The 263,442-nt window shown below is 33.2% G+C and overlaps 34 protein-coding genes, 2 long non-coding RNA genes, 1 other non-coding gene and 3 pseudogenes across 60 annotated transcripts; 23 read left to right on the forward strand and 17 right to left on the reverse strand.

Moving 5' to 3' along the window:
- Positions 1 to 1,896: 1,896 nt before the first annotated feature.
- LOC112696592 (uncharacterized) lies at positions 1,897 to 9,725 on the forward strand. 3 transcript variants are annotated; one of them, XM_025749416.3, is made up of 19 exons: positions 1,897 to 2,445; positions 3,188 to 3,454; positions 3,675 to 3,875; positions 4,062 to 4,145; positions 4,352 to 4,411; positions 4,516 to 4,560; positions 4,754 to 4,953; positions 5,041 to 5,511; positions 5,859 to 5,985; positions 6,072 to 6,269; positions 6,418 to 6,504; positions 7,033 to 7,095; positions 7,492 to 7,566; positions 7,675 to 7,725; positions 8,033 to 8,110; positions 8,317 to 8,451; positions 8,718 to 8,825; positions 9,043 to 9,108; positions 9,290 to 9,725. In XM_025749416.3, the coding sequence occupies exons 2-19, from the start codon at positions 3,197 to 3,199 to the stop codon at positions 9,356 to 9,358; spliced, it is 2,376 nt and encodes a 791-aa protein (XP_025605201.1). In that variant the 5' UTR covers positions 1,897 to 2,445; positions 3,188 to 3,196; the 3' UTR covers positions 9,359 to 9,725. The 3 variants fall into 3 exon arrangements, with proteins under 3 accessions (XP_025605201.1, XP_025605210.1, XP_025605217.1); XM_025749425.3 differs by having other exon boundaries at positions 1,898 to 2,017; XM_025749432.3 differs by having other exon boundaries at positions 2,086 to 3,068.
- A 3,506-nt stretch (positions 9,726 to 13,231) lies between these two features.
- Positions 13,232 to 15,325, forward strand: LOC112696608 (growth-regulating factor 5). 2 transcript variants are annotated; one of them, XM_025749448.3, is made up of 5 exons: positions 13,232 to 13,367; positions 13,469 to 13,688; positions 13,776 to 14,265; positions 14,344 to 14,846; positions 15,004 to 15,325. In XM_025749448.3, the coding sequence occupies exons 2-5, from the start codon at positions 13,490 to 13,492 to the stop codon at positions 15,009 to 15,011; spliced, it is 1,200 nt and encodes a 399-aa protein (XP_025605233.1). In that variant the 5' UTR covers positions 13,232 to 13,367; positions 13,469 to 13,489; the 3' UTR covers positions 15,012 to 15,325. The 2 variants fall into 2 exon arrangements, with proteins under 2 accessions (XP_025605233.1, XP_025605227.1); XM_025749442.3 differs by having other exon boundaries at positions 13,338 to 13,688.
- A 4,144-nt stretch (positions 15,326 to 19,469) lies between these two features.
- On the forward strand, positions 19,470 to 24,272 carry LOC112696625 (mediator of RNA polymerase II transcription subunit 20a). Of its 10 annotated transcripts, none has more exons than XM_072195984.1 (6): positions 19,470 to 19,884; positions 20,682 to 22,851; positions 22,936 to 23,078; positions 23,170 to 23,348; positions 23,421 to 23,510; positions 23,706 to 24,272. In XM_072195984.1, the coding sequence occupies exons 2-6, from the start codon at positions 22,838 to 22,840 to the stop codon at positions 23,934 to 23,936; spliced, it is 657 nt and encodes a 218-aa protein (XP_072052085.1). In that variant the 5' UTR covers positions 19,470 to 19,884; positions 20,682 to 22,837; the 3' UTR covers positions 23,937 to 24,272. The 10 variants fall into 10 exon arrangements, with proteins under 10 accessions (XP_072052085.1, XP_072052169.1, XP_025605237.1 ...); XM_072196068.1 differs by having other exon boundaries at positions 23,430 to 23,510; XM_025749452.3 differs by having other exon boundaries at positions 22,709 to 22,851.
- Positions 24,273 to 25,189: 917 nt separating this feature from the next.
- Positions 25,190 to 28,929, forward strand: LOC112696642 (uncharacterized). Its single transcript, XM_025749474.3, has 11 exons — positions 25,190 to 25,345; positions 25,436 to 25,491; positions 25,576 to 25,633; positions 25,718 to 25,757; positions 26,486 to 26,584; positions 26,700 to 26,731; positions 26,845 to 26,905; positions 27,196 to 27,287; positions 27,363 to 27,599; positions 27,818 to 27,943; positions 28,021 to 28,929. Exons 1-11 carry the CDS (start codon positions 25,307 to 25,309, stop codon positions 28,573 to 28,575), a joined length of 1,395 nt encoding a protein of 464 aa, XP_025605259.1. The 5' UTR covers positions 25,190 to 25,306; the 3' UTR covers positions 28,576 to 28,929.
- A 7,331-nt stretch (positions 28,930 to 36,260) lies between these two features.
- On the forward strand, positions 36,261 to 39,239 carry LOC112696654 (uncharacterized). The gene is made up of 2 exons (XM_025749481.2): positions 36,261 to 38,105; positions 39,231 to 39,239. The coding sequence occupies exons 1-2, from the start codon at positions 36,261 to 36,263 to the stop codon at positions 39,237 to 39,239; spliced, it is 1,854 nt and encodes a 617-aa protein (XP_025605266.2).
- Positions 39,240 to 40,334: 1,095 nt separating this feature from the next.
- LOC112696664 (transcription factor MYB1) lies at positions 40,335 to 43,136 on the forward strand. The gene is made up of 3 exons (XM_025749491.3): positions 40,335 to 40,470; positions 40,557 to 40,686; positions 40,917 to 43,136. Exons 1-3 carry the CDS (start codon positions 40,335 to 40,337, stop codon positions 41,617 to 41,619), a joined length of 969 nt encoding a protein of 322 aa, XP_025605276.2. The 3' UTR covers positions 41,620 to 43,136.
- On the reverse strand, positions 42,183 to 43,136 carry LOC112696673 (stress-response A/B barrel domain-containing protein UP3). Its single transcript, XM_025749503.3, has one exon. The coding sequence runs from the start codon at positions 43,119 to 43,121 to the stop codon at positions 42,318 to 42,320; it is 804 nt and encodes a 267-aa protein (XP_025605288.1). The 5' UTR covers positions 43,122 to 43,136; the 3' UTR covers positions 42,183 to 42,317.
- Positions 43,137 to 43,405: 269 nt separating this feature from the next.
- On the reverse strand, positions 43,406 to 44,735 carry LOC112748168 (stress-response A/B barrel domain-containing protein DABB1). The gene is made up of 2 exons (XM_025796396.1): positions 44,568 to 44,735; positions 43,406 to 44,086 (listed from the first exon to the last, which is right to left on the reverse strand). Exons 1-2 carry the CDS (start codon positions 44,733 to 44,735, stop codon positions 43,406 to 43,408), a joined length of 849 nt encoding a protein of 282 aa, XP_025652181.1.
- Positions 44,736 to 50,383: 5,648 nt separating this feature from the next.
- On the forward strand, positions 50,384 to 52,280 carry LOC112748238 (auxin-responsive protein IAA9-like; annotated as a pseudogene).
- Positions 52,281 to 54,760: 2,480 nt separating this feature from the next.
- Positions 54,761 to 55,837, forward strand: LOC140183972 (uncharacterized). The gene is made up of 2 exons (XR_011880567.1): positions 54,761 to 55,432; positions 55,511 to 55,837. It is a non-coding gene; the product is annotated as an uncharacterized lncRNA (long non-coding RNA).
- Positions 55,838 to 58,450: 2,613 nt separating this feature from the next.
- On the forward strand, positions 58,451 to 59,257 carry LOC140183718 (protein MAIN-LIKE 1-like). Its single transcript, XM_072232419.1, has 3 exons — positions 58,451 to 58,674; positions 58,907 to 58,994; positions 59,078 to 59,257. Exons 1-3 carry the CDS (start codon positions 58,451 to 58,453, stop codon positions 59,255 to 59,257), a joined length of 492 nt encoding a protein of 163 aa, XP_072088520.1.
- A 1,127-nt stretch (positions 59,258 to 60,384) lies between these two features.
- On the reverse strand, positions 60,385 to 62,185 carry LOC112748316 (uncharacterized). The gene is made up of 4 exons (XM_025796562.1): positions 62,087 to 62,185; positions 61,545 to 61,673; positions 60,825 to 61,412; positions 60,385 to 60,723 (listed from the first exon to the last, which is right to left on the reverse strand). The coding sequence occupies exons 1-4, from the start codon at positions 62,183 to 62,185 to the stop codon at positions 60,385 to 60,387; spliced, it is 1,155 nt and encodes a 384-aa protein (XP_025652347.1).
- A 15,654-nt stretch (positions 62,186 to 77,839) lies between these two features.
- On the forward strand, positions 77,840 to 80,059 carry LOC112696689 (protein ELF4-LIKE 4). Of its 4 annotated transcripts, XM_025749528.3 has the most exons (3): positions 77,842 to 78,063; positions 78,876 to 78,902; positions 79,401 to 80,059. In XM_025749528.3, the coding sequence occupies exon 3, from the start codon at positions 79,450 to 79,452 to the stop codon at positions 79,792 to 79,794; it is 345 nt and encodes a 114-aa protein (XP_025605313.1). In that variant the 5' UTR covers positions 77,842 to 78,063; positions 78,876 to 78,902; positions 79,401 to 79,449; the 3' UTR covers positions 79,795 to 80,059. The 4 variants fall into 4 exon arrangements, with proteins under 4 accessions (XP_025605304.1, XP_025605313.1, XP_025605321.1 ...); XM_025749519.2 differs by lacking the exon at positions 78,876 to 78,902 and having other exon boundaries at positions 77,840 to 78,063; XM_025749536.3 differs by lacking the exons at positions 77,842 to 78,063; positions 78,876 to 78,902 and adding an exon at positions 78,322 to 78,460.
- A 2,566-nt stretch (positions 80,060 to 82,625) lies between these two features.
- Positions 82,626 to 85,642, forward strand: LOC112696714 (small ribosomal subunit protein uS3x). Its single transcript, XM_025749557.3, has 6 exons — positions 82,626 to 83,867; positions 83,947 to 84,094; positions 84,189 to 84,360; positions 84,935 to 84,989; positions 85,065 to 85,196; positions 85,309 to 85,642. The coding sequence occupies exons 1-6, from the start codon at positions 83,835 to 83,837 to the stop codon at positions 85,501 to 85,503; spliced, it is 735 nt and encodes a 244-aa protein (XP_025605342.1). The 5' UTR covers positions 82,626 to 83,834; the 3' UTR covers positions 85,504 to 85,642.
- Positions 85,643 to 86,477: 835 nt separating this feature from the next.
- On the forward strand, positions 86,478 to 90,184 carry LOC112696724 (replication protein A 70 kDa DNA-binding subunit A). The gene is made up of 3 exons (XM_025749567.3): positions 86,478 to 86,816; positions 87,605 to 89,469; positions 89,584 to 90,184. Exons 1-2 carry the CDS (start codon positions 86,551 to 86,553, stop codon positions 89,259 to 89,261), a joined length of 1,923 nt encoding a protein of 640 aa, XP_025605352.1. The 5' UTR covers positions 86,478 to 86,550; the 3' UTR covers positions 89,262 to 89,469; positions 89,584 to 90,184.
- LOC112696732 (uncharacterized) lies at positions 89,619 to 90,119 on the reverse strand. The gene has a single exon (XM_025749578.3). It carries the CDS (start codon positions 90,117 to 90,119, stop codon positions 89,760 to 89,762), a length of 360 nt encoding a protein of 119 aa, XP_025605363.1. The 3' UTR covers positions 89,619 to 89,759.
- Positions 90,185 to 91,860: 1,676 nt separating the features above from the next.
- Positions 91,861 to 92,436, forward strand: LOC112696741 (RING-H2 finger protein ATL52). Its single transcript, XM_025749585.2, has one exon. It carries the CDS (start codon positions 91,861 to 91,863, stop codon positions 92,434 to 92,436), a length of 576 nt encoding a protein of 191 aa, XP_025605370.1.
- Positions 92,437 to 93,703: 1,267 nt separating this feature from the next.
- LOC112696748 (vacuolar protein sorting-associated protein 2 homolog 1) lies at positions 93,704 to 95,578 on the reverse strand. The gene is made up of 5 exons (XM_025749600.2): positions 95,203 to 95,578; positions 94,673 to 94,803; positions 94,484 to 94,588; positions 94,137 to 94,397; positions 93,704 to 94,025 (listed from the first exon to the last, which is right to left on the reverse strand). Exons 1-5 carry the CDS (start codon positions 95,237 to 95,239, stop codon positions 93,888 to 93,890), a joined length of 672 nt encoding a protein of 223 aa, XP_025605385.1. The 5' UTR covers positions 95,240 to 95,578; the 3' UTR covers positions 93,704 to 93,887.
- Positions 95,579 to 109,226: 13,648 nt separating this feature from the next.
- Positions 109,227 to 111,041, reverse strand: LOC112696750 (protein BIG GRAIN 1-like B). The gene has a single exon (XM_025749605.2). The coding sequence runs from the start codon at positions 110,419 to 110,421 to the stop codon at positions 109,333 to 109,335; it is 1,089 nt and encodes a 362-aa protein (XP_025605390.1). The 5' UTR covers positions 110,422 to 111,041; the 3' UTR covers positions 109,227 to 109,332.
- A 761-nt stretch (positions 111,042 to 111,802) lies between these two features.
- LOC112696764 (protein Brevis radix-like 4) lies at positions 111,803 to 116,308 on the reverse strand. The gene is made up of 5 exons (XM_029298771.2): positions 115,502 to 116,308; positions 115,042 to 115,421; positions 112,867 to 113,002; positions 112,228 to 112,628; positions 111,803 to 112,140 (listed from the first exon to the last, which is right to left on the reverse strand). The coding sequence occupies exons 1-5, from the start codon at positions 115,622 to 115,624 to the stop codon at positions 112,062 to 112,064; spliced, it is 1,119 nt and encodes a 372-aa protein (XP_029154604.1). The 5' UTR covers positions 115,625 to 116,308; the 3' UTR covers positions 111,803 to 112,061.
- On the forward strand, positions 116,223 to 121,419 carry LOC112696758 (phospholipid:diacylglycerol acyltransferase 1-like; annotated as a pseudogene).
- Positions 121,420 to 128,616: 7,197 nt separating this feature from the next.
- Positions 128,617 to 131,513, forward strand: LOC112696772 (nuclear transcription factor Y subunit A-3-like; annotated as a pseudogene).
- Positions 131,514 to 132,190: 677 nt separating this feature from the next.
- Positions 132,191 to 135,237, forward strand: LOC112696781 (alpha/beta hydrolase domain-containing protein WAV2). 2 transcript variants are annotated; one of them, XM_025749651.3, is made up of 8 exons: positions 132,191 to 132,715; positions 133,258 to 133,293; positions 133,395 to 133,473; positions 133,610 to 133,664; positions 133,747 to 133,863; positions 133,946 to 134,107; positions 134,198 to 134,441; positions 134,747 to 135,237. In XM_025749651.3, exons 1-8 carry the CDS (start codon positions 132,478 to 132,480, stop codon positions 134,761 to 134,763), a joined length of 948 nt encoding a protein of 315 aa, XP_025605436.1. In that variant the 5' UTR covers positions 132,191 to 132,477; the 3' UTR covers positions 134,764 to 135,237. The 2 variants fall into 2 exon arrangements, with proteins under 2 accessions (XP_025605436.1, XP_025605431.1); XM_025749646.3 differs by having other exon boundaries at positions 132,216 to 132,715; positions 134,843 to 135,237.
- A 393-nt stretch (positions 135,238 to 135,630) lies between these two features.
- On the reverse strand, positions 135,631 to 140,314 carry LOC112696794 (protein PLASTID MOVEMENT IMPAIRED 1-RELATED 1-like). Its single transcript, XM_025749672.3, has 3 exons — positions 140,086 to 140,314; positions 137,205 to 139,829; positions 135,631 to 137,102 (listed from the first exon to the last, which is right to left on the reverse strand). Exons 2-3 carry the CDS (start codon positions 139,820 to 139,822, stop codon positions 135,992 to 135,994), a joined length of 3,729 nt encoding a protein of 1,242 aa, XP_025605457.1. The 5' UTR covers positions 139,823 to 139,829; positions 140,086 to 140,314; the 3' UTR covers positions 135,631 to 135,991.
- Positions 140,315 to 142,627: 2,313 nt separating this feature from the next.
- Positions 142,628 to 147,858, forward strand: LOC112696809 (glycerophosphocholine acyltransferase 1). The gene is made up of 8 exons (XM_025749692.2): positions 142,628 to 142,937; positions 143,038 to 143,106; positions 143,425 to 143,482; positions 143,595 to 143,695; positions 144,495 to 144,590; positions 144,676 to 144,769; positions 144,855 to 145,092; positions 147,325 to 147,858. The coding sequence occupies exons 1-8, from the start codon at positions 142,851 to 142,853 to the stop codon at positions 147,617 to 147,619; spliced, it is 1,038 nt and encodes a 345-aa protein (XP_025605477.1). The 5' UTR covers positions 142,628 to 142,850; the 3' UTR covers positions 147,620 to 147,858.
- On the reverse strand, positions 147,219 to 162,295 carry LOC112696801 (myosin-17). 2 transcript variants are annotated; one of them, XR_011862009.1, is made up of 40 exons: positions 161,837 to 162,295; positions 159,968 to 160,096; positions 159,549 to 159,692; positions 159,295 to 159,440; positions 159,051 to 159,207; positions 158,814 to 158,872; positions 158,407 to 158,566; positions 158,173 to 158,322; positions 157,946 to 158,082; positions 157,698 to 157,844; positions 157,217 to 157,318; positions 157,087 to 157,144; positions 156,895 to 156,996; positions 156,651 to 156,688; positions 156,330 to 156,456; positions 156,050 to 156,220; positions 155,780 to 155,911; positions 155,556 to 155,665; positions 155,239 to 155,299; positions 154,456 to 154,633; positions 153,852 to 154,057; positions 153,605 to 153,724; positions 153,425 to 153,523; positions 153,099 to 153,320; positions 152,573 to 152,712; positions 151,806 to 151,923; positions 151,684 to 151,734; positions 151,495 to 151,575; positions 151,193 to 151,363; positions 150,957 to 151,112; positions 150,660 to 150,866; positions 150,052 to 150,189; positions 149,906 to 149,976; positions 149,682 to 149,781; positions 149,535 to 149,591; positions 149,381 to 149,437; positions 149,212 to 149,292; positions 148,986 to 149,068; positions 148,719 to 148,903; positions 147,219 to 147,835 (listed from the first exon to the last, which is right to left on the reverse strand). XR_011862009.1 is itself a non-coding variant. In XM_025749680.3 (39 exons), the coding sequence occupies exons 1-39, from the start codon at positions 161,837 to 161,839 to the stop codon at positions 148,780 to 148,782; spliced, it is 4,593 nt and encodes a 1,530-aa protein (XP_025605465.1). In that variant the 5' UTR covers positions 161,840 to 162,295; the 3' UTR covers positions 148,116 to 148,779. The 2 variants fall into 2 exon arrangements, 1 of the variants encoding a protein (XP_025605465.1); XM_025749680.3 differs by lacking the exon at positions 147,219 to 147,835 and having other exon boundaries at positions 148,116 to 148,903.
- Positions 162,296 to 165,802: 3,507 nt separating this feature from the next.
- LOC112696816 (threonine synthase 1, chloroplastic) lies at positions 165,803 to 168,074 on the forward strand. Its single transcript, XM_025749704.2, has 2 exons — positions 165,803 to 166,775; positions 166,939 to 168,074. Exons 1-2 carry the CDS (start codon positions 166,107 to 166,109, stop codon positions 167,878 to 167,880), a joined length of 1,611 nt encoding a protein of 536 aa, XP_025605489.1. The 5' UTR covers positions 165,803 to 166,106; the 3' UTR covers positions 167,881 to 168,074.
- Positions 168,075 to 169,811: 1,737 nt separating this feature from the next.
- On the forward strand, positions 169,812 to 172,398 carry LOC112696820 (uncharacterized). Of its 2 annotated transcripts, XR_011862084.1 has the most exons (7): positions 170,071 to 170,394; positions 170,484 to 170,558; positions 170,645 to 170,772; positions 171,060 to 171,492; positions 171,587 to 171,663; positions 171,750 to 171,863; positions 171,954 to 172,398. XR_011862084.1 is itself a non-coding variant. In XM_025749713.3 (6 exons), the coding sequence occupies exons 1-6, from the start codon at positions 170,308 to 170,310 to the stop codon at positions 172,014 to 172,016; spliced, it is 900 nt and encodes a 299-aa protein (XP_025605498.1). In that variant the 5' UTR covers positions 169,812 to 170,307; the 3' UTR covers positions 172,017 to 172,398. The 2 variants fall into 2 exon arrangements, 1 of the variants encoding a protein (XP_025605498.1); XM_025749713.3 differs by lacking the exon at positions 171,587 to 171,663 and having other exon boundaries at positions 169,812 to 170,394.
- A 223-nt stretch (positions 172,399 to 172,621) lies between these two features.
- On the reverse strand, positions 172,622 to 175,964 carry LOC112696831 (uncharacterized). 2 transcript variants are annotated; one of them, XM_025749730.2, is made up of 6 exons: positions 175,604 to 175,964; positions 174,646 to 174,710; positions 174,095 to 174,202; positions 173,360 to 173,486; positions 173,171 to 173,288; positions 172,622 to 173,052 (listed from the first exon to the last, which is right to left on the reverse strand). In XM_025749730.2, the coding sequence occupies exons 2-6, from the start codon at positions 174,653 to 174,655 to the stop codon at positions 172,978 to 172,980; spliced, it is 438 nt and encodes a 145-aa protein (XP_025605515.1). In that variant the 5' UTR covers positions 174,656 to 174,710; positions 175,604 to 175,964; the 3' UTR covers positions 172,622 to 172,977. The 2 variants fall into 2 exon arrangements, with proteins under 2 accessions (XP_025605515.1, XP_072052685.1); XM_072196584.1 differs by having other exon boundaries at positions 174,831 to 175,946.
- Positions 175,965 to 178,436: 2,472 nt separating this feature from the next.
- On the forward strand, positions 178,437 to 178,509 carry TRNAE-CUC (transfer RNA glutamic acid (anticodon CUC)). The gene has a single exon. It is a non-coding gene; the product is annotated as a tRNA-Glu (tRNA).
- An 86-nt stretch (positions 178,510 to 178,595) lies between these two features.
- Positions 178,596 to 181,072, forward strand: LOC112696849 (pre-mRNA cleavage factor Im 25 kDa subunit 1). The gene is made up of 7 exons (XM_025749760.3): positions 178,596 to 178,994; positions 179,110 to 179,155; positions 179,611 to 179,704; positions 179,808 to 179,881; positions 179,972 to 180,058; positions 180,136 to 180,246; positions 180,469 to 181,072. Exons 1-7 carry the CDS (start codon positions 178,801 to 178,803, stop codon positions 180,538 to 180,540), a joined length of 678 nt encoding a protein of 225 aa, XP_025605545.1. The 5' UTR covers positions 178,596 to 178,800; the 3' UTR covers positions 180,541 to 181,072.
- A 133-nt stretch (positions 181,073 to 181,205) lies between these two features.
- LOC112696839 (pentatricopeptide repeat-containing protein At4g32450, mitochondrial) lies at positions 181,206 to 185,131 on the reverse strand. The gene is made up of 2 exons (XM_072196627.1): positions 184,638 to 185,131; positions 181,206 to 183,607 (listed from the first exon to the last, which is right to left on the reverse strand). The coding sequence occupies exon 2, from the start codon at positions 183,541 to 183,543 to the stop codon at positions 181,378 to 181,380; it is 2,166 nt and encodes a 721-aa protein (XP_072052728.1). The 5' UTR covers positions 183,544 to 183,607; positions 184,638 to 185,131; the 3' UTR covers positions 181,206 to 181,377.
- Positions 185,132 to 191,440: 6,309 nt separating this feature from the next.
- LOC140183719 (uncharacterized) lies at positions 191,441 to 191,938 on the reverse strand. Its single transcript, XM_072232427.1, has one exon. The coding sequence runs from the start codon at positions 191,936 to 191,938 to the stop codon at positions 191,441 to 191,443; it is 498 nt and encodes a 165-aa protein (XP_072088528.1).
- A 3,318-nt stretch (positions 191,939 to 195,256) lies between these two features.
- Positions 195,257 to 199,060, forward strand: LOC112696868 (mitogen-activated protein kinase kinase SIPKK). 2 transcript variants are annotated; one of them, XM_025749792.3, is made up of 10 exons: positions 195,257 to 195,376; positions 195,566 to 195,710; positions 195,843 to 195,927; positions 196,588 to 196,728; positions 197,280 to 197,504; positions 197,602 to 197,784; positions 197,880 to 198,109; positions 198,345 to 198,390; positions 198,471 to 198,566; positions 198,846 to 199,060. In XM_025749792.3, exons 2-9 carry the CDS (start codon positions 195,631 to 195,633, stop codon positions 198,558 to 198,560), a joined length of 1,080 nt encoding a protein of 359 aa, XP_025605577.1. In that variant the 5' UTR covers positions 195,257 to 195,376; positions 195,566 to 195,630; the 3' UTR covers positions 198,561 to 198,566; positions 198,846 to 199,060. The 2 variants fall into 2 exon arrangements, with proteins under 2 accessions (XP_025605577.1, XP_029154606.1); XM_029298773.2 differs by lacking the exon at positions 195,257 to 195,376 and having other exon boundaries at positions 195,489 to 195,710.
- A 342-nt stretch (positions 199,061 to 199,402) lies between these two features.
- On the reverse strand, positions 199,403 to 203,770 carry LOC112696854 (protein phosphatase 2C 50). Of its 2 annotated transcripts, XM_025749781.3 has the most exons (7): positions 202,581 to 203,770; positions 202,017 to 202,105; positions 201,629 to 201,865; positions 200,874 to 201,496; positions 200,420 to 200,776; positions 200,225 to 200,330; positions 199,403 to 199,991 (listed from the first exon to the last, which is right to left on the reverse strand). In XM_025749781.3, the coding sequence occupies exons 3-7, from the start codon at positions 201,720 to 201,722 to the stop codon at positions 199,651 to 199,653; spliced, it is 1,521 nt and encodes a 506-aa protein (XP_025605566.1). In that variant the 5' UTR covers positions 201,723 to 201,865; positions 202,017 to 202,105; positions 202,581 to 203,770; the 3' UTR covers positions 199,403 to 199,650. The 2 variants fall into 2 exon arrangements, with proteins under 2 accessions (XP_025605566.1, XP_025605558.1); XM_025749773.3 differs by having other exon boundaries at positions 200,874 to 201,865.
- Positions 203,771 to 205,241: 1,471 nt separating this feature from the next.
- On the reverse strand, positions 205,242 to 215,410 carry LOC112696871 (uncharacterized). 2 transcript variants are annotated; one of them, XM_025749802.3, is made up of 17 exons: positions 215,032 to 215,327; positions 214,052 to 214,163; positions 213,906 to 213,974; positions 212,662 to 213,187; positions 212,310 to 212,586; positions 211,435 to 211,730; positions 210,162 to 210,344; positions 209,149 to 209,892; positions 208,967 to 209,061; positions 208,823 to 208,882; positions 208,644 to 208,732; positions 207,897 to 208,448; positions 207,642 to 207,716; positions 207,220 to 207,290; positions 207,032 to 207,089; positions 206,399 to 206,660; positions 205,242 to 206,311 (listed from the first exon to the last, which is right to left on the reverse strand). In XM_025749802.3, exons 4-17 carry the CDS (start codon positions 213,060 to 213,062, stop codon positions 205,608 to 205,610), a joined length of 3,867 nt encoding a protein of 1,288 aa, XP_025605587.1. In that variant the 5' UTR covers positions 213,063 to 213,187; positions 213,906 to 213,974; positions 214,052 to 214,163; positions 215,032 to 215,327; the 3' UTR covers positions 205,242 to 205,607. The 2 variants fall into 2 exon arrangements, with proteins under 2 accessions (XP_025605587.1, XP_025605584.1); XM_025749799.3 differs by lacking the exon at positions 214,052 to 214,163 and having other exon boundaries at positions 215,032 to 215,410.
- Positions 215,411 to 220,451: 5,041 nt separating this feature from the next.
- Positions 220,452 to 222,459, reverse strand: LOC112696886 (protein ALP1-like). Its single transcript, XM_025749819.3, has one exon. It carries the CDS (start codon positions 222,171 to 222,173, stop codon positions 220,635 to 220,637), a length of 1,539 nt encoding a protein of 512 aa, XP_025605604.1. The 5' UTR covers positions 222,174 to 222,459; the 3' UTR covers positions 220,452 to 220,634.
- A 7,222-nt stretch (positions 222,460 to 229,681) lies between these two features.
- On the forward strand, positions 229,682 to 232,131 carry LOC112696908 (uncharacterized). Its single transcript, XM_025749847.3, has 5 exons — positions 229,682 to 230,041; positions 230,763 to 230,934; positions 231,036 to 231,119; positions 231,220 to 231,423; positions 231,804 to 232,131. The coding sequence occupies exons 1-5, from the start codon at positions 229,991 to 229,993 to the stop codon at positions 231,896 to 231,898; spliced, it is 606 nt and encodes a 201-aa protein (XP_025605632.1). The 5' UTR covers positions 229,682 to 229,990; the 3' UTR covers positions 231,899 to 232,131.
- A 264-nt stretch (positions 232,132 to 232,395) lies between these two features.
- On the reverse strand, positions 232,396 to 236,687 carry LOC112696895 (U-box domain-containing protein 34). 2 transcript variants are annotated; one of them, XM_025749830.2, is made up of 9 exons: positions 236,320 to 236,687; positions 236,009 to 236,130; positions 235,783 to 235,898; positions 235,300 to 235,427; positions 234,955 to 235,208; positions 234,742 to 234,843; positions 234,091 to 234,519; positions 232,991 to 233,743; positions 232,396 to 232,898 (listed from the first exon to the last, which is right to left on the reverse strand). In XM_025749830.2, exons 1-9 carry the CDS (start codon positions 236,501 to 236,503, stop codon positions 232,707 to 232,709), a joined length of 2,280 nt encoding a protein of 759 aa, XP_025605615.1. In that variant the 5' UTR covers positions 236,504 to 236,687; the 3' UTR covers positions 232,396 to 232,706. The 2 variants fall into 2 exon arrangements, with proteins under 2 accessions (XP_025605615.1, XP_025605623.1); XM_025749838.3 differs by having other exon boundaries at positions 236,009 to 236,156; positions 236,320 to 236,549.
- Positions 236,688 to 259,482: 22,795 nt separating this feature from the next.
- On the reverse strand, positions 259,483 to 261,945 carry LOC112776642 (uncharacterized). The gene is made up of 4 exons (XR_011880568.1): positions 261,752 to 261,945; positions 261,603 to 261,658; positions 261,393 to 261,524; positions 259,483 to 259,755 (listed from the first exon to the last, which is right to left on the reverse strand). It is a non-coding gene; the product is annotated as an uncharacterized lncRNA (long non-coding RNA).
- Between the last annotated feature and the right edge of the window lie 1,497 nt (positions 261,946 to 263,442).

Genomic DNA, 263,442 nt, shown 5'->3' on the forward strand with positions numbered 1-263,442 from the left:
ACTACAAATTAAAGAAAATTATTAAAGTCCTACATAGTTCGGTCACCCTCATGATATTCATGCCACTTTCCCCTTTTTATCCTCTAATCGTATCTAAACTAAGTTGGACTTTTCTTTTCAACCTTATATGGGGTAGTAGGTACCATGTAAGCTTCATTATACCACATCATAAATTAAAAGGACAAAAATAATTCGATTTGTACGTTCTTAATCAATTATTATTATTATTATTATTATTATTATTATTATTATTATTATTATTATTATTATTATTTGACTGTTACTATCGTAGTAAAATCCTATATTCAAATGAATTTTAGTATTTAGTAAATTCCTATATATATAAAATCATTTTATCTAGAGAATTTGACTCAGTATTTAGACATTGATCTAGATTATCACACGACTCGTATTCTTTTGAATTCTCAACGTTTGACCCGAATAACAAATAAAGGTAACTTCCCACACGTAATAATTAAGATTACTCATTTGAGCAAAAAGTCTGTAAAATTAAAATTAATATACTACTACATACACCAACCTTGTTAGGTTAGGTCTCCGTCTCTCTTCTTTTATGATTTAATTTTGTTTAAGTGGAACGGCATATTTTAATTAAATTAATAGGGAGGATTAGGCTTCTCCGATTTGACCAAAATAATATTATCGTTATCATCATCTATAAGAAAAGTTGGAGACTATCTTCATCCCCTACCGTATGTCTAAGACTTTAAGTTGCATGCATTTATACGCAAAGCGTCATCCTGAGTCACCCTTCTTTCACTCGCCACCATCCATTAATCAATTTATTATTAAGTGTAAAAAATAGAAAAAATATGAGTAGCCAATAGAATATTTGTACAATGTGTACAATAGAGATTTAGGGAGTATTAGAGATACTTTTTTCTATCAGCTAAAGCTTTTGGATGAGTGATATTACTAATGGTATTATAGTGGTAGATCTGAAAAATCAAGAGTTTGATTCTTGGTGAATCCGAAATTCAGTTTAAGCTTTTGGGAAGATGTTTATTATCCTAGTACTCGGATGGTTATTCTAGATAATATGTGAATGTTTATTTTGTAACTCAATAGCTCATTGTACAAATAGTCCATGGTCTCTTTAACGAGACTCTAAAAAGTAATATTTTTTTGTTTCTAATTATTTAATTATAATTAAATGGTCACTGCATTTAACTACAATAATTAACAATATTATTATATGCTTTTAGGAGTTCAATTTCAGTGTAATTTACAATGTTGCATAATTATATTAAATTTTATATTTTCTTTAACTAAAATAATTATAATATATATATTTTAAAATATTATTTTGTAAAGATAAATTAGAGTAATATAGAATAGATAGTTTTTTCAAAAACTTTGTGATGAATTTATGGATTCTAAAATTAATATGAAACAAGTTGTGAAAAAATCAAAATAGATATATAAATCTATTGTTATAATTATTCATGATGAATCCTTATTTTGTTAGATTTTTGGTTTTAAAAGTTGAAAAAAAAAAGCAAAATTGAAAATTAAAAAATAATACGAGGAACAAACTACTATTAATATCAATTCATTCATCTGCTTAATTAAATATTAAGAATTTAAATTTTATTTTATATATATAATATTTTATTGACCAATAATAAATTTTTAAATAAAATTTAAATTAATCTTTAGCCTTTTTAATTAGCCGTAAAAAAAAAAAACAATACACCTAATAATACATCTAATTTGATATAACAAGAGAGGTAGTAGAACTCTATAAAATTATAAAAGCTGGTTACTCCCAAATTTATACTAAACAAATTTTTTTTTTTAAAATTAAAATTAAAATAATTTTTTTTAAAATAATATTTTTTTAATTTATTTAAAAAAAAATCCCAATTAGAGAGTAGTAGAGGAAAAGAAAGAAATTAAAGAAGAATGTTATTGAGTAGAGAGATAAAGGAAACCAAGTAGTAGTCACTGGTCACTACTCCCTAGTCAGCTGCGACTGCGAGCGGCACCAGAAACTGTATGTAACACTACCTCCCAAAACAAAACAAAACAACAAAACAAAGCCTCCTCCTTCTCTTTCTTTCTGCTGCATCTCATCTCATCTCTTCTCTTCCTCCCACTTTGTCGTTTTATTATTATTTCGACAACCACAAGGCTTCTCCACTGCCGCTGCTCACACTCAAATTAATATTATTATTTCCCCTTTTTTTTTTCTTTTTTAGGTTCTGCTCCCTCGGTTATTCCTAAATCTAATACCACTATTTATTTATTTAATTATTTATTATTTCACACTACTTGAAGAAGCTGATTAATAATTAATTAAGCTTTAATCTTACTTTTGTTCATCCGTTAAAGCCAAGACCTCAACATCTTCGCTAAAGGCCGCCTCAACATCTCTCTATAATTTTCCTTCTTCCTCTTCCTTTTTAATTTTCCAGCTTCCAGGTCACCTTACTCTTCTTCTTCTTCTTTCGTTAATAATTCATTTATTTCATCTATCTAACTTTTACTGTTTCCAGTTTCAGCTGCATATATGCTCAATTAGATTTTTTGTGTGCTTTTTTTCTGGGTTACTGTACCTTATATATAATAATAATAATAATAATAATAATAAGAAGAAGAAGAAGAAGCTTCTATCGAACTTTATTTTTTTTTCTGTGTTTTGGTTTAATTCGATGCGCATCGCGTATACTTAATCTGTGTTTTTCAGAGCAGAACGTGAAAAATCCGATTTTTTACTATCACTGTGATCGGATACTACATGCTCTTTGGGCTGAAAACAAATCTTTTAAATAATTAGGATTCTTTATTGTGGGGGGAAGTTTTTTAGGTTTACCTAACATCTTTTAATGAGCGACATGGGGAAAAAGGGAAATTGAATCATTGGATGTGGCCAAAGTATATGCAAAGTCCAGGGTTTTTTTACTTTGATTATTATTTTTTAATTATGTATGAAAAAAACCTTTTTTTTTCTTTTTTAATTCAGTTGGTGCAATTGCTGCTAATACTAATGAGCAAAACATCTTGCTAATGGCAAGTTTAGTCAGTTCAAGTAAAGTTTTCTAAGAGTATGTTCATGTGACTACCAAATAAATGTGAAGTTCAAGCATAACATTGTTTCATAATGAATACTCTGACTTCTGACAAATTGTTTATCTGATTTTCTGTCATTGCTTATCATGATTAGGAAAGAACAATGACTGGCATAGCAAAGGAGGAAGAGTCAGCTAGTCCTAGTTGGGGTGAAGTGGCTAGGGCTGTTGCTGCTGCTGTTAGTTCTCCAACTTTGAAAGATGATACTGGTGGCAGCCAATTTCAGAGGCTGCATAATCAAGTTACAAAGATGATAAAGGGATTTTCACGCTCTCCTGATTCTAAAAATGCGTATTACAATCCAGAAATCCTGACTAGTTTGAAGCGTCAATGGGCTGCAAACTTCCAATTGCAACACACTGTATGTTACAGAATTGGGTTTTGACTTCAGTGTACCAGAATTACATTTTCCTTCTAGGCTTTTGAGTATAACAATTAAACAAAGCTCATGCTTCTTATTATCGTATTATCTTTGGAACTTGGTTTGAATGCTTGTTTCAGTTTGTTTCACTTTAAACCGTTGCATCTTTGCTCACAACTCTTTGCTGTGCCATTAAATCTTGCCTCTTTTGAGCTCGCAGGACCACAGATCTTGGAAGGAGCCTTCACAGCTGTTTGAAAGCATGGTGGTTGTGGGACTTCATCCAAATTGTGATGTTCAAGCACTGCGAAGGCAATATGTTGATAGAAAAATTGAAAGCCCGGGAAAATTGAGAAGTGCACTTGGTTATCAGAATCAATCCCGTATAGAACCCAATATAGAGCCCAATATTGAACCTCAGGTTGTGGATTTTGGTAGCAGAGATTGAATTATTGTACTTTTTTAATTCTCATTGCCAGTGCTACTTGTTCTAGTGTTCATGTATTATCATTTCAGTTTTTACTTTTATGATCACCAGAATTTTTATTGATGATTGTCTTTTTTAACCATCTCAGTACCTTTAACACTCATATTCAACTTTTTCCAGGTTTTATTTGTATATCCTCCTGAAAAAAAGCTGCCTCTTAAATGCAAGGATCTTCTCTCTTTCTGCTTCCCTGGAGGATTGGAGGTTAGGTGTATGCTTAATGAACTTTTATCTTTATATCAACAACTAATGATATTCTTACTTGTATTTGAACTCTTGGCAACAATAGTTGTTTATACATGTATTTGTACAGTGAATAGTAATAAAGTCTTCTACTTGTTCGACTTACACTTTCTTAATGTTCATATGATCATTTAGTTATGTTTCAATGTTTTTGGTTTCGGTTATAGGTCCGTGCTATTGAGAGAACCCCATCCATGAGTGAGTTGAATGAAATTCTTTTTGGGCAGGTATTTGTGCTATGCAATACTGACATTAATATTAGTTTTAGCATCATTTTTAGTTTCAGTTGGATGTTCACATTGATAACAAGTATTCTGCTTGTATATTGCAGGAACATATCAAACAAAGGGATCTGTCATTTGTGTTCAGGTTACAGGTGTGTGAAGCTATCCTATTTTAACAAAGGCAGCCTTTTCAAACCATGTGCTAAATTATATGTAGGAATTTATTCTACATATAGTTAAGACGGGGAAAAGAATGCCTTTCCTTATTTATTTATTTATGCATTGTACTTGTTGCCATGTTCATGATGTTTGAAATTCTTCTTTTTCCTTCCTTCAACTTTGTAGGGTGCAGACCATTCAACGCTTTATGGGTGTTGTGTCTTAGTTGAAGAACTAGTTCATAAGCCCTCTGGATTGCTTTCTCTGATTTCTGATAAACAACCACCTTTTTCTTCTTCGAGACGTCATATATTAACCACACAGAGATGTTACTGCATTCTTTCAAGGCTTCCATTTTTTGAATTGCACTTTGGTGTTTTACAAAGGTAGGTTTATTTAATGGGTCTATCGGTAAGCCTTCTACATATGATTTTACCATTTTTGCTCACTTTGTTCTATTAATATCTCTGAAGCATCTTCACACAAGAGAGGCTGGATCGGTTGACGAAAAGTATTGGAGATTTAAGTTTTGAATCTTTTGATGGTAACTCTGAGGATGAAAACTCAGATGGTAATTTTGAGCACATGTTAGTGAGTGATGGGCCAATGGAAGGCAAACTTGATGGAAATCCAATGATTTCTGAGTCAAGCTTAAGAAGTTCTTCGCCTGAAAATATTGTGGGTGATGCTCATCCAGAGCATCAAATGGTTAACAGGGAACTGCAGATATACGAGAGAATCAGTTATGAGATTGTTGAACCAACTGATCCTGAAACTGGAAGGGCAATGGCCAAAGAAGAATCGGGCCCTACATATTCAGAAGACTGTGATCAGTATACAGATGCTTTTGCAACCAACAAACACTCAGAAGATAAGCATTTACCCAATGCTCTATTGCCACTTCTGCGCTATTGCCAGTATGAAAGCTCAGAATCTTCCTGCAGGTACATGGCCCTGAACCTTATTACTGTTGTTTCTGGGAATCTCCTTCATTGACATGCAGAATGAGTGCAATCCTCGTTTTGTATATTATTTTTCATTTTATTTTCCTATCAATTGGATTGCTTTGTCTACATTGAATACTTATATATATATATATATATATATATATATATTTTGCATTCCTTATTTCTTTCTTATAGTTTTCTTGATTTATCCCCCCCAAAACTCTGAATATTTGCATGTAGTTTGGCTATCTTTAGACTTGTGAGGGCTTTGTATTGTCCTCAATCAAATTGTTATTACTTTCTTCAAAGTAATGCATCTCAAATGTATAATCTCCCCTTTGCAGTTTTCAGGGCTCACCTTGTGAAGATAGAAATTTCAGGAGTGATGCTGATGATAATGAGACAGAGGAAGCGTCATCCTCTGGCCAAGAGGATTCAAGTGACTTAAATGATATTCTTGAATGGGCCAAGGTTTGTAGTTTTTCTATGCATCTGGTACTGTTATCTGATCTGTTGTGGTAATAGTTTATACCTGATGATATTTTTCCAATTACCAGGAAAATAATCATGGACCACTACAGATTATAAGCGAGTATTATCGATTACCTTGCCCTGCAAGGGGCTTGGCAGTTAGATTTCATCCTTTGGAACACCTGCATCCCTTGGAATATCATAGACTAGCTGAGGAAGCTCTCTGTCTTGTTGGTCCAACTGATGGTCTAAAATCATGCAGTCCTGATCTGAAATTAGTTGATGTACGTTGTTGTAAGACTTGATTGAATGAACTTTTTTCCTTTCAACTTTTGATTTAAGATTTAGATTTGACTCTTCTGGGCGGAATTCTGTCTGGTAATCCTTTGCTCATGGTAAAGACAGTACTTCATGGTTGTTTGTTCCTCACAGGCACATAATGCTCTTTTGGCAGAAGAGGCAACTGCATTATCCCTATGGGCTGTAGCATGCATATGTGGAACCTTGAGACTTGAACATGTATGTTTAATCCTTTGGTCTGCTTTTATGGACTTAAAAATGTTCTCACCATGTGCTGTTAATTTCATGCTTGATCTTCCAAGTACATGGATTCTTGTTTACCCTTCTATAGAAGGTTTGGTTAAAACTATTTTGGGTGGATTTGTTATGGTCTTACCATTTATTTTTTATGGTAGGAGTGGACTTATGCTTCAGTTGCAGCTCAAGTACATAGTTTATGCATTTTTAAAGTTGAAATGTTCGACTTGGATACATCTTGTTTATATGCGAATTATTGTTTGTTGAGATATTGCTTTATTGAAAGATTTTCCACATTTACGGTGAAGGTCTGAAATTAATCATTAGTTTAGTGGCTTTTACTTTAATCAAAATTGAGGGGAAAATTCTGCATCTTATGCATTAGTTTAGCATGGAACTTTTTTCACTATGTTGAAATTCTGCCATCCAGGTGTACCAGTTTTTTGGTTGTACAAGAGTTTTGTAACTGATAGAATGTTTAATTGACTCTGTCCATTCTGTATTCTGCAGGTTTTAACGTTCTTTGCAGGAGTTCTGCTAGAGAAGCAGATAGTTGTTGTCTGTTCTAATTTGGTATGTCTTTTACAAGTTAGGAGCGAGTTAATGAGTTATTTGGGCCACTGGTTTGTTTTGTCCTTTGGAAACATAACTGTTCACTTGCTGATAGCTCCTTGATATATCGGGAACAGTAATAATATTTCGAGTAATTATGCACGTGACGCGAGTCAGTAATTTTTCTGCTTATTTTAGATGAAAGTTCAGTTTATTTTATGCATATCTAGCAAAGTAATGGTTATCATCTTTGTTTAATGAAATGGACAACTATTTTTCTCACCAGTGTTATGTTTGGGAAGATGGTTCAGTGAAGTTTACCGCAAAAATTGCTGATATTTTATCCTAGTCTACATTAGAAATAAATTTGCTGCCTTGATTTGTTTCTATATGAATTTACAATGTCTTTCTTGCCAGGGAGTTCTATCTGCTTCAGTATTGTCAGTTATTCCGCTAATCCGGCCTTACCAATGGCAAAGCCTACTAATGCCGGTTTGATTCCTTTACTTGTAACACTAAATCGAATTAGTTTTATGAATTTTTATTTATTCTTTTTTCTTTTTTCACCATATGTGATTGACTAAGAACATGACTTTCTAGGTTTTACCAAATGACATGCTTGAGTTTTTGGATGCACCTGTCCCTTACGTGGTGAGTAATGTTTCCTACTGCTTTATTTCTTAAGGAATAATATCTAATTGAAGTCAGGCAGTGAGGTTACTTTTGCCTTTTTGTTTGTTCAATTGCAACCTTAGTACTTTGCTGCATTATATATTGACGATGAATATATATCTCTTTATATCTGGTAAATTTTTCATGTATTGAAAGATAAAGTTGGACTTGCAACCACAGTTTGTAGTTTTGGATTTGGTTTCATGTTAAACGTTTTTTTTTTTATCTCAACCCTTCTTATAATACCCTGTCTGATTTCTGACTATCTACAAAATGATTTTTCAAGGTTGGTATCAAGAATAAGACCAGTGAAATTCAGTCAAAGTTAACCAATGTGATTCTTGTTGATGCCAATAGAAATCAGGTATGTCATTCTTTTGCAGCTCTCTAGCTGCTAATAAAAAAATAACTCGATCAAGCATAGGATGAATTTCCTTTTCTGTGTTTTATAACTTAAAAATAAGGCTTTATCGAAGGAATTGCCGAATGCGGCTTAGCTCCTAGGATTATTTCTCTTTTCATTTAGTCATTTGATGATAGATGGACCAAACTACTATTATGTTGCAACAGGTGAAGTCACCAACAATCCCACAACTGCCTAGACAGAAAGAGCTAATCTCATCTTTACGTCCTTCTCATGCAACGCTTGTAGGAGAAAGTTACACGGGTAGGAGAAGGCCAGTGTATGAATGCACAGAAGTTCAGGTGTGCCTTTCTTAATGATGTCAATGTTTCCATTCTCCATTTTTCGGTTTAATATCTTTATTATTGCTACGTTGTCAGTCATGCATATACCAAGTGGTTTAAGAGCCATTTTGCAAGAAACATTTCTCTAGTTACCTAATAGTTTGTTATATTGTGCAGTCAGAAAATTTAGTATTTCTGGTTCATCACCACTTTTTCCATGTAAAACTGTTAACAACAGTTGCTCCATATGTTTGTTCTGTTATTCTCACTTGTTTTCCTTACAGGTGGAAGCTGCAAAGGAGTTCCTTTCTGTGTTAAGATCTTACTTGGATTCACTTTGCGATAACATCCGTTCTCACACAATTACCAATGTACAATCCAATGATGATAAGGTCTGTAATTCTGTGAATTCATCCTTTAATAAGTGAATAGACGTATTCTGGAAGCAAAAAATGGAAACAATAATTGAATTACATATTATTTTTCAAAGTTCTTACTGAAAAGACATGAATTGAAGTATTCCATCCTTTATAATTGTTGGCCTTCTGTGCAAACATCATATTTTGGTAAAATATTATGAAGATCTGAGATGGTGGTTTGTACCTTCAGGTATCCTTGCTTTTGAAGGAGAGTTTCATAGAGTCTTTCCCGTACCGCGATCGGCCTTTTATGAAGGTTTACTTTTTTATCTTACTTCAGGCCTTATGCCATGTTACCAAATTGCATATCTAGTCTTGATTATGTTGTTTTAAAATGCATAACTCATCTTAATCTTGTACACAAACATTAGATTGTATTGTTTTCAGATTATTAATGCTGATCATTTTCCCCCATTTGTTACTTCGGTTGTTTACAGCTTTTCGTGGATACGCAGCTATTTTCCGTACATACAGATCTTATACTCTCTTTCTTCCAAAAAGAATAGGGACGCAATGCAAAGCTTCATGGGAATAATTGTGTTTATTCTAGCTTGAACGCAAGTTCAGTGTTGTACAATTTTCCTACATTGAGTTAAAATATAATTCAGATTCCTTACTCACAAGGCTTTATGCGGCACATGTAAATGAACAGTCAAATAATATGTTCAAGCTTAAAAGTTCTATAGGTTTTTATTCCATATGAATGTTATTTTCCTACAGTAGGATCGAAGATATGATTCGAATCTTATGTCAAATGTAAATATCTCAATCTCTCTTTACTGTTATTATGCTTGTATCATGAAGTTACCAACTGTTATCATGTTCTATTGTTGAAGAATTACATGGAAACTTTGACCGTATTCCTTTGAAAAAGTAATGGGTTTATTTTGGATTAATAATATTTTACTATCTGAAAAGATGCTGATTAAGGAAAGTAGTATTGATGGTTCAGGAAGGCTTTTTATGCACATCACGTGAGGGTTGGATACAGAGGAAAATATTCTCAGAAATTTTTACTAGAAAAAACTTGCTTGAAGTGGCATAACATAATACAAGTATTATGCCAAATGTCAACTATTTTTGGCTTTTGTTTTTGGGCAGCATTTATTTGGAACATATAGCACTGTGGCAGCACTTAAATACAAGCATATGCCCCCGTGTTCAAGGGATTCTTATTTTGAAAATGACTTAGAGAAATGTGAATGTATAAACACAATGTCATAAGTATAAGTATATAGAACTATTCACTTGAGATAATATTGAAAAGTGTGGTCCAACTTGAAGGAAATAGCAGTTCTCAGGCTGATTAAAAATCAGAATGATAAAGCAAAGATAGCGGGATTTGGCCTCCTGGCTACTACATTAATGGAAAACATTTGGTGTGTCCATTTCCTTTATTTATTTAACTTCTTAAATGTGTCCCTGTTTCTGTAGCTTTGATTAATTTGTACTTTGAATTTATATTGACTATGATAGAGTGCCAAATATAAAGGTGCATACAATGCTTATATTAGAGGCCACAGCTTCTGTGTTTTCATAAAGTGGAACAAATAATGGTAATGCTAGGGGGCACACATGTACCATGCACTTTATTTTTTCACCCTTTTTATATGAGGTTTGAACACAACATTAAAACGGAAAAATTCAAAACTCACCTAGCTTATCTTTATTACCCATATATGCTTAAAAAGTAATGATATAATTGTCTTAAAATTAAAACATATGAAGTAAATAAAATCATAAAGCATGGGGTGTTGTTTGGTTAAACACCAAGGGGGAAAAATTGTGTTATATCCTAAGTGAACTCAACATGCTTGTTCATAAGTTGTGTTGGTTTTAGTTGATCAACTTCACTCTTAGGATTGATTATTCTTAATTAACATTTTCATGTATATTATCTTCTTTAAAAGTTAGCTAAAATATTATTAACCATTTAGTATTAGATAGAGTCAAACATTCAACAAACTAATCAATTTTCGGCTTCTGTTGCTGAATAGTTGAAGAGCAGCTTATATACTATATATCTAATAAATGCTATTATGAATCAAATTTCTTGTTTTTATCATCAAATTCAAATTTCAATATTAATCAGTACTACAACTTTGGTGAACAATGAATGCTCTTGTGTACTATTGCCATAGCAGATTCGGTTGGGACTTGCCTTTCAGCAGAGAATGTTAGTAGTGATGAGGTCATCACATCAAGTTAATAAAAATAAAAATAAAAATGTTCAGATATTTTTTTAAATTTATCATCCTGAAATTTATTAGTGTAATTAATCTTCCAACCCATTAAGATAGACTTGATCTCTTTTTTAGATTCACCCTTACTGCTCAAAAACATTCCAATGAGGTTTGTCATATAAAAAAAGCATTTTTTCTGAAACATAGGTGCAAAAATGAACTGATTTGTTTATATCCTTAAAAAAAAAAAAGGAAAATATGCATTATATAATCTCTCTAAATTGAACTAAACTAAATACAATTTAAAAAGAGTAATAAGATAAATTTGAATAAAACCTGTAAGATAAGGTATATAATTGAGTAGTAATAGAAGCCTAAGTAAGATATATAAGACATACAATTTTGTTTTCTTTGGTTGTTTGATGAAGCAAGGTGTTGTACAAAGGTAGAAAGGGTGCGTTTGTTCAGCTAGGTCTAGTGGTGGGGATACAAAACATTTATGAAAAATGCAACTTGTACTATACTCACCTGCCATACACTTAAAATACAGCAATACCTTTAAAGATCTCAAGATTTTAATACAATTCATCCAATTGTATTTACTTTTATGTCCCCCATTTGGTTGACTAGCTTTTTTATATCTTAAAAACCTAAGCAGACATTCTTATTCTTACTTGGAACATGTTTTTGCTTGCAATATATATTCAGATTGTAGTTTTTCTCCAATTGCTAAGTAGTATCCATCAAGTTTTGTTAGACTAGATTATGCAAATAGTTGGCAAGTTGTTTCCAAAATTGATCCTATTGAAAGGATAATTTACATCACATTGGTTGTGAAGTAGTGCAAATAAATTGTCCTCCTTTTTCTGACATAATGCATAGAAGAAAAAAAGAGTATATTAGTGTGTATTTAGGAGCATGTGTTGGTGTTTCTATAAGAATGATGTTGAAACCCCCAGGGTAAACGGAAGGATCAAAGTTATAACACCAAGTCAGTGAAGTCACTGAAAAAAGGGTTATAAATGTCTGAACACTAATCACTGTAAGAGTGTAAGTAAGTACAAGATTTGCATTAGTACTAGTATTACCTAACTAGCCTTACTTTTAACAGAACACCAAACTTGTTTTCTTCCAATAGAGCTAGCAAAAGGACAACACAAAATGGTAAATAAACCAGTTTTACTATCTAAGATGAGATAAATCCAATTAATATTTTTACCATCAAACAAAAATATATGAACAGAAGTGGACCAAATGAAGCTAACTGTTAGCAGCATATGCATACATCAGTTAGTGCAGTAACAAGTTAAAGAGAAAGAAAGAAAAAGAAAAAATGACTGAGGTTTTGTGAATTATGATAGAGCCAAAGAAGCCCCTGGGCTGCACCACTGAGTGAGTGATGTTGGCACATTTATTTTCCAAATGAAAAAGGGTCAAATTGTAAGTGGGGAGGGGTGGGGGGTTCTGTTCTGGTTCTGGTTTCTGGTTCTGGTCAGGGGTCTGAGGTAAAGGAACAGAAAAAGTAAATGAGAGTTAGTAGCAGTAAAAGCTCATATAAAACCGTACAACCTTCTCAGACCAGGGATTGGTTTCAGACACCAACACTCTTTAATGTATTAATACAATAATACTAATACTAATAATAACTATTTCCTCTTTTGTCTTTAGACCCTCTTTTTCTTTCTCTCTCTTCTAGTTTATGGATTTCCGTAAAGATGTCAGAGACAAGAGCTGCCAGAGAGCCAGCTTAGTTGCAGAAGCACCAGTAGCTGCAGCAGCACCAGCACCAGCATCAGAGAGGTGCAGTCATAATAGGAGCAGCAAGCACATAGTAAGAGAGAGAAAACATAACTCTCTCTCTTTCTAACAACTTCAATGTTGCTTTGCACATATTACATTATAAATATTAAGATTGAATCAGCTCACTTAATTATAATATGTCAACATGTTACCCTCAAACTCTGATTCACTTAATTGTTTATTTGATATATAATATGTGTTTTAAGAAATAAGACATTTTGTGTTAAAGAAAAAAGAGAGGATTGTGAAGGCATGCAGGTGGCTAGGTCAGTAAAGAGAACCATTAGTTTTATGTATGTACAGAAGATTCTGTAGCCCAATGGTCCCTGAAATAAATATACCTACTCTCTCTCCCTCCCAAGGTTCCTAATAATAATAAATATAATAAGTAATGAGAGAGCAATAGAATAAGGCAATAACCCCTCACACACTCTATTATAACTCTGATATTAAAATATCTATCTATCTATCTATCTATCTATCTATCTATCTCTGCTGCTATTTGAATCTGTATTCCACTACTTACTGCAGAGTGAGTGAGGCCTCAGGAGCCTTTTCTGTTTCATTCTTCATTTGTTTTCTACCATCAAAATCATCATCTCTTCTTCTTCTTCTTCTTCTTCTTCTTTACAGCAAAAAAAAAAAACTGATCTGATGATGAATGGTGGAAGCAGCAGGAGCAGCAGGTTCCCATTCACACCATCACAGTGGCAAGAGCTTGAACACCAAGCACTCATCTACAAATACATGGCTTCCGGCATCTCCATCCCCCCTGATCTCCTCTTCTCCATCAAAAGAGGCTACCACCTTGACCACTCTAGGCTCTTCCCTCACCACCACCCTCCACAACACCGTGAGTACTTGTTATTTTTCTTCCTTATCTATGTATATGTATATGAACTTGTTCAAGTCATAACATACAAGTATGCTATGCATGCAGTTGGATGGAACTATCTGCAGATGGGTCTGGGAAGAAAGATAGACCCTGAACCAGGAAGATGCAGAAGAACCGATGGAAAAAAATGGAGATGCTCTAAGGAAGCATATCCAGATTCAAAGTACTGTGAGAGGCACATGCACAGAGGCAAGAACCGTTCAAGAAAGCCTGTGGAACAACAACAACCTTTGAAACAATCACCAGCAGCAGCACCAACGAACACCGATGATGCTGCTGCTTCTTCTCATCATGCTCCATCTTCTTCAACCACAACAACAATCTTATCAATCACCAACAACAATAACTCTCTCTCTCCTCTCTCATCTGCATCACTGTCCTCTCATCATGACCTTTATCATCAACACCAACACCAACACTCCTTCCTCTACCACCACCAACCCTCTTCAAGGTCCTCCAACTCCATTGGCTTCTCTTTTCAGGACAACAACGCTGCTCCTTTGTTTCTTGACACCCAGACCAACACCGACTGCAGGTACTGCTTGCTAATGCTTCACTTTTCACGCTCCATTTCTGTGTTTTGGTGAGTGATTCTCTTTTTAATTTGGTATAGAGAGAGGTATATTTATGGGCTGAAAGAGGAGGTGGATGAGCATGCTTTCTTCACTGAACCTTCGGGAACAATGAGAAGCTTCTCTGCTTCGTCCATGGATGATTCATGGCAGCTGACACCACTCACCATAAGCTCCTCAACTTCTTCGAAGCAGAGGAGCTGCTCTGGCTTGTCCAATGAAAACAACAACGAGTACTCTTACTTGCAGCTTCACCACCATAGCTTCAACGCTGATCATAACAACAACAACAACTCAAAGCAAAGAGAAGCAGAACAAGATCATCATCAGCAGGGTGGTGGTTGCTACATGGCTCTTGGGAAAGAAGAAGAGCCACATCATCAGAAGACCACCGTTCATCGTTTCTTCGATGAATGGCCTCACAAGAGTAGAGGAGGCTCATCCTGGCTTGATTTGGATGATAAATCTTCCACTACTCAGCTTTCCATTTCCATCCCCACATCCTCTCATGACTTCACAACCTTCACTTCAAGGAACACTAGAGGTAATTAAGTTAGTTAAATGGAATCAAATTCACTTTGTTAATCCATTTTTATTAGAGACAATGATAAAATTAAATATGTAGTGTGTTGAATTGAATCTTTTATTATTGTGGCTGGGGATTGATTGCTGAAAAGCTTGGAATTTTTTATTTTATGCAGATGGTTAAGCTTAGCTTTCAAAAGTGGGACCTACCCCTTGGCATGTGGGTGAGAGTAAGACTGAATCAATGTACTTTGGCAAGGGATGAGTGGGGTTTGCACATGGACATGGACATGGTTGTGAAAAGAGTATCTATTCCTATTCCAGTTTCAAGTGCTCCCCCGTTTTTCCACCTGTGTTTTGTAAATGAAGTTCAAGTGGATTTGTGTCTCCATGACAGGGATCCAATGTCTTAATGTCTTTACCTCTTTACTGCTTTCTTATTTCTTATGTGTTTTCTAATTCTATGCTCTATTATTATTATTATTTGCCTTTTCTCTATCATTAGTCTTTCTACCAAACATATTTTCTCATGTTTATGGTAATTACACTTTTCTTTGTGTTCTTCATTCTCCCTCAAAAGTTAAGAAAGCAAAAAAGCAAAGTAACACCCAAACATGAAATATTATACTGTTGATTAAGGAATAAGTTTTGGACAAAGTGAGTATTTTATAATTATTCATTCATATGCCTCTGACTCTGAGCTGAGCATAGAAATAATAATATAGCAGCACAAATGATTATTACACAGTTCGTTTTTTGTTTTTACCCTTTACTTTCTAGTTTGTATATCTCTACTAAAATCTTATGTGTTATGAGATTTGCACAAGTAATTTTACATAGAGATGATCGTAATTTTCTTTACACCCTTCAATTTTATAGTAGAATGACACCAAAATACTGAAATACGACGTTCAGTTATTTGGATCGGTGCACGTAACGTGCAGTATTTGTCAGTTTTATTTAAAAAAAAGGAAAACAAAGCCATATATAAACACGTCATCCCTTGTCTATATAGCAGAAGAGATGTCAAGATTCAAGAATTTATCAATAGTGTCTAAAAATGTTTATCTAATTTATAAAAAGGTTAAAAATTAATATTTAATTTTAAAAGTATAAAAGTAAATAATTATTAAATATTCAAAAATTACTCTAAAAAGTAAGTTGGGCAAAAATTAAGCACTAAGTTATAGGCACAATAGAATTCACTCTATCAATATATAAAAACAGATTTCTTTACCGTTAGAAAAAAAAAACCAACGAACTATAATTTAAATGTCATAGTTTCTCTATTATTATCAATAATTTATAAAATTATTCTGAATTTATTAATCCTTTGGTGTTAACAATCCGAAATATCATGTCTTAGAAATTGCGTGCTGATCTCCAGTTAATATTGAGAAATGTAAATACAGTAGCAAATATTATGACAAAGAATGTAATGAGCACCCTTTTTCCTCAAGTGGAGCTTCCGCCTTGAAAGAAGTTTGAAAAAATTCAACAGGATTTTATTTTTTAAGTAGTTTCTAGTTTATTTTTTCTTTCTTAGTTGTTGTTTATTTTTTTTAAGTCACAAAAAAATAAAAAATGTTATAATCTCTTTATACTTACTTAAATATAGCTCGTTCTAATTTCATTTCTAGCTTTAGAGAAAAAAATAAAAAAATAAAAAAATAGAAGTTTGATAGTAATATGAGTCGTAGCCAGAAAAACTGAACCAAGGAGTGAAGAACTATATACATGAGTGATAAAATGATTAAAATCTTGCATATCTTATTGGGGGAAAAGCTTTATAATTAGGATGTGTAATTTAATTGGAAGCATGTGTAATGTTATCATCTCAGTTCTCAAATTTACATTACATACAATATTTTAGAATTTTCCCCATTCCTTCTATTCCTGCTTTGAGTGCTTTCTCTTTTTGTGTGTTAAAGGCTTTAAGTAATTTTTTTAGTTACTATCCCATTAAGTGAGTGACATAATATAGATTAGGATTAAAGCATGCACGAGTGTGATTCCTGGAAATTAAAATGAAAAGGAAAAGGAAGTGCCACATCTTTGGATTGTGGAAATCAGCTTTAGCTAAAAGAGAAAAGAAGGAAAAAAGGTAGCATGATTCTGATTTGAGAAGAAGGTGGGGTGGGTGAAGGTGAGGTGAGTGGGACTGTTGTTGCATTGGGTCCTCAAAAAGAGTAACTAGTGCCCTTGGCTAAGACCTATGGGGACTTCACTCTTCAGGCCTACAACCACTGACTCTAAGGACACATAACCATTCTTATCCTCTTTCTCTTCCACCATTCAACCACCTCTTCTGACTTCTGACTCCAACTCCTTCAAACCATTCTCTTTCTCCCTTTCTTCCTTTCTAATCAAATTTCAATTTCGGATACAATAATGCTAGGAACCAATTCTCTATAAATCAATAATAAGTCAAATGCCTTTAGATAATTCTAAAATTTCTACGTAAATGATATTTATGCTAGGTATTAAGATATTTCTTCTACTAAGTATTAGAATGTTTTTTTTTCATACTAAATAAATGTTTTTTTATATATTTTTTAAATGATTTATTACAACCTTAGAAAAAAAGTGAGTTTGATAGAAATTTCACCGTAATTCTAGCCAAAAATACCTTAACTATCTCTTCACACTTGAATTTGGCATTAAAACTAATTAATAACAAATATTTTAATATATAAATAAATAAAATTAATTAAAATCATTATAAATAATTAAATTATTTAATTTTTGGCTAATCACCTCTTGATTCATATACTTTTCCTTTCAGATAATATCAACACTACTTAATTCATTAACATTGCAATATATTTTTTCTTATTCTATGTATAATTGGGGATTAGACGATTAGTACCACTGAGTTGTATATCATGTTGCTATTGTTGTTGGCTCGAACTCATGCCATCCCATCATTTATTCCAATTCCAATACATTTTAATTATTAAATAAAGAGTAAAGTGTCATTTTTATTGTGAATATTTGGAATAAGTTCTATTTGTGTTCCTAACGTTTAAATCATTTTTTTATATTTTTAACATTTATAAAAATGATTCAATGTTATCTTACTATCAATTATACTAATAGATCAAATTATATTTTTCAATTATTCTTATTTTGATGTATTTATTCTTAGTTCGGTCTCACTTGGATGCGTTTAATTTTAATATTGTATTCACTATTTGTGTTCAGGTTCAACTATATTCTTAAAAAAGTGAATTATATAAATGTTATAGGAATTAGTTTTAATTTTTGGTGAGCTATTATCCAAAATGGATCATCAATTTTATTCAGACATTTATATTCTAACTTCAAGAAGAGATTTTTAGAACTCCAACTAAAAATTCATGATGTGTAATTGAATATAAATAAACGATACTTTACTCTTAAATAAAATATCCCAAACTTTTTTTTGACCGAACTTGTCCAAATTGTAGCTTGATAGGTATTCTTTCCATTGGATTGAATTTTTCTCTATACATTTTTTTTCCCTGTCCCATCCATTGTCCATCTTATAAAGTATAAACATGTATAAAATCACAATCCACCTACAACTCCTTTTTTTTAAAGAATTATAATTTCTTAAACACAATCCAAGTTCATGCGACACCAAAAACATACTCATCTTAAGAAAAATATGACACAAACCATTATTTTACCAAGGCCCAATCGCAACAAAACATATTTTCTTAAAAGCCCACGTAATTCTTTTGGGATTTATTTTTCTTATCTTCCTTGTGAGTTGACGTGTAAACACTAAAAACCAATGTTTTGAAAATCGATTTAAACTGACCGATCGAACCATAAACTGTTAACAAATACGATTCGAATAGATAACAAAATCGACAGATTTAAAAATCGAAGTTGAACCATTAAATCGGTCGAAAATCGATCAGTCGAATTGAACCGTAACTCGGCCGGTTTTTTAAATTGGCTGGCAAAATACTGTTTTGCATGCTGAAGAAAGGGCCAAAGGAGAACGAACCCTAGTCTCACCCACAGACCCACTCACCTCTCTCCTCTCGAGCCTCCACAGTCCACTATCATCTCTCGCTCTCAGTTCTCACGTCTCCGGTCTCTACCTCGAGCTTCCGGCGCAACTTCCGTCCAGCCACCACCACTGTTTGCGCAGCCACGCTCCATCGCCATGTCAGCCCTCGAAAATCGCAGCCACCGCCAGCGCCACTTTTCGTCGCACAGTTAGGGACTGCTGGCGCCAGCTTTGTTCAACCCTGCCACCCTTTCAGCCACTTCTTGCCAGCCACTGTCCCTATCCCCGCCAGATTTACATTCTTCAGACTTCCAGCTTCTAACCCTAGGTATGAATTTTGCTTTTTTTTTTTTGGTAATATTACACTCACAACACTAGTACTCTGCTTCAAACTCTACAACTTCTAATTTCTATTACAATAAGTAACTATTTGATTTGGTCAATGTTTTGAAAATCGGACCGGACCGGTCAGTCGGACCGATTTAACCGTGAACCGACAATATTAACGATCCGGTCAGGCATATGAAACCGATAATAAAAAAACCGACAAAAAACATTGAACCGGACGAGAACTGACCGGTCAGACCGAACCGGAACTCGCCCGGTTTACACAAAAAGGGAAGCTCTTTCGTTTCTTTCACCCGTTCTCCCTTTCTTTGTTTCAGTCAGAGAAATCACACAAACGCAACCGCAAAACCCTAGCACTGTAAGCCTACACCACCGCCACAAGGAGTGGCATACTGCCGCCCTCCGTCGCACTCAAAGTTCGCCATCCGTCATCTAGCTTCCCTCGTGCTCCAAGTCTTCAACCCCTGTTCGCTGTCACCGATCGCGGTTGCTTCTTCGAGCTCGGCGTCCGTCGTTTTTGTCTGCTCAGCCGCGCTTCCGTCGCCGTTTGTTTACCGTTCACGTTCGCGTTCTTCGCCGTTCGCTTTCGCTCGGCGTTCACCGTTCGAGTTCGCGTTCGTCTGGAAGCCACGTTGCTCTGCTTCAAACTCTGCGACCAACCCGCGCGCTCCACTCAGCCGTCGAACTGCTCTCTGTTGCCCCCGCCGTGAGTTCCCTAAACCCGCCACCAGACAATACACTCACACAACACCAATACTCTTCTTCAAACTCTGCAACTTCTGATTTCTATTACAATAAGTAATTATTTGATTTGGTAGTGGTTTGTATTTTTTTATAGACTAAATTAAAGTTACAATAGTTATGTTCTCTTCTCTATCACATTGAAATTAAGCTTTGAGTTCTCTTATTTCGTTTTAATTTTACCGCACTCAACATGTTTGATGAAATGCTTTAACCATATTTCTGGTTGGTTTTATAATTTCTAGCTTTTAGAAACTTAGTAAGTTGATTGCATGTGAAATTAGAATAATTGGATCATAGTAATTAGGAAATTTTAGCTGTACAAATAGCATTTTTGCAGAAAACATATTAGCTGATGATTCCACTTGCATTAGTGTTCTTCTGGAAAATTTTTTAACTGTTACTGTGAACTTGTTAATTTGCTAATTGTTCTTGTGTTCTTCTGTTACTTTTAATTTTTTTGTTTTGTTGTGATTTTCTGTTCTTGAATTTGTTAAGTTGATAATTTGGTAAATTGTTGGGCTGCTGTTGTTTTAATTTGTCAAATTGTTAGGTTGCTGCGACTTAATTTGTTGGATTTTCTATTTAGGTCTTGTTCTTGTTTATTTGCTAAATTGTTGTTGTGTATTTATTGTTTATTTGCTGGATATTGGTGATCATTGTCTTTGAGATTATTTACTATGCAGGTTTAGTGTCATCACTGTTTTGGAATGTTTTATAATGTACTCATGTTTGTTGCTGTTTTGTAATTGCTGGTTGCAGGTTTAGTGTGATTATTGGTTAATGTTTTGTAATGTTTGGTGCTGAAGGCTGATTGTTGAGTTCGGATATGGTTGTTTATTTTGACTTGGGTAAAGAGACTTATGGTCATTTTTTCCTGCCTTATACTGATTCAGATGATTATTTTCAGAGGATGAGCACTTATTTATGTATTTTGAGAAACTGTTTTTCTGTGTGTTATGAGCATTTGGTGAAGCCTGTATTGTACCTATTCAAAGCTTAGTTTTACCAAATGGTCTTCAAAGCAACTCATCCAAAATGCTACTGCACAAATCCAAGTCTATTGTCTCTAAAAGCCTGTATGCACCTTCATTTGGTGAAGCCTTTCTAGCACTAGTCCACTACCAACTTTGTTATTAATAATGTTATCAAATTTATTTATCCGAGTACTATGTTTATTTTTTAGTTGGATTTATGATAATTCATTTGATATTCTTCCTATTTTTATCAGATATTTCTTTTAACATTTTGTGTACTGATGAAGAATTGTACTTGCTTGTTATCATGCTTTCATTTGGCAATTTGCATTTAATATAAAAAGGAAAATCCTAAGAGAGTAATTCACCACTCCATTAGAAAAACTTCATACTACCTTATATCCTCAACTTAATACTTGCATATTTATAATTTATTTATTATTCTATTCTAAATCGGTTTTTCCGGTTGAACCATCGGTTAGACCGGTTGGATCAGTAAACCAGTGAACCAGTAACTAAAACGGTTTGATGACCGGTCCGGTTCTCAGAACCTTGGATTTGGTAGTGGTTTGAATTTTTTCATAGACTGAATTAAAGTTACAATAGTTATGTTCTCTTCTCTATCACATTAATATTAAGCTTTGAATTCTCTTATTTTGTTTTAATTTTACCGCACTCAACATGTTTGATGAAATGCTTTAACCATATTTCTGGTTGGTTTTATAATTTCTAGCTTTTAGAAACTTAGTAAGTTGATTTCATGTGAAATTAGAATAATTGGATCTTAGTAATTAGGAAATTTTAGCTGCACAAATAGCATCTTTGCAGAAAATATATTAGCATGATGATTCCACTTGCATTAGTGTTCTTCTGGTAAATTTTAACTGTTATTGTGAACTTGTTAATTTGCTAATTGTTCTTTGTTGTTGTTCTGTTGCTTTTAATTTTTTTTGTTTTTGTTGTGATTTTCTGTTCATGAACTTGTTAAGTTGATAATTTGCTAAATTGTTAGGTTGCTGCGATTTAATTTGTTGGATTTTCTATTTAGGTCTTGTTCTTGTTTATTTGCTAAATTGTTGTTGTGTATTTATTGTTGTCTTTGAGATTATTGCTGGATATTGGTGATCATTGATTTATTATATGCTTCATGGTTCCATTGTTTTCTTCTTCTCAAGGAAAAAAAAAAATTCTGTTTTCATTGATTGTTTGTTTTGTTTCAGAAATCAATTTCTTGTGATCAATGCTCAAACTCTGAATGTTGTTTTGCTGTTTTTGTTTTGTTTCAGAAATTAATTTCTTGTGATCAATGCTCAAACTCTGAATGTTATTCTGTTTTGTTTTAAGGCTGTGTTTGGAAGAGGTGATGATTTCTGAGTGTTGTTTTGTTTTTGTTTCAAGGCTGTGTTGTGTTCAATTTTCATTTTGTAGAAAATTCTGAGGTATATAAGAATTAAGAAGGAAAACTATTTCAATGGTATTACTCTGTTGATTCTGGTCTGCTACAAGCTTGAACATAGAATTGAAGAGAGAAACCCTCTATTATTTCATCATTGGCCTATTTTTGGCATTGTATATCATTGTAGTTTGTTTATTTATAGAACTAGTTGTTTATGATCCCCTTTTGAAGTAAAAAAATGCAGTAGAAGAGTGTGTAGAACTAGTTGCTCTATTCACTAAATTTTTATAGAATCAGGTGTTTATTATAAAATGGTTTTTTCTGTTAAACCATGGTTGAACTGGTTGAACCACGGTTGAACCAATGAACTAGTAAACCAGTAACTAGAACGGTTCAATGATCGGTTCGATTTTCAGAATCTTGGTAAAAACAAGCTACGAGCTTACTACCCTGATACCCTGCCTCTGTGAGTTGAGTTTTGCTTTGAATCTTTTGAATTTGTTGCAAACGGAATAGCAGATATAGCTTCGAAGTGACAACTGAAGATGACAGTCAAATGGTACCATTGCCTTCTCTTCCATCTGCGTTTGAAATTTTTTTCTCTCATAAAATGTTAATTTCTTTTTTTTTTTTTTATCAATAGGATTCTTCACTGGACTCCAACCCAAGGATCTGTCGTCAATAGCCAAATCCTGAACGAGATTTCGCAGTGCGTCGAGAGCTTCAACGCCGTCAAAGACGGAAGGTGGAAGGCTACCCTCACTTTCTACAGACCCAATTTGCGAGGTTTTTTTTATTTTTATTTAACCCCCTTTCCCTCTCTTGTTCTCTGGAACCCTAACGTTACGATTCTGATTGGCGCCGTAACTTGTAACAGACCCAACGATTCCCAGCGAATTCCCGCGTGATTTTCTGGGGATTTCGCTTTTGGAGCAGCCCAACAAATACTACTTCATAATTCGCGGTAACAAAATAATCCTTGAGGCTGATTCTACTATCTTGACTATAATGGAGAAATTGCAGTCTTATAAATCCAAAGTTGCTCTTAATTTCGAGGTGAATTTACTCATTTACCGTTGTTGTTATAACTGTCTCTGTGGTTTGTTGCTTAATATAATGATGGTGCAGGGAGTGCAGTATAAAATGGGTGACTTTCAGATGAAGGTGGTCAAAGTTGTTCCCAATCAAGGTGAAAGTCTCAGAGGAATTTTGATTGAGGTAACCACTTCTCAATTTTGATTGAGGAAGTTTAGTTTATAAGCTAGTTGACCTGATAGTGAAGATACATGTTGTGCTACTTGGATTTTATCAATATGATTATCTCCCTAACTTTTATTGTTAAGTTTGAGGGAACCCGAAAACATACTTGTGTAGACATTTAATTAAGTCAAATTTGGCCTATGCTTTCTGCAGATTGAGTATCTCCCTATCTCATCAATCGAAAAAGCCAAGCCAATTATGGAAGAATTTCTTGAGCTGTGGCGAGAAGTCATGTCTAAAAAATCATTACCAGGGCATTTCTCGCAAGCAGAACCACATTTTGCAGAGTATAAGCTTCCCGACAATTATACCTCACAACATACAGCTATCCAGTATGCTGCTGCGTTAGCCCAACTAATTGCATCAGCACAGTTAAGGGGCTAGGAGGATTCCTAGGTATCTGTCCTCATATGTTAGTTGAAAGTTGAAAGACTTCATCTTTCCCTCGAGGAACAGCCAATTGTTCTAACCTTGATTGTATTTAGCTGGCTAAACTCCGACACCCAGTGGCAGGGTGATTGGGTTCCACTCAACGAAGGAGACTGTGGTGATGTTCATATTGCTTTGCACTCGTTAAAGGGAACACATGTTCCACTTCTTTAGCGAACTCAAACCAAAATGAAAATATTGTAACTGTATGAGTCATTTTTGTTCTCACTTTTTGTCTGCCAAATATTACAGCTATTGATCCTTATCTTAATGTCTTATACCTATTGATCACGTAGTATTGTTATTAGTTATACATCAGTCTTGAATCTTGATTGAACGGAAGAGAGAAGAAAAAACTGGCTTGGCAAAATCTCGACTGCGAACCAAACTAGCAATAACCAATAAGTATATTAAGAGAAAATAACTTGAAAAGGTCATGCACATTTCCTCACAGCTCTATTTGAATTAAACTCTCAACTCACGCAGTGGTTGAAGTACTCTATTCAATCCGTCAAAATTGTAAAGCGATACACATTCACTTTTAAATATGAATGTGTTCTGGACATCCTATCCGAGCCTGGTCCCAACTCACCTGCCGATTCGATCCCTAAGGAAGAACCCACGGTCGCAGCATACCCTAGGCCCTATAACAGCTTTCCAAACGTCAAAAACTAAACACTCATCAAACCCCTAAAAGGGAAGGGATAACAAGAATTCAAAATCAGCTCCTCCAACAAGCCGTCACTGTATAAAAGGGGAGCAATTAGCTCTCTCGTTCTCCAGGATTCTTTAGTTCCTGCCTCACCCAACTCCCCGTCCAGGTAGTCTCTCAACAGAATGCATGCATCATGCATGCATGCACATATACAACCGGTAGTCTTATATCAATTAATTTATTCAATAACTCTATGAACGAGCTATAGCTCAGTACAGTCTTTCCATACTTACCAAGAAGTTGCGAATTCAAGTCTCACTTCTAACTTTGGAAAAAAATAAAATTAGTTATTTCATTACTAAAAATAAAAATAAAATAAAATTACAAGCGTCAAATTGTTTTTTTCTTCCCTCGTTTTGGGTCTTGCCGTCTTGGACTCTGAAATGATTTGGATTAGAAGTAGTTTTGTTTAAAAAAAAAAGATTTGAAGTAGTTTGCGGCCGAGGAGCGAACCCGCCAATTTTGGGCCTATAAAACATGGTAACTGACTGATACTGAGAGGCCGCATTCTTTGCCGTCAGGTCTCTTCTCTCTCGTGTTTTTAAATTCAAATAGTCTCTTACTCGCAGTGGCGGCTCTGCCTTGAATCATTTCTCTACTTTGCGATCTAATGGATTCAAACTGTTCAAATAATGCCCCAGGAAGGAAGGTTTGTTCCTTTCATACTCTTCAATCAATATATATACCAATGCTCCAGGAAGGAAGTTTTATTGCGAAATATGCTTCTTCATGCTTGTAGGTTAAATTCGCACCAAAAGCGCCACCTCGCCGAGCGCCAAAGAAAGAAGTTAAAGCGTATGTATTGTTTGTTTGGAGAATAATTTTTGTTATCCGGTTTAATCTGATGTCACTTTTGATTTTTTTTTTTTGTTTCTGTAGTGAACTGGCCGAGGATCATGATGCGGAACAGGCCAAGGATTTGCTTCGGCGCTTCAACGTGTGTTATATGATTGACATTGGATTACTCGATTTTCTCTGACTTGAGATTTTCTTGTTGATATTTTCGTGATCTTTGTTTCAGGAAAGTGCCATGAATGGCAGGCACAAGGTTGAGAAAAAAGGTTTAATATGTTACTCCTCTTGATTTTGAAGTTCTTTGATCCCAGTTTCTTCAACTTTTTGTATTTTAAGCATTCATTTCCTGCTTCCATCATGTTAAGCTGTGTTTGATTGTTTTGTGCTCATCATGAAAACCGGTTCTGATTTTCTATGAATTTGTTAAGAAACTGACAGTCCACGCAATTGTTTCAATCATTTAAATTAATAATGCTGGATTTACTTATAAAATAAGCATGGAGACTAACATTGTAATCTGTACCAGAAGTTGTAGAGAGACATTTATTCATGTAGCAGAGTCAATGTTGCTACTCCTGTACTTCATTATCTTTTTATGGGATTTTGTGTTTATTCGATAGGGACCAGCAATTATAGAATATATTTGCAAGACATATGAAAAGCTACTACTAAAAATAAAAATAATTCCTTCTTAGGGGAAAATTTTCTACTTTTCATTTGAACTCAAAACAAGTTTTATCTGCTGAGATTTAGCTTTACTCTCACAAATTATTCTGTAATTCCTATGTAAGTTCCTAGCACTACAATAAATAAAATTAAAATTGAACTTGGTCAATTTGAATATTTACTATGAAGCATCTAGTTTGTCTATGTTGAGAGTGGAGATCACATATTTGATATAACGATGGCTGATATAATTTCATTTTCCCTAAAGCAGGGGTAGCATTATTCTTTTTGTTTTCTAAAACTGTATTTTTATCTTTGTGATTTGCAGTGTCAGCTTCACAGATTGCCTTTGGTTATGGAGGCGAAGCAACATCCTTCAAGCCAAATCGCAATCCCAGCAGTGGCAGTGACAATTCTGCATTCAGTGGTATGCTACCACCAATGCATTTCAATTTAGTAGTTTGCTTACAAGTTTTTGTTTTGCACTTTGCTGCAAGAAACTTCCTTACATTAATCATATTTTGTTGATGCTTTAACCACAGGTGTGAGAGAGAAAGAATACAAAGAACCATGGGTAAGTGCACTGAGTGCATAAAGTTGCAGACTTATGTACTTTTTTCTTTGTTTCCTCTGTGAATGTATCTGATGTATTTGGTGGTGTAATTTTGCGTGCTTGTTGAATTACAGGACTATTACAGTAATTATCCTGTTACACTCCCATTGAGGAGGCCTTATTCAGGAAACCCAGGTACATTCCAAAAACCATGTTTGGAGAAAGAAAAGAAATTTAGTAAATTACAATTGATGGAATCTTATGTATGATTGGAATTTTTTTATATCAACAACTAGTCTGTTTAGTAAAACAATTTCTAAGAATCCCGAGGTTTTACTTAAGTTACATGCCTACATTCATATATCAATAGTATTATGAATCAACTATTCGTTGAAATATATTTTTCGCTTCCACTAGTGTCACGAATTTATTTCGCTATCACGCTGCATATCAAGAGGCTTTACCTATGCATATTGTTTTGATAGAACTCCTTGATGAAGAGGAATTTGGGGAGGCTGCAGAATCCAGAACCTTCGATGAAAATTCAACAAATCCAGCAAAGGAGCTTGGCCTTTTGGTAAGTGAACTGAAACTTATGAAATTGAATTTATTAATGATTATAGTAGTTTTCTGACGAGCAATTTGATGGTAGGAGGAAAACCCGGAGACAAGTGTGTTCTTGATCCAGTTACCAGCAGCTCTGCCAGCGATTAAAGGATCAGCTTCTTCTGGAGGCCAAGATGGCAGTGAGAGCTCTTCTAAACCTCAAGGATCCATGAAAAAAGTGAAGCCCTGTAAGTTGAATGAACTACCACGTGGCCTCATGGGCAAAATGCTTGTATACAAGAGTGGTGCTATCAAACTGAAGCTTGGCGATACACTTTATGATGTAAGTATTGCATTCCCTATATAAATTGCACGATTTAATCTTGGTGTTAGTTTTTCAATTCTTTTTCTTAATTTTCAAGTGTTGAATGTACTTTGATAAGGCGTCGGAAAAACTAATTTGTAAAGAAAACAAGGTCGAAGCATGGTCGAATTCCAAAGTCATGTGATATAGAGGCTCAGTGACACAATGTTACTGAATTGATTCCAAAATGGTTGCAGGTTTCCCCCGGTTCAGATTGTACATTTGCTCAAGATGTTGCTGTTATGAATACTGGTGAAAAACATTGTTGCGCAATTGGGGAGATCAGCAAGCGTGTCATTGTAACTCCAGATATAGATGACATGGTAGAAAATCTCACATTCATTCGAGTATCCGAAAGTGATCTTCAATCTCTGACGTCTTCCCCTTTGTATTTGCGCAGATTAGTGTGACTCGTTGGGTGAAGCCTCCTATTGGTAAGGTGAAGCTGAATTGTAATACAAGTCTATCCTTGGCGATGGTGGAATCCAACGAGACGGGGAAACTCGAGGCGAGGAACACAGCTGGTTTTGGGGCCGTTTTGAGAGATGACAAAGGAGCTTGGGTTAAAGGTTGTGCTGGAAATCTTCCTCCTGAGTGGTCGGTCTGTCACCGGGAGATCTTTGCCATGTGGACAGGTCTTCGTCTTGCTTGGGATTGTGGTGTGAGGGATGTTGTTTGTGAGACTGATTCGCGGGAGGCCTTCATGGCGGTGCAGCAGCACCCGGAGACGGTGCAAAGAGACTATGATGACTTGTTGATGAATATTCAGGAAATGCAGAGTAGAAGTTGGAAGGTAGAGTTTAATCTAGTGTTGAGGGAAGCTAACAATGTTGCTCATCTGCTGGCCGAGAAAGGAGCAGAGGGTAGTGAGAGTGGTATCGGCAATTACGTGGAGTGGCTGCGGCCTTTGAATTTTGTTCTGGATGCTGTCCGTCGTGATTCTCAAGCCTCTTGAGCTTGGTGTTTAGCTTTCTTTCTATCTTTTCTTTTCTTTTCTGTTTTTGACACAATACAGAATGTAGATGTTGTCTATTTCTAGTTTTGTTAATTGTTTAAGCGAGCGGTGAAGCATTTATTAGTTGAACAGACTATGGGTTTGTTTGGTTTGAAAGAAGTGGAGGGAAAATAGGGAGGAGGGAAGACAAGTTGCAAATTTTAGTGTGTAATTTATGAGCAAGTTTTGGCACTTCTCTTCTTTCCTTTCTATTTCTTCTTCATTTCTCTTGAATCATACAAAACCTATATGTTTAGTATAGATTACATTTTCATGTAAAAATAATTAATAAATTAAAACTCTATATTTAAGTCATTTAACCAACTGAGTCCAACCAAGTCATTTATATCTTGTGCACATTTTTCTTCGTCTTCCTATGCTATATCTTTCTTCTTCTTCTTTTTTGTTATTTTTCTCTTTTATTATCATAATCACCAATACGACTTCCTTCTTGTCATTTTCCTCTTCCTCTTTTTTTTTTCATTAGAATTTTTTCTCCTTCTTCTTTTTCCTCCTTCTCCTCCATCATTTTCATCATCATGATCATCATCATTATCGTCGTTATTGTTATCGTTATCGTTATCGTCAAATTTTTACAATATTGATGACGTTGTCTTACCCAAAATTGATTTGGATGTGATTTTGTTGATAATTCAATTATTTTTGTGTGTTATTTTCAAACTGAGTTTGTGCGTCGTAATCATTAAGTAATTTCGGTGTATTTCTGAATTAATTGAGGTGTATTTGTCCTCGTTCACTTAGGTTTGGTGTAATTAGGTCATCGAATGTAATTGTAGTGGTTTTGATGTCATTTAAGTCATATCGATGATATTGTCTGATCCAAAATTGATTTGGATGTATTTTTCTTCATGATTCAATATTGTTTGTGTGCTTATTTTTGAAGTGAGTTTGTGTGTTGCAATCGTTATTTAAGTAATTTCGGAATATTTCTGAGTTAATTGAGATGTATTTCGGTGGTATTCTTCTGATAAATTCTGCACAATTCAAAACTCTTTCTCTTTATATTTTGTTGCTTCTTTTTCATCTATTTTGTCTTCATCTTCTTATTTCATTTTCTTATAATTCTTCTTATTTTACTCTCATGAGAAGAATAAAACCATAAAAAAGAAAAAAAATAAATCAAACAAAAAAAAGAAAAAACAAGGATAAAAAATTGTTCTTCTTTTCTTGTTCATCTTTTCTTTCTTATTTTACCTACTCATAATTCTTCTTATTTTATCCTCTTAACAAGAATAAAAACAAGAAAAAAAATCAAATAAAGAAAAAGGAACACATAATACTGCAAAATCACTTAATGGATTTGGATGTACTTTTGTTCATGATTACACGTTTTCGAACTGAGTTTGTGTGTCGTCATCATTAAGTAATTTCGGTAAAAAAAATTAAGAAATTTATGTATTATTGTTAAGAAATTTCGGTGTATTTTTATTCTTATTAGTTCTGTATAATTTAAAACTCTTCCTCTTTTTCCTCCTCATTTTCTACTGCTTTTTTTTTCTTCCTTTTCATCATCATCATCTTTTTTTTATTCATCTTTTTCTTCTTGTTTTGCTCTCTTAACAATGATAAAAACCAAAAAATCAAACAAAGAAAAAAAACACATAATACTATAAAATTACTAGAAAGAGGATGAACCTACATTCATTCAACTAAAATAAAGAAAGAAATCACGAGAAAAAGAAGAAAAAAATGCAGCATGAAAAGAAGACATTTCTGTGCTTTTGTAGCAAAATTTTGGTGTAAAAACTAAGAAATTTTTGTGTTATTATTAATAAATTTTGGTGTATTTTTATTCTGATAAGTTCTGCATAATTTAAAATTCTTCCGCTTCTCCTCTCCTCATCTTCTTCTTCTTATTTTATTTTTTCATAATTTTTTTTTGTTTATTATCTAAAGAGAAATAAAAAAAGAAAAATCAATGCTATAAAATTACTAGGAAGAAAAATAGAAAAAAAAAATATAACAATTAAAGAATGACCATGGAAAAAAAACAAACGAGAAAAAAGAAGGAACATGATGAAGAAGAAAGAAAAATACAAAAAAAATACAAAAAAAATGATATATTTGTGTTAATAAAACACGTATGTGTACATATTTGACTAAATCATATAATGATTCGTAATATTCATACACGAAGATGTTATCATTAAAATAGTCAACTAACGACCGATACTCAAACACAAAACTCATAGTAATTAACGATTTTGTAACAAAATTATTTTTTTTAACAATAAAAATTAGTGAATGTATGTTTGTTTTCTTTAATATTAAAGAATTTGATTCTTAATAAATAAGAATATAATTTAGCTTTTATTTCTTAAAATTTTAAAACAAAGTAATTTTTGCTATATTATTTTTTAGGAAAGTAAAATTATTTAACAAGTATTAGATCTAAATATTAAATAGCCTACCGATGCAGGTAGGGTAGAGATAAAAGAAGTGAGAGTTAAATTCATAACCTTCTTCATGTAATGACTTGCAATAAGTGAACAACCACTAAACTAATTAGTTAATTTAGTAATCTAAAGCATTAGTTTTTTATTTTTTATTTTATTAATATGTATGAAATTTGAAATGATTGGATTTTATATTTGTTTTGAAAAAAATTGATATTTCAACAGGTAGGATAGAATATGATAGGGTTTAAAACTTTAGGGTGCGGGTATGATTCGGGTTGAGAGATTCTCAACCCGCATATAGAGTATAATAGAATTTTAATGAAATTTTCAATTCGCAAGTACCTTATCCTACCCATTGCCAACTCTAGTTTATAATTTGGTTGTCATATCTTTTTCAATTTGTTTCTTTATTTGTGTTTTCCTTAATTTTCACAGTTGGCACTATTTTTCCTAGAATAATTTCCATGCAGTTTGTCATATTTTTAGGTGTTTCACCACATTCATTATAAAAAAATTTAGAGTCATTTAAATAAAAATGTCAAAAACGTTTTTTTTAAAAGTTAAAATTTAACACATATAGTCAATTAAATTATCTTATTTTTATTAAAATTAGACTCAATAAATTAATTTAGCCAAAAAATTAATAAATTAAATTTTGAACCAATCTAAATTTTTTTATAAAAAATGACTACAATATCTCTAACTAAAATACTCCTATTATATATATATATATATATATATATATATATATATATATATATATATATATATATAAAAGAGTATTTTGGTCATTTTTTATAATAAAGATATTGTAGTAATTTTTATAATATTTATTTAGATTGATTTAAAATTTGATTTATTATTTTTTGGTCAAATTAATTTGTCTGGCCTAATTTTGACAAAAATAATACAATTTAGTTTAATTATTAAAAAATATTTTTTTAAAAAAATATTTTAAATATCTTTACTAAAGTGAGGCAAAAGAGCAACCAAGAAATTAAACTGCAATTAAAACTACTATAGGAGGACAGTGGTTGGAGAAGAAACAATTAAGATAGGATTTGAAAGAGAAATGGTAGTTCTACTAAAACATTTTCACTTCAATATTATTATCTTTATTTTTCAAGAGAAACCAACTTTTAAAAGTTAAAACTTTATTTTTCTAACAACTATAAGAGTGGTAATAGGACAGGTAAAGATAAATTTTTGTCTTGTTTAATTCTGTTTCATCTTACAATTATTTGCATAGACTTTATTTTGTCTCTATCTGTTTTTATAATTATTAAAATTTAATAAATAAAATAAATTTTTAAAATTTATATATATAATTATATATATAACATAAATTAAAATAAAAATTTAAATATAATATAATATTATTAATTATTTTACTAATTATTTTATATATATCATATATTAAAATTATATAATATATTAAATATATACTGGGATTGACTAGAGCGAGTATTACTTAAACTCGACCTTACTTGTTCGTCTAAGACTTTGTTCCGTTAAAAATTTATTTTGTATTAAAACAGATAATTATCTATCTCGAGTGAATAAAGAAGAGATGGATATTTGCGAATTTGGATTATGTTATCATTTCTAAACAATTATTATTTTGAGTTCTCTCTAATTTCTAACTAAAAAATTCTATTTAAATATTAAAATTAATTATTATATATATATATATATATATATATATATATATATAAATAATTTAAATTTAACTCGTTTTTAATGTATATTCTATATTGGTGGTTAACCTTTAAATTAAAATCTTCAACCCATTTCACTTCAATTACTTCTTAATTAATTACCTACTATATCAATCTAGCTAATTGTAATATGGCTATCGATAATTTCTCTCTTTCATTCCGTCACGACAAGCTATCTATAATTCTATATACAATCTGCTACTATTATTATTTTCACTTAGCTTGTTACAATCAAGTGCCTCAAAAAGACCAAAAGTCAATATCAAACAAAATAATTATTTTTTAGTTATTACATTTGTTGACTTATCACCTTTAATTATTAGGTGGCACACTGACACTTAACATAGAGACGATCATTTCTTAATTACCTAATATATTTTGTTTTTGGGCAATGATATATAGCTACAAATATGTATTCTATTGATTTTGTTGCTTCCTTCTTTTTTTGCCATTAAATTTTTTGTCAGCATTATTTATTTATACTATTAAGGTGTAATGTTATAAAAATTGAAATAGATTAAAAAATTGTATTAACTACCAAATACCTATTTTAGTATCATTCTAACCGTACGAGCAGCCTTGTATCTCAACGTCAATAATCATGTGTAATCATGGCATTATCTCTCTTCTTAAAATCAATACCAAATTACCAATCAACTATACGAGAAAGTCTAAACATGATACCATGACTAAGACAACGACTATATATCAGCGCAATAATATTAGAAAGACAAAAAAAAGTTGAAATTTATTTTATTTAATATTTTAAATTATTATGATAATTAATAAATACTAAATAAGATAAATTTTAGCTGTTTTTTGTTAATATTTTTTTGTTACCAAATATTTGCGAAATCAAAAATACTTGAAAATTGATTTTTGGAAATGAACTAACCATCTAACTTTCATGCCCCCGAAGATTGTAAGTTGAGTTTACAAGCAACCGTAAATTTCTAGCTTAGCCTATATATAGTGCATAAAAAAGTTTAAAAATAAGGAAGAAAATAATAAATATTCAAATGAAATATAAAGGCTAAAATATATTCGTGGTATTTTCAAAAGTTTTCAATAGTCGCTAGGATTAATTTTCAATTGAGAATTTGAGATATTCACCGCATTGCTAGACAATAACCTTATACATTATGCCATGCAAAACCACAACAAAATATATATTTGTTGGTGACAAGGTATTTAATTATGAGAAATAATATTTTTATTAATTATTTTTAATACAAAACTTAAAAATATATATATAAGCAGGAACGGTTCTACATACATTGTTGTGGGGGCAAGCGCCCCCACTACAATTTCGAATTTTTTTTAGTAGTATATGATAATAATATTTATTTGTCCCCCATTAGATTATTAAATTTGACCTCACAATAAATTTTTACTCAACTTTTGGTACTTAATCGTCAATTTAAAAATTTTATATTAGAAATTCGTTAAAACTTAGAATGATCAATTCTCAAATTTAAACGAAATTAGTGTTCTTTTTTAAAAATCAATTCAAAAGAATATTATTTATCTTCTTTTCAAATTAGCTTTAATTTTTGCATAGCAACTTTATTAATTGAAAATTTTTTTTAACTATAAATATAAATAAGAGTCGACTTCTAATTGTGTTAGGAAGTGAATTTTTAAATAATTATTTAGTAATATATATAAAAAGAGAGAAATTTTGATGGTAGTTAACAGAAAAATTATTTAATTTTTTAAAATATAAAACCTAAAATAATAGAAATTTAAATTATATATTATTATTTAAATTACTATTTTAGTATTGTAATTTATATATTAGATATTTTGAAGACTAATCATATTTTACAATAATAAAATATAATCATAACAATAATTATGTTATATGTATATAAAAAATAATTATTTGTATAAAATATATATTAAAATATAAAATACACATTAAAAATAAGTTAAACAATACATATATTTATACACAGATATATAATAATTAATAAATAATTTAATATTTAATTTTTTTTATATATATATTATTTTTATTATAAAAATAATTATGATATTATATAAATTTTGCCCCCACTACCAAAATTTTCTGGATCCGTCAATGTATATAAGAGATGTATTTACAAAAATAATGTTTGTAGTATTTCTGTTTAATTACTACTTAGCAAGACATCATGACAATAATCATGTTTAAGGCACATAAAGCTCTTATATTATAAGTGTAGGCAGCAAATTAAAAAGAATAATGACTAATGAAGAAAGACATTGTTAAGTTAGGAATACGCAACTCATAGTTGCTTTGTATGCATATCTATCGCATCAGTTAGTTGATGATGAGGTGGGTTTAGTGGGATTTGGCATATCATATCATGTTTCAGAATTGACACATTCATATCAACCTATCAGACCGGATGGGATGTAATAAAATTGATAACTGACAACTGCTATAACACACTATGCATTTGAGAGAAGTTTCTTTTTAGTGCAAAATTAAAATAATGAATGCTATGGTATCCAGTGGCGGATCTACGGGGGGACCTAAGGTGGCCATGGTCCCCCCCAAATTTTTTTTAAAAAAATAGTAAATAGTAATAATTAATAATATTAAATTTTTTTATATATAATATTAAAAAAAATATAACTTACAAAATTTTATAAATTAAAAAAACTAAAAACTGCATTATGTATTAGATATTTGAATTATTGTTGCTCTTGTTAACAAATAGCCCATTCTAATAATTAATAAAAATGGTTCTATTATACTAGCCCAAGCCCATACTATTAATTAAAGTAACCCTAGTACATTTTTCAAATATTTGTTTCAAACTATCATAGGCATAGCGCCACTTTTCTCTCTCTTTTAGTGATTCCCAAACTTTTGGTCTTCTACTCTTCTCATTCTAATTTTCTTTCCATACCAAAACAAGACATATGAAGAAAAACCATTGAAGAGAAATGAACAACAAAATATTAACCATTGAATGCACAACAAAGATTCAAAGAGGTATATTTCAATTTTTTTTAAGTTAATGACAATGTCAAGTATTATTTACATTTTTTATTTAAAATAATTAATTTATTTTTTTTATAATGGACAGTGTTCAAAGATTGAAGTGAGGACAAAACTCAATAGAATTATTTTTTTGTGAGACTTGGAACAAAAAATAATCAGGTAAATCAATAACTTTATTTTTGGTTATTATATATTTGTGTTTCTAAAATTATTTGTTATTGCTCAATAGGTTTAATATTTTTTTTTAAGAAAATAATATATATGCAATTATTTTTGTTTTTTTTTTGTTAGATAGTTCAAGTTAAGTTAAAAATGTCAAAGATGAAAACAATTCACTCATTTTTCAAGAGAAAAGAGAGAATATATGATGAACAAAATTCAGCTTCAGATTCTTTGAGTAATGTTCAAAATATTATTGAACAACCTGTGACACAACTTGTTGAGCAAGATATTCAACCCCCTGCTTCCAAAATAGCAAGGACTGAAATAGATCAAGTTAATATTGATACATTGATGCGTGATCCCGGAAAGCGTCCGCAAATTTGGAATTATCCTATCAATCAACAAGATGAAATCCGTAGAGCATACATAAAGTTTGGACCATATCAATTTATTATGGATGAGTACCCTCTTTCTGGTCTAGAAAGTCATCCTCGTCGTTTCAAAGCTCATTGGTTTAAGAGTTTTTCTTGGCTAGAATATTCGCCAGAAGTGGATGCTGCATTTTGTCTTCCATGCTATTTATTTTCTAGAAAATCAAGTCCATTCACATCAGGAGGATTTCGCAATTGGAAAAAAGTGAATAATGGAAAGGATTGTGCATTTTTATCTCATGTGGGTAAATCTCTTAATTCTCCTCATAATATTGCTGTTAAGTCTTGTAAAGATTTGCTTAATCAATTATGTCACATTGACAAAGTATTGGCTAAGCAAAGCTCACAACAAGTTTTAAGCAATAGATTGCGTCTTAAAGCCTTTATTGATACTGTCAAATGGTTAACGTTTCAAGCTTGTGCTTTTAGGGGACATGACGAGAGTCATGAGTCTCAGAATCGAGGAAATTTTCTTGAAATGTTAAAATTATTAGCTTCTTACAATAAAGAAGTGGATGCAGTTGTTTTGGATAATGCTCCTCAAAATGCAATATACACATCACCTTCTATTCAAAAGGAAATTCTACATGTTTTTGCTAGAAAGGTGCAAAATGAAATTCGCAATGAGATTGGTAATGCAAAGTTTTGTTTGATTGTTGATGAAGCTAGAGATGAATCTAGAAGAGAACAAATGGCACTTGTTGTTAGATTTGTTGATAAGCATGGATTTGTCAAAGAAAGGCTAATAGATGTTGTTCATGTCAAAGATACTACTTCTGCTACTCTAAAACAAGAGATTTGTTCTGCATTATCTCATCACAATCTCAACATTCAAAATGTTCGAGGTCAAGGGTATGACGGAGCTAGTAATATGCGTGGAGAGTGGAAAGGGTTACAAGCTTTAATTATTCAAGAATGTCCTTATGCATATTATGTTCATTGCTTTGCTCATCAATTACAGCTAGCTCTTGTTGCTGCGGCTAAAGAAGTTGTTGATGTTCATGCTTTTTTTCAAAGTTTGAGTAATATTATCAATGTTGTGTGCTCTTCTTGCAAACGCAATGATGAATTACGATCTGCTTATGCAACTGAAATTTCCCATTTAGTTGCAACTAATCAAATTGAAACAGGAAGAGGAGCAAATCAAATTGGCACATTAAAAAGATCAGGAGATACCAGGTGGAGCTCTCACTTCAACTCAATTTGTAGCCTTTTACGTATGTTTGGAGCAACAACTTCAGTTCTGGAAGATTTGGCTACTAATGGATCTACATATTCTCAACGTGGTGATGCTACTTATGCTCTTAAATCTTTATTATCATTTGATTTTGTTTTCATTTTGTATATGATGAAAGAAATCATGGGAATCACTGATAAACTTTGTCAAGCATTGCAACAAAAATCTCAAGATATTTTGAATGCTATGCATCTGGTTTCTAGTACAAAGTCATTGATTCAACAGTTAAGAGATAGTAGTTGGGGAGCACTTTTGGAGAAAGTTAGTTCTTTCTGCAATGATCATGCTATTCAGATACCTGATATGGGTGCTTCTTTTAGTGACATAATTCGGTCTCATCGTAAAAAGGATGTTGTCACTGTTGAACACCACTATCGTGTTGACATTTTTACTAGCGTGATAGATTTTCAATTGAAAGAGCTAAATAGTAGATTTAGTGAGCAAGCAACCGAGCTCCTCATACTGAGTACATCTCTAGATCCTAAAGATGCTTTCAAGTTATTCAGTGTTTGCAACATATGCAATCTTGTAAAGAATTTCTATTCTTTAGATTTTTCTGAGCAAGAAAAGATTCAATTGGATTATGAGTTACAACATTATGAACTTGATGTGGTTAAAGCTCCAGATTTTCAGAATTTGTCTACTCTTGCTGAATTGTGTCAAAAATTGACAGAGACAGGAAAATCAAATATATATCCTTTAATTGATAGATTAATTCGTCTTGTTTTGACTCTTCCTGTGACAACAGCAACAACTGAACGGGCCTTTTCAGCTATGAAGATTATTAAAACAAGGCTTCGAAACAAGATGGAAGATGAATTTTTAGCAGATTGTATGATTGTATATATTGAAAAGGAAATTGTTTCAAAATTCACTTCAGAGATGATAATTGATGATTTTAGTTCCATGAAGTATCGTCGAGCAAGTTTAAAAATATCAAAATCTTAAAGTATGTAGTTGAACATTGACTTTTATATAATATAATTACTTTTTTGATATATATGCTACAAATCATATTTTGTTAATTTTTTGTTATATTTTATATTTAATTGGCCCCCTCTTATGAAATTTCTGGTTCCGCCACTGATGGTATCTATTACATTATACTCAAATTACTAAAAAATATAAATAAATAATATTTAATTAATTCTAAATAAATTATTTTTTAGTTTAAATATTTTATTTTTTATTTTAAAAAATAAATTAAATAATTTAAACACCACAACAAAAACACTATGAAATTCACCCATTAAAATTATAGGAGAACAAATTCTAAGAAATTTTAGGAAGTGACATTTCATAATATTTTTAACTTGCTTAGCTCAATGATTTTGGTACGAAACTCGTTTGTTCCAAAGACACCAATAATGAAGTAGCTAGAGTGCTCCTTCTTTCACCAACCCTAATTGGTTAATTTACCATTAATTGGTTAATTTACCATTTGTGTATCATGTGTACTGAATTTTATGCAACTATTCGGCATTGTTCTTTTAGAATATTATCACAGCTGCGACAATATATATTAGAGGAAAGTAACAATTATATTTTCAAGGATTTCGATCGACCTCAGATTAATTAGTTCTTAAAAAAAAAGTATTAATTAGATATTCTATAATAGCAAATTGTACACATGTATTTTTTTTTTGTTAATAGATAATGTGAAACGAAATTGAATTGTTCATGTATTTTATTATTTACATATGATGCATGTCTTGTTGCTATATGAGTATGAAAATGATATAATTTTAGATAATAAAACATTCATTATTTTTTGAATTTCTATATAATATTTATTAATTGTTCTCAGTTTATCACGAATCCTACTAAAATAAATAAAATTTTACTCTAAAAGTTATTATCTACATAATTATCTTTCATAAATAAACATGTCACATTAATTAACGCTATATATAAATATTACCGTTAAATTTTACATGATAAATTAATAGAATGACATAATATATCCACTGTACTATCGTAAAGACTCAAATTAATATTTTTTTTAAGAACTAATTAGTTTGAAGTCAAAAACTTCAAGAGCATCATTATTACCTTACTCTATGTATTAATATATAAGTTTCGTAACCAACAAAGTCTCGAGATTTTTTTTTAATCTCAATACCAGTGAAGATTCAATCAAATGATAATACACTTATCTCAAAATAATAAGAAAACCATCACATTTTAAAAAAAAAATAACATCTTAATAACGGCATGTTCAAAACAAAAAAGGTAGATACTCATATGAAAAAGTTTTTAGATAAAAATAATAGTTAAAATATAACAAACAATTCAGTTAAATATCTAAAATTCTCTAACAGTTTTTAATTATAATTTTTTTATGAAAATATTTTCACGTGAAAAGTTACGGATTAAAAAATATATTTTGATGATATCTAAAATTGTATGAATAAACAAAATTACTCAACACATGCAACTAATGTCTATTCAGTTATAGTTACGAAATTAAGAATTTATTTAAAAAAGTTGAAAATAATAGTAAAAATGATTAGAGGCGAAGTAGTAGTAGAGTGATGTTATAGTCTATACATAGATGCTAATTAAATAGTGAGGACCATGTCTTGAATGCTTTGCAAATTGAAATGATAAAGAAGAGGGGACCAGAGTTTGTGAATGGAGTAATTAATAGTAGCTTATAAGTAATTTGATGGAGGCAAACGCTAGTGTCCTCAAATTAAATAAAGTAATCGCAGCAGAGAGATTAGTATAGTAATTAAGTGCATGAAAGCTTCTAAGATGGGGAGAAGCCCTTGTTGCTCAAAAGATGAGGACTTGAAAAGAGGTGCTTGGACTGCTGATGAAGACAAAATCCTCATAGACTACATTAGGGTCCATGGCCATGGAAGATGGAGAAACCTCCCCCAAAAAGCAGGTACTTAATTAGTTACTACATAGTACATACTTCATTATTATTGTCAATGTTTTTATAATTTTGTGAATGTTGGTTGACACAAACAGGTTTAAAAAGATGTGGCAAAAGTTGTAGACTGCGATGGTTGAACTATCTAAGACCAGACATCAAAAGAGGCAATATATCCTCTGATGAAGAAGAACTCATCATCAGACTTCACAACCTCCTGGGAAATAGGTACCTACCTTATTAGCTTATTAATTTCTCGAATAATACTACACATCTAAGTCTTTTTGTTAACCAAGTCCAATTAAGTTGGTCTAACATAACAAAAATCAGTTATGACTAGCATTACTTATTATTTAACTTGGTTGGACTTAGTTCATAAAAAGATTTGGATGTGTAGCATTACTCTAATTTCTCTTCCCATCACCATTAATCACTATTATATATAACTTCATTCATAGGTGGTCTCTAATAGCTGGGAGGCTTCCGGGGAGAACAGACAATGAGATCAAGAACTATTGGAACACCAACTTGAGTAAGAGGATGAAAGATAACAAGGATCACAACAAAGAAACAACCACCTCTTCTTCGAATCCAAAACACCCTCAAACAGAACCAACCCCACCTTTTAAGATTGACTTCCCTGTAATCCGAACAAAGGCTACAAAGTGCTCAAAGCAATTACTCATAAATAACAATGCACGACAATCAACACCGGTACCTTTGCTTCTGGATGCTTCTGCTGCTGCTGCTGATGATGATTCTGAAGCCAACAACAATAAGAATATCGTTTCATCAATAGCAAGTAACCACAAAGAAGTACTCTCAAAGAACTACAATAGTAATGATGAGTTTTTGCCCTTCTTCAATGAAGATGATGACAAAGAAATACTCTCAAATACAGATTTGCTAATAGACGATTATTGTAATCTTACCGATGCTGATGGCGGCTTAAATGATCTTATCAATTCTGATGTCTCTGATCTCTGCTACGAGCTATTATTATCGCCTTATTCGGACCAACCCACCACCATCTTCTCCGATGACATCCTCAATCAATGGACACATGGCTATTTCGATGATGCTGATGATCACATTAATCATGATGATGACTCAATCATTGACCGTCATTGTCACCAGTCAAATGCCAAGGAGATAGAATAACGGCAATGCCTCTGCGAAGAATTGTTATTCACATTCCCATGTTTTAAGCAAGAAAAATTAGGTGATATATTTACTACCCTTTCTCTCTTTTAAACCCTCCTCTCACTATTTGTATACATTGTTTTTCTTTGAATGTACTTCCAAAAAATATTTAGGTTTCATTCACAACTATCATGTCATATATATATTTGGTAGGATGAGATAATTAGCGAATCTGCCATTTGAATGAAAATGGTACAACATATATCACATGGTTGGGATAGCAACATATCACCAATCAGTAGATACCATAACATGAAAGGTCAAGCTGTTGCTGCAGATACAACTAAGAATTTCTCCTGTACCTAGTACCTAGTACCTGCATTTATACCACTAATTTAAGCTTTAAGTTTAAAATTGTTTTAAAATATTTAAGACCTTAACCTGCTCAAATCTGATTTGCAGATTTTCTCCCTCAAGGCCTCAACTTTGTTCCAAATATTCAATTTTGAACTCTAAAGTTTGCTAAATGTGTGTTAGTTTTCATGCAAACTACTTTCTATATAAATTAAAGAAACTTGATGTAGATCAGAAAAAGCATGATCATGATTTGCAGCCAGAACAATTGGTTTACTCCTCCAAATACATGCATAATAATTTATTAAATGAGCACATAGAAACTCAAGGACATTGATCAAACAGTTGGAGTGCATGTTCAATCAAAGGCTAGCAGATTGAGTAGGTGGAACAACATAATCAACCACCACCACACTCTCTATGTGATCCCTAACCTTATCCTTCTCAGCATTCACCACATCCTCATTTGAAACCACCGCCTCCAGTTCCTCCACCCCCGGAAAAACCCCCAGGGACGCAATCGAGTAACCCTTCGCCCTCGCCGGCGAGAAATTCTCACCGACACTCAGCTGGCTGATCTGCTTGAATCTCTCCGTCATCCCTCCGATAACCCCCAAGATCTCGTCCTTGGAGTGATCACCGGCGTTCTCCTTAAGCTTCAGGAAGCTCACGCGGATGGCCGATCCCGGCGGCGTGAGTAGGTGGTCGGCGGGGAGGGCAGGGGAGACCCAATCGACGGCCATGATGTCATCGATGATGGGAAGGACATTTCCCTTGACGACACTGACGTGGCTAGGGTGGGCGGAGTAGGCGTCGAGGTCCTGCTTTGTGGCGTAGCGGCTGTGGAGCATGTGAGTGAAGGTTAGGGTGGAGGAGCGGCTGCGGAGGACGGGGCCCACCGTGAGATGTAGTACCTGGTCGAGGGAGAGGAGGGAGCTGAGACCGTTGACCATCGCAGAGACCTTGGAAGGCTCAGTGTCATCTTTGACCTTGAAGAGCACGATGTGCTCCACCACTGACTGGGTTGGTGTTGATGATGACGTCATCTTGATTGAGGGTCTAGATGCTGATGCAGATGAGTAGGAGTGGGGTTTTAGATGCTGACGGAGAAGGTGTTTGGAGGATGAGAAAGCCGGCACTGACAGATGAGTTCTGACACCCAGCATTTTACAGCTTAGCGTAATTGCAACCGGGTGATTTCTCCACCTTTTTATTTCCGACCACACCTTAGGCCCATGGAATATTTCATGGGCTCATGGAATCCCTGTAAATCCGGTGTAATATATTGGGCCCCAGCCCATGCCCATAAAACAGCCCTAGCAACCAGATAGTGCAAAAGTAGTTGCAGAGGCTAAGAAGGCAATTACCACTTCCTAATAAGACTGAAACCTTGTCCAAGTTTATTCATTAAGTTAAATATTAAAATATTATTACAGCAAGCACCAATTCACTAATTAGAAGCTGTGAGTGAAGGTACCACAAAATCAACAACCATAACGCACTCAAGATAGTCCTTAATCTTATGATTCTTGTGTATATCTACATGAGAATCCGCAGCCTCCAATTCCTTCAAGCCAGGAAAAACCACAAGCGAGGCCATGGAGAATCCTTTGGCTCTGCCAGGAGAAAAATTGTCCCCGCAAGTCACCTGAACAGCGCCTTTGGTTTTCAGCTCCTCTTGAATTTCCATTACTGCCCTCAGAATCTCATCAACACGATCTTCCAAACCCTCCTTCAACTTGAACAACGTGACCTGAATGGCCGATCCCGGTGCCAGAATTACCGATTCACCCCGGAGGTTTTCATTGGCGACCCAATCAAAAGCCATGATGTCTTGGCACAAGGGGGCGTTGACCTTGACGACTGCCACGTGGCTGGGGTGCACCGTGTATTCCTCAAGGTCGTGCTTGGAGTTGTAGCGGGCGTGGAGGATGTGAGTGAAGTTCAAGGAAGCTTGTGTGGATCGGAAGCTTAAGAGTGGGGCCATGGTGAGGTGAAGGGTCTGATCGAGGGAGTTCAGGGAGTTGATTCGGTTGACCATGGCGTCCACCTCCGAAGGGGCAACATCGTCCTTCACCTTGAACAACACCACATGCTCGATTATATTGTTTGACATCGTTGCTGTATCAGCCTGTGAGATTGGTTGATCGCTTGATCCTGAATCCTTATCACTATATAAACGTCTACGTTTTCTTCACTTACTCATATTTTGTGGTTGTGGTCGTGGGTTATAATAATTTACTCATCAAAAACGTCTTTTTTTTAAGATGGTACGCATGTCACATTGTTATTGGACGAAATATTAAATCGGTCTATCCGATCGGTTTACATAATTTGAACCAAATCATATTTAAATTTTTTATCAAAATGACAAATATATCCTTAACTTTTATTTTGCAGACATTTAAATTTATAAAAATATAAAATTACAATTAAGTCCTTTTTTTTTTGGTAATACAATTAAGTCATTCAAAAAAAATCCTAAACTCTTGGTAGTCCAAACCCAAGGCAAGACAAACCCAATCTCAATGGCTCACCAATTTCTCAATCTAACCCCAAAAAACCCCTAGCCACAGCAATTAGCATCTCCTTCGTCTCATCTCTCTGCTCACTATCGCGATCTCAAGCTTTCTCCCTCTCTCGTCTTGGGTCTCGCACTTAAGGTTTTTGTCGCTCTCCGTGTCGCCAGTCTTCACCATCTCGCACTCAGTCGCACTCGCACGCCTTCCCTGAGCTCGTTGTCGCCGGCGGCAGAAGCACCCAGACCCGGGACTGGTCATCGTCGTCGTCGCTCCATGGCTCCTCACCGTCTCGGACTTAGTCGTGCGCCTTCTCGCGCTTGTCGTTTCCCGCGGCAAAAGTAGCCGGTCCCGAGGTTGGTCGTCGTTGTCGTCTTCATACTTTGAATCTCGCCGTCAGCTTCCTCCCCGCCCTCAGATTCCTTCGCCCAACCAGAAGCTGGTCCCCGATTTGGTGATTTCCAATAAATTCCTTTGGTCTTTTTTTTCAGTTTTGTTGCCCTAATTCATCACTGCATTTGAATTTGTTGCTGAAAATATAACTGAACTAATTTTTATTTTTGCTGAAAATCATCATTGTTGTGAATTTGTTAGTATTTATTACCACCGAACCTTGAATAATTTGTTGAGCTAGTTTCTTTGTTGCTTAAAATCATCACTAAGATGAATTTTGTACTGAATTTGTTGCTGTCATGCTCAAATAATTACTTACTTAGCTAAATGTTTTTGTTGCTGGAAATGTGAGTTGAATATATTAGTGATTGCACCTTGAATTTGTTGTTGTCTTGCTAAATAATCACTTAGTGCATGAAAACGAATGTTAAAGGGAGATCACTGCTAGAAATTAATATTTCTCCTTTTTTCGATGATTTACTGTGTAATATCATGCTTAGTTATGCTTAGAGCAGGACAGATTTGCATGGTTGTTCATTTTTTTCGATGATTTGCTATTTGTTACATGTCTTTGGTTGCTACAAACATGAGCTAAATACATATGATTCATTGGTTAAAACATTTTCTTATTTTTTCTAAGCTTCCTCTAGTCTTTAAGATGATTGTTTATACTTTTTTAGTCTATATTTTATCCCATTGATGCCCGTCTCTCCTGGTGTTTATTGTTTGCTTTTGACATGTGTTCTAAGACTGAGTTTTGACCTTCATCTTAAACAGAGATCTTGCAAATGTCTATTAATTTTTAACTTGATTGTTTATAATTCTTAGCATGATATACCTCTCAAATGTCAAATCTATAAGCTGCTGTTCTGTTGCACAAGGTTTGTTGTAGTTCTTTTTGTACAACTTTTGGTAGGACTTAATAGTCTTTTTTTGGTTATGTAGGACTAATACTATAATGGTCTGAGGTTCTGTAGGTAGTTCTTATCAAATTCCTTATATATAATAACACAAACTATGGTCAGTTAGATCAAAATCAAGACTTAGATCTATTTAAGTAGCTATATAGTATAGTCACTTCAAACTAATTGTTCATTGAACTGAACGTAGAATCCAATTGTTAACAATTTCTGCCTTTACCAAGTTTCAATTAATTTATGGTACCTATATGCTTGTTGAACTATCGATATCTCCAATTAAGTCAATTAATTTATGGTACCTATATGTAAAGGGAATTCAATTCAGTCAGTTATAAGATTTCAAGTGTGATTAAACAAAAAGGTGTATGGTGTATTGACGATTACTCAAGAATCGCGTTTAGAAAAAAATAGGAGCGCTTATAAAATTAGAGATTGCTTTATTTTACACGAAAGAAAAAGTGTAAAACTCAAGACTAAAATACAACTAGTTCTCATAATAACTGGAAATTACCTGAAAATTACAGAGCGATCGCATCAGTTTTAAATATTTTTGTTGTTACTTAACTAGATGTACATTCGAACAATACAAAAACCTAGTAGTCATTTATTTTTATAGGAAACTTATTAATACAATGACCAATATCCGACTACACAGTGAAAATTTTTATTTTAATGTAAGTATAAGGTTTTTTAAAATTAAAAAAAATATTTATTAATGCAATAATAAAAAATTAAAAATAAAATCATATCATATCTAACACATTAGAAAACAAAATATCGGTACAACTATATCACAATTGTCTTCTATTCCTGTTAGAATGAAAACCACTTTAAGTGGCCCCGAATCTTTTATGGCATAACTATGACGTTCCATCATGATGAACGAAATGGCCACACACAGTTTCAGTATATTTTTTACTGATCCTCTAAGATAATTTAAATCTATACATTTATTATATATTATCTAAAATATTGTATAACTATGTTTCAATTTAATTATGTGCCTAGCACGACTAGCAAAATTCAATTGCAACTTGAAGAGAGGATGCAAGTGAGGAGAGCAAAAAATGGGATCTATGAGGTTGATGAAAAAAAAAAGAAAGCCATAGACATAGCATTGATTAGTATATATTCAGAGTAATTTAATATTACATAAGATCAATTAAATTCTATGAATCCATAGGAGATGATTTCATGTGACTTTGCTAAATTCAATTGGATCAGTTGGACTAGTTATAATATCTTTAAATTTAACATTTTATATGAAAAATATTTTAGTTTAATAATTTAAACCAATCAAACCTTTTCATTAAACAAAAAAATCAGTCATTTTTAATATAAGAATCCTTTTCTTATCTAATGATTTTGTTAGTGTATATATCAATTTTGTGTTGTTTTACTTAAATCATGAATTATTAATTGAGATCCTTAATTACTTTTTTTTCTTTGAATGATGATCAATCTTTAAGAATGAAATCACATAATTTTTATGTCAAATTTTCCTTTTCTTTTTCTAATGATATAATCAATTTTAACTATATATGAAATGCAAGATATATATAACTTTTCTTTATAAAAATGACCAATATCCGACTACAAGTGAAAATTTTTATTTTAATGTAAGTATAAAATTTTTTAAGATTAAAAAAAATTATTGATTAATGCAATAATGAAGATCTAAGAATAAAATCATATCATATCTAATACATTAGGAAACAAAATATCCGTATAACTATGTAAATTACATTAATCACGAGATTTTGAAGCATGAATACAATTTAAAATATTATTCTATTCTCAAAATTCAATCTAAATATTATGTTTAATAACTTAATTCACTTAAATAGAGTATATTCATTAGAATTACTTTTGTAACAATAGCTAATGAAAATAAATTTATTCAGGATCAAGTTTAAAATAAAATAATAGTAATTAATGTGAATTTAAATATTTAATCAAGTATTAAAATAAAATAATGATAAACTATTGTTGTATTAATATAGTGACATCATGAATTTGATTTGTTTATAGATTTATAATTGAGTCAAGGAAGAACGATAGCCAACTCGAACTTACTTCGTTAACAGTTTGATAAGTTAAAGTGATGATGTTGATGGCTGATTTTGACTTTAATTTGAACTTATATATTAATGTGAATTTAATATGGTACTGAAAGAAAATTAAGATTTTTTTATGACATAAAAGATAGCCAAAGTAAGAAAAAAAGAAAACAAAAATTTTAGTATTTAGGACGAAGACTGAGAGAGTGAGACTCGGTATCATGTTTGTTAGTTCAGAAACTAGTACTAAAATTTTAGTATCTGTTTCCAAAATTTTAGAAGTACCTCCGAAAAGTGGGGACAGGAGACTGAAATTTGGTGGGACGAAGACTGAAACTTTAGTAACATTATACACCTAAAATATCATCATTTCAATTAATTAATTTCAAGTTTACTCTGTGTACAAATTAAATTAAAATTTTATTCTTATTTTATATAATCTCTGTCTTCCACTTTACACCAAATACAATATTGAGACTTATTTCAATCTCGGTCTTTCAGTTTCTGTCTCTCAATCTCAGTCTCTCAGTCTCTGTCGCTCTTTCAAACCCTATCTAACATAAGCGCTGACGAAAACAATGGTGAATATTATCTTATCCACACTGTCATCGCATCGGATAAGATCCACACTCTAAAAGGATCGGTGTAATTGTAGGATGCGATAAATTTTTTGTTGGTCTAGGATGGATACCAATCTAGAGAGACTATTTTATCAATACTCTAAAAATATATTTGTTTCTTGAATATGATAGAAAAAAAAAAGGTTTAAAAGAAAGAAATAAATAAAAAATAACCTAAAAATATTGACTTTTTACAAAAAAGATTAATATATATAAAAAAATAAAAATAAAAATGATAATTAAAAATATGAGATTTTGTTAATTGTTATAATATTATATTCTTTTTAAAAAAAGGTAATAGTTTTGGGTTTGGTTTCTATAATTATGATTTTTACTTGTTAGCATTTTCTATATTATACCTTAATGATATTAATATATGTTTAAAGTATAACTATTCAAGATTTTTATTTCTCTACTATACGACTGAAGTTAGAATTTTTGTCCATTTGTATCACTGGATTCAAAAATTATGTAAGATTCAATTTAAAAAAATACGATAAAAAACTATCAGAAATATTTAATTATCAAAAGAACTTTAATATAAAAATTATTAAATGAGAATAATTTTTATAATATTTATAAAAATTAATTTTTTAAAATTTTGAATGTATATGTAAACTATAGTCCACTTATTATTATTATTATTATTATTATTATTATTATTATTATTATTATTATTATTATTTCTTTGTTATTATAATTATTTATACATATTTTAAGTTAATGTTGCCAATTTTTTGTAAGGATTTATACATATTTTTAAGTTGATTTGATTATAGGATTTTACAATGTCAAATGTCACATAGAATTAGTATGTTATAATTAAATTGAGTTCTTTTTATAATTTTCTAAAAATAATAAATAAAAATATATAATTTAGATGTAAATTTTGAATAAAAAAATAATTTATTCATTAGTATGTATTTATTATATTTATTCATTAGTATTTAACTCTAAATTATAATTAAGAAAATATTAATTGCTATGTTTCATTATCTAAACCGATCAGTCGTGAATATGTATATGCAGATCTGATCTGCAAGTCCACATATTCACACACCTAATAAATGAAGAGTAAATTATTTGTACAATTATAGTATAATTTATATTTAGTATAATTAGTAGTAAATTAGAATATTATCTTTCTCCGAATAATATAAGGGTTTATCTATCTTGTACCCATATTAAATTTTAAATTAAAAAAAATAAAAAATATCATATCCAATAATTAATTTGTTTAGATATTCAAATATCAAATAATTTAATATAATAATAATTATTTAATATTAATATATGAATTGATAGTATAATTGATAAATAAGATAAAAATATTTAATTTAATTTATTTAATATTAACTATATAATTTGATTTATTTAAAAATATAAGTCTTAAATGTTCTACTATTTTCATTCTATTATTATTATATTTATTTATTAGCATTTAATTTTAAATGATAATAAAATTGTCTTAATTTAATTTTAAAATAAATGTATAAATAAAAAAATGCATTAGTTATTTGGGAAATTATGAAACTCTACTGCGCTCTTTGTTTTTCTTCTATGTTCTTTCATTTCTTCATTTCTACTTCACATTTTCCTCTTTTCCTTCTCCTTCCATTCACTTCTTAAATCTCTGAATCCCCACTCTACTTGACCATCACCGCTGCCATTTTCTCTTCTCCGGTCTCGCATTCCCATTGCCTCCCCACATCGCGACAGTCTTCTATTCTCTTCTCCAGGTCTCGCATCCCCAATGCCTCCCGACATCCCTTCGTCCCTTCTTTTCACCTCAACAATTGCAGCCACTGCTGTTGAGATTATGGAGATAACATAGCCTACGTGTAACAATTGCAGCCACATCTCTTCGTCCCTTCTTTTCACCATTCCTGAATGGTGGTTTGTGATTTCTCGTAGTAATGATGGAGATTCGTGGAAGCAGGCCACTCTCATAACAAATGGGTAAATTAGAATTTCAATATAAAATCTTTAATTAGAATATGATATCGTAAATTGGATTAACTTTATTATTTGGAGGATATTTTTATAAAAAATTATTAGATTGAATTTGGTTTTGAATATCAGATTTGAAATTAGAATATTGTTATTATTTATTAGGAAAACTTTCTAATAAAATTAGATTTCTGCACTATTTTTGTTGATTATCGCTATCAATAATAGCGTTTTACGTGATGTTTTAAAACTAAGAACTCTTTATTTTTTTCAGGCACAGTAAATTGGTGGAGCAAAGAGGATGAGTAAGGTAATCATACTTGTTTTTGTTAAATAAAAAATATGATTATCAATCTTTTGTAATCTGTTTTTATCTTCTATTTTTCTTTAATTCTAATATCAATACTATATAAATTTTTTTGCATTATAGTGTTTCTATTCAATTTTTTGTGTTACAGCATAGTACTATATACTTATTCTTTGTGTTTGTGAGAAATATTTTGAGTGCAAACTGAAACAGAACTTTGTGGTTGTGGCAGCCTACAATAAGAAAAAATTTCCGCAGCTGCTGCCAGCAATGCTGCACTTTTAGAAAGGGTCCCATCTGTGGTAGTTATGAGTGGACTGCACCATTTTTCTTGCAGTTCCTCTTTTGAAATTTATTTATTTATTTCTGTAGATCCTTGAAGCTACCTGAGAATGTACGAGTAACCAAGGTATGTTCTTTACCTTAGGCATACAATACTGAAAGTTTAGTGAAACTTAGTTGTTTCGGTATCAGCTTTTGTTGATTTTGTTAATAGCATATAAGGTTTCTATTTCTGGCAATATGTGAATTGATTTTGTGGCTTTACATTTTCTGTCTATATCTGTTTGTGTGGCAGCTTGATTGTGTCTCTGGATTCTGATGCTCCGCGGGTGCTGGCGCTGGTTTCAGAGGACGAAGGGCAGAGCAAAGTCTCGACTGTAGCTTCTGCATCTTCACAATCCCTGGATTGTTTCTCCCAAAGTGGGGGTGGAGGATTGAAAGAGCGAAATTACCTTGGGTTGTCTGATTGCTCTTCAGTGGACAGCTCCAATTTTGTCCCAAGCTTGTCTAATGAGAAGAAGGGCAACCTGAACTTGAAGGCTACCGAATTGAGGCTGAAACTCCCTGGATCCCGATGAGAAGTCGTTGTTCCCTTTGCTTCCTATGAAAGATGGTATCTGCTCGTCGTCCTAGAAGAATGTTGCTGTGTTGGGAAACAAAAGGGGTTTTGCTGATACCATAGATAGATTTTCTCAGGTGAGAAATTCTCCAGGTAAAAGATTATTTACTACTGATTATGAATCTGACACATCACTACATATTTGATGCAGGAAAAGTTTGTTAGTAATACAGCAATAAGTGCAATGTTTTCACCTAGATCTTCTGGTGTACAGCCTATGGTGACGAAGAAAATGCCAAAGGTGTTACTAGAACAGCCATGTGCAGCTAATGAAACTGGTCTAAATAGCCATACGGGTCCTTCTGCCAGTGCCAGTGCCCCAGCTTCTAAGTAAGTAAAGCCTGCTGGATCATGGATATACAATTTGTGAAAGAAACATGAAGTTGGATGAAGGCCTTAACAATTGATTTTTGATGTGTTTCTTGTTTATCTAATGTGGTAAGGTCTCATGTATTGCAGGGCGCAGGTCGTTGGTTGGCCTCCTAATATATACTAAAATTTCAATAAAGGGGCGGCTTCCGCCCCAGTCCCTCCTCTCGGTTATAATATGGGGTTAATGTTCAAATTCGTCCTTAAAAGATCACGCGATCTTTATTTTTGTTCCCAAATGATTTTTTAATCAAATTAGTCCCTGAAAGATAAATTGTTAGTCAAATTAGTCTTTTCGTCAATTGAATAATGACGTGTCACGTTAAGTGCCACGTGGCATGATGACGTGACACGCCACGTGGCAGGTCAGTAACACGTGGCACACCACTTGACAGTCATGCCACATGTCACTTTACATATAAAAAAGTTTTCTATTAATCAAAATAGTCCTTGAAAGTCCAAACGTAAGTCATTTTCATCCCTCAAATTTTAAAAAATAGTCAAACTAGTCCTTATATAATTTTTTATAATATTAAATTTATAATATTTTTTTATACTACTAATTTTAATATTATTTTTAAACCTTAATAAACAAAATTCTCTTTATATAAAATAATAAAAATAATTAAATTTTTATAAAGTTATTTTGTCATTTGTATTTTATTATTTTTTAACCTTAATAAACAAAATTCTCTTTATATAAAATAATAAAAATAATTAAATTTTTATAAAGTTATTTTGTCATTTGTATTTTAAATTTTTATATTTTCAAATTGTAATTTTTTATGTGAATTTTTTTTTATTTAAATGAGTTTATCAAATTATTGTTGATTATATATTTAAAAATTTAATATTTTAAATTTTACTAAATAATATAGTAGTTATTTTAAATTTTAAATTTTTTAAAATTATAATTTTTATTATTATTTAATTTATATAGTAAAACTCAATAATTGAAAAACTGGTTTATGGAATCACTTTTTGAATCTTAATATTCTAATATAATTTTTTAAATATTTCATTTAAAACAGAAAGAATTTTATTTTAATACGAAGCATATCTATTTATATAATGTACTAGTGCGGAGTAGTCTATGTTATGCATAGGTATAATGTTTCCTATTTCATTTTATCTCATTGATTTGTGAAATTAAAAGAAAAATTATATAATCTATCTCAAACATATGAAACACACAAAAATTTATTATGATTTTTGCACGTATTACGCTTAAGAAGCAATTCATTTATAATAATAATAATTAACCAACAAATTTTTAATATTTTGTAAAGTTTGGAATTGAAGCAAAATTTGTGAATCTTCTTGAATTTTGACTCTAAGTATCACTACCATTACTTCCTATATATAAGTAATACCGTAATGGAAAAAAAAAAGATATAGTAGAAAAAAAATAGTGGTATAACTTTGTTTAGGTTAACATACATAAATTTTGATTTTGAGCATATAACTTTATTTAGGTTAATAAATACATACATTTTAATTTTGAGTATATATATATATTCCAACAAAATGTAGTAATGTAACAAAAAAAGTTTTAGAATAGAAAAGAATAAGAGAGATTTTGAGAAGAATTAAAGGAGAGAGATAATTTTATGAAGAAAAAATAAAAAAAATTATATAAAGACTAATTTGACTAATTTTTAAAATTTGAGGGATGAAAATGACTTACGTTTGGACTTTCAAGGACTATTTTAACTAATTGAAAACTTTTTTATATGTCAATTGACGAGTGACATGCCACGTGTCACTGACTTGTCACGTGGCGTGCCACGTGTTACTAACCTGCCACGTGGTGTGACACGTCATCATCCAATTGACGGAAGGACTAATTTGACTAACAATTTATCTTTCACTAACTAATTTGATTAAAAAAATCATTCGGGGACGAAAATGAAGATCACATGATCTTTCAGGAACGGATTTGAACATTAACCCATAATTTACCTTATATTATACATGTCACTAAAACTTCAATAAAGGAGATAAAGACTATTAAAAAGTGTATTTTTAAAGATATTTTTTTGTAATTAAAATTTTATATATATAATTAATTAAATTATAATATTTTTATTAAAATTAGATTAAATAAATTAATTTTAATTAAAAAATTGGTAAATCATATTTTAAATTTATCTAAATTAATATTTTTTATAAAATAGTTATTATAATATTTTAATTATAAAAATTATTATTATTATTATTATTATTATTATAAATTTTGAGAACCTGAATCTTAATATTTCTCTTCTCTTTATGTCATAATGGAATTAGGATTTAGAATTATCAAAATTTAAAAAATATATAATAAGAATATTTTAGTTATTTTCTATAATAGGATTAATGTAGTTATTTTTTATAAAAAAATATTAATTTAGATCGGTTGAAGATTTAGTTTATCAATTTTTTGATCAAATTAATCTATCTATCTACTTAATATACTAAAATTGGGTTTTCTCCCAGCTAATAAGGGTGATGTGTCAATTTCTTGTGAGTGCGTTTTTCCTCCAAAACAAATGAAATTTTTCATCTATTCTAAATTATTTTATAAAAAATACCTTTATTATAATTATATTATTATATTATAATTAATATTTAATGAATAATATATAATTATACTAATTTAGGAACATATTTTCATTATAAATATATCAAATCAATATTTAATGCACTATTAAACTACTTATCAATTATAATGCGTAATTATTATACATAATAAAAAAATTGCCTTAATAGTAAGTAATTTACATATTTATTTTTGTTTTACTAAAGTCTATAAATAGTATTTTTCTGTGGTACATGAATCTAAATTTGAGAGTCAACTCATAATTTTATATTTAGTATTTTTTTTACTACTTCATAGAATAAGAATGTATTCTTCGTTTTTTTATTGAAGTTGATCCTTTTAAGGTACAATTTATAATTTTTTATAATATTTTTCATATACTCATTCTATTATATTATTCTTTTAATAATTTATTAATTATTGTTACTCTAAGTTATTCTTATCGTCTAATATTCCAGTTCGATTGTCTTTTATCCCAATCGTTTACAATGCATCACATCCATAAAATACCTCGTCGAGTTGTCTTCACTGATTCAGGATCCAACTACATGGATGTAAGCGTTCAAAGAAGGGGCAATAATCTGTACTTTACCGAAGGATGGTTGGATCTACTCACCTATTATGACCAATCTAATGGAATGTGGTTAAAGTTAGCTTTCTTGAGAGGAGCTCGATTTTTGATTGAGTAATTGCATCCACGGAACTTTATAGGGCAAGTTCAAGTTTCATCCCCTCCATGCTTTTTACGTCTGCCCGAAAATCTTTGAAGTGGAGCACATAATGAGATTGAATTCCTTCAGTTTAAGTTCAGTTTTGCTAAATTCGTGACAAACTCGGATATGCAATTTCAACGATTGGTAATATATTTAAATTTTCTTATTTTAAGTTGTTCATTATTAGAATAATTTTATAATATATTGTGATTTTTTTTTCAGAAATTACCAGCTTTCTTTTGCATGCATACAATGCCATTGAGAGGAATAAGGGTTAGTTTGGTTTCTCGGTGTGGCAATTCTATACCTTTTCGCATTGCATGGATAGCGGATGATGAAGCTTATTTAACAAGAGGATGGTTTGAATTTACACGAATTCTAAATGTTGATATTTACGATATTATTTCAGTTGGTTATCGTTACGAGAATAATTCTATACTATACGTAACTAAGAACTATAATAGATTCAATATTGTTTAAGTAATTTGGTTTTAACATTAGTATTTGATTACATTATAATTAGAAAATTTTAAATTATTGCCCAATTTATATATTATGAGTATTTTTCGTGGATGTACTATTTTTAAATAATTTAATAATTAATAAAATGAAGTGGAGTCAAATATATTATTTAAGTTTATTTTTATCCTTTATTTCTTTATTTATATTTTCATTATATTTGACAAAAAATTTCTACCTAAACATATAGTTTTCGTTGACCTAAACACAATTTAGTTGCCAATAAAAACCGATTTTATCTATAAAAAATTAATAAAACATATATTTTTTAATATTATATTAATATAGTAAGTAAACATTATGATATAATAATATCTTTAATTATATTATAATTAGCTCATAAATAATGTGTGATTATATTATTTTAGGAAAATTTTTTTATTATAATTATATCAAATCAATATTTAATTATGATAAAATATGTTAATTATAATTATATCATAAAATTATAATAATTACGATAGTTATGTTATATATTTAATCATTTATGTAAGTAAATAAACTAGAAAACAATCAAATCAAATCATGACGGTAAATAAATAATATAGAATAATATTATACATTTAATTACATTATAATTAGCTCATAAATAATGTATGATTATATTATTTTAGAAAAATATTTTTATTATAATTATATCAAATTAATATTTAATATATTATTTAAATCTATTTTTTATATAACAATAATATTATATATTTATATATCACTTTTTTAAACTCATTCTTACAAATATTGGCATATAATTAATATAGATAACATATATACTTAATAAATATCTTTATTAAATTAACTATAACGATTAATACAAGATAATCTCATAAGTATAATCTAACTATAGCAAGAATTTTCATAAAAATAAATGACTACTAATTTAAATATAATCGATATAGTTAAATTGATACAACCGATAAGATTGAGAATATGTAGCAATTATAGCAATTATTATATTAATTATAATAATAATTCACGTGACTTTATATACAGTAATTTTTGAATTATAATTGTCACATAATTATACTTAAATATTATTTAATTTTAGATGTTTTATAGGTAATATTCATTATCACATGAATTATCATCATTACTCAATAATAATAATAATAATAATAATAATAATAATAATAATAATAATAATAATAATAATAATTTATATAATTGATATAATTGATATAGTTCTAATTCTCATTCGTACGTACTAATTTTATTAGTATATATTCACAGTTTTAATCAATATATGATAATAATAATATTATATTGACATAAAATTAATTAGTTAACAAATTGAATTTAGCTTATGGATTTTTATTTTCTACTCAAATTTTTAATCATTAGTGATTTTATTTTTTATATTTACAGTAAATTTTGACTATAAAAAAAGGACAATTTACATATTTAAATAAAACCATTGAATCCTTTACCCAAATACACAAAATAAATAGTTGTTACATGCTTGTGTAAATTACATTATTATGTAAACCGTGGGAGGCAACCACGATTTCTGATTTGTACATAAACTGTGGTGGGCAAGGACGTTTTATGGAAGGAAAAATATGGCTGTAAACCGTGGCCACCAACCACAGATTAAGAAGGAATAGTTTTAGGCATAAACCGTGCCACGGTTTATGAGGATTTTGGCATTAAACGTAAAATTTCCTAGGCTTCCACGGTTTACGTTTATATTAGTATATATACATAATCCGTTGATGCTCAACACGGATCATTTGGAAGAAAACAAAAATTTTGCAACCTTCATAGTTGAGAGAGTTTGAGAAAGAGGGTGGGAGGAATTGGTGAGGTTTGGGTGGTGGAGTCATGAAGGATAAAGCTCGCTTGTACCGACTAAATGGCGTTGCTCATGTGGCTGGATCCATCGATAATGAGGTTAGTCATTATTATTAATATTATTCTGATTATTTAAATAATTAATATTATTTTATAATTATTAATGTAGTCAGTTTATTTATCAGCATTATTTATATAATTAATTTATTATATAAATTATTATTTTTGTTACTATTATGATAGTCCTAGTTATCAGTATTACCTTTATTTTTATTAGTACCTGTAGCTGTTAGTATCATAAATGTTGTTATTCTTACTATAGTTATTGTTGTTGGTATTGTTATCATTATTTTTCCCTTCGTGATGTTTCTTAATCTAAAAGAAAATAGAAAACATATGTATGTATGTAATTAAATTTTTTTAAAATTTAATATGATTTGTTTAGTATTGGTCGTACGTTGAGGGGTTTCTTTACCTACATTGTGCAGCCCATTAGGGTTATTAGTGGCGTGAAGAGGCAAGAATATACCTTTACACGAGCGGATCATACCGTACCTGGAGACCGCGGGATTGTATCATTTGGCTAGGCTGAACAGTCACTGATTCTGGGTTGACGAGCCTCTACTTAGCGCATTTATTGAGCGGTGGCGTCCTGAGACCCACACCTTCCACATGCCCTTTGGTGAGTGCACTATCACGTTGCAAGATGTGGCATATCAGCTTGGTTTGTCAATCGATGGACAACCTGTCAGTGGGTGCCTGACTGACTTTGAGAATCTGATGGAACACGGTAGACCGGCATGGGTATGGTTTCGTGAGTTGTTTGAGGAGTTACCTCCGCAGAATAAGGTAAAATAGATGACAGTGTGCTACACATGGTTCCATGAAAGGTTCCGGGTTCTCCCAGCAGATGCTAGTGAGGAGATCGTGCGTATATACGCGCGTGCTTATATTCTGATGATGTTGTCCTCTCAGCTGTTCGCGGACAAGAACGCGAACAGGGTCCACCTTCGCTGGTTGCCTTATTTGGCATCGTTGGACGAGTTGGGAAGATATAGCTGGGGTTCAGCGGCACTGGCCTGGTTGTATAGATGTCTCTGTCGTGGGACAACCAGAAATATCATTAACTTGGCCGGGCCGCTACAGCTTCTACAGTCTTAGATTTTCTGGAGGTTTCCCACTTTGAGGCCTGCTAGGTTTTATGGATTCGGGTTTTCGCTTGCATCCAGGTACCGTTTAATATTTTTGGTTTCATAACTTGTTCAAGAAGCTATTTACTTCTTTGTTAGAACATCATTTCAATTATTATTGTAGGTGGGCTACATATCTACCTAGAAACGATGCAATGGGTCAAAGAGTCATGTCTGCACGCCTTATGTTGGATCGATTGCGTGTCCACGATGTGTGTCATTTAGTCTTTGCTCTTACTTGGAATAGTTTAGATTTTATTTTATGTTTTGACATAACTTTTCTTTTTTGATACAGTTTGTGTGGGAGCCTTATTTCTCTACCGAGGTTGCTGCTATTATTCATCCGGAGATACTAGTTGACCAGCACCGTATGTTATGGACGTCCATCACTAGCCTGATATATTTTGCTACGATTGAGTGGCATCAGGTGGATAGGGTGCTTTCTCAGTTCGGCGGTGTTCAGCATCTTCCTTAACCAGCTCTGAACATAGATTGGTTACATGCCAAGGATGGCAGGGGTGGAGACAGATGGTTCCCTAGATATTATCAGAAGTGGCATCAGCATTGGGAGAACCGGCTTTATTCAATCATACCGGTTGAGCGAGCCGTTGACCCCGGTCCATCAGCTGAGTACTTGGACTGGTGGTGCCATGTGGCCCATAGATTCCTATCCCTAGATGTTGCATTTCAGGATCCGAGGCCGATTGTTTTGACTGAGGAGGCTCTTCACAGAGGGTCGTCCCAGGCCCCCCCAGAGTGCAGGTTTACGACAGACCAAATAATAGGCGTGTCGATCGGCGTCGCCGTATAGGCACCCGTACCACGGATCGAGATTGGCGATGGCTGGACGATCGTTTGGATGAGGAGCAACCAGTTGCTGATGATGGAGATGTGGTCGATTATCGTGTTCCTCGTCGTAGAGCCAGACGACAGCCTGATAGGGATGGTCGTGCACGGGCACGAGGTTGAGGACCTTCGGTTGAGGACGAGGGTACTCAGCACAGTGTTCGTGATGATGTTGGTGGTTCGGCTACAGGGATGGATCAGTCCACCTACAATGTGGGCAATAGCTCTCAGATGTTTGGGAGTTTCGAGCCACATGCATTTACTAAGTTTACAACCACTGCTGTCGGGATGGAGCGCCTGAAAGTGGCCACAATCACAGCTGTGATCCTTAAGGGAAACTCTGTAGCTACCCAGCGAGAAGTTCCCAGTCGGTGTTGTCTCGGCCACAGTGTACTCCGATTGGTGCCTGTCGTATAACGTCACTGCGAAGCACCTTGAGTCTCTAATGTTCCTTTCGATAGCCTTAACCAAAGCCTGACAAAACTCTTGCCCAGATCCGAGTTGTGCCTTTGCTATCTGTCCACGGATCACGAATAGCTCTGCAAGCCTCCCGTAGGTTGACTTAACCAACGATGTGACCGGGAGGTTGCGAGTTCTCTTTAACACGGAGTTCACACATTCACTAATGTTGGTTGTCATGTGCCCGAACCATCTACCACTATCCTCGTGTTGTGTCCACTTGTCGTATTCCATCCGGTTGGCCCAGTCACACATTGCCGGATTCTCAGTCCGCATGATGTCAAACCAGTAATAAAACTATGCTTTAGTTTTTGCGTAGGCAGCATTGACCAACATCCTCATTGCATCCTTACCTTTAAAGGTAAGGGAAAAATTCGCAGTCACATGACGAATGCAGTAGGCACGAAAGGCACGTGGAGGCAGCCATCCAGTCTCAGGTGCCTCAAGTGCTGCCTTTATGCCATTATGCCTATCAGAGATAACAAGGATGCCCTCATGTGGCGTCACATGCAATCGTAGGTTAGACAAGAAGAATGACCATGACTCTGCATTTTCTCCCTCAACAAGGGCGAATGCGATGGGAAGGATGTTTGAGTTCCCATCCTGCGCTATGGCCAGCAGCAGCGTGCCTCCATACTTGCCATACAAGTGGTGCCATCAATACTGACGAGGGGCTTACAATGCCGGAATGCCTCGATATAGGGTGGAAATGTCCAGAAATGTCGATGAAAGTACACCGTGGAGTCATCAACCTCACCCCCAACTCGAACAGGAGAGGTCTTCAACACAGTAACTGTCCCAATCATGGTAGACTGTACCCCTAGCATCCAACGTGGCAACTCCGCATACGATTCTTCCCAATCTCCATATATTTGTGCCACTGCCTTCTGTTTGGCCAGCCAAACCTTCCTGTAACTAGGCCTGAAACCGTAATTGGCTTCTATAGCTTGTTGCAATACCTTTACCGTAACCGCATCATCTGTCCTAACCAACGAAAGAATCCTCGCACAAATAACATGGTAATCAAGCTGACGGTGATCACTCAATATAGACGTAGCTAAGCAAGTGTGTGGGCCGTTGTACCTCCGAACCTCCCAAGTGCCCTTGCGTGCACGCAGCGCTACGCGAATTAACCAAGTGCAACCCTTGCCAAACTCCTTGTATTTTCCATGATACTTCAAATGATCTGATTCAATGACTCTGTACTCAACACCTCGACGGATGTTGTAGTCCTTCACACTCAGCACAGCCTCATCTTTATTTTGGAATGACTGCCCAATCTGAAATTCTGTAGAAGAGCCCCCAACTGTGGGACCACCGTCCGCCTGTTCACCCAGAGCCTCCAAGTTTAAAGTCGAGAAGTGTGGAGGGTACTGCTGAGTGCCAGAACTTGAAGGCCCATGCTATGTAGGTGGATTGGTAGCTGTGTCATCATCGCTGTCCCCAATGATATCTACAGGCTCCTGGTCAGACTCATCATCATACATTGCATTCTCTACTCGATCAGGTTCCCCAAACCCTTGCACATCAGGAATCAAGCCACCATCGGTGCCCACCTCATATGCCTGCCCACGGACCCCTGGATTCTGCAAAGGTGCAGAACCAACCGCCTCCGTTCAATCTAAATCAGCCGCGAATGATGGGATGCGACCAGCGGAACGGATGGTGCTATCACATGCATCGAACAAGACGCACCTCCCACGCCAGTCGAGTTATGAAATGGAGCTGATGTCCCAGAACTATCCACCCCAACATCCAACTTTGCGAATAACTCGTGTATCCTGACCTCTGAAAAACTTATGACACAATGGAACAGAACCCTAATGTCTTCATCAGTCTCTAGCACAAAGGTATCATACTGAACCCGGGTCGAGACAACTGCGATGAGAATCTTGTAGAATAACTTCTTCACCCACTTGCTACCAAAAATCACAAGCTTCTACAAGATGCTATTCTTTAGATCTGACAAAGTGCTTGATGAACTGATGAAAACACTCACCGGTTCTCTGTTAGTGAATTTCATACCATATCTTTTGCTTTTTTGAATTTTCCCAGAGCAATGCACTAGGACAAGAACACTCTCTTCCTCACCTGCCATTATGATAATGATCTCTCTCATGCAGCTTGAATCTCACCCACATATATATAGATATTCACTCCTCATAAACCGTTGCTGGTAGCAAGGTTTTATGAAGATTTTCTTGCATTCATAAACCGTAGTAGCCTACCACGGTTTATGGTCATTTTGTTCCAACACATAATCCGTCCCTGCCAGCCACGGTTTATGTACAAATCAGAAATCGTGGTTGGCTCCCACGGTTTACATAATAATGTAATTTGCACAAGCACGTAACAACTTTCTATTTTGTGTATTTGGGTAAAGAATTCTGTGGTTTTATTTAAATATGTAAATTGTCCTAAAAAATTAGTTTTGATTGTTTCCTATTTTATTTATTTACAGTCATAATTAAATTTGATATAATTATAGTAATATAAAGCCGCTTCATATATAGCAATAATATTATAGAAAATATTATTGCACGATTGTAGAATAAAAAATAATCATATATATAAAACGAAATAATTATAACAAAAAAAATTAATACATGTGATTTAAATATTTTTAATAGCCGGTAACATGGAGTTTAACAAAATATAATTCATATATTTTTTTATTTATATATATATATATATATATCATTATTTAACAAAATTAATATATACGTATATATAAATAAAAAAATTATTATAATTTCTGAAAATTATACATAATTTTTTTCTCAAATAAATTTATTCTAATTATATTATAATTAGCTCATGAATAATGCATGATTATATTAATTTAAGAAAATATCTTCATTATAATTATATCAAATTAATATTTAATGCGTTATTAAACTACTTATAAATCATCGATATTTTTAATCATTCTAATTATATCAATTGATATAGTTTTAATTCTCATTCAAGTGCAATAATTTTATTAGGAGATAATTGATGCACACATTAATAGTGACCCATTTAATTTGATATCAATTAGTGGATAATAATAATAATAATAATAATAATAATAATAATAATAATAATAATAATAATAATAATAGGAAAAGTATAGGGTACCAACATATTATCCGCCAACTTCTGCCAACTCTTATTTATATTTGTGTTTTATGGAAGTGTGTTCGTAGATATGTCTAATAATTAATATATTTTAAATACATATATAAAGAGACACATCCAAAAAATATATCTATAAAGACACTTCTATTAAACACAGTTATAAAAAAGATATTTTTATTAGACACATCTACGAACACACTTTCATAAAACACAATTATAAATAAGAGTTGGCAGAAGTTGGCAGATATGTTGTTGGTAACGTAGCGGAACCGATAATAATAATAATAATAATAATAATAATAATAATAATAATAATAATAATAATAATAATAATAATAATAATAATAATAATAATAAAGTCTACACGGTACATGCATTATATTTTAAAAAGATCAAATATATTTTGAAAAATTAGAGTATTAATAATTAATTATGATTAATATCAATATCAATAATTAATTTTTATAATTATTTTTTGTACTACTAATGGCTACATATAGTGTATTTTTTTTAGAATAAAAAAGGTTGTGATTGATAACATTTTTGTAAAATTATATCGTGTGGACATAAGATTAATTAGATAACAAATTGAATTTTAATTAATATGTTTTATTTTCTCCTCATATTTTTTCATTAATTATTTTACTTTTTATATTTACAGTAATATTGAATGTAAAAAAGAAAAAAATAATATTGAATGTTATCTATTTTATTTATTTAAATTCATAATTAAATTTGATATAATTATAGCAAGTATCTAGGCTTAATAATAACATGATAGTATAATTTTAAGTTGTATAATATAATAAAAAATGTAGCAATTTATGTATGCTTCCTATATAGCAATAATATTATATATATTTATATATCTCCTTTTTTAGCTCTTTTCTAAAAATATTGACATATAATTAATGTCGATAACATATATATTTAGTAAGTATCTCCATTGAAAATGTTTGTTAACTATTACCGTGTATAATTAGTGTGTGTGTATATATATATATATAAGGATTAATAGTGAATTGTTACAATTATTTATCATCTAGAAAATTCGTACTTCAGACATAGAACTTCTTTTGTTTATTATTTTTCATACCTAAGGGATACTAACTACGATTCTATCAACAGTATTACCTATGATAGATTATGTAATGAAAAAGTTTAAAAAATAAAGACAAAAATTATAAGGTTATGAAAAGTCTCATCCAAATTTGACAAGAACAACACGACTTACATAAAAATGGTTCTTATGGATGATAAGGTAAGTTGATTATTTTCCATGATTCTTTCAAGTGATGCTAGGTCCATTTTTTAAATATTTTTTGTTTATATTTTAAGTTTATTTGATAAATAAACCCTTGCACGAATCAAAGACAGTGCGATTTTATAGATTTATAAGTGAGTGCTAATAGCCTTTATATTTAATTTGTTTTAGAGTGTGATAATAGCTAATATGTTTGTTGGTAGATTTAACTATTACTATATTATTTATGATCACATTTAGTATATATGTCTTATTTATTGAAGAAAGTAGATTATTAAAATCGATTAATAACTATTTTAGAGTTAATCCAATTAATACTAAATTTTAAAAAAAATAAACAATGTATAACATATTATTTTTTTATTAATCAAATTATTATAATTTAAATTAATTTTAAAAAATAATTTAAAATTATAATTTCAATCTTATCACGTGCATGGCATGGGTAATTACACTTGTTCTATTATATAAAAATCGGATTTCTGCACTTAATGATGGAGCTAACGTGACATGCTTTTGAGAGTATTTCTCGATTTATTTCTTTTAACTCAATAAATACAAGTTACTACGGTGAATTAATTATAGCAACTAATTGATTTGATTATATATTTAAATATCATAGAATTTATTATAATTTATATCAAACAATTAATTATTTAAAGTATTTTTTAATTTATTTTTTTAACTCATTAAATATAATTTATTACAATAAATTAATTATATCAACTAATTATTTTTATTAGATATTTAAATATCACATAATTTATTATAATTTATATCAATTAATTAATTATAATTCATTATATCGATTATTTTAATTTATTAATTTATAAGGTGCATATTAAAATAGATAATTTGTTATTTATTCTAATTGAATATAATAAACACAGATTAATTTAGTTAAGAAAATCATTATCTCCTAAAAGAGTGTTTCTCTATTTGTCTTTTTAATTCATTAAATTTAATCAACTATTTTTTATTTATTTTTTAAATTCAATAAATAAAATCAAATTAAATCAATTATACTAATTATTTGTATTAATTAACTAATTGATTTTATTAATTCTTAAAAATATTTTTATTTGATTTGTTTTATTATTTAAATATATTAATTATAACTAATTCATTATTTAATTTTATTAAAATAAATATTAAATTATATTTTTAATATAAAAATATAAAATTTTATTCCTTCTATTTTTATTTTATCATTATAAAAGGTCATATATATTAGAAGAGGATCTCATTTTTTTATCAACTACTCTTTTATTTGGTAGTTTTTACAATATTTTTTTTCTTCCTATGAGACGTCATCGACTTATCGTGGATATATACAAGCCACCAAACTCTCCAACTCCCATTCAGAGCTATATATAATATGTTAACCATGAAGTATTCATAGACCATGGTTGACAAATTCTCAAGTTGGAGTTTATGAAAAGTCTGTCCCTGACAATTTTAACATGGAATATGAACACTAAAAATGTGTTCGGATAGAAATTCAATGGCAAAATATTCAAAATGTTATGGATATAAATTCAATTTACATAGGGTAAGAAAAATCATTTTTAAAATGTTAATCTGAATTATATAAATATATCATTGTCACTAACTTTGTTTTATAATTATTTTTTGGTCTTTAGGTTTGCTCCAGCTATAAAAGATTTGAATCTTTAGATCATGAATGTGGTTTGAGAGCATGGTAAAGTCTATGAACTAGGAGGTTTGCATGACTTACACTAAAGAAAATGAGATTTTTTTAGGTATTTGAAAATCTACATGGCGGCTTACAAAGATTGTGACGCTCGAATATGTTGTTTAATTGATAGAATAAATAGGTGAATTTTGAATTATGGTTTAGAAAAATTCTTGTGTAATTGTACTTTCACATTTATCTATGTATCATAGTAGTTAGACATTCATGTATTTGGCTTTTTTTTTTGTTATTGATTTCGATCTCCATTTAAAAATTGGTGTATTTTGCTATAAGATGGTGATATAGATAAAAAAATTTCATTTGAAAATGTAGAGGTCATCGCCTTGGAAGCCAAATAATTAAGATTTTGGACTATTGTATAACGAAGTAGATAGTATTTATGTAATTGAATATTTCTAAAGGAACAATATATTAAAGAACATAGACTAAAAAGGTTAGAAAAATTAATATTATTAGTATAAAAATTGAAAAAATTTATTAAATTATACCGTTTAAAATTAATGCCATTTAAATTTATAGTTAAATTTTTTAAATTTATATTTATAATCCAAACTTATCAATAGTTTATAATATGATTTCACAAGTTATAAAATGTGATATTAATCATTGTTATATATATGAAAAATGTGACTCATTTAGTACTTAAATATTTTATTTTTTATTAATATTATTATAATAAGATACATGTAATTTTATGAGAATGATATAACTTGGACTTTGGTTATCTAAAAATTGACTAAGTGACTAATATAATTTCACGTTATGAACCGACGAATGCTAGCAATTGGAATGATAAAAAAAAACAGCCAAATAGATATTCGTAGAGATTAATTGCGATTTGGGACTTAATATATAAAAATATGTCAAATTTTCATGGATGGGATTGTAGGAACCTATCCACATGAAATGGACGGGGACAGGGACATAGTTACCTTCTCCATAAGACCTGTTAAAATAACGCGAATATAAAATTATCGATTTTTTTTAATATATATATTTTTGAATTTAGTAACCTTAATTCTTACCTCCAATTCAAATACCTTTTTTTAGACACATCTTTAGTCTTGATTTTGCATCTCGCTCTCTCTAACTCACTTTCTTTATCTCTTAAATTTGTCACTACATCGCTCAGTTTTGTTCCAAAAAATTATGTTATGTAATTTGTTGGACGATATTTTTATATTTTCTTTGAAATATTATTTATTATAATGAATATATTATAAATTGTGTTAAATTATATTGAATTAATTATTTTATGATTATTATATTATGACTTTTTTTATTTAAAAGAATTAAAAAAATATCTATAGATAACTATGGGTAGTATCTGCATTCTTTAAGGGGATAATTAAAGAGGGACTTGCGACGAAAATGGAGAGGGGACGGAGGGTATTTTTTTAAAAAAAAATAGGAGCAAAGAACAGGAACGAAAGTATGCCGAGTTCACGCGAGCATCCAATATCATCTTTAACTAACAACGGAAATTCAATTTGAGCCGATTTGAGATGGGACACGTGGACTTCATCTACGTCGAGTTCCAAGATAATGAACCTAATTCGGATTTAGAATCCGGACAAGGACTTAGGTTGATCTTACTCATTTGAGTTAAAATTTTGAGTTATTATTGCAAAATATACTATACTATTAAATATTATTTCATTTAATATATATAAAAGTTAGATATGCTTACAAAAATTTTTTTAATCAAACTAAAAATTTTAATTATATTTTTTCTCTTTTAATCTAAATATTATTTACTAACGTAGTAATAATAATAATAATAATAATAATAATAATAATAATAATAATAATAATAACTCATATAATAATTAAAATGTTATCGTAATATATACATGATATTACATATATTAAAGATGATTATATATAAAAAAATTTATTTTTAATAAAGTTAATTTATGTGTAAATTAACTCATTTTTATAACATATGATTTATTGCATAATTTTATCTCTATTTATATTATTAATATACGAAATAAACAATACAAACTAGGACAATAAATATAATATAAATATCCACTTATTTATTAATATTAAAAAATATATAAATAATAGAAATATAATTTTTTTGGTAGAAAAATAATAATAAAGATTATTAATTAAGTTAATTATGAAATAAAAATTATGAGTAATTTTTTAAATAATAATAGAAGAATAAGATCACTATTTTCACATACAGTAATGTTTATAAAAAAAAATTGGATAATAAATCAATTCTCAATAAATTATATATTAATCCTATCAAAAAAAATCAATAAATTATATATTAATCCTATCAAAAAATGAATAAATTATACAATAGATATTATTATTTATGTATTAATATATATATATATATATATATATATATTATCGATTAACGATTATTAAATTATAATTAATTTCTAACCCAATTTTTATTAATTGAAATTTAAATAATTAAATTATTAAATATAAAATATTTTACACTTAACTAATTTTGTTTTTGTTATTAAAATTTAAAAAAGGTGAGTTGTTAATCAATTTTAAAGTCAAATTTAAATTTGTGTAAAAAATTATTTTTAATTTTATTTTATTGATCAAAATTAATTTTAAAATAAAAAAATTATTTTATACATTATATTATAAGATAGTGTAGTCATTTATTTTTTTAACGGTAATTATTTTCAAATAAACTGGTATAAAAATGGGAGAAAAATACATTTACCAGTCTAGGAATAATGATTTTTTTCAATAAAATAAAATTTATATATCTATATATATATTGAATACCAAAGTTATTATGATTTTTTTTCACACAAATTAATACTCAAATAGTGTTTTAGTAATATTACTAAAGAATATTAATCAATCTAATAGCTTTTGTAAAAAAATAAGTCTATATATAAGTTTGAAAACTTGAAAATTATGTCATAATATGTGAAATATTAACCGATAACAACGTTGATCATATTGTTTTGACTTCATGAATGAATATGATACCAATAAATAAAATTGTCACATTTAAATTTTAACAAAGACAAATCTCCACAAGTATTGCAATCAATTATAATTGTTCTACTTTCAAGACAAATACTATTTTTTCCCGTATTTTCCAACTCGGCAAGCCCAGAACTAATCTACCACGGATTGAAGCTCCATTTATCAAGGGTCTGTCGCTAGCCAATGAGTTGTTATATACATATGCGGGATTCAAAAATACTTCTGTAAATAGACGAGTGAGATAACTACTCAACCAACTCAAATTAATTAAAATAAATACTAATTATTTTTAATATTTTTAACATTAAAAATCGTGAACCTTTGATTTTAATTATAACTTTATAAAATATTTATAGTAATAATTGTTATATATATTTTTTGTTTAATTTTTAATAAAAACTCATATTTTTATTAATTATTCCGTGCACTGCATGAGAACATTGCCAAATAAAATGGTGTAAGAAATTAAAAGAAAATGTATTTAACAATTTAGTAAAATAATAATTTATTTTACAATAGAATAAATTATATATCGAATAACAAAAATTATTATTAATTTTTCTTCCCACAAACTAATACTCAACGATGGTGTTCCAGTAATGTTATTAAGGAGTATTAACTAACTTAATAGCTTTTGCAATGGCATAAGTCTGAGTTTAAAAACTTGAAAATCATGTCATAAAATGAAAAATTTTAACCGGTAATAATATTGATGATATTGTTTTGACTTCAAGAATGAATATAATACTAACAAATAAAATTGTCGTAGGTAAATTCCAACAAAAACAAATCTCCATAAATATTGTTATCAATGAGAAATTATTCTACTTAAAAAAATCTATATTTTTTTCTATGGTGTTTTTTTTAACTGGACAGATCGAGAACTAATTCACTACGTATAGGGTTGGCAGTGAGGCGGGTTTTTGCCTTACCCGGCCCTGCCCGCCATCCTTAAACTTTTCAATTATTCGTTCCACTTATACCTGCGGGTAGTAAAATATTGTACTCTAACCCTTTTCTGTGGGTAGTAAAATGTTATACCCTAATCCTTTCCTACCAGTACCTTCCCCATTCTTACCATCCTATAACAATTAAATAATACTTTAAGATTTACATATTCATACATAAATTAAAATAAAAAATTAAAATTTATACGTAAATTAAACTGCAAACATAAAATTCATATAATATCAAACAACATGAAATAAAAAAAACTAATGTCTGATCACTACAAATTTAACATGAAGTGTATTAGCATTACTCTAAATGTCAATATCAGTATCATTAGGAGGAAACGCTGTTGTTTTGTGCGTCCTCTCTAACATTACTAGTCATAAAATAATCTTAAAACACCTATATTAAAAAAATTAAAAAATCTAAACAAATCATATATAAAGTACTTATTGAAAAATAATTACTATATATATTTTTATTTAATTTTTTTAATAAAAATCTTTATATAATTTTATATACTATTTCGTACAAAGTACTAAAACATACACTAATTTATATCTATAGATAAAATAATATAATTTAATTGATTATATGTATTAAATTTTAATTATTAAAAAATATCTTTTGTAAATGATTTCGGTTAAGTTGGGCCTTGACTACAAGAAATGGATTTTGGACTATCTAAGTCCTCTAAGCTAAAAGATGAATTTCGGAAAGAACTGCGCGTTCATAGTAGCTCACAAACAATTATGAGGCCCAACAAAAATATCTTTAACAAAGTTGCCATTTTTGAACCAGTCCAAAACAAAATGCCGTTTAGAAATAAAATTAGAGAAATGTCATAGATAATGAAAATTTATTATTTTTTATTATTAACTAATAATTAATTCAATTATTTTAGTCTAATTTTTTTAGTTTATTAATTTAACATCATATTTTATTTTATATTTTTAAATATTAATAACTAATTAATAGCTAAAAATAATAAATTTTAATTATTTTTTAGCATTTATTGTAAAATTAAGCTATTTGACCAAATAAAATAAAATTAAGCTTATGATATACAATGTCAGGGCGAAAGCTAGTGCATTCCAAGTAAAGTAGGAGTGCAACACTCTTTAAAAGTTAACCTACTATCAAAAATGATTAGGTAAATTAAATTTATTTATTATTGTTATTATTTTTTTTGTTATGGGGTGAACAAACAAACCGGACACTAACAAAAAAAACTAATTCACTCGTTTAATAGAGGACTATCTTTACACAAAAAAATATCCAGAAAAATTTAATCCAATTCTTCCGTTACTCTGTTATTGTTGATGTGATGTCTTCAAGCATTTTCACTGTTTTGTTTACTAGCAGGTGTTTTTACTATTGTTCTGTCTAGCCACATATTTTGACGCTCTTGAACCCACTCCATTCCACCTCTACTATAAATGGACCTTTAAAGCCGAAAAAATTTCTGCTATAGAAAGACGCTGTTTGTCGCTGCTGTTAGTTGGCTAACTCCAAACTGATTCTGTAGAAGAATCGGTCTCCATGAAGGCGCCATAATTCTCAAATAATGATGCAGTCAAAGCACAAAATACATGACAGTTATAACAAATCCATTATCTTTTATTTCAAATTATCCTCAACTTGTACTTAATAGAATGAAAAATTAAAATATAATTTTATTTAAACAATTATTTGTATTATTTTTATTAATTTATTCAAAAAATAATTAAATTTTGAAGCTAATTGGTATAAAATATTACAGACATAAAACTAAGAAAATTTTTTATTTGTATAAGAATAAGCCTAATAAATAATTATTCTATTTAAATATAATTAAGAGTATTTCTTTTTTTGTCAACGAGTTATAATTCAAATGACATAGTCTCTATATTCATCTAAAAGTTGGTAAAAAAAAGAATACTTCTTTTTTTATTAACTTTTTTAAACATTAATTATTTATTTTGCATACTATATAAAAATAAATTAATATAATATTTATTGAGTAGACACAGTTACGTAAAAAAAATTTTATTGTCATAGTATTTGAACTAAAGAAAAAAAAATATTATTTTAAGAAAAACTAACAATATATTTTTAATAATATTCTTAATACAAAATAATAAATTTTAAATATTTTTTTAAATAATATATATTAATTAAAATAACATAATTATTCCAAATAATATATTATAAATATAGTAAAATGACATATTTCAATAAAAAATTTGTTAATAAAAAATTATATGAATTTTTGCTTCGCACAAAATAAAATTGTTATATATTTGTTTGTTTTTTATGTTATATATATAATTTTTTTAATTAAATTAATATAATACAAAATCTTTTATTATTCTATTCATATTTAATGTTTTAATTTTGTTTTTCATAAAATAAAATTATATATATATATATATAACACAAATTTTTATCATTGTGTTTATATTTAATATTATAATTTTGTTTCACATAAAACAAAATTTATTTAAATTTTAATATTATATACATAAAATATATATATATAACACAATTTTTTATCATTGTATTTATATTCAATATTATAATTTTATTTTACACAAAACAAAATTTATTTAAATTTTTTTTCTAGATTTAGTACATAAATTTTTAACTTATTTTTTATGTTATTATTTATTTTAATTCTAAAGTCAAGTAATTTTTTTTACAGACATGTTGTTTTTAATATTTATACACTATTTTTTATTTTGAACTTCAGCCCAATATCTGAGACTTATAAAAAAATTTTAAAATTTGTAAAAAATGATTAACCTGATTAACATGTTACCTTTTTAAATCCAGACCATTCAAATAAAATATAACAAATGAAGAGTTTAGATTTAACGAATTTACAATGTGTGCAGTATTTCATACTTAGCAAAGAGCGTTTAAGAATGAGGCCAATGTCAGTACATGATTAGACAAAGCTGGTTTTGGATTACTCTTTTAATTTGTTTCACTTATAGCCAAAATGTCAAATCCTCCCTTTTTAGTTACATTTGAAATTGATGCATTAAACTATTGTGAAACTGAGGTAATATTTCTTTTTCTTTGGAGGGACGAGGGAATTTATGCCCACTGGCCCTAAACTACTGAAGCATTTGTGTTGAAATGTGGATGTGTCTCTAACTGAGATAACCAATTCTGGTGATTCCAGATAATCATTGTTATCACTGAGACTTTTAAATTAGTTAAAATTGCAATACATGTCAGCATATGATGCACAATTACGTCCTTTGATACCCTTTCTTTTTCATTGTTTTCTTATGCCGCAGCAGCATACAGCCATAGCAAATGGTGAAAGCAAATTGATTAGGTGCAAATTGCAAAAAACAAAGCACCTGCTGTCGGGAGATGCTACACTACTAGGCTTAGAGCATAGGTATCTTCTTTGGATAATTTCTTAAATTTCTAAATAGTATTAAGTGGTGCTTATTTTATTTTATTTATCAAATTAAGTGGTTGTTATAATTCATTTGGTTGAAAGATTAATATCATGATCTCTTGGAAAAAAATTGGCGTTTTCAACATCTTGTTATAATAAGTTAGGTTAGCTGAAACCTAACATCAAGCATCGAAGGTTAATCAACATATCATGATTGATTGGTGATTATAACATGTCAAAGTAATGTTGAAATGAATATTGCACTCGTACTTACGAGTTACTTATGGCACTGTTTACTAACAGTGCCACTGAAAGGGGAAGAGAGGGTCTCTTTTTTGTGAAGCCAAAGTAGCGGAGTGTGTGAAGAACAGCAGAGGGTGGCATCCGTGTGGGGAAGCGTATCCACTCACTCAATCTCGAACTCCCATTGGTGTCGTCGCCGTGAGCGTCACACACTTCATTCATGGACCCCACTTTCTTCAACATTCTTCTTTCTTCCTTGCCTAATCAAATAATGTTTCCACAGCTAAAGAAAATATCATTCAATTATTTTATTATATTTAAATTTCTTAATTTTTTAATAAATAAATTATTTTCAAATTTTTAAGAAATATTTACAGAAATTATTTTTAATATGATGATAAAAATAGTATTTTAATTGAATATTGACATTTAAAATATATTATAATATTATAGATATGCAAAAAATATCAATACAATACATAAAAAGTCGGTTGCTGCAGCTCCACATGTGAGTTTTAGTTGTTATATATATAAGGGAATCATTCAGATAAAGACATTTAAAAATATTTTTTTTAAGATGTTTTTTAGTAATTTAAATTTCGATTAAATTGTGTTATTTTTATCAAAATTAGACTAGACAAATCAATTTGATCGAAAAAATGATGAATAATCTTGAATTGGTTTAAATTAGTATTATTTTTTATAAAAAATTATTACAAGATCCTTATTATAAAAAATAACTAAAATAATCCTATTATATATATATATATATATATTATTTTTAAAAATTTTAAATTCTATTACTTTTCTGCCGTCATAGAATTAGAATTTAAAATTTAAATATATATATATATATAATAAGAATATTTTAGTCATTTTTTATAATAAAAATATTGTAATTATTTTTTATAAAAAATAATATTAATTTAGATTGGTTCAAAATTTGATTCACTATTTTTTTTGTCAAAATTATTTATTTGATCTAATTTTAACAAAAATAATATAATTTAATTAATTATATATATTAAATTTTTATTATTAAAAGAATTTAAAAAAATATTTTAGATATGTGACTTTTATATATAAAATAAAATTTAAATTTTTAATACTTATTTAAGCGTTGGAATAACTGATTACTGGATTAATTGATTTAATTCAAAGTTGGTTGTTAAGAAGCTTTTACTAATTGGGCTGAAAATGACGAAACTCGCTGTTAGCTGGCGAAACGGGATCGCATCATCATGGAAAACTTGACATCAGGAATGAGCCACGTGGCAATAAGAAAAAAGGAAATATCAAGGAGTGATGCTTCAGAGCTAGGAAAGGACTTGAGAATGAGGACAAATTCTTGTACCAGAACTTTTTAAAATCCAGTTTTACCAGCAAACATGATGAGTACTTCCTGAGATTACCTATTTAACTTTTTTTTTATAATTTTTCTAAACTTTAAAATAAGGATTTAAAATTTTTCAGTGCTCGATAAATTTTTAATACTTTAACAAATATGTTTAACTAAACTCCTCCGTGTAATTATTGTTAAGAGCACATATTGATGAGGTGTAAAGTTTGATCCACACAATTTTTTCTACTTATCTTTGTATTTTATTTTCCTAGGAAATTTTGTGTCTGATAATTTTAGTTAGGTTTGGTGTTTTTCTCTATTTTCATGTTTTATTTTGCAGTTAAATTTTTCATGAAGGAATTATAAAAAGAGATTACAATTTGTAACATATTTTTACTAAATTGTTAAAATTTTATATTTATTTTAATTTTTATTTTTTATAAATAGAGTCTCATCACTGAATGTAGTAACTTATCACTCGTTGATTATTAACAAATATATAAGTAAAAATATTTTAGTTTGTGATATAAATTAAAAATAGTCAAATATGAAACATTAATTTCTTATCAAATATATAAAATATAAATAATATTAAATTGTAGAATCACTATTTATGTGATAATACTTACAACTATAAATATAACATATACAGATTTAAATTACTTAGCGTAGTACTTTGAAAAAGTACGGGTACAATTATGGTACATTTAAGAATGGTTTGAAAGAAAAATCAATCTAATTCAAAGCATATAATTCAGATTGGATTAGTTTTATTCAATAAAAAAAATAAATATTTTTTAAGAATTAAAAATTAGGTTTAGAAATACAAAAGTAAATTTTTTTATGAAATATAAACTATAACATACATAAGATAAAACTATAAAAGTTAGATTTATAAATTAACTTTTATTTTTTGATGGTGCAAAGAAGCTCACAAAAGAGCATATTAGCAGCTCAAGGAAAATGAACAACAGATTTTATAGAAAACAACACGAAAATAAACTTCAAATATCAAATGGTGAAAATAAACAAGCATGCAATATGTATATAAAATATGAACATTGTAGTTCTATGCAAATTGATTCGTCCTATGCGGCTTCACCGATTTGATGCTAGTTAAATCATACAGCTCATATATTCCCAATTATGAGTTAAAAATGCAGTAGCATAAAACTGTCAAATACTGATATTCATGTTTCTTATCCATTATATCCTCTAAGACCACAATGAGACCTTACACAAGCTTCCTTCCTAATCAAGTATTACCATTCAAGTTAATTATCTCACCCTCTCGAGGACCTTCTTGGGATATTTTCTTGTAAACCTGCCAAACTAAAATGCGACACAAATACTTAATGTTACAGTACAATTTATTATCTTCAGTTAGTAATTAATTAGTAATAATTAAAAATATAATAAATTATAATAATATTATATAATCAATAAATATTATTATTTTGAGTCAATATTTAGTTAGTAATAATTTATATTTATTTTTATAAAAATTTATACATAAAAAAATATAATTTATAATTATATTCATAAATTTATACACACGAGTTAATATAATTTATATCTATATTTATTATAATTTATATACATAAATTAATAAAATTTATTTATTTAAGACAAATTAATATTTATGCCGGTCAAATATTAATCAAAATAGCTAAAAACTAATAGTCCCAATAATTTTTGGTTAAACTATTAGATTGAGAATATTAAAGTTTAAGCCTTTTTCATTTAATAAAATGATCGTAAAATTTAGGTTTAATTATTCTGTTGGCTTCTATTGTTTTATTGAATTTTTAGTTAGGTATTTATATATTTTTTTGATTGGATCTTTATACCACATCAGATTTGTAATTAAGTTCTTACTGTGATAAAAATATTAAAATTAACGAAAATATTTTGTTAAACAAAACAAATATATCTAATACTTAGTTGAATATTCTGTATAGTTTAATAGAATATTTTATTTTTTTAACGCTTTTGTTAAGATAGTGTTTTGGTCCAACCCAATAAAACCCGAAGGTTCATTCGACGGGCTTTGTAACCTGATGGATACCTGACCCGTATAAGCCAGGGTGTCTCTAGTGTGATACCATCTCATAGTGAAGGTCTGGACAGTTGATGAAAGCTTCTTAACGAATAGGCTTGAGCAGAAAGGCCCAACCAAGAAGCAAGAATAAAAGGAAGAGACCTATTCCTTCTCCAAGTACGTCACAATTTTACATTAATTAGACGTTTTATCGTATGGACACTTACTTTAGTATCGGAGTGTTTTTGCAGGGCTACCAGCCGATTAATCGACAAATCCAATCAGCTTCTACTATGCAGATCTCGCGCTCAGAATCCAATCTCATCCTACACAATTTTTTTTCTTAACGAACTTTGAAAATTGAACAGATAAAAATTTAGTTATAAAATTTTGGTATAAAAAATTAATTAAAAATTCAAGTAAAATTAAAGAGACCGATCGAATATTTAAACCTAAAATTTAATAATTTTTAGGTATAAATCAAATGAGAGGAATAATAATTTTGATTGAATTAGTCTGAAAATTACTCATAAAAAAAAGTTGATAGAAGGTAGAGCAGCATAAGAGGAGGTCCCTCTGGGTGGGAGTGAGGGTGTATCTATATTTAATGTGACATAGGGAAATTATAAAAGGGGAAAAAACAGGTGGATATTCATTATAGAATAGTGCTAAATATTAAGGCACAGAGGGGTCCGAGCGTGACTGTCAAATCTACATTCTCTCTCTTTCTTTCTTTCTCTCTCTCTTTCTCAAATTCATTCACAGGGCACACAAACACACAACACCCTTCGCTTCACAGATTCGATTCAATCGCCGATCTTTATCAATTATCACTCTCTTCTTCCTCCTCGGGAATCCCTCGTCTTCCTCTTTCAATCTCTGTCCCTTCTCCCTCACTACTATAATGTTCCAGATTTTCAAGGTATGTACGCTTTCGATTTCTCTCTCTCTCTCTCTCTCATTCATTCATTCCTATACTAATAATTAATTATTATTGTTTATTATACTATTAACGATAAGCCTTTCGAATCATTTCATATTTTATTTCTTAATATCCATATTCCAAAACAAACAACAGTGAACATGGTAATTATGCTTAGCTAAAAATGCGATTTTTGTTCTCTAGCCTTTTGTTTCCATTATTCTGTGTTCTCAATCTCCGTTCACACACTCTTTGGTTTTATCAGTTCCGCTCTTTCTTTTCCTCCTCCTCTTCATCATCCTCGTGACTCTTTCAATATAATACTTTTTTTGTTGAGATCTCTTCAATTGCATTTAGTTACTTTTGTGATGCCTTGGAACCTTCGGAACTCAATCAGGTTCTTTTTTTATTTATTTATTTTTTCTCTTGAACCGATTTCCTGTTACCTGTTCAAAGGAATTTATGCTGCTGCAAGTGCAAGTCTTCCAAGTACAATTGAGAAACAGTTTCAGTTCCCGGTATTAAAAATGTTTTGGGGATTTTATATTTTTGGTTTAATTTTGTTTTTCCTGAATTTTTAGTATTGACAAGTTGAGATTATTAAATTAGATTTTTTTTTTTTGGGTTGGTTTTATTCAATGTGTGTGCATATGTATGGAACATTTGGACGGTTAATTTGGTTTTATTTTTGTTTTGTTTTTGGTAATTTTGCTCGAAAAGGGTTAATGATGCTGTCTCTGCAGTAGTACCTTCGTATAGCCTCATCTCCTTCTGCATCATTGACTGTTTTTTTTTTCTTTTTTCCCTCTCAGATTCTTCTTTGGAAGTCTGTGCTTTAGGTAGGTATTTCCTGAGTACAATAAAAAAGGTTCCTTTTATGGAAAATGGGATCTGCTTTTTAGTTTATTTTTATTTTTTTTCATCTCATCGTAATAATGATACAATATAAAAAAACAAAATAATACCACTGTAGTAATTAATAGTAACACCATCAATCAGTAATTATTATAGTAGTAATAACAAAAACTAACAATGACAACATGTAATAATAACAATAACAATAAGTTATATAATCTGATTCCTCTGAAAAAGTGGCCTTATGGTGGTCATGATTTCTTCAACAGAGCTTGTCTCGTCTGCACAGTGCCTTAAACAATTCCAAAACTGCTTGTGTTTTGTCTCTCTGTATCGGTTAGTGCAGGCAGGTGCAGATAGTAGGATATGATTATGCATAAATAAAATATTAACATTTAATATTATATTATATTATTCATTTTTTATTTTCAAGCACTTCCAATCTTTGCTACATCCTTATTATTACTCCTTCATTGATGCAGGGCTGGTTCTGATTTACTTGATTAACCTTTTGACTGGGAGAAACAAAGAATGGAGGGTGACACATTCTCTGGGCTTGGCAATGGTACTCAAATTGATAGCAAGATTTTGCAGTCATTTCAGAAGAGCTTTGTTCAAGTGCAGAACATCTTGGATCAGAACAGGGTTCTCATCAATGAGATAAACCAGAATCATGAGTCCAAGGTGCCTGACAACCTAAGCAGGAACGTTGGCCTTATTAGGGAGCTCAACAACAACATAAGAAGAGTGGTTGACCTCTATGCTGATCTTTCAAGCAACTTTACCAAATCCATGGAAGTTTCTTCTGAAGGGGATTCCAGTGGTGCTGTGAAATCAGATGGTAAAGCCACCCACAAGCGACACAGGCCTACTTAGGCACCTTACTTTCTTTTTCTTATTCTTCTCTGTTTTCTTTATTGCTTGGTGGAGTAGTAGAACAACATTAGGCTGAAGCTCGTCATCACTTCTTACAACTCAAAATAAGAAAAAAAAAAGAAAAAAAAAAAGAAGAATGATTTTCCAGAATTCCTCCCATAACTTGGTAACTGTTGATCTTATAGAAATCGACCATGTGTGTGTTACTAATGTAATCATGCCGTGTTGTTTAAAAGCTAAATGCAAATGCCTTTTCTTTTCATCATTCCATCCATTTTTATTCTTATTTTAAATTTATTTTATTTTATTTTTCTCTTTTGAACATGTGATGGAATATAATGTAATCTGATCTGCTTTTTCTCGTTTATGTTTGTTGTATGATTAGGTAGATTGCATGAGATAAGGGCTTTTAGCTTCAATAAACCTTTTTCTGATTTCCTCCTTGTTTAGAAATTCCTACATTAATTTTTGCCCTCGGTACTTTTTCCCCCCTTCTTCTGCAAGGACCATCCCTTATCTACTTTTGATGGGAACTCTTCATAGTACCTTTATTCGCTTTGCAATTTCAACTTCAACCCCAAAATGTTGTTTCTAGTTCTATACTTACCTAAGAAGAACTGAAAGTGAGAAAGAGGGTTGCAGATACTGTTTTAGGCCTATTCCCATGTACCCAGTGCCTCTCTTCTTTTTACTAAGAAAACTCTAACCTGGTTTTACTAATCATATGTTTCCTGTGGGGTGTGACAACTAAGAACTGCATACATATCTGTGAAGATGCTCTGTAACATTTGGAAGAAATCAAAGCAGCTTTAAATTTTGAAAGAAAAAAAAAAAAAAAAGAAAAACCTTGGTTAAGTTCCCTATCACGCACCACCACAAAGAACAGAATCTCAGATAAGAGATGAAAGGTCTTTTGACTAGGTGTAAGTTTTTATTAATTTCTTTATTTCTTATACCCAATGACTAGTGTTAGGTATGAAATAAATAAAAGTCTTCTAAGATTAAAAAGTAAAAATACAAAGCACTAGAGTCCCCTAGATGCAGATGTGTGTAAACAGTGACGCCCAACAACATGACAAGGGACCCAAATGGTTCTTCTCTTTTGGCGATGGAACTAAACTTGAACTTCTCCATGCTTATCCCTTCCTGCTCAGGTTCTTTTTCACTTATTTTTTACTTTCCAAATTTTCTCCCCTCCTTTTTATTCTCTTTATGTTATTGATGTCCTATATGACAACCTTATACTTTGATAATTCCCTGGCATATGTATTTTCTCTCTTTCTTTGTTTCTCCCTGATTGCGCATATGTCTTTGTTGTTGGTGGACCCAGTTAATTGTAGTTTAATTTTCCTGATCTTAGGAGATAAAAAGGCCCACATGAGTGATTGCTGACAATGGCCTCTTTCTGATTTACATTTTGCACATTCATGGAGTGCACCTTTTCCTCCTTTTGTACATTCATCCTATGCCAATACTCTGCATCATTAATTATCAACATAACTCCTCCTCCTTCTTTTCCCCTTCATTCATTTCATATTTATTGTATCCTCGTTATAAGATACTGTAGAATATTATAATTTTCACTTTAAATGTAATCTATATACTTCGTTTTATAATAATAAACTAAAATAATGATTAAAATAATTGTTAGATCCCTCTTTTTCTTTTCCTCTTTATAATTGGGTGGACAATCATTTTAACCATGACCTCACGGGGCTCTTGGACTACCACTCAGAAACCCAAAAACTATGATAATTTACATATCATCATATCTATATACAATTATTGAGAGTGTGACTTAAGAAAGGTTAATTGTAACATTTAAAGCTTTAATTGGTCCATGCATTGAAATCTCTATGGGGAATACGACTACAAGAGTTGCTTTCTTCTTACAAAGGTTCATGATAGATGTGGATGTGGGAGTCTTATCCCTAGGTATCAATTCAAGAACTAGTGGATTTCTTTTTACATTATTTTTTGTTTCACTTGCGTTCAAAAGATAAGATGCTGATATAATTAACAAATAGAAATGACTCATATCATGACCAAACGGTGGAGAAGGACCAAATGAGAATAATGGTAACAAATTGGGTGACTCAAAATTTGTTTTTAGTAATTAATTAATTCCTCATCAGCCGCCAATAAGGGAAGATAACGTAGCAGCTAATAATATTAAACCCAAAATCCAATTTCCAACAAAGGAGGAAAAAAAATCCCTAGTATTAGTAGGGGGAGCAATGTAAAAAAAAAGGTAACAATAAAAGAAAAATATAATATTATATGTTTGAGGTAATTCCAATAATCAAAGGGGAAGAATATCACACACAAATAAATGGATTGGTCCCAAGGGCAAGCCAAGACAAATTAGACATTGTGTAGTACATGACATGTGCGGTGGGAATCTACTTTTGCCTTTCTTTCTCTTTGTTCCTTGCATTTCCAGCAAATAGGTTGGAAAGGAGGCTCAACTCTAGTTTGCCCCATGAAAGCTATTTTATAATAATGGAACTTTGCATATATCTACATCATTTGTTGGACCCAATTAAAGTAATACAAAGTAGTATAATAAACTAATGATCCCACACCCCATGCCACAAATGTTTAATTATGCCCGAATGAGCACTATAATAATTTGACGATAATTTTTAATATGTAATCATCCCTTTCTACTTTCTTTAATTTCCTTCCCTCTTTCTCTCTTTAACTAAAGTCCATTGAGTTGATGCTTCACAAAGCCACTCTCTTCACATAGTATTTGGAATATATAGATAATTTTTTTTATTTAAAAATTGGATACATACTTTAAGAATAACAATAAACTTTAGAATGTTGACCTCACCTTATGCTTCTCTCTGTTAGGTGATCCGTTAACGTCGCAAAGTTGCATGAGTGATACTATATGGGAAATGGTTTGGTACAAAGATCGTGTCTCACTGAGGTTTCACCTGCCAACTGGTAACGAAACTCATCATCTTCTCTCATATCTTGTCGTTTTATTTTATTCCTTTTTTTTTATCTCGTAATAATTAAAGCGCATCGCTATCACCTTAGCTAGTATCCCTGATTACTTAAATCTTCATAAAGTAAACCACTGTTTAGTAATTCCAATTTGCGCAGAGTAAACTTGTGTCTATGTGTGTGTCATCAATTAATTAACTGATTAATCTAATACATAACTAAGATTATCCTTGTGTATGTATGATATGAAGTAGGAAGATAAAATAATAGATATCCTTTATTTGAGATAATCTCGTTCTTTAAAGATATATATCATTGCCTTGCTTCGTTCGTAAATCATATTCAGCTGAAACCTGTGTTTTCACTTGAAAAGTTATATGTAGTTTTATCTAAGATAAAGTTCAAGGAGAATTTAAGCGTTTTAATTTAGAATAATAATCCAGTAATGACTAGATTAATCTCCAACAATAAACGTTCTTTGTAGAGAAATTTCAAATTTCTGAACCTTTGTTGATTTATCTTATTTAAATGTAATTTTTTATATATATTACAACTATCATATATGGTTTACTACTCTTTTTCCATTTCTTCCATATTTTTGCTAAACTTTTTATTGGTCATATGATTAATATTTTTTTATCTTTGAAGTTAATTTTTTTAGTGTGAAAGTATAAATCAACTCATTATTTTTAACATAAATTATCTGTGGTTTAACATTTTAAACTTTTTAATTAGCAACGTTACATTTAAATATAATAATTAATTTAAATACAAATCCAAAATATCAAAACACTTCTCTTTACTGGGTTTCCATACTGTGCCTTAAGCCCAATTAATGGGCCAATACATCCACAAATGATGAGGCCCACTAATGGCCCAACACAAAAACAAATGATGAGGCCCATTAATGGCCCAATACAACCACAAATGATGAGGCCCTTTAGGCTCGACATATATAATGGATACCTTTACTCCAACAAAACCCCATCGCTTGTAAATTAGGGTTTGCACTTTGCAGAGAGGCACTCATCCACAGCTACAGCCACCGTTGGTGTATCGATCTGTACCTCTAATTCTCCACCATGGCGGCGATTCAGATGAGCAAGAAGCGAAAGGTCTAAACTCTCTCACTTTCTCCATTCGTAAATGGAATTCACCTTTTATTTTCATTCGATCTAAAACTATGTTATGCAGTTCGTAGCTGACGGAGTTTTCTTCGCGGAGCTGAATGAGGTTCTTACAAGAGAGCTCGCTGAGGATGGCTACTCCGGTGTTGAGGTTAGAGTTACCCCAATGCGTACCGAGATCATTATCAGAGCTACCAGAACCCAAGCAGTTCTTGGTGCGTGCTTCCATTATCACTCTTCTGATTTTTTCCTTCCAAATATTTTTTTCTTCGGATTTTGTTATTTAATATTATTGTATGCAAAATGTAGGTGAGAAGGGAAGGAGAATCAGGGAGCTAACATCGGTGGTGCAGAAGAGATTTAAGTTTCCTGAGAACAGTGTTGAATTGTATGCTGAGAGGGTCAACAACAGGGGCTTGTGCGCTATTGCTCAAGCCGAATCACTACGCTACAAGCTTCTTGGTGGTCTTGCTGTAAGAAGGTATATAATTTTAGTCAGTGTTATTTAGATGTGTAATTGTGTATATTTAAATCAAATCCTATGCTATGTATTACTTGATTTTTCGTCATGAATCAATCTGCTATTTTGTACATCAAAATGTGCTGGCTGCTTTCTCGGATTTCTCTGGTTTGATTTGATGATTGAAGAATAGCATGCTTTGTCATCTTTAAAGCAAATTTGGTGCCTGCTCCACCAAGTTTGTGTCGGAAGATGACTAAATCATTATGTCCTCCATATCATCTATATTCATGAAATTCTATTATATTCATGTTGTAATGCTGGGGGGATAAATCTTTTAATATTAACTCTTTAGCTACTGCTTCTTTTGCTATGTCATTATATTGCTCTGATTGGTTTGTTACATTGTAAATTTTGTTTTATTTTTTGAATCAATGATGTTTTGTATTTATTTGGATCTTCATTTTTTTTATGTTAGGGGCTGGTGTTAGTCAGGTTGCTGTATGCACATTCTTCTAATGAATAGGATACTTCCCTTGCTGTTTATCTGTACCACTAAACAATATAAAATTTATTTCTAAAACTACTTTTGCAGGGCCTGCTATGGTGTTTTGAGGTTTGTTATGGAAAATGGCGCCAAGGGATGCGAGGTTTGTTCTTTACAGCAACTGATTTCAGGTTTCCTTGTTATACTTAGGTTGTGAAAACATTTTGATTCTGCGCAGGTCATCGTTAGTGGTAAGTTGAGGGCTCAGCGAGCTAAATCCATGAAGTTCAAGGATGGGTACATGATTTCCTCAGGGCAACCAGTCAAGGACTACATTGATTCTGCTGTAAGACATGTACTCCTTAGGCAGGTCAGTATATACTTTTTTTGACTAGTCTTCCTTTGATTGCATTGATAGTGTATGCATTTTGTTTTTGTTATGGAGGGATTTGGATAAGAAATTTTGTTTCTATTTCTTTTAGGGTGTTCTTGGTATTAAGGTCAAGATCATGCTTGATTGGGATCCCAAAGGGAAGCTTGGTCCCAAAACTCCCCTTCCTGATATTGTCACAATTCACCCACCGAAGGAGGAAGAAGAATACAACAGGATTCCTGTTGCTGCTGCCGTCCCAGCCTTGGCGAATGATATTGAGGCCCCTGCGGTCCCGGTTGCATGAAATGTTTTTTAATATTTTGTAGTGGTTTTCTTTAAAGACACATTCAAAGTTTTTAAGTTGCTTAAGTTGTTTCAGAAGTTTTGTTATATACTCTGCCAAGAAACAAGTTTTGAATGAAAATTTAATCGTTTTGCCTTTAGCAGCGGTGCCCTTTTTCTGTTTGTAGGTGGCCACGTCTCTTAAAATATATGTCAACAATTTTCTTCCGTTTTAAAACAAGTGAACTTATGTCGTATATACATACTCCGGTTGGGAATTTGCCGCTTCTGAAGTATTATGGTTATGTTTAAACCCCGGAATTTGTAGATTTATCATGTTTTTAACGCAGTTTTAGACAAGTTGAACAGGGAGTATTATAACGGTGATTGTTAATTATATATGCATGGCATCCAAACAATAAAATAAGACTTGCCTGAAATCCCTCCTTTCCAAGTTTCGTAATCAAAATTAATACTATATACAAACTACAAACCACCTAAATAAAACCCCCGTGTCTCTCTAATGCAACAAGTAAGTCATTTACACATGATCGATTATTTGATAATGCAAAATAAAACTACTTGTTAATAATCTTTCTTTTGGTAAAGACTAAATTTTATTCGGCTATCTCATTTAGCTTTAAAATTTTCTGAAATAATTCTCTTAATCTTCCAAACATTAAATTAAGAAAAATGCTTTAGGATTAATAGTCATCAATGTTTAAAAGTATAAAATAAAGTATGTTGTTGGAGAATTAAATTAAAAAAATTCTTATTAAATTAAAGAAATTGAGTAATGATTAAGTGATGGCCGAAAACAATAGTTTTTTGGTTTGCACCAGGATATCCATCAGTCCAGAAGCCCGTTTGAATAAAAATAATAATGGACTTGAAAACGATGAAATTGGGTTGTTGGGCTTGAGCAGCTAAAAGTGTTGGCGCGAATAAAGTTCCAGTCCGCTTGGTTACGTCAGCACGCTTCATTTCAAAAACCGCGCCAGATCCAAAACTGATCTATTCTGCTCTTCCTCCAAAATCAATCAGTCTCTCTTTCTCTCTCAGTCGGAGGATGCCGGTGAATCTGACGGCGCACGCGATCCCGGCGATCGTAGCAGGCGACGTTAACTCGAAGCCACTGTTGCAGGTTCTGGAAATCAAGTTGATTTCGAACAGCAAGCAGCAGGAGAGGTACCGGCTTCTGCTATCCGATGCGGTTTCTTCTCAGCACGCTATGCTTGCCACTCAGCTCAACGATCGGGTCACAACCGGACACGTTAAGAAAGGTTCAATCGTTCAGCTCATCGAGTACATTTGCAGTCCTATTCAAAACCGCAAGTCAGTTTCTCTCTTTCTCTCCCTCGTTCCTGCTCCTAATTCTATTTTTGTTTACCTCTGATTAATTACTACAATTATCATTAATATATCTTTAAGGAATAAGGATTAACCTCGAAGTGGATTATAATCAAATATCAATATGGCTTTGAACGTTATATTCGATGGAAAAACTTGATCTCTCCGAGATTTGGATAATAATACCTAGATTTGTATGGTTTTAGCTTACACGAGGTACTTGCTTTTCAATTTGAAGAGGATACTGTCGTTTGAACAGTTCCAGAAGATTTACCAAATGATTTACGTTCTTTATGGAAGCAAGAGTTTGCTTAATTTTGGATTAACTAGGATGTGTAAGAGAAGGACATTTAAAATATGGCAAGAGTTCAAACTGGTTGGTGAAGATATTTAGATGCACTTGTAGTTCCTGGTAATTTTTGAGAAATACGTGAATTGAAAACCTCTTTACCAGATAGATACTAAATAATTTTAAAAATGATGTGACCAAATGAGTTGCAACTTTGATCCTAAAATATTTCGGCATTCCGTTCTAATATTCTGTAGTTTTGCGAGGCAGAAAGAATTCAACCTCGTTACAGTTGGCAAAACCTCATTTGTTATTGAAGTTTTTGCGTATATGCTCGAGTCATAAACATGTTGAACTAGGAACCGAGCCTCTTCAAAATTGCAACAATAGGTTTTTCAAACGCTAGTTTATAAATATAAACTGTTTGTCTTGCTGATGGTGGTTCTGCTGTGATCTGTGGATTGACAATTGTCTTCCTTGACAGGATTGTTGTGGTGCTGAACATGGAAACTATAATACCAGAATGCGAGATCATTGGAAATCCAATATCATTTGTGGAATCTGATTTACCATCCCAGGGTGGTTCACTAAGTAATACAATGCAGAACTTGTCCAAGAGTAGTTATTATCAGCTGCCACCGCAAAATACAAGTTATAATGTCGAGAATTTCCAGCTGCCACCGAAGAATGCAAGTTCCTATGTGCAAAATTCCCGGCCAACTGTTCAAACTGCTTACAAACCGCCACCAGTTTACAAAGGCCAAGGTGCAATTCTGAGGAATGAGGCCCCATCACGTGTTATTCCTATATCTGCTCTGAATCCTTATCAAGGTCGGTGGGCCATCAAGGCAAGGGTGACTGCAAAGGGGGATCTGCGCCGCTATAATAATGCCCGGGGAGATGGTAAAGTCTTCTCCTTTGATCTCCTTGACTCTGAAGGTGGTGAAATACGAGTGACCTGTTTTAATGCTGTTGTTGATCGATTCTATGATGCGATTGAGGTTGGAAGAGTTTACTTGATATCTAAAGGTAGCCTGAAACCTGCACAGAAGAACTTTAACCATTTGAAGAATGACTGGGAAATTCTTTTGGAGTCGACATCAACTGTTGAACTTTTCCCCGAGGAAGATGGTTCTATACCTAAACAGCAATTTTCGTTTAAACCTATCAATGATATTGAGAACGTTGACAATAACTCCATACTTGATGTTATTGGGGTTGTGACTAGTGTGAATCCATCAGTTCCCATCTTGAGGAAGAATGGAATGGAAACCCAGAAAAGAATTTTGAATCTGAAGGACTGGACTGGAAGGAGTGTTGAACTGACCCTTTGGGGTGAATTTTGCAACAAGGAAGGGAAAAATTTGCAAGAAATGGTCGATGCTGGATTGTTTCCCATTCTGGCAGTCAAAGCTGGGAAGGTCAATGACTTTAGTGGAAAATCCATAGGGACTATCTCTGCCACACAGTTTTTCATAAATCCTGATTTTCCTGAGGCACGTAGCTTAAGAGAATGGTTTGATCGAGTGGGAAAAGATTCTGCTTCTCTGTCCATTTCTAAGGATATCATACCCGGAGGATCTAAGAATGATGTACGTAAAACTCTGTCTCAGATCAAGGATGAAGGTCTTGGGCGTTCGGATAAGCCAGATTGGATAACAGTGAGGGCAGCTGTATCTTTCATCAAGACAGATTCGTTCTGTTACACAGCTTGCCCTCTGAAGATTGGAGAGCGACAGTGCAATAAGAAAGTGACCAAATCAGGAAACTCGAGGTGGCAGTGTGATAGGTGCAACCAAGAGTTTGATGAGTGCGATTACCGGTTTCTTCTTCAAGCTCAAATTCTGGATCACACTGGAATTGCTTGGGTAACTGCTTTTCAGGAAACAGGGGAAGAGATTATGGGCTTCTCTGCGAAGGAATTGTACTTATTGAAGCATGAGCAAGAGGATGATGAGAAGTTCATAGGAATAATCAAGAGTAGACTGTTCAATGAGTTTGTCTTGAGGCTGAAAATCAAAGAGGAATTATATGGTGATGAACAGAGGTTGAAGATTACAGTAGCAAAGGCAGATAAGGTGGATTACTCTTCGGAGTGTAAGTACGTGCTTGATTTGATTTCGAAATTCGGTAGGCAGTAATTGACTAATTGTAATCTGAATTCCGCCATGTTTCTTCAAACACAACCCCCTCTACCACTATTAGCGATTTAGCGTTCAATTTAACATAGAACCAGTCAGCATGAGAGACGGGTTCATTACAAGGTTGAGATTTAGATACTAATTCAAGTTCTGAATTTCTGCATTTCATGATTGGGAGATATGCCTTAGTATGAGATGAGATATGAAGGTAATATAATATTTGACAATTATCATTCTGCAGTCTAACTTCAAAATTTCTAATATTATATGTAAGAGTGTTATCTACCTCGCGTATGCTTATAGATTTGTTCCCATGCAGCAGAATAAGAATAAGAAAAAGAAATTACGCTGTAAGAATAAGAAAGCTTGTGGAGATGAATAGTAATATAGTATATATTACACACAGAGTTCAATATCATTAATGGAAGATCAAGACAGAGATGCATATCATAAAATGAGTGACAATCTAACACTCCCCAGAGGGCCTCATAAGTTCGCTCAGCTTCGCTTAACAGGATCGAAATTCGCAACACCGATGACGGCACCAACGATTGCTACAGCCACAACTCCACCAGCTGCGATGCTGAGCAAGAAGTTCTTGAGAGAAGGAGTGACAGCAGCTTCAGCCACATCAGGAACCATCATCGACGCCGTCAATGCAGCCGCCGTCAGCCCCGTCACGACCTTCTCCTTCATGGATGCCCTCACCTGAACCCTTCCACTGGGTTTTGATACTGCCACGGCCTTTGAATTACGCAGTGGGAGTGGCTTGAAGAATGTCTCGGAGCTTGGCACCACCCTCTTCTGGCCTGCGTAAGTTAGTGGCATGGCCATCGAAACTGCTGAAGTTGAAGCCATTCCTTTTCTCTCTCCTTCTTCTGCTTCCCCTGCTTTGGTTTACTTTGGTGAAATGAAAATGCTTCGAAGAGTGAGGAAACTGATATGTGATTTGAGAGAGACGGTGGTGGAGAATGAGAGGCTGAAATCTCTGGCATATTTGCCTGTCCGACGTGGCAGCTTCTCCATTGAAAACAATTGGATAACGTTATCTTGTTGGTTCTATTCACCACGTATAATCTGGGCGTTTTTAATTGGATTTCAAGTTTCATCAATCCTCGGTTTTTGTAAGAATATTTGTTTTGTTCAAAGTTTTGTTGGGCTGAATATTTTGTTATTTGGGCTCCTGGTAAATACCTATATTCAATGTCCCTTCTTAGAAAAATGGCACGCTGTCTAATTTAGTGCGCTTGTTAGTTAAAATTAGGTTACGTCTAAGCAAGCTCATATTTATAAATTCATCGTTACATTAAAACATTAATGATGTGTTTTGTGTTATTTTAATATATGTTCTAGTTGACGTATGCAAGAAATATAACCACGAGGTTAAATAAAAAAAGACTTGTTTAATTCAATGCAAACCTAATATAAGTTATGGTTAAATGTCTTGGGCAACCTAAATTGAAAATATTCTGTGAAATGACCAACAGCGTACTTACTTGTCCCGAAAAGATCCTTTATGATAAGATCGCCATGGGTTTCGCCCGTTTCGTGACAAAGGCAAGAGTGTTGAGTATATTTTCTCATAATAAGGAATGTAGAATAATATCTGCTAGAGATCCATTGAATATCTTTTCCCCCTGCTTATATAATGAATCCTAACATTTTACTTAATTTATTATTTGTAATTTAAAACATTGTGTAGATTATTAGTTGAATTGAGATGGCTAAAGTTGTTCTTAACATTTGATTTCTAGTATCGGGAAAAGGGTATAATACTATAATGTTGGTCAACCGACTTGTGTTGTCTTTAGTAATTTCGTATTTTGAATGCCCTTTTCTGATATCTAATTTTAAATATGTATCATCAGAATATCCCTTTTGGAAATAGACATTACGCGGAGGATATCAATCATAAACGACCAGTAACATGTTCATTGGTAAATACTAAGTACTAAAGTACAAAGTTACTTTCTCAATGGATCCAAGACCAATTTCAAATGCTAATAATTAGACAGCATTACCAATTCCGCAGGCAACGGAACAGAATGTGCAAGAGGGACAGCAGACTCGTCTATTGTTTGCCACTTCTCACTTCTCACCCATCTTTAATTTGATCACTTATCTCTGCACCCCTTGGCTAATGGTTAATAGCACTTTTTACACTTCTTAGTGTCCTCGTCTCCAACACCCCCATGGCATATTTTATGGTAGTTAATATATATATCTTTTTAATTGAATTATTTAGACTTCTTTTAAATTAATAAATATACACTCAAAAAGATGATTAAAAAGGTTTATAAAAGACTATATGGTTAACTCTTTATGATAGTAACTTGAAAGAAAAAGGAGGAAAAGGAGGGGAAAAATAATAATATCTTTTCCATGGCAACATAACCGCCACGGCATTTTATAGTATAAACAACTAAACATTAATTTAATTTAATAAAAAAGCCTAATCCCTCTAAAATTGTGCCATCTAGATATTATAATTGTTGCTACATGATTTTTGATTTAATATCTAGTTATCTAATAAAAAACACAATATATTCTCCAAGTTGCTCTTCCCTATAATCCTCTTCACTCCCAAGTACCAAAAAAAATGGGTGATGTTCTAAGCCCCTACACACTTTCACCCCCACCTTCTTCATCATCTTCTTCAACAAAGTCCAACATTATCATGCTATATTATGGCCTGGCAGTTGTTGGAACCGCCGCAATAGCGCTAGCACTTTACAACTACTGCGTCATCAGAAGATGCAGCAGGCAACAACAACCGCAGCCCGAAACAACAAGTGGGTTGGTCGAGGTTGTCGTGTCAAGAAGTATGAGCTTCGAGAATTCGCAAAGTAACTTGCTCTCAAGCTTCAAGTACAAGAAAGAAGAAGCAGAGAAAAAGGAGAAAGCCCAAAAAGAAGAAGAAGAAGAAGGTGATGATGATGGTTCTTATGATGAGTGCCCCGTTTGTTTATCGGTTTTCGAAGAAGGTGAAGAAGTGAGGAAGCTTCCGAGATGCAAGCACTCTTTTCATGCTCAGTGTATAGATATGTGGCTTCACTCTCATTTTGATTGCCCTGTTTGCCGTACACCGGTGGGGCCTTTCTTCCGCCGTTTTCCGCCGGAGACTAATAATAATAATAATTCCGTTGAGGAGTTGCCGGAATCCGGTGGTGTATGAGGTTTAAGGGTGGTGGGGCCTGGCCAGCTTTGGGGAAATTGGGACGAGTCGTTGACAACTTTCTGAAGAAGGAACAGCGACACAAAGCAGCCCACTTGTTTTCTCGTTGGAATGTTACGTGACAATGGGGAGATTCATGGATATATATATACACACACACTCCCATTTTTTCTCTTTTACTTTCTTTCTTTCTTTTTTTACATATTATGTGTTAAATTGATTAATTGATATGTTAATTTTGATTTATTATTTATATATCATCGTTAAGAGTAATTGTCATGTTGCTAATATTGTACTTGAGCCATTAATAGTAGTAAAAGAACTTATACTAGCAGCATCTTAGTCCGTAGCAAATATATAAATAGATTAGGGATAGCATTAGCATTAGTGTCACAGTGAGTTTAGTTGATCCCTTTTTTTCTTTGTGCATTTTTCCATTTGGGTTAAAATATCAATATCACAAGTTGAATATAGACCATTCATTTCGTACATCATGCGTCCATGTCTTACTTTTTTCCATTTTGTTTTGGTTATATTTGTCTGCTTCTGCTGCTGATTCTAGTTGGTAATTTGGTTTTTGGTATATAATCAAGGCAATTTGTATGATCAAATTTTAACAGTGGCAATTTTACCCAATTTTTTTCCCATGCAAGGCAATTATTCTCCTCCTACATTTATTAAGAACTTGCGTATATTTTGTGAGGTTATCATCAAGGTTGTGGTGAAAATCAATATTTTCTTTGGTCAGAATTCGCTATATCCTTTTACTTACCTCTTTTTGTAAACAAAAATTCACTCTTCAAAGATTTTTCATTTTTCCTCTTTATCTTTACCCCGATATGCTCTTGGGTATCTCAATCTAAGTCTTGTTTGCCAAAGCACTACACACAGAATTAAAAGGACAAAAGTAACTGAGCCGAACACCAGATTAGTGATAAAAAGGGTGTCCTTCAAAAGGAAGAAAAAAAAGTGATAAGAAAGCTCTGATTGCGAAGTGGGAACCTACCATATATATATATATATAATTTAACCATGCTCATATTTGGCGCAAATTAGTTCATTTTCATAATAATGATCTGCTCGTTTTCTTTTGGTAGATGGGACCAAAGTTAATTTGAAACCATTAGTCATTGGACATGTATCTTATATGACAGCTTGCGTTGTACTCGTGCACGCGAAAATCAGCACAAGTCAAAACTAACAGGTTAATGCTAGTTTGCTACATAGAAATTGTTCAAATGAGACTGTCAAAAGAATGGGGGGAAAATGTTCAAATGATGCAGCATTGAAGCATTAGTGGGAACATATACAATAATTACTCGGGGATTTAATATTTAAAAACCCTTTTTGTTGATGATCTTCTGTTCAATTCAATTATACTACATGGTAGTATGGTAAACACGACCTCTATCATTCACAGTAAAACTGGAGACCCTGGATCAGAATCAAAATTACATCCTTCTTAAATTGTCTAATCTTGCCTGTAAATCACTATCTATCCCGGCATCATCATTCGCAGCAGTTTCAACTTGAGGCACCTTAGTCTTTGCAGCTGGCGCTGCAACAGACGACGAGGGAGCATTCACAAGCTGCATATCAAATCAGAATTCATCAGGCAATGTCATGGTGACAAACTCAATTACTTTGAACCTGTTAAACTAGGTGGAACAGGCAATAAGGCATAATATAATATTATATACCTCTTGGTTCATGTCAATTCCGATCTCATCAAGAACCTGGTTCACTAGTTCTTCAGTTTCTTCTTCTTCCTCATCCCCTTCCATAGCATCATCTATTGCATCTCCCATCACCTCAGTTACCAATTCCATCTTCTCGTTCTGTCTCTCAAATTCTTGCATGATTTTCTGCAAAGAAGGCAAGTTCATCTGCCTATTCATCTGTCCCATTGCCTTGGTCACACCTTTCATTGCCTCCCCCATGGCTTGTGTTGACTTCAAAGTCTGAAAAATGGTAATAACGATTTTATCATTCTCTAACGAGCATGAAAATGCCATGAACTCTTACAACTACACCAACAATGACATACTTGAATCCTGAGTGATACGCCCTGAAGTTGTGATTTAAGCTTATAAAACTTTTCAATTTGATGCCTTGTTCTAACAAGATCTTTTGCCATCACTCTAACAGCACCCTGTAAAACATTGCATGCATTAAAAATAGCTAAGCTAGCACAATTAATGCTACAACACACACTATCAAAACACAGTCATCATACCATCTGGCCTTGTTTTGCACTTTTCTTTATCTCTAAAATCAATTTCTTCTCCTGTGATTGTAATCCTTGTCTCTCTCGCTCTATTTCTCTAATTGATTTGTCCAACATTCTCTTATTTTCCCGCAGCAATTCTGAAAAGTAACAATTAACATCATATAATAGGAAATCAACACATAGTAAGTAAAAGCCACCATATCAAAACAATGTTGGATCTGCCATTATTCTAAGAGTTCCACTTTTGCATAAAATTTTGACAAGTAAATATATTGTGATGCCTTACTAGCATAATATCAAGGACAAAAAGGTTTCAACATAATCAATTAAAGCACTCTGCAAATTTTGAATAATCATCCAAGGAATTTGAGCAACCTCAATTAAGAATTAGAGGCCTCCAAGGTACAATTCAATGTAAAAAATATAAAATTCACATATATTTTATTTTAATAATTCCATAATCAAAGTGAAGTAATCAAGTAACATATAAAATTGATAGATTTTAGTAGTTCGAGAATCAGAGTGAAGGAACGTACCTGCGGGGGTTTTTCTTTTTCCAAAGATGAAACTCATGGCTCCAAAATCAGCAACCGCAGGAAGCAGAAACCGAATAGAGGTTATATGATATCACAGAGAAGCAAACAAAAACCTTGATTTTACTGCTATCAGATAAGAAGCTTCTTCTTTTTTGTTGTTTGGGGGTTCTTCAAGTTTTGATGACGATGCTTTTGGTAGAATTCTCCAGCTTTCGTAAGTTGTAAGTGTTTGTTTTTTGGTATTTAATCGGGGCTAAAGCCCAGAATTACAAGACACTAATCAACCGAGCTAAAGAAGCACTTCTACAATCATCTAACAAAATTTGTCTCAAAGGTGCTGGTAGCACATCAACAAAATTGGTCACGAAGCTGTAAGCGTTAAACAACTACGAAGGAATCGAGTCCGGCATTAATGGGCCTACTATAAATATTCATTCGAGCCCATATATGGTTTCGGCTTTTTTGATATCTTTATGTCTCCAGTATAATAACCCAATATTTTCAACAAAAATATAAATATTTGCACTCAGGAAGAGGATCTCATGAATCGCAGTACAAAGAAAGTTAAAACACGTGACGATGCTGAACTAGGTGATAACGTTAACCGAATTCAACCAGCTATGGATGTGGAGTTGGATAATGAAAATCGGATTTGGATCATCTAAAGTTTGAATTTCACTTTAGAGTGTAAAATGTGATCTTTCACCTTTGATTTCATAGATAGGGTCAAAAATAAATATGAAAGAGAAACTATTCACTGGTAGAAAATCACATTTTACTTTCTAAAGTGAAATTCAAACTTTAGAAGATCAAAATCTATGAAAATCAACAACCGTCTTTGACAACGCAAAAGTCTCGTATAAGGATTCTCTAGTGGCTCTTAGGAGTTCGTCTATGGTTGAGGACGATATCGATGAGAACGATCCAAATTCAGAAGATATGTGATATAAAGATGATGAATCGAATGGGAAGGAAGAGAAGCCATTTGACCCTTGTCTGGTTATTTTCGTCTCAAAAGAAGAATTCGATAAATGGTGTAAGCCATGGCAAGGAACACTGATCGTGAAGGTTCTTGGAAAAAGAGTCAATCTTGGCTTCATGGAACATCGTTTAAATAGAGATTAGGTAAAAAAATGTAAGATCAATCTTACAGATATGGATTGTGATTATTTTTTTCACTTTACAAAGGAAGAAGACTACTCTCATGCCTTGCTTGGGAGACCGTGGATGGTGGCAGGACACTACCTTATTGTTCAGAGGTGGCGACCTTTCTTTTTGAAATCTGAAAAAATAATGAAAAAAGTGGCAGCTTGGGTCCGAATACCCAATCTACCAATAGAGCTCTACAACCACAGGTTCTTGTGGAGAGTTAGATCTGCTATTGGCACAATGCTAAAGGTCGACAGAGTAACATCAATACATTCTTTAGGGAGGTTCGCCAGAATTTGTGTCGAAATTGACTTAACCAAAAAGCTTGTGCCCAGGATCTCGGTGCTGGGGAGCATGTTGAACATTGAGTATAAGGGTCTCCACCTCATCTATTTTTCTTGTGGGATGTACGTGCACAGGGCAGAGGAATGTAGTGAGAAAACGGAGCACAAGGAAGAACTTTGAGAGAAAGAAAATACTACAGTGATATGTGGCCGACGCTAACGGAGGACAAGAGCCAAATGAAGAAAGAATCCCAGAGGATACGGCTAACATACAAAAATCAAGGGATAATCAAGACCCACCCAATTTCGGGCTGTGGATGATGGTTAGAAAACTACAAAAAAGAAAACAAGACAAATATGCGCCGGTGAACAAATATGCTCAGTATGAAAAGGTATCTATTTCAAATAAAGATAGGGCTATAGTTTGGGAGGAAATTATAATGAAAAAATGATCACGTTATAATGCCTTGTACGAAGAAAGTGGAAAAGAGGAAATTGAGGATACTGTAGACGTGGAAGATGGGATTAAAGAGAACATCTAAAATGGGATGGACATGGTTTCAAACCAAAAAGAAAATGGGGCCTTCAAAAGGCCTACAAGCAAGGTTGTAAGGCCAGGTGCAGGAAAGAACCCGCAAGGTAAAAAAAAGACTAGTCTAAAAATTGGACTCATGCCAAGCAATAGACAACCCAAGTCAAAAGAAAAGGAAGCCTTGGGGACTCAAACACCTACCAATGACAATATAATTACCTATAAGAAGACCTGCTCATCCTCAAAGAATCTTGAAATCATTGCTATGAAGAAGGAGATGCTGGATAACATGAGAAGGTTACATCAAGAGAAAATTGAAGCGTACGAAGCTAAGAGGATGGCAAATCAGATACTTGAGAACCATGTGGTGAAGGAGGATTTCGCTTCTCTGGAGAGAAGGAGATCTATTTTTTTTTGTTTTTGCAGAAAATAGTAGTCAGATCCAACATGGGCCCCAAGGAGACCCTTCTGACGAAAACATAGTAACTTTGCTGGATAATGATGATAAGGAAGATAGTGTTATGTTGGATAAGTCTCTAGTGGTTGATGGGGTTATGACCAGTGTTAATTTGAGATTTTTTTTCCTATCTTTCTCCTCTTTTTCTAATGAATATCATTACCTGGAATTGCTGGGGTGCGGGTAGTAGGTCATTTCCCTCTCTTATAAGGGATCTTAAAAAAGAATATGAAGCAAGTATTGTCATTCTTCTTGAAACCCATATCAGTGGTGATCGGGGGAAGGTAGTGTGGAAGAAGTTATATTTTGATAGGGTATTTATTGAAGAAGTAAGGGGCTTCTCTGGAGGTATCTGGTGCCTCTGGAATAGTAATTTTTGGCATGTTGAGATTATCTGACACAATGCGCAGCTTGTGCACATGAAAGTGGCAAAAGGAAATTCGAGGCCCTGACTACTGTCGGCTGTGTATGATAGCCCACAAAAAGCTAATAAGAGACATTTATAGAATAACATCAGGGAGTTAAGTAGTACAGCCAACCTGCCTTGGGTTCTTTTAGGGGATTTTAATGCTCTTCTCCATGACTACGAGCGTCAGGGGGAATGAAAATAATACAAGAACAGCCTATATGGATTTTAAATCTTGTGTTGCTGATTGTGGTTTATTTTATCTTGGTTTCACTGTCTATCCTTTTAGCTGGAAGAGGAGAAATCTGTTAGAAAGGTTCAATCGTGCTATTTGTAATCTTGAATGGCAAACTTCTTTTCCGGAATCAAGGGTAAAGCATATTCCAAGCTTTAAATCTGATCATCCCCCTATCTTCAATTAGATTTTCCATGTCCTGTTAATAAAGGCAGGAGACCTTTTAGATTCTTGGCTGCTTGGCTGACATACCCTGAGTTTGCCAATGTGGTTAATGAACACTGAAATTTTAATAACTCCTGGTCTGGTTGTATTGCTGATTTTCAAAAGTCCCTAAAGGAGTGGAACTTCAATGTGTTCGATAACATTCATCACAAGAAAAGTAAAATACTAAGGTTACAAAGAATTTTAGCTAACATAAATCTCAACTGTAATCTTTTTTTGTAGAACTTGCAAAAATCTTTGTGCGAAGAATATGAAGAGATCCTCATCCAAGAAGAGATCCTTTGGTTCCAAAAATCGAGATGTAACTGGCTTTTCGGTGATCGTAACACTAAGTATTTTCATGGCATCACTATGGCTAGGAGGAAGAAAAATAGGATTAAATCTCTCCAAGATAGTGATAGAAATTGGATTTCAAACAAAATTGAGTTGGAGAACATGGCCACCTCCTTCTATAGCAACTTATTTACTGATAATACTTTGGATATTAAATTCATTCTGAATGGGTGTTTTCTCGCAATTTCTCAAGTTGATAAGGAGCTTATTGGAAAAAATGTACTAGCTTGAAAATCAAGGAAGCGATTTTTTGAATGGGGGGCCTCAAAGCTCCAGGAAAAGATGGGATTCAGGCTATCTTCCATTAGAAACACTAGGACAGAATTGGTGCCGATTTATGCAAGTTTGTCCAAGATGTTTTTGCTAATCCAAGTAAAGTAGGAGAGATAAATGATACGTTTATTACTCTTATTCCAAAAGTTGAATCTGTTTCCAACTTAAAACAGGTGAGACCCATTAGCCTTTGTAATGTCTCTTATAAGGTTATTACCAAACTTCTTGCTACCTGTTTTAGGAAAATCATGGATCATCTCATAAGTCCAGCCCAATGTAGTTTTGTGCCGAGAAGACAGAGTTCTAACATTATTATTATCTTACAAAAAGTTATTCATTCTATACAAAATAAGAAAGGGCCCAAATATTGGATGACAATTAAGATTGATTTTGAAAAGGCGTATAACATGTTGAAGTGGTCCTTCATCAGAAGATACTTTGGAGGATATTGGTATGCCGAGTCACATTGTTAACCTTATCTACATGTGTGTATCTTTAGCTAGTATGCAGGTTATCTGGAATGGGGAGGCCCTTGAAGAATTCCTCCCGACTAGGAGAATTCACCAAGGGACCCTTTATCCTCATACTTGTTTGTGCTCTGTATGAAAAGATTGTCTCAAGTCTCAACTTATAAATGCTGCAGTGGAACATGATTTCTGGAAACCAATTAGCCTTAATAAAAACATCCTGAAACTTTTTCATCTATGCTTTGCTGATGATCTGATAATTTTCTCAGAAGCTAGTGTGGAGCAAGCTGGTGTTATAAAAAAATTCTTTGAAGCCTTTTGCGAGAGCTTTGGCCAGAAGATTAGTAATGATAAAACCAGAATTTTCTTCTCCCAGAACGTCGGGGTCGGGCATAGTATCAGAAGTGAAATCAATGAGTTTTTGAACTTCACTAGAATAGATGACCTTGGAAAATATCTTGGTGTTCCATTTATTCATTCGAGAATTACAAAAGACACCTACAAGGACATCGAGGCCAAAATCAATGCGAGGCTTAACAATTGGAAAGCTACATCCTTGTCTTTGGCAGACAGAATCACCCTGGTGAGATCAGTCCTTTCTACTATCCCTAGTTATACTATGCAACTTACTGTTCTACCTGTATCTACTTGTAATTTTATTGACCATAAATGTAAGAGCTTCATATGGGGGGATTCTTAGAATTCAAGGAAAATTCATCTCCTTGATTGGAAGACTGTTGACAAGCCCAAAAGATCTGGGAGAATGGGCATTAGACATGTAAAGGAGCTTAATCAAGCTTATATGATGAAAATTGGTTGGGTCCTAATTGGAAGGAAGGACTTCCTCTGAGTTAGAGTGTTGTGAGCTAAGTACAGATGTGGCAACGATATTATGCCCAATGTTACGAGAAGAAGTAGCGACTCAAACCTTTGGAAGGGAGTTTGCTCTACTTGAAAAGACATCCAAAGCAATTTCATTTGGCGTATTGGTGATGGATCTCGCATAAAATTTTGGGAGCACAATTGGGTCCCTGATTTTGAGAGCCTTAATCAACACGCATCTCAGGTAACTAATCTAGTCGATTATGATTATTCTCTGATGGATTTTTTAACTGTTTCAGATGAGTGAAAAAACGAGAAATTGAAAGGATGGCTCCCGGATCAAGTGGTTCAAAGGATTATATCCCTGTCACCACATTTGCCTTAGAAGCAAGAAGATCATCTTGCCTGAGCACAGAACGTTCAGCATGAAGACAACGTACCAAGCCCTAAAAGGAGACGTGGCAGCTAGTAATCACCTGTTCAACTTGATCTGGAAGTGGCAAGGCCCGAAAAGAATTCGGTCCTTCTTCTAGCTTGTGACTCACAACGCTATTCTTACCAATACGGAAAGAAATAGAAGGCATATGAGTGCAACCACAGAGTTCCCTCGATGCAACCTTCCAAGCGAGACCTCACTGCACGTTCTAAGAGATTATTGCAATTTTGCTAGAACAGTGTGGGAAGCACTCAAGCCTCAAGAGCATGTTCCTGATTTCTTTAATCTTGATAGGAAAAAGTGGTTCCTAAATAATCTTTTCCCTCCAACGAAGTGGTGATGCACTTTTGGGGTTACCCTTTCTTCTTTATGGTTTGCTCGTAATAAACTAGTGTTTGATAAAAATGCTTTGCATCCTAACGGAGTTGTAGAATCCATCTATAATCGTGTAAAAGAAATTCTCAAAGTAATTAAAAATTCTATACTGACTGGTCATAAAACTATCACATCTGGTCTTCTTATTAGATGGTACCCACCAGGAGAAGGTTTCATCAAGATCAATGTAGATGACTCCTTCCTTACAAGTAGTAATAATGCAACCTTTAGAGGAGTGATGAGAGACAGCCTGGGGAGATTTATCACAGATTTCTCTTACAATTTAGGGAGCTGCTCAATTATGCATGTTGAGCTCTAGACTATTGTTAAAGGACTGCACCTCGTTGCGACTAACGGTTACAATCACATCTATTTTATTATATAAAAATCGGGTTTCTACACTTAATGATAGAGCTGATATGGCATGCTTCTGAGAATGTTTCCGATTTATTACTTTTAATTATGTAAAGCAAATCAATTATAACTAATTAATGATATCAATTTAATTTGATTAGACATTTAAATCCCACAATTTATTATAATTTATATAAATTGATTAATTATAATTAATTATATCAATTAATTATTTAATTTGATTTGATCAGAGTAAATATCAAATTATTTTAGTAAATAATAAATATGATAACGAAATACATGAATTAATTTAATTAGTTTATTTTTTTCAATGTCATCTATTTATACGAGATCATAATATATTTTTTACTCATTCGTTGTCTCTTCTCTCTTTTCTCTCTTTCTCTCTCTTATGTTTAGGGTACAATTTTTGTAATTTATTTAGTTTTTATTTTTTCATCACTACTTATACATTTAATTTTTTTATATTTTTAAAGATTTTTGTCTATTTTAGTTGCTCATGATTAGGCGCATATTTTTTTCCTTATAGCTTTTGATTAACAAAAGAGATGTGTCTTTTTTATAGTGTTTTTAAATTATCTTACTATAATTTTATTTTGTAATATTCTCTTTTATCATGTGTACTTCATATGTTTAAGGAGTTGACTTAAAGTTATAATATGATATATAAAATTATAGTATAATTTATAGTATGCTGAAATATTAGGACATTATCGTATAGCTGTTTTTGAATTTGTCCATTAAATACAATTATATAGGATCTTAAAAATTATGCAATTATGTTATTATTTTTTTAATATAATTATTGTATTCAGCATTTACATTAGTGAGACTATTTTTATTATTGATATTTATAAAATATACTATTATCTGTATAATTAATTGAATCATCTTATTCGATTAAGTTTAATTTTATTGAATTAATTATTCGAAGTATCATTGCTATTTCTATTTTTAAAGATTTTTTTTCAATATTATTTAACAATTATAATAACATGATAATATTTGAAAAAAGATAAAATAAAAAATCTTTTAATGTAAAAATAGGACAAAAAGAATAAATTTATTTAATAACTTTTTTAAAATATGTATGTTTCTTCTTTATAAATAATTATTGTAAGACATCAAAAACTCTAACAATTATTAAGAATAAATGATCGTTATAAAAACAATACCAATTTAAATGATATACAAATAAATCATGCCAAACATAACGTATAACTTAAAAGGATTACTTATAAAAAAATATAGTTTATAACGTTTATTTTTTTATTATTTAATTAAAAAAACATAATTACTTAACAATCTTTATTTTTTAAATTTACTATATATATATATATGCAATTTTACTTTTTTTGGATAAAATTTTACTTGAGATGCTAATTCTACTTGAATAAAATTTATTATTAATTATATTAAAATTAAAATAAAAAATAATAAAATTTTAAAAAAATTAATATAAAATTATAAATAATATAATCATTAATTAACTTAATAATATTTTAAATTTTTATAAACAAATTGTGAATTTAACATTTTTTTTATTATATACATAATTTTTATATATATATATATATATTATATAATATATTCAAAATACGAATAGAATAGAATAAGATATACCTAAATTTATATCCTATTTTATCCGTAAATAAACTTGTACCTCAGTTTACTCTATTCGTAATAGATCAAAAAATAGACAATCTTATCTAAACGAATTCAAATTAAATATTTACGAATAGAATATATATTGCTAACTCTATCTCCAATTTTTGGGTGCATTGCAAGTGTTTATAAATTATTATGGGTTTATAGTAGCAACAATAATAGGGTGGGGACATAAAAAGCAGGTGTAAGAATCACACGTGGGCACGTGATGGATGGTTTGGCTTTTTGAAAAGCTAGCTATGTGGGGAAACGAGAGCTCTCCAAGTTAACCACGTGTGAATCTGTCTTACATGCATTCGCCCTTCTTTCTGCCCCAATTCTTGATTTGTAGCCCATAAAGCACACTCATTTCTTTATTTTTTCCATGATCAGCTAAAAACATGCGTACTTTTTTACATTTTAAAATACCAATTACATGGCTACCTTAGGTTGATCAAGTGATAAATTTATTAATTTATTTAAATAAATATTAAAAATTTAAATTTTGTCTTGATATATAATAATTTATTAATTAATAATAAATTTTTAAATAAAATTTAAATTTACACAAATCTTTTAAAGAACAAAAAGAAAAAGAAGAGCTTGAGATTTTTGAGTTCCTTTTTTATATTGTTCACAAGTCACCAAGTAGATCATAAAGAAGAGTTTGGATGACTTATTTTATTTTTTTAAAATGTTATTTCTTACTAACATATTACATTTGATATTTTTGTAATACAATTAAATAGAGAAACTAATAAATTTAATTAAAATCAAATAAAAATTTAAAATTTAAAATGTTAAAATTCAAAATACAATATGTCAATATTAATAAAAACTCCAAAAGCTCTCATTTAATTTGTGCTCGATAATGGATACCAGGCTAAAATTTTTATATATGAATAATTTTAATGTGAAATACAAAAGTATTTGATCATTTTGGTGTTTTACACAGTTGTGGTAGTAGTACAAAACGTCACTGACGTTTTGTAATAAAAAAAATTTTTGATCATAAAAGAACAAAACGTCGCTGACGTTTTGTTAAAAAAATATTATTTTAATTAAAAAAATACAAAACGTCACTGACGTTTTGTAATAAAAAAAATTTTTTGATCATGAAAGAACAAAACGTCGCTGACGTTTTGTTAAAAAAAATATTATTTTGATTAAAAAAATACAAAACGTCACTGACGTTTTGTAAATGGCCATAGTTGTGTTTAACACACAGTTTGGTTCATAATGAAGAATTTCACCTCTAGTAATACAATATTAAAAAGAAAAAGTTCCCCATTGGTAAACTTGTAAAATATTAAAAATCACATTTTAGATCATGTAATTAGTTCATGAAAAAAAAAAAAGAGTAGGATTAATAAGTTATCCACTATAATTAATTAATAGTGTGAACTACCAACTCGACGTAATTATTTTGTTGAATGACAATATGATTTTTTACGAAAAAAAAATCTACTTTTATTTTTGTCTTTTATATTTGTGATATAATGTATTTTTTTATTAAATCCGAATAAAAAATACTGAACTATCACGTTATATAATGTGATATGTCAATATTTTTTATTTGAACTTGAGGGAAAAACACATAAAAAGACTATATTGTGTTGTAAAAACAAAAGATAAAAATTGAAATAAACTATTTTTCCCTAAAGATCGTATTGTCGTTCGAAATAATGGTGAAAAAAAGTTAGTAGTTCTCTCTAATTAATTAACAGAATAATTTTCAGTTTTGTGTTTGGGAGTTAGGCAAAGAAAGGGCCAACCAATCCAAGGTGGTGAGGTACTTGCTGTACCAACCAATTATTATTTTGCTTTTTATGGCTAAATTCCATTCACCGTCTAGTATTGGCATTGCATATACAAGATCGGATACTCTTCTAATAATTTCCACATGCCAAAACACAATGAAAAATACGTCCATTTTGATAATTTTACGCCAAACAGAAATAAGAAAGTTGATGATATCACGACTTTTTCTTTTTGGAAAGTGAATTTCCAAGATAATCAAATGAATATATTGTTTCAGAAAACTTGAATTTTCTAGTTTTTATATATGTATCGGTAATGTTATAGAGATAATAAAAAATCAGTTTTAATAATTTAAATTTAGAAAAAATGATAAATAGGTCCTTGACTTTTTTATTCGCATACATTTAGATATTTGATAATTTGAAAATATATTTAAATCTTTTGATATGTTCAAAATCTGAACTTATCAATCTTTCATTTCATTTAAGTCCTTGACCTTTTTAAATTTTGAACTTATAGATCTTTTATGTTCACTTTAGTTTGTCAGACTCAACAGAAAAATCAAGCATGACCCTCGCTATACTGTCTTAGTTGATACAGATCATTGACGGATCCAGAAAATTTTGGTAGTGGGGCAAAATTTATATAATATCATAATTATTTTTATAATAAAAATAATATATGTATATAAAAAATTAAATATTAAATTATTTATTAATTATTATATATCTGTATATAAATATATGTATTGTTTAACTTATTTTTAATGTGTATTTTATATTTTAATATATATTTCATACAAATAATTATTTTTTATATACATATAACATAATTATTGTTATGATTATATTTTATTATTGTAAAATATGATTAGTCTTCAAAATATCTAATATATAAATTACAATACTAAAATAGTAATTTAAATAATAATATATAATTTAAATTTCTATTATTTTAGGTTTTATATTTTAAAAAATTAAATAATTTTTCTGTTAACTACCATCAAAATTTCTCTCTTTTTATATATATTACTAAATAATTATTTAAAAATTCACTTCCTAACACAATTAGAAGTCGACTCTTATTTATATTTATAGTTAAAAAAAAATTTTCAATTAATAAAGTTGCTATGCAAAAATTAAAGCTAATTTGAAAAGAAGATAAATAATATTCTTTTGAATTGATTTTTAAAAAAGAACACTAATTTCGTTTAAATTTGAGAATTGATCATTCTAAGTTTTAACGAATTTCTAATATAAAATTTTTAAATTGACGATTAAGTACCAAAAGTTGAGTAAAAATTTATTGTGGGGTCAAATTTAATAATCTAATGGGGGGCAAATAAATATTATTATCATATACTACTCAAAAAAATTCGAAATTGTAGTGGGGGCGCTTGCCCCCACAACAATGTATGTAGAACCGTCCCTGATACAGATGCACCCGTGAGAGAATTCTTAAAATTAGACAAATTAAAATCAGGGATCGATATGTCCAGATTTTGAAGAGGTCAGAAATTTAAATGTTCGTAGACCAAAAAGTCAGTGATCGATTTATCTTTTTCTCTTAAATTTATTTTATTTAATATTTATTAATTCTAACAATAATTAATAAATATTAAATAAAATAAATTTAGAGTGTTCAGACTGATTTTTATTATTTTTCCAATATTATTGTATGTATGTGTATATATATGAACTTTTAAACTTTGAAGAAATAATCTGAAACATTGTCCCAAAAACAATCAATTAGTTTGCTAATTTATTTGATACACTAAAATAGAAGTAAAATCAAACATTAAAGTGTATGCTAGTTGTATGCATTGGCCTTTATATATAAATACACAATATGTGCGTGGCAAGTTGGTGAAGTTTGCACCCTAAATTATACCAAAGAAAATGACAAAGGATTCAAATGTATTTGTGAATGCAAGTCATATAGATATAGCTGGTATGTGGTCCTTGGCTTCAGTGATAATATTAGTAAAGTGATATGGTGCATGCTTCCACATGAATTTGCTATACGCATTTATGGCATTTGCATTGGATAGTTCATATATACATGCCACAGGCTCTGCATGGTTGGTGAGAAACATCCCCCAATTCTTCTCACTGGCAATATGTCTTATTTAATTTCAATTGAATTGATGATTTGATTGGTTGCACTTTTTTAATTAACTAATTCTGTATTACTAAAGAATTAATATTGTCAATTTTTTATTTTGATATCGTCATTTTTTTATAAATTTATATAAATATATAATATCAAAAAATATGTATAGAGTGATATTATCAAATATAAATATAAGAACGTTAATGTTATTTTTCCCTAATATTGTATGTCATGTTTAGAAGGGAGAATGTTTTAATTAATTTCTTTGTGCAATTATTTGAACTTTTTCCCTGGTGAAGCTTTCATAATGCAAGAGTAGTTTCGAATTCGTCGATGATATATGATTCCAATTACATCCAATGATTCTCTTAAATATTATTAAAAGAGGACAACTTTTAATTGAGCTTTTATTACTTTTAGAGTAAGAAAAATAAATGTGCCAACAAATAGTAACGCATCAAGAAATTTTAATACAGAGAAAATGAATTTTAGATAAAATTTTTAATTTTTTAATTATATTTTTCATTATATAAAAATAAATTAAGCATAATATGTAGTTTTTGAAGTAGTTTTATTCATATATAAATAAAAATCTTATTTTTTGTAATTTTATTTTTGACTTAACAATTACATAAAAGAGATAACAATATTAATAATATATTATAAAATTATAAAAAATACCAATACTTTATAATGTGTTAAATTAAAAAATTAAAATATATTTTATTAATTAAAATTAATTATTTCAAAAAATTAAAAAATTTAAAAACAAATTATAAACTATTAATTATTTAAAAGACACAATATCCTTAAAGAATATAAAATCCAAATATCAAAGTAAAACGATAACTGAAATTAAATAAGTTAAGATAAAAAAGTAAAATAGTTTTTTTAAGAATATAAATTTAGAAAAAATATTAGTATTTTTTATAAGAAAAGAATATTTAATTGCAATACAGAATGTAATTATCAAAATATAATTATGTAAATTATTATTAATATTTTATATAATAATATAAATATTAAATATGTTAATATTAAAAGAATAAATAAATTTTTAAAAAAATAAACATAAAAATAAGTATATGAAAATTAATTTAAAAAATATAAAAATTTAAATATATGATATTAAATTAATTAAATAAAAAATATTAATAAATTAAATAATTAAAATATAAATTTATTACATAATAAAAAATAATATATATCAAACTATTAAATTATATAATATTTTTTATTTTTTTAAATACATATCTCATATAATTCTTTAAAATTTGAGGAAAACCAACACCACTATTCACTCCCTCAGTATCCGTCCCTGCCAACAAATGATATGTACTCATATTTAGTAGACAAACAAAACTTTTAATAATGTGGCAAATTATGGTTAGTGGTCACTTTATGTAGCTATATAACAGTGAATTATGCTTTTACTACTTTAGCATTTTCTCAAACTATTATTATTATTGGTGAAAAACAGGTTTTATCACTGCCTATATTATTTCTCTCATAGTGATGTGAACAGTTAATTTGAAACTAACAAGCAATTCGAGCTGTTTAGCATATTATTCATATTTTCTTTTTGTGTGTAAATAACTAAATATCATCACTGTTTAAGCTATTATGCCTTATGATATCATATCATATCTTTCAATTATTTGTGTTGACTTCTCCAATATATAATCAAGGCCCTACTAGTTTATATGGCGAGCTATCAAAGTAGCTACAATTTTGGCTTTACAACCAAAGAATATATCATCGGTTTCAATTTCACACTGTAATTGCGAATTTCAAACGGGGCCAAAAGAGTTGTGAGGTTGTAATCATTTTATTTATTAAATCTTCCATGACGATAAAGTGGGGAAGATTTTTTACTAATACCATGCCTCACTGATGCCATGTGCTAAGCCAGTGGAGAAGAAAAAGCATTTTTTTTTTTTACTTTTCAATTCTCATCGGATAGGAAAAAAAATAAACAAATTTATGGGGTCTGCTTTTTCTTTATCTCTTTTCAGTTTGTCATTGTTTTCTTTGACAATTTGTACTAGCTGAGTGTGATCATGAGCTTCTTCCACACACGCACAAATTTAATTAGATAATAAAGATTCACAAAAATAATTTCATTAGCATATGAATAATAAAAATTGAAAATGAGTGCATATTAATTAATGAATGAAGAATGGATTATTTTTAATTACAATTTCTGGAGGGTACTACTACTACATACTAAAAATAAAATAACTACTTAGAAAAACGCAAAGCTTCTAAATTGGTGGTTTCATAAACAGGAAGCTCTTCATTGAATCTGATTCCAGCAGCTGATGATCCAATAAGGTGATCCAACTCAAACAAATCTGAACTTGAACAACTCATACCATCATCATCATCATCATCATCATTCTCTGTACTGTTGTTGTTCTTTTTGAAACTAGGCAGAGGCAAGAGGCCTAGGCTATTAGGGTCATTTTCGTAAATACACTTGTGGCCGCATGGTTGAGAATCTTCACCAAGGATGACACTAACAGGGTAGAATCTCACAGACCTTTTGACACCGCCATTCTTGTTGTTGTTGTTGTTGCTGGTTTTTCCTTTGGAAGATGGAGGAGGAGGAGGAGTCTTGTTGTTGCTCATCATGCAAGACCTTGTTGAAAATGAAGAAGCAGAAGAGGAAGAGAAACACGGTGGTGACTTTGATTTACTACTACTACTGTGGTGGTCGAAGCTAACATCTTCTACTGCACCAACGTAACACATCTTTGCCTTCTTAACATTCTCCGAGCTGAAGATTGAGCTCAGGAAGCTAGCGATTCTGCTACCCGTACCCGGTGAAATTGGTTGCTTCACTCTCTGGTTCAACTCGCCGTAGATCTTCATGGCCCTTAACTTTGTCCTCGCGAAACTACCACCACCGCCGCCGCCTTCTCGTCTCTTATGCTGTTTGTTGTATGTGGATGTGTCAGTTTCCGAGGAAGAGAAGACTCTGCCGGAGCTACATTCGGAGGAAGAAGAGGAGGAGGAAGAAGAAGTGTGCTTGTCGATCCAATCCTCTAACATGACGGCACGGCGGAGGTCCATGCGCTCTTTAATGGTTCTTCTCTCTACCCCGCCATGGTTGTTGTGTTTGGTGGTGGTGGCGGTAGTGTAGGGAGTACTCATAGTGATACCCAGTTGTTGATGTTGATCAAGGTGGGATTTTGATTCGTCGATAGAGTGGTAAATGGCGTCGAGAAGAGAGGAAGAGAATGAAGGAGTTCTCCTTCTTTGTGGGAAGGATGAGGCAGCTACTTGAACCATGGTGGTGGTGGTGGATCTCTGCCTTGTATGCAGCATCTTCTCTGCGCCCGAAGTTATAGGGGAAGAGAGAGAGAGAGAGTGGCGTGTGCGTGCGTGCGTGAAAGGGGTAGTTAAAGAGAGTAAAGTGAAAAGGCTGTAGCAATGTCTGCTGATAGAATGTCAAAAGCTTCAAGCGTCATATGGGAATCCTCAGAGAAAGAGAAAGATATATGTGTGAGGAGAGACACACACTGAAAGATGCAGATTAAAGAAATCAGAAAGACAGTGAGAGGGTAAAAAAGTCACCAACAATGCAGTCACTCCCGCGCGTGCGGCTGATCTGTTCAGATTTCTGACTTATCTCACCGCATTCAGCCACCTTCTTCCTTTTCTCTCTCTCTCTCTCTTTTTGACGTATGTAGGGTCGGATAGTTCCGATCCGACCCGAATAGAGGCGAAGAAACAGCAGCCCCATTGAAACCTTCTCCCTTTTATGCTTTCCTTTTTTGTTTTTCGGGTCGTGGCAATAATGCTATTTACAATATATGAGACTATGAGTTTGAGTTTACGAATCACAAAACCCAAACGAGAGTTTCAGCAGAGGCCTTAAGAGACACAAACATTGCCCTTTTACTCTCTTTTTGGTAGATTTGGGCTTTAACTTTTTTATGTTTGAAATATGGGTATGGATAAGGAAAGGCCCATAACTCTACATGCAAGGTCTGAGCCTTTACCATTGGACCAAAACATATTTGTGAATGACAAAAAAAAAAAAGGAATAATATTATTTGATAAGGAAAAACATAATTCTCTTTTATTGGTATAAATTTAATAATAAAATATACTTTTTTTTTTCATTTTATATTTATTCCTTCTTATGTTATTTCTCTTTTTAGTTTGCTAAACATGTATATTAGTGATAAATTCCTAAAACACTAGATCATATCATGTCTTTTGTAGTTTTTCTATTTTTGATCTAATTGTATTCATTAATTATAACATATATATTACTTCTTTTTTCTTTTTAATAATTTATAATTTTTAATATTATTTATTCATAATATTGAAAATACATGATATTATCATGATTTATAAAAAATAAAATTAAAAAATTAAATATTAATTTCAACTATTGAAATATCATATTCAACCTGCATTTCATCTAAGAGTTTTATATTTGTACTATAATATAAAAAAAACAAAAGTGGCTATTTAAAGAACAAAAATTAGGATGATTCTATAAATCAAATAAACAAATTCGAATGGAGTATTTTCATAATTTTACTTTAAAGTCCAATTTATGTATAAATTTTTTATTTTATAATTATTAAATTTAAAATTAATTTATATTTTCTATAAAGTATATATCCGTTTTGCTCCTCTAAATCTAATAATAATATACACCTACTAGACTTCTTAAAAGCGTTTAAATAAGCAATTGTTGCCCTTGATCCACCAATAGTATTATTAATTAACGAAACTATATATTTATTTTGCCAGCCACATCCAACAGAACAACCTGAAGTGTGAGGTGTGAGTAGAGATATGTAAATAGCCAAAAACAGGGCTTGAGAGGCGCGAAGATAGTACCTCTACTAACATCTTCATCACCTATAACTGTAATCATACTTAGAAGAATAGGCAAAACAATTTAATAAGAAAAAGCATCATGCATGATCAGCATTCAGCAGTAGTTCTCACAAGTATTGTTCATGTATTCTAGCACGATTCTCCTCCCACCATAATCTAGCATGCATCTCCCCAAATTTTTCTCGGCTGCACAACACAAGATGAAACACCTAAGAAGTAAATTCTATGGACAAATGCTTAAAGGCATGTTCCTTAACATTAGTATTAGTGTACCTGAACCTAACTCGTCTGAGCTCCTTTTTGCCACCTGGCAATGCTCTGATGGTAATATAAACACCAGGTTCATCTTGCTCAACCCATTCGGTATCCAAATCGGTTGCATTGCTGATTGATAGATCGCCGGATTGATCAGCCTCTCTGGATGAGCTACTTCTGATTGAAGCATCCATTGACGATATCTCAGTCTTGGCAGCACTAATGGTTGAGACTTTTGGAGTTGAGTTAACACCATTTAATTCATGCAGCTTCCGGGATTGCATCGATTGATGATCGAAGGAATCCGAGGAAGAGTATCCCACTCCCATACCTGTTGGACGGTGCAAATTGCGAGTTAGTCTTTCCCTACTTAGTGGTGGTGTTACTGGGCTCTCCTCTGCTGATTCAAGCTTTGAGATCTGTTATCAACAAAGCAAAACAATCACTTAATATTGTGTGGTTAATCAATAAGGCATTGAACAATGCAAGGGGAGAACTGAAGTAGTAGCAATCAGTAAATTAATTTGCAGGAATGATATTTTTGACTAATTTTTTTTTTGTTACTAAACATTTCAATTAAATTTGTCTCATCTCTCATGTGAAAGATCAGAGAAACTATTACATGCATGTTGCATGTCTAGGAGGCAGATAAATTACCTCATCTTCGGACCTTGGCGGTGTTGGAAGAGGGAATGCTTGACGGTTAAGCCTTTGAACATTGTAAAGTTCCATCACCCTGTCATAGTTCTCCGCCCACCACCTTTGAGCTTGCAATTTGTTAAACATCTCGCGACTATGCATACATACAAAACAAACCAAAATGCAATTCAATATACTTTTTACTGTAGTCCTCCTACTAACATTTTAACTATATGTACATCATAACATCATATCAAGTTCGGAGAGGAGAGAAGCAATGCAATCATATATTATGAAACAGTAAACCGAAACACTTTCTCTTATTCTTTCTTTTTTTTCAATGTTGGGTAGGCAGGTGGAATAATAACTCTCTCATGCTGTAATATAATGAAGTTATTTTTGCCATGTTGTGTATAAATGATTCCCTTGAATATCAACTAACTACTGATTTGTTGTTATTATTACGTTATTTTGTTGACCAAATTACCTTTCTAGAAGAATTTGTTGAATATTTAGTGGTTTATGACACACAGTAATCAATTACGCCAAGTTACTCAACTTACTTTTTGACAAAGAATTCTCAAGAATAAATAAAATATAAAAACGTCTAGGCAATCGGTGCCCTGAATAAAGCTGTGCTACAGCCAAATTTGACCTTAATTTGGCGTTTCCTGGGCAATCAAAAAGCTGGTGGGTCACAACATAATTAGTGGCAACTATATTATTTCATATATACCCAACAAAACTTGAGCTAATATTAGTAGCACAGTAGCATTAGAAAACAATCTGATTTATTGAGTTTGTATTTTTCATAGACCACCCAATAGTAAAATATTGGTAGCTAACTAGCCATTACATCAGAATTCGTCAAGTGGGACCAACAACCTATATGGGTTTCAGTTTATATTTCATGTGCACCTTGTAGTTTCATATTTTTGTCTTGCGTAGTCTTTCACTCTTGAGCATAAGTGGTACCAGACGAAATTTAAAAATAAAGGAAGCAGAAGAAATTAAATGGCTCCGACAAATCGACAAAGACTCGGAAAAAGGGGGTCCAAACACAATCAAGAATCAATTGACCCACCAGCGGGGCACCACCACCTTACAGGGGCCACACAAAAGTTTCTCCTTTTTTGATTGCTTTTGACAAGGGCGTGAAAAATTTCCTGAGAAATGTAGGACCCTTTACCTACACTCTTTCGTGTATATTTACGGAAGAGATTGAATTTGCATGCTTCCTTCATTATCATTGCATGGGGATATTTGGACTTTGGAATACTTAAATGGTCACAGTTACAACCGAGCATATTATAGGATCTTCAGTTCCTACAGCTACTACAATAAAAGTCCTTTTTTTTATATATCAATCAGACACAACCTTAGACTAGTACTGCATCAATATAACTTAATTTGAACAATTAGTTATATAACATTATAACTTGTGAGGTTTGTTTAACTTGATATGCACCAATATCTATTCAAAAACTATTTTTTATTAGCACTTGTGTTATATGTATTCATCCATCCTAGAACACATCTTGGAAAAAAGTGAGCCTCTTGATATACAAAAGAAAAAAAAATCTCAACAAAAACTACTGTTAAAACTATATCCAAAGCTTGTTTAGGCATTTTTAACATGTTATATTGTTATGTATATCTTTTAACCACTGCATATATCCAGTTTAACATGCGACCATTCATATAATCGTAAGTGAAGATAATAATTAAGAATAAGAAAATTAGATGAATTGATACGTTTTACTAAATTATTAAATATAATTTAATTGTGTCTTAATGGTTATCTTTATGTGAGTAACTTTTTTTTTTGACAATATATTAAGATTTTCCTTTTCTGAAATAATTTTTAATAACATTCTCATAATATACAAATTTACATCAACAGAAGAAAGAATCAAAACAATGATAACTTGAATATTTTCAATCAGCAAGCAACCTCTTGTGAAACCAGAAGATGGAGTGAAAGTGTAACTAAGAAGGCGAAAGTGTGAGAATTGGGAAATTGACCTCCCCCAAAAGCAAAAGACACTGATTATTATTATCAATTATCATTAACATCATGATAACGGGCTAATTATAAGGTGGATCCAAACAATAAACAAATACCAGAAAGAAAAAAGTAAAACGGCAACGAAAGCAACGATACGACAGAGAGAGAGAGAGAGTACTAATCACCTGAAACGAATGCGCTTGAGATCGTTGCCGCCACGTGGAAGCGACACGAAGGTGATCAAAACGCCGGGCTCCACGTTCGCCACCCACTCCTTTGGTTCATTCTCTTCGACGAACAGAACTACCGGCTCCAACCGCCGTCCGCTGGCGGAGTTCGGCGTGCCTTCCCCACTCGACGACGATATCCCCTTCAGCCTCGCCTCCATCTCCTTCCCCCAACCTCTCGTCGAGCTCCCTGTCCTCCGGTACGACCACCTGAACCTGTCCGAGTCCGTCTCCGGCGACGACTCCCCGTTTCTCCTCACCAGTCTCCCCGCTGGCCCCGCCGTGCACGGCGCGCAATGCTTGTACGCCCCCGACGCCTTCAGCGCCATGTCCTTTATCTGAATAACAAAAAATACATGACGATGCAAATTACACACTCACTGAACTGAAACAGAGTCTTGTTCAATTTTTGAGTTACCTGGGAAGTGAGAGATTTCATGGACTGGTTTTTGTTGTTGGGATCGGAATCATCGGTCTTACTCAGAGACTCGTTGTTGCTGCCCGTGCCTGATTTCTTGGGACGTGCTATGCATGTAAGCATTTTCGAGTTCTTCTCCCCAATTGGATCAGCTCACAAAAACTAAACACGCAGAAGAACGAGAATTCAGAAAACCGATATTGTGCTACTGCAACTACCCGCCATGAGCTCCAACTTTAACGCCGAACGAAACCAGAGATTCTACAAAGAAAAAACCGGAGTTAGTGGTGGATGCTGGTGGTAGACAGTGGCGACGGTGTGTTAATTTTAAAAATATAATGTGTTTTGATTTGGTGATGCTTGGTAGTGGCTATAATGGTAATGGGGGGCTCTAGAGGGGAGACTTTCATTGCTGTTGCTGTGGATTTCACTCTTTTTCTTAATTCTTAACCTGCAACCGGAAGTCAACTGGCTCTGCCACCTTCTGCCGTTGCTGTTTTTTCAACTTCGTTGACACTTCACACGCCAAACGGTTTTGACTATGTTGGGTATTATGAGAAAAAATGTTTGGGCTTCGCTTCAGTCCTATTCGGTTTTGGGTTCTTAGTAGTTGTGGTCATTTAGAATATGAATTTCGTTATTTTTGGGCTTTAAGCCCAGTTTCAATAATAAAAACCAGCAGAACTTAAATAACATACTCTATATGTGACCAAAAAAGAAAAAGCTCTATACTTTCTGTCTTTCCAAGCGTGTGATTCTAATCCAAATGAGAGGCCTAGATTTTAGATAGCACAACTCGAATTATTTATTTATGCCTTGTTACGCATTGTGCTAAGTAGTTGGGGTGGTGGTCGATACCATTACCAGCTCGAAACTACTAGACCCTTTGGGGCTGCTTTTCCAGGAAACAGAAAAGAGAAAGAAAAGTCCCCAAAGTTGAAAGTACTCGCAAGAAAACAGGCAAACCTTTCCAAACACAAAACACTTTGAAAACTGCGTCCCCCGTACTCGATTGCGTTTGCACCGTTGATTTTTCTGCCATTGGTTCGCGCGCATTCCTCACAAACAGCACAGCAGCGTCAATTATTCTAAACAAGCGACGCACAGCAACACCCATTTCATGATCACGCCACGTGTCCAGATCTTAATACCTCATTTCATAAAATCCGGGACCCGCACCGTATCCACAAGTGCGCTGGAACACAGTAAACGAATACGATCCTGCAGCACTACCTCCACCTCCACCACAATCAATCCAGTGCTTCCACCTGGTGCCGGCGGCGCATGCTTTTATACGCCTCCGGCGTTCAGGTCCTCGTCGGAGGCTCCAGAATCCTCGCCCTCATTGAATCCACCAGCTCAAAGCGTCTCAGCCTCAATTAAATGAACGTGCAGATTTTGAATAACATTTAAGGCTTCTTTTAATAGTTTTTCCTTGTATTTTCCAATTTGTGCACTTCTCGATACTTGTCTTCTGCGGAGGAAAACGATGTCGTTTCTGCGCCGCAGAAAGGCATCCCTGAATCCGGGTCCGCCTGATTCGGATCACGAGGAGGACGAGAAGGAAAAGAAGAAGCTGAAGCGGCAGCAGAAGAAGAAGAGGAGGAAGGAGAAAGAGAAAGAGAAAGAGAAGGAGAAGGAGAAGGAGGAGGAAGAGAAAGTAGAAAAGGCGAATTCGAAAGGTTGCCGCGTAGCTCCGAAGGCGAAAAAGTGGTCGTGCGTGGATAGCTGCTGCTGGTTCATCGGAGTGATATGCTCCCTCTGGTGGTTCCTTCTATTTCTGTACAATGCAATGCCGGCGTCTTTCCCTCAGTACGTGGCGGAGGCTATAACGGGGCCGTACCCGGACCCTCCCGGCGTGAAGCTGAGGAAGGAAGGCTTGACGGCGAACCACCCGGTGGTTTTCGTGCCAGGAATAGTAACCGGTGGGTTGGAGCTCTGGGAGGGCCGTCAGTGTGCCGATGGATTGTTCAGGCAGAGGTTGTGGGGTGGCACCTTTGGGGAACTGTATAAAAGGTAAGTTATCATTATTGTTCCTATTGCTTTTGGTGGGTTCAGATTTGGATACGCTTTGGTTGAGTTGCATCATTGCATGAATGGAATTTTGATAACAATACGTAAATTTGTTCGTTAAGTAATACTAAGATAGTAACTTCCACCAAACCATGTTTTTGGTTCTTGAAAAGAAACCTTTCATAGAGAATTTAATATTTCCGTAGGTTAATTTACTGGTTCTTATTGAGAATCATGACTGTATGAATGATAACTTGCAATCTACAGCGAGCTATTTCTCATGTTGGAAACTTGGAATGATATTACTAGGCATTTTCTTTATATTTCTGAAAGAATATATTCTTCATTTTATGGAGTTAATGGATTTATATGGCCTTTGTATAATTCAGTTCCTTACAAGGCAAAGTTTTCTTTCTTTCCCTACTAGCATTGAACTCTAATGACTCCAGTGGAGCTTATCAATAGTGGTACTTTATAATTCTTTCCTTTACCTTCTACAGACCATTATGCTGGGTTGAGCATATGTCTCTGGATAATGAAACAGGACTGGACCGCCCGGGCATTAGAGTTAGGCCTGTGTCTGGACTTGTGGCAGCTGACTATTTTGCGCCTGGTTATTTTGTCTGGGCAGTTCTTATTGCTAATTTGGCCCGTGTCGGGTACGAGGAGAAAACATGTACATGGCTGCATATGATTGGAGAATTTCGTTTCAAAATACGGAGGTAATTCTTTGCTAATGTGGTATTTCTTGAATCTACTTTCAATTTTTTGTTGAAATAATTGTTTACAAAGCTTAAGGTTTTCAGTGCTCCCCATCTTTCTTACTGTTATTGTCGGCTTCATTTGGTCAGGTCAGAGATCGAACTTTGAGCAGGATAAAAAATAATATAGAACTCATGGTGGCTACAAATGGTGGTAAAAAGGTTGTCGTAATTCCCCATTCAATGGGTGTTCTATACTTTCTGCATTTTATGAAGTGGGTTGAGGCACCACCACCAATGGGTGGAGGGGGTGGATCAGATTGGTGTGCCAAGCATATTAAAGCAGTGATGAACATTGGGGGACCTTTTCTTGGTGTTCCCAAATCTGTCGCTGGGCTCTTCTCCATTGAAGCCCGGGATATTGCTGTGGCAAGGTTTTTGTTTTCCCTACTATAATGTAAATTTTCGGTCCTGTATGTGTGTGTGTGTGTGTGTTCTTTGGCAAAATTTATTCTCTTAACCAGTAGGTTTTGGGATGGTTGTGCGGTTCCTACTTCCTTTTTTGAAAGAACACTAAGTTTCTATTCTGTTCTCTCTTAGAAGATTTCAAGTTTCCATCAATATTCTTTACAATACGCTTCCCTTAGTTACCCCCCCTCCTTCCCTTTTAAATTATGACATGATTGATCATTTTTTTGGATTTCCTTGGTATAGACAGGATTTCTTTTCTCACTGTTCTTGTTAAAGCAAACATTTCTATGTTTTTTCTTTTATGACTTTGCTTGGTTGAAATTGTGAATCATATTCATTCATACATTGCATGCGTAAAATATTTATTAAGGTGTCCTTATTGAACATCTATTCTTTTGCAGGGCCTTTGCACCAGGTGTTTTGGACAAGGATGTTTTTGGTCTTCAAACTTTAGAGCATCTAATGCGTATGACCCGAACATGGGATTCAACCATGTCAATGATACCAAAAGGTGGAGATACTATATGGGGTGGCCTTGATTGGTCACCTGAAGGATACTATAACTGCAGTGCAAAGAAACACAAGACCAATGATAGTATCAAACCATGTCAAAATGACAAAAGGAGTCAGTCAATGAAACATGTGAATTATGGAAGACTCATATCCTTTGGGAAAGATGCAGCTGAGTTACATTCCTCTAAGCTTGACATGTTGGATTTCAGGGTAATGATCCTAATTACACATTGTGTAAATTGTTTAGAAAATATTCCTCCTTTCTTCCTTTTTTTCCCTTCTCCAAACCTTCCAAGTTCCAACATCAAATATCCTGATTTGTCATTTTGAGTGTCAGTAATTGAAATTTATATTTCTAGGTATTTAGCTAATTCAAGTTTGTCTTGCAAAATTAAATCCTATACAACTATCCAACTTTTTAAATTGCTCTGTATTCCTACAAGAAACAGATATTTCATTTTCCCTCCTGTTGAAGTCTTACTTATTTTCTTTTTCCTTGTTTTTTTGACGGGAAGTTGAAGTGTTACTTCATTCACTTCTATATGAATGGTATTAACGGATGGAAATATTTCTGCATCTGTCTATTGAATGTTGATATTCTTGAAGTTGTCGATACTTTCAAACCTCATGCAGTTGCCATCACCTTACTTGATTTACATTCTTTTGAGTTTCATATTTTTTATTACTTGTGCAATTGACAGGGTTCTCTTAAGGGGAGGAGGAGTCATATGAACACGTCTACTTGTGATATTTGGACAGAGTATCATGAAATGGGTGTTGAGGGAATCAGAGCTGTTTCAGATTATAAAGCTTACACTGCTGATGCAGTTTTGGATCTCCTTCGTTTTGTTGCACCCAAGATGATGAAGCGCGGAGATGCGCATTTTTCTCATGGAATTGCTGACAATTTGGATGACCCAAAATACAAGCATTACAAATATTGGTCTAACCCCTTAGAAACAAGGTGAGATTCTCTACTTAATTGCTTTAGTGAACATTTTGTAGAAGTTGCACACAAGACTGCCAATCTAGAATCTGACAATTGTTGGCACTTGGCTACTACGTAAATTAATCATTTTATTACCTTTGTTGGTGGCATTGATGGATTCTTACTTTTGCTATCTTCTATAATGTCGTATCCTGCTGTCTTTTAAAATCCGTTGTTTATTCATACTACTTCTCTTTGTGGTTTGTTATATTTTTGTCCTGCTGCTGCAGATTACCACATGCTCCAGATATGGAGATTTACTCTATGTATGGGGTCGGGATCCCAACGGAAAGAGCCTATGTTTATAAGTCAACTTCCCAATCGGAATGCTACATTCCGTTTCAGATTGACACATCAGCAAATGGTGGAGATGAGGACCCTTGTTTAAAGGATGGAGTTTATAGTGCCAATGGGGATGAAACCGTTCCTGTTTTAAGTGCTGGTTTCATGTGTGCAAAAGGTTGGCGGGGAAAAACCCGTTTTAATCCTTCAGGCATCCGAACGTTCATAAGGGAGTATGAACACGCTCCTCCGGCTAATCTTCTAGAAGGAAGGGGAACCCAGAGTGGTGCTCATGTTGATATATTGGGAAACTTCGCACTTATTGAAGATATTATACGAGTAGCAGCAGGAGCCTCTGGTGAGGACTTAGGTGGAGATAGAGTTCACTCAGAGATTTTCAAATGGTCTGAAAATATTAATTTAAAGCTCTAGTTTCACATGGTAAGTTCCTCACTATAACCTACATAATTCTGCTATTGCATTCTTGAATTTGGTGTTCCATTTCATGTGATTCAAACTTGGTTATCTTTCAGGACTTGATGCTTATTGTTACTTATAGGCTCATTGATTTTTACCAGTTTATAGATAAGAAAATCTTTGGCTCTGGAATGACATATAAATGGAGTCAATATTTTAGCTTTAACAAATGTTGGCATATTGACTGATTGGTTCTCACTGATTTTATACAGTCCAAGATCGAATCCTTTTTGCTTCAATCACATGGCTTTGAGGCAGAGCTGATGGTTACTGAGCTATGTGGCTGATAGACCAGTGGTGATGACAGCCGCAGCTTGATTTTTGACTCGGGTAGTGTCTATAGCGTTTCATCATTTTGGGAAAATGCCGAATCTATTTATAACCCTTTCACCCCTAAAGAAAAATGGGGGAGAAAATTTGTATACCGAGGCTACAATTTTGTCGATTCCATTAATTCATCTTATCATTGTCAATTGCCAGTGAGTGCTTGAGTAGTGAGCTCCCTTGTGCGCATCGAAAAGATTATGAGCTTATACAAAAGTAAATAAATAAATAGAAAGATAAAGGTTAAGATTCTGTTCCTTAGTCCAACAAATAGGTTCATATAATATGCCGGAAACTCAAGTTTATGTTTATCCACATCTGCTTGATAATTGATATAATCCCAAACTAAAGAAATATCAAATTTGGTCCAATTCACATAATCAGATAATGTCTAGCTTTCTTTGTTTCTTTTTTTGTTTTGGTGGGGAAGGATAATGTTATGCTTTCTTTGTTTTCTACACAACAATGTCGCTCGTTATCCGTTAATGGCTAATCAGGAATCGTAATCCCCTATTGGATTAAATATAGTTGGAGAAGTTTAACTTTTTTTTTAGCTCAACGTTTTTAATACATCACTATCCTTTAATAAAAAAAAAGTTATATGACTAAATCAATTATCATGTAGTTATGTATAAATGTGTTATTTATTTTATATTTAATGACTATTTTAGTAATTAAATTTTTTTGTGTATGAATAGTATAATTGTTAAAAAAAACTAAGAAATAAAAGAGTATATAAGACTTTTTTTTCTTCTCAAATTGACTAAACCCCAATTATAATGCTTTGCGTGGAAATTAATTCATTGTAATATTAAAATTCTCTGTAATATTTTCATTTTTTCTCATCTATTATTTATGATCTCAAGTTACTTCAATCAAAATAAATCATAACCTAATTTAGTGATTAATTAAAAATCCGACCAGTTAAATGAGAGTGAATTTAAGGCTGACACCGAGTAAAACCAAACCAAAAAGGAAAAAATTAATGTAACTTCAATTCAATGAACAAATTCTTAAGGATTCATTGGATTAGGCATTTTCATTCTATTTTTTAAAAAAATGAAAAAAATTTTAAAATATGATTAGTTATATATTTTTCAAAATGGGTTCATTAAAAATATTTTTGAAAAAAGTATACAAAGTTTAAAAGTCATTTTCAATACCCTTAGTTTAAAATGGTTGAAAATGTTTTTCTATCGGGAAAAAAAAAAAAGGAAACAGTATTTTGCTATTTTCGTTCCTTACATTAGAATAGAAGGTTTGTTTCGAACCTTGCTCGTACATTTTTTATTCAACGCTTGCGCATACTTCATCTACTTCCACCGTTCTTTTAATGCAAATACAGACAATTGTTATAGTTGACTAGAAAAGCTTTTGGAATAAGAACTACCTTCTTTTTATTTATTATCTATTCACTTTTTAAAAAAAATCTATGTTAATTTTCTCGTATTTCTTATCTCTTTAATTCTTTTAAAATTCAATGTTATTTAATTAATTAGTTTAAATAATATCATTGTATATAAATATAAAATCTATTTAATAAAGATATTGTCATTTTGAAATATTATTGAAAAAAATTTTGAATTTAAACTTTTCAACCAAATTAGCTAATTTAATAAAATTTATTATTTTTTGTTAACATTTTTAGTTATTAATTTAATTTTTCAACCTATATTTTTAAACATTATTAGTTAATTTAATAATAAAAAATAATAAATTCGGTTAATCTCCTAATATTTTTTATTTATTATTGGGTAAGCTAAGTTGACCTATCTATTTATTAAAGCATCTCTTATCACATTATAATTTAAGTGGAAGGATATTAGTCCGGTTGTTTAATTTAATTTCCTGCTACCGACATTCCAGTACTCAATCTTTTCTTTTCCTTTTTCTAAGAAACATAACACGGTAGGAAGTAGGAACTTTGGTATAGATTCTCTCTTTTAATTCTTAAATAGTGAAGCCTTATCCGCAAAACCAAAACCAAATCCAATTGATTTATTATTTATATTTAATACTCAAATGTATAAAGCGTCGGGAAAAAGTAACATACATTACCGAATTAAACAATTTATCTTCCTGTACGTACACAGTTTAATACTTTAATGGCTTATCTAAACGATAAGAATTTTGCCTACAAAGTTATTATTATTATTATTATTATTATTATTATTATTATTATGAGAAATTCTCCGTATACAAGCATTTTTTTATACAAGTCTTTACAAGTTATTATATTAACGCGCTTGAACGTTATTGCACGTTCTTCTTCATCTTCCTCTTCTTCTTCTTTTCTTTCGTTTCTTGCTTTCTCTTTCTCCTTCTTCAACTGTTACTGCACAATTTCACTGCACCGTCTTCTTCTTCTTGCTGCACATTCTTCTTCCTCTTCCTCCTCTTCTTCTTCTTCTTTTCTTTCGTTTTTTGCCTTCTCTTTCTCCTTCTTCATTTACGTGCTTTTCTCTTTGTTTTCTTTTTTCGTTATTCTTGATTTCTATTATTTTTTTATATCAAGCTCTGAAATCATTTTTGAAGAAGAAGAAGCAGCAGAATATGAGGAAGAGAAAGAGAAAGAGTTTTGAATTATGCATAAGGTGTCCTTTGGGTGTATTTCTGTAATCGTTTGGGTGTATTTCTGAAGTTTCATTATTTTCAAAATGATTTCAAAGCTTGATTTCAGAAACCATGAAAATCGAAAAAAAAAGCAAGAATAACAGTAATAAACGAGTAAAACAACTAATGAAAAGGCAAAGAGAATAACGAAGAAATATCGTTTGGGTGTATTTCTGTAATCGTTTGGGTGTATTTCTATAATCGTTTGGGTGTATTTCTGAAGTTCTATTATTTTCAAAACGATTTCAAAGTTTGATTTCAGAAACCATGAAAATCGAAAAAAAAGATGCAAGAATACCAGTAATAAATGCAAGTAAAACAACTAATGAAAAGGCAAAGAGAATAACGAAGAAATATCGTTTGGGTGTATTTCTATAATCGTTTGGGTGTATTTCTGTAATCGTTTGGGTGTATTTCTGAAGTTCCATTATCTTCAAAACGATTTCAAAGCTTGATTTCAGAAACCATGAAAATCGAAAAAAAAACGAAGTAAGAATATCAGTAATAAACGCAAGTAAAACAACTAATGAAAAGGCAAAGAGAATAACGAAGAAATACATGGAGGAAGAAGAAGAGGAAGAGGAAGAGGAAGAGGAGTTGTTCATAATCCACGGTGAGTGAAGAGGAAGAGGAAGAGGAAGAGGAAGATGAGTCGTTCATAATTCACGGTGAGTGTAGCGCTTTGGAAACTGAATAACGCATTAAAAGACCCTAATGTATAGCAACTTGTAAAACTTGTAAGTCAAAAAGACTTGTATGTGTAACAAGCCTCTTATTATTATTATTATTATTAGATAAGCGGTAACTGTGGTAGCAATAGAATTTAACAAAAAGGAAAATTTGAAAGATTTATTTTACGTAATATCCTAGATAGATACTTTTAAAATAATATTTCTAGTTTCTTGATCAATACACCTAAAACACATTAGTTTAACTAAATGATGATAAACAACTTTCTAACTGTGCGAAGATAGACCTGATCAAACTATTATAACATTTAATAATAAACCTTTTCTATAGGATAAGCTCAACGTACCATATACATATAAATAAGCATGAGACATGTGTGTTCCCAAGCTTGAACTCTAAACCGTTTATTGCCTTGCGGCATTCACAGTGATTAGTGGCCCCAAAGAAATTGGAAGGACCAGGGACGGAAGGAAACTAGATGAAATATCGGAAGAAAGCTAAAAATATTAGGGGATGCTCCGATAAAGACGCATAAAACGTCTTTTTTTTAAAGATATTTTTTAATAATTAAAATTTAATATATATAATCACTTAAATTGTATTATTTTTGTTAAAATTAGGTTAGACAAATTAATTTGACCGAAAAGTAGTGAATTAAATTTTGAATTGGTCTAAATTAATATTATTTTTTATAAAAAATTATTACAATACCCCTATTATATAAAATGATTAAAATATTTTTATTATATATATTAATTTTGAGAATCCTAAATTCCAGTCATTTTCTTCTCTGTCGTGTCGTTATAGGATTAGAATTTAAAATTTTTAAAATTACTATATATAAAATAGGGATATTTTAGTTGTGTTTTATAATAAGGATATTGTATTAATTTTTTATAAAAAATATTAATTTATATCGGTTTAAAATTTGATTTATTAATTTTTTTACTAAACTAATTTGTTCAATCTAATTTTAATAAAAATAATATAATTTAATTAAATTTTAATTGATTATATGTATTAAATTTTAATTTTTAAAAAACATCTTTAAAAAAAGATATTTTTGACATCTTTATCTAAGTGACTCCCAAAAATACTTACATAATAAAATAAAATTTTAAAAGGGATTAAATTAAAATTTATATATAATAATTTACATATAAAAGTTTTAAAATTAGGAGAGTCATTGCTCTCTTTGTTTTTATATGGCTCTGCCACTGAAAGGATCTATTTTATTTTATAAAAAATAAATAGTTAAATTAGTTTTTGAAAAATCATTCGTTTTTTAAATTAATTTTTAAAAGATTTTTTTAATTAAATTTATTTTTTAAATATTTTAAATTATTCATATTAATGCTTCAGTCACTTTGTTTATTGATGGTATTAAAATTTATTAATATGATACTTTAAATGACATTTCAACACATACTTAAATTCTTAGTTGACTATTAATATGATTAATTTATAAAATTAGATAAAATTAACTCTAAATTAAAGAATTTTAATGTTTCAAGTTTTCTCTACAATTAAGTTTTAATGTAATCTAATTTTATAAATTTATTATGTTAATAATCAATTAAGATTGTTAGGTGTGTGTTAGAATGCCATTTAATGTGTTAAATTAGTAAATTTTGATACTATCAACAAATAACGTAACAAAAAGACTAACATGATTAATTTAAAATATTTAAAAGACAAATTTAATTAAAAATTTCTTTCAAAAACTAATTTAAAAAATAAATGATATTTCAGAGACTAATTTAACTATTTACTCATTTTTTAAAACAAGTCTCAGATTCCAAGTAGCTGCCTGCCAAGTAGTTAAGAAATACAAGTGGCAAATTGGGCATATTTATAGAATGTGTTTAGCAAAGTTTAATGATTAGAATTGTTTTTTTAAGTAATTTATTTATTTAATTGTAGCTTTTAAAATATAATTTATATGTAATAATTCGAACTAACATTCAAAAGATTATCCAAAATTTGTAATGAATATGTATGACAAAATCGGTTATAATAAAACGAATATTAATTATAATTAAACAGATTTATATCTCAATAACATAAAATACAATAGCTATAAACAATAATTCTATAAAATACATGAATAATAATGAAAAACAATTTATTTTGAATTATATCATAGACATATATTGATTTGATCTCAAAATATTTTCTATACATATATGTTTTAGAATTAAAACCGAAAATTATTTGGTAGTAACAACTTGAACAAGATATATTTCGAATAGGTTTAAAGAAACAAAAAGCATAATAGAGTATTAAATAATAGTTAAATTCTTTAGATAATCCAATGTCAATAAATTTGACAATTTAAAATAAAAATAATTTAATTTTGATGCACTGACAATGTAAAACGTTTTATATAGTCGTATAACCGTAGTTAATATAAGAAATATTTATTTTTATTAGCAAGACGTCATGTGATATGATGCACATGTAAAATAATTTTATATTAAAATTGCATCAAAATTAAATTATTTTTTAATATAAATATTTTTATTTTTTGCTCAATATAAATCCCTAATTATATTTAGATAAAAACTACTTCATGTAAAATTAATAAATAAAAATTGTTAAATAAATTAAAAAATTTGACTAAATTATTATCTAATAACTCACAAATATTAATTTTACATTAAATTAATCCACCTGAATTTTCATCTTATATTTAACATGCTCTTAATTATACAACTGTGCCAAATGTCACGTGTTTAGCGAATATGGAAGGTGGCAGGACATTTTCGAAATTAAGGTAATTAATAGGGTTAAATTGCAAGAAACTTGCTAATTAGGATAAGTTTTTTTTTTCTTTTCTTCCTCTCCCAACAGCTAGTGGACATACGCAGGACGCGCATCAGTTGTGCGTGCGCAAGGTAACGGAGGAGACTGATGAATGTTGCGGACTTGCGAATAGCGCGTGGAGTACACTTGACAACTGCAGGTGGGGATCGTACGAACAGTGACGGGCGGCTGGGTGAGGGGTGAAGAAAAGAAATGAAGGCCCGAGGCCCAAAAGGTTGAGGGAGGGTGCGGTGGGCCACCTTAGAAAATGACTCTGTCTACTCTCGTATGAATGCACAAAAATTGACCCTCAAAAATAAACTAGAAATTCTTCTAGACTTACCAAATTAATAATTGCTATAAAAGAGATTAATATTAGAATCTATAACAATGTGGTAGGCTATTTTCAAAATAATTTATAAATTTTTTTTTATAAAAATTTTAAGCGAATACCTGATAAAAGTTCAATTCATCTAACCTTTTTCAAATTCTATATTGGAGTATACATTTTCTAATAATTCACCTTCCAAAAAAATCGAGTTCAAATTGTCTATTTAAAGAATCAAAATAGCTACGGAATTTACTAATCTCATGTAGTTAATTAGTTCCAAAAGTATATATATATATACGAAATCCGAATTGTTGAAAATCAAAATAAACAAGTAAATAGAAAAAAGGAGAAAAGGTGACGGAGTAATAAAAAATCTGTGCATACTGCATTCCCTTATCGGGTGAACAGCGCGGTTGATCCATTGGGACAAGTCAACTTTAGAAGAGAAAGGTAACAACAAAAGAATTTAACAACTTACGTTAGTAAAAATAATTATTTTTTAAATTAATTATATAAATAATAATTAAAAAATGAATATAATTATATAATTTTAATTTTTATGTATTGATAATGTAAAATATTTTATATATTATATAATTATAATATTTTTTTAAATAATTATTTATGTAATTAATATAAAAAATAATTATTTTTATTAATAATAAAAAAATTTAAGGACCAGTAATTTTATTAAATTTTGGCTAGTATATAATCAGTAAAAGAAAAGTGGGTAATTCGATAATATTAGATGAAATTTCACACCATTAAAAATATTATTGATGACTACTTAATGGCTATAAATTATAAAAGTTGTTGTCTCCTAGCATTTCTCTTAATAATATAATATTATGTAATTAGAGAGATATAAAACATTTTTACACTAATTCTAATTGTATTATGTAAAATTACACTATCTTCACAAAAATTAAACTGATGATAAACAAATAAAGTAAAAGAAAAGAAAAAGGAGAAGTAAAGGAGAGTGGGTTGTAGGTGGTGGGTTGAGTGTGAGAGTATTTATGTGAGTGGGCACAGCGCAGCGCTTTGCAGTGAGTTAGATTAGATATAAACACAAACACAAACACCCATCTATCGGTTAGGGGAGAGAGAGAGAGAGAGAGAGAGATTTAAGAGTGTTTCAAGATTCAAGTTTCAAGGGAGGAGACATGTCCAACTGGATCCCAGCAGCTCCATTATGCTCTTACTACAACTTCTAGATTAGTTTAGATTGCTACTATCAGATCCAACATACAGGTATCTCTTATCTTTCTTTTCTATCTTTCTTTCTATTTGCATGTGCTCTTTCAGGTCAACTCAACCTCATTAGGGGGCCGGGCCTTCTCTGTTTATCCTCAGCCTTGATCTACTTTCATTTTTATTTTTTTATTTCTTGTTTTTATAGACTCTATTTTGGGAGTGTCTGTGTCTGGCATGCATGTGTTTTTTTTTCTTTTTTTTTTATCAGTTATTTATTTCAAGTCAACTTTTTATATATTGTTGTACATACATGGCCACTTCGGCTATGCGCATCTCCTTTCTTGTTATTCCGTACATTCTCTGCATATGCTAATTGGTAAGCTGTATTTGTATTTCATATACAATTCTTTTAATGTTGATTGATGTGGTTACTGATTCTGTTTGTCATGGTTGCATAGTTAAAAATTATTATAAGAAGATAGGCAAGAATTTTGATATTTTCATTCAAGATCGTATGATTATATCTTAACATGCAATTAATCCGTGGTAGAGATGGAAATCCAACATTTGTAGTTACTTAAAATAGATTATGAAAATGAAATCTTTTTAAATCGGTAAGTTCATTAGATAGGACAGAAAAGAGAATTTCTTTGAGGTCCCTTCATTCTTTTATGTGCTTAGAGCATTGAATGGATTGATTTAAATCCTATTATGTGTTACACATTACATATACACTTCATTTTCTAAGTTTTTTAATCGTTTTTTCAGGTCAAGTAATGCATATGTGGAGGGTTAAATGAAGCCATTCCTCTTACTGAATCATCCCGATCCTGTGTTCAATTTCGAACAAGTCAATAGTACTCACTCAATGGTATGTGAAGCTCTTGGTTTATAGATTTGCTGCTTTCAGTTGTAGCTTCTAAATAACTATTTTTGCTCTGATTTCAGGCACATGCTCCTTTTCCTTACAGCGAACCATTTTTCGGTGGTTCATTAGTTGCTTATGGACCGCAGGCTGTTGTAAGTTCTGTCAAGAACATCTTGTTTATTCATGCTATGTATTTTTTTAGAGTTATGCTAGGTGTACACCAAAATCCTCCACCAAAGTCAGCCACCAGTATAAAATATATGCTGGAATATAAATACACATTGAAAATAAATTAAACCACATATGTATTTATACACAGATACATTGGTGGCTGACTTTGGTGTACAAATAGCATTTTTTATTTTTTTTATGCCTGCTATTGTTGAGTTTGAAATATTTACTGCAGTTGGATTTCTTACTATAATAATTTACTATGATCTCACTGCATTTTTTAAAAAAATTTATAAGGGTCAACCCCAGATGTTGCCCCAAGTGCTGGGATTAGGATCCCCAAGAATTGCACTACCACTTGATCTTGCTGAAGATGGCCCCATTTATGTCAATGCTAAACAATACCATGGTATACTGAGGAGGAGACAGTCACGAGCAAAGCTCGAGGCTCAGAACAAGCTCATCAAAAATCGTAAGGTATGCTCCATAAGTAAGGATGTTATGGATAGGATCATGGATGTTTACAGTATACTGAGAAGAATATGAATGCATAGAATTATATTGAAGAAGTAATAATAATAGTATTAGGTATGGAATTGTGAAAAGTTATTTGGGGCAAACATTATATGCAATAAAAATGCAGCCATCGTTATTTTTTTATATATATATATTTGCAAGGGAATTGTAGCAAATGTCCTAAACATGGAAATTAAAGGCTTATGACAAATAAATGAGTGACACTGGTATATAAATAGAATGATTTAGAATTACATTTTGCATTATTCTGCAAAAATTTTGTTTTAGGGGAATACTAAATTATATTAGCAGAGCTGGTGCTTGCTTTCTGAACTCTGCTTTGGAGTAAAAGGAAATGGTCTTACTCCCCTGAGTTTCCCTTTTTTTCTTTCTTCTAATTCATTGCAGCCCTATCTTCACGAGTCGCGACATCGCCATGCTTTGAAAAGGGTTAGGGGATCCGGGGGACGCTTTCTCAGCGCTAAACAGCTGCAACTGTCTAATTCAGAACTCATTAACGGTGCCCGTTCAGGCTTGAACCCTGTCAATGTATATCATAAGAAAGATGCATCAGAGGTGGAAAGTCATCTCTCTAGAACCGGAGAAAACGCATCTTCCATCACAACGTGTTCTGACCTAACAAGTTTCTCCAGCAATGACATCAATTTCAGGCATCCTGAGCACAATTTCTTGGGAAGTTCCCCAAACATGGGTGGAGCATCACAATGCAGTGGGGGACACACCTTTGGTTGTTGAACCCAGCAATGTTCTCCACATGCCCGGCGAGCGAGGCAGAACCAAAGCGACAGAGTTAGGTTCTCCCATCCGGGCTGGCAAATCATCCTTGGCTTAGTCACTTTTATGTGTTTCATCATTTCATCTGATACATAACATGCTTTTTCAAACACTATGCATTTCCCACAGACCTTACCATTTGCCTACTGCTTTTGCTATGTATTTTAAACTCTGCTATTGCTGCGTGCTTCCATTGGTCTGTTGAACTGGTTTGATAAAGTTTGTGGTTGAAGAAAACTTTTAACTTTAATTCTAAATGTATGGACTGTCCTTGCTTTGTTTTCTCCCCTTGGCCCCCTAGAAAAAGAAAATCTCCAAAAACTACTTGAGCAGACACAAATTCAAGTAGTATTTTAACATTTGAAAACAAACAAAATTATCATTAGTTGTTGTTACTCGTTTTCTTTGCTCTCTTTATGGAAGAGGTGAGTTCAGTGGCAGTGGATCAAACATGTTAGGCACATATCGTGAGAGACATGCAAGTAGGTAACACTAAAATGCGTTTCCCGTGGCACCATCATGCTGCCTTAACTAACATACCCCCACCCTTTTCACCATCTCCTAAATTTTCGTCTCATTTTCTTTGTGTCCCCGTGAAGTGCTTCGTTGGCACTTGGCATTGGTACGCTAATCTATATGGAAGGTTAATTTCCACTTATCTAATATCAACTTAACTGCTTTGTTCATGACTTCAAGGGCAGTAAAAAAACAAAAAAATAAAAATAAAAAGTTGTTACTAAAACAGTTCATCTAGTTTGAGTTGTCGAATGTGATGCGAGGAACAAGATGTCTTTCCGTTCATGCGAAGCACAAGACTTGAACCAAGTGTTAATATTTATTCATGTCTTCTATACATAAATAAATAAATAAATATATGTTAAAAATAAATAAAATAATATAACATATTTATAAGCAAACATATTATAATTGATTTAATGATGGATGTTTAGCGTTTTTAAGGGGGAAATAGTAGTTGCACATGGAAGCATTCCCCACAAAAGACATGGGATAAATATGACGAAGCAAAAAAGGGGCACAACTTATGGAAATGTAATTTGGTGAGAGGTGGTCCAAAAAATATAAAAATCCGATCAGTTGAGTTGAGTTGAATTTTGGCCATTCCAACAAGGGGTCGGTGTTCCCGAGAAAAAGCACCCTCCCAATTCAATTCAAAACAAACACACACACTTGAATTCGCAAATCAGAGAAGAATTTAGAGTGATGGTGTCGTACATGAACGTGTTGTTGTACGGAGTGGGAGGGTTAGTGGTGGCCGGAATGGCGCTGCTAGTGGCGTTTCAGGAGAAGCTTGTCTACGTGCCGGTGCTGCCTGGCCTCTCCAAGGCTTACGCCATCACTCCCTCGCGACTCAGCCTCACCTACGAGGACATCTGGCTCACCTCCTCCGACGGCGTTCGCCTCCACGCCTGGTTCATCAAGCTCTTCCCTAACTGCCGAGGTAGCTCACACCACATTTCCACTCTCTTAGGGTTTTTCTTTCTCTTTCTCTCCTTTTCTGCTTCGATTTGCGTACTGTAGTCATGGATTTTCCTGCACTCTGCTGAGATTTTGCTGATTTCTATGTTGAGCTGATTCTGATTTGTTGAATTTTCGTTTTTAGTTGTGATTTGAGTTTCTTTTTGTTCTCGTTGGCCAAATTGAAGGTATGTTTGGATCTTTGTTTCTGAGAGTTAGCTTAGCTGTGGGAATTGAATGGCGATTGATATTTGCTTGAGCCTGAACTGAATAATGTGGGATGGGAGAAGTATAGATCGAGAGGGTAAATTATTCGGGAGTAGAATCGTCTTTAGAATTTAATACGATATTGCTCTAGTCGCTTTCTTCATCCAGAACTTATGATTTGTGAGAGTACAACATCTTCACTTGGATTGCTGTTGAAGTCTTAGTGCATTATGATTTGTATGTGCACTTTTTGATATGTTTTCTTTGCAACTTAGATGCTGTTCTAATGCAGTTCCTTTTTCTTGTGTTTCATTTCAGGGCCTACCATTTTATTTTTTCAAGAAAATGCTGGAAGTATCCTGGTGTTAGATATTAGGATTAAGTTGTGGTTATTTTGTATATTCGTTTCTTCACCCAGTTCAGTATGCTTTTAAATGCCTTAACTACTGTCTTAGATATTGCTCATCGTCTTGAAATGGTTCGCATAATGTTACAGCAGTTACAATGCAATGTTTTCATGCTTTCCTACCGAGGGTATGAGTTTGCACTTGACAATTTAATGGTGATGTTTGAATGTAGCTATTTCAGCTGCTTTATCTTGATAAGCATGGACACGCCATCTTCTAACCGGATTGGCACTGATTTGTTATATATATATTCAATTACACAGCTATGGAGCAAGTGATGGCTATCCTTCTCAGCATGGAATTACTAAGGATGCTCAGGTATGCATTTTGGTTAGTGCCTCTATTTTGGTTAAATACTTCTCTCAAAACTTTTCTTATTTTATCACCATCTTGTTCCCAGGTTGCACTGGATCATCTTTGTCAAAGGTCTGACATTGATACATCTAGAATAGTTGTATTTGGAAGATCACTTGGGGGTGCAGTTGGAGCTGTACTAACAAAGAATAACCCTGACAAGGTACCTCCGTTTAATTCTAAGCAGCAGCCTGTTTGTGTACTGCTAATGTTCATTCTCATTTGGCCTTCTTTCTACGTTCTAGGTTGCTGCACTGATACTGGAAAATACTTTCACATCTATTTTGGATATGGCTGGTGTTTTATTACCTTTTCTGAAATGGTTTATTGGCGGTAGTAGTTCAAAAGGCAAGATACTCAATTTTCTTGTACGTTCTCCATGGAGCACTATTGATGTTGTTGGTCAGGTGAGGGACACTGGAAATGCAAGGTTTGGGTTATCAATCCCTGGATGGAGTGGTGTGTTTGTTCATTCTCTTTTACTATGTTATTTGCAGATCAAGCAGCCCATTCTTTTTCTCTCCGGATTGCAAGATGAGATGGTCCCCCCATCACATATGCAAATGCTTTATGCAAAGGCAGCTACTCGTAATAATCGATGTCTTTTTGTGGAATTTCCTACCGGAATGCATATGGATACTTGGCTTGCTGGTGGTGATCAATATTGGAGAACAATTCAGCAGTTTCTAGAACAGCATGCCCCAGTGAAAAAGGAAGTTGAATCGTCCCAAAATGAAAATGGTAATAACAGTTTCTTTTCATGCTGTTTTTCACCATTGGGATGAGTTATGAAAGTGGAACTGCATTTGCTGAATAATTATTTTGTCGGAGCTTTATCCAATTTTTCATTTTGAGCTGTGGAAGTTTTCTTTCTTTGTTGTCTTTTCCCACTTTTATATTGCCCTGCACTTCATCCTCTGTTTTTCTTACACTCCATCTAGTTATTGTTTTCACCCTTCTTTAACTCTTTTTCTTTAGCATTAATTTTATTCCAACATTCTTTGTTACCCTTGCTAACTTAATTATGGTTTTAATACTGCTGCCAGATATTGGGCCGAGGTGATTGGCTGGCATTAGATTATTTCAATGATACTAATTGGCTAACTAAGGATTCAAACAGTTTATGCCCTTTGAAGTTGCAGCCCTTAAGAGCTCTCTGTGAGAAGATGATTCTAGACATGCTGAACCGTGTCGGACTATTTCATTGGATATTTTGGGTTGCTTGTGCTTTCCTGAAGCTAGAAGATGCCCAGACAGTTTGTGATTCACTTTTGCTACACTGTTTGGCATCTACAATCTGGATGCTGGATCGAATTTGACAAATGACATGTAGAATAAGAATTATTTACCAGAGATAATTTATACGTCTAGTTAATTGTTGTAATATACTCATATATATTGTTCGTATGAATAGGTTCGCGGTTTTCAAATTTCATACTAACGCAAACTGAGAAAGTGTTACTGATACCTGCGAGTTGATACTGGATTCTTTGATGTTTTTATTAATTCTTTATACAGAACATTGAGTTTTGTTTGATGATTGATTTTTGTGCATGAGCTGTAGATAGTTGATATCCGAGTCAGGTTTAACTCAGGTAACAAGTAACAACAGCTTGATACGATTTTAAACTTTGAGGAAAACAGTGAAGAGACTAGTTTTATTGCGTACCCTAGGATTTCTTAAATTAGTTCGATGTTCAAGATGATGCTGATATATACTAGTAAGTGTTGAGTAGTCAGGGAGATTGATATTCATATATTTATTTATTTATTTGTAATAAAATAGATGATATCATGATAGTATACTTGTTATTAATATGCCAGGTTGGTGCACCATTTGGAAACTTTATGTAGACATAACATTTAATATTTGATGGCTTGTAGGTTCTGATCATGTTAGGCATGAGATGGACGAGAACGCAAGGGTGGAAGTTGAACATGCGTGTTATATTTATAGTTCCTGTAATGATGTTCCACCCATTCGTGGAACTGCCCTACAAAATTCTGGATGTATACACAAGCAAGTAAGCTTTTAGAGTGCGTAAATACAGTTGATGCGTGTGCATTACAAACCAAACCCCCCATAGTGGAACAATTGAAAAACATATCTTAATCTCTCATGTAGCATTTATCTGAGGGGGAAGTCCTGTTTGATTTGTGCTCTGCCAAAACCAAACAATCTCCAGTTTGAGGTTCACACGCCTAACGCAATTTTAAGAGCCGTATAACATTGCTTGAGAGTCTGAGACGACCTCAAGAATGAAGCTGAATTTACACACTACAGTCAACGGTCAACGTGGTCTTCTAGTTTCATTCCGTATAATGATATTGGGATTCCTGATAGGTGAGTTTAATGCTGTCAGATCCACCCGTTTATCTCCAGTACCATACATACGGTATGATATACTCCACAATATGTCAGTAGGTTGCACCTTAGAGGTGAGTGGAGCATTACATGTGGAAACAGGCTTTGACTTGAGGAATGGATTCTTTTCGCACTTTCCCATTCCGTTAGCAAGCAGCCAGCGGGAACCAGATTTTTGGTGTCTTGATGTGCCCCAAGACCTCCAATCCTTCTTCTTGTAGGCAGGCTCAGTTTTCAAGCCTGCAACATGCACTTCTGTGATTCTGAACTGAGGAATTCCCTCCCCTTCTGAAGGTTTCTCTGTCTCAACCTTGCCTATTGTTTTACAATCATCATCCTCTTCTTCATCGGTGTTACCTACCTCAGATAGATTCCTGGGCTTTGGTGGGAAGAACTCCCTCTTGACTTGTATAAGAGCAAGCATTGGTGTTCCAACAGACTCAAAATATCTCAGAGGATCACGAAGTTGCACCATTAATGCTACTGTGAAATTGTTTCCCAGCAAACCATGTTTCCTCTCAGGTTCGTTTCCTCGTTTCCTCTTGATATTTGAAATCCGATGAATTAAATCAAGGGAGTTAACATGATGGGCAGCTAGAATTTTGGATGTATGCTCATTGATATTATCTATATCATCAATCTCGCCAGAATCTAACCTCATCCATTCATCAAGACTCAATGATAAGCTCATTATCCCATCAACAACACTGCTATCTTTTGTTTCTATCAACCCCAAAGCAACAGCTTCATCGGACTCGTTACTGTTATTTCCCTTAGCATGCAGAGCTGAAATATCCCCAAAGGATTGCGCGGTGATGTTTGATGGTGCATCCGTCTCCTCCATCCCAGATTGTATTCTCAAACCCTCCATTGCAAGTGCTTCTATTTTATCCATAGCCAATGGAGCTAGAGCTTCAAATGCAACAAACTCTGAGCCTGTCTGGTTGCCAACTGAACCAGATGATGTTCCCTTCAATCCTCTTAGCACACAAGTTGTATCTTCTTGTGTTACCAAGTTATGTTGCAAATGGCATTGTCTACATAAAGTAAAGACAATTCACTCAGTAAAAGATTCCGACAGAATTAACGATAAACTATATATGCAACTCCAAGACTAGTGATCAGTAAAAATGACAAACCTCTCTTTTCCCTTTATTGTCATAGCTTCCCATGCTATTTGTTGTATTGTCTTCCCTGTAATATCTTCCAGAGGCATTAACTTCTTTGCCAGCATCGAAAGCTTTTCAATTCCCATCAAAGCCAAACATTGTACAATCTCCATCATCCCAGAACCCATTTCTGCAGGTACCACAACAGGGTGAGAAATCTGCATGACTAGTCTCCCACTACTTCTACTATTCTTGAAAAGTGAAGGACTCATAGATCGTAGAAACCCTCCGTTACTTGTCTGAAGACAATGGCCTAAACCCTCTGCCAATGGAGGTAAGCGTAAAGGCTCTTCAGGTAGTGCATGAATTGGACTTTCATAGCTAGCATAGTTTTTTGGTGGAGAATATTGAAAAGCCTTCTCATTCAAACCCAACTCACACGTTAAGGCTTCTGTTTCCATCTCTTCTAACGCCTGTGCCTTTTCTTCGCTCATATGCTGGAGCTGAACTAGATGCCCTGCATGAAGATCTTCTGAAAAGGATGATGACTTGATACAATTAGAGAAGTTCAAGGGCTCTGATCCAATAGAAGTTTCGTGAGCATCATCTATTTCATTATTACTTCCCTTATCAACATCAAACGATGAGAAGTCCTCAGACCTACTGTCCATCTCAAATTGTGTTACAAGGCGCTCTCTTGGAGATTCGAGCCCACTTTTAGGACTCAACTTCATTGGACTATCGTCTATGCCAAGCATGCTTAAAAATGAACCCGTGACATCATCCAAGCTATATGTGTTTCTTTTCTTGTATTCAGTTTTGGCTTCCATGATCATAGGAGAATCTTTGACACTGATCAATGCTGACTCTATTTCTTGCAAGAGTAGTTCTTTGTGAGAAAACTCATGTACTATAGCCTTTTCCTCAGCACCATCGTTGACCTCATCCTCGGAATCATGTTTAACAGCAGTTTCAAGGATGCTGGTACTGTCAAATTTATGATCATCGACAAGAGCCTTTGCAGTGCATACCTCTAATTTTACATGTTCATCTGATGAGCATTCAATGCCCCTATCAACAGCAGAAAATCCATCTCCTTCCCATTCTTCAGGATTTTCTTCTTGTCCAGACACTTGTGCCACTACCTCCAAATCTTTAACACTGTCCAAAGCTGAATCTGCTTCTTGCAAGGGAAGTTTTTGGGTGCACAAGTCATCTTGGTGATAAAATTCACATACTAGAGCCTTTTCCTGCGTATCATGTTTAACAGTATCTTGAGAAGATCCTTGTTCAGCAACACTATCAAGTGTATTGGTACTGTTAAATGTATGCTTTTTAACAACAGCCTTCATGGACGATTGCTCTAGATTAACACGTTCATATGATGAAAAAAATTCAATGGCCTTATCAACAACAGAATATCCATTAGATTCACACCCTTCATGCTTTTCATCTCTGGAATTAGTTGATGGAAAATCCTCTGGTTTAACCGTCTCTACATTAACTTGAAACACAAGATATTCTGGTTTGCTACATGCATGAGGAGATGTTTTTTCTTCGATATCTTGATGATTTTTGGGATTCTCGTTTTCAATATCAGGTGAATCTGGTTTGTTAATGTTTTCTTCATAATCTTTAGGTCTGTACGGAGAACATATCTCTTCTATATCAGGACTCTGATGAAAGATGTCTCCTGAGCTAGCTGATTTTGGCAATGGCATTACTTCATGAAGATCCATTACCTCTTCTGCATTTTGGGATGAATAATCCGGGGAAAAGATTGGCAAACTTCCGGTACGCAACAGGTCTGTTTTAGTCAGACCGTGTGCTTTATCCAGTTGCATCGCAGAAGGCGAATCGTTCTGCCCCAACCCCAATTCATTAGGAGAATCCTGATTGCCTATGGTACCATGGGAACCAACCACTACATAACCAAAACTGACATTCATCACTGCACCTTTAGCTGCTCCTGATAATCTAAAACTTGTGCTCCATTTCCCCGAGCTCTTCTCCTCCGAAAGCTCTTCGAGTGTGAGAGGAAGGAACCTTGTGAGATCGACCCGGTGCTTCCCCAAATCAAGTTCTGCAGCACCAACCATGGAAGCATAGAGTGAAGAATGCTTTGGTTCATATTTTGCGGAATTTTGAGGTCGACTCTTACTTCCAGAGATTGTGCAAGTGTATGTCAACATTTGTTCAAACTCAGCAGCACCTAGAATCACCTTGGCAGGGTGTGTCACCATAACATCACGCTTCCTCTTCCAATACACACAGATGCTAGCATCGTTGAAACTAGGAGGCAATCCTTCAATCAAATGGACTTGGAGGGAAAACCGGCATTCGAACTTGCGGTTTCGGGAGAGGGAAAGGGCCTTCAATGAATCCCATATGGACTTCTTCTCCTTGCGCAGATTATCATTTTTACTAGCCTCAGGACTTGATTTAGGATCAGGTAACGGTGCTTTCCTGATGGATTTGAACCGAGTTCTCGGGGTGGAGGATGAATCCTTTGAAGAGCTTCCGTCCAGGCTCAGGGCCTTGCTTATAGATTCAACACCTCTCAAAAACCTTTTTTGCTCTTCAGAACCTTGATTACTCTTTTCTCCATTTTGCTCTTCATAACCTTGTTTGCTCTTGTTTTCTTCCATCTTCAACCTTTGATGACATTATGTTTTGCTCAGAAAAGCTTTCAAATAAATAAATAAAACAAAAAGGTGATTGTACCAATAAGATTAAGCAGAACAAAACCCAGAACCCAGAAAAATGCCATGCAAAATGAACAAAACGCAAAATAGTATATACCAGGTTCCTACAATATTCTATAGAATAAATCGATGAACCCAAAAATTAAAAAACAAAAAATAAAAGAAAAAGAAGAAAATGATGGATAGGTTAGATTTAGATCGATTACCGGGTGGCATTGGAAGGAATACCAACATTGGAAGCCAAGGGAGAAGAAAACAATATGCTGCGCAATCCAAGCCTTCGCCACCCCCGTTCTGAAATTCAAAAATGAAGCTCGGTTTTCCTAAAGGAATTTTAAAAAATAAAGAAGGGAATTTGAGCGATAAAATGTATAGAGAAAAAGAGAGGAGGAGAAAAGAAGGGAATAATAAATGGGGGGAAAATGAAAGTATAACGAGGATTAGAAGAGAGAAAGAGCATGTTGTTGTTAAAGTTTGTTAGTTTCCTTGATTCGTTTCTTAATCCTATCGTTTGTGTCTTAAATTGGCGGTAGCGGGCATATCTTTTAACGGAATATATATACTACTCGATCCATCTTTTTATTTATTAACATTAATTTGTCTTTAATAAAATTGTTAGGTTCCAATTTAAAGTCTCGATAAATCATAAATAGCAAATACAATAGTTAATAGAGAACAGTTTATCAAAGAAATAGTTTATACTTTATAACAACCATGATGTTAATGCTTTCCAAAAAAAAAGGAAAAAGAGAAATAATAATAATAATAATAATGTGTTTTTGAACTATACTCTTTTTTTCTAGAATTTTAACGTCCCTTGACATTGTCCAACTATGAAAAATGCATAAATGAATCATGGAAGCACACAAGTTGAATAATCCCATTATGTGCAAAACACAATTTCCAAAAACACATACAACTCAGATATATGTATGTGATGGAGCATGTTCATTTCTGTAAATTAAACTACCTTGTTGCAATAAATTAAACTATCTTTTAGGTCCATCCGTACTATATAGTGTATTTGAGTTTATGAAGATGAGGGGCCATTCAATCTTGATATAAAACAAAGAAATTATCATTCATAAAACAAAATATATATAAGGTGCAGATTTCGATCTCTGAGAAGTTTTGATTCTTGTTAGCATCTAGATATTTATCAAGTAGTTAGAGTTAGTTATAGTTAGCTTACAAGTGAATGTAATCACAGTGTTTGCTACACCAGCAGCACACATCGTGTATTCGTGTATATATATCATGACATGCAGTGTAATAACATCATTTAATGCATTCCATATCTTCTCTCAATTTCATCACGTTTCTCTGATTCAACAATCCTCCACATCAGTAATCAGTTCACTCAACATTCTTGGTTCCAACTCACCATCCACAGACGGGAACCATGCAAATCTGATCTGAACAATTGAGAGGAGTTCATTTGAGAATATGATAATATTATTTAGGAAAAGTACGAGGAGCCAATGGAGGTTTATGGAGTATTAGAGATATAACCATTAGTGTTATCTTTTCACATTAATTGAAGCTTTTGGAATGAGTTGTATCATGACATGGTATTAGAGCGCTAAATCCGGTCAAGAGTTTAATCCTTGGTAAACTCCAAAATTAGTTTAATTTTTTTGGAAGATGTTTATTATCCCTAGTACTCAGATGGTTATTCTAGATGTTCATTTTGTAACTCAATAGCCTATTGTACATATTATACAAATAGTCCATTATCTCTTTACCGGGATCCATTAATTTATTATAAGGTGATTCTCAGGACCAATTTTAATTTTTTTAACTAATTAATTTATTTTTCATTTAGGTTTATGGATGTTCTTCAGCTTGATAAGATCATCGAACACTCCAACCTGTGTGTATCTTGGATAAGTGTTCCCGTAAAAACAAAATATTCTCTTGGCATAAGAGAATATCCTTGTCCTTATTGGATAAAATATAAGGAAAAAATCCTTGTATTCTCTTATAATACACAAGGGTTATTTAAGGGTAACTTTCTTTAAGTCAAATTAGGTTTTCGTTTTTTGTGACGAGTGTGTGAACTTGCACATCAGTTTAAATAAATAAATAAAATAAATAGTTTACGTTAAATATTAGAATATAATAAAAAATATTAATCACTAAATCTTTTAAAAAAGTGCCAGATAATAAATGAAGCAACCTTACTCGTGTGCCATAATCCCATAACTCATGTCAGACAAATTATTTTCTTTGTAAGGAGACTTTTTAATATATAAAGTGAATGTTGCTATACTTCACTAATTTTGATCGTCATTTTTCTCAATACTCCAATTAACATCTCTCTCTATATATATATAGAAAGGATGGAGTCTCTTTGGTTTAGGTCTCGGTTTGGTTTTTCTTTTTTAGTAAAATCATTAATTATAAAACTAAAAAATTTGTGGTCTTAACCAATGATAATTATAATGTATGAGAATGAAAAGCTTAGTATCTTAATTAATTTCTTATTGAAACTATTTAACACATTACTAATAGCATAAATAAAAAATAATTATACTACGTATATACTATCCAAAATTAGTTATTAAATTTAATTGTTAAATATAAAATATATATTAAAATATAAATATATATTAAAAATAAATTAAATTATATATATATTTTATACATAAATATATTAGTGACTAATTTGACGACGTAGAAAATAAAAAAAAAATTATCCAGTAATAATAATATCCTATAATTTCTTAGCATATGATACGAGTAAGCGCGCACGTATATATATTCATTTATAAAAGCAAAAGGGTACATAATTGAGTAGCGAGAAAGTTCGAATTTGAAGCAGCAGCACCTTCTTTTCGTAACTGATTCCTCTCTTCTGCGCTCTTCTTCTCTTCCACTTCAATACGATCGATACAAGCTCGCTCCACGATCTCTCTTCTCTGTCTCGCGAGTTGAAGCTGAAGAGTTTTTTTGTGTACAGTAATTAATAATGTTGGATAACGAAGACCATGCAGAGTTTACGAACGGTGAATCACCTCCTAACAAGTTGAAACGGAGATTCAGGGATAGATCTAAGGTAAATGCTCTTCAACTCAAACCCTAATCGATTATTTGATTCAATTTCACAACATGCTTGTGCCGATTTCTCACGATTTTCGGTTTTGCGTCAAATGAAGGAGATGCTGTCCAAACATGCCGTTAAGATCGCAAAACAAGCTGAAGAACACGAAAGGTTCATTAATAAGGTTCTTCTCTCTTTACCTTTTCATTTTCTCGTTTCAATTCCAGTGAAATGGTTTCTCCCTTTAGTTATTGATCCATTCATGGTGTTATGCTTTCGACTATCTCAATAACGAAGAATTTTTTGTCGTTAATCATTCTGGTACCAATTTTTAGGTGATATCACAATACTGTGAGCTAGATATTTTATTAGATCAGCTAGTATTGTAATTAGTTGCTTAGGTGTCATAGTTAGTTAGATTGTTGTAGCTGGCACAATCAGTTGGTAAGTTATTAATCTGAACTGTATATGATCTGATGACTCTGCTTTGTTTCTGTGACAGGTGACGCATCTAGTTGGTGTACTTGGATTTGGTGGATTTTGCTTCCTCTTAGGGGCGAGTAAGTTGATAAATCTCATTGTTCCAATGTTTTTGTTTGTTTATATTCTTTAAATTACTTTGAACTAATTCATAGTTTCTGTTTTCTTCTCCTATTTTGTATTTCATACCAGGACCCCAAGATATTCCCTATGTATATTGCTTTTTCTATGTCATCTTTGTTCCTCTTAGATGGATATACTATAGGTTCAAGAAATGGCATTACTATCTATTGGTAAGTTTATGCATCTCAATTTCTCTTTCTGATGTGAAGTTTAGTAGTATATAACGAACTAAATCGTTATTTGCTTGTGGAATTAATTTCCATGATGATTTTATTGGTACTACTTTTGTCATCTTGCAGCATCCACAGACTTTGTGATAAGAGGTGAAAAACTCCAAACTACTCCATCAAATAGTGCATTTTAAGGTTTAGGTAGTAAACATATATCTAACTCAATCTCTGACTCTAGGCATGGGGAGACTATTGATTATGAACTTGTCAGAGTTATTTTTACAGTTACCAGATTGGTTAGTGAATCAGTTCAATTTATGGAAAGTAATTAATGCTGTTAGAGAGTTAGAGAATTAGAGAATTAGTTATATACACGTTCCGAGATAGCTGAAATGAAGCTTCACTTACATTCTAAATAGTTTATTATTGTTATCATCTTTGTCTGTCATATATGTAACACAGCAGTTAGTATAATGAAAGGCAAATTCAGTTGCCAAATATTAGTATAGTTGTGATGTGTGTGTGTGTGTGTGTGAAGACCATTTAGAAGGATGAATTTTTGAAACTCTGCTTTGTGAGAGCTTCTATATCAGCAAACTCTATAAATAAAGAAGAGAGCTGTGTCAATACAAACTGTGTTTTCTTCCCTTTGCTGATTAAAATAAATAGAATATATAGAATATTATCTCAGTATTTCCATTATCAATGTCACAAGGATCTGGTTTTTAAGATTTCGCGAGTTGCCTTATAAGCCATGAAGGTAATTAGGTAAAGCAATTACATGTTTATTGTGTTTCAGGATTTCTGCTACTATGCCAATACAATTTTCTTGGTTGACCTCCTTTTTTATCCAAGGAACGAAAAGCTTTTCATGGTTTGCTTTTCTTTTGCTGAGGTAAGAACATTATCCCTGCTAATTTGACTTCCTGGCAAAAAAATAAAAAATATTGACTCCATGACTTACTCGAGTGCTGCTGTAGGGGCCATTGGCATGGGCTTTGATTGTTTGGCGCTGCAGCTTGGTTTTCAGTTCCCCTGACAAAATTGTCAGTGTTCTTATCCATCTTTTACCTGGTAATTAGACCCTGATTTTCATATTCCTTTTGTTTATTTATTTATTTTTTCTAGCAATAGTTCTTCTAACACTAGTTCTTTTCAGGGTTAGTTTTCTTTACCATACGGTGGTGGAACCCTGCATACTTTGAAGCCATGCATCCAGAGGGAACTGGTCGAAGAACTACATGGCCTTATGTTGAAGATAAATCCTCTCTCTGGACATGGCTGTTTCTGGTGCCATTAGTAGCTTACACACTCTGGCAGGTTCTATACTTCCTCATAGTCAATGTCCTACGTCGACAAAGGCTATTAAGAGATCCTGAAGTCATGACTTCCTATAGGTATTTTATGCACACTACACACGCCTCTTTTTTCAATTCAACTAGATTTGAATCCATGTGATCCGTAAGAAAATACAAGAATATAAATGAGAATATTTTTTATGTTAAAAAATAAAGTAATTTAAAATTGTTTAATAAAATATTTTTTGATAGAATTATTTAATCTAATTTTAAAATATATTGTAAATATTGCATTATATACAAATATTCTTATATATTTTGCATAAACTTACATACTTATAAAGTTAATAGTATAACTTGTTTGACTTTTATTTTCTTTCTAACTACTGATTTAGAAATTATTCACAAATATATGAATTTAATTTTTGTACTAATATTTTTAGTATATGTAGAAACTATATATACGCATAAAGACTTAAATAAGACAAATAAAAAAAATTAAATTTATTTTCTTTTTCAGTTCTATTCAATTATAGTTTACACAAAATTTTCAATTTTTACATAGTGTTTTCACTTTTCACACCCATTAGTATAATTGATTTTCAAATTTTATTATCGTTACTAAAAGCTTCTAAATAAATGATGTTTTTCTTTTTATGTCAAAAAGTTAAATTTAGTGTTATGATAATTTTATATAGAATTTAAAATACTTATGTGCCATTAGCTTATTTTAATACTATTTTAATCTCTTCTTTTATATAATTTATATTTTTATAATTTTACAAATAAAGTTTACTCAACAAATGAAATAGGATATGCAATAATAGAATTTTTCGACTTTTGATATGAACTAACTTCTTCTATAATATAATTTCTTTTACATAATTAGAGAATTTAATGTGAGAATTTATGAAATTGATAATAGTTTGTTTACATAAACCTTAAGTATTATTAGCTTAATTTAATATTTGTTTGATCTGTTTTTTTTATGCTTTTCATAATTTTACAAAATAAAGTTTGTTCAACAAATAAGACATGCAATATTAGAATTCAGATATTTAATGTAAATTAACATCTTCTATAATATAATGTCTTTATATAATTGAAGAATTTAAGGTAGCGTTTGATGGAGAGATAGAGACAGAAAGACTGAGACTGAGAGACAGAGACTAAGAGGCAGAGATTGAAATAACAAAAATTGAAACAAGAATGAAATTCTAATTTAATTTGTACAACGGGTAAAATTAAAATTAATTAATTGAAATAAAGGTATTTTAGGTATAAAATGTTATTAAAGTTTCAGTCTCAATCTCTAAAAATTTTAGTCTCTTGTGTCCCCACTTTTTGGAGGTACTGAAATACTGAAATTTTAGGGACAGAGACAGAAATTTTAGTACCAGTCTTTAAACTAACAAACATGATACCGAATCTTAGTCTCTCAGTCTCTGTCTTAGTATCTCAAAACAAACGCTAAGGGTTAACTACTAATTCGGTACTCGAAAGATTCAATTGCTGACAAAAAGCTCCCTGAAAGATGTTATCGACAAAATAACCGATGAATGATTTGAAAATACGACAAAAAGAACTAATAAATATTATAATTTTTGTAAGTAACAACAAAACTTTCATATTTAGCAAATGGCTTATCCATTAGCTTTAAATTTTTGTGGCAACATTTAAATAAATATTTAGAAGGTTTACAAAAAAATTGGGCACAAAATTTAATCTCTAGATTTTTTTTTTATATCTCAAAGAAATTTAAAATTATCAAATTTTAATGATGAAAATATCTTATTTTTTGATAATGTTTGCAAAATTTGTATAAAAATTTGATTTCTATAGTCGTTTTTTGAAATATATATTGAATATCTAATTCTTTTTATCGTGTTTTTAAATCTTTCAAGGACTTATTTGTTATTAGCGTTTTTTAGGATTCGTTTTGTCGGTGATATGAACTTTCGGATACCATTTTGATAGTTTACTCAAGAATTTAATGTGAAAAATTATAGAATTGATAATAGGTTGGTTATATGGATATTATACTATGATATTTTAAATGTGATTATATGGAGAGAGGTTATCTTCTATGTTGTTACAAACTAAGTTTAGTTCTAACATGATATATTCATAGAAAATTTAAAAACTTAAATGTCATGATCTTATTAAACACTATTTTAGTATCTCATTTTCTATATTTTGATAGATAATAGATTCTTTTCTCCAAGTTTGAAGAAAAATAGGATCATTCTCATTCAACATAAAAATGTGTTCTAGATTGGTAGGTTAGGTCTGCCAGTGACCCTTATTTTAAACATTTTCACTATTTCATAGGGAGTTGTCTAAGAAGGCTCAGAAAGCGAACAATATATGGTGGAGGTTAAGTGGGTTGCTAGGCGATCAAAATCGCTTGTTGATGTACATTTTGCTTCAAGGCATATTTACTGTGGCAACAATGGCATTGGCTGTGCCAATATTCTTATCATACGAGTTGCATGTAATTTTCCAAATACTAAAGGTTTCTGCATCAGTGTGGAATGGAGGATCCTTTCTGTTAGAAGTAATGCCTAGGCAGGCAATTCTCAAGGAGAAAAAGAAAACAGAGGTGCCACCTGTTCCAGATCAATAATCATGTATGGTACTTGAAAATGGTAGCAAGTTCCACGATTCTGTTGTGAATGGCACATCGGAATCCTGAAAGTAATTATCCTCTGGTTTGTTGTAGCAATATCTGTTTTGAATGTAAATTGCTCTTTTTCTAATTCAATGTGCATTTCTTAAAAAAATGGATACTTTGTAGGACACCTTTCTGACTTCTGGTCGTGTACAACAGTCTTATAAATGCCTGAGGATAGTGTCGTTTAATTAGTATTGCGTCTATAGGCATTTTCAGCTTAATTACACAAACTTGGGCTTAAAGGAATTCAACCATATAAATATATAGATATACCGCATTACACAAACTGGAATTCAACCATATAAATATATAGATATACGGCATTACACAAACTTGGGCTTAAGGGAATTCAACCATATAAATATATAGATATACCGCATTGAAATATATCCGTAACAATCGCCCTAGAGAAATGGGCAAATGCCCTAAAGCAAATGATAAACGGGAATAATACATAGAATCAACATTTTATTGAAAAGACTAGTTATCTTATGATAATGCACATGATGCTAGTCCTCCAAATAGCTTTCAACAAGATATTTTAAAGATACAGTTAAAAGAAATTAAAAAAAAAAATAAAAAACAGGCATCTATACAATTGCACCGAGTCACATTTTATTGTAACTCGGCCTTTCAAACAACCTATCTGAAAATTAAATTTAATGAAAAAATATTGCATCAATTAAATACAAATATAACAACCACGTGAAACAAATATGCCCTAAAAAAAAAATTAAAATAAAAAACCTAGAGTAACTGATTGCACCACCCACTATTCCACTTGAAAAACAACAAAATGGGAAAAGAAACATGGGCAGGTGTCGTCACCTGAACACCAGCCTCTACCTATGATCGCCATTTGTCACATGATGTGATCACATCAAGTGTGACATGGCTTCTTAACAAAATCCCTCGTGTTGATGAAACTTGAGGGGGTAAAAATGAACTAACCCAGACAACGAACCAAATATCAGAAGCCGGAGTTGCTGAAAAGTGAAAATATACTATATACGTGATGTGATAACAATGAAATTATATGCACAGCTCGCACCTGCTACCTTGTGCAGTGCGGAGAGTGTTTTTCCCCAAGGTTGGGGTATCGGAGGCGATAATCACTCTGAGCGTGCTAGCAAGAACCCAAAGCCTGAGTTCTCTCGTATCAACGGAGGAGGGTCTATGTCAGCTACTTCAACTGGTTCCATAGATTTGGAAATGTCATCCACCGAGAATGGAATGCTGCATCCGTATTCGAAGATTTAATAAGAAATTGCTAATGCAATGCTAAACTGTTCGCTACTTGGTAAAAATTATAACGTACCTCGAGTCATCATCTAATAGGAAAGAAGTGCTGACAGCATTATTAGAGTCCTCGGACATCATAGCTCTCATGCTTGTTATGACCTGCATTATCAGGAGAGATGTTGTGAGATTTATTATCACATCACTTGTTTCCAACATGGGAGTAGTTTGAAAGATGTGCACATTCAAATAATACAAATATTACAGACAATTTGGCACCATCAAAATGAGCATGGTTAACTTACGTCTGTAGATACACTGTGCGTGCCGTACTTGTCATCCCAATACATGGTACTGATCCTGTATAACTGCTGTATACTGAGAACCTGCAGCATCAATGTTGTATACTTGTGAAAAGAATCAGGATAACGTGTGATATCATCAATAGTTAGTAGAATGAAAGAAAGCACCCACAGGGCAAAGCTCCTTCGTTATTTCATTCAAGGACTTTTTGGGTTTTTGATGTATCACCTGACACATAGAAGAGCGATAGTGAATAGTCATCAGTTATAATTGAAATCGAAATCGAAATCAAATTCGAATTCACATCATTCTCAAAGAGACTTACCAAGAATCCAACAGCCTGCCTGATATGTTTCAGTTCCTCCCAAGCCGAGCCAGTATACTGTACACAACAGATTGAGGTGAAGATCCGAAAGGGATAAAAGGGTAAAAAGTAAAACGTCTGAATTGCCAGCAGTTGCTAGATACTCACCTCTTCTGTAGCATCGAGACACCATTGCTCTAATTCAGCCAAACCTGTCTTTACATACTCACCGTTGCTGAATGAACAACACTCACGACGCAACAACAGACTGCAGCAATGGTCACATATCAGCCCATCGAAAAACATAATTCTGCCCATGGCATGCGATGCTCTTTTTTTCTTTTGGGTGGGGATGGAGCGGTGGAGGGAGAAAGAAAGGAAGAGAGATTTACCTGTTGAATAGCTGAACATTGATGAATGAAAATATTTGAGTGAAAACTTTGCGGACCAAGAAAGGAGGCGCCTGTCATAGTATAGACCGTATTAGACTAGGATCAGAATCAGACAATTGAAAGCAGAAATTGGAAGTGGAACTCACGTAGTTGGCCTTCATTATCTTTAGAGAATTGTTTAAGCTCTTGACAATACTTTGCCAGTGAGCTATTAAAGCTTGCTGAGCAACTGCATTGGCATGTGAACGTCCTTTCACTAAACTTTGACGCGAGGTCCTTGGGGCCTGCAAATCGTTTTATCATAATAAATAAATGATGACCATACAAATAAAAATAAACAGATAACTTTGTTAAGCACTAGGTAGCTCAACGCTCGAGAGTTGTGATTGCTTTGCATACAAACAGAATATGAACCTACTACTAATTTTGGGATTACTTGCATACGATTTTTTCTAGCATATCACCTTGATGCAATTAGCAGATGAAAATTTTCATCTATAAGTTTCTTTTTCCCAATTTTCATGTAAAGAGAAAATAATATTGTCATTGTAATAAATCTTCACCATTCGCTACAAGCACATTGCCTCCTTCTGTACCCTATGCTTCTAATATCCTATTTTTTCTTACGTCAACTATGCATAAGCATTGGTTCATAAGTATTGGTTCTGATTCTTGTAGAAACATAAATGACAGATTATATCAACCTAATAATTTAGTTTGATTACCAATTCCCCGCAGAAAATTTATGAAATACCTGTATACAAAGTCCCAGTAATGGAGAGATCTCCTTTTTAAGGTTATCTCTTATCATTCCATATATTTTTTCAAGGAAGGCAGTAAGCTGCTGCTTAAATAGCAGCGCTGGATATTTTGCTTCCACTTGCCGTAAATCATCTAGTCTACTCAGACCTCGGCCATTTAGAAATGGTAACCCAGCAGTTTGGGGAGATGCCCTTAGACCCTAGAATTACAGAAAGTAACCAAAATTATAGGCAGATAAAAAAAATAATGATTAAACTGACATTTCTTAGGAAGGATATATGGTTGCTACTTGAGACATTCTTCCAAACAGAGATGATGATGCTGTTCTTCGCCGTTGTGGTGTTAAGCTAGCTGCTCCACTTGCTTTGAGGGTGCGTTGGAGTAGCAACAACAAAGTGGATGTATTAGACAACCAATATGCCAATACATCAGTATTGTCCTGGGCCTACAAATGTGCAGAAATCACTTGCAGTAAAATGGTTTTGGAATTTCCAATTCTGACACAAGTATCAAAACTTAAGTTACCTCAACTGCTGAAGCTATTGTTTGAATAATACGGTCAAAGACACTTGTTCTTTCAACTTCAAATGACCTCCAGTGCAGAAGGCATTTGTATATGACACATGCAGCAATAGGTTTGCCCCCAGAAAATCCCAAATCTTGTGATATGCACTTGATTAATAAGTCCTGATTTTCCTGAACCAAATTGAAACTTTATAAAAATTAACCACCAAATGATGGGGAAAAAAGATATTCAAACTGAAAATGTGGTTTGCAGTATCCACAACAGATTCAAATTATTCAGTGCATCTAATGTAGTCACCAACCTGCTGCTTCTCATTGAGAGATTTTTGTGGTTTTCCCTCAGATTCAGGCTCACGAACATTTGATACAGCAAGAACCATATCCTAAAGCATAAGCATACAAAAGGTAAGAACTTAATAGATTAAGTGAAACCTTCTTTTAAACAAAAATCAACTGCTAATATATATCTTGTAAGAAAAATGTCGTCTTACTGATCCAATTTTTGCGTCCCCGTTTGGAGTATTCCCATTTTCTGGTATCCTCTGCATAAACATGAAATCTAGTTTAGCACTTATTATAATGCAAGTTAATGACCCCAAGTTTGTTTTCTTACCTGAATTATCATTGTCCTTGGTCTTGCAGTCAAAGCTTTTCCAGTCGGTGATACAGCCAATGCTTGCTGGCGAAGAACTTGGTTTTCTGACTCTGAATTGGAAATTTTTTCCTCCAATCTATATAAAGAAAATTGTTTTAAGAAGTTAATTAGATTTATGTTAAGGCAGGTATAGATGATGATGATGATGATGATAATAATAATGGGGAAGATGGGAACAGAAGTGTGTTATACATCCAAAGGCATAAAAGATGCACAAATGAATAACATAAATGAAAGTGGATCGGAAAAGTTGATCGACAGGGCTGCTGGACCTCAACTCAGCCACCAATTTCTTGACTAGGTTTTCCTTTGAAGGCATAATTGAATCAATTATGGGTTATAACCCACCAAACCAATAATCATACTCGGGGAAATTTGAAAGAATCATGTAACCTTAATTTGAACCAAACTGTGTCGCAAACCTGACATGAGAGTTCTAACATTTAGAACATGAACCTGGCCTAATATAAGCTTTAGGTCAGGATTGGTTAGACCAGAACGAATCTTAAGTACCATTACTTAGTTGCATTTGAGGGTTGGGACACAAGAAAATCACATTGCCAACTATGAAACTCAATATGTTTGCATGTCATGAAAATCTAAAGATGGTTTATTCATTCTTATGTAACAAATAATAGTGTAAATTGTATATAACACTATGGACCTAACATCCGCTAAACTCTATAGATCATTATTTTCTCTATGCAGTTAGGGGCTCTACTAACCTCTGAATCAATTCTTGAAGTTGTTCCACTTTACGGTCAGAATCTTCAACCTTTTTAATTAGTTCCTTATTTCTCGCTTCAGCTTCAGCCTGAGCTTTCCTGGCTTCTTCCTTGGCACCTATTTCCAGTAATAGTGATTCCTGTATGATTAAACGGGATATCAAACGGGGAACTGGTTAGTGCTCAAAGGTCTGTTCCAAACAAGGGGAACTAGTAAGTGTTTAAAGGTTTGTTTAGCAACCCCATGTGTAGGCCTTTTTTTTCCCCTTTTTGTTTATGGGTGAAATTTTCCCATCCTTTCTAGTTTCTACATAAAAAGAGTAGCTCAATAGGTCCCTTGAATACTGATTTAGTCATTTTTCATAATCTCAATTGATACAGTTTGCTGCCTTGGTTAAAAGAAAAAAATCCGCAGGTATTAAAAATAATTATTTTTTCAAAGAAACTTTAGGAAAACTGGGCCATAAAATGATATCAATTGTTAAATTAGTAATTAATCATTAAAAAGAACCATCAATTACGTTACCTTCAAACTATTTACTTCAGATGTTAAAGAATTAATCTTTTCAGTGTCTTGAACTAGAACAGGAGTCTCCTTAATAACTGGTGGTGCTTCTTCAATGGCTTTCCGTGCTGCCTCACGTTCTTTAACTGCTCTGGCATTCGCTTCATCTACCTGTATTTGCATTGCATGCAAAGCATCCTGTAACTTGGCAATTTCATGTGCCTTTTCCTCTTCCAAATCAGTCTGTAACCAGTCAAAAAGTAAATAAGTTCATGATATAAGAAACACTGGAAATTTATATCAGCTACTTAAAATTGACATGTAAAAATCTATCATGATTATGTTACCCTCAAACGCTTCTCAATTTGCAAACGCCATGTAAGTTCTTCTACACGCTTCTCTAGTTTGTCCTTTGCTTCCTTAAGGGCCCCTGTTTCTCTTGCAGCCTGAATGCAATTACACAAATTATTAGTCTCGAGATAAGGTCAAATTATATAAAATTACAAATGAGATAGAATAGTTCAAACCATTTTGAGCATTCTAAGTTCCTTCCTAGCAACCCTTCTCCTCCAGCCACACTGAGTAACAATTGCAGCCTTTTGCAACTTTTTATAATATGAAAATGCAATTTGCCGGCGCAAATTAGCCTGAAGATATTGACAAAAAAGATCATTATATTATAGCAGGGAAAATAAGAAAGTAGGAATTGCATCTTTCCATTTTCTCAACTGAAAGTCTATATAACCTATGAAGTATGAATATAAAAAGCAGAACCTGGATATGAATTGCAGCCTTTGTTTGCTTTCTAAATCTAAATTCATCACGAGCCTTCATAGCCCTTAAACCTGTCTGTATTATTATTGCAGACGATCGTACACTTAAGAAAGATTTCCTAGCAACGTATCCTTTGAAGTTCTTTTCTATTTTCAGAGCTGCTGCTTCACGACGCAACTGCTCATAGAGCTTCCGGGCCAATATTCCTATTTATCATTGAAAAGAACCAGATGAATCTATAAATTCAAGAATAGAAACTTAACATAGCCAACCCATAATGAAAAGGAAATCTACTTTCGCAAAGTTCTAATGCGTCACAAATTCTAATTATAGTATCCACTATCCAGATAGGCCAAATAGAGGTGTTGGAGATGCAAGCTAGACATATGATTGCTTTCCACCATTAAGGTTCTAATTATTAGGAAGATAAGCATAAAGGAGACATCCTAAAGTTTGCTAATCTAGTATCAGTACTGAAAGATAAATGAACCTTACAAGGGATGTGTCTGTATAATATCCACTAAGGAAAAAAGCTTGTACTTACAAGGGACTGATTAAGGTTATGAACTACTAAACAAGTATATTAAGAGAGAATACAGGGTACCTCTCAAATTAGATTGCAAACAGACTGCAGCTTGACGCAACTCTTTGAATTCCTTGCGTGCAATATGTGTACGTATTTGCCTCTGAAGGACCCTAGCTGCATTTCCAAGAACCTCTGCTCTTCTTGCATCCAACTCAGCCATTTGACCAGCTCTTAGGAAAACTTTTGTCTTGCCTATCTGGTAAACCATCAAAAAAGCTGTATGACTTTGTATTTAATAAGATCCATTCATATGGATAGATTCCCTAGATGCAATAGGTATTACTTGTGGCATAAAAATTATAGCCACTTTTCAAAAGTTCAATAGTCATTTGAAGTTTAGGAAAATACAGACAAGTAACACAACCAGTACTGTCATTTAAGTGTGCAAAATAGGCAAAATTGTGTCTGTGCCACTGGGTTGCTACTTCTACATATTATTATAAAAGTGATGTGCCTGGGGTAGTCTACATTTAAATATTCCAAGGTTGTCTCAAAAAAACCTATAAGCCTTTTTAAGAAATTTGGATACTCTTAAGTCTGAACCAATCAACGTCATAGCTATTTTCTCTTCAAATCAGATAAATCATTGTTGCTGCATGTGCTTGGTGGTCGACTGACCACCATTTGTGCATCAGGAATAATTATTGGTCAGTATATGTACGCAGAGTACCATGTGCTTTGGGGATTTAATTCCACTAAATAAAACAAAATCAGGCTTGGCTCCCAGATCCTAGTTTCTCAAATTGACCCTCCCCGATGTACCCTCATCAGCAAATTAAGTTATAGGAAATACCGAATCACCTGATAGCCTTTCATACCCATCTTATCCAGTATCATTTGGCAAGCAACTTTATCATCATAGCTGATAAGAAAAAAAGTAGAACAATACAAAAAATAGTGAGAAAAAAAAATGTAATGAAGCAAGAGACAGGAGTTAAAATCATAGATGACACAGTAGAGTAACTTTCCAGAAATCATAAGAATACAACACAGAAAAGGCATTCTTGCACTTCGATATATATATATATATACACACACACACACACACACACATAGAGAGAGAGAGAGAGAGAGAGAGAGAGAGAGAGAGAGAGAGAGAGAGAGAAGGAGTGCTTTACTTTCCATCCAGAACTTCAGGGGCAAGAACACCAAATCGGTTAAGAAACTCGTAAAAAGTCCGTCTTGTAGGATATCCAGCACAGCTGATTCTAATTGCCTCAAGAACACCCTGAAAGCAACAATGACAAAATCATGAAATGTAAATCAGAGCCAAATATATTTCGCTTCTTTTACACAATTGTATAGTGAAACTGAAGACAAATAAGACCATGTTAATACTCACACCACAGCGCAATTGTTGGATGATATTGAGATTTTCAAAAATAGCAGGCTTGAGAACATTGTTTGGCTTGACACATCTGATATAATGAGGTTCTGTTGAATTTAAGGTCTCCATCAAAGATTGAAGTTGTAACTGCATTTTTCAGAAAGTGTCATTCACTAATTCTAATACATGAAAACAAAAAGCCTAGATATACAACAGAGGAGTTTCATAGACTACATGAAAATGAGGTATAAAGAGCACAGAAAGAGTTGTAAAAATTAATAATACCTTGAAACGAGATCCAATTGAAGAGAACTTTGAAGATTTTGAAGACTCCGGCGGGGAAGGGGGAAATAGACCAGCCACAAATGAACATTTTGAGGCGGTCAGCAGATCCTGATGTTCTGCGACCACATAATCCTTGTTTTTGTCAAGAAACATATCAGCCAGATATGTCACCTGGACAAAAAAATAATAGTAAAAAAGAAGGAAGCAAATATTCAAGCAACATTTAAATTCGAAAAGTCATTAAACGAAACATGTAATAAAAAATACTGAATATATCTACCTCCCCTGCATAGTGAGATATGGTAAAACTAGTCCGAGAAAGTTTAGGTTTGATAAACCGCTTGTTATTTTTGAATGTCTGGTACAACTTCTGAGCAAATGTTTCATGTGTAGACTTAGGAAACATACTGTACCACAAAAATCAGGCTAATATTAACACTCAAACAAATTACAAAGTACACCCTACAGGCAATGCCTAATACAAGTGTTATAGAGAAAATAAGACAGTAAAGAAAAAAAGTAGATTTGGAAAAGGTATAAGCATCTAGCTACAACTTAAAAGCAATATCAGATCAATAACAAATCAACACCAATAGCATACCAGGCTTCATCAAGAAGTGCAATTATTCCTCCAGGTTTCTGCAAAAGATTGAAACATTAAAATCATCAATACATGAATGAATTGTGTAGGGAAATTAAGAGTGAAATGGATTAAAAAAACTTTTACAGTTTACATGGATAATCTATGGATTTAAAACACACACATACATCTTGTACCAGTAGTTGCTTGTCCATTATTAAGAAGAACAAGACATTATAATATGTAACAAGCAACAGATAAATACCTTTTCAATCAAATCCAGAACATCTTGGTTGTCAACAAATTCTATGTAACTCCAATCAATCTCTTCCTTGGTGTATTCTTCTTGCTCCATTTTAAATACATGCTGCAACCATTCAGTTAAAAAATGCCTCAGTTGTAGAGTAATAGAAGAATTCTGGATTTGGGTCACAAATTATGCCAGAAATCACCTAACCTGATTAAAGTGTTGTTGCAACTTCTCATTCGTAAAATTAATACAGAACTGCTCAAAACTAAGAAAAAGATATTTATCAGATACATGGCTAAATCTACACCGAAAATGCCAAATGAAACAACTAGCTTACCTATTGAATTTAAAACTTTCAAACCCATAGATATCAAGAACTCCAATGATAGATTTAGAACTTGGATCTTGCCCAATTGAATTGTTAATCTTCTCCACAAGCCTGAAAGCAACAATGGGAATTTGTAAGCAATTGAAACCTTGGTAACTAAATCTAAATTGTAGAACAAATCATTCCAGTATGTTAATGTGCCATTATTTCATCTATGCATGTGATAACCATAGTCTAAAGTGATATTATTATAACTTAACAAGCATGCTAAAGTGGCAATTGATAGCCAATGTTAAATGTGAAAAACTGAAATTACAGTCTTTTTTTTAGGTAATAAAATGTTTAGCTCCTTCCATACAATACATTTAAGTTGAAGACTTGTAGACGTTTTCAATAGTTCTGCTTTTCCTTGAGCACATTGATGAAACAGATAGCATCAATGCAGGGACTTGAAATATTGAACATATGAGTAGTGGCAAAGGTTCATTACCAATCAAACAAGCGTGAGTAAATAGTTTTGGCTAATGCATCCCTGCTACCAACAGCTGCAACAGGATCAAGGGTTCTTGTAATGACCTCCTCAGGTGTTACCATCACACGCTTGATCAGTGCATCTTCCAAGCTCTTAGCATCACACCTACAATAGAATTATACATAAAATGAACTGAACATTGACAAAATCATAATAAAGCAGAGTCGAAAATACGAAATAAACAAATGAGTTATGCTAGCACACACTTGAGAAGTTCAGCAGTCGTATTAAGATGGAACCTAGATTTCTCATCCTTGATGACAGAAGAGTCAATCTCCTCTCCTTTTGCAAATTCAATATTTCCAAGGTGCAAGACTGCTGCGACAACTCTAAATATTGCCTCCTGAAGTATATAGCAATATCAATAAAGAAACTTCTAAAAGTATGCCATATCATTTAAAAATAAAGAGAAAAAGGAGTCAGGAAGGCTAACCTGCTCCTCCTCACTGATTCCAACAACATCCATTGCCCTTCGTGTTGCAAGATATTCATGTGCATCATCCACTCCATCCAGCTCATAACAGTTGGATTGACTTAAGTAGTGGAAAGAGCTAGGACTTCCCAGCTTATACTTCTCTCTTTCCTGCAAAATAGTTATATATGAACATCAGACCGAACATATGTAAGAAAGAAGGTAGTGCATTTCAATATCAAGTAGTTTTCTTACCTCAGCTGGTGCTGCACAAAGAAGGTAAAAGCAATGGTAATTTCTTTCCGGATCTGAAATTTGACACACTCGTGACCTCTCGAGCAAATATGTCCGTATAGCAGCTCCAGATATCCTTCCCTTGTTGTCAAATTGTATCTCAACAAATTTACCAAAACGACTGCATCACAGAATTTGGAGAAACATGACAAGTTATACGGATTTTGAAGAACACATAAACAAAAACCTTTTTAAATATCTGTCTATTGTTTACTGGATAATGCAGCATACTACTGGAAATTAGAACTCAAAACAATGAAAATGAATATATATTAGCAATGGGCAAACTGAATGGTCAGAATCACTTTGCCTTGCCACTTTATGACAACTTTTTGTTTAACACGAAACATGAAGCCATCAACACTCACCTTGAATTATTGTTTCTCACTGTTTTGGCATTCCCAAATGCTTCAAGAACTGGATTGGACTGCAAGGCAATTGATACAGAAGCAAGAATGAGGAAACAATTTCAAATCTTCTAAACACCCTTTGTATTTAATGGATCTAACATAAAATGACATAGTAGTAAGGAACGAAGTTATATAGTGGCCCACAAGAAAAAAAAAGGATTGATATACAAGAACAAAAGATTAGCTCCATCATACTTCTAGAACTTGTTGTTCAACTGTTCGCCCTTCTACACCAGATCGGCCTCCAAGATATGCCAGATATCGCATGAGCATCTTTGTTGTCTCTGTCTTACCAGCCCCACTCTCGCCACTAACCAGGATTGAGTTGCTTTTTCCTTCATTGATCATTGCCCTAAAAATTATAAACATGGATATGAATAAGCCATAACAAAAGAGTACAAAAAGAAACAAGTTATTAACATTGATATGTATCAGTCACCTGTATGCAACATCAGCAACTGCAAAAACATGGGGACTCAACTCACCAAATGCAGCTCCTTTGTATTGTTCCATCATGTGAGTATCATATAGATGTGGTAACCTTTGGAATGGGTTTATTGCAATCAGAATATTTCCAGTATATGTCTGCATTACAATCAAAGGAACAGCATGATTGTATTGCTGAAAAGTTACTATTTCCGCTCTTATTCAACTCAAACTATCTCAAGAATAATAGGAAGTTTGGCATCTTACATAAATTTCATTGAGTTCATATCTAGCCGCCAAGTTGTGCAGAACTCCTGGTTCATGCAAGTATGAAAGCTTTGTCATATCATCTACACCGCCCGGAGGTGCTTCATTATCCTTAGGAAAAACCTTTGAGATGTTTTTTACAACCTACAAACGGGATATTCAGTTGTCAAAATCATAACTGTAGGTTGTAATCACTCGTTTAATTTCTAAAGCTGAAGTTTCAGCAACTACAAGTATAAAATACCAAATAAATGCATAATTACAATCCAATAGGATTAAATTCTATATTAAATTTTATAAAATTCAAAAAAGTGATTAAGTTGTAATAACCCAAGACAATATATAGATAAAAGAACTCTGCATACAAATTAAAAATCTAGGCAAAATGCTCATACAGACAGTGCAGAGTTTCTACTCACTATTTTCCCCTCTGCAGTGCGAACATGAACTTCTTCTCCATTGATTTTAGAAACTTCTCCACCAATCCATGCTTGCACTGGATCTTCAACCCAGACATGAGAACCAGCAATAATATTCACTACTGCAGACTGCAAAGACAATATATTGAACATTTGAAGCAAACATGTTAATTCGGAAAAAATAAAATAAAACAATGCCATTCCACAATATATTGAACATTTGAAGCAAACATGTTAATTCGGAAAAAATAAAATAAAACAATGCCATTCCACAATATCACTATCAACAACAAATGATGTATTTTCCCCCTTTTTTGGTGGTTGGGGCATGGGGAGGGGGTTATATGAATATCTAGGTAACAAAAATTGTCATTTGTTAAAACACTTGTAATTTTCACAAGGTTAACATTCCCAAAAACATGCATGAAGAAGAAGAAAAAGTAGTGTCTACAGAAATTAACTATTGTCAAAAAGAAAAAGGGGAAACATGAAAGAAAATGTGTTCCTGACCATGAATCCAAAAGATTCAGTGTACAGGAGCATACAACCCTCATTTAAACACATTATTTTACTGCAAGAACAATGTTTCCGGAGACGAGAAACAATGGGAAAGAATACAGTCCAATATGTCTAACAAGTCACACTATGTGTCAACATACAAAAGTGAAAGAGTATTTAAGTACAATAAATAAAATGACAATGTTGCATATAACCACTTGGATCAATAAAAAGGTAATGGCAAATGATCGATTTAAAAAGCAATCACGTAATTTGGGAAGATTGCATGCATTGCTATCACAGTTGTGATCTGTCTTTCTCATTATATCTTCACAGGCAAAATATTAATGTGAGTATGCCTTTCCAAATTTAGAAGTGCTTGTATCCTTTTCTTTATGAAGCAAGCAACAAAATTGGCATTTAGCTAACTTGATTCTTTTACTAATGTCAGTATCTTTGACCAATCATTTACAGTCAAACAACAGTCAGTTAGTCAAGGTGTCATGGAGATGACATCTTACTAACTTTTACAGCCTGGCAATATATTAACGCTGTTATATTCTGACATAACAAGAAATTATGGCATGCTCATGGAGAAACTAGGTAGATTGTGCTTTATCCATCAATAGAATGACATTTTAAATAGAAGTATGAGCCTATTCATTGAAATGTTGATTTATTGCTATCAAGGGAAGGAATACGATCAACCTAGGTGTCTATGAGCGAGTAATAATTCCTTCATCATAACACCATGAATCAACAATTCCACTAAAATGTATAGATAACTTCTAGTAAAAGATTGTACTCAAATCACTTCTACGAAATTTCATATGAACTTCACCCTATTTACTTTTAATTACCATTAAGAACATAACCATGGAAGCATGCCTATAGCTAAAGATGCTAAACAATACCTCTATTCTTATTCACCTCCCTCAAATAACTAATCTACATAGTAAATTCAACAATTAAATATAAATTCATAATGTAATATTCTTCGAACTCTTAAATTATCGAATACCAAGCTATCTACACTGTCTTCCTAAATTTACATCCTATATAGTATTTATCCTCCGTTCATGTTCATCAAAGTAGATTTTCCACCTATTTTTACTTGCCAATGCATGGATCGACTATCTCAGCTATAACTTCGAATATTGAAAAATTCATAATAAGCATCTTAACGCCGAAAAAGACTAGTCCAGAAGGATAAACGTATCTCCCAAACACAACACAGTCATATAGAAAAGTTAAAAAAAAATCACAAAAAAAAACTCCAAGTCCAAACCGATTCAACGAAGCTGCTGAATGAGTCAAAAGAAAAGCAACGAAATACGGAAATGTTTCGGTGTTATGGAATTTCAAAGTTACCATGGCGATTAATGCGGAGCGATCTTCCGGTTCAACTCATCCGAGTCGGCGCCGAGTCGCAAGAGAAAAAGAAAGATAGAAAAAAAAAAGGTGAACTCAGTGAGTCAGATCGGCCAGCTCAGAACGTTCGCTTTGAAGTTTCAACGAAAAATTCTGAAGAGAAGAAGAGGCTAAAATTAGAAGCCGGAGAAAACGATAAAGAAGAAGAAAACAAAGGGATCGAGCGACTTCGCTTCGTTTTTTTTTTTTTCTTTTTGAACTTTTCTCTCTCTTCGCGTCTGAAAAAGCTTCCCAACGAAATGAAGCACAGTACACGATTTTTCAATTTATATATGCATACGGGAAAAGCAAGTCTGAGCTAGCTCTTTACACGAGAGTTGCTGCGTCTTTCTCTGATTCTCTCTCTCACACACAATTGTCCTTTTTATTTTCAAAATTATTATATGTTTTTTCAAAAATGAATAATTAATGCAATTTTTTTTTTAAATTGAGGTTTCTTGTATGCGGAGTGGTGAGGTGGGGTCACGGAGAAGGAGAGGGATGGCATTGGCTGGCGCTGCTATGCTGCATATTTTCGTGGTGTGCACAACATTGCCGGTTTTGTTGGTTCTAATATTCACGCATAATTGAAAAAATATAATATAACTAATTAAATTATAGTTTAGTATATGACAATATATCAAAATTATTTAACTTCATTTTTCCCTCCTTACGAACGGCACGACATAACACATTTGATGCTACTTGTATTTAGGAAACCACCATCCGTTTTGTACTTTTGTCGTGTTTTTACAAGTTTGTTTGCTATTAGTATTAGACTACTAGTACTACATTACTAGCTATTACTGAGTCTATTAGATAATAGATAGTTGGTTTTCCATTTTTCACTTTTTTCTGTTAAAAATAAATAGTTCTCTTTTTACTAATCTTTAACGTTAATTTTATATGAAATTTATAATTAAGAGTTATTAAATAATTTAAATTTGATTAAATTATTATCTAATAGTTCTTAGCTATCAATTTCACATGAAATAAACTGTATCTAAATTTTATTTTAAAAAATATATTTATCAATCTTTTAATTGAACATCTAGAATTTATGTTTTAAAAAATCCTCAAAATTATTTTTTCTATTTTTTGAGAAAATATATTAAATATTTATTTTTTATATTTTTAACTATTTTAAAATTTTATTTATCATTTTTATTTTTAAAAATTATTTTTACCAATAATATAAATTTTCAATACTCTTTTGATAGTTTATGTAGTTTTAACATAAAACATTCATACATCTCTTCTCTTTTCTTTCTTTCTTTCTGTTTTTTTTTTTTTTTGGGTCGTGAAATCTTCCTATATCTTATTCCACAAGATGACGTTAATCAATATTCATTATTGGTTTTCTTTAAAGATAAGTGATATATAAACATATCCAATTATTAAAGAGAAGTGAGATATAACTAACTATCAAATAATAACGAAAGTACGAAACATATTTTTTATTTCTTTTAAAAAAAGCTGAAGTTTTAAGACAAGACAATCAAATGTACCCGTTTTGTTAGCTGGCAGCTAAAATATTTTAAGAGTTACAGTGAGAGAGGAAGGGAAATTTCCTAGGCAGTCAATACGTGGCAACCATGTTCAAACTGAATTCCATAACTACCATAATAAAAGGAGGATAACGTAACGTAATTCTGTTAGCAACTCAAACTTGAACTCATCGCCATCCATGGAAGAAGTAGTGGGATATCTCCCATAGAAGAAGTAATTGGAGACTAACATTGACACGTAAAAGGCTTTTTTTTTTGGACAAGGCTATAGGCTGGAAAAGCCCAGCCCAACCCAAGAAGCAACGCTTAATACAGAGAAGGCAGAACAAAATAAACTTCCTATCTGTAAACCAAAAATAAAACTTCTCTGGCTAAGCGCTATCTTCATGGGCCATGATTTGTAAACCAATGATTTTGAGCCTTTTTTGGAAAAATGTTTGGGGCCATAATGACGTATACTTGAGCCACAATATTCTAAGCAGTGTCAGTCCAAAGTTTGAGGAAATAACAATAAACAAAGTCAAAACGCCTTAGTGTGTATTATGTTGGGCAAACCGGAGTTTGAATGGAAGTGATTTTATAGAATTGATTTTGGTTAAAAGTGAGTTTGTGCCAACATGATTTATGTTTGGCAATTTTTACTAAAATTAATTTTGATAAAATAAATATTGTTTGGATAATATTAGTTAAAATCACTTCTAGATAAATAATTAATTAATTACTAAAAAAATATAATACTAAATTTTTTTTAAGTATATTTAATCTTTTTATATATTTTTTAAGTATTTTTATATAATATTTTATATAATATTCTATTTTAGTATATTATAATTTTTTATTATTATAATAAAAATTAATATTTATTTATAAAATTAAAAATAACATATAAAAATTAACAACTTTTTAAGTATTTTTTATAGTAAGAATTAATATTTATTTATTAAATTAAAAATAATATATAAAATAACATATTTTAATATTTTTTAAGTATTTTTAATAATTTTATTGTTATTATTATTTTGGATTCTAATTTTTTACAAGTTATATTTTTATTATTATTTATAATTAATTTTTTATTTAATTTATCATTTTTAATAGGAACAATAATATATATTATAAAAAAATTAAAATAGTAAACAGTGCACAAAAATTAGAATAATTGTTTTAATATTCTCAGTATTTATTTAGAAAAAATCATGGAAAAATCAATAATAACTAGCAACAACCTAAATGTGCGTTGAGTAAACGCAGAAGTTATAATTTCTTACTTCTAGTAAACGAGCTTTTGGGATGCAGAATCACGTTGGCATTCAGAGAAAAAAAAGTTGTCAAATATCAAAAAACAAAAAACAACGTTTAAAGTACTGAAACGCACCCTTAGTTCACATGGCATTTCTCTCCAACGTGTTTCAAAAACACACCCTTAGTTCACATGGCATTTCTCTCCCTCCCTGTTTGAAAAAAATTGTGATAAAATGTGGGAAGAATGTGTGGGTCAGTGGGTGAGATGTGTACCTAAGATTGGGAGTTGTATAATAGTAAGAGAGTCACTTAGATAAAGACGTTTAAAACGTCTTTTTTTAAAGATGTTTTTTAATAATTAAAATTTAACACATATAATCGATTAAATCGTGTTATTTTTGTTAAAATTAGACTAGACAAATTGATTTGAGCGAAAAAATGGAGAATCAAATTTTGAACTGGTCTAAATTAATATTATTAATGACTACAATACTCTTATTATAGAAAATGATTAAAATACTCCTATATATATATATATATATATATATATATATATATATATATTAATTCTAAAAATTTTAAATCCAAATCCTATAATAACAGAAAAATAAAAGACTAGAATTTAGGATTTTTAAAATTAATATATATATGTAATAGAAATATTTTATTCATTCTTTATAATAGAGTATTGTAGTCATTTTCTATAAAAAATAATATTAATTTAGACCAATTCAATATTTGATTCACTATTTTTTTATCAAATCAATTTATCTAATATAATTTTGACAAAAATAATACGATTTAATCGATTATACATATTAAATTTTAATTACTAAAAAATATCTTAAAAATAAGTTTTAAGTGTGTTTATTCGAATAACTCCCTAATAAAAATAGTAACTAACTTTTTTGCTGTCTAAAAGGAATCACAGGTAAAACTTTCCATGATTTCGTTGGTGAAGGAGCAATGGAGAACTATCCTCTTCCTTTTCTCCGTCCAATTCTGGAGAATAGGGGATTGCTGTGGACCTTTCCCATTGCTTTTTGTCATTACCAATTAATCAGAGATTTCTTAGGTTCCCAAAGACCTAAAACCTATTTAATTAGCAAGAACAGTGTATGATTCAGTCTAATCACTTCATATTATTTTATGAGAGATTTAGGAGCTAAATTATTATAAGCAAGTTAAAAGAATATCCCCCAGTATTGGCTCACCCACTACGAAATGAATAATTTCAGCACACGAGTAACACATGGCCTTCGGTTCTCAGAGTGTCACCACACGTGCATTAATCTCCTCACACCCACCCATCCCCATGTCACCATTGATTATCCATTAACCTCAGAAATCGAATAAATTCATAATCCATAAACCCCCCAAAAACCAACACTAAACCACAACCACACACGCGCCATATACCACCTTCACTAACTCTAACTCACTTCGCTTCTCCGTTACTTCGAAGAAAGAAAAGCAAAACAATGGTGTCATCATCGTTGTTCAACCCTTCCTTCTCCACTCTCACCCCAAAACCTACTAATCCAACTACCAAGAGAAAAAACCGCCTCGCCCCCAACGTAATAGCATGCACCTCATCCACATACGATTCCTCCTCTCCCACCACAAGCACAAACTCTCACCCACCGACGGCGCCGCCGCCAAACCACAGCCGCCGCAACGCCGAAGAGAACATCAAGGACGAGGCACGCCGCCACCGCTCGGCTTCCGGTTGCGACAGCCGAGGCTTCATGGCGAGGTACGTTCCCTTCAACGCGGGATTCGACTCGGCGGAATGGTACTCCCTGGATGATATCGTGTACCGTAGCCGCTCTGGCGGGCTGCTTGACGTTCAACACGACATGGAGGCGCTGTCGAGGTTCGACGGTGCGTACTGGCGCTCTCTGTTCGACTCGCGAGTGGGGAAGACTGCGTGGCCGTACGGCTCCGGCGTATGGAGCAAGAAGGAGTGGGTGCTACCGGAGATCGATCCCGACGACATCGTTAGCGCCTTCGAAGGAAACTCCAACCTCTTCTGGGCCGAACGGTTCGGAAAACAGTACCTCTCCATGAACGACCTTTGGGTCAAGCACTGCGGCATCAGCCACACCGGAAGCTTCAAGGACCTGGGCATGACCGTCCTCGTCAGCCAGGTACAACAAAATTAATTTACTCACCACATAATTTCTACCCTAACTACCCTAACAGCTTCTCAACAACCTAACTAGTTAAGTTAGCTCCAGTTCATTCCAACTGTCAATTACTGAATTCTGCGATGCTGTATTACACTATTATTATTATTATTATTATTATCAGGTGAACCGATTGCGCAAGTTGAACCGGACGGTTGTAGGGGTTGGGTGCGCTTCAACAGGTGACACGTCAGCGGCTCTCTCGGCGTACTGCGCGGCGGCGGGGATCCCTTCCATCGTGTTCCTTCCCGCGAACAAGATCTCAACGGCGCAACTGGTTCAGCCGATTGCGAACGGCGCGTTGGTTTTGAGCATCGACACCGATTTCGACGGCTGCATGAAGCTGATTCGTGAGATCACTTCAGAGTTACCTATCTACTTGGCGAACTCGCTGAACAGCCTGAGGCTGGAAGGTCAGAAAACCGCCGCTATTGAGATTCTTCAGCAGTTCGATTGGGAGGTTCCCGATTGGGTCATCGTTCCCGGCGGAAACCTAGGGAACATCTACGCCTTCTACAAGGGATTCAAAATGTGCAAGGATTTAGGGCTCGTGGATAGGATCCCAAGGCTCGTTTGCGCTCAAGCCGCGAACGCGAATCCTCTGTACCGGTACTACAAGAGCGGGTGGAAGGAGTTTAAGGCCGTGACCGCGAAATCGACGTTCGCTTCTGCAATACAGATTGGCGATCCGGTTTCTATTGATAGGGCGGTGTTTGCGCTGAGAAATTCGGAGGGGATTGTTGAGGAGGCGAGCGAGGAGGAGCTGATGGATGCCATGGCTCAAGCTGATTCGACGGGTATGTTCATATGTCCGCACACTGGGGTGGCTTTGACGGCTCTGATTAAGCTTCGGAGGAGTGGGGTGATAGGGCCCACTGATCGGACGGTGGTGGTTAGCACTGCCCATGGGTTGAAGTTCACTCAGAGTAAGACTGATTATCATTCTGGTGCTATTCCTGGGATGGGTCAGTTCGCTAACCCTCCCGTGACGGTCAATCCGGATTTCGGATCCGTGATGGATGTGCTCAGGGGTTTCTTGAAGAGTAACCGCCTAAAGAACAAGTGACTTTGAAAGAATATGCTTATGCAGTTATGCTTACTGGTAAAACTTAGTTTGTGTTGATGGAAAAGTTTTGTAATTTTTTTTAGCAATGTTAAAGCCAGTAACATTTGTGATTAGTAGCCATCAATTAGCTATTAATAATGATTTGATGGTGTTAGCTATTAATAATGATTTGATGGTGTGAGATTGGTATGAAATTTCATCTAATAATTTACCTTTTTTTGCTGGTTACATGCTGGCCAAAATATAATAAAATTGCTGGCCCTAGACTTTTCTATTTTTTTTCGGAGATAGGTCGTAAGTTTTGTACAAATTTACCCCTTTATTTGAGGGTTTAACTAACCAAGCTAAGTTGGTATCATAGTTATAATTTACTTGTCTAGTGTTTGTATATAATAATTTATTGATTGGTAATAAATTTTTAAATGGAGTTCTGATTTAATTATTAACCTATAGAAGTAAGAGAAATTATAAAAAAAATTGAAGGTTTAACCAGATAATCAATCAATTTCTGAATTCTGAATATCATCATTGACTTTTGTCATATTCATGATATATATGTAAACACAAATTGTGCCTAACAAGTGAAAATTAAGAGAAGTACTAACTGAAGTGAACGAACTTATTATGTAAACGTATCAATTGCTGATTTCTCCCATGTAAACGATAATTTTTTTTATGTTTTATTTTGAGTATATATGGTGATATTGGGAGAATTTTGAAGCTATTTTGGTTACTTTTAGCGGACACTGAAAATTTGCAAGCACGTAAGTCTTTTGGTGTAATTATCAAAGAGAAATTTGAGGTAGTATAGCTGAAATATATATTGTTTTGGAATGTTTTTTAAAACTATTATTATTACTAATCGAGTATTCGAGTTTAAGAGTAGGCAAAAGAACCAGTTTCAATGATTATTTTAGATTCTTAAAAAATTCTATAGAAGATATTATAAAGATGATAATAATTTTTCATCGATTAACATAATACCTAATAACTCATTTTATGAGTTTAATGGCTACATTATAATTATAATTATAATTATTATTCTCTCTAAAGAGGAGGTTATCAAATTGATTATATATTTATCTAAAGGAATGTGGCTCAACTTATAATACTACACTAAAATATCAAACAACTAATGAAAAAAGAACTTATTCTTTTGGAATAACTAAACCTAAAAAGTAATTTATACCTTTATAATGGCATAAGTAAAAAAATTCATAATATTATAACTCTGATATAGTCACCAAAAAAAAAGCTCTGATATGTCTTCTAACTTAATATTTGAGCGCTAAAAAAGACTCTAAATTATAAGTAAACTATTGGATAACATGTAATAATGCTGGTTAAAGTAAACTATTTCCCATGTGCTTTGTTTCCTACATTTTTCCCCGACAAAGAATGGATTTTTATATTCATGTTTTCCACGTTTTGGCTAGTTCTTATTCTATTCTATATGATAGGAAACGTTGACCATTTAGGTGATAATAGTTTTACAACTCCATCCTAGCTACTTACAACTCATCAGGATAAAAGTAGCTGTAGAGCAAGATAGCAAACATTTAAAAATACACTAAAGATGATTGAAAAGTCTGTTAAAAAGTTAAAAATAAAAGATAGTTAAGTATAAAGAATAATAATAACCGAAAAGAATAGTAGAATGAATAAGGAATACGTTTTTTTTTTGTAAAATATACTCAAATTTATTTAATATTTACATTTGTATAATAATTTTTTAATTTATGTTTTTTTTACACAATCTATGTTATTTTTGTTGTTGTTTATAGTATCTCCTAACCCGACAGATTAAGAACTAATTTGTCGCAGATTGGAACTCTATTTAAGAGTATGTTACTAACCAATAAATTATTGTATGTACAAGACAAGATTCAAATCCCCAACACTTAACTAATCCGGGGTTGGTTCAATCTATGTTTTTTTTTTTTGTCAATGGATTGGACAACCCTCAATCCTAAGTACTTGGATAACCTTCAACTTTAGGTACACAATACATCCACACACTTTTCACACATTTATCACATTTTTTCCCTCAAATGTATCCTCTAGAGTTTGAACTCTTAAATGGGCTAACGGCACATTATTGTCCAAATTCGGAGCATGGGATATTTTTCAATCCTCTAGCCCAAGAAAAAATGTTCACCTTCTAAGTCCCGGGAAAAAAAAAAAAAGGAAATTTTGGTGGGGGAAAATGTTGTTTTTGCGGCGGTTTTGACAGTACAGAACAGCAGAAGGAACGGGGTCGTTAGATCAAAACTCAAAAAGTAAATAATACTAACAGTAAAAGAAAACCCTAGCCGTTCCCTCACTAAACCCCGGAACCTCGATTTCGGTTAAGGTTGCACAACCGAACCATCGTTCTCTGTTTAGGATTTTTTTAGCTTTAGCAGCAACCTTCGTTGGGAGAACGATATGGTTTGGTTTCAATGTGAGGACTGCGGCGACAACCTCAAGAAGCCCAAGTTGGCTGGTCACTTCCGAAGCTGCTCCGCTTATAGGGTTCTTATTCACTTCTATGATTTCATTCAATTTCACATTTACTTCTTTCTTTCTTTTTCATTTATTGTTCATTCATTCATATTCTGCAGTTATCATGCATTGACTGTGGTGAAACTTTTGGCCAAGACACCGTTCAGAACCACACTCAGTGTATGACCGAAGCGGTGCGTCTCTCTTTAGTGCATTTTGAATGATCCTATGTTCTGTTAATTAATGAACTATGAGTATGGCAATCTGATATTCTCTGCAGGAAAAGTATGGTCCAAAGGGGCAAGTCAAGAATGGTGCACCTGCAAAGCCTAACAAGGATGGCAACAAGCAAAAGCCTGAGGTTGATATCAATGTTGGTTTGTCCGAACGCCCTCCATGGTTTTGTAGGTATATATACACTATTTCAGTACTTTCTAATATTATTGCAGTTGCTCATAGGCGCTTGTTGCACATTATAGAGTGAAACTTAATGAATATGCTTCCTAGTATTTGTTAAAACAGCTTATTCTGTGGTTAAGAAACTTAAAAATTATGTTAAGAAGTGCTATAAACTTAGCTTGGTGTTGGACTGTTGGTGCCCTTTGATCTTTACTAAGACGAATGCTTTCTTTAGATTTTGTGTTTGCCTTTTTGCTTTGTCCAACTCATTTGAGTATTTGGTTGTGACTTGGCAGTCTTTGCAATACACAAGCTACAAGCAAGCAAACACTTCTTCTCCATGCCGATGGGAAGAAACATCGGGCAAAAGCCCGAGCATACCATGCTTCAAAACAACCACCGCCCCAGACAGACAAATCTGCACCTGATGCTAAGATTTTGTCGGAGGCTGCTCCTAATGAGGCTAGAGACGGCAAAAATGCAGAGCAACCAAAATTAGAAGAGTCTTCTAAACAAGATAATTTGAAATCAGGGGACGAAATTTCTTCAGCAAAAAAGAGGAAACTTGAAGCGTCGGAGGGTGATCTTATTAAAAAATGCAGGAATGACATTTCTGTTGACACTGGAAATGGAGAAGTTATTCAGGGTGAAGAAGCAGAAGGGAGAGTAGAATCTGCTGTCAAAAATAAAATTAAGTGGAAGAAGCTTATCAAATCAGCTCTGAAATCTGTATGTTCTTTTAACGTTGAAATGACATACTTTATTGTTTTGTGCTTAATTTACCTGTCTTATACTGATCCTATTTGTATATTTTGGGCATAAGATGATCATATAGATATGATGACTTTAAGATTGGACCTAACTAGAGCTTCTACCATGGGCTGTAATGAGCTTGCTCAGGTTTTGCATTTTGTAATCTTGTGGTGTAAATCTAATTTCTTTTTCTATGGCACTTAAATGTGCTTGTGTTTATTTATTTGTGACAGCAACCTGATGGAACTTTGAAGATGAAGAAACTGAAAAAAGTTGTCCTTAAGGCACTGCAGGAATCTGGCGTCGTAGTGGATGAAACTGAGTTCAGTGAGGCACTTCAGCAGAAAGTAAGTTCATCCACTTGATTGTGTTTCCGTTAGTTTGTGTTAAAATGAGATATTAATATGGACTTCCTTATGAAAATTGTGTGCTTACAGATAAACTCCAGCTCTAGATTTGCTGTTGAGGGCAAGTACGTGCAATTGGTGGCCAAAGACTGAACGCATCAACTTATGATTAAGTCCTAGGAGTTTTTCGAGAATCTCTTGCTGCTGGTTCCTTTATGTTTCAAAACATATGGACTGTCGAAGAGAAGTGAAACTTGTATTCATCCCCTCTTTGCCCACATTTTTGTCCTTCCTGAAAAGAACTGTGAGAAGATTCACTATTGTTTTGCTCAGATGTTCAAGATACAGATTTTTTTTTGGATTTAGCAAATAGATACAGAATTTGCAGGATATGCATGTTCTTGATTGTATGACTTAATGTGAAGATATTCTATTTAATTTTAGGCAAGTTTCAGTCAAGTGATTGTATTAAACAGAGCTCTATTATTGCTAGCATCTATTGAAGTTCTGTAAGAGGCTGAGTATGTTTAATCCATTCCATGTCTCACAAATAAGAAGGAACTTCCTTCACCTCCTTTCCAAGCAACATGCCATGTTGGTTTCACGTTTTGAAGCTATCACACGGAATCAATCTTGTTTTCTACCATGGTATTCTTTTTTATCAATGAAAGCTTCCATGTTTTCTTCACCTCACACACTTTCTTTGGTTTCATGAGGATGATACCTGGAAATACCCTTCGTCTTTACATTAGTAGCAATGCACATCAACAAAATTTATTGCACAGTATAACATATACAACAATTTCAGTATCCCATGTGTTACATATATAAAAAAAAAAATTACTAGTAAAAGTTATAGGCAATTCATAAACACTCGTCACATTTCATGTGAGTATAGTATACAGCAATTCACAAAATCATTAAGTCTCAGCTTGCATAGCTGAATGAATTCTTGCAGTGAATTACTTCACCAACGAGATGCAATCCTTTCTTTTTTCATCTATCTATTTTGAAGTTCTCATATACAAATGTCCAATAGTTTAAGATAGACCATCCGGAATTGCTTCTATAATCTATTTGTATTTGCTTCTCAAATTTCATCTTTGCACTTAATTTACACCTGGAAGAACCACCATCTTAGCATAAGAATGACTGCTATTATCAGCAATGCTACGGTGCATACTAATGCCTGCAAAGTCAACCACCACGCCAATTTTAGAAAACGGTTAAGCAAATTGAAATACAATAATACGCGATATCTGCATGAAATAGGCAAACAAACAGGTAGGAATAGGTAGAGAGATTACAGCAATTGCAGAAGCTCCAAGACCTGCTCTTTCCCTAGGATCCTTCTTATAGTGATTTCCAAAATAGAGGATTGTCGCATAAAACCACATCGGTGGGCATAGGAATCCGAAAAGGAATCTGCAACATAACAAACGATGCCATGAGACGAGATCAATAAATCAGCAAAGACAGTTGATAGAGTTACTTACGAGAACCATCCAACTCCGCATCCGAAAAATGGAAGGGGTTTATCATAAAGTCCCGTTTGGTAGTCCTCTGTATCTCTAATTAACGAATACTTTCCCTTTCCATGGCCTGCAGCATCTATTGCTTGTCCTGCCATGAACATAAAGTTGCCAAGATTTCAGGCAAAAGAAGCATTGATTTGCAGAGTAAAGTTCATAAAACTCTGTTTCAAGGAAATTGGGGGCCTGAGGTTGAATCCAAAGCACAATGGGTATATGAAGGGCTTTGTCTAGGCCAGTAGCCCAGTAGAATTGAAATAGTAATTATGTGCCACTGGAAAACGCCATTTGAACAGAGAATGTTGCTGTCAACAATCACACAGGAACTAATTCTTTATGTCTATGATATAACAGATGCAAAGGAAAATGTAGGTAGCATTAACTACCAAATTTGTTTCATTTTCAACAGTTAGAAGTAATATGGTAGGATAACTTATGCAGTAATGTATGTCCCTTGCTGGCTTGCTGCACTCATATACCTAAATAAAAAAATGAATAAAAATGACTGGCATCCAATGGAGCCATCAGCATGCTAATTTGCTTTCCAACAAAATGAAAAATCCAATTTTATATAGAGGTTCAATTATGGTAAATGGCAAGAGTAAATTATACTACATAAAAACTTGGAAAGAAATGGTGAAGCCATTAGAAACAGACTTTTCTTTACAAGGTATATTGACATATCTTTGATATTGGTACCTCTAAATATTGAATAATTTCTCGCAGATGGCCTCAAAAGCTTATCCGAGACAGATCTCACTAATTCCACGTTGTTTTTCAAATCAACTGTCTCTTGCATCCTAGCATCTGAAACACCAAATGAAATCCATGGGAAGTAAGTGCATTGAGCTGATAGTCTCTTCTTGAGGTCCAAATTGCCCTATTTATATCAGAATGCAGTTCTATCTCATAGTGTGAAGTCTCCAAGCATATCAACTTTCAAGTTATAGGTGACAAAACTTGTTCTTATGAGAATACACATCTTCATATACAAATTTGTTAGATGAAGGATTTCTTCTGAATTTAAAACGTGTTCCACCCAACAAACAAAAATTCAATTCATATTATCTGATTAAATTCTAGAACTGCTTATATTAGAAAATTAATTTCTCTGTTTAAAAAAGGATATAAAAGATATGACAGGATGTTGCAAATATTGGAAAGATGAACATATACTTAAAGCACAATTTCTAATAAGCATATGCAGTTGTATTTATATTCATAGTATATCAACAATAATGTTTTAGTACCTTTATCCATGGGTAGTGTAGTTAAGTTCACACTGTCAGTTCCTCCAGCTGTTTACTCAAACTACCTGTTTTCGCGAAAATACAACATGCTAAGATAAAATCATGATTTCTCTGAGACTAGAATGTCTCTGTTTAGAACCAGATAATTGAATAGCAAATGTAGCTCATGCAAGGTATATGCTAACAGTATTTGAGGACTTTGGATCTCAGAAGTACTAGATTCAACAAATATGCATGTGCAGCAATTCAAGAACTTGAAGACTCCTAAGCATCCCATATTCTGCAAAATTTCTGATATTTCATATGAACCATATGTTTATACCATTGCAAAACATGTTAAATACATTAATCTTTTCAGATTTTCCGTTGTTCCAAGGAACCACAAAATTCTTCTTCCACATCTGAACTATAAAATATTACAAAAAAACCACCTATGCTCTTTGGTTTGGTTTGGTTAGAAGCAGTAGCAATTACATTAAGTATGAGACTTAGGCATTTGAAGCAGCTACACTATTCACTATCCTCCTCAAAAACCACAAGCTTGTTATTTAAGATACTAATCATGCATTGTATAACAAAGGATATTGTTTATCAAAGCTGGAAAGTTTCAGCATACAGCTGGTAATAACATCTCCCAAATCCAAATTTAGAATTTTCAGGTCACATAAATAACCAAAAAGAATTCTATTACACATGCATCTTTGTCTTTGATTTGACAATACATGTAATAACATACCAAAATAAGTAATGAGCAAACATAAAAATCTGAATCTACAGCAATCATCAACAAAGAAAAGTCTTACATAGTTACATATGTAAAATTTTAATAATAATTTCAAAAAAAAATTCTGCATCAGAAGGAAAAATTGGAAAAACCCATCAGAAAAAGGTAACAGAGAATTAAAGCATTAAACAACAACAGGAAATTGGAAAAGGAAAAGATTGAAGAGACACTGGCCTTCGATGGAGGAAGAAGGAGTCTCAGTTGTTGAAAATATCTAAGAAAAAGAGAGGAACTTTGCGTTATTCAACATAAAAAGCAATTGCTGCTTCCTCTACAATTCATCTGTTTATGGATCAAAGAGACCCTCTTTCAAAATTAACTATTGAAAGCTCAACAGAATTGACTTGAGTTCTTCTCTGTCCTATCTTGAGTTAATACTTAATATGAATATGGAAATTAATAAAAAAAACTAAAACAAGAAAAAAAGGTCACTTTATAAACAGGAAACTAATATTTACTTTAATTTTATTTTTTTCTCCAAATGATCGAGTTGATCTTTAGTTTTTTACGCAGATTCCTTGGGTGCTTCAGGCCTGGTTTGGTAGCTTGTTAAAGCTGGTATTTGAAAAAAAAAAGTTTTTTTATAATGGTTATATTTAATAAATTCATAAATTGTAATAAAAGTAATTTTTTATAGGTGTAAATTATATTGATTGTATTCAATAAAATTTGTACAATTTAAAATAATTTTAATAATCATAAATATAATAAAAAATTGATATATATTATTAAATTTTATCATTTTAATAAATACTAGTGCTAGTTGTTGTGAATTTTATTTTTCATCTTCGCCCTTTCGGAAGTATTTAATTGAAACATCTTGCATAGTTTTGTTTTATTGTATATTTTATTTGGATAAATTTGTATAAACGTTGGTGACAAGTAACATAATTTTTTTTTTGTGCATGCCACGGTGTTTATATATATTTGTCTAATTTATTAAAATGAGATAAAATTTAATATTTAAATTAAAAAATATAAAAATAAACAATTTTTTAATATTTAAAACTTATCATAAAAGATAACTTCGACAATTTCGACACTAAAATTACAGGCACCATAGAATTAGCCTTTTTTTATAAAGAGTTTCATTTTAAAAAAGGTAATAGTATATAATTGAAAAATAGTAAAGGATAAGCAAATTTTATTATTGGTGGTAAGTAGTTAGTTAATGATATTTAAAAATATGTAAAAGTGTTTAAATCCAAACAGATTTAAATTAAATCGTATCCAAATCTAAAATTGATTAAAATCACACTAATTTAAATTTAATTGGATTTTTTTTTTGTAAACTGTTAGATCAAATTGGACTTGAGATCTATTTTTCATAATCGATTCAATCCAATTCAAACTGCACAATATGCTATAATATTATTATTTTATTTATAATTATACTTATAACATATTCAATTTATTATATATTTTTATATTATTCATGTATTATATTATTTAATAAATATTTATATTCAAAATATTATTTCTTTATTTATTTTAATTAACCTATAATTTTATTTCTATTGTTATGTTATTGTTAGTTTTTTAAAATATTATTAAGACTTGTTATGTCATTGTTGATTATTTAAAATTTGGTCTTAAGACTTGTTAGATCTATTTAATTTGGTCTTGAAATTAGATCAGATCGGATCAGAACTTTTTTTTAAATCATCCAATCCAAACTGTACCACAAGTAAAATTAATGTTCGAATAAGATGAGTTTTTTGACTCAAAATCGATCCAAATCGCACCATAAATATCCTAAAAATATAAATTAAAAATATATTATTGAATTATTAAATTAAAAAAATTAAATTAATAACTAAAAATATTGACAAAAATAATAAATTTCTTGAATTTTTGCTTGTATATAGTTTGTTTTCCTCAAAGGAAAAAAGTGACCGACTCAACATAATATTCCACCTAAATATTGAGATATGATAAAAATAAATAAATAATAAGTACTAACTCTACTTTATTTATCAGTTAGTCTTTTCATTCATTTATCAATGTAATAAATAAATATTATGATCACAACAACATACATTATGCGAAATAAAATAAATCAAATTCTCCCCTATATAAATGTCCACATCTTCATTAAAGATTTCATGATTTAAAGTAGGTAGGTGAGACAGGCCTGCTTAATTTATAAATCAATCCAGGCAATATAATAGGATTATAGGAGGATAACTCCATTCATCAAAAGAAGCAGTTGCCTTTCTCTTTATTATTAGTAATATTATTTACTGAACATTTTCTCCCTGAAGCATCTAAAAATAAAGTTGCTTAGAATTAAACTATATAAATGGTTGAGGTGTTAAATTGATGGTTGCATGCTGAGTGGGCTTAAACCTTATATCTGGCACTTGCAGACAAAGGAGACTTAAGAGTTTGAATAGTCAGATATGGCAACTCTTGACTTAATAAATCAACTTCACAGCTACAATGGTTGAGTTATCTTATCTTAATTCTTTATGTAAAAATTGGGCATTAGTTATCCATCTGCCACAATGCATTGCTTGTAAACAAAGACAAGTAGACAATTCTGATGTAAATCAAAACTGCAAGAGTCTTGGGCAAGTATAAAATCAATTTTAATTTTTACCAACATAAAAAAGAAGAGAATTTTATCAATCACTCAACCAAAAGTATTCCAAATCAAAATATCTCATTGTTAAGTAGGAAATTAAATAATACTAATAGATTAAAAAAAACTAATCACAGTTTCTTTTTCAAAGATTAAATTGTTTTCATATGACTTTAAAAGATTTTGAGATTTTAGTTGTGGAATCAACTACAAATATAATTATTAGATTAAACTGACTATATTAAATCCATTTAAGTTCAGTCCTTTCCCAAACCCTAAGTTAAGGTGAAATGTTTGTACAATGGATTTTTTTCTTTTAAATTTTTTTCAGGTGAAGAATCAAGGAATCTTATTTTTTATGGAAAGGTAGATAGATATGGTAAACTCAGGGTTAAATAAATTCTTGGCAATCTAAATAGCAATTCCGTTGTAGTCTAGGTGGTTAGGATACTCGGCTCTCACCCGAGAGACCCGGGTTCAAGTCCCGGCAACGGAAAAAATGTTTTTGGTCCGGCCAGTTCAACTAATTAAAATATAACCATGATACTGTGGCCCAAATAGGCCCAATGATCTGAGCCCATTATGGAGGCGGTGACTGGTGAGTTGTGTGGGATCGCTCTGGAACGTTGACACGACAGCTACCTCACTCACTCTCGTGTCTTGAATCTTCTTTCTCCTTGTGTGTGTTCGTGGCACCCTCTCGCGCCTTCTGCAACTTCGTTAACCTGTATTAATTGAATGCAACACGAAGCAACGTTGATAGATTTTATTGTACTGATAACTGAAAATGGGTGAAGCTGCTGAAGCTACCACTCTCTATCAACATCATCATCGTAATCGTAATCATGAGAGTGAGTACGATCGCAATCAACGACTTGAAGTTGACCTATACCCTTTGAGCAGTTACTACTTTGGCGCCAAACACTCTATTCCTTTCAAGGATGAAACCCTAGCTGATCGCTTTTCCAGGATGAAATCCAAGTTCGTTCTTTTTCTTTAATTTAAGTTCTGTTTTCTCTGATTTTACAATTTCACTTGTGTTCTGGCTTTGTTCCTTCCTTCTTCGTTCTAACTCTCTTTTAATTTTGCACCTTAGCTATGCTGCTCGTGGAATTCGTAAATGCGTGGAAGCTGTCATTCTGGTGGGTTGTTTCTCTTGTTCCTTCACCCTTCATGGTTTTTCTTTCACTTTTTTTTTTCTAATAAAATACCTTGATAATTTGGTTCACTTGATTGAGTAGTTCCATGGAAGTGTTACCTAAAAGATTAGTAATTCATGATTGGAGGAAAAATGTTGTGCTTTATATGTTGTTTTTGGAAAACAAGTTTATATTAGTAATATGGTATATATGATTGAGCTCATGCTATATTAATTCCTTTCTCTGAAATTTTTCTGTTACATGTTAATTTTTACTTGAATTTTGGGAGGAAAGCATGGAAGGCTGAAATTGACTTGAATTTTCTGAGTAATATTCATATTTGTTATTGGTTATTTGCATTCGTTTTCCCTGAAGTGCTGGATAACAGTCCATGTTCTATGCCATTGATACAAGCAATATGTTTGTGTGCTGACAGAATGTAAATGTTCTTGGAACAGGTTGAGTTGTTCAAACATCCACATTTGCTGCTGTTGCAAGTCAAGAATTCCATCTTTAAACTACCTGGTGGTCGCTTAAGACCAGGTGAATCAGGTATCGTAGGAAGCCTCGAAAGCTCGAAATGGGAGTGTAAGTTATTGTTTGATAATATTTTCCTACCTGCATTTCTAATAAGCAAGATTCTATGAATTTCCAGATATTGATGGATTGAGGCGTAAGCTGGTAAGGAAGCTATCTGTTAATGAAGATGACAATGGGACTGAATGGGAGGTATTAAACTCGTTATTTTAAAATTGTCACCATATACCTACCTCACTACTATATATAGATCATGATATGAATTGTGCTATACTTGATTAGGTGGGTGAGTGCCTTGGAATGTGGTGGAGAGCTGAATTCGAAACATTATTGTATCCCTACCTGCCACCTAATGTGAGATCACCTAAGGTATGTAATCATTCAAATGGCTTTGCTTATGTAGTTGAGGATGCCCTAATAGTCTTGTTTATGGTTCTGTGGTGAAGGAGTGTACGAAACTTTTTCTTGTGAAGCTGCCGGAGAGTCGAAAATTCATTGTGCCAAAGAACCTAAAGTTGCTTGCAGTTCCATTGTGCCAAATTCATGAAAATCAAAAGGTATGGATTTCCATTGGACCCAGAAAGTATTTAGGTCACAGGCTATATGATGCTTGAATTGATTCACATTGTTGTATATTAGGGAATTAAAACCATGTTAGAATCATTTGAGGATAGTATAAACTATAGAAGTACCTTATGCTCATTTTTTGGTGACTGAAGTTATGACTTAATACAGTGGTGCTATGTTTCCCTGAATGCCTTTATTTTTGCATTTTGCAGAGATATGGGCAAGTGATATCAGCGGTCCCTCAGCTGCTTTCAAAGTTCTCCTTCAACATGATTGAATCTTAAGTCATTGACATGATGCAACCTTCGGTAGCTGAACATGGCCTTGACGACTTGTACACACACACACACACACATATATATATATATATATATATATATATATATATATATAGAGAGAGAGAGAGAGAGAGAGAGTATACAAGAGTGATAGTGATGATGAAAACTTGAAATCAGAAATGTGCATGTTATTTCAATGGTTGGTTTGAAAATTTTCCATCGAGTACTTACCCCTTCCTTTTCTTTTGGGGCTTTTTTGTTGTTTTTTTCTTTTTCAATAATACACGTACATACCCCCTCATACACGCACATGATTTTTAGCCTTGGCTTCATGGGAGTTGTCTGTAAGTGTGAAATACTCCGAATGAGTGATTCATTCAGCTACACTTCTCTCACTCACTCACTCTCATTCTCTCTTCTTCTCAAATCATGACGAGACAAATATTTGCCAGACATTCCTTTGATTTCAACCACAACCGGGCCTAAGTTTTTTGTAATGTGAACTTGTGAAAAAAACAGTTAAATCTTTCAGTAGCTACTACTTCTGTATTATTATGTCCATCTCCCACCGGACAACTTAACAACCAGAATTTTAAAGCCAAATCCTATCATTTTTAAAGTTTAAGCACTACAAAAAACAAACCATACAATATTGCAAATCACACGGGAACTGAAAGCAGCAACTGTATGATTTATTGCATGTAAATTGAGCTTAGTCAGCAATATAAAACTTGTTTGCACAAATTGCAGCCACTATAGTTTTAATATATTAACCTAACGAATGAATAATAAAGGGGGATTATAGATAAGAAAAAAGGGTTGAAGTACCTAAGTTCATGTTGTTCACCAATAATCACGGCAAGAGCATAGCCCGTCTTTAAAATGATGGAACCTTTTAGCATCTCTAATGATGAGTTCTCTTCCAACAATCTTAGAAATAATCTTCAGTGCAGTATGACAATCCCCACAAACTCGAAGGTTCTTAATTACCCTGATAGGAGAGCGAGCAGAGCTGCTAAGGAGACCATAAGCAACAGCAAGTCTCTCACTATGGGCAAGCAGAGCTTCTTCTTTTCCTTCTTGGTCTATGTCATGCAACACAAACTTTGTCTCTGGAATATAGCCAGCTTCTTTCATCTGCGACTTCATACCTCTAAGTAAGGCATATATTTTATCATTTTCAGGATGAGAAGTATCTCCGGCTCTATATTCATGGACTCGGCTCCTTACTTCCAGTGGATTTTTGCTTGCTAGTTTCCTGTCTTTCTCTTTTGTCAAGTCTGAGGCTTTGACAGGTACAAGGCCAGCCTTGGATTGCTCAATTAAGCGCGAAGGATCTAGTTGCTCAACTAACTCAGCACAACGATACCCCAGCTCAGTGTTTCCGTGAGCTCTACAGAGATTCATCATAGTCTCCCATACATCAACACTTGGCTCCATTGGCATCTTTTCAATGAATTCAAAGGCTTCATCCAGATGCCCAATACTACCAATCATGTCTACTACACTGACAAAATGAGCCATAGACGGTACAATACCAAAATCCTTGCTCATGGATTCAAAGTGTAGCATTCCTTCATCAATATCTCCCAGCATACTGCATGTCAAAAACACCCCGATGAACATCTGACCATCAGGTTTCAGTCCCTTTTCTTTAAATTGAGTGAATAGATCAATGGAATCTTCTGCAAACCCATTCTTAGCAAGCTGTGTTATCATAGTATCCCATGTAGTCAAATTGCGCTCTGGCATATTATTGAACACATTGAGTGCGTCATCCACAGAACCACATTCAAAATACATCTCCAGTATCTTATTATAAGTGCTGACTTGGAGGGGTGACAGATATTGCAAAGCATTTCTGTGTACAATTTTTGCCTCTTCAAGAGACTTAGCCTCTCCACAATGGTGCATTAATTGTAAATATCGCGGCAAATCCACAGGAATATGCAATTTTGCCAACAATTCCAAAACTTCAACTGCTTCCTTCACTTTACCGTTCATGCAGAAACCATCCAGTTCCTCAAGTGTGCCTCTATATGGACTATCATTAGATGCTTCAGCTGATACGCCATCAGGTTTTGCGGAGCCAAATGTTGATCCCTGTACAGTATTCCAGTTTGGAGAATACTGACCATTTTTCGGAGTTTGCTGAAATTGTTCAGTACCCAAGTATCGCTGACTAAACTCATTACTCCCTGAGTAATGATCATTTGGTGACGGATTACGAATATTTGTAGGAAGATTCCCTAGAAGATTTCCTGGAGACTCTGAAAGCCTAAGTGAGCTATGAGCATTTGGATACTGCATCCTTCCTCTGGGTTCTTGTGTCCAATTCTGGTTCCCAGTAAATGCATTTTGATGCATTCCAATTCCCTTTGAATTATCACCACCGACCCCAACTTGCTTCTCTTGCATCCTTGTATTGCTTTGACCATAGTACCCATTGACGCCTCCATTATGTCCAAAGGAATTGTTCTGAACTGAATTCCTAGAGATGCTTATATGACTTTCATTTGCAACCTGACCAGCTCCATAAGAAATTCTACCAGAACTGCCATGATTATTTCCATACGACCCACTAAAATTTCCACCACGAGCAGCTAAATTATTCCCATATTCATTTCGAATTCCCTCTGTATGACCCCAGTTCGGGTTTATGTTCTGCCGATTTCCCGCCGAAGTTCCTCCGGCAGAACCATTTGCATTTGCTTGAGCAGAATAATCTGGACTGTGCCTACTCACTAGCTGGTTCTGATGTGAACCTGGGTTACTTTGAGTTTCTCTGTAAAACCCAGCATTGTTTTGCATCCGATAACCTAAAGAATCATCTGTTTGGTTACTACCAGAAACCTGAAAATCTGACCTTTCTGCAGCAGTACTAATAGTCCTCAACAAGTTAAGGGTTTTAATAAAATCCACAGAGTCACCCATACAAGAACCATTCCGGAACTTCAGAAGAGAACTAAATATAAGTAGTGAGGTTCTATTAGAAGACATTGATGGCATGAGGCCGAAAAGAGAATCCAGCTAGTTTGCCAAAAGTGGTGTATTCTATTAGTAATTTGAATATCTGAAGAAAGAATAAGTAAAATAAAATGAAAAAAAATATATATATAATCAGTTCATAGAAGATATAACTAAAAAAGAAAAGCAATAATTGTTTATTGATGCAGTAAAGAAACAAAATGATCAAACTCAATATTTATCCTTTGCATAACGGAAACTTACAGTAGAGAGCATAGTTATTAAAACCAAACCAGTAATTGACCTGGTCAAATGACCGGATCACCAGTCACTGGTTCAACCGGTGGGTCACTAATTCACCTAGTTGACCCGGTCATAATTAAATAAAAACATTAACATCAAACATTAAAACTTAAAATACATGTCCTAACAAATATATTAATAACAATCAAGTATCAATTCCTAGACATAACTAATGATGCAAAAAGAGATAATAAACTAGTCACTGGTACAAAATACTTTCTCAATTTAAATGAACAAGAGAGAGCAAAAGATAATACAATCAGTAAATCAAATCCGAGGAATGATCATAAAATCGGCATCTATATCTTCATAGGACAAATTTAAAGCTTGACCAACATTTCCTTCTTTTTTATTTGCATCTATATCTACATTTGTATATGTTTCACAAATCAATACCAAGAATAATTCATAATAATACAAACAGAACAATTTAACTAAACAATTTTATTCTGAGTTGCAACATACATGAACTTCATTTTCAACTACAATAATTTTCAGCAGCAAAAGATTTAGCTCAAAAGATGATTTACAGCAACAAAATATTTAGCTGCATGATTATTTCAGCAAGACAACAATAGCTTCAATCTTCAGTAATGATGATCAGTAACAAATTCAAATGATTTTTAGCAACAAAAAATTTAACTAAGTAATCAGTAACAAATTCAATCAGCAATGAACAAATTTTAAGTTAAGTGACATGATATTCTGTAACAAATTTCAGCAGCACATTCAATTTTCAGCAACAAATTCAACGTTCAGCAATAATATCAGAAGTGCAGAATTACAGCAACAAAATTGAAACTGAAAGAAAGGGTGAAAAGGCTGGAACTCACCAAATCGGTTGCGCGAAGGACGATGACGGCGAGGCTCGAAGCAAGAAGACAAACGAAGACCAGCCCACCAGGACCTGCTGCCGGCGACAAGGAGCGCAGGGAAGGCGTGCGTCTGAGTGCGAGAGGTGACGAGACAGAGAGCGACGACGACCGGCCCCGGGACCTGCTGCTTCTGCCGCGGCGACGACAATCGCGCGAAGGCGCGCTAGTTGGGTGCGAAACGGTGACGGTGAGGAAGCTGGTTCCGTTTGGTTCTGCCGCCGGCGAAGCGAGCGCAGGAAGGCGGCGACTGAGCTTGAGACTGTGAGGACACAGAGCGCGACGAGTGGCTGAGTCCAAAACGGTGAGTGCCAGACCGAGAGAGAAGTGAGACACCGGAGACGAGAGTGGCGTGAGACGGGGAGAGAGCTTGAGGGAGAGAGTGGCGAGAAAGAGACCAGAGAAGAGAGACGTTGATGCTTTAGGGGTTGGTACTCGATAGTGGCTCATGAAGTAAGCACTCAGCATCCATGGGCAACTTTGATTTGGGCTTGGGCTGTGCCTATCTGGGCTTGAACAATAACTCAAGCCCATATTTAGAAAAGATTGTATTTTTACCCGGTATTACCGGAATATATATCTTTTAAAATTACGTCGATCCTGGTATTATAGATTATGATACAAAAAATTTATAGCATTAAACTACTTTTATATAAGTAAAAGTATATAAAATCAAGAGGTGATCAGCCAAAAAGTAAACAACTTAACTAATTTATAATTATATTTAATTAATTTTATTTATTTTTAATTTATAATATTTGATATTAATTGCTTCTCACCCTAAATTAAAATTCTAAATGATACTTTGGAGAATTAGGGGTGGAGATCATGGAACTCTACTTCCAACAATTCCAATTCTTATTATATAAAAAAATTTATAAAATATATAAAAAAATATCTATTTAGTATGAAAAAAAAAATATTATGATATTTAGTAGAAAAAACATCCTAATGCCCAACATAAGCACTATCCACGTAGAGATTTTAGATTCACCCAAAGACATTTGGCTGGTTTTTTGCTGATATCCTCTTGGTTTACTAGCATTGTTGTTTATGAAATGGTCGTAAAGGAAAAAAGTGCCCGTCGGCTAAGAAGACCAGAATCTTAAACAAAATTAAATAATAAGTTTTTTAGTTATTATTTTCAAATGAAAGAGTTTAATTTTTTTACTTAATTTTAATATTTGTTATCCAAAATTTAAAAGGATTTAACGTGCATGTTTTTATATTTGATTAGATATAAGTTTATTGCACAAATATAAATAATATTTTTTATTATACTTGCTATTTAAAAATAATACTTTTTATTATATTTATACTTGCTATTTAAAAATAATATTTTTTCTATATATATAAATATAATTAGATATTAACATAAAAAAATTATATTGATAGTTATAAAATTAATTCATTTTTTTAAACAATTGAATTTTGATTTTAATTGTTAATCACAATATTAGTATTTTTTTAAAATTATATGTAATAAACATTTAAAAGAAAATAAGTAAGAATATATATTAAAAAAAAGCAGTAAAAATTTAAAATTAAATAAATAATATGTATTTTTATTTAAATTATATTATGTTGTTAATTTTATTTTTTGTAGAACATAAAGGTAGACAAAAAATAAAGAATGAGAGAAAAGAGAGAGAATAATAAAGAAGAAGAATGAGAGAGGGAGTTTGTTAATTTTGGAAGTTAAGAAAATTTTTTATTTTAATTATAATAAAAATATTTGGTGACACATTTTAATTTGTCAAATTACTAATATAAAATATGAATTATAAATTATATATAGATTGGGAAGGATAAAGAGAAATAGAAAAAAAAGAGAAAGATAGATAAGAAAATATAAGAAGGATGTTTACTAATTTTAGAGGAAAATATTTTCTCTAAATTTTAATAAGAGAGTGTCATGTGATACATTTTAGTTATTAAATTAGTTAGTAATATATAAATATAATATATAATATAACTATATTTCAATTTTCGTATTTCAATTTTAATTTTAATTTTAATTTAATTTAAATATAATTAGAGAATGTCATGTTGTATATTTTAATTGTCAATTTCGTAATTAGTCATTGATAATGATATATAAGAGAGATAGAATGAGTGAAGAAATGAGAGAGATATAGAAAAGAAGAGAAAAGAGGAGAAAGTTCTTTAATTTTGAAGGAAAAAATTGATTTTAATTGCAATAAAAGAATGATATGTGATACATTTTATTTTTAAAATTAGAGATATATTAGATTTTTAAAACTTTTATCTTTTGCATGACCAAAAACAAAAATTTTTAATCTTTTTTAGTCTTTATTATGATATTTTTATCCATCAAAACAAAATAAAACAAAAAAGATACACAAAGACCATTAATTAAAAAAATCAAATTTATGACAGATTAATTTTTTATTGGTCGAATTGAAAGATATGATGGACAACTAAATAAAAAAAATACTCTTTTAACTGAGGCCTAGTTGAGATAACATATTAACATACTTCTTAATATGTTGTATCCAAATACAAACTTTGACAATACCAAGTAGTGGATAAGAACCCTTAAAAATAGTAGTAGTGGATAAGAATCCTTAAAAATATTGGGTATGTGAATATATAGTGCGTGTGAATTCGTGATATAATATCTAAGATTAAATACTGTGTAATAGTTAGCTAAGTAGTCTTCTAGTCCATTATTATTTAAGCAATTTAGTAAAAAAGTAAACCTATAAAAAATGTTTATGATATTTGTGGTCCATTTGATCCATTAAAATAATACTGTAACATATTAACTGGAGACATAAATAAATAAGCATATTTTTTGTGAGTTGAAAATTTTACAAGCATTATTATAAATGTTTTTTATTTTAGGTGTACTACTAAAGAATGTTCTGCTCCATAAATTTTTTTTATTATTTACAGAAATAAGTCTATACATTCTTATCTAATTTCTCTAATTTTTTTATTTTTTTAATGAACTCTTTTTGAATCGTAGATTTTGTACATTTTCAAAAAAAAATCTCTAAGTTGATTATTCTTTCACTGTTTGTTGAAGTTCTTTCATAAATGTCAAACACAAAATTTATGATGGTCTGGTAGACATTTAAGAACACATCCTGAACTATATGGATAAGTTCCTATATAACCAAAAAGTCAGTACAAAAATTTATAATCGAACCTCAAAAAGGTCTCTCATAAAATTATGTAAGTGATATCACATTGACTTCTCGACAGAATAAACAGATACTATCCATATATAGCAACCATCAACTATACAGCATCTACTTTATACAACAACTACTCATTTATTCTAAATATCAGTAAACAAATTTAATACTCATCACATATATATAACAATAAACAACAATACCTTAAGATATCTAACAATAAACAATAATAAAGGAATTTACGAATCAGCGGTTATATCTCATAATCTTCAATTACTATAATTAATTAAGATATCTAGCAATAAACAACAAAAATATTTTTTGCATATTTGAAATAAAACGTTAACTATGCTGTTTATAATCACCCATATTTTGATGCAGCAATTCCAAAAACTATCGCCAATTTTTTCGTATTTTTGATGGACACAATTGCATAAGCAATTACATAAATGTGATTGTTTGCGTCTTGACCAATGGTAGAGAGAATTTGATCGCCTATTTTAATCTTAGAATTTTTGAATGATCAATGATATATGATTTTTATTTCATTTTATGTTAATTTTATAAATATACAAATGTTCTAAATTATTAAAATAACTAATTAATTTAGTGGTTGTTCATTATATACCTAATTTTTATATCTAATTTAGTAGTTATTCATTATATACCTAATTTTTATACCTAGTTTAGTGGTTGCTCATTATATATCTAATTTTTATAAATATACAAATGTTCTAAATTACTAAATTATTAAAATAACTCTATTTTTTTATTATATACTTAATTTTTATAAAATATATGTTATATATATATGGTGTGAATAGAATAGAGTATACCTTAAACTCGTACCCTATTCTACTCAGATATATCTAAATTGATTTCTATCTTATTCACAGCAAATCAGATAACATTTTTTATCCGAATAAATTGGACCGAATTAAATACTTGCAAAATATTAAACAAAAATATTGCTACTATATTGCAACATAAAGAAAGTCAACAATTATTTTTATTATGGATGTTGGAGTGGTGTATTGGCTGGATATTGGGGAAAGAGGGGTATTACCGGAGTATGGGTGCAGGGTCAACACCGGGAGGGGGGAAAAAGGGGGGACGTTGTGGCTGAGCAGGTGGAGAGATGTGGCAACACGCCGGGGGCGTGGTGCCTACGACGTGGCGCAACTCCTGCAACACGCCATGGGCGTGCTGACTCACCACGCAGGGGCGTGGTGCCTGGTGATCCGTGCAGCGCAGGAGAGATTCCCGCGGAGTTCCAATGCGCCTGCTCCACCACGCGGGGCGTGTTGCAGGCTGCTGCATGCAGGGAACAGCCCCCCTCCAGAACCAACGAGCTCTTCTCCTCCTTGTATATAAACCCCATTGTTAATGAAGCTGAAGCAATGAAATGAGAGAGAAGCAAGTTAGTGTTGAAGCTGTCTCAATATAGTGAGTAGTAGTGAAAAAAATTAGTCAGTGTAGGAGTAGTGTGTAGTAGTAGTGACTAGCAGCAGTGTAAAAAATAAATTTTTAGTTTAAGGGATAAAAAAAATGGTATGTAATTATTTAGCGCCCGAAGAACATATTATCAACTATTTGGATCATCCTATTTACGTAAGTTAGCAAATTATAATTTTTTTCTGTATTTAAAATTTTTTTTATGTATTTATATTTATTTTATCTATATATAATTTGTAATGAGAATATTATTTTGTGTATTTTATAAATATTTTAATAATATAGTAATAGTATTTTTATAAAATAAACATTAATAATAATAATAATAATAATAATAATGTAATTTTTAATAATTTTTTATTTTTGTTATTAGGAAATATATTCAGAAATGAATAAAAAAATATTTTTACTTTTTAAACATAAATATATTGCGTATAGTAATAAATAAATATTATAATAAATTAAATATGTAAATTGTATAAAACATATGTTGTTATTAAAAATTTGAAGAAATAATAATTTGAAAAATAAATAATAATAATAATACGTGATGTTATTAAATATTATTGCAATCGAAAAAAAAAATTGTCTGTAAAGATTAAATATTTTAATGGATAAATGAATAAAGAATTTAAATTTTTAATAAATAAATAGATAAGCTATGTTAAATATTTTAATAAATAAGATATTAAAATAAATATGTGAATGTTTATTAAAATATTTATAAGGTTTATTATTTAATTAATGTAATATACAGCTTTGTTGATGCAGTTTAATAGGAATTTGTTGGTGCGTAAACTGGATCCGCCACAGACGTGGAATGCGATGGTGGAGAACTACTTACGCGCCACCGGATTCTACCACGTCCTTAGAATTGGAGTCATAAGAGGATTTCATCCCATGTTAGCTGCTCTGGTTGAAAGGTGGAGGCCTCAGACCCACACCTTTATATTGCCGATCGGTGAGGTTACAGTGACATTAGAGGATGTCGCTCATATATTCGACCTACCCATTGATGGAGAGCCTGTCAGTGGATGGACAAATAGTAGTAGCGACTTCGTTCAAAGTCATGGCATAGAGATATTCGGTCGTCAGCCATCAGTCAGTGATAATGCGAAGTCCTTTATAAAGCTGGGTTGAGTTCGACGTATTAGAGACGCAGAGCTGTTGGACATTGAGGAGTCCATCAGGCGATACGTCAGATGTCAGATCTTTTGTTTGTTAGGGTCGACTCTATTCACGGACAAGTCGACCGCATATGTTCATACGAAGTATCTACCATTGCTTCGCGATTTTGAGCGGATCCATACTTATAGTTGGGGGTCAGTATGTCTGGCACATCTTTACAGAGCATTATGCCGTGCATCACGATATGATACAAAGGAGATGGATAGCCCTCTGAATCTGTTGTTTGTTTGGGCATGGGAGCGAATGCCGTGTCTTGCTCCCGTACCGAGACAAACGCTTCCACCGGCCGAGATACCAGTTGCCAGGAGGTAATAAGTCTTATTTTAGTTATGTGTTATATTCATGATGCATGTTTAACATATGATGAGTTATTTAAATATTTTCAATTAACAATGTTTCAGATGGAGTCATTCGGAACGGACCACAGCGTGGTCATTGAAGACCGTATAGACATTCAGGCATGATATAGACTACATGCAGGAGGTAAATAGTTATGGTTCTTCTGATTCGTTTTTTTTAACCATTATTGTTTGCGTTCTAATATACCGATGATACTGTGGCAGTTTGAGTGGCGACCGTATGACGGGTTGATCGTCCCCGACGACTTGCATCCCCATCTTGAGGTGTGTGACATTGTTGCTCCGTTGTTGTCGTTCGAGTGTGTCGAGTGGCATCCTGCGGATCGAGTGATGCGTCAGTTTGGATATGTACAACCTCCTCCAGGTGTACCAATGGATATTCCAGTTGACCAGCATTGCATCGTTCTACGCGGAGTGCAGCTTCATGACTGGAGAGTTTTGCATGGGCCATGGATAGTGGAGTGGGCCAACAGGCGATACAGCCGACTGCAGGACCTGCACCCCCTTCCGACCTGGGATTTTTACCGACGGTTGAGTACCGTGATTAGTAAATGCGCTCCTACGGACATCTGTTGAGATTGACGGGGTACGTTCCTCATCATCCACAGCCACCTACCCCACAGCCACCTGCCCCACAGCCACCTGCCCCACAGCCACCTATGTGTCTTATACAAAACATCCACCATACTCTTGGAGGTTGCCAGTCGCCACCGGAATGATTTACTGATGCCCGTATTGACTCATGTCGGTCTGAGATCATACCCACGCCGTCTTTTCTAACAACATACATTCGCAGATTCCTGAGAAAGAAGTGCCACGCATCAGCTCTCTCCCCTTCCACCAAGGCGAAGGCGATAGGCACAATGTTCTGGTTCCCATCTTGTGCAACAGCGACTAGAAGTGTACCTTTGTATTTTCCGTATAGGTGTGTGCCGTCAACCTGAACCAAGGGCTTGCAATGCCTGAATGCCCTAATGCATGGATTGAAACTCCAAAATACACGATGAAGTATTTTTACACCTTGCGCCTCCTCATTCCCGTTGTACAGTGGTCGTGTTTCTATTTGGACAACTGAACCAGGCATCTTCTGCACCATGACCGAGAGCCACCATGGCAAGGCTTGGTAAGAATCCTCTCAACCATCGAAAACGTTGGCTATGGACTTCTGCTTTGCCAACCAAGCCTTTCGATAACTGATGGTATAGTTGAACCTTGACTGGACTTCCGCAATTATAGATTTCACCTTGATGGACGGGTCCGTCTCGACCAATGGCCTTATAGCATCGGTAACTGTATCTGAGTCCAACTTGGAATGATCTTGTGAAATCGTTCCGATCGTGCACGTGTGCCTACCGTTGTATCTTCGTATCTCCCAACAACCTTTTTTTCGTATCAAGCTAGCTCGGATAAGCCAGTCACATCCACGCCCGTACATCTTGCATTTTGCATAGAACGTCTGTGGCTCAGACTCATACACCTCATAGTCAACTCCTCTAGCAATAGTGAAACTTCTAATCGCTGCGACGACCGACTTTCTAGAACTGTATTCCATTCCAATCCGGAACTCCCCGTCCTCAGCATCGGCAACGCCTATGTCAAGAAAATAAAAAAATAGTAAAAAAACTTAAAGTTAAAATTTATAATACATATCTTTACTAACATTTTAAGAATATTCAGCTATTTTAATTTTCAGCGGTTCGATTAGACCGGTTTACCGAGTTTGACCGATATTCATCGGTCATTTCCGGTTTGACCGATTCATACCGGATCGTTTCCTTATTCGGTTTAATTAACCTCCCGAATCGGTTTTACGTTTGGTTCACCAGTTTTCGGATCGAACCGGCTGGTCCGGTCCGGTTATGACAACACTGTTTATTGCTCAATCAAACGTATAAACTAACAAACTTATTATTTAGTCACCACGTACCTATGTTTGTATATTCCGGAAACTCGGGGGCATGCATGGCCTCGAGATCCAACTCACGCATAAAAGGTGGAACGTCCATCGGTTGACTGCTCGGCGGACGAACCACTACATTCTCTGCTGCTACCTCAACTACCACATCACCATCCTCATCTTCGTCGCCGGCCTTATAAGTGGCTTCGAAGTCCTCTTCGCTGTCACTATTCATTCCTTCGTACACTGCACCTCTATCATCATGTATATCTATATCATTCTGAACCGCCACTGCCTCTACAGTTTCATACTCAACGTACACCTCAAACTGTGGGTGTCGCATCTGAGTTTGCCGGTGAATTTGAAACATGTTCTGCATACTCGTTTCATCAGTGATCGGCATGACATCAAACTGTATTAGACCATCGAAAATTACAATCGGATTTCGGTACAGAATTCTGCTCACTCTTATTAACGTACTGTTCTCCATGCTTTTACAGAGGCTGTTCTGCAGCTCCATTAACGTCATCGTGCATGGAACTACAAATGAAAACGGATTCTGGGACACAAACCTCACTCCCTCATGAGTATTATGTATTATCTCACCGTTGCTATACACCACCAAGTTTGCAGTGCCCTCCATTGCACTAACAATAGCCTCAAAGAACACTCAAATCTTCTTCAGCATGCAAATGCTTTCGAGCTTTACCTTATATAGAGAGGTGCACTTAACACGCCCCCCACGTGCTGCCTGCCTCAACCAATCACGCTTTGACACGTGTCAGAACGCCCCCCGCGTGCTCATTCAGCACGCCCCCCACGTGCCACCTCAGCACGCCCCCCACGTGCTTCCCAACCTATCAGGTGTTGCCACGTCAGCACGCCCCCCTACGTGCTGATTCACCACGCCTCCTGCATAATTTCCCGTCTGGTCCATCCATGTATCGCCACGTCAGCATGCCCCCTGCGTGCTGACTCACCACGCCCCCTGCGTGCTGCCCTATTGGCACAACCACATTCATACACGTGGTTTTCACGCCCTCCACGTGGTTCAGGCAACACGCTCCTTGCGTGTTGCACTACCATCTAACACGTCTACATTCTTGCAATACACACAGTATACTCATTTTCAGCCAATACACCAAAATTTTTCTCATAACTAAATTAATGAGCCAAAGAAAGTCTTTGGAAGAATAATTCGATGGTCGTGGCTCCTTCTCATCATTTTCCAACCACGTGTTTCTATGTGCCTTCCTTCAAAAGATCTTTCTCTTCATTTATTCGGCAGCGATTTACTGCCTCTTTTCTTTTAAGCAAAAAAAAAAAAAAATTTATATAGTTGATTGATATTAGCTTAAAGATAAGATAAATATAAAAAGATATTAATCATTTAATATTTTCTTTTCATAATTTTTCCAACTCAAGTCTAGTTTCCATGTGTTACTCGTGAATTTAAACACGAAACTAAGTTCCCAATGGCCGCAAAAAGAAAGAAGAAAAACCAACTTGTTTGTAATAACTAGTCAGATTGATGAACAAGTGTGAACCTGTGTTCCATTTTTTTTCTGGCGTCAAAAAACACAATGTCAAACAACAAGTACAATTCTTAGCCCCTTTGGATTTATATTCATAGTCACCACACAATGACATTAGGTTATTAGTTAATTAGTAACAACACGACAAACATTGAATATTCACCATTTGAAACTTAGAACTATAGTTCTATTTATGTTGAAAATATCAATACTTCTACAAATTTAATATATACATAGCTCAATTTGACTATATTTAACTGCTTAAACTTTTATTCTATGTCTTAGCAACTTAGTATTATATTTAAGAGTTTAAAAATGTATGAAGAAAGCATCGTAAAAAGAGACGGCAAAAAACCTTAAAAGTAAAAACCGTTTCAGTTATTAATTTATTATTAGATTACATTACTATATTAGTGGATACATTTGTACACTCACATATACTAAATATAACACAATAATTAAGCAGTAGTTATAAACACAAGGTGCACCTAATAACAACAATTTTCCAGGTATAAAAAAAATTATGTTTTATTTCTTCTTAAATTCTTATCCAATTTTAAATTAATAGCATAAAATAGTACTAAAAAGAATATAAATTTTCTTCTAATAGTTTTAAAATAGAATTTAATTTTAATGTATTGTCAACGTAAAATAATTTTACGCCTGTATTTAATTACATAACGTCACATAATTAAAAGTTATTATGTTATATGTATACTAAAATTAGTCATTAAAATATACTAAAATACAAATATATATTAAAAATAAATTAAATTACACATATATTTATACACAAATATATTAATAACTAATTTTAATGATTAATTTTAATATACAAATAACATTTCTTAAATAAAAATAACTATCTCTCGTATTAATCACCTAAATAATTATCTAAAAAATAAATATATTTATATGAACTGCATAAAATACTTTATATATTTTTCGCTGCATCAAAATTAAACTCTATAAAATTTTGGAAGTGTGACAAGAATTAAGAAACGGAGAAAGAGAACAAACAAAAAATGATGAAAAGTCAACAAACAGTCTCCATCTTCAAAGCTGCTTCTTTTCCATCTCCCACCCTAGTTGCTCGTCAATGGTGACTGCTCTCTCACTCAACCAATCATATCATTTTCACAAATTTATTTTTTTCTAGTACCTCAATTCCCCAACAAAGCTCTCATTTTTAACTAAAATTTTAGCATATATAATGTTTTTTTAGCTGTTACTATTTATATAGAGTCTTTTACTATTAAAGTTTATTTCTTTTCTTCCTTTAAAAACCAAGTGAGAAACTCTGAAAGAGGTAGTGAGTTATCTCCATCATCAGAGAGTGCCATAATCATCATCACTATGAGGAAAGGACTTCTGGGCCCCAGTCTCAAGCTCTCTGTCCCTGCTTCATCTGATCAAGCTTCTTTTTCCAAGTTCCTGTGAGTCTCTCTCTCTCTCTCTCTCTCTCTCTCTCTCTCTCTCTCTCTGCATATGTAATTGAATGTGATTGTTATGTGTTTGTGTTTTTGACTAACTGGGATTTGTTGTATTATGGGATGTGAAAATTGCAGGACTGAAAGTGGAACCTTTAAAGATGGGGATCTGCTTGTCAACAGGGATGGAGTTAGAATTGTTTCTCAGAGTGAAGTGGAGCCTGTAACTTATTTCTCTATCTCAAATCTTTTCCCTTTTTTATTTTTTATTTCTATATGTTCTTATCTTTGCACCTGATGTGTTTGTGTTTGTGTGGTTTTTTTTCCTTGAATATAATATCCAATTGGATTGGTTAGTTGTTTGTCCAACTATTCTGCTGCATTTCATATATTGGATCTATGAATTGCCTTCTGTGATGTGAAGGGATTCCTAAATTTTCTATTAAGTTCCTTGTTTCTAGGCTTCCAAACCCAAATGGAGCATATTTCTTAGCTTTTGCTACTGTTTTGAACTGAAGCAGATATTGTTACATAATTTAATTTCTGTTATAATTTCTCCTCTTGATTTATGCATTTTGCTCAGCTGAAGTCACTCAATTCACGAGCACGAAATAAACTTGTTCTTGACCTTCATTTCAATTCCATTTAAACTTTTTGAGTGTCTCAGTTCAAACTTGTTCATGTTAAACTCCACACATGTAGTTATAATGAAATCCAACTCCCAGAATTATGCTTTTTAATATAATGAGGGCATGGTTTAAAGATTGGATTCCTGCACTTTTGTTTTGTCTTTTCATATTTTTGGCACAAATGCACAATACATATGCTGGCTGATTTCTCCCACTCTATGTTAATATATGGCCATAATATGTCATATTATCAGCCACCTCCAAACCCGATCATGCCGATAGACAACCAGCTAAGTTTGGCAGATATAGACACAATCAAAGTGGTTGGAAAAGGAACTGGAGGGGTTGTGCAGTTGGTGCAACATAAATGGACTAATCAGTTTTTTGCATTAAAGGTATACTCGATGCATACTGCTACTTTTTTTCCTTTTATCTTATTGGTTTATCTTTTTGTATTGGCAATGTCTAGTGCATAACATATCATCTTTCCATCTCCAACATGTTGATTTCGCTGAACACTGGCATTCAAAACTTGCTATTTTCATTCAATTTCCATGCCACTTTAGGGGGCATGCTATGTTAAATTTCAGAAAATGTTCTTTTCTTTAGAGTATGATGATTTAATTTCATCATGGGTAACTCAATTACATTCAAGTAGTTGGTTAAAGCAATGATTGGGATTTGATATTCTGGGACATGAAATAGGGCAAGTGATGGGGTAACATATCTCATGTAATGGTTTCCCTATTTGCTTTTTAGTATTTTTTAAATTTCAGTCGTTTCTCTGCATGCTTGTAAGTTAGCAATCTAGTTTAGTAGCTTGAAATGCTGCTGCTTCTATATAATAATTTTTACAAAGTAATTGAACTGATGAACTAACTTCTTCCTTAATGCTGTTATCCACTATGGTCTATTATCACTTATGCATGATTTCTTCTCAATACAGGAAATTCAAATGAATATCGAGGAGTCTATGCGAAAGCAGATAGCACAAGAGCTGAAAATTAATCAATCAGCACAATGTCCTTATGTTGTTGTCTGCTACCAGTCATTCTATGCCAATGGTGTTATATCAATCATCTTAGAGTACATGGATGGAGGGTCCTTAGCGGATCTTCTGAAGAAAGTCAAAACAATTCCAGAGGCTAATCTTGCAGCCATCTGTAAACAGGTGAGGAAGTCAGAAACTATACTTCAGTTTTTCCCCCAAAATTCTTTTCTCTGAATCCCGAATCTGATTGCGTCCATTTCTTTTATTTTTTATGTAGGTGCTAAAGGGATTAATGTATCTTCACCATGAAAAACATATCATCCACAGAGACTTGAAACCTTCTAATTTGTTGATAAATCATAGAGGTGAAGTAAAGATTACTGATTTTGGTGTGAGTGCAATTATGGAAAGTACATCTGGTCAAGCAAATACTTTCATCGGCACATTCAACTATATGTCTGTAAGTATTATATGCAATATATTTGTCATTTTTCTCTGATCACCAAGTTGTAAACTGTTGCATGGAATTTAACATCCGCTCTACCAATTTTACAGCCGGAGAGGATCAACGGTAGCCAGCGTGGCTATAACTACAAAAGTGATATATGGAGCTTGGGATTAATATTGCTCGAGTGTGCTATGGGGAGGTTTCCATACACACCACCAGATCAAAGTGAGAGATGGGATAGTATTTTCGAACTAATTGAAACCATTGTAGATAAACCTCCTCCTACTGCTCCATCAGAACACTTTTCTGCAGAATTTTGCTCATTTATATCAGCATGGTATGTGATACTTTTGACTAAGTAACATGCCAAAAGAGAATAAAATAAGACATTAAATAACACTAGTTTTTTCTTAGAAGTCATCATGAAATTAGCTTGGATGCTTGAGGAGCCTATAATTTTGTAGAATGTCTATAAATGAATAACAATAGTAAGAGTTTTTTCTTAAATTTCTTGTCATTGTGTGATTCTTATGAGACTTCTAATCTTCCTTTTCGATCTCCTCTTCGTTTAGCTTACAGAAAGACCCGAAGGATAGACTAACAGCTCAGGAACTTATGGTAGGAATAAATCTTGATTCTTAGCTTTTACCATGCACACAATCATCTTCCTGACACAATATATCTGATTGAAACTCCAGGGACATCCTTTTGTCAGCATGTACGATGACTTGCATATAGATCTTGGAGCATACTTCTCCAACGCAGGGTCTCCACTCGCAACCTTATAAAATTTGGTATGCACTAATCCTGGACTTAATTATAAGCAGAAGAGATATTTTTTTCCTTCTATATTGTTGAATTGGTAAATATATACATGGTTATGTTTTCGAGCCCTTATCTTCAATTAGAAGGATCTTTTTTTATGAAAGCATGTCCTAGTTTGCCCAGGAGGCTGAAACATTATTTTTTACGGCAATATAATTCTTTTTCAGACACAGTTTCATGGACTACAAATGATGGGATTTTAGAAACTGATATTTCATTATATATTAATGTATTTATTTATTTTGTAGGGTTGCTTGGCATATGGGCAGTGGTAGCAGATGATTCAAATTAAGAGGCAGTTCCTGAGTCATGTCTAAAAATTCTGTATTTTATTATTGAGTGATTGAATTTCAAGAGTTTGTTGAGAAGCTCTTTATGTAAGGGCCAAGAAATTGCAACAGTTGGCTGTTCATGAGGAATTTTAATTCTGAAATTCAAGTTTTAGGGATCATTTGCAACAAAATGTTTGACCTCCTAATGATTTTGCAACAAATCATATCACTAGGATTTACCAAAACTGTTGAAATTATATGGCGCTCAAACTTTTAATACACATAAGTTCTCTCGGGCTGTGCTAATGGAAATAAGAATTAAAGATATGAATTCACAATGCTTTTAGCTATTCTTTAGTCTTTTAAAACCTGCACTTCTGGCTGAAGGTTCATTCAAGCTATGTTTGTGACTTTTGTATTTGGTTAAACCTTATCAAATTGTTCGGAAATGCTTATAATCAAACAAAAGTGTGGTTGCTGCATAAGTTTAGAACTACGTTCTGATCATTTGAACATCTATGAAGAAAAGTTAGTAATTAAACTTCTCAAATTTTTTATTCTTGGAAAGCTCTGATAGTCATAAAGATAACTTATCCAAGGTGAAGGTATCATTGTACAATGCAAATTTAGCATACATAACTTACTTAGCCCTGTGAAAAACTGGCGGGCCAAATGTGTTAATACTTAATACTGCCAAAAAAAAAAAAAACTGAAAATCAATAGGATAGTAGTTGAAGAAATTACATATGTAAAACTTAATGCTAGATAACATGTATTTTGCTTATGCTTTTCTCTTAATTTTTCTTTGAGCCTTCAAGTCTATCACAATTACAGATATGTTATCTTTGCTTCCCCTTTGGAGGGCAAGTCTAGAGAGATACTCTGCAGCAGAGTGAGCTGCAGGGTCAACTCCTTCTTCAACTTGTTCGGTCATTGACGCATTCTCACCATACTTCTTGTGCCAAAGAAGGATCCTCTTCCGTGCAACTTCACAGGCTTCTTCATTTGTCACCACATCCCATAAACCATCACTAGCTAGAATAAGGCACTCGTCATGTTTCTCCCGTTGCACAAACTTCACTTCCGGTTCTGGAATAATACATGGTTTCAAGTACCTATCACCTATTGGACAAGAACTAAGATGATTAGACTAATTGCAAGGAACTAAATGCTATATTTTGTAGCAAAAAAAGAAATACTTTTTCATAGTGTCCTATAAAAAGGCTGTACCATTTTATTCATTTTACTAGAAACCATAACCCTTAACAAGAAAAAGTTTACAGTAACTAGCATCACTTCAAATCCAACTACATTGACATAAATATGCTGCAGAGATGCCAAAGGCAGATACATACCTATGGATCTTGACATTGCCAAAACGCCAAGAACTCGGTACCCTTGCCAATGTATGACCCTTCCTCCTGCAGCTTCTATCCTTGCCCACTCATCCTCCCTGTTTGGCTGCAAACATGAAGTAAAGTCTCCTCTATCAGATGGCTCCAATTTTTAACTCACGAAAAACATTGTGAAAATAGAAAGAAGTGCCTTACTTTGTGGTCAGCAGACAATGGAATGGCTTCTTTTCCACGATACAAGACGGCTCTTGAATCCCCACAATTTGCGACTATTATGTGTGATTGACTCAATATGGCAACCACTGCAGTGGAGCCAGCAGTCTCAGGAGCAATTGGTTCAATCGTAGACTCTGCTCCACCACTGTTATTTCTGCCATTACCAGCTCGAATTCCTCCAACTTCATCATCTACTTTCTGAAAGCAACTTACAAATGCTTTCTTCCAATGGTCCTGTAAAAAATCTCCTAGTTCTGTTTCTGCCAAACTTGATTGTGCAGCTTCTATCTCCTCAATCAAAGCCGAATGCAGGCGTTCCCGGCAGTAATTGGCAACCTACCAACCAAAAAGAACAAAAAAATAAAATCCAGTTAGTGTCAGACTTCAATAAAAGTTGTATAATTTTATTTTGATAGTGATTTTTAACTAATACCTGAAAGCCTCCATGTCCATCATAGACACCGAAAAAGTGGGCTAATGAGCATATTGTGTTATCGTTCACATGGCTATCTGTTAGCATCTTTGAAGGAACTTGAAGAAGTTTAGGCTTAACAGCTATAGCATCTTCCATCTCTGGTCTTTTTCCACAGATTGATGAAAAACCACAGAGAACACGACTACTCACTTCCGAAGCATTCGGGTTGCTTGTTCTGTTAGACTGATCAAGAGGTGCAGCACAAAACTTTGGATCAGACCCATCCAATCCCCTTGGATCCTCACTCTCAAGATCCATTGCAACAGAAACTGTGTTCTCCTCTGGCTGCAGTGCTGGATGTGTCTTGTTTAATCCATACTCAGCATAGATTTTATCATCAACCCCTATGATAACTGGCGAATCTATCTCAGAATAAATGGCCTTCAAGGATGCAGCTTCCTCCCCAGAGGGGCTGCATTTGTCATTGGAGCTTGAACTATGTAGACAATGAAAATCCACAGCCAGCATGAATTCATCTTCCTTCCTTGGTGGGTTATGGCTTTCTCTCAAGACCCAATTACTGTCACATTCAATAACCATTTCTGAGACAACGGCAGCTCCAACTTCATTCTCCTTCATCTCTGCAGATACCGTAATTTGATGTTTGAGACTAACATCAGAATGATTATCACTTCCAACAGAATATGGTTGGCAACCTTCAACTGAAGGATTTAATATTAAAGCTGCAGCAGTATTTGCCATAAGCTTTATACCAGTTATCTCCACGTGGGTTGCCACTGCTGACTCCTTCTGAATCAAGTTCCCAATTGTAAATGGCACTGCAACACTAGAAGATATTTCCTCCATTTGTTTACTTTGCCTTGTAGCAATAGCCTTATCCTCTATAGTATCCAATAAGCTATGCAAGGCCTTTAACCACTTTTTCCCTTGCTTTTCCCTTAATCCTCTTTTCTATGGCTCAATCAGCATCAAAGGCACCAATAAGGCTCCTACGACAAGTAATCAACAAGTTTAGAGACAACCTTCCCTAGAGGCACTAAAATTAAATACAGTGTAACAAGACTCATTCAAAAGGCTACATTTATTGAAGCAGAAAAGCTGATGCAAGAATAACACACTAGATCCTTTTGTGAAATTCACCTGATTTTGGCCTTGATCCTATAATGTAAGAGGGCACAAGTGGTGCTCCAAAACCTTATATTCCTAACTCCACACCAGCCCTCTGATCCCTGGAAGGATACACAGGCAATTTATTATTTATTGAACCAGAATCATCATATAATTGACAAAAGTCAGTAAATGTTTTGTCTCTCTCTCTCAAACAAAAACAGGAACAAAGGAAATGGGGTCACTGGAAACAAAAATAAGAAATAAAATACGAAACAAATAGCAGAAATATGAGAAGAGAGAGGTTCCCTAGATCTGAGATATCCAACATCAGCCATTGAACATAACTCCCCATGGTATCGACAATTATGTTCCTTTCATGTGTCAACTACAACAAGACCACCTCAACCCCTCAAAAGCATATTGATTGCAAATATTGGTCATGTCAACAACTCCAATCCCACTAGGTCCCTTCGTTATATCTATCATGAACTATTCCTAGATTTCATTCCTTAGTGCTCTTAGATTTATCTCTAAGGAATAAAAACAAACAGTTAAAGGGCATAACATATTAGTAATCTGAATTGTTTTGCTTACCTTCTCAAAATGAAAGGTAGTGCATGTAAAGCCAAGGAAGGGAATGAAGGAGGAGGAAACAGAACAGAAAGCCTCAAGTATATGCAGTTATTGTTATTATTGTTGTTGTTATTGGTTATTTAGTAATTAAGTTAGGAAAATGAAATGAAAGCACAAAGTATTTATTTCCTTCACGAGTTTTTTATTCTTTCTGATAAGAAAAAGAAAGGAGTTTCAGCTTTGGAAAATAAATAAATTTAGAAACATAAATAATTTAATACGCAACACGTGTCTTATTTTTCCTTATGTTGGAAATTTTCAAAATTCTTTAGAACGAAAAAGTAAAAGCAAAAAAGTAAAATGTATTATGTAATTAGGCATGACATTATTTTATTCTCTTTCTGCTATGGTAGGATTATGCAAGAAATTGACACCTAGCCCTATCTTTTGTGTTTTGGTTGATGAGTTTGGTTACATCATTATTTAAAGAAAGCATTTCTTTAAACTACCAATACAAGATTAAGACGTGGAAGTCATTCTAATCTTTAAATTCAACCTCTTCTCTCTTTCATCCATTATGGAGGGACCATAGTATCTTTTATTATTACAAGCATAGTCATCATTAGCTAATTTATTAATTAATCAAAGATCAAATGTTGAACAATCGACAACATCGCTTTACTTAAATACATTGCTAATCAATAATTATTTCTAATTTTTCATTAAAATATATTACTTCTAAAAACCTTTTTTTATTTTAAAAAATTTTTATTATATCAATTATATTATATATATATATTAAAATTTAAAACTAACAACTAAAATCAACTAACAGTATAAAATATATATTAAAATATAAATATATATAAAAAATAAATTAAATTATATATATATATACAAAAATATATTAATAAATAATTTTAATAACTGATTTTATCGTATGTTATTGTATTATTAAATAGAATAATAGAAAATTTCGGAAAACAAGGAAAGGAAAAGCAGAAAGGCCAGTACGAGGAGGCCACGTGCATGGGCGAGAGAATCGAGAAGCTCAGCACCAAGGGAGATGTACGAAATTATTATATAATAAAAAACAATAAAATAAATATATAGGTGCAGATGGGGTGCGTGCAAATGGAAAAAATGGAAGAAAAAGGTTTGCTGTATATAGAAAAGAGAGAATGAGGTAATGTTGTAAGAGAGAGATGCATGAACTGACAGAGACAACAAAAAACTGTGAATTATAAAACCAAACGTAACAAAGTGAAGTGAAGCAGTGACAGTTGACGCGTACAACATTGGCATTTGCCACTCCCATGCTTCCAAGAAGATATATCCTACAGATTCTAAGTCTTTAACCTCTTTCTCTTCAATGTAAGGTTGTTGGAGAAATAATTCATTCTCCTAATAATAAGTCTTTAATTATAATTATTATGAACATCTCCTAAGTTATTAAATAAAAAAATAATGTTTAAAAGTTTGTTGTTAAAAATAAAAAATATAAATATTAGAATTGTTTTTTTTCATATACAGATGATGATGATGTCATCATTCCTTAATGCTGTTAGCATTATTTATGCATATAGGTTTGTGCCGAAAGGCAGTGACAGATGAAGAGAGGTTCAACAGCCTTCAGTTTGTCTCCACGTGTTCTCTCTCTCTCCATCTTGGGAGCTGACCAACCGACCATATCATATTCACTCCTCCAATCATTCATCCCTTTCTCTCTCTTATGTCTTCTCTTTCTGCATGTTACTATGTTTAATGCCATTAAATTGAAATAAAGATTTTGCTAATTGAAACAAAAAAAAAAAAGAATATTATTGGATAGTTAACAAGGAAGAACATGATCCCTATGTCTGTTAGAAGAAACACCAGAAAGATTCTTCAAGGGTTTCTTGGATAAATGTCAAAGGTTCTGACAGATTCTCATCAAGTCCCAATATATAGAGCAAAAACCTGACTCCAGCAGCAGCATCAAGTCAAATATATCATGAGGAACTCAAGTGTAAGGAGAAAGACAATCATGTGAGTGAAGTTATACATGGACAACATACCATCCAAGTTAACTTGAACATTTATGTTCCAACCGAATTTTTCTACAAGATCACAGCAAGATTGTTTAACTAAAATCATATCAGAACTTAGAAAATGATATGAAATTGGGAATTCCATGAAGGATTCAGCTTGCAGCTCAATTACTTAAATAAAAAAATTGTCCAAGCACTAATCCTGCCAAGAATATCTGAGTTTACTTACCAACAAGATGCCTGATTAATCTTCAACATCTTGAGTCAACAAGGATATCTGAACTCTCAATGCTTTGTAATGATCTTTTATGATTATTAAAAGATCAGGCAAAATGTGTAAACCAGGTTTACTTTCAAAACCTTTAATTGAAAAACATAGAAACAGAGCGCTTTATTCTTGCAGATAATAAATCCAACACCCTGATGATGAAAGTTAACCAGAATCTGCTAATCTGATGAAGCATAAATGCCACCGCTTTTCTGCACAAAAGTTAAAAATCTGGACTGCACCTGGATACATAAACAACTCAACTTCATATCTGCAGAGCTCAAAGTACCAACAAAAATCCTATGCTCAGAATAAAATGGAAAATGATAAAGGGAAGAAGGGGGGAAGGGCTTGAAAAGGCCAACAGAAGATTTCAACCTGATGTTACTGCAGAAAATGAAAAGCTGATTTTATTAGAAATATTAAATGTATGTACAAGGGGCCTTGTCTCTGATTTGTAAGAGCTACAACCAGGGTACTGTGGCTAACATATAATCTACTAGAAATACTAAATTGTACCTAGAACAAAAAGATCTTTACAGTGGAAGTCACGAATTTCGACACGAGCAAAATCTGAAACAGATGGAAAGGTCACTCAAAACCAACTTGGAGAGTCTACCAAAGAATCTATATAACCTAATTGTGGACAGGATTAGCCATAAGACTATCCTATGTGACTAGTCATTTCTTATAAGTACTTTGTTCCTTTGTTATTGGTATAATGAACAGGACTATACAAAGAAAGCAGCTTCAGACCATCATATTCAAGTCTGAAAGGTCATCCATGGGAATTTCAAGGCCCATGAAATCGTTATCTTGTAATCCATCGTCATCAATATTCAACCATGAACCAAGATCCTGACCTTGGTCAGCAAGATCGTCAATTCCTGGTAGCTGTAGGTTGGACAAATCTATAGGCTCGTGTTCATCCAAACCACCCAAGCCATACTCATCCTTTTCCTTGGCATTGCTATTAGTAGACGTTTCATTTGATTTTGAACTAGATGGGAATGCTGCTTTAGGCTGCTCTGATAACTTGCCAACGAGGCCATTGACTGAAACAGAATGCTGTGTTGCTTTCTGCTTAGGCTTTGCTTTGGATTTTCTTTCTCCCTTAGCACTGGATGATGCAGGCCTACCAACTTTTGTAGTTCCATTTCTAGATAGCACCTCTCTGCCATGTCCCTTTCCATCTCTATCCCTCTCACTTCTCTTTCCTTTTGCACTGCTTGTTAGAGAACTTACAATGCCAGGAGCACTTGAAGTACCTATTGTACCACCAACATCATCAAGGGACAATTCCCTCTTCTTCAACCTATTTGACCAGAGGTCCTCCTTCCCACCATTTTGTTCAGATGAATGATTTATAGCAGGGAACATATCTGATGAACTTAGATCATGATTATCTAAATTCTGACTAAATTGTGAAGGGCTCTGCTGTGAACCCATGGAGGCTGCAAAAAGAAACAAAATGATGGCACTTAACACAGCCAACGCAAGCAGATTAGAGCAGCTATTAAATAAAGTAATGCAGAACGCACCTGTTCTTGCTTCCAGAGTAAGGGGAGAAACATATGGTTTTGAGGATTCAGCCTCCATTCCATCTAATTGCCGGACAGCATTAAGCTGGGTAGCAGCAGCAACGAACATATCCTTGAACGAAGACTCACTGAAGCAGCTCTTGCCTGTATCTTCAAACTGATGGCACCGTTCCAATGTCCGCTTAACAAATCCCAATGCAGCTTGCTTGGCCATTTTGTTGCTTGAATTTCGCCCACCCGAGGTACCAGGACCCCAACAAGCCTGTCAATAAATCATTTGTCAGTACACTTTGCCATATGACCTAATGGTCACAAGTTTTAGGCACAGAAACAGCCCCTTCAATCACAGGTAAAGATGCATATCCACTGCCTCTCCAACAGGAAGTTTTTTTTTCCTAATGATAACATAAAAAGGTAATCCAAACCATCAGTATACAGAGTCCACTGAATTCCAAGGCTTGAGCCTAGTTGGCTACCACAGGTAAAATTCCCCTAATGCTCGTAATTCCTTGGAATATGTCAATATATCATGTCTGAATTTATATCTTGATATTTACTCCCTCTTTCCAGTAGTAAATGGTAATATTATATACTATGAATAAGGGGAATCACACTATATGTTAGGAAGATTACCATGTACTTCTCATAAGCCATTACAATGAGTTTTTCCATGGCACGTCGTTCAAAATCCCTGTTAACCAGAAATTAGCATTTTCATGAGCGTATTGTAGGCTAAAAATGCTTAAACTAAGCAAATGATAAGGGTATAAGTAACTTTTTTTTATTCAAAACAAATAAATCATAAATGACGCTGCAATTACTTTTCTAGAAGTTCTTTTCCCACTGTGGCAGAATTCAACAATCCATCTAGCATGCCTTTCTTCTTGGAAACCTGAATATTCAAGAAGCAAGATCAAAAAGTAAATTGCATATTAAAAATGAGGTTAATTTCAATGTTGAATGAAACTTCTGAGCCAAGCCCACATATTTACAATAAACTTGGAAAATGATAGTCCCATGTCAGTTAGTATGTGGGGAGAGTGGCATGGTAAGAATAAGATTCCTAAAAATTCCCTTCATATTAATTTCCTTTCCCTTCCCTTCCCTTCTCCCGCATGCCCCCATAAGGGCCCCGCTTCTGATTACCATCTTACCAAACTAACATAAATATTGAATGTATAACTATTACAAGAAATCCTAAGTATGGGTAAATATATAACTTGGCCTCAGCTTCATTCAGTACCTGTCCTTGGTAAAGCTCCTCTACCCTAGCAATCTCCTCCATTATTCGTTCATCATCTGTGTGTGACATTTCAGGCTTGAAAAAGAAAAGCAAATCAATAAGCATCATACTAGCATGCAAAAAGATTTAATTATAAAAACCAAAAACATCTTACAATAAATCCAATGGTTACATCAATAAGAAGACTTCCAGTTGGAATGCAGAACAAACCAGAACAGTTTAGTTAAATTCATCGGATTTGGCAGATAAGCTTACCACTGGTTCCAGGGCAATTCCAATGCTTTGAAGCTCCAAAAGAAGCTTATCATTAATATCTAAGCTATCATATTGCAGCTCTGAACATCTTGATTCTTTATCATGGAGTAACCCATTTACAGAGTTAGCAAGGCTTGAATTTAACCCAGTTGATGGAATACGAACTACATCATTTTCACCTTCATTATGTTCTGGATTCCCAAAAATCCGATAACCATTATAAGCAGAAGGAAAACAAAACTGAAAATCAGTACGTGATCGATAATCCAAGCCACTCAATTCAAACTCCCCGTCGGTCTCAAATTCAGCATCGTATGCATCAAACTTGAAATCTTCACCTCCACTATCACAATCCTCTGAGATTAATGCTGCTATAAGCCTTTGATAGAGAGGAGTTGAACTATGATCTCCTTTAGATGGTTGTAACTGCTCTGCAATAATTCCAGTACTCCTTTGAGCATCAAGGCCAACATCTCTTTCAAAGCCATTCAGCCCAAATCCATTACCAATGGTTTCATCAGTGTGCATCGGTGTGCTTGATTCAAGATTTTCCTACATGCCAAATGACATGTTAAAAAGTATCAAAATTTGATTAATTTGGTCCTATCACAGCTTTCTCTCAAAAAATCCAACTTTTCGAGTAAATTTAGTTATGCTTTAATTGACAACAAAAAGTTTATTTACAGACCATTAGAGCATTATAAGCAAAAGAAACTTTCCACTCTTTCTAAAGGTGAAGAAAAGTACCTTCTGCTTCCAGTTAGCAATATCATCCTCAGATATTAAACTGAAGAAAGGCTCCATCTGCTTCCAGAACGGGCTGGAAAAGGCACGAGCTGCACCAATATTTTTTTTCTCTTCAAAATTACTCCACCAGAGGAACACATATGGGCAACAAATAAGATAGTATAAAGTAAGACACATACCAGAGTTGATAACAGCCTTTACAGCAGCCAACAGCTCTTCATGTCCATCTTCTGACCCAACTAAACCATTAAAACCAAAGGTGAATAACTACATGCAGTCACAGTGAAAACTTTAGTCAATTGATCTTAAACAGGAACTAGTACCAATAAAGTCTGCTGCTGCACTAACAGCAGTAGGCTTCTGACGTGCATAGGCTTTACGGTCAGAAAGTTTCCTAGTTGGTGGACGACCTGCCTTGCTGCAAGGATTCATAAAAGCAATAAAACGTTAATGTGCAACCAAAAAATCACTGAACAACTTAAACTATTCAAACAGAGAGTTTAACCTCTCATTCTTCTCTAGTCTTGCACTTCTAAGTTGTTTTGCAGTTCCAATATTTCCAAGCTTTTCAGATGTCATTGGCACCAGAGACCTTGAGGCAGTAAAACCCCGTCCTGTCCTTCCCTGCCTTCGAACACCATCTCCATGTTCTTCTCCAGATATAATCTTATTCTTTCTTGTTGGCAAGACCAAGTTAGACACCTTTTGAATGTTTTGTCCACCTTTCTGTTCAATCTCTTCTGATTTCCTGCTCTTCTCTTTTGGTGGTTTAACCTCAGCCATCCCTGACTCTTCACTTTCAGATAAGGCAGCTGAAGATGAAGTATCGCCTTTTAATTTATTTTGTTGCGAATTGCCAACCAAGCGTCTAGCAAATCCTAGCCCAGCATCATTACCAGCCACATCAGAGACAGCATCCGAAGAAGGAGCTTCATCGTTATTTGAAGCACTGGGCATGAAATTTGTTCTTCTAGCAGTGCGAGAGCTCTTTTGCGGCCTTTGCCAGTGAACAACAGGTGGGGAAGATGACCGTGCTGATGCCACACGTTTGCGATTGTTTGTACCAACACCAGCAGGAGGCTTTGTGGTGCAATGAGACAGCTCCCAGTCATTAGGAACAGCTGCTCTATGGACAACTGGTGACAACTTGGGGGCAACTCCTGAACTTGATCGTGGGGCCCGAATAGCAGAATTCATCTTTGTACCAGAGGTGGGGCTAGCAGAATTAAATTCATCTCGAACAGTTGCCCTGTGCATAGAACAAAGCATAGACATTGAATAAATTACAAAATAAATATCAAAAGACATTTGAACAATAGTCACAAGGCGTCAGAGCACACAATGAAGAAAAAACTGAACAACCCTACACAAAACAAGAAAATTAGGAGAAAGCAACAAGCAGCGGCGACAAACTTTTGTTTTGGGGGGGGGGGGGGGGATGTCATCAAGGATGATAATTATAACCAAAAGAAACGTAGAACTATAAAACAAAAAAAGGGCTCACTGATTTGCACTTACTTGTTAACAGCTTTGAAGTTCACCTTTTCCTTGTCTGAACTAGCAGGACGACCCCGCCTCTCGTTGACAAGGGAACCATTATCTTGGTCATTTCTAGGGGTAGAGGTACGGATGGCCAACCCAGTCTGTTGAGAGATGCCATCTGATTTTCCACTTCCAACAGTTCCATTAGATACCCCCGGCCTACAGAAAGACAGAAAAATATTGTATTTTTAGGCTAGATCATATCAGGATAATCAAAACGGAATTGAATCATTAAAAAGAAGGAAAAAAAGCTCCTGCTCATAGCAAGAAAAACAGTACATGATATGTTCAATATGCGAATTTTGATCTTTATAATCAGAAACAACCTAGCAAAGTACTCACAATAATAATCAAAATCATGTGAGTTTTGAAGTAAATCCTTTTGCATATACACTATCTGGAGACAACCCCCAAACAGTTGTCTCCTACAAATTAATTTTATTCTTCAATTAATATAGATATCCATAAAAGGAAAATTTTAACAAATTAGCATTAACCAAAAGAAGGGGTCGCTATTCAATTTGTATCCGAACACAATAGAAAGATTCTTACCATATCAAATTTCATTTACTTTTACCATTTGATTTGACCACCTAATATCTAGCATTAGAATAAGTGAATGGCAAAGAACCTTTAAAAGAATAATGGTGTATACAATGCGGAAAAAATGTAGAAGTTTAAATTTACATTAGCAGAATAAGGTGCAAGTTCACAGGTAAGGCATTTTTATGCGCTGTATTTTCAGCATGGTTACCAATGGATCTACAATATGATGTACAGTAGTCATGGCTACCCCACAATTTTTTCTTAATTTTATAAGAAAATAAAAATAACCTTCTAAATATCGAAATGAAAAATGTATTGAGTATTTACTTTTCATCTGCTTTTAGTATATACTGTGAGCATAATTTTGTTAGTTATATATTTATATATTGCCTGTTTTGAAAAATTGGAGTTACATAGATATGTCTAGAGCTTAATCAAACACAAATTTTTGTGTATGGCACAAATTTGACACATCCTGCCAACTTACCAAGAGAACTGCTAAAAGTATTTTATTTATTTATTTTTGCCTTCTTTTTGTTTTCTTGCCTTCCAGCTCTTTTGCTTTTATCTTTTGAAGAGGATTTCATATCTTTCCACAATACATACATTTTTGACATCATTCTTTAATTTTGAAAAGAATATATTATATTGGGGAAAAAAATACTACAAGAAAACTGCCTTAATGTACACAACATATTCATACCTGAAAGAATGAGAATCGTTACTCAGTTTTGACCGGCCATCAGCAACAAGTCTTTGTTGCATTCCCTGTTTAGTTTCCTGGAAGGTGTTAACAGGTTTTGTCAATGTGTTTGGAGAACCATCTAGTTTGATGCAGGAACGCTTCTTCTTCATTTTTGACTTTTCCCAACCATCACCTCCAATAGGTAAAGCTCGTTCCTCACCCTGAACAGCACCACTGTTGGTAATCCGTAGCATTTCCTTTTCTCTATCAACAGGTCCAGATGGCCTGACGAGAGAATTGGTTCGCACATCCATCTGCAGTTCATCAAAAACAAATCGGCTTTATTCAACAAGTTTTAAGGAATTCCCATGCCAATATGAAAGCTGACTCTCCATGGAAAGAATAAAGGCATAAAGCCACAACACACATATGCCATCTGAGAACAGAAAAACAGGGGGGAAAGAAAAAAGAAAGAAAGAAAGAATTCTCTGTATTCCATCTTTCAGAGAACAAATGCGAACGGCAAAAACCAACTCAAAGCACATGAAGCACTACATACAAGCTTAAAAGGATAGCACACAATATATTAACACACAAATACTTTCATAAATTATAATTACATACAAGGATGATATCTTCCAGAGCACCAAGAAATAAATGCTCTATTAAGCAAACTTCGCAGAGATAGACTTCAACAAAAGTAGTTTTCCATGTATATATGAAGAACAAATGTTCCAAAATAGACTACTAGAGCTCATACCAACTATAAACATGCAATATTTACTTTAGAATAGTAAAGAACGGGATAAGCAATAGGAGCTACCTAAAGGAGTCAAATCCGTTCAATGTTAATACTGGCAAAAAAGAATGGGAGGCGGACCAAAAACACATACCCTGACATCAAGCATAGAAGTTCGAGTGCGCTTGTTAGGAACAGGATTTTTGGTCCGTTCTTCTGACTTTTGCTGCTCAAGTTCAAAAGTACCTGTGGCCGCATGACCTTGAATTCCGACCTTACTTATGCTTGGCCCCAAGACTGTCCGATCACTTAAGATGGCATTGGATCGATCACTAGAAAACCCTTCAGCCCGAGATCTCTTCTTTGAAGTTATACTTGGGAAAACCTTGTGGAATACGGATAAGGCGTCACTGAACATTTTCACACGTTCCCTGTTGAATAATCAAATATTAGTACTTATTTATACATGCATAACTTTAACACATAGCAAAAACCTACAAAACTACCTCGCCTTCAAATGGCTTGCATACAAGGTATCCTTCAGTCGTTTGATTTCTTCTGGTACTAGCTTGCCTTTTGAAGAACTAGACGGAGATTCATCAGGTGAAATTCCAAGTGCAACATTTACATGACGTTTATAATCTATTTGACGATTAGACTTGTGCTCTCCCGCTAACAATTTTGAATCAAAGTTCACACAATTGAAGAAGTTCACCACATCCCCGTGTGTTGCTGAAGAGCTGCTTCTTGACATGCTTGTAAGAGAAGACAACATAGGACTTTCCATGCTTTCACGGAAGCTACCTGATCTATCTAATGAAGCAGCCATGTGGGATCCACGCTGCCCAGTGTACAATGGTCTATCTGGGCTACTGGAAGTTGGATCAAACTTGCTAGATGTTGCCATTGCACTAGTATGCACACAGCATTTGAATAAAAGTTACAAGACACAGAGCAATGCATGACAAAGATATGGCACTAAGCCACATAAAGGGCGAATCCAAATCACCAGAAATCAATCGGACAAAGCACCTGAAATGGTCAACATAATCTCAGACAAAAATCAAACTCTTCTTAATGAGATACAAAGATACTTATGTAATATTTTCAAATGAATGAATGTCTTGCAACTGCAGATCAGGACTTGACGTAGTAATTCTCAAAAGTACCATTCATAAAATGAAACAACTCCAGCCCCCCCCCCCCTTTTTTTTTCTTTTTAAGGGGGAAAAATCCAGATATTAAACACTAATTGCTAAGACATCATATGGCACTCAATTGAATAGTTAAAGTTATGCCATTCTCCTAACTGCAACCACATTACTCCATTGTATTTTTTCTTACTCTTTTTTTTCAGAAATAAGAAAAACCATATTGTGGCAATGTTCATAAAGGTATTTCCAAACATAAAAACCAAACCACAGAAATCTCAAAGTTAAGAGCAACCGGATTCTCATAAAAAAAACTACTTAAAACAAATACTCAAAAAGTCATCAAAAGGTATACCATTAATACTTATGAGTCCACATCCTTAAATCACTATTTTATCATCTCTGTACAGTATATACCTCCCCAAGAGTTGAGACGAAAAACTCACTTTTAATGAAACATATAGCACAAGACGATGACCTAATGTTCTCATAGCAACTCTCTTCACAGTTCACATTACATAAACAATTTAACTACCTCAATCACAATGGAATGAGAAATACCATGAATATTCTTTCCAGGCGAGATGCAAAGCACTGACCTTTTAAGTCTTAGCAGCAATAATATGTCATCAAGCACTCTCTGTTGTGAGTGTAGGTATCTTTTGATGCTGCAGATTATTATATGAAGGAATATATTGTTAACAAGGACACCCATGTAAACATTGAAAAGATGAACTGAACAAACCATGAGTATAAGTTTCTCCAAATCTACATAAGCCAGTATTGTGCTCTGCTGACAAGCAAGCCCATCCCAAGCAAGTCACAAATGCAATCACAAGCAAGTCCGATTGACAGAACTTTACCAAGCATCATGATCATACACAGGAACATAGTTTAACAGAAATAAATGCTCAACTTAGAATCATGGAAAATCTATATCATCCACATTCTAAATGTTACGGAGATTTATTTACAGCATACCACATGGAAACCAATGACTACACCCAATAAACGCTATCACATTAATTATGCTTCATTAACATAAAAACAGACAGAATGCAAATCATTAAAATAATCAGCACAATTTCTAACCCCACCAAAAAATATTACCAAAAAAAGAAGTTAAAAGACCCACTTTCTCAATGTCCAGACAGTAACATCAAATGCATTCTGCTGCTTAAAATTTTTCCTTCCAAAATTCACCCATCTTCGTACTCTTAAAGTTCACTACAATACATTATCTACTAATCTATTACCCAATGGCCGCACATTAACAAAAATTACTATGCACTCTAAACTTCAATAAATTTTTTTAATTTATGAAATAGTAAAAAAAAAGTATAATATAATATATAATTTTGGTAAATTGTTATCCAAAGTGGTAATCCGATAAAAATCAACAGAAAAATAAATTTGCATCTATCAACAGCATAGCTCGTGTTGCATACAGTGTAGCAACTCCATGCAAGCAAACACCCCTTCCCCCTTATATTCTTCATCTCAATTTGCTTGGAAGCACAATTTAAAAAATAAATAAAAATTAAAAGTAAGAGACGAAACCCTAGGGGTTGAATCAACCAAAAAAAATAAAAAGCAATAATAATAAATAACAAACTACCTCCACGACCCAAGTAAAAGCATTCAAAATTGCATGAGACTAAACCCTAGAAGCTGAATCAAAACTGGGAAAAAAAATAAACGGAGGAGGAAATCAAAATTGAACACCTTTTGAATCGTTGCAATGATGAGAGAGTGGTATTGGGGAATTTTGGGTGAGGATGGAGAATTTGAGTAATTTAAGGAATCGAGGGTTTGGGGTTTTTTTTTTCGAATTTGGGAAATTAATGTTGCGAAGAGTTGAGTTGCCTGAGTTGGACCTCCAATTTCGTACGAAGCGAAGCCATGGAGGACGAGGAGACCGGTGTTTTGATCGGCAACAATTGGACCAATTTGATATTACTCTTTTGCCCATACATTCTGTTTTCCGGAAATTTGTGTTGCCATTTTTGCAGGGGCTTTTTGGAGATACCGACCTTTTAATACGGTATATATAACTGGCAATGAGTTACCAACATGTGATGTGATTATTGAGATGGTGTCACATAATCATATGCAATGTGCTATAATATGATATAATAAATTTAATCTTTTGGTATATCTCATGTTTCTATAATTCTTTAGGACTCTTAATTAAAAGTTTAGTTGAATAATAACTTGTTTACCAATAGTTTAGATGATATACAAATTAATTTAGTGCTGCTTTTTTATGTATATAAAATATTTTTGTTAAATAAAATAATAACCAATTCATTAGAAAATATATAATGCCAAATATTTTTTGGTAAATATTAATACATTATGGAGAAAGTGAAGAATGCACTTTTTAAATTTTAAAATTTAAATTATAAATACTAAATTCTGAATTTTAAATTCTAAATGTCTTGTATCTTAAATTTAAAATTTAAAATTTAAAATTTAAGACATTAATGTAAAACATAATAAATAGAATATTAAAATGAGAAAATCTAGGGTCAGCATTTTTTGTATTTTGTAGCCAAAATTTAACCATCAAATTTCACACCATTAAAAATACTATTGAATTGATGGTTACAAAACATAAAAATTGTTGCCACTAACACTCTTCTATTAAAATTTATTTAATCGATAAAACATACATGACTCCTTACTTAATAATAGAGCAGAAGAAGTCATAAATTGAACTGTAAAATTTGGATAAACAACTTAAATAAGTTCTTTTGGAAAAAGAGGGATTAAAGTATAAGGACTTTTATTAATAGTAACTTATAAATAGGTTATTTTGTGTTTGGATTTTTAGTTATAGAAGTACTTATTTTAAAGTTGTAGCGTTTCGATAAATAACTCAAAATACTATTTTTTCCATAAAAAATGGATATTAAAATAACGATAATAACAAATACTTTTCAATATTGAATGTTGATTTTCTATAACCTAATCACTAAGATTACAATTGTTTAAGCAATTAATTCTTTATTTGCTCTCTTATAAGTTCCATTTTTTAGGTAAAAACTAGTTTTTCTACTTCATCTTCACTCATAACGATGTTCTTATATGTGGTAAATAGTAATAAAACTTTAATTCATAATAATCTTGATGGCAATGCCAAAAAAATTATTGTGTAGTTAGTGTTTGCTGTTTTATTGTGTATGATATGGTAGATAAAAATAAAAAATAAATGTGAAATGTGTGTTAATGTATATTTTGTTGTTATTTTTTTTTATTTATTTTTACTTCTATTAGAATTTTCTCCTCTTTTATTGTGGTCAAGAATCTGCTATAACTAACTATAAAAATAATAACAGCTATATAAAAATAAAATTAAAACTGAGATTTTATACCACACACAATGTTAAATACAAATTTAATAATAAAAATAGAGTGGTAAAATGATACAAAAAAAACTAGAAGAAATATATGCAATAGATGGTTCATATGGAACATTATTTTAAAATAGTGGTGGAGGGTCAATATTTTTAATAGATAAATCGTTACCTGAAAATGATGATGGAAGGTCAATGCTTCGAACAAATGAAATCTTGGGTGAAATGGTATTGGGGTCGTATTTCCAGTGTTTTTTTTAGATTTTTTTATGTAATTTTTTTTTACGGAAATGATAGAATAACTTCTCGAGAAGGAGAATTTATATATTTATACTTCTTCAAAAAGCTATAAATTAACTTTTCGAAAATTTAAAAGTTTTTTTAAAATAGTGCCAAACACAGGTACTGACTTTTCATAATTCAAACGTTAGAAAAAGTAGCTTCTGCTACTTCCAAACGGGTTCTAAAAAGCTGAATTTGTCTCACAAAATTAAGATTTTTATTTGAAAAATTCTATATGGCCGCCTTTCAGTCTTTACTCAGATTCACTGTCGCTGTTCATTTACATCGTCAATATGTCCCTACTATCAGAAAATAACAGAGACAATCACTTACTGTTTATTTAACTCGTTAAAAAATGCTGATCAAAATCCTCAATTGCTTGCTATGCTAAAAAATATGCAACCAATTAGTCTTTAAAGACTACACTTTAATATCATCTGTTATATTCGCAAATTCTGCCAAATTGCCTCGTAAAATCTAAAAAATCTCCATTTTAGCTTGCAGTCCCCGTGAAAAAAATATCTTAGTTTTACTTAATTTACTTTATTATTTTCTTTCTTTTAACTTATATTTAATTTGACTATACACTATTAAATGTATATCATTAGTATACTTTTTAAAAGATTTTATTTTTTACTATACTATTCTGTTTTGGACATTCTTATATTTTATTTTTTATTGATTAATGAAATATAATCTACTTAAAAAAAATGCACCTTTAAGGAGAGCCATATTGACAACAACAATATAGTGACTAGTGTAAGTAATATCATCATCGTCTTAAGAGGTGTTCAAATATAATGCAATCAAAACCGTTAAGAAAATCTTATTCAAACTAAAATTTGATTGAAATTGTGAAGAATCATTATATTGGATTGATATTTGAATATAAACTTAAAAAAAAATCAATTTGAAACAGTTGAATACCTATTCGTTGCTTGTGATTATATGTAGCTGGTGTGATGTAGGTGGACTCAAAAGTTTAGTAAACATTGCTTGTTATTCTGTATTATAAAATAACACTCTGAGAGATGAATTGCCGCCCCAATGAAAAAAGAAGCTATAACGAAGTGGTTATTGGTTTTTATGTTATAATTTAGAATGTCTAACTGAGTAAAAATGATGGAAGTTTTTGACACTTAAAACGATAGATGCAAAAGTAAAGTATTTGTAGTTAAGTAAAGTGTATAAATTCCACTTTATTATGTTAAGACCTTAGGATTTGTTTGAGTGAGTTTTTACAATAAGATTTTTTTTCAAGTAATTTTTTTAAAGAATTTTTTAAAAAATAAAAATAATTTTATATTTAGATATTTTATGTAAATATATTTTTTATTTAATAATTATATTTAGGTATGATAATATTAATTTTTTTTGTTTATAATGTTAAAAATATTTTTTATGTAAAAAATATCTTTAAAAAAATATGTAAATTATAGCTTCTAAAAAAAGATATTTTTTAATTTTTCTAATCTTTTATTATTAATTTTTTTCCAAAACACACTAAAAAATATTTTTTTAATAAATTAATGGCATCTAAACAAACTAATCCGAAATTCCATGTTATCATATGATTTCAACTTTTTTACTCAAATAATTTTTTCAACTCATAGGCGTCATCACAAATTCATAATTGCTATTCTTATGCGCTTATAAAACTCTTACAAATGTGAAGAAAAAAGTAGTGAGTTCTTTTCTTATAAAATGTTAAAAAACACAAGTGGAATCATATAGTACTTTCACAAGAAATTCTGACATATGTGGTGAGCTTTGATAATTGTTTAGGACGAAAAATAGCATAGTTTGAGGATACCCCGTTCTGAAGAACATGACACAAGAGTTAAGAGTAAAGAGGCATTTGAAGTGTTAAAAGTGGTTGTGTAAAACAAGCTAAGATGTTGTTAGGGTTGGTGGTTTAAGAAGACTTTAAGGTGAATATGTGAAGTGGAATATAATGTGCTTTCATTATGATTGTCATTTTATGATGGAATAAATTCTTATTTCATCAAAACTCTGCATTTTACAAAGTACACTTTTGTTCCAAGATTAAAATAAGGATAATGCTCCATTCTATTATTAACCATCAATCCAAGCATAGGTTAAAGCAAAGTTATGTGCCTCTGTGGCTGTCCCTCACTAACACCAACATCTCTTTGCAGTGGGACAAGTTTGGTTGGACCTGTGTCTTGGTAGAAGCCAACATTGATCTTTTGGGACCAAACATGTGTCTCAACTCTTTGTCTTTGGTACTATTATTAAGTAACCAAACCAAAGTCCTAATCCTGCGGTGGCCTATTGACTTTTGGGGTTAGTATTCTATTCTATTTGCTGCTGCTGCTAACTTAGGACACCAACCAGATTTAATACTTTACGGCGTTGACTAAGTTATGTTGATCAGGTCCTTGTGTGTTGCATCATTCAATGGAACCATGAACTGGATTTGATGAATTTATGTGAGTGAGTGACAAGATTGACTTGAGGTGTTGCTTCTATTTGTAGTGTTTTCTTTTGCAAACTCCAAGATCATGGTTGTGCACAAAGACTAAACTATGTCTTTGAAAAAACCATGGTCTTGAGAGATTATAAACAGGAAGCTGAACATTTTATCAATGCTTCTACAGTTCTAGTACTAGCTAGTGGTAAGAGGGAGGGGAAAAGGGGGGGGGGGGGGATGTTAAAATAAAATAAAATAAAGATTAAGTTTACGTATACTTAAACTACTACAAACTACAGAGTCAAGGTCAATGCACTTACTATGCATATTAAATGTCTTTTGCAATTAATAATGGGACGCCTTAGTCAACCACAATAGTCAATGCTACCTTTGATAATGTCTATGTCATCAGTTTGCAATTTCCAACCATGGTATTGAGGGGAATTAATTTAAGCCCTGAAAGCAAAGTGGGAAACATCCCCATTGGCCAATCTCTTCAAAGAGATTGAGCTTTCTGGTGTGAAAAGGTTGGAGCAGGGTGTGAATGAAGCAGAGAAAAAATAATAGAAAATTTTATAATGTTTATAGTGGCAGATGGAAATTTAAACAGAGAGTGGTTGGTATATAAAAAAAAAAAATCAATCCAGCTGAAAAATTATTTACATATATGACTGTTCAAAATGCTTGCTGAATCAATGATACAATAAGTAGATATCACCCTCAGACATGACTCTTTTGGTAATAGGTACATTTCAACATGCAAAATTACCAATGATAATCAAGTGCAGATATGAAAAAAGACAATAAGTGAATAAGCAATCAACTTCAACTTTAGACATGATTGTCTGAGATTGGAAACCAAGCAAGACAAAAGCCAAAAGCACAGCAATTAAGTTTCCATCTTCATATAGGGTCAAACATTGTGGGACAAGGTAGAACAACTCATAATAACGGAATCAGATATGAAGGTTAACACATGCCATGCCAGTTTTACTATCAACTGAGTAGAAAAAAGAGAGGGGGTGGTGAAAGTGAAACTTTGCCAACATAAGGAAGAAGGAACAATCAAATTCAGTATCCAAACTTTTCTTTTTCTTTTTATATATTGGTTGGGCCTATACATAGTGCTACAACATTACAATATTACAACCTTTTTTATTTATTCCCAAATGTGACTATAACAAAACATAGCCAAAAGAATCAGCAATAATCTAGAGAAAACAACTAGAAATGATGATAAACAAAGAAAGCTTCTACAAGAAAGTGGTGCCTGCCCGGCCATGGTGTAACAGATAGTGAGCAATCTGATCCCTAGCCTGCACTGAAGCAGCAGACCTAACACCATTCTCTGCCACCATCTCATCATCAAAGAGATCAAAACTCCAATCAGGATCCATCTCCTCATTCCTCATCTCACATATATTGTGAAGAACACAACAAGCACCAAGAACAACAGGTAAATCCTGAAGCTTCACTTCAGTCCTCTTCTGAAGACAAGACCACCTACCCTTAAGCCTGGAGAATGCACCCTTAGCTACCTTTTGTATGTCTCCAATCTTCTCATTGAAAGCATGCTGAGTCCAAGTTAGATTCTGGTGAGTGTAAGGTACCAAGATCCAATCCATGAGAGGATGTCCAGAGTTTCCAACAACCCAAACATCCTTCAAGCTTCCCTTGCTAGCTCTCTGAAACAATGCAGATTTTTCAAGAACTTGATCATCAGGCATTGAACCAGGCCAACCAATACACACGTCAGTGAAGACTCCTCTTGGATCAACCACTCCTTGGACGGTTATGGAGTAAGAAGTCTTCTGGTTCCTCTCCGTATGGCGCTTGTTGAAGTAAGCAGCTACATTAGTCTTTGGAGCAATGATCGGAACATGTGTAGTGTACATTGATCCACCAACATCAGGGATCCCAAAAACCGATTCGAATTCTTCCTTGTTCTTCTTCATAACAGACTCATCAGGCCAATGAAGGAACTTAGGCATCAGAACCGTTTTAATGGCAGAACAAACCTCAAGAACAAGCTTATGACACGTGGATATCCCGAGTCCGAACCGCTTCGACACCAGTCGGAGCGGGTCACCGGTGGCGAGCCGCCAAATGCAGACGGCCACGCGCTGGCGAACGGGAATCGCGTCGCGAAGCATGGTGTTCTTCTTCGTAACCGCGGAATCTAACTCTCTGCAAATCATCTCGAACGTTCCTTTGCTCATACGGAACGATCTTCGGAACTCTTCTTCTGGAAAATCCGGGTGGCTGCATCGCTCCCACCAGTCCTTGGACCGGTCCTTAACCCATAGCCTCCGCTGCGGCCCCATGGAACTCGACCCTGCACTCGCCTGCACCTGATTATTATTATCCGGAGAATTCGCAGATCGCCGAGCCTTCTTCGTTGGTGAACCAGAATAATCATTTTCCAATCCTTCAACTTCAAGCTTGAATTCGTTGAATTGACCTTGGAATTGCGACGCTGTTGCGAAGTAGTTATGATGATTAGGATTGAACGGAATCGTTGGCTTCATTTCTTCTGGATCCATCACTTCCTTGTTATCAAAGTGAATTAGGGACGAGAGTAAATCGTTAAGTGAAGAACCGGTACTATTATTAATAATATTAATATTATTATTAATATTAATCCTTCCTTCTCCTTCTCCTTCTTCTTCTTCTTCGTCTTGTTCGTTCCTGTGACGTTTTTTGTTGAGAGAGAGAAAATTAGAGTCCATATCGGGGAACAAGTAAGAGTAATCTTCGAGGGTAAGAATTGGAGGTGCTGACCCAATTTCCATGTGAAAGAAAGGATTAAAAGGTGGCGAAGTTTGGGAGTGTGAACAAAGAATGTGAAATGTGAATGGTGAAGAATTTAATTTTGGAAGAGAAAGAGGGGGTTTGGTTTTACTTTTTATACGAAGCAACAAGAGAGGAAGCGTGTGTGCAAATGTGAACGCGTTCTGCTTAGTGAAACCTGCTTTGACCTTCTGACTATGACTCGCGTGTATTACTACTCGGTGGAACAAAAAAGAAAAAAAATGAAACGTGGTGGTTTTGGAGTTATTTATATATTCGGATCCGAACGCGTTCGAAATGAAAAACGTTGGGATAAGGGATAATAAGAAAAGGGGGAGAAGCTTCGGTCAACTGGTCAATGGGGAATCTTGTAAGGTGGATGAGGCAAGCAACTGTAAGGAATTATAAGGATGAGGACAAATGAAGGAGTTGCGAAATTCAGTTTCTTCTTTTTGGATCTTACTAATTACTATAGCTTGTACTAATTGCTAAAATGCTAAGTTTTTAGTTCTCTTGGTTATTGTCATGGCTTAACTTGTAACTTTTACTCGTTTTTACTTCTTTTAGTCTTTTGTACTCTTAAATATACAAAATTTCATATGAAAATAATATTTCAGACTCGTTAAATTAATTGACATATTTGACTAACAATTTAACATAATATTTACTAGAGTGAAAATATTTTATTAGAGTGACACTTGAGATTTTTTATTTTATTTTACTCTTTAGAGTAAAGTATCGTTTTTGTCCTCAACGTTTGGGGTAAATTTTATTTGTGTTCTTAATTTATTTGTATCCCTAATATTTATAAAAAAAATTTAATATTATCCTGCCGTCAATTACACATCATGAACGTTTTAGTACAAATATCTCGAATAGAATCGATGATCCACTCCGAAAAATAGTTTAACTAATTTCTACAAAATTTACATAATTCACTTTTCTAGGGACATAATTGAATCTAAACACAAATAGTGTGTATAATATTAAAATTGAATCCATCTAACTGAGACCTAATTGAGAATGAATACATCCAAGTGAGAATAATTAAAAATATAATCTGATTTGTTAGTATAATTGATAGTAGGATAACATTGAATCACTTTTATAAACGTTAGGGATACAAATAAGACGATTTAAACGTTAAGGACACAAATAGAATTATCCCCAAACATTGGGGATAAAAACGATACTTTACTCTACTTTTTATTTGTGTGTTATCAATCAGAGTCCTGCTAGTAAATTATTGGAATATTTGTACTATGTATACAATAAACAATATGAATTAAAAAATAAACATCACTCATACTATTTAGAGTTATTAGGGATAATAAACATCTCATTCCAAAAGTTTAAGTTAATTTTGAAATTCATCTTCATTATATACATTGTATAAATATTTAGTTAACTCTCTATATTTCTTCTATCAATAATGAAGGTGTTGACATGTGTCAGCTACGCTTATTGTTATGGGAAAGATCGGGGAGTATCGGGAACTTGTGGGAATATTGCTTTTTTCAAGGGTTGAATTTTATTTGTGCGAATATTGATCAATCAGTAAAAAGAATCATGCATACCTCCGTGGAAATTTCGTGCCCGTTTTCATTTTCACTGTTAGAACATAAATCAACTATTAGTAAATTTAAAATTTAAATAATCAGTCATTGTTTACTTATTGGATCATATATATATATAATTTTTTATATTTTAAAGCATTTTGGTTACTCAATATTGACAATAAGTTGCTAGCAATCAATATCAATACGGTTAAATTATTCTGTTAATTTTTATAATTTTATAAAATTTTTAATTAAGTTTTATATTTTTTTAGTTGAATTTTTGTATTAAAATTTTTTTAATTAAATTTTTGTGTTTTTTTATTTGGATTTTTATACCATTTTTTAATAGAATTTTTATATAATTAAATCAATTACTATAAAAAAAGATCTAATAAAAAAAGTTGATACAGAAATTCAAATAAAAAATATAAAAACCTAATTAAAAACTTTAAGAAATTATAAAGACCAGCAAAATAGTTAAACCCTATACTAACTTGCTTTTTAGAAAAGAAAACATAATTTGCCATTAAGGTTTTTCTATTATGAAAACAATATCATCTAGCTTATGGGTATTTTATATGATCAGTTTTCAATGTTTTGATTATAATTTTATAATTTATCCTTCACTTTTATATTAGAAATAATTTAATTTTGATATATTAATAAAAATAATTATATTTTATATTAATGATGTGAATATAATCTAAGAAAATAATTATAATTATATAATTATATAAAACATTTTATATTATCACTACATCAAAATTAAATTTTTATATTATCCATTCATTATGATATTTAATTTTTATAATAATTTCCTAAAAAAATTATGTACAAAATATAATATCGTTTATTAATGATGTTATAATTATATTGACGAAATACCAAAATTACCTATATATTTATTATTTTAGTAAACAAATAGTAACTAAATTAATTTTGTATAATAATAATATTAATAATATAAAGATTATTTTAGAAAAATGGTATAAAGTCGTTAAGTTGTATTTTTAGTCGTTTAGATACAGGTGTGTATATTTTAATATGATACAAAAAACAAACAATTAATCATAGTCTAATGGTTAGAAATTCTGTGTAAGCAACAACTTTCATGATTCAAATGTATTATAGTTTCCTACTATACTTAATTACCTATTTTGAAATGGTTCATAAAAGCTTATAAAGGAGTGAGGTTCAATGGATTGACCGAATTAAATCAGTTCACTCATATTTATGACCAATTTGAATAGGTTTATAAATAATTTTTTTAATTTTTAATTTATAAAAAATTATAATATTAATATTTGATGTAATTTTTTAAATTAAATTATAATTTTTTAAAAAATTATTTAAATATTTATAAAAAGATTAAAAATAACTTTTTTATAATAAATTTTTTTTATTTTTTTTAAATAAATATTTTTAGGACTAAAAATCAAAATATAAAATAAATGTAAAATTCATCATTAAATCAAACCTAACTCAATATTATACAATTTATTCAAATAAAAAAATATTACATGAATTTTTTCAATCACCTCTTTATGTAAATCGAATGAGTCAGATTAGATTTAGTTCTTTATATAAATCTAATAAATCTATTTCGATTTATGCAAGCATATATGATTATATGCTGTCCTATACTCCTAGTAAATCAAAATAAAGTGATTAGATTTATTAGGACAATATGCATGCATAAATTAAAATAGGATGATTAGATTTATTAGAATAGCATGCATGTATGCATAAATCAAAATAGGCTGATTATATTTAATTATATTTTTTATTATTTTAATTATTTTGATTTATGTATTTTCTTATTTTGATTATTTTTTACTTAAAAAAAAAAGAATTTTATTCTAGTAAGAGAAATAAATATAACAACTTTAATCCCTTTGGACGTTGATTTTCCTATCGTTTCTCACCTTTGTCTTTGTTTGATTGCATTTTTTGTTTCTTTTAGATAGAAACTTTGTTTATTTGAATGTAGACCAAAATAAAGTTGTTGGAGAAATTATTTCATTCTAAAATATTTGTTTAATTATTAAAATGAAAATTTAAACTTTAATGGTAGAACTTGTATTTTGTTATCCTTGTTAAGAAAAATTCAAAAAATTTTTGTCGAGAAATATATTTAGATAGTATATGAGTTCTGATTAGATGTATTAGGACAGTATGTATACATAAATCGAAATAGGATGATTAGATTTACATAAAGAGCTAAATCTAATATAACTTGTTAGAAACAAGAGACTAAACTGGAGAAAAGATTTGTGTATTATTGAATGTATTCAAGTTGTCTGTTCAAGTTGTCTGAAATGATACAATATGAAAGGGTATTTATAGGCAGTGGCGGATCCACGGGGGGACCTAAGGTGGCCATGGTCCCCCCCAAATTTTTTAAAAAAAAATAGTAAATAGTAATAATTAATAATATTAAATTTTTTTATATATAATATTAAAAAAAATATAAGTTACAAAATTTTATAAATTAAAATAACTAAAAACTGCACTATGTATTGGATATTTGAATTATTGTTGTTCTTGTTAACAAATAGCTCATTCTAATAATTAATAAAAATGGTTCTATTATACTAGCCCAAGCCCATACTATTAATTAAAGTAACCCTAGTACATTTTTCAAATATTTATTTCAAACTATCATAGGCATAGCGTCACTTTTCTCTCTCTTTTAGTGATTCCTAAACTTTTGGTCTTCTACTCTTCTCATTTTAATTTTCTTTCCATACCAAAACAAGACATATGAAGAAAAACCATTGAAGAGAAGTGAACAACAAAATATTAACCATTGAATGCACAACAAAGATTCAAAGAGGTATATTTCAATTTTTTTTAAGTTAATGACAATGTCAAGTATTATTTACATTATTTATTTAAAATAATTAATTTATTTTTTTTATAATGGACAGTGTTCAAAGATTGAAGTGAGGACAAAACTCAATAGAATTATTTTTTTGTGAGACTTGGAACAAAAAATAATCAGGTAAATCAATAACTTTATTTTTGGTTATTATATATTTGTGTTTCTAAAATTATTTGTTATTGCTCAATAGGTTTAATATTTTTTTTTAAGAAAATAATATATATGCAATTATTTTTGTTTTTTTTTTGTTAGATAGTTCAAGTTAAGTTAAAAATGTCAAAGATGAAAACAATTCACTCATTTTTCAAGAGAAAAGAGAGAATATATGATGAACAAAATTCAGCTTCAGATTCTTTGAGTAATGTTCAAAATATTATTGAACAACCTGTGACACAACTTGTTGAGCAAGATATTCAACCCCCTGCTTCCAAAATAGCAAGGACTGAAATAGATCAAGTTAATACTGATACATTGATGCGTGATCCCGGAAAGTGTCCGCAAATTTGGAATTATCCTATCAATCAACAAGATGAAATTCGTAGAGCATACATAAAGTTTGGACCATAAAGTTTTAGTATGTAGTTGAACATTGACTTTTATATAATATAATTACTTTTTTGATATATATGCTACAAATCATATTTTGTTAATTTTTTGTTATATTTTATATTTAATTGGCCCCCCTCTTATAAAATTTCTGGTTCCGCCACTGTTTATAGGTACTAAGAGAATCGTAATAATAAGGACGTAATCTCCTATAATAAATATTCAGATGTACTAAATAATACTAATTATATTCTAACATCCCCCCTCAAACTCAAGTGACAACTTGAGTTTGAAACTTATTTAAAACAACGAAATAAAGAGAAAAAAACTGCATAAATTGATAAAACGGGTGCAGACGAAACTGTCAGAAAGAAGCGCAGACGGAACTGCAGCTTGTCTGAAGGAAGCGTAGACGGAACTGCCGCTTGTCTGCGTAGATGGAATTGCCGCTATCTGAGGGAAACGCAGAATTGCCACAAGGAAACACGCAGACAAAACTGTCACAAGAAAAGGCAGACGGAATTGCCACGAGAAAACGCTGACGGTACTACCTCGAGAGAACGCAGATGGAACTGCCACAAGAGATTGCAGACGAAACTGCCACGAGAGAAGGCAGACGGAACTGCCATGAGAGAATACAAACAGAACTGTCACGAGAGAACGGAGACAAAACTGCCAAAAGAGAGCGAAAACTATATGATTTCTTCACGAGAATAGGTAAACAACGGATGACAATGGTGTTTGATCATTCGACTCGAAAAAAATACAAAACAGAAAAAATAGGCTAGTCGATGAGGTGAAAAAACAGTAAAGGAGTGACAAAAGAGAGAGAAGAATGTCATTGAGAAAAAAAAAATACAAAGACTACGGTGATTTCACCGCAAGAAAAATAACCTATCCTCTTCAAGGAGGATACCATGGCTCTGATATCATGTTAGAAACAAGAGACTAAACTGGAAAAAAGATTTGTGTATTATTGAGTGTATTCAAGTTATCTGTTCAAGTTGTCTGGAATGATACAATATGAAAGGGTATTTATAGGTACTAAGAGAATCGTAATAATAAAGACATAATCTCCTATAATAAATATTCAAATGTACTAAATAATACTAATTGATTCTAATTGATCCTAATTATATTCTAACATAACTTATATAAAGAGGTGATTAGGAAAATTTATATAATATTTTTTTATTTGGGTAAATTATGTAATATTGAATTAGACTTAATTTAATTGTGTGTTTTATCTTATTTATTATTTAAACTTAAAAAAAAATCAATTAAACTGTTTATACAAATTAAACTTTAATCTGATTAAATTTAGTGGCTTCGATACAAAAGATAATTTTCATTCTATATATTAATGAATTAATAGATACTACTATCCATCTTTTTATGTGCTAAATGTGGATAATGATAATAAAATTGAAATTAGTCAAGATGGTAAAAATATTATGCTGAAACCAAATGTCATGGGTTATAAGTTAATAAAATATTTTTGTATAAATTATATATGATGAAGAATATTTAAAAAAATTATACATCAATTCTCTTTAACGCCCACCCTTTATATCTTCGTTATATATAATAAAAATAAATGTACATATTAAAAATACTTGAAAACTATAATAAATTACTTAAATCAAAGTATCAAAATATATTAAAGGCCTTGAAAACCAAACTAAATAATGTAGGAAGGAACTTCAACAAAATAATTTTAGAAATATTTGAACCTAACTCAAATTTGTTTTAACTTTTTCTTTTACAAACAACAAAGCTAAAAGTGGCAAATTTTTAGGGAAAAAAAAACTATTTAAGCCTTCATACTTTAATTTAAAATTTGTTGCAGTCAAAAGACTATTTCAAGCTTCAACAACTAAAATCTTTTGAATATTTTATTTTGGTACTATGATATATTATGTCAAGTGTGAATGATTTTCTCATATGTGAGAACCAAGAAGAAAATCAAACTTTAGGTCTATTAGTAGTAGGAACTAGGAAGTAAGTGGTCGGTAGCATTATATTACTAGCAAATAAATAAATCTTCAAATGTTTGAACATCCAAAAAAAAAACATTCAAATGTCAAAAATTATTTTTAATATAAAAATAGAAATGGTATTTTAGTTGAATATTAATATTTGAAATGTATTACAGTATTACAGAGGTCATTCAATACGTTTCTCACGTGTTGACTAATATGCTACAGCGTGTTTAACACGCTTCTCACGTGTTGGCCAAAATACTGCCACGTCTCCAACATATTCCTCATATATTACAACACATTCCCTACATATTGACTTCTCAAGTATAAAATTCACCTATCTGTAATTATACTAAATAATTCCATTTCTAAAAAAAATACCAATATATTTTTCATATAAAAAAAATCAGCGTTCAAATGTTTAAGAATCTGGAGCTGAATTTTGACCTTATAATAATTGTAATAAATAATCGTAATCACATGCATGCTCATCATGAGTGAATGTCTTCAAAGTTCAAACCGCGGTTTGAAAGAAAAATGATCTATCCCAAATTCCCAATGCTGTTGTCATCATTGCCTACGTCATCCAACGTCAGCATATTTTATTTTATTGAAAAAGGAAGTATTTTTACTAATTTATGAAAAAGTACCTGTAATGTTTTGATTTTATAATTGTGCCCCAAACCCGAAATCAGTGGCTGGTGTTTACTGTTCTTCAATTTTCACTCTGGAAATTTGTGAGCCCCAGAAAGCAAGGAGGGCACTGTGTCCACTCGTTCCTCAATATCCCCGAACATTCACAGAATCATAGGCCACACTAGCTTCAGTTGTTGTTCACTTGTTCTGCCATGGCGTCCCTTCTCAAAGCACCTTCCTTTGTCTCTCCTCTGCAGCAAAAGGTGATTTTTATTTATTTATTTATTTGTTTTCGGAGTTTAGTTATGTTGCTTGTTGTACCCTTATTGGGATTTTAGCAATGTGGCCTCGAGTTGTAGAATTGCTTTATCTAATAAATTGGTACAAAGGGGTTTTTAGTTTGTGTGTTTTGTGCCCTAATTGAGGAGCTCTATTATAAGATGCGAATTGGATTCTTATAATGCTAAGTTACTCATGTTGTTTAGCTATTTTAATTTAACGTTCCAAGTTTAGGAAAATCAGGAAATAGATTACTATGTAAGAATCGGAATCTGATCATTTTGGATTTCGTTGTATGTGGAGATACTCAAATAATATCATGAAAGCTTGAGTTTTTAGGTCCTTATGACATGCTTTGATGTTTATTGTCTTCTCTGTTCTTCGTAGTAGTCATGGTTGTCATAAAAAAAAAAAAAACGAGGTGAAAAAGTGAATGGCGGTAATTTTGTAACTTTCAATTATCTGTTTGAGGAAAAGATAAAAAAAAAAGAACACATGTTTTGGTTGGTGTTTCCCAATCAGATTGGTAAAATAAATAAGGCATCAATGAATGGATCATGAAAGGAGGTTTACTCCCAAGTAGATTGGAAGTGAACTTGTCAAATACAACTTTAGCTTGTAATTGCAGCAATTTCTTATGAGTGAGCCTTCAGCCTTGGCTCTGTATGTCATGTAACATGCTTTATTGACTCTCTTTTGTTCCAGTTGAATTATGCCAGCTTTTCACCCATGACCACTAAAATTCAATCCAACTCTTGTCATGCTAACGTGAGAAATGGGAGATGCCATGTTCCTAACATGACGATAAAAGCTCAGATGAGCGTTGGAGGAGATGTACTTGACAAAGAATCAGTTGCTACTAACAAAGACGAGAACAGTATGTTACTTTTCATTTTCAGCTTTATTTTCATGTTTAAGGGTTGTTTTTGCCTATCTGTCTTTTCCCCCCTTAATATTTATTTTGTTGCTGCTTTTCAGATTATGGTGTTGTTAGCATTCACCATGTTGGAATTTTATGTGAAAACCTAGAAAGATCCCTTGACTTTTACCAAAACATTCTAGGTATGCCATCTCTTGATTATTTCACACTAAAATGTGTTGTATATATGTACCTGTGTAGCAAGAAAGAAGTTTTTGAATAACTAGATTCAATGAAATTTAGGCCTCGAAATAAATGAAGCAAGGCCACATGATAAGCTTCCATATAGGGGTGCTTGGTTGTGGGTAGGCTCTGAGATGATTCACTTGATGGAGCTTCCAAACCCTGACCCGTTAACTGGACGGGCAGAACATGGAGGGCGAGATCGTCACACGTGTATTGCAATCCGGGATGTTCTCAAGCTGAAAGCAATCTTTGATAAAGCTGGTATTCCTTTGTTCCTTGCTTAAATTTTAAATGCTCATACTTCATCATAGTTCACTATGATTTGGAGCTTTTGAAATGGTAAAATTCCAAAAGAGATCAATAAGAATAACTAAGTCTTATCCCACTAATGGGGGCCAACTATATAGATCAAACAACACCGTAATGACTTCTCAATCATATTTACATCAAGAATTACCAAAGATATGCTCCATATTTAACCTTCGCTTTCTTATTTGAATTTAATTTTGATACGCTGAGTCTTTACATTATTATTCAATCAAATCCTTCTGTTCGTATGACAATTCAAGTAGTGGATATGAGATTTTTTTGTTGATGTGTGATTGATAGTGTGCTAAAATTAAATTCTTTTTATTTTATAGGTATTCCATACACACTTAGCAAATCCGGAAGACCGGCAATCTTTGCACGCGACCCTGATGCAAATGCTCTTGAGTTTACACAAGTTGAAGGCTGAAGGTTTTGGGGTACCATTTGCTATTTCTATACCTTCTAGTCACCAGAAAGCAGAAATAAATGTACAGATTATTGTATATATGCAGTGGCACTAGCAGCTAGCAGAGTACTGCTTGATATAACTTTTCTTATTTCCAAGTGCCAACTCAAAAGAGATGATATTGGCTTATACCAGCAAAATGTAATGAAAGGCAGTGTTGAAAGTAACAAGATTGAGCAGTGATTTTTCACTCAGAGCATCAGAGAGGATGATATATATAGATACGCACACACAGGAGAAAATGATTTTAAGAAGTAAAATTGAAGGTTGTGTTTGGATTGCTGATAATAAAAAAGGATAAATTCTTACTTGATTTTGATTTATGGTAAATTGGTTTATGTTTACATATCTTATCCAAAAACAAACTTTTAAAATGATATTATACTATAAATTTTAAAATGGCAATGAAATAACAAACTTGTTCCTAGTAATATTGAAATCATATTACATTAAACAAATACGAAATAACAGTCCATTATCTTATGATTGTTATATTTTGTCGATGGTAGCATAATGGGAAAATGTCACGATAATTACAAATATCATAATATTTTATGCATCATAAATCTGCATCTTGTCCAACACATCTCTATATTGATTTGAACTATGTACACTATAATCCAATGGGGCAAGGAAAGTTTATTTACAATTTTTTTGTATAGGGAAAAAATGCTTTACCTAAATTCCAAAAAATGTTATATAAACCCTTTGTGCAATTCAAATGCTAACTAACGGTTTCAATGCAGCAAGTAAAAGTCATATATGTTTTCTAATCAAATGAGGACACTCCTGACTTCCACTCTTGAATGGCAGAACGTAAAGTATGGTTCGGAATCAACATAGAATTTCTGAGTTTATGCTTTGTCACCGGTGAAACGTTGTGTCTGCTAAGCCATGCTTTGATTGCTCTGTACTCATAGGTGAAACCATCCGCAGCCACGTGCGGATCATCCATTATTTCCTGCGTTACAACCAAGAAGGATAATGTATATCTACATACAAATATCAACACTCTAAACATATATGTTCATCAGATAAGTGAAGTTCTTTTACCTGAAGGATTGGACAATAATACTGGCTTGGTGTGTGTATACTCTTTCTTCTTCCTATCCTTGCACCTGCATCTGCCACAACAGAAAGTCTTTCAAGCTGTGGAAGAACTTCAGTGTCAAGATCTGGTCTATCCCTGCATCTAAGTGCAACACATTTAAGGGCAATTTGGGCCAATTCCAATGTCTCATTGAGAGGCCAATCACCAGCTGATTTATCTAAAATATCACCAAGGGAGCCCTTCATAACTGCATCTTCAGCAGCCAAAATGAGTCCACGCGCGTGGCGAGAAGTAATCAGCTGAAGAGTTATAAGTCCAAAAGCATATACATCTGATTTTGTACGGACTGTGCCAGTCCTCTGATACTCTGGATCCATGTAATGGAGAGTACCGGCAAGCATGGATTCTCTGTACTCTGTGACATTGTCAGGCACGACATCTGAAAGGAGTTTAGCCAGCCCTACGTCCGCAATTTTGCTCACATAATTCCTGTCTAACAGGATATTGCCAGGTTTGATATCTCGATGAACAATAGGCTCTGGCTTTGTGTTGTGTAAGAATGAGAGCCCACAGGCCATCTCAAAAACAATATGGAATCGAGTAAACCAAGGAAGAGGCTGTTTCTCATTTCTCTTGAAAATATAGTCTTCTAGACTTCCATTGTCCATGTATTCATAAACAAGGCAACCGGTATCAGGACAAGCTCCAAGTAACAAAACCATGTTTGGATGGTGTAGTTGACTAAGAATCTCAACCTTCAAGAAATGGGAGAGAATAATATGAACGACTTATATTTCTTTAATTGCAGCATACAAGTATTACATTCATTTAATGCGTTAAAAACTACTACTGTTCAAGACAATTTAATGAAAAATAATGGGTCAAAAGCTACGAGCTTGAAACTTTTGAATAATTTATCAGCAAGAATCAAACGAGGGCTTTTGGATACTTGGATTGCTAATGCGATGTTCACAGTTTAAACCTTTAAAAAGTGTGAAGAACTGGGTTAGATGGAATAACAATTTAGTAAAGAATTTGATTTGTATTAAAACTCTTCTAATATAAACAACTTAAAAAGGAAGAACTAAAGAACAAGGGAAACCTCTTTCAGAAACTCCTCTTTCTTGTTGATTGCATCTGGATGGAGAACCTTTACTGCTACTGGTGTGTGATCCAGAGTGCACTTGTAAACTTTCCCATACCCTCCTTCACCAATTACCAAGTCCTCAGAGAAGAAATTTGTTGCTTCCTTGATTTCATCCATGGTGTAAATTCTGTATCTCTTGTCATGTGAGATCAATGTATCCACTATTCTCTTTTTTTCTATGGATTCTTTAAGGACATCAAGTTCAGCAATCTGTCTTTCATACGACTCTTTGGCAAGCACGTTTTTTGCCTCCTCAAGTTCCTTCATAACTTTTAAATACTTCTCTTTCTCTTCAGCAGCAACTTTTCTCAAAGTCTGCTCGTTTTCAAGGGAAGCATGTACTCTTTTAGCTTCTTCAAGAGATTCAGAAGAAAGTAGAAGGGTCTGCAAGTGAAGGCATGGATGTAAACATAAGATACTTAACAATTAGTACCCTATGTTTGAAGGTAAAACCTTGCATTTTCTTTCACCAAGTTATATTCAGTGATACCTTTTGTTGGCACCAGCTTAGGCATTGAAGTTGGAAATTAGAAATGATTAAAGATTGAGCAGAGCTAGAGAGGATTTCAAACTATAAACAAAGAAAAATAAATATTATCATCTCACCTTGTTTCGAACATGAGCTAGGTCTTCACAGACTTGTTTGTACATAGCAATAGTATTCTGCAACTCCAGCTGTAGCCGATCCACTTCTTCTTGCATTGCTAACTGCATAAATACACATCATGTGAACATCACTGCTCTCATGTGAGAACTGCGAAATCTAACAATTCCCGGTAAATCACAAATCATTCATCTGCTAGCAAGAGAGGAAATTACCTGTTCACGTTGCGCAGAAGTTACATAGTCGAATGAGTGGAGGCTAATAGCTTCAAAATCATCACCACTGCTAGAATTATCAAATGAGCTCCTGCGACTGGATGTTTGTAGACCAATATAACTACGGTCTGATATCGATAAAAATCGAAAATTTTTTAGAATTGGAGTATTAATTCCGGACATTTCTCTGCAAATCCCTACACCACTTTCCCCTTTATTTTCTTGAGAATTCACAGAATACCTTGAACTACTCTCTGTTGGAAGAAAAATATGATAATGAGAAACTAACAAATTCTTCAATAAAGAATGACACAAAGATCTTAAAATGAAATATTTCTATCATACCTTGAGAATTAAAAGATGAAGAATCAGCTAACTTCGACATAATTTTATCTCTAGCTACAAGATATACATCACAGCTGTCAGGAGCACTTCTTAGAACGGTCGCTGATATCCCTGGTCCTTTCAATTTTCTGGGATAAGGGCCAGAAAAAAAAAAGATGAAGAAGTTACTTTAATCTCGTTTATCCAGGAAAAGATTTTGGTTGTCAAACTACTGATTGCAATAACTCAACTAGAAAAGATGCAACCTACAAGAATTTAAAAATCCAGTTGATCTATTATAGAATAAAGCTAATTCATATTTATAAATTATAAGTTCCATTCAAGATATATTATCTAGTAGCAAAATTTATGAAACCTGTCTTTAATAGACACAATAAGATACTGCAAAATTATCAAGAGGGTACTAACAAGAAGAAAACCGAAGAATTAACACATCTGGTTTTTCAACCCTGAATATTTAGAACACATATGTATAGTACATGCCTTGTAATAAAATTTGAGGAGTCAGGACCCATCACTAGTATCTGGATGCCAGATTCAGAGATAAAGCTTAGAAGTGCATCTGCAGGATTGTCATCTTCTAGTAGCAAGGTTTCCATCTGCAAGATTCCAGTTTAATTTGGTTTCGGTCACATAATAACTTTCTCAATGTCAAAGTGAATTTAAAACAACATTAAAACAAAAACCGAAAACAAACAGAGTAACTTACCCTGCTTGATTTGCATAGTTCTTTGAATGGAACGAAGATTTCTTCAGATTTTTGCTTCACATCCTGCACATAAGCTGCTAAGACATCCGAATCTGCTTCCGAAATCGGAACACACTCTCCAGCTGGGAATTCCAAAACACCACCCATCCTTGTTTTCAGTAATTCAGTTATCAAATTCAAAAAAATAAAATTAGAATACAAAAATCTTCAACCTTTTTTTAGCTAAAATTTTGAAAATTGTATCAATTGCAGTGAACAGCACTAATCAACGGCTGAAGAATCCAAAAGCGAAAAGTGAAGGAAGCACATACATGGCGTTGGAATTGAAGTGACTCTAGGGATGACGTGGACTAAGATGAACCTATCGGCTTGAGGCACTAGATTCTCCGCCGCCCATTGCACGGCTCGCCTGCTTCCCCTGGCGCAGCCGGAGCTTCCACTGACGGCGACAGCAACCGATCTCATTTCAGCACCGGCGACGGCGAAGCTTGACATCGGAGGAGAAATGGAAAATGGAAATATGTATTATGATTATTATCTTGTTTGTTATTGTTTTGGTCAAATTATGTTATGCTCTTGGTCAAAGCAAGACTTGAATTTAATTGGTCCACGTTTCTCACTCATTGAACCACTTCTTTAGTTTCAATTTACCGTTTTCTGTTATATTCACACTTTACACGTCCTGGATAAGCACCCTTTTGTTATTAATAAAAGAAATGTGGAAAAGCGCATGTATTATTGTGAAATTGATACATAAATATCTTAGATAATAATTTAATTAAATATATTAAGTTATTTAATAATTTTTAATTGTATCTGAATTTTTACATAAACAATTATTATTAAATTGGTAATCTTTTAAGTTGGTTGAATAAATATTTCCCTCAATTTCATGCCATGCATTTGTTAGTAGGATGCACGGTGCTAGGAAATAAAGTCCAATGGATATTCCAGTCCGCCAATGATCCTCAGCCCATTAGACCCAACAATTTATTGGTGTCTTTGGAGGAAAAGAAAAGAAGAAGAACTAAGTCTGAAAAAAAAAATAGTAAATACTGTTTTCGATTCTTGTTCTTTTTTTTTTGTCGTGAGACATATCGCACCTTAATTATTCTTAAACCTTAATCAAATTTACCCATCAATAAAATTAGACAAATCAATTCGTGCAGGCAATAAATTGCCCGTCAGATGAAGTATGATGTGTCAATGTCAAGTATTAGGTGTTAACTTTAAATGTTTATAAAGACTTAAAAATTCTTCCTCGCAAATAAAAAAAAATAACAAACAAAACCCCTCTTTTCTCTTCTCTTCTTTTTTTTTTTCTTTCTTCTCCTCTTCTTCTTTCTATTCGACCAGTCACCATTATCTCCATCACCATCGTCATCAAGCTTCACATTCACAACCATCACCATGGCATCACCATTGCCAAACCAACCTCTCTTTTCTTCTTCCTTTTCTTTTCCTTTTTTTCTCTTGTTCTTTTTCCATCGTGTCATCTCTAGAACCACCATCTTCTTCCTCTGTTTTGCCACCAACAGTCACTACCACCGTGGTTCCCTCTTCCTTCTCTTCTTTTCCTTCTCATCCTCACCCAACCTCCCTCAATAACTCACTCCAAATCTTTTCGGCGTCACTAAGATCCTCGTTGTCCTCACCGTCCTTTAAGCTGTCATTGCTAACAACTCCCTCCCCTGACTGGTACGCTGTCCAAAGCCTTTTGCCCTGTCTCGTCCTCCGCAAGCGCTATAAGAGCCCCACATGGCATCTGGTGAGACATTAAAGTTCGTCGCCGAGGCCTTTTGGTTGCCCCCAATTCTTCAATTATTGTCTTCTTGTATATACAAAGTGTGTGTTAAATTCTTAATAATATATGAATTACTAGTTGATTTAATTACTCTGTTGGTCCCTAAAGTTTCACCAAATTTTTAGTTAGGTTTTTATACTTGTTTTCCTTTCAATTTAGTCCCTACACTACTTTTAATTTTGTAATTACGTCTTTTTTATGTTAAAAATGTTAAAATTAACATAATATTTTTACCAAAATACATGTGGTTGAACATTCAATTAAGTTTTTAATTATAATACATTCAATTTGCGAAAAAAATATTCAGTTAACTCTAATATTGTTTATACTAGGAAGGACTTAATTACAAAATCAAAGCAGTGTAAGGACTCAATTAAAAGAAAAAAATATAGAGACCTAATTAAAAATTTGGTGAAACTATAGGAACTTACAGAGTAATTAAACTTTACTAGTTTTATGATATTGTCAAGGTTAATGCAGAAAGAGTTTTAAAATTGTGGAGATAGATAGTAATGATAATAGGTCTAAAAAAAAGAAAAAAGAGGAGGAGGAGGAAGAAGACGGAGAGGAAGAGGAGGAGGAAGAAGTGAAAGGATTTTTCAGTCCCAATAATTATTTGGAGTTGACATCTAGCACTTGGTATTGATACATTATACTCCACTTGATACATCAAATAGGCAATCCATTGTCAACTAGTTGCAAGGGTCAATTTGTCCAATTTTACTGATAAGTGATGGACCTAGTTGAGATTTAAAGATGATTAAGATGTAATATATCTCACGAAAAAAATGTCAAGGACCAAAAAGAGTATTTATCTAAAATAAAAAGAAAAAAAAATTATAAGAAGAATAAAATGTCACCAGATTTTAATTTTTGCTTATGGGTAACACATTAGTCCAATCATAAAGGAAATAGGATAAATTTATATATTTTCTAATAATATGCATAAATACGTCAATGCTAGCAGATTAATATTTTTATTTTTCTAATCTTATATTTAAATTAGTATTAATTACTTTTTTTATATTAAAAAAAATCGATCCTCTAATATTCTCCTATACATTCGGATTCATCACCAACGATGTAAGTGTACAACCACTAGCATGAGAAAAAAAAAACACTAGAAAGTAGAAAACTCCAAGCCTATAACTATTATTAGGGAAGATTTTTAAGTGTACCGTCTGGTATATTAGTAATTTTTAATGGTTGATCTTAATTATATATATTATATATATTTTTTATAATTAAGATCAATAGTTAAAAATCACTGAAACACCGATACGATAATATACTTAAAAATTTTCCCCAATATTAATAGTAGAGTATATCATCTTTTTAAGTACATCTGTTTGTACATCTTCATTTTATAATTTAAAACATAAAATTTTTATTTATTTATTTTTATTTCTTTTCCATCACTTTTCTTACCAAAAGTGAAAGTATACAAAAACATTATGGACAAGAATAGTAGTTATACATTTCTGGTAATTCAATACAAGAAACAAATGTCACAAGCAACTTAATTGCAATATTTAACTACGTACAAGGTTTACACATTTAGCACAAGTAGCAGTAAAATTCATGATCGGTCTGGATCGGAAATAAAGGGGAGCTTAAATGCAATAATACTCCTCAAAGCACAAGATTCTCAATCCAAAAATATCTAGCGCCATCGCAACACCTCACCATTATTATTCATAACGAATCTATATATATAATGAAAAAATATAGGTAAATAATTTTTAATTAGTTAATTTTAAATAATTATAATTAATAATAATTAATTAATATATAGTGTAATTCAATAATATTTATTAATTTATTGTTAATTAGATTCTTATTAATTATCTAACAGAATTGATATATAATTAGTGCAACCTAATCCGCTTTATGCTTTCCCGTTAATGCAACCCAATCCGCTATACTTAGTGCTGGCGATTGCAGTAGGAGTATTTTATTTTGGAAATTACTTTAATAAAGATATTGAAAATGTCTTTTTTTAAAAAAGTAGTGATAATAGGTGAGTGTCGAAATTTATGTGAATGCAGAAATAATAGTGTTAATCGATACTTCTTAATACGTATCATTTAGGTTTTTGGTCGCTTCGAGCAAATTTATTCCTCTCTTTAATATTTTTTTTTCTTTCAATTTTTATTTATCTATTTCCAAAACATGAATGTTAGTACAAATTACTTTTAGATTTTGTTGCATCTATATAAACAAGTTTTAGAATTTTAATTTATAATTTTAATATGTATTTTTGAGATAAGTAACAAAAAAATTAAAAAATAAAATATTTTTATTACCATGAAATTAATGTCAGAAACAATTTTCAGAAAAGTAGTGGTGATTAGTGAGCACTAAAATCTATGTTAACGCAACAACAATGCTAGTCGATACTTCTTAATACGTGCAATTTAGGTTTTTACTCGGAGCAAATCTATTTAATTTCTCTCTTCGATATATTTTCTTTTCTTTTAACTTTTACTTCTCTTCTCCCAAAATATGAATGTTAGTACAAATTATTTTTAGATTTTGTTGTATCTATACCAACGAATTTTAGAATTTTAATTTATATTTTTAATATGTATTTTTAAGATAAGAAATAGATAAATTAAAAAATAAAATATTTTTATTATGATGAAATTGATGTCAGGCCCAATTTTTAAAGTAGTGATGACTGATGAGCACTAAAATTCATGTGAACGCAAAAAAATGCTAATTGATACTTCTTAATACGTGCCATTTAAGTCTTAACTCGATTCTCTCGAATTCATTCCTCTCTTCAATATTTTTTGTTTGTTCTTTTAACTTTTACTTTTTTTTTTTCAAAACATGAATGTTAGTACAAATTACTTTTAGATTTTGTTGCATCTATGCAAACGAATTTTAGAATTTTAAATTATAATTTGAATATGTATTTTTAAGATAAGTGTTTGATAAATTAAAAATAAAATGTTTTTATTATGATAAAATTAATGACAGGTACAATTTTTAAAAAAGTAGTGATGACTGGTGAGTACTAAAACCCATACGAACACAAAAATAATGCTAGTCGATACTTATTAATACGAGCTATTTAGGTCTTTATTCGTTTCTAACAAATTCATTCCTCTCTTCAATATTTTTCTTTTCTTTTAACTTTTACTTCTCTTTTTCCAAAACATGAATGTTAGTACAAATTACTTTTATATTTTGTTGCATCTATCCAAATGAATTTTAGAGTTTTAATTTATAATTTTAATATGTATTTTTAAGATAAGAGATAGATAAATTAAAAAATAAAATACTTTTATTATGATGAAATTGATGTCAGCCACAATTTTTAAAGAAATAGTGGTGACTGGTGAGTTCTGAAATCCATGTGAAGCAAAAATAATGCTAATTAATATTTTTTAATACGTGTCATTTAAGTCTTTACTAAAGTCCATTCCTCTTTTCAATATTTTTTTGTTTTTTTGTTTATTTTTACTTCTCTTTTTCCGACGCATAAATGTTAATACAAATTAATTTTAGATTTTGTCGCATCTATGCAAATGAGTATTAAAATTTTAATTAATAATTTTAATATATATTTTAAGATAAGTGAGAGATAAATTCAAAAATAAAATATTTTTATTAGGATGAAATGGATGTCAAACATACACAATTTTTAGTCAAAAAAAAAAACATACACAATTTTTAAATAAGTAATGTAGGAGAGTTTTCCATTTCTTTTCATAAAGTTTTGAGTGTTGTGTAGAAGTAAGTAAAAACAAAGAGCCTTGCTTTAATTCATATATTTTCTCTTGGAATTCGACAATGCAAAAAAGGTTAGTATATGAAAACTTCTCACGACGGTGAAGAGAAGAGGCATTAAAGAAGTAAATTACACTCTAAATTATGGATGGTGACAAAAAACAAAAGAACTAGGAGAGGACAAGATTGTTACATCTCTCCTAAATAGAGAACAAAGGGTCATCAGAAGAGGGAAGAGAAATTGTGCCGGTAAAGAATCCATATGTTTTTGGTAATTATTTTTAGGTTCTTACTTGGATGTATGTAAAAGAGACTAATTGAATTTTGAGAGGGGTTGACATCATCCATAGTAGGTGAAGGTGAAATATTAGAAGAGCAAAGTTGAATGGTTCAATTGATTATTTTAATCTTGTATGACCAACAGAGCTACTAGAAACTTAGATATCATAATAAAATTGTAGGAGTATGTAATAAAATCGAGAAAACACGTAAAGATAACTATATATATACACAAAAAAACAAAATAAACTTACAGAATTTTAAATTTTAAACTTTTTTATAAACTTTTAAGGTGGTGGATTTAATACAAATAACATGCCGTGGCTAAACAATTTTTATCTCCTTACCTGAATGCCAAGTCAAATGGCAGCCGTCATGAAGGGCGAGGCCGCCGCAGCTGAAGCGAGACTCCCTAGCTGTCATTGAGTTATTAATACCTTATATATTATGTATTCTTTATGTACTCTCATTCTAAAAATATTAAAAAAAATAAATTTACATCTACTATTGATACAAAAAAAATAATCTTAGGTAATAATTTATTTTAAAAAGAATAAGAACTCTTTTAAAAAATATTTGTTGAGTTATTGCACCTTATACCCTATATATTTTTTATATGCTTTCATTATAAAAAAAATTACATCTAGATAACAGAATGCAATCACTCTTTTAAAGAAATTCAAGTGTTAAGCTCTTGATGAGAGAGAAAAGAGAATGAGATCTGAAAAAGAGAGCAACGTGAATTTCATTATGAATGAATGAATATTGCAAATACTAGAATTAATGCAAAATTAGTAGATAATTAATATAAAAAAATTTTAAATATAGAAATAGAATTTATAATAAATATTAGATAATAAGACAAATAAATTTTTAAATATAAAAATACAATTTATACTAAATATTAGATAATAAATTTACAATTTTATTAAAATAATAAATAATTTTTTAACATAAAGATTGAAGACAACATAAATAACTAAACTCAGATTTATATTCTTTTATATTATAATCTACTAATAATACAAAATATTCAAAGTAAAATAAATAATCCTACTCGTACTTATCTAAATATTCTTTATCATCGTCAAAATAATCTTTTATCTGAAAATAAGAGAGAAAGATTGGTATTTTAACATTTCAAGCTGATCATTTCCTTGTACTACTACTCTATCTTCTATCTTCGGTTCAAAAGATGCATTTCATCAACCAACATGTTAAGTCACTTTCCATAATAAATGAAAATGTACAAGCAAAATACATAATTTTACATTTCATAAAAGTATTTACTAACTACAATACAAACTCAATTATTGAAAATTTTGATTTTCCTTATATGAAAGGATGTAAGATATGGGAGGGTAAAATTACAAAAATAAACGAGACACACATGATAAGAAGTAACAAGGGTGATTAATAAAACCATCTCCGACCAAGCTCTTAAGCATGAACTGAGAGCATCATAAAAACAAAGAAGCACCAGAAGTCCAGAACCAAATGACAATAAAAGGAAAAGAAAATAATTTCACATTACCTCTTGAAGCTCAAAAATCACTCAATTCAGTGCATCGTCATCTTGTTCTTTTCTTGTTGGCAAAAAGATGCTCATTCACTATACATAAAAGTGTTGGATTTTTCTCTCCTTTGTGAGGCCCAAGCCCAACATTTTGGGGGTGTATTCTTTCACCCTAGTGTCACAACCCTAATTCAGTTTTTTGAGGTTTTTTGAGAGAGAGAGAATAGCCACCAAGTGAGAGAGAAGAGGGAAAAACAGAATTCCCGTTTTTGCCCAAAGCAGTAAATTTCAAATGGCAGTTTCTCAGTTGTTCACCGTTGGATCGGCTTGAAATTTAAACTGCGTGTTCTTATCATCTTGTTCTTCATTCTGATCGGTGGAGATGTTGATTGGAGGTTTGCAGTAGGAGAAATTGGTTTCGCAAGAGAGAAATTAGGTTTTCCGGTTTTACACAGAGCAGCAATTTTGGAACGGCAGTTTCTCATTCTTTCACCGTTGGATCGACGTGAAATTTGGACTGTAGATTCTTCACATCTTGTTCTTCATTCTGAACGGTGAAGATTTTAATTGGAGGTCTGCAGAGGGATAAATTGGCTTCGACATCAGCTCTGTTTTTTGGGTATATTTCATCTTCTTGCCTATTATTTGTGAGCTTTGGTGCATTGATGTTTTGGCTGGTTATTTGCACATTTTTTATGCTTTGTTTGAGACTCTCTTGTACCTCATTTGATTATAGTGAAGCTATTTCATTGGTCTGGACGACCCGTGGTTTTTACCTCTCACGTTGAGGGGGTTTTCCACGTTAAAATCTCGGTGTGTTCTTGTTATTGCTTTACTTGCTATATTTGCTTGTTATAGTTGCTGCCATATTGTGTTGTGAGTGCTTCCATATTGTTCTTGTGTTGGACATTGTTGTCGTTTCCGCTGCTAGGCTCTTTCATACTGGTATCAGAGCTTGTTGGTATTTTTCTGGGCTTGTGATTCTGTGAACAATGGAAGCTAATACTAATACTAGTAGGATGATCACTCTTAATGGTCCTAATTATGATTTGTGGAAGTCAAAGATGGAAGATTTGCTTTATGTCAAAAATTTTCATCAACCAGTTTTTGGTACAGAGAAGCCTAATGATAAGTCTGATGATGATTGGACTTTGTTGCATAGACAAGTCTGTGGATATATTAGGCAGTGGGTTGACGATAATGTGTTGAACCATATTATTGGAGAGACACATGCTCGAACCCTTTGGATTAAGCTTGAACAGTTGTATGCTCGGAAAACTGGGAATAACAAGATGTTTTTGATCAAGCAGTTGTTGGCTTTGAAGTATACAGATGGGACATCAATGACAGATCACTTGAATAATTTCCAAGGAATTATGAATCAGTTATCTTCCATGGGCATCAAGTTTGATGAAGAGGTTTAAGGATTGTTACTTCTTGGCTCCTTACCAGACTCGTGGGAAATTCTCAGAATGTCATTGTCCAATTCTGCTCCTGATGGTGTAATCTCTATGGATCTTGCCAAGAGCAGTGTTTTGAATGAAGAGATGAGAAGAAAGTCACAAGGTACATCGACTACACATTCAGATGTTCTTGTTTCTGAGTCTAGGGGGAGAAGCAAAAGTCGAGGTCCTAAAGGTAGAGATCAAAGCAGAAGCAAGTCTCGAGGAAAGTATAAGAATATTGAATGTCATCATTGTGGTCAAAAGGGACATGTGAAGAGATTTTGTTGGCAGCTAAAGAAGGAGAAAGCCAAGGCAAGTAAAGACAAGAGCACAAATAAAGATGATGGTAACAAGGAAGACAAGGTTAATGTAACTCATGATGATTTTCTTGTTGTTGAGGAGTTTGAATCTGTTAACCTTGTTGATAATAGCACTAGTTGGGTGATTGATAGCGGTGCTTCTATTCATGTTACATCTAGGAGGGATTTGTTTACGTCCTATACTCCTGGTGATTTTGGTGATGTGAAAATGGCTCATCAAGGTGTTGCAAAATGTGCTGGTGTTGGACAGGTTTGCTTAGAAACCTTCAACGGTACCAAGTTGACTTTGAAGCATGTGAAGCATGTTCCGGATATTCGGTTGAACTTACTTTCTGTTGGTAAGTTGTGTGATGAAGACTTGGATAGCTCATTTTCTCGTGATAGCTGGAAGCTCACCAAGGGTTCCATGGTTGTTGCTAGAGGTACAAGACACTCTACTCTTTATTTAACTCAAGCAAAGATTGTGAAAGATGTTGTTAATGCTGCTGAGTTTGTTGATGAAACTGATTTATGGCATAAGAGATTATGTCATATGAGTGAGAAGGGTATGAATATGTTATCCAAGAGGAATCTTTTATCTGGTTGTAAGGTTGCTTTGCAAAAGTGCAATCATTGTTTTGCTGGAAAACAAAACAGGGTCTCTTTTAAGAGCCATCCACCTTCAAGGAAGCCGGAGATACTTGATTTGGTGCATTCTGATGTATGTGGGCCGATGAAGACAAGAACACTTGGAGGGTCTATCTATTTTGTAACCTTTATTGATGATCATTCCAGGAAATTATGGGTTTACACTTTGAAGACCAAAGATCAAGTTTTGAATGTGTTCAAGCAATTTCAAGCTTCTGTTGAAAGAGAAACTGGGAAGAAGTTGAAATGCATTCGTACTGACAATGGTGGTGAGTACTCAGGTCCATTTGATGCTTATTGTAAAGAGCATGGTATAAGACATCAGAAGACTCCTCCAAAGACTCCTCAGTTGAATGGCTTGGCTGAAAGGATGAACAGAACACTGGTTGAAAGAGTTAGGTGCTTGTTGTCACAATCTGGATTGGCAAAATCTTTTTGGGGTGAAGCTTTGAGTACTGTTGTTCATGTCTTGAACCGGACACCATGTGTTTCCTTGCAATTTGAAGTGCCAGAGAAGGTATGGTCAGGTAATGATGTTTCTTATGATCATTTAAGAGTCTTTGGATGTAAAGCTTTTGTTCATATTCCTAAAGATGAGAGATCTAAACTTGATGTAAAGACTAGGCAGTGTATTTTTATTGGCTATGGCATGGATGAGTTTGGTTACAGGTTTTATGATCCTGTTAACAAGAAGGTGATTCGAAGTAGAGATGTTGTCTTTGTTGAAGACCAAACATTGAAGGATGTTGATCATGCGGAGAAGCCAATGGTTCAGCCTAGTGATGATTTTTCTGACTTGGATATTACTCCCTCTATGCCTTTGGTAGAAGATGGTAGAGTTGAAGCTCAAAATAATGAGCATGATACAGGTGCAGGTGAAGATGGAACAGTTGATCTGATACTTGATGAAGTTGGTGATGATGATCAAGATGAAGAACCAACTTTGGAAATTCCTGCAAATGCTCTCAGAAGGTCTACAAGAGAGAGGAAGCCTTCGTCAAGGTATTCTCCACATGAGTTTGTTTTGTTGACTGATGGGGGAGAACCTGAATGCTTTGGAGAGGCTGTTGAAGATGAAAGCAAAGCTCAATGGCTTGAAGCTATGCAAGAAGAAATGAAGTCCTTGCTTGAGAATGATACCTATGAGTTGGTGAAGCTACCGAAGGGTATGCGAGTTTTGAAGAACAAATGGGTATTCAGAATCAAGAATGAAGAACACAATTCTAAGCCTCGGTATAAGCTAGATTGGTTGTTAGAGGTTTTAGCCAGAGAAAAGGTGTTGATTATGAGGAGATCTTTTCTCCTGTTGTGAGTATGTCATCCATTCGTGCTGTGCTTGGATTAGCAGCATCTCTTGATTTAGAGATTGAGCAAATGGATGTGAAGACAGCTTTTCTTCATGGTGATTTAGATAAGGAAATCTACATGGAGCAACCGGAGGGCTTTGTTGTTAAAGGAAAGGAAGATTTTGTGTGCAAGCTTAAGAAGAGTCTTTATGGGTTGAAGCAAGCTCCAAGACAGTGGTACAAGAAGTTTGAATCTGTTATGGGGAAGCATGGTTACCGTAAGACAACTTTAGATCATTGTGTATTTGTGCAAAAATTTTCTGATGATGATTTTATCATTCTTTTGCTTTATGTCGATGATATTTTGATTGTGGGCAAGAATGCTTTGAGGATTAATGAGTTGAAGAAACAGTTGAGCAGGTTCTTTGCTATGAAGGACTTGGGTCCTGCCAAACGGATTTTGGGCATGACTATTACTCGTTTTAGAGATTCCAAGAAGCTTTATCTGTCACAGGAGAAGTACATAAAGAAGGTGCTTCAAAGGTTTGGCATGAATGATGCCAAATGTGTTGCTATTTCATTGGTCTGGACGACCCGTGGTTTTTACCTCTCACGTTGAGGGGGTTTTCCACGTTAAAATCTCGGTGTGTTCTTGTTATTGCTTTACTTGCTATATTTGCTTGTTATAGTTGCTGCCATATTGTGTTGTGAGTGCTTCCATATTGTTCTTGTGTTGGACATTGTTGTCGTTTCCGCTGCTAGGCTCTTTCAAAAAGATGCTGATCTATATCTGGTACATGAATAACAATATACTTTTTTTTTAATTTTAAAATAAACGGAAATGACAATTTATTCAAAGTTAAGTCCTTGTCTTGGTGGATCGAAGTGGTGCTTTAGCTGGACAAATCTTATTGGATCATTAGCTGATATATCTAAACTTCTAAGCATAGACTAAATTTAATTACATTAATATATAAAAGCAAATTTAAATATGTATTAGTTACATTAATATATCTAAACTTCCAAGTTTCAAGTGTAATCAACTACGCTAGTACACTAATGTATTCGTTAATGACGAATTCAGTTAGGAAAATCCACTCTAAAGTTTAAACATGCATGCATGATACTAACCCAGTCCACTAAGCTATCATCCATGGCACCTGAGAGATCCACAGGGCGCTTCCGACTTAGGATTTCTAACAGCATCACTCCAAAGGAGAATACAATCGGACTTCTCTGTCAATTTTCCACTTGATGCATATTCAGGAGCTAGGTACCTGCGTGCGTGTTAGCATGTGAAGATCAAGACATCAAGCTATATTCATTATTTATAAGAATACCCCTTAATTTGATTAGAAGTTATGTTAGAATTATTTTTTTTATTAGCTAATGCAACAGATACCTCCACAACAATAACATCAAAGTCTTGTCCCACTGGTCAGGTCGGTTATATAAATCAAACGATGCTATTGAGTTCTATCATATATCATGTTTACAGAAAGACCGTTTACATGTAGATCTCATTTGACTACCTCATGGATGGTATTCTTAAGTTTTTCTCTACTTTTCATCTATTATCCATCTTTCTTTTCATCTAACATCTTGACTGAGTGTTCTATCGGTCTTCTTCTCACATGTCTAAACCACTTGAGATGCGATTCTATCATTTTTTTTCGCAATAGGTGTTACTCTAACTCTCTCTCTTATATCTTCGTTCCTTATTCTATCCAATCGCGTATGACCACTCATCCATCTCAACATTTTCATCTTTGTCACACTTAACTTATATTCGTGCTCCTCTTTGGCCGCCAAACACTGTACCATAAAGCATAGCTGGTCTGATAGTAGTACGATAGAATTTGCCTTTAAATTTTAAAGACATTATTTTGTCACATATAAAACTAGACGCACTCTGCCATTTTGACCAACCTGTTTGGATCCTATGATTTACATCTTGTTTAATATCTCCATTATTATGTATGATGCACCCAAGATATTTAAAATTTTAAAAACTTTTTGTAGGCTGTTTTTTCTAATCCTCAGATCTGTATTAGGGTTTTTTATTTGGCAGCCGAACTTACATTCCATATATTCCATCTTATTACGGCTTATGCGCAGACCATACACTTTTAGAGGTTCTCTCCATAAATCCAATTTTTTATTTAGGTCTTTCCTTGACTCTCCCATAAGGACGATATCCTTGCCAAAAATCATGCACTATGACATAAGCTCTTGGATTTGCTCTGTGAGTACTTTGGACTTAAGGATGATCCTTAATATAATCCTATACCAATAGAAAATTTATCTGCTACACCACCTTGAGTTTTCACACTAGCCCCATCATACATGTCTTTAATTGCACGAATATATGCGATCTTTACTCTCTTTCTTTCCAAAACCTTCCATCAGACCTCCCTTGGCACTATATAATACACTTTTTCCACATCAAACCATATATCTATATCTTTTTTAAAGCCCCTTACTTCTAGAATCTTTTTTCATATATAGAAGCTGTCTGATTTCACTCATATAACTATCAGATTTTGTTCTTCAATCAGACTTGAAGTGAGAATAATAATGAATTCAAGAACCAAATCTGAGAGATTCTTAGCGGAGGACGTGAATAGATCTGTTTGTTCTAAGGCTTAGAGTCCTTTGTGACTACTTTATTCATTATTGTCGAGGAAAGAAAGTCATGCGAAAAGAGTGAACCTCTTGGTTAAATCCATTTTTGTAATTGTTTTATTCGCGAGGAGCCGTATGAGGTGAAAATCTCATGTACGGTTCAGGAATAAACACTATAGGTAGATCCGTTTTATTATTATGATATCTCTCCATCATCCTTCTTAACAAGTATGTAGCTTTAGTGGTGGATCTGCCTAACATAAAACCAAATTAGTTCTCTTCTCATAACTTCATGATATGACTCATGAGCTTAATGATGACCGGATTTTTGACGGTTTAGAATTTCTCAAATAAAATCTCGTCGAAGTATCGTTTCTAAACCAAACAATAATCCTTTCATACAAAAAGTTGTTTGTCACTAAAACAAACCCCTAAATTTATAAACCGAAGTATTCAAACCTCGGGTCGTTCTCCCTAGGAATTACAATAGAGTGTCTTGTTATTGGTTGTGAGTTATTTTGGGGTTTTGATATGAAGCATGTAAGATAAATGGCAAGAAAGTAAACTAAGGCCTAAAAAGGTCTTGGCAAGGGTTGGTGGTCAAGGATCTCTATCCTAATCACTAACCACAATATGAGAATTGGCAAGGATTAATCTCATTAAATCATCCTCTAACTAGTAGTAAAGGAAAGGCAAATGAGCTATATCAATCCTAGTCCATAAGTCCTAACTCTCCACTAATTCAATTAGTGAGAACTAGAGTAAATGGCTCCCAATCATCAATTACTTGGACATTAGTAACTCAAGAGTTCCTAAGTTACCTTTCCAAGCCAAGAGTATAAAATTCTACTCTAAAATCCAACCAAGCATTTCATCAAACACTTGGAAGGCATAAACGAAAAGCATAGTAAAATTGCAAAAAAAGTAAATCTACACTACTCAATTGCAAGGAATTAAACAACAACAAAGCAAATGAACACAATTATTATGAATTACCTTGAATTGAATTGAAAGAAAATGGAAGGAACAAAAGTAGATCTACAACAAAGTATAAGAACAACATAAAGGAAATGACAACAAGAGAATAGAAGATGAATGTAACAACAAGGAATTGAAAAGATAGAAGTAGAAGAAGATGAATTAAAATCTAGATCTAAGAACTAAACCTAATCCTAATCCTAATCCTAGAGAGAAGTGAGAGCTTCTCTCTCTAGAAACTAACTAAAAGCTAAACTAAAACTAAACTATGACTAATGGTCAAAAGTATGTTGATTCCTCTTCAATCCTTGGCTTAAATAGCATCAGAAATGAGTTGGATTGGGCCCACAAGGCTTTAGAATTCGCTGGCCATGTTTTGCTTTAAGTGAACCAGGTGGCAGCAACGGCGCGTGCGCGTACTATGCGCGTGCGTGCAACCATACGTGTAGCAACTATGGCAAATCTTATATCGTTTCGAAGCCCCGGATGTTAGCTTTCTAACCCAACTGAAACCGCATCATTTGGACCTCTGTAGCTCAAGTTATGGTCGTTTAAATGCGAAGAGGTCGGCTTGACAGCTTTCCGGTTCTTTCATTTCTTCATGAGTTCTCCAACTTTTCATGCTTCTTTCTTCATTCCCTTGATCCAATATTTGCCTCCTAAACCTTAAATCACTTAACAAACATATCAAGGCATCTAATGGAATCAAGGAGAATTAGATTTAGCTATTTTAAGTCCTAAAAACCATGTTTTCACTCTTAAGCACAATTAAAGGAGAATATACAAAACCATTGTAACACCCTAATTAGCCTAAGCCTTACCTCGCGTCGTAAAGCCAAGGTTAATCAGAGATTACGACAATTCTAAACTCATACAATATATATATATGGAAAGAATAGCATAATCTAGAAGCCCGATGAAAGATATAGCTCAAAAACAGAATTTCGAAGCTTAAACGTACTAACGGAGCTACTAGATTAAGGCATAAGAAACAGACAAGATATAACAAAAGATAAGTATATAATATCATAGGGAACTAGTCACGACTCGCGGAGTTTAAGCCGGCTAGCCATATACTGATATACACAACCATACAGTGAAAATAGCTTATACAAGTTTTGTTCTCTCAAATACATGCCTCTAGGCAAAACAAAATACAAAAGGAGAGATGTATAAACAAAATAAACCAAAAAGAACTCCAAAATGATCCAAGATTCTCCGCTCCTGTCACCAACCAAAGCAACTCACCGAGGTGGGTTGCGACCTGCATCTGAAAAACACAACAACAATATGGTATGAGAACCGGAGGTTCTCAGTATGGTAACAGTTCCCAGTGATATAGGATATAAGACCCCGGGACGCCAAAGGCAATCCTAAGCTTCATATCCATCACAAGATTCAACTTAAAGCATTATAAAACATTTAAGTATAACATACCAACTTGACTTAAATAAACCAGGTTATCTATCTTAAGGGATTTCTATTCTAACCAAACACCGCTGTCCCACAGCCTTCACCAACCGATCCTCCATGCGATCCCATCGCCACCGCCTTCCGAACCTCCTCAATCCCATCAGAAAACACAGATAATGTTCAAAGCAAGTAAAGCACAAGTAGTAACATATATGGCAAATAATTCAGATAGCAAGTAAGCATGTTATTCAATTAGGCAAACCATTACAAGTAGACAAAGCATACAAGCAGATAGGAAATGCATATGATGAATGCCTGCCCTACTGGCTGTGATATCACATTGTCGGTTCAACTGCCAACCCGACACATCTCCATGGAGACGTCGCCCTTCGGATTTCTCATATGGGAACCCCCGAGATATAGTGCCCGGATCACTGTCCAGGTACCGGCGCCTGCTCGCCCTATAGATCCGAAGGGATGCGAGCGGGATATTCTTGCCTCAGACCTCACATCTCAACGTAAGCGGGATTAACCACCGTCCTTACGCCGCCGCCGCTACCTCAACAGGCGGGATTAACCACCGTCCCCGCCAGGTGCATAGTGTTTCAAAATATCATGTAAAAGTATTATTTCAGTGGTTTTCAAAAGTATTTTCAGCATACATATATCCATCACTTAAATCCGAGTCTCCGACTCATCTCAACCACTGTCCCTTTATAACTCAGTTTCCAAATACCAAAAGTCTATCATTTCTCATCTCATATACCAATCATCCTTCACCTAACGTCAAACCATTCTCAGCACGCCAGAAACCTGGACCTCCGTTTTCTAATTTACCTTAAGATCATGTATTAGAGCCCTTGATTTATATCCCATGTTCTAATACTCAAAACTAGGTTTTTAACACCAACTTTGAATGATTGTAACTTTCTCTACAAAATTCCAATTTTCACAAACCTTATATTGATTCGAAGAATTTTCAAAGATCTTTAATTCTAAACAATTTTCAATCAATTTTGAAAACTGAGGCAAAAGTTATGATCAAACAAAGTTTACCAAAAACTCAATTTTTCCAAACTTCACAATTACCACCCTATCTCACCATACCCATACCAAATCATACCAAACCATCCAAAGCTCCATTTTTCATCAAAATGTACCGTTATAGCATAATACATCAACCTCACCACATTTTTCTTCTCATTTCATTATTCTCAATTCCAACATCAAATATATAACACTTATGATCAAAACTACCATCAAACCCACCATTTCATAAATCATAACACTACAATCATTATAAGAACCAACTCCCAATCCATACAATCATTCAACATCATCATATCATTATAATTCATCACAATCAACTCAACATTCATCAATTCATCAATATTTAATATACCAACCATCATTTTAATTCAACCTATCCTATTGGTCACTAGCCTATGTGTCCATGAATATTATATACTACATAGAGGAAACCGAAACCATACCTTGGCCGATTCCCTTTATGCACCCAAACTCAAAATGAGCACCAACAAGCTTCCAACCACAATCCAAGCTTTCAAATCCACTCCAACAAGCACAAATAAGTTCCAAAAGCTCCCAAAGCCACAATAATCAAACTATATACATATAAATCACCATAAATCAACCTAGGGTTCAACATAAGCATAATCTCACAAGGGTTTAAGAGCTTTTACCTTTCCCAATAGATTTGACAACGCAAATCCAAAGCTAAGCAAGGATTAGAGCAAACCTAAACATCCAAAATCACAAAAACCCATTTAACCCAAAACTCTAATAAAACCCAAAATTTTGAAGAGTAGAACTGGAAGGATTTCGTGATTACCTTGAGGGTTTCTTGGGTGGGTTTTGTAGATCTCTTCACAAGGAACGCGTAGCCGCAAACGGTGCGGCGATCGGAGCTCCGTAGCTCAAGATATGAGCTTGGGAAGTTTGAAGTGAATAGTAACAATGGTGGAAAGCTCTCACCTCTCTCCTCACTTCAGCTGCTGTTGTGTTTAGGTTATGAGGGTGAAAGTGGCTGAAATGGGTTCATTTAAGTGTATTTATATGTTGGGCTTGGGCCCAACTTGGGCCCGGTCCAACCCGTTAGCGTTTTTAGCCCGTTTGGCCTAACTTCGGGCCAAATCTTTAAAATTAAAGCCCGGTTTTCCATTTCTAATGTTTTTCTAAGGTTTTTGATGGTTTTCACTTTTCTCGTGCGGTACCAGGCAGACTTGAACCGGTTCAACCGGTTTAATTGCCGGTTCGCAATTTTTCACGGTTTTTCGTAGAAAGCACATTTTCTGACTCAGAAAGACCCACTGAGTCCAAAAATCACCTTTAAATCCTCAAATTCTCTCTCTAACCTTTCGGAATCTAATTTGGGCAATTAATTCACTTAATTAACCGGTTGATTAGTTGCGGTTCTTACATTCTCCCCACCAAATAAGAAATTTTGCCCTCAAAATTTGAATTACCTGAGAAAAGCTCGGGATAATCTTTTCGCATCTCAGACTCCAATTCCCAAGTGTGCTCTTCTACTCCTGCTTGCTCCCAAGCAACTTTAACCAATGGGACATCCTTTCCTCGCAGCTTCTTCACACTAGTGTCATCGATCCTCACTGGTATCACTTGGAGAGTCAAGTTCTCTTTCAACTTGATCGATTCAGGCTCCAACACATGAGCCGCATCCGACGTGTATTTACGGAGTTGTGACACGTGGAATACGTCATGCAAGTTAGACAGATGAGGTGGCAAAGCTACTTGATACGCCACCGGCCTGAATCTCTTCAAAACCTCAAACGGTCCTATATATCTTGGGTTCAACTTCTTGGTCTTGATTGCTCTTCCAATCTCAGTTGTCGGTGTAACCCTAAGGAATACATGTTCTCCCACTTCAAACTCTAAGGGTTTCCTTCTCTGATCCGCATAACTCTTCTGTCGACTTTGGGCAGTTAAAATCCTTGCACGAATCTTCTTAATGTTCTCAGTAGTCTCTGCTATCAAATCTGGACCCAAAACACTTACTTCTCCACATTCATACCAACAAAGTGGAGATTGACACTTCCGTCCATACAAAGCCTCATACGGAGCCATCCCAATGCTTGCATGAAAGCTGTTGTTATATGCGAACTCCACCAATGGCATGTAACGATCCCAACTCCCGGGTTGATCCAACACACATGCTCTCAGCATATCTTCCAACGTTTGAATAGTCCTTTCCGATTGTCCATCTGTTTGTGGATGATACGCTGTACTAAGACATAGCTTTGTACCGAAAGCTCTTTGGAAAGCTCCCCAAAACCTTGATGTGAATCGGGGATCACGGTCCGATACTATGCTTGACGGCACACCATGCAACCTCACTATCTCCTTGATGTATAATCTTGCCAACTCCTCCATAGAACAGTTTAGTCGGATAGGCAGAAAATGAGCGGATTTGGTTAAACGATCTACGATCACCCAAATCGCATCAAACCTCGACCTAGTCCTCGGTAAACCGGTAACAAAATCCATTGCAATTCCTTCCCACTTCCACTGAGGAATCTCAAGTGGTTGTAGCATTCCTGACGGTTTTTGATGCTCTATCTTCACTTTTTGGCAGGTCAAACATTTGGATACCACTGTAGCTATATCACTCTTCATCCCCGGCCACCAGAACATCTTCTTCAAGTCATAATACATCTTCGTGCTCCCGGGATGAATAGAAAACCCACTGTTATGAGCCTCCAACAGCAAGTCTTGCCTCAAACTCCCAATATCTGGTATGCAAATCCTTCCCTTATATCTCCATAACCCTTCATCATCCTTAGTGAATTCTTCGCGTCTCTTATCACCAACTGGTTGAAACAATTGCTGAAACTTCTGCTCATCTTGCTGAGCCCTTTGTATTTCTGATTTAAACGTGCTTGAAATCTGTAACTGATTCAAACAAGCTCTTCCGGCAACTTCACTAATATCCAGCTTAAGATCTACAAACTTATCCACTAGTTCTTCTTCTTTGATTCTCATCCAAGCAATTGTTAAAGATTTCCGACTCAAAGCGTCTGCTACCACGTTCGCCTTTCCAGGGTGATAACTCAACTCGAAATCATAATCTTTAAGCAACTCCATCCACCTTCTCTGGCGCATATTTAGCTCTTTCTGATCAAAGATGTACTTGAGACTCTTATGATCAGAAAAGACGCTAAACCTTACTCCGTATAAGTGGTGTCTCTAAATCTTCAATGCAAACACAATCGCTGCTAGTTCCAAGTCATGAGTGGGGTAATTCACCTCATGCGGTCTTAGTTGACGCGATGCGTAAGCCACCACATTCCGGTGTTGCATCAACACGCAACCCAAACCCTTCAAAGAAGCATCACAATATACCTCAAACGGTTCACGCGGTTCCGGTAGGATTAGAACAGGTGCTGAAGTTAATCTCTGCTTTAACGTTTGAAAACTTTCTTCACACTCCGACGTCCACTCGAACGGCACTTCTTTCCTTGTCAACTTTGTCATTGGTAGCGCAATCCGGGAAAATCCTTCGATAAACCTCCGGTAATATCCGGCTAAACCCAAAAAGCTTCTGACTTCCGTCACAGTCGTTGGTCTTTCCCATTCCATCACCGCTTCTACCTTAGAAGGATCTACAGCTATTCCTCCCTTACTCACCACATGGCCTAAGAACTTTACTTCCTCCTTCCAGAACTCGCACTTTGACAACTTAGCGTACAACTTTCGCTCCTTTAAGATTTGCAGTACAATCCTCAAGTGTTCCTCATGCTCCTTTACCGTCTTAGAGTAAACTAAGATGTCATCTATGAAAACCACCACGAATTTGTCCAAAAAGGGACGAAACACTCTGTTCATGTAATCCATGAAAACAGCAGGTGCATTCGTTAACCCAAAAGACATTACCGCAAACTCGTAGTGTCCATAGCGAGTTCTAAAGGCAGTCTTAGGGATATCATCTTCCTTCACTCTTATCTGGTGGTAACCGGATCTCAAATCAATCTTAGAAAACACTCCAGCTCCTTGCAATTGATCCATCAAGTCATCTATCCTTGGCAGCGGGTACTTGTTCTTCACTGTCACTTTATTTAACTGTCGGTAATCCACACACAAACGCATCCCTCCATCTTTTTTCTTCACCAATAAAACTGGCGCTCCCCACGGTGATACACTCGGTCGAATGAACCGCTTATTCAGAAGCTCTTCCAACTGAGTCTTTAGCTATGCCAGCTCTATAGGAGCCATTCTATACGGTGCAATCGATACTGGTCCGGCTCCCGGCACCAATTCAATCGCAAACTCAATTTCCCTTTGAGGTGGGAACTCAGAGATATCTTCCGGGAACACTTCTGGAAAATCTCTAACCACCGGAATTTGATCTAAGTTCTGGGCATCGCCCAACGCATTGGCAGCCAACAGAATATAACCCTGACACTCCTCCCCACTATAATGCACCATTACAGAGTTCAGGTAATACCTTGTAGCTACCACTGCTCCATTTTCTCCTTCAGGCATAAACCGAATTGTCCGTTCAAAGCAATCCAACAAAATTCGGTTCTTCGACAACCAATCAAACCCTAAAATCATCTCCAGCCCCACCATTGGTAAACGGATCAAATCGTGTACAAAGTCTCTACCCTCAAGCTTGAAACCTACTTGTCTACAGCTTGACCTAGTCATAATTGTTTGATGCGGAGTATGTACATGTAGATCAAAAGGTAACTCTGATACTTTCAAGCCTAATTCCTCAACTTTAACAAATGAAATAAACGAATGCGAAGCTCCAGTATCATATAATGCAACTGAGGATTTATCACCAATTAGACATATACCTTTCATCAAAGGATCCGCCTTGGAAGCATCCTTGGCATTCATAGCAAAGACTCGACCTTGATGCTGACTCTGGCCCGCATTCTGATTCCTCCCACGAGGGCAATCCCTCGCAATGTGGCCAGGTAACCCACACTTGAAGCAACCACCTAAACCAATCTTACATGAGTCATAAGGGTGAAAACGTCCACAACGATCACAAGCTAAATCCGGATAACTCTTACTCTGATTTCCTCTTCCTTTAGCATACTGAAACTGATTCTGATTGTTCTTTCTGAAGCCCCCTTGGACTTGAGAAGTATATCCCCCTCTTTTGAAGCTTTGTCCTCTAGGATGAAAATACTTGCCACGCCCACGACTAGAGCTCCCTCCATGAGTGTTCTTAGATGCCGCCACTGTCTTGGCATACTCCTCCACTACCCTTGCTTTGTTCACCAAGTCGGAGAAGACACGGATCTCCATAGGAGCCACAGCAGTCATAATGTTGTCCTTCAAGCCCCTTTGGTACTTAATGCACCTCCAGCTCTCGAAAGTCTCCGGGTCACCCTGACATACCCGAGAAAACCTACAAAGCTCTTCGAACTTATTGGTGTACTCTGCCACAGACATGGAACCTTGCTTCAGCTGCATTAGCTCCATCTCCTTTGCTTCCCTTGCAGACTCAGGAAAGTATTTCTTATAGAAAGCCATTTGGAACACCTCCCATGGAATGTCGGCGTTCTGAAGCTGTAGCAAACGACACTCAGCTTGCCACCAGGGCTGGGCCTCTCCCGCTAGCTGATAAGCGGCAAACTCTACATATTGATTGAGAGGAACATGCTGCGCCTGTAAAGCACGCTCTATAGCCTGGAACCAGTGGTCCGCTTCAATAGGATCTGTGGATCCTCGGAAAGTTGGCGGATGAACCTTGAGGAACGTCGCCAAGGTCATCGGAACTCCTCCTGTGTTATCGCCATTACCCTCAGCATTATCATTGGTATTCCCTTCGCCATTCCCATTTCCGTTGCCATTCCCAATCGGTTGGCCCAATCTCTGCACTGCTTGCAGAGTCGCAGCAGCATTAGCTTCCATGGTGTTAGCGAGATTCGCCATCGCCGCCATGAATTCGGCGTGATTGTCAGCTGGTTGCTCATTCCTACTTCCTCGTGTACGCGTTCGACCTCGCCCGCGAGTAGCCATGTAGGATTCCTGTCCACACCAAACAATAGATATCAAGGTGATCAGTCTCAATATCAAAAGTCTAGTGCTTCAATTAACCCAAACAGGCACTCACAAACAAGCATGCTATGCATATATCAAATAGATAACCTAATAGCATCAAAGAAAAGACACACAGAGTATGCAATGAAGCACAATCGGTCCATCCCTCAGGCTCACGAGGACGAACCGCTCTGATACCACTAAATGTAACACCCTAATTAGCCTAAGCCTTACCTCGCGTCGTAAAGCCAAGGTTAATCAGAGATTACGACAATTCTAAACTCATACAATATATATATGGAAAGAATAGCATAATCTAGAAGCCCGATGAAAGATATAGCTCAAAAACAGAATTTCGAAGCTTAAACGTACTAACGGAGCTACTAGATTAAGGCATAAGAAACAGACAAGATATAACAAAAGATAAGTATATAATATCATAGGGAACTAGTCACGACTCGCGGAGTTTAAGCCGGCTAGCCATATACTGATATACACAACCATACAGTGAAAATAGCTTATACAAGTTTTGTTCTCTCAAATACATGCCTCTAGGCAAAACAAAATACAAAAGGAGAGATGTATAAACAAAATAAACCAAAAAGAACTCCAAAATGATCCAAGATTCTCCGCTCCTGTCACCAACCAAAGCAACTCACCGAGGTGGGTTGCGACCTGCATCTGAAAAACACAACAACAATATGGTATGAGAACCGGAGGTTCTCAGCATGGTAACAGTTCCCAGTGATATAGGATATAAGACCCCGGGACGCCAAAGGCAATCCTAAGCTTCATATCCATCACAAGATTCAACTTAAAGCATTATAAAACATTTAAGTATAACATACCAACTTGACTTAAATAAACCAGGTTATCTATCTTAAGGGATTTCTATTCTAACCAAACACCGCTGTCCCACAGCCTTCACCAACCGATCCTCCATGCGATCCCATCGCCACCGCCTTCCGAACCTCCTCAATCCCAGCAGAAAACACAGATAATGTTCAAAGCAAGTAAAGCACAAGTAGTAACATATATGGCAAATAATTCAGATAGCAAGTAAGCATGTTATTCAATTAGGCAAACCATTACAAGTAGACAAAGCATACAAGCAGATAGGAAATGCATATGATGAATGCCTGCCCTACTGGCTGTGATATCACATTGTCGGTTCAACTGCCAACCCGACACATCTCCATGGAGACGTCGCCCTTCGGATTTCTCATATGGGAACCCCCGAGATATAGTGCCCGGATCACTGTCCAGGTACCGGCGCCTGCTCGCCCTATAGATCCGAAGGGATGCGAGCGGGATATTCTTGCCTCAGACCTCACATCTCAACGTAAGCGGGATTAACCACCGTCCTTACGCCGCCGCCGCTACCTCGACAGGCGGGATTAACCACCGTCCCTGCCAGGTGCATAGCGTTTCAAAATATCATGTAAAAGTATTATTTCAGTGGTTTTCAAAAGTATTTTCAGCATACATATATCCATCACTTAAATCCGAGTCTCCGACTCATCTCAACCACTGTCCCTTTATAACTCAGTTTCCAAATACCAAAAGTCTATCATTTCTCATCTCATATACCAATCATCCTTCACCTAACGTCAAACCATTCTCAGCACGCCAGAAACCTAGACATCCGTTTTCTAATTTACCTTAAGATCATGTACTAGAGCCCTTAATTTATATCCCATGTTCTAATACTCAAAACTAGGTTTTTAACACCAACTTTGAATGATTGTAACTTTCTCTACAAAATTCCAATTTTCACAAACCTTATATTGATTCGAAGAATTTTCAAAGATCTTTAATTCTAAACAATTTTCAATCAATTTTGAAAACTGAGGCAAAAGTTATGATCAAACAAAGTTTACCAAAAACTCAATTTTTCCAAACTTCACAATTACCACCCTATCTCACCATACCCATACCAAATCATACCAAACCATCCAAAGCTCCATTTTTCATCAAAATGTACCTGTTATAGCATAATACATCAACCTCACCACATTTTTCTTCTCATTTCATTATTCTCAATTCCAACATCAAATATATAACACTTATGCTCAAAATCACCATCAAACCCACCATTTCATAAATCATTACACTACAATCATTATAAGAACCAACTCCCAATCCATACAATCATTCAACATCATCATATCATTATAATTCATCACAATCAACTCAGCATTCATCAATTCATCAATATTTAATATACCAACCATTATTTTAATTCAACCTATCCTATTGGTCACTAGCCTATGTGTCCATGAATATTATATACTACATAGAGGAAACCGAAACCATACCTTGGCCGATTCCCTTTATGCACCCAAACTCAAAATGAGCACCAACAAGCTTCCAACCACAATCCAAGCTTTCAAATCCACTCCAACAAGCACAAATAAGTTCCAAAAGCTCCCAAAGCCACAATAATCAAACTATATACATATAAATCACCACAAATCAACCTAGGGTTCAACATAAGCATAATCTCACAAGGGTTTAAGAGCTTTTACCTTTCCCAATAGATTTGACAACGCAAATCCAAAGCTAATCAAGGATTAGAGCAAACCTAAACATCCAAAATCACAAAAACCCATTTAACCCAAAACTCTAATAAAACCCGAAATTTTGAAGAGTAGAACTGGAAGGATTTCGTGATTACCTTGAGGGTTTCTTGGGTGGGTTTTGTAGAGCTCTTCACAAGGAACGTGTAGCCGCAAACGGTGCGGCGATCGGAGCTCCGTAGCTCAAGATATGAGCTTGGGAAGTTTGAAGTGAATAGTAACAATGGTGGAAAGCTCTCACCTCTCTCCTCACTTCAGCTGCTGTTGTGTTTAGGTTATGAGGGTGAAAGTGGCTGAAATGGGTTCATTTAAGTGTATTTATATGTTGGGCTTGGGCCCAACTTGGGCTCGGTCTAACCCGTTAGCATTTTTAGCCCGTTTGGCCTAACTTCGGGCCAAATCTTTAAAATTAAAGCCCGGTTTTCCATTTCTAATGTTTTTCTAAGGTTTTTGATGGTTTTCACTTTTCTCGTGCGGTACCAGGCAGACTTGAACCGGTTCAACCGGCTCAATTGCCGGTTCGCAATTTTTCACGGTTTTTCGTAGAAAGCACATTTTCTGACTCAGAAAGACCCACTGAGTCCAAAAATCACCTTTAAATCCTCAAATTCTCTCTCTAACCTTTCGGAATCTAATTTGGGCAATTAATTCACTTAATTAACCGGTTGATTAGTTGCGGTTCTTACAACTATGCTATTTCATTGAATAAATGTGGGTAAAAGGTTATAAAATCCCCTAAATCAAGCACAAGATAAACCTTACAAATGGGGTTTATCAACCTCCCCACACTTAAACCAAGCATGTCCTCATGCTTAAACCAAGAATGAAGTAAGGGTATGGCATTTATTCAATGGGAACTAACTAAATGCGCCATGCAATCTACCTATATGCAACTATCTAAATGAGTGCAATTGCTTGATCAAAATAAATCAATTCCCAAGAAGCATATATGCACAAGGGCTAAGGACTAGCAACTCTAATCCACAATTGATTTGAGTTATTAAATATTTTTACAAACTTGCATGCAAATTGACACTTATGGGTAGAAACATGTAATTGAGCAATCGAACCCTCACCGGTAGTGTTTGCACTCTATTCGCTCAAGTGTTTAGGGTTGATTCACTCAATTCTCCCCTAATCATGCTTTCTAAGATTTGTTTTTCATCTCACAATCAACATATATTTCATGCATGCACACATCTATCATGAGGTCTTTTCTTTAGGTTGTAATGAGGCTAGGGTCAAGGTAAGATGCATATATGGTTAAGTAAGCTTGAAATTTGAATCTTTGATAAGCTTAAACTTCCCACCTAACCTATGACATCCTATACAATTAAATTCCAACCTAACTACCCATTTTTCACTCTTTCACATACTCATGTATTCCTTTTTAGTTTCACAACACCTATGCATTGATTTTATTGGACTATACTTTGATTTGGGGCATTTTGTCCCCTTTTTATTCTTTTCTTTTTTTTCTTTTCTTTCTTTTTTTTTTCTTCTTTCTTTTTCTATATTTTTTTTCATATTATATTTTTTTTCTTTTTCTTTTGTTTTTGTCATTTTTTTTCTATATACAAGAATCTCAATGCATAAGGTTTTACAATTGATCAATACATGAGTATGTACCAAATTCCCAATATTTTCAATAACAATACAAAATTACCCTTTTATTCACCCAATGTCCCACGATTCCCACACTTGAATGGTACTCACACACACTAGTCTAAGCCAATCGAAGATCCAAATTAAGGACATTTATTGTTTTCCGCTTTAGGCTTGTAATGTG

Source organism: Arachis hypogaea, chromosome 1 (assembly GCF_003086295.3).
Source record: "Arachis hypogaea cultivar Tifrunner chromosome 1, arahy.Tifrunner.gnm2.J5K5, whole genome shotgun sequence".
In the NCBI taxonomy this organism is placed as follows: domain Eukaryota; kingdom Viridiplantae; phylum Streptophyta; class Magnoliopsida; order Fabales; family Fabaceae; genus Arachis; species Arachis hypogaea.

What these genes read in the sequence shown, in the direction of transcription:
- LOC140183718 (XM_072232419.1), top strand. Translation starts at nt 58,451, where the DNA reads ATGACAGTGTGCTACACATGGTTCCATGAAAGGTTCCGGGTTCTCCCA. An exon ending in GGTTCAGCGGCACTGGCCTG is followed by an intron (nt 58,675 to 58,906) that starts GTTGTATAGATG and finishes TTATTATTGTAG; the next exon opens with GTGGGCTACATATCTACCTA. An exon ending in ATCGATTGCGTGTCCACGAT is followed by an intron (nt 58,995 to 59,077) that starts GTGTGTCATTTA and finishes TTTTTGATACAG; the next exon opens with TTTGTGTGGGAGCCTTATTT.
- LOC112696816 (XM_025749704.2), top strand. Translation starts at nt 166,107, where the DNA reads ATGGTGTCATCATCGTTGTTCAACCCTTCCTTCTCCACTCTCACCCCA. An exon ending in TGACCGTCCTCGTCAGCCAG is followed by an intron (nt 166,776 to 166,938) that starts GTACAACAAAAT and finishes TATTATTATCAG; the next exon opens with GTGAACCGATTGCGCAAGTT.
- LOC112696732 (XM_025749578.3), bottom strand. Translation starts at nt 90,119, where the DNA reads ATGGCTTCAACTTCAGCAGTTTCGATGGCCATGCCACTAACTTACGCA.
- LOC112696895 (XM_025749830.2), bottom strand. Translation starts at nt 236,503, where the DNA reads ATGTCAAGCTTCGCCGTCGCCGGTGCTGAAATGAGATCGGTTGCTGTC. An exon ending in AACTATGCAAATCAAGCAGG is followed by an intron (nt 235,899 to 236,008) that starts GTAAGTTACTCT and finishes GGAATCTTGCAG; the next exon opens with ATGGAAACCTTGCTACTAGA. An exon ending in TCCTCAAATTTTATTACAAG is followed by an intron (nt 235,428 to 235,782) that starts GCATGTACTATA and finishes CCCTTATCCCAG; the next exon opens with AAAATTGAAAGGACCAGGGA.
- LOC112748316 (XM_025796562.1), bottom strand. Translation starts at nt 62,185, where the DNA reads ATGGCAGGTGAGGAAGAGAGTGTTCTTGTCCTAGTGCATTGCTCTGGG. An exon ending in AATTCACTAACAGAGAACCG is followed by an intron (nt 61,674 to 62,086) that starts GTGAGTGTTTTC and finishes GCACCTTTGCAG; the next exon opens with AATCCAGGGGTCCGTGGGCA. An exon ending in GTGAGGTTGATGACTCCACG is followed by an intron (nt 60,724 to 60,824) that starts GTGTACTTTCAT and finishes TTGTATGGCAAG; the next exon opens with TATGGAGGCACGCTGCTGCT.
- LOC112696839 (XM_072196627.1), bottom strand. Translation starts at nt 183,543, where the DNA reads ATGCCATCAATGTCTTCTAATAGAACCTCACTACTTATATTTAGTTCT.
- LOC112696654 (XM_025749481.2), top strand. Translation starts at nt 36,261, where the DNA reads ATGCGTGATCCCGGAAAGCGTCCGCAAATTTGGAATTATCCTATCAAT.
- LOC112696673 (XM_025749503.3), bottom strand. Translation starts at nt 43,121, where the DNA reads ATGCTGGGTGTCAGAACTCATCTGTCAGTGCCGGCTTTCTCATCCTCC.
- LOC112696592 (XM_025749416.3), top strand. Translation starts at nt 3,197, where the DNA reads ATGACTGGCATAGCAAAGGAGGAAGAGTCAGCTAGTCCTAGTTGGGGT. An exon ending in ATGCACCTGTCCCTTACGTG is followed by an intron (nt 7,726 to 8,032) that starts GTGAGTAATGTT and finishes TGATTTTTCAAG; the next exon opens with GTTGGTATCAAGAATAAGAC. An exon ending in GCGATCGGCCTTTTATGAAG is followed by an intron (nt 9,109 to 9,289) that starts GTTTACTTTTTT and finishes GGTTGTTTACAG; the next exon opens with CTTTTCGTGGATACGCAGCT.
- LOC140183719 (XM_072232427.1), bottom strand. Translation starts at nt 191,938, where the DNA reads ATGGTGCAGAAGATGCCTGGTTCAGTTGTCCAAATAGAAACACGACCA.
- LOC112696724 (XM_025749567.3), top strand. Translation starts at nt 86,551, where the DNA reads ATGCCGGTGAATCTGACGGCGCACGCGATCCCGGCGATCGTAGCAGGC. An exon ending in AGTCCTATTCAAAACCGCAA is followed by an intron (nt 86,817 to 87,604) that starts GTCAGTTTCTCT and finishes CTTCCTTGACAG; the next exon opens with GATTGTTGTGGTGCTGAACA.
- LOC112696831 (XM_025749730.2), bottom strand. An exon ending in TGCGGAGTTGGATGGTTCTC is followed by an intron (nt 173,289 to 173,359) that starts GTAAGTAACTCT and finishes GTTATGTTGCAG; the next exon opens with ATTCCTTTTCGGATTCCTAT. An exon ending in TTGGAGCTTCTGCAATTGCT is followed by an intron (nt 173,053 to 173,170) that starts GTAATCTCTCTA and finishes TTGACTTTGCAG; the next exon opens with GCATTAGTATGCACCGTAGC.
- LOC112696625 (XM_072195984.1), top strand. An exon ending in CTACAGACCCAATTTGCGAG is followed by an intron (nt 23,079 to 23,169) that starts GTTTTTTTTATT and finishes AACTTGTAACAG; the next exon opens with ACCCAACGATTCCCAGCGAA. An exon ending in TCAGAGGAATTTTGATTGAG is followed by an intron (nt 23,511 to 23,705) that starts GTAACCACTTCT and finishes TGCTTTCTGCAG; the next exon opens with ATTGAGTATCTCCCTATCTC.
- LOC112696854 (XM_025749773.3), bottom strand. Translation starts at nt 201,722, where the DNA reads ATGGAGGAAATATCTTCTAGTGTTGCAGTGCCATTTACAATTGGGAAC. An exon ending in ATGGACATGGAGGCTTTCAG is followed by an intron (nt 200,777 to 200,873) that starts GTATTAGTTAAA and finishes TTTGGTTGGTAG; the next exon opens with GTTGCCAATTACTGCCGGGA. An exon ending in GGCAATGTCAAGATCCATAG is followed by an intron (nt 199,992 to 200,224) that starts GTATGTATCTGC and finishes CTTGTCCAATAG; the next exon opens with GTGATAGGTACTTGAAACCA.
- LOC112696868 (XM_025749792.3), top strand. Translation starts at nt 195,631, where the DNA reads ATGAGGAAAGGACTTCTGGGCCCCAGTCTCAAGCTCTCTGTCCCTGCT. An exon ending in GCTTCTTTTTCCAAGTTCCT is followed by an intron (nt 195,711 to 195,842) that starts GTGAGTCTCTCT and finishes TGAAAATTGCAG; the next exon opens with GACTGAAAGTGGAACCTTTA. An exon ending in TGCTCATTTATATCAGCATG is followed by an intron (nt 198,110 to 198,344) that starts GTATGTGATACT and finishes CTCTTCGTTTAG; the next exon opens with CTTACAGAAAGACCCGAAGG.
- LOC112696764 (XM_029298771.2), bottom strand. Translation starts at nt 115,624, where the DNA reads ATGCTTACATGCATAGCACGTCCCAAGAAATCAGGCACGGGCAGCAAC. An exon ending in CTCAAGCGCATTCGTTTCAG is followed by an intron (nt 113,003 to 115,041) that starts GTGATTAGTACT and finishes ATGTATGCATAG; the next exon opens with TCGCGAGATGTTTAACAAAT. An exon ending in CTCAGACGAGTTAGGTTCAG is followed by an intron (nt 112,141 to 112,227) that starts GTACACTAATAC and finishes TGTGTTGTGCAG; the next exon opens with CCGAGAAAAATTTGGGGAGA.
- LOC112696741 (XM_025749585.2), top strand. Translation starts at nt 91,861, where the DNA reads ATGGGTGATGTTCTAAGCCCCTACACACTTTCACCCCCACCTTCTTCA.
- LOC112696750 (XM_025749605.2), bottom strand. Translation starts at nt 110,421, where the DNA reads ATGCTGCATACAAGGCAGAGATCCACCACCACCACCATGGTTCAAGTA.
- LOC112696664 (XM_025749491.3), top strand. Translation starts at nt 40,335, where the DNA reads ATGGGGAGAAGCCCTTGTTGCTCAAAAGATGAGGACTTGAAAAGAGGT. An exon ending in AAACCTCCCCCAAAAAGCAG is followed by an intron (nt 40,471 to 40,556) that starts GTACTTAATTAG and finishes TGACACAAACAG; the next exon opens with GTTTAAAAAGATGTGGCAAA. An exon ending in CACAACCTCCTGGGAAATAG is followed by an intron (nt 40,687 to 40,916) that starts GTACCTACCTTA and finishes CTTCATTCATAG; the next exon opens with GTGGTCTCTAATAGCTGGGA.
- LOC112696908 (XM_025749847.3), top strand. Translation starts at nt 229,991, where the DNA reads ATGGCGTCCCTTCTCAAAGCACCTTCCTTTGTCTCTCCTCTGCAGCAA. An exon ending in TCTCTCCTCTGCAGCAAAAG is followed by an intron (nt 230,042 to 230,762) that starts GTGATTTTTATT and finishes CTTTTGTTCCAG; the next exon opens with TTGAATTATGCCAGCTTTTC. An exon ending in CTTTTACCAAAACATTCTAG is followed by an intron (nt 231,120 to 231,219) that starts GTATGCCATCTC and finishes AATGAAATTTAG; the next exon opens with GCCTCGAAATAAATGAAGCA.
- LOC112696849 (XM_025749760.3), top strand. Translation starts at nt 178,801, where the DNA reads ATGGGTGAAGCTGCTGAAGCTACCACTCTCTATCAACATCATCATCGT. An exon ending in GCGTGGAAGCTGTCATTCTG is followed by an intron (nt 179,156 to 179,610) that starts GTGGGTTGTTTC and finishes TTCTTGGAACAG; the next exon opens with GTTGAGTTGTTCAAACATCC. An exon ending in AAATTCATGAAAATCAAAAG is followed by an intron (nt 180,247 to 180,468) that starts GTATGGATTTCC and finishes TGCATTTTGCAG; the next exon opens with AGATATGGGCAAGTGATATC.
- LOC112696871 (XM_025749799.3), bottom strand. Translation starts at nt 213,062, where the DNA reads ATGGCAACATCTAGCAAGTTTGATCCAACTTCCAGTAGCCCAGATAGA. An exon ending in AGACTAGAGAAGAATGAGAG is followed by an intron (nt 209,062 to 209,148) that starts GTTAAACTCTCT and finishes GAATCCTTGCAG; the next exon opens with CAAGGCAGGTCGTCCACCAA. An exon ending in AGGAGCTTTACCAAGGACAG is followed by an intron (nt 207,291 to 207,641) that starts GTACTGAATGAA and finishes TTGAATATTCAG; the next exon opens with GTTTCCAAGAAGAAAGGCAT.
- LOC112696820 (XM_025749713.3), top strand. Translation starts at nt 170,308, where the DNA reads ATGGTTTGGTTTCAATGTGAGGACTGCGGCGACAACCTCAAGAAGCCC. An exon ending in CTCAGTGTATGACCGAAGCG is followed by an intron (nt 170,559 to 170,644) that starts GTGCGTCTCTCT and finishes TATTCTCTGCAG; the next exon opens with GAAAAGTATGGTCCAAAGGG. An exon ending in TCAAATCAGCTCTGAAATCT is followed by an intron (nt 171,493 to 171,749) that starts GTATGTTCTTTT and finishes TATTTGTGACAG; the next exon opens with CAACCTGATGGAACTTTGAA.
- LOC112696714 (XM_025749557.3), top strand. Translation starts at nt 83,835, where the DNA reads ATGGCGGCGATTCAGATGAGCAAGAAGCGAAAG. An exon ending in CAGAACCCAAGCAGTTCTTG is followed by an intron (nt 84,095 to 84,188) that starts GTGCGTGCTTCC and finishes TGCAAAATGTAG; the next exon opens with GTGAGAAGGGAAGGAGAATC. An exon ending in GACATGTACTCCTTAGGCAG is followed by an intron (nt 85,197 to 85,308) that starts GTCAGTATATAC and finishes TATTTCTTTTAG; the next exon opens with GGTGTTCTTGGTATTAAGGT.
- LOC112696886 (XM_025749819.3), bottom strand. Translation starts at nt 222,173, where the DNA reads ATGGAAATTGGGTCAGCACCTCCAATTCTTACCCTCGAAGATTACTCT.
- LOC112696781 (XM_025749646.3), top strand. Translation starts at nt 132,478, where the DNA reads ATGGTGTCGTACATGAACGTGTTGTTGTACGGAGTGGGAGGGTTAGTG. An exon ending in GCTCTTCCCTAACTGCCGAG is followed by an intron (nt 132,716 to 133,257) that starts GTAGCTCACACC and finishes GTTTCATTTCAG; the next exon opens with GGCCTACCATTTTATTTTTT. An exon ending in ATCGTCCCAAAATGAAAATG is followed by an intron (nt 134,442 to 134,842) that starts GTAATAACAGTT and finishes TTGAAGTTGCAG; the next exon opens with CCCTTAAGAGCTCTCTGTGA.
- LOC112696689 (XM_025749519.2), top strand. Translation starts at nt 79,450, where the DNA reads ATGGAGGGTGACACATTCTCTGGGCTTGGCAATGGTACTCAAATTGAT.
- LOC112696794 (XM_025749672.3), bottom strand. Translation starts at nt 139,822, where the DNA reads ATGGAAGAAAACAAGAGCAAACAAGGTTATGAAGAGCAAAATGGAGAA. An exon ending in ACAATAAAGGGAAAAGAGAG is followed by an intron (nt 137,103 to 137,204) that starts GTTTGTCATTTT and finishes TACTTTATGTAG; the next exon opens with ACAATGCCATTTGCAACATA.
- LOC112696608 (XM_025749448.3), top strand. Translation starts at nt 13,490, where the DNA reads ATGATGAATGGTGGAAGCAGCAGGAGCAGCAGGTTCCCATTCACACCA. An exon ending in CCACCACCCTCCACAACACC is followed by an intron (nt 13,689 to 13,775) that starts GTGAGTACTTGT and finishes CTATGCATGCAG; the next exon opens with TTGGATGGAACTATCTGCAG. An exon ending in CAGACCAACACCGACTGCAG is followed by an intron (nt 14,266 to 14,343) that starts GTACTGCTTGCT and finishes AATTTGGTATAG; the next exon opens with AGAGAGGTATATTTATGGGC.
- LOC112748168 (XM_025796396.1), bottom strand. Translation starts at nt 44,735, where the DNA reads ATGACCAGTCCCGGGTCTGGGTGCTTCTGCCGCCGGCGACAACGAGCT. An exon ending in GAAAGCTTGAGATCGCGATA is followed by an intron (nt 44,087 to 44,567) that starts GTGAGCAGAGAG and finishes CCAATCTCACAG; the next exon opens with GCTGATACAGCAACGATGTC.
- LOC112696801 (XM_025749680.3), bottom strand. An exon ending in TGCAACAACACTTTAATCAG is followed by an intron (nt 156,997 to 157,086) that starts GTTAGGTGATTT and finishes GAATGGTTGCAG; the next exon opens with CATGTATTTAAAATGGAGCA. An exon ending in AATGTTCAGCTATTCAACAG is followed by an intron (nt 149,782 to 149,905) that starts GTAAATCTCTCT and finishes CCATTGCTGCAG; the next exon opens with TCTGTTGTTGCGTCGTGAGT.
- LOC112696642 (XM_025749474.3), top strand. Translation starts at nt 25,307, where the DNA reads ATGGATTCAAACTGTTCAAATAATGCCCCAGGAAGGAAG. An exon ending in CCAAAGAAAGAAGTTAAAGC is followed by an intron (nt 25,492 to 25,575) that starts GTATGTATTGTT and finishes TTGTTTCTGTAG; the next exon opens with TGAACTGGCCGAGGATCATG. An exon ending in GCACAAGGTTGAGAAAAAAG is followed by an intron (nt 25,758 to 26,485) that starts GTTTAATATGTT and finishes TGTGATTTGCAG; the next exon opens with TGTCAGCTTCACAGATTGCC.
- LOC112696748 (XM_025749600.2), bottom strand. Translation starts at nt 95,239, where the DNA reads ATGAGTTTCATCTTTGGAAAAAGAAAAACCCCCGCAG. An exon ending in GCGTATCACTCAGGATTCAA is followed by an intron (nt 94,398 to 94,483) that starts GTATGTCATTGT and finishes ACCATTTTTCAG; the next exon opens with ACTTTGAAGTCAACACAAGC. An exon ending in GAATTGACATGAACCAAGAG is followed by an intron (nt 94,026 to 94,136) that starts GTATATAATATT and finishes TTTGATATGCAG; the next exon opens with CTTGTGAATGCTCCCTCGTC.
- LOC112696809 (XM_025749692.2), top strand. Translation starts at nt 142,851, where the DNA reads ATGTTGGATAACGAAGACCATGCAGAGTTTACGAACGGTGAATCACCT. An exon ending in GATTCAGGGATAGATCTAAG is followed by an intron (nt 142,938 to 143,037) that starts GTAAATGCTCTT and finishes CGTCAAATGAAG; the next exon opens with GAGATGCTGTCCAAACATGC. An exon ending in GAAGTCATGACTTCCTATAG is followed by an intron (nt 145,093 to 147,324) that starts GTATTTTATGCA and finishes ACTATTTCATAG; the next exon opens with GGAGTTGTCTAAGAAGGCTC.